This window comes from Dicentrarchus labrax, unplaced genomic scaffold, assembly GCF_905237075.1.
Source record: "Dicentrarchus labrax unplaced genomic scaffold, dlabrax2021, whole genome shotgun sequence".
In the NCBI taxonomy this organism is placed as follows: Eukaryota; Metazoa; Chordata; class Actinopteri; family Moronidae; genus Dicentrarchus; species Dicentrarchus labrax.
This window is the reverse complement of record NW_026136723.1, coordinates 25,001,335-25,245,411: the sequence shown is the minus strand read 5'-3', so window position 1 is coordinate 25,245,411 and position 244,077 is coordinate 25,001,335. Positions and strand designations below refer to the sequence as shown.

At 40.4% G+C, this 244,077-nt stretch overlaps 10 protein-coding genes across 17 annotated transcripts in view; 6 read left to right on the top strand and 4 right to left on the bottom strand.

The window, feature by feature from the left end:
- Positions 1–602: 602 nt before the first annotated feature.
- On the top strand, positions 603–6,845 carry tapbp.1 (TAP binding protein (tapasin), tandem duplicate 1). Its single transcript, XM_051390015.1, has 9 exons — positions 603–729; positions 995–1,486; positions 2,651–2,842; positions 3,833–4,081; positions 4,169–4,528; positions 4,660–4,983; positions 5,503–5,604; positions 5,881–5,909; positions 6,067–6,845. Exons 2-9 carry the CDS (start codon positions 1,426–1,428, stop codon positions 6,076–6,078), a joined length of 1,329 nt encoding a protein of 442 aa, XP_051245975.1. The 5' UTR covers positions 603–729; positions 995–1,425; the 3' UTR covers positions 6,079–6,845.
- Positions 6,846–7,526: 681 nt separating this feature from the next.
- Positions 7,527–18,361, top strand: daxx (death-domain associated protein). Its single transcript, XM_051390006.1, has 11 exons — positions 7,527–7,844; positions 9,140–9,397; positions 9,589–10,038; positions 10,491–10,622; positions 10,749–10,865; positions 12,096–12,327; positions 12,565–12,734; positions 13,281–13,455; positions 14,169–14,715; positions 15,007–15,142; positions 15,916–18,361. Exons 2-11 carry the CDS (start codon positions 9,158–9,160, stop codon positions 15,973–15,975), a joined length of 2,259 nt encoding a protein of 752 aa, XP_051245966.1. The 5' UTR covers positions 7,527–7,844; positions 9,140–9,157; the 3' UTR covers positions 15,976–18,361.
- Positions 18,362–18,986: 625 nt separating this feature from the next.
- zbtb22b (zinc finger and BTB domain containing 22b) lies at positions 18,987–29,261 on the bottom strand. The gene is made up of 5 exons (XM_051390005.1): positions 29,076–29,261; positions 27,019–27,255; positions 25,432–26,184; positions 24,952–25,230; positions 18,987–24,627 (listed from the first exon to the last, which is right to left on the bottom strand). The coding sequence occupies exons 2-5, from the start codon at positions 27,253–27,255 to the stop codon at positions 23,512–23,514; spliced, it is 2,385 nt and encodes a 794-aa protein (XP_051245965.1). The 5' UTR covers positions 29,076–29,261; the 3' UTR covers positions 18,987–23,511.
- Positions 29,262–30,001: 740 nt separating this feature from the next.
- Positions 30,002–37,850, bottom strand: kifc1 (kinesin family member C1). The gene is made up of 17 exons (XM_051390518.1): positions 37,767–37,850; positions 36,703–36,795; positions 36,227–36,326; positions 36,013–36,066; positions 35,668–35,751; positions 35,021–35,219; positions 34,733–34,898; positions 34,433–34,600; positions 34,121–34,234; positions 33,758–33,844; positions 33,221–33,418; positions 32,122–32,286; positions 31,768–31,906; positions 31,385–31,524; positions 31,172–31,245; positions 30,932–31,007; positions 30,002–30,518 (listed from the first exon to the last, which is right to left on the bottom strand). Exons 2-17 carry the CDS (start codon positions 36,790–36,792, stop codon positions 30,474–30,476), a joined length of 1,899 nt encoding a protein of 632 aa, XP_051246478.1. The 5' UTR covers positions 36,793–36,795; positions 37,767–37,850; the 3' UTR covers positions 30,002–30,473.
- Positions 37,851–39,026: 1,176 nt separating this feature from the next.
- Positions 39,027–49,636, bottom strand: znf384a (zinc finger protein 384 a). Of its 6 annotated transcripts, XM_051391163.1 has the most exons (12): positions 49,110–49,480; positions 48,230–48,283; positions 47,385–47,452; positions 46,569–46,845; positions 46,323–46,445; positions 45,899–46,059; positions 45,678–45,754; positions 45,304–45,528; positions 43,688–43,855; positions 42,888–42,966; positions 42,347–42,505; positions 39,027–42,179 (listed from the first exon to the last, which is right to left on the bottom strand). In XM_051391163.1, exons 2-12 carry the CDS (start codon positions 48,276–48,278, stop codon positions 41,769–41,771), a joined length of 1,797 nt encoding a protein of 598 aa, XP_051247123.1. In that variant the 5' UTR covers positions 48,279–48,283; positions 49,110–49,480; the 3' UTR covers positions 39,027–41,768. The 6 variants fall into 6 exon arrangements, with proteins under 6 accessions (XP_051247123.1, XP_051247125.1, XP_051247122.1 ...); XM_051391165.1 differs by lacking the exons at positions 48,230–48,283; positions 49,110–49,480 and adding an exon at positions 49,487–49,636; XM_051391162.1 differs by having other exon boundaries at positions 48,230–49,480.
- A 2,487-nt stretch (positions 49,637–52,123) lies between these two features.
- Positions 52,124–61,280, bottom strand: flot1a (flotillin 1a). Its single transcript, XM_051391175.1, has 13 exons — positions 61,126–61,280; positions 60,551–60,614; positions 60,186–60,261; positions 59,533–59,623; positions 59,064–59,207; positions 58,704–58,823; positions 58,229–58,324; positions 57,717–57,869; positions 56,855–57,036; positions 56,642–56,687; positions 56,353–56,490; positions 55,755–55,919; positions 52,124–55,312 (listed from the first exon to the last, which is right to left on the bottom strand). Exons 2-13 carry the CDS (start codon positions 60,591–60,593, stop codon positions 55,292–55,294), a joined length of 1,275 nt encoding a protein of 424 aa, XP_051247135.1. The 5' UTR covers positions 60,594–60,614; positions 61,126–61,280; the 3' UTR covers positions 52,124–55,291.
- A 1,073-nt stretch (positions 61,281–62,353) lies between these two features.
- Positions 62,354–72,773, top strand: LOC127358220 (tubulin beta chain). The gene is made up of 5 exons (XM_051391174.1): positions 62,354–62,509; positions 67,371–67,479; positions 68,781–68,891; positions 69,348–69,592; positions 69,792–72,773. Exons 1-5 carry the CDS (start codon positions 62,453–62,455, stop codon positions 70,602–70,604), a joined length of 1,335 nt encoding a protein of 444 aa, XP_051247134.1. The 5' UTR covers positions 62,354–62,452; the 3' UTR covers positions 70,605–72,773.
- A 2,532-nt stretch (positions 72,774–75,305) lies between these two features.
- LOC127358218 (uncharacterized) lies at positions 75,306–104,090 on the top strand. The gene is made up of 10 exons (XM_051391170.1): positions 75,306–75,585; positions 80,105–80,166; positions 80,555–80,575; positions 80,750–81,022; positions 82,643–82,730; positions 83,398–83,621; positions 84,325–84,612; positions 86,580–86,758; positions 94,520–94,615; positions 96,175–104,090. The coding sequence occupies exons 2-10, from the start codon at positions 80,121–80,123 to the stop codon at positions 96,622–96,624; spliced, it is 1,665 nt and encodes a 554-aa protein (XP_051247130.1). The 5' UTR covers positions 75,306–75,585; positions 80,105–80,120; the 3' UTR covers positions 96,625–104,090.
- A 1,337-nt stretch (positions 104,091–105,427) lies between these two features.
- Positions 105,428–116,660, top strand: tcf19l (transcription factor 19 (SC1), like). Its single transcript, XM_051391169.1, has 6 exons — positions 105,428–105,616; positions 106,198–107,271; positions 109,930–110,099; positions 110,788–111,181; positions 111,492–111,999; positions 112,427–116,660. Exons 2-6 carry the CDS (start codon positions 107,001–107,003, stop codon positions 112,767–112,769), a joined length of 1,686 nt encoding a protein of 561 aa, XP_051247129.1. The 5' UTR covers positions 105,428–105,616; positions 106,198–107,000; the 3' UTR covers positions 112,770–116,660.
- Positions 116,661–159,865: 43,205 nt separating this feature from the next.
- The window catches only part of pvrl2l (PVR cell adhesion molecule related 2 like), a 270,405-nt gene continuing 186,193 nt past the window's right edge, over positions 159,866–244,077 (top strand). Inside the window, exon 1 of one of the 3 annotated variants that reach the window (XM_051391171.1) lies at positions 159,866–160,458. In XM_051391171.1, coding sequence (XP_051247131.1) covers positions 160,371–160,458 — 88 coding nt within the window. In that variant the 5' untranslated portion in view covers positions 159,866–160,370. The remainder of the gene's footprint in view (positions 160,459–244,077) is intronic. The other 2 variants (XM_051391173.1, XM_051391172.1) reach the window with 2 other exon arrangements.

The following is a 244,077-nucleotide window of genomic DNA, read 5'->3' as shown; positions in this document are numbered from 1 at the left end:
ACACAGCGCTGTGTGGTTTTGTTAAGATCCACTAACATGCACACAGTAGGCTGTGATCATCTATTGCAACACATATTGAGCCACACCCATCACTCTTATAACACTTCGCCATTTTGTCGTCTTCCTTGTCTCTCTCGCTCTGACCAGCATTCACTGCAGGGTAACTGGGCGTAGATATTTTCCTCCTTGCACACAGACATGTACATTTAAGACAGAAGAATAAAAGAAGACATATGTTTTCATTTTGGGATATTAACTGTAACAACATACTTCCTGGAACAGGCAACCACTTAATCTGCCCAGAATGCAACTTGATTAACTCCTTTTTTCTGTCTCTCGGTCAAAACCTGCTGCTCTATTTCAGGGTATGACTGAGGTAGATCAACAAAATGAACCTGGTATAAACTGCAGCTATGGAGGGAGCTCCTCAGCACAATAGTTTCCTCTTCAGGAGTCTTGTATGGTGTTAGAGCTCCTCCAGTGGACAGAAACAGAACAGCCCTCTGTGCTGTTTCTGGGAAATCACATGATGAGTCTGTTAGGTTTTGTTTCTGTGTGCGACACAGAGATCTGGCATGATTTGCAAATTTTGACGAGCACACCAGGAAGAAAGAGAGCGCCATGGTTATTATCTTATGTGTCCCTGACAGGGCATTGATGCTGCTTGTCCTACTTGTTTTGCCACATTCCTCTGGTTAAATGATGTTAGACTGAAAAGTCATAAATAAAGTGAGTACACTCGACTCAACTCACACAACATGTAAAAATACATAAAATAGAAATGAGTTGCCTTAAGTGGTAGATAAAAACATAGGTTGTATGTGTGATTAGTGGGTCGTGCAACACTTCATTGTTTCTGACCTCTCAGCCTGGATTATACTCCTGAAAGCAACCTCACCTGTTCTCTTCCTTCTCACTAATCTCCTTTTTCTGCATTAAATTCTGCAGCTGTGCACACTCTAACCTACTGCTTATGATAAAATATCAATTGCAGGTCTTTTTTTGCTGATAAAGAGATTGAGGAAGCAAAGAAAGGACACAAGCAGACCAGACCAAGGTGGATTATTGCTTATCAGAGGGCGCCATCTACCTGCAGAAGAGAAGAACTTCTCATTGTACAGTTATTTATTACTATTTCAATCAGCGTTGATTTTATGTTCTGATAAAGGGTTTGTCTTTGAGGTTCAAGTCTATTTTGTTTTTCAGTTATAACTTTACTTTTAACTGAGCTCAATGTGGATTAATGCGGCTTTATTTTGAAATTATGACCGGAATTATATATAATGTCTGGCTACCTTGACGGACTGAAAGTGAAACTAAAATGAACCCGGAGTTGAAGGGGAAAACCAACGATCCAAACTCTGCTTTCTTTGAGAGATTAACAGCAACGAGCAGCACATCGCAGCAGAGAGAAGACATAAAACCATGACTGACTTCTCTACAATCTACAAACTGTCCCTGGTTGCAGTTTTCTGCTTCATCCAAGGTAACGTTAGGCTAATATCTGTCTTTATCTGTGGATATATTCGCTCTGCTGCGGCGCTTCCTTTATCAAATACATGAAATAGAGTATTTAGAGTTACAGAGTTTAACGCGTATGTACTTTATCTGCAGCCCGGATGCTTGTTTTCTCATTTAGACAATGAAATAACTCAAACTCAAATAATGTTAATGCGCATGTCGTTAACTGCAGTACATTTTGGGATTGTTGCTTAAAACCTTTTGTATATACTTGAGTATCATGCATCATTTCAGACAATCCAAATGTACATAAACAGCTGTCTACTATAATTTGACAAAAGACGGATCTCAGGCTGCAAAACGACTCGAACTTTAACTGTAAATTGTAATTTAATTTAAATATTTTAATATGTGATGCTTCGTGAAGCATACCCGCCGAATTTACCACAAGGTCCAGTCAAGTAAGAAAATATCTAAATTAATTTCCTAGTCATTATTAATTTCAATATTAACATAGATTACGTTAAATTATAGTATGTTTTTAAATGGAGTTTGGTTCGAAGCGCCCTCTCGTGGTGAGAATGTTACACCCACTGGTGGCGGAAGAGCAACAACTCCTGACGGTGTGTATTCATCTTAGTTAAATAATATAACTCAGACAGCCAAACTAACAGAAAATAAAAGGGAAAATTTAGGCGAAATTTCTTTCTTAGAATAACAGATCCGGACCATTTTGTCAGAATACTTGGTCAAAGTCACAGAGACACTGACATGAAAAAGTTAAACTGAAAGCAATAGTCAACACTGAAAGGAACAGTCAACCACAACTTATCTGCTTCTCAGAAGATAATCACAGTTTTTGTTTTATTTCTTACTGTCAGGGTTTAATTCCTCTAAAACCAATAGCATGTTACACTCAGTGCCAGTCCTAAGTCGTTCAGTATTTTGGTTTTTTCTATTACATTAACTACTGCAAAATGCCTTATTAAAAATAACTATGATTGATTCTGTATTAGGTTTTGAAAGGATAAAATTAGGATTGTTTGCTATATATTAGCAACTGAAGAATACTAATTGTTATTTACTATAATATCAGAATATTAGTAATAGATTAATTGTACTTTTATGCTCCTGTTTCACAGTATTTTTAAAATGATTGTTCATTTGTTGTTATATCTATTGTCCAAAGCCTGCAGCAGCAGCTGTCCAGTGTTGGAGTGCTGGTTTGTGCAGGAGAAAGTGGGTCGAGGAGGAGGTTTAACTGCAGCTACAAGCCAGGAAAAATCCCTGCTTCACATCCGAACAGACGCACACAGCCACAGTGCAGAGTCCCAGAAGGCCCCGTCAGACATCAACCCTGACAGAGTCTACTTTATTACCGGTTAGTTTAAAGTGACACACTGAACAGGATGTGTGACTGCGTGTTTATTTAGGTGTGTTTGAGAGTTATCCCCTCTGTATGTACAGTGTATCATTTTGCATACACGTGTGTGTGTGTGTGTGTGTGTGTGTGTGTGTCCATGCTCTCTGCTGTTCATTGTGTGTAGTTGTCTTTATACGATTCAGGGTTGTAATAGGGCTGCACGATACAGTAAAATCATCATATTGCAATTTATTTGACAATGTGGAGATAATCATTTTTGCCTCACAAATGTAATTTTCATTTTCAAAACTATTAATTCAAGGCTGTGAGCCTCAGAGCCTGTGCTTTTCATTAGGCTGTAGCATCTGTTGCATAATAGGTGACAATGTGAACTGTGATTTTGACTGAGTGTAACAATTATGACATTTTTGGGGTTCTGCACCAAACAACGTTTACTTAAATCGGGAGAACAAGAATTTTATATTTATCAAACAATTGCAGGTTCTGCAATTGTTTGCAAAATTGCACTCAGCCATATTGTGGCCACATTTCAAGGTTCAAGGTTAAATTTTTTTTTTTATTGCCGTTATACGATTGATGATTGTACAATGAAATGCAGTTGTAGCTCTCTTCATGTTACACACACAGAAAAGATGAGAATGAAACCATACAAAGTAAACTGTATTTACAAGGAAGATGGACAGTTACATATGTACAGAAACAGTATGTAGTATGTGCAATACCAGTTTAATATACAGTTATATGCATTTCAGAGTGAGCAGTCTCAATGGAAGGTAATTTATAAGCTTCCATAGATATATATCTTTTATCAGATATAAACTTGAATTCATAAGGAACAATTTAAAAACTGTTCTAATTTCAATCTCGTGTTTTCGTAGCCCTAATGTTTATCTTTCCATATTCTTCCTCTTTAGTTAAAGTTACTTCTCTCTTGTCAAATTTAGACAATATATAAGAGATACCTGACTCTGACTCCTCTTTCCTCAGACCCAGCTGGCACTTTCTGCCACCCCTCTCTGAACCCTCCCAGGGGCTCTGTCAAGAAGCCCCAGTGTGAGATCAACCCCTTCCTGCCGCAGCCCTCCAGCCTCAAATGGGTTGCTCCGCTCACAGACTCCGCCTTAAGCCCCATATACCTGCAAGCTGATTGGTTTTCAACTTCCCATCAGGGCCTCAACAAAGAGCTGACAATTTCCAGCATCACGCGGGCTCCCACAGCAACAAAAGAGCACAACGGTAAGACTTCATCACACAGGAGAAATAATGATATTATCTCAGTCTGTGGTAGTTTGACTCTCTCCTCCTCACTGTCTGTTTCCTCAGTGATCCTGAGTGTGACCAGTAAAACCGTCTCGGTGCAGTCCAGACTCGGGGAACCAGTAGTACTGGACTGCGGCTTCTGGGTCGACCCCTCCTCCCCTCTATCCGGGTCGGGTTTCGCCGTAGAGTGGCGCTACCAGTTCAGAGGCGACGGACGATTGGTTCTGGCTTACGATGGCAAGACGGACCGCTTGGCTGATACACAAGAAGAAGGGGCCACACTGGACTTTGAGGGTTTGCACGAGAAAGGAAACGCGTCTCTGATCCTGCAGGAAGCTAAAGTGCATCACTCCGGGATGTATATTTGTACGGTGTATCTGCCGTACCTTGTGGCTCAGGTGGCGGTGGAGCTTGAGATTGTAGGTGAGGCAAAATAATTGTTGTTGTGTGGTTGAAGACAAACAGCACTAAAATAAACAAATCCTTCTGTTCACAGGGAACCAGGTTATTATGGGTATTATTAATTTTCTCTTGTCTTTTCTCCTTCTACCCAGAACCCCCCTCCCTCTCCATCCACCCATCCCCTCTGCCCCTCGCTGTTCCCGGCCAGACTCTGACCGTCCAGTGTGAGGCGTCTGGCTTTGCCCCCCTCTCCTTGGAGCTGAGCTGGGAGTTTAAAGGCTCTGACGGGAAGTCCAGGCCTCTGGGATCAGGCAGCGTAACGGGCCACAGGCAGGCCTGGGATGGCACCTTAAGCCAGAGCACCCGGCTGGAGCTTGACACCGCTACGCTGGACCTGGGCAGAGGAGGGGAGGTCACCTGTGTGGCTGTTCATCTCGGAGGCACACGACGGGCCAGCGTGACCCTCAATGCTGTTGGTAATGTGGAAGAATTTTTGGAGTTTAAGATATTTAGTGTTCATTATGATGCAAAATAGAGTTTCTCAGCTTTTACTTCTCAGTTTTGAGTTTATAGTGTATGTTTAAGAGCCTGAGTGGTTTTAGATCGCTGATATAAGTAGCCGAACAGTGAAAATATTAATGGATGAATTAGTAAGGCAGATATATTAATGTAAAAATGACTTAAGAGGCCAAATATTATCTGGGAGTTTGGTTCATTTTGGTTCACTGCACCAGCCGTCACACTACCATACAGTGACTGGTATTCATTGGATTATTAGATTTGTTAGATTATGGTCATTTTATGTTATCAGGCAGTAAAAACATTCTCATATATGTGTGGGGATATGATTATTTTAACACACCGACAGTACTATAGTAGTATATTATGGATCTGGTGGGATATGTGACTCTAAACGGATTATTATCATCAAGCTGGACCACAAAGATGATAAAAGAAATCAATTAAGACTTAAAATATGTCTTTTGTCTTTTCAGGGTTCAGTGCTCCCTCCATTGAGGACTCCATGGCAATGGTTGGCGTAGCGCTGGTGCTCTATGGTTTAATCAAGTTCGTCTCTTGGACCTTCACCGGCTCAGGTAGCAAAAAACTCCAGAAACAATAACCTGAAATATTGATCACAATAATCATATACTGACAGTAATAACACTTTAATACTTTTATGCAGCCATTTAATTATTCCAAGCTGCAATAAGGATCACCATTTGATACAATACATACTTAAATTTAACTGAATTTAAATAGAGTTTGAAAAAATATGTTTAGTATGCTACAAAGACTGTATCACCTTTAAATAAGATATTTCAATTTAACTTCTGTATCTGACTTTTTGTCTTTTATCTCACTGTACATAGACTCGGATGAGGCTGATAAACAAGACAAGGTAACAATACTCGAATACTAAAACACAAAATGTATAATTCTGAATGTCTTTACATAAATTTACTACTTGTCCGCTTCAATTTTATAACCTTGGAGCTGCTCTTGGGTGTTTTACACATCTCCTCTCAATAATAACTTTCTACTTCTTCCACTTACAGAAAGTCAAGTAAAGAAGAACAGAGTCAACTTCAGTGGACGTACGATACTGAAACAACAAACCTTTCTGTTTTAATATCTTTGACGATGTTTCAGGAGTGACTATCCGCCGTTTCATTCAGACAGCTACATATGTTTTTTAAATGTCGTGCGGGGATCTGTTCTGAAAAGGGCTTCTGCTCAGTCTAAACTTGCATGTTGTGATATTTCTTTTGATTTTCCACTTTAAAGCGATATGGCTCTTGTCTCATTTTGGCCTCTAACTGTTTAAATGCTGTATTAATGTATTTTCTCGTGAACACTGGAAAAAGGTCAGAAACTTGGAGAAAGTTGATAATGATGATATGATGAAATATCAGCTTTGATTTGGAGATGTTTTTTATCTTTGAGAGACCAGGAATGAACCTTTGTGTGTGTGTGTGTGTGTGTGTGTGTGTGTGTGTGTGTGTATGTGTGTGTGTCTAAGAAACAGAAAGAACTAAAACAGCTTTTGTAAATGATCCAGGACAGTAAAATTAATATTAGACTAAACAGTTCAAACCCACAAACTGAATCCAATTTTTGTAAATAGAGAGAATATAATGTTTGTATATTGTGACTTTTTTTTGCCCCTTGTTGGTAGGAATGATGAAGAATTAAACTTACATAGAAATGTGAAGGAAATGGTACAAAAACAACACATTTGTCTACTTAAAATAAACAATTAAAAACTTGAAAACAGAATTTCAAAATCATAAGCAAAGTCTGGATTGTTTAAGTGAAATAAACACATTTCTCAAAACATGCTTCCCTCAGTATTCTGTTTATTAATGACTGTGTTGTCTTAAACATGCTGTACCACATTTAAAACAACCTGAACATGCTCATATTTACATTTATGACAAGAAAATAACTCTTTTTAAATGGATATAATGTATCAGAGTATTATAATAGAGTGTAATGGTTGTGTTGGTGTGGTTTTTGCTATCAAGTTTAAATTAAAACCTTCATACTGCAACATTTAACACACTGGTAGTATAAACATTAACTGTGACTTCCGTTGTCCTTTTCAAAATAAAAGCACGTACAGTTTTGTTTTGAAATGTATTGAATACCTAACTGAAAATATGTTAGATTCTAAATATACAGACGTAATACAAAGTAGAAATATTATATAAAGATGTTAAATCTCAAGAAACTCGTCGGATATTCGCGATTTAAGAGATTAACTACGGTTTTTTTTTTTTAAATTGTCAATATATTTTTCTCCTCATGTCTTGAATTTAACTTAAAATCGTTTTTGTAATTTTAATTGTAGTTTTATTAATGTTATTCCCCGAACGTTGTCAAATCGATGTTTTAAAATAAACATAAATAAATAAATATATCAGAACGTTAGACCTGATCAACGGCAGCCAACGGGAGGAGCTCAACCAATGGCTAACGACCTTACTGAGCGTCAACCACGTATCAACCAATCAGAGGCGTCGATGCTCGTACGACTTTAGCGGGTACACTTTCGATCTCGAGTCGCCAGCACAATCAAGTTAAGGAGCATTGTTTTGGTAAACAGAAAAGTCGGTGGGATTAAAAAAATACGGCACAGCGTGAACCCGCGGGATTGTTTATTTAACAAGTTAAACAATAATAAAAACAACAACATGCGCGCTCGTTGTTTTCTTACTTATCACCAAGCTAACTGACTAGCTCCCTGATGCTAATGCTCGCTAACTCTTCATTATGCGCCGCGGAGGAACATTTTCCTCTTTTGTTTTCTCGTCAAACAGCTGCTGAACAAGAGGTCTGTATGTGTGAGTGTGTCCTTTAAATGTGTGACAGCTCAACGCCTTTCTGTCTCGCAGATTATCTTGTGTGTCTACTTCTAACCATCTGTGTGTGATACACTTTGTCATCATGTCTCGATCAGTTTCACTTCCCAGTTCAGGTATTTTTATTCCCTGACTGTTTGTTTTATTTCTTAAACCACACACACACACACACACACACACACACACACACACACAAAAGTGTTTGTGTTGGAGGGGTTGTGTGCTTTTCCCCCTGACTGATGGAGCAGTGTTTGGTTAAACTCACATTATGATCGTGTGTCTGTGTGCTGGTGCATTGTTGTAATCTGTGTGTGGGAGCTTTGTTTAGGGCTGCCATTAACTAGTTATCTTCATAGTTGGTTACTACTTTATCAGCTAATCTGGTAAACATGTAGTCAGAGTAGGGATGGGACGGTGTGTGGTATTATCGTGATATTTGTGAGTCGGGATAATCGTGAATATCCTCACAGGGTTTGACTTTAAAAAGCTGTCCAGCTCACCAGCGTACTGTCCAATATTGGTTTCCTCATTTATTTTGAACAAAGAGGATCCTGCATCTTTACAAAATCCTCAGCCTGTCACCACGGCTGAAGACTCGTCCTGAACGTTATATCCCACACATCGTTTAATTAAATGTCTGGAAATAGTCTAGATTCCAGAATAAAGAGCAGGAACATGAGGTAATAAATATCTTTTTCTTTATGAATTGTAAAGAAAAGAGATTCCAGTAGTGCGATTTTAGAAGTATGTAGTATATTTTCATGATTATATTGTGTATCGTGTATCAGTTAATCACCAGAAATGTAATCGCCAACTATTTTGATTATCGATTAATCATCTTTTCAGGCACAAATGACAGAAAGTTTCTTCAATTTTGGACTGACAATGCAAGACATTTAAAGACATCACCTGGACTGAAAACTGAATGGACATTTGTCACTATTTTCTGTCATTATATATTCAAAATGATTAATCTATTAAACATGTTCAGATCATCAATAAGACAAAGAATAGCTCCAAATATTGAATTTTGAGACTTTTATTTAGACTTCTTTTCTAATCCACTAATTAAGATATTAGGGGGAAAAAGTATTGTCTTGGTATTGGTACCAAAACTTGGGTACTTTATTGGCGTGTTTATTCACCTGGTCTGTTTTTACTTGAGGGAACACACTGTTGTATTTCTCAGCATGAGAAGAACCTACGCATATTTTATTCCTGGTTATTCCTGATCAACGTTCTCCCCGTTTGTGTTTTCTGAAAACAGAAATAACCAACTCTTTGGATGGCGGTTGCTCCCGCCTCGATGGCAGATAAGATCATAGTCCTAGATGATGATGATGAAGACGAGACTCCTCAGCCCTCCTGCTCTGCATCCACCTCGTCCTCTAAGCATCAGTCCAAAAATGTCTCGTCACTCAGAGCCCAGCAGCCCGTCCCTACCCACATCACCCAGTCACCGTTCGCCTCAGCGAAGAAGCAGACGCATGTTCTGCAGGCAGAGAATCAGAAGTTGTTCACTGAGGTGAGCTAAGGGCACAAAGTGGCTGGTCATCCTTAACTATGTATGTTGTTGTTGCAATTATATTAACAAAATATTGGAACTGGGTGTAAACAATATGCTTATTATTATGTATTCCTATTATTTATTTCTGCCTCTTGTCCTTCCTCTCTCCCCCTGCCTTCTCCCCCTTCCTGTTTTCTTCATCCTCCCAGTTTGTTGAGTACTGCTCAGCTCTCACCCAGGACTGCCCCGAGGTCTTGACCTTCCTCCAAACGAAGCATTCCAAGGCCTGCCCCGAATATTTGTCATCTGTGGAGTTCAGGAACACGTTGGGACGATGTTTGACTCGCACCCAGGCCAACCGTTCCAAAACCTTTGTCTACATCAATGAACTGTGCACTCATCTCAAGCAGAATGCCGCCAAGAAGAGGCAGATCCTCACCAAGGTTGAGTCTGGGCCTTGTACCTCAACATCAAGCTCTTTCCAGTCTACCTCTGTTACGCTCAAAAGTAAAGACAAGACTAAAGTTGAGAAGGAAGGAGTGAAACCTGGAGCGGAGGATAAGCAACCTTCCACCTCAGGGCTGCAGGAGGGCGGGGAGGACAAAACAACTGAGGAACAGGAAGTGGAGAAAAAGGCAAAGAGGGCATCCAGGAAACAGGTTAGTCACTACAAGTTGTGACTGGAATTATTTTTGATGGTTGACGAGCTATAATTTAGCTGCTGAGTATACATTTTTATTTGTATGGCTCTTTTTAAAAGGTTGCTTCAATGTTTATGAAATTTTCAAAGTACGACAGAAAATAAAATCACAGAGAGAGAAAAGGAGAACTAAAGTATGAAAGAGTAATACTAAAATCACAGAGAGAGAAAAGGAGAACTAAAGTATGAAAGAGTAATACTAAAGTCCACCAATAACACTGTACAGTATGCGTCAATAAAGCAGAGTCAGTGAATAAAGTTGTAATGAGGTAGATATAAAATTAGATATTAACTATCACAGGCCACATTGTGATGTTTTTTTTCTCTTTCTTCTGTTTCCTTTCATTCTTGACAAAAACTGACACAAAAGCAAACACCTTAACCTTTATGTCTGTTTTCAATCTCTCTCAGATAGCGTACCTGGAGAACCTACTGAAGGTGTACAACGATGAGATCCGGCGCCTTCAGCAGGCCGAGCTGAGTTTAGACGACCTGGGAAATGAGGAATCTTTATACATCCAGGAGCACAAGCTCAAACGCAAGGTCAGGCCTGAGTATGATGCAGTTTGGGGGCTCCAGTTGTTATAAAGAGGGCTGAAAGCTGTGAAAAGAACCATTGCACCAGTTTGTGGGACATTTAGTCACACCTGTCCTCTTCTTCTTTTCCAGATGATGAAGATTTATGAAAAACTGTGTGAACTAAAGGGCTGCCACACACTAACAGGTCGAGTCATTGAGCAGAGGATCTCCTACAATAGCACTCGTTATCCTGAGATCAACAGGAGGGTGAGCTGGTTGTTGTTGTTTTAAATGGTTTAATAATTGTCCTCTAAGCTGGGTAATTAGTGTGACTGGGTCAACTTGTCTTATTCTGTCTGTGTCACAACCAGGACTACACGCCTCTACTGTCTAACATGTTGAATCTTGAATTGAACTGAACCAGTTGCAGACCTCGATCTTGCATGAACACCAGTATTATTACTATCAGCAGAATTTGATGCCATTTCAAAACACTTAGAGAATAATACGAAACAGGACTTTTATTCGTATTATATCAATAATTTTATTTTATATCCGCTTAAGAGTTTTGAACCTTCAGTATTTGTTTTACGGACGGTCTAAAGCAGCTGTGTGGCTATGCATTGGTTGTTTTTCACAAGAACTATACTACTAAAATATACATTATTGGTTTAAATGATTAGTATCTAATATAAAATATCAGATATAACCTTATTATCTGCAGAGATTGAGACGTTGAGCTCAGTCTCCCAAAAGTTTGTTGTGCAGTGTGTAATCCGCTGTTGCAGCGTAGCGGGAGGTGCAGGCCTCACTCTCTGTAACTTAGGGCTCCGCTGTTTAGGAACCCAGCTGCAGGTTGAGCTCCCAGGTGACTCTGTGGAAGCAGCTTGGTTGCTGAGCAGATGAGGTCTCCGAGCCGGTCTGGCGGTCTCGATTCTGGGCCGCAGAGAGAGATCCTGGCTGAAGCACTGCTGGCACAGTTTGCTGGGAAAACGACTCCAGTTGAGTCCTTGTGATGTTGTGCCCGAATTACTGATAAAATGAATCTGATTAAGTCAGCTACAGTAGATAATATAATGTTATTATAAAAAAGCCAGAAAGAATAATTCTTCAGTTTGGTACTGAGGCACTCAGAGGCTTGTTTGGAACCAACATGGCGGCTTCTCCTCCGTCACATACTTCAATACATCACTATGGTCACTCAGTAGTGAGTCTAATATCAAATTGCATCCACTAAGGTTTACATTAATGGATATTATATATTATATAACATCACTTCATATTTCAAAACATCGTTCAATCATAATATGCCCGACTACTTCACTATCAGAAACATAAATTCAGTACTACTTAATATATGGCAGAAGGTTAAACAAGACTTAGTTTGTTTATGTAATAAAGTATAAAAGACTGAAGTTGTAGATATTTCTGTCACTAGAAGGCAGCTCATGGTAAATAAGATTGCGAGAAATAATATTTAATCCATCCTCTTGTCAGATCGAGCGGTTCATCAACAGTCCCGAGGCACAGAGAAACCCTCCGGATTACCATGACATCCTCCACCAGGTGCTGCGTGCCAATGAGCGCCACAATCTGTGCCTGAGCAGAAAACAGCTGAACCAGATCGCCCAGGAGGCTTTCAGGGAGACCGGGAGCCGCATACAGGAAAGACGTCACCTGGATTTGGTGTACAACTTCGGCTCACACCTCACTGACCCCTACAAGCCTGGTAAGGCTTCTGTCTGAAGGCTGCTGTGTCAGAATATCAGTGCAAAATATTCTCTGGTTTGGACAAACTATGCCCCTGAGCATTCATTCAGTGTCCTGTGGAGCATGCTAGTATGGAAAGAGATGTGAAAATGTACAGGTCTTCAAGGCTTTAGAAGTTGTTGGCATTTATTTTGGTCTGTTAGTAAGTACAAAACATTTTTAATCTCTTTGTCTCTGTGCCCACCACCCTCTGAAGCCACAGACCCGGCTCTGTTGGACCCCTCGCTGCTGAAGAGGCTTCGGTCGAACAGAGAAGTGGCTCTGTCCCGCCTGGAGGATGTTATCACCAAGTACGCTGTCAAACAGGAAGACACGGAGGAGCAGGAGAGGACCAAACGACTGAAGAAAGACAGCAAGGAGAAAGAGGTACGAGACGATCTGGGGAAGGAGAAAATGATCACAGGGTTCCTCTGCTTTCACTGTTTCACATGTTTTTGGTTTCATATTTATGGATAAAACAAGAATCCCTGTGACAGAATATTTTATCCAACTTTTAATTTAATCTCCTCAACAATATTACAAATTACATAAAGATAGTCTCAGTTTTGGGGGGGGTCATAAAGGTGTTAATTCAATTAGATGTTGTAGCATTGAGGTCATATTTACTGATGGTGTCGTACTAATGTATTCCACAACAACACCACCTTTAACTATGGCCAATAATAAACATATAATTTAATTTACACGTTTCCAACAATGTCACCAGATATAAGTGGCTGCTCAGTTTGCTTGTAAATGATCTACCTCACAGCAAGTTGATTTTCATACATATGTTTTGGGAACTTTATGTGACGAACAACAGATCCTGCTTCTAACAGTTCTGTTGTTGTTTTCCATTTTCACATTTGACACTTCCTTCCTCTTTACCTGGCCAATCTGGTCCTGTCTGATCCTCACACATCTTATTTTCAGGACCAGAAATCCGAAAAGGGAGAAGAAAATAAAGAGGCGAACGGAGTGGCACAGGAGGAGGAGGTGGAGGAGGAGGAAGAAGAAGAAGTGGAGGAGGAGGATGATGAAGAAGATGAATCATCAGACCCAGACATTGAGGAAGAGATCCAAGCCAGCACTCAGCAGGATGGACCAGGTTAGAGCCGAGATATTAGTTCATACATTGTTCAAGTTTTGGGTTTCTTTCCACCTGCGATTCAGTTTCATTCAACAGTAGACGAGCTACATGTGGAAGAGGCTTGTTAATGACGTAGTCTATGAAAAATGTTGGTTTACTGGCTCTGTATCCACCGTGTCCATCAGATAACGCCACTCTCTGTGTTTCTCTGCAAAATGCTGTAACGAGTCGGCGGCCCAAGTAAATCTAAAAAAGACTAAATAAAATTTTACATTTATTTTACTCCACAGGAAAGTATAACCTATAAAATGCTCTGCTTGGAATTATTTTTGTTTCTGATATGTTTTTTCAAAAAGATTCCTCCCTTTAAAGTCTCCCACATTAAAAAACAGAATTTATGAATTCTTCTTTCAAAAGTTTACCTGCTGTAAAGACCATTGTCAGTGTGTCTGCCCTGGAGGCTTCACTTTTCCACATCAGACTTGTGTAAGTTACATGTTGCACAATGATTGGCTTTCAAACTTATTGTGATGTTATAAAATCAGGCTCTTACGTCCACCCCTTAAACTGACTGAACGAGAGCTCAGAGAAACTTTCCCCCTCTTAGCAGTTGAACTTGAAAACAGTCTTCCACGTTTCACCCAATAAATCTGTATCATAAATGACAACCAGACAAGAGTGGCACAGACGAGGAGAAAAGATTTAATTGCATTTATTTTGTTGTTTTACAGACGATGATAACGAGGAAGACGGTGACAGTAACGAGGCCGAACAAGCAGGTGATGATGCCAACAAGGAGGATCAGACAGAAGAGGTGTCAGGAGACGAAGGAAGCGTGAAAGATGAAGAGGAGGAGCCAATCACAAGTGGACTCAGTCCTCTTTCCGATGAAAGCAAATCGCAGATATCTCCACTGTCGGACATGCCCTCCCCTAGACACAGCCCCACCCAGTCAGAGCCAATGCAGACCGACAACCAGACGCTGATGTCTAACGGTAACCTCGCAGGATTAGAGGAGCCTGTAGATTCCTCCAATCATGTTTCAGTCGTACTGGTAACCACCACCAAAGTCTCTAAGGACTCTGCAGACGTCTCCCAGGGAGCAGCCAATGGGGTGCCCCTGTCACCGGTCGTCATTGTAGAAAAATGTGGCACACAGACTAGCAACGGCACGTCGCCACCTCCCAGCCCCAGAACCACGAGGAGCCAGAAGAGGAAGAGGGAAGACATTACATCAGGGAACTCCCGAAATACAAAGCACACAATCATCCATGACAGGTACAGTTGGCCAGTTTCAGTTTCATAAATTTGACAAAGCAAAAAAAAACTACTATAATACTGCAACAAGCTCAGTGCTTATACAATGAAAACAGACAGATACTTCACTATTGGAGCACATCTGGATTTCTTGATTTGAATTATTGTTGCTTGTATAAAATGTTAGTTGTATCTCTAATATACTTCAGTTGATGATAATATTTCTAATGGATTTTCTTCTATCTCTTTATTTCTCTCTTAATTCTCTCTCCCCTCATCCTACTCTTCATCCATCCATTGTTCCCTCCGCAGTGAGGTCGATATCCCTCTGGACATGGGTGTTTTAAGCTGCAATTCTCCGCAGCAGGCGGAGTCGACACGGGCAGACACTCCAACACAGGAAATTGTCAGCAGTTCACAGTCAACACCTCCTCCCAAGAAAAACAAGGTGGGGTCACAGAGATTGTTAATTAGAAGAACTTAGGTTACGTACGGCCATTAATGAAACTGAAAACCTGGATCACAATCCCATTTCTAGACTTTTTATTTATTTATTTATGGAAAATTGTTCCTCTTTTTTGTGTAGACTTGATCTAGTTTACAACTTTGTGTCTTGTTTTATACAGTATGTAGCTAAAGAAAGTAAAATCAATCATCTCTTATGTCTCAGTCTGTTCAAGTCTTATCTACATTAGCAAAAGTATTGTATCATGGTGTTTATATCACAGATTGTGATACAGTAAAGTCAAATTTCTCATAAAATCGAAGCTGATTAGTTTTAGGGGTTCTGTACTGTTACCTGAGATTCTTCATCTGAAAAACGAGTTTCTTTAAAAAGGAGCTAATTTGTTTCTTGTTGTTTCCTGCTACAGCTTCCAAAAATCAAAAGATAAAATCCACACCAACTAATGATTATGCTTATAATGACAATTACATAAACAATAAAATAACATTTCAGTTCTTGCAAATGTCTAATTTAAAAAAAGAGGATAAAAAGTATAATTTACATAAATATTAAAGCAGAATTCTTCCTCCCAGAATTACTAATTTAATCCAGTTTACACCTGTTTAATATTCAGAATAGATAAAGTTATGAATTCAGATTTTCTTAAAAAGGAACAAACAAGAAAAAGATGAGCCCTGATCACATTGTACTAATTGTTATTGTTATTGTTATTGTGAGAGCATTTCCTAACGGCTCCTCTGTTTTTCTGTTTGCAGGTCAACGTGGCCACTCAGTGTGACCCAGATGAGATCATCGTCCTGTCAGACTCTGAATGACCTTTGACCTCGCTGGTCGCTGTTCTGCAAGATTCTTCCACGTGTCACCCGTATTCTGGGACCGATTGCTGAAAGCATGCATTTCTAAGGACCATCTTTGTCTGCTGGCTTGTAAAAAAGGAGAAAAGGCTCTTTTTTTCTTTACAATTCCAAATTGTGAAATTGCCGGATGTGATCGAAACAGTCACTATCAATAAGTTTTTACCAAAATAAACAGCAAGCTATGGAAGCCAGGGAAAACTATGAATTTAGTACCTCATGTCACTTGATTACATATAACCAAACAAAAGCAAAGATGTTTTTGTAAAGGACTTAAATAAAATAATTGTACGCCAACATTTGAAAGAAAGCTGCTTTCACAGGACATGATTTCGGGAGGAAATCCTGATGTGTGCGCCGCAGAATACAGCTGTCATTTTCTCTAAGCAGACATTGGCTGATGTTGACCTCGGCTGTCTTCTCTCCCGTTTTGGGTGCAGATTGGGTAAAGATCAGTTTTTATGTGATCCAAGCAGCCGAACGTCTGTTGCCGTGTTTCCTGCCTTCCAGTGTAACACTGCTAAACCTCCAGTTGGTAGTAGGATTAAAATGAGTTTTTTGCTGCTCTGAACACAGAGAGCTAAAAAACACTTTTCTTGGGATAAATTTCCATTCACTTGAACTTTTGTTAGTGTGGTTATGTAAGAAACCAGTGCCTGAAAACATGAACTGAGCAGTTGGACGCGTGTCCCAGACGGGGAGTTTTGTTTTCACAGACACTCGACTGGCGAGCGCCGCGTTACCGCCAGTTTGTTTACATTTTTATATTTCAGTCGCATTATTTCAGGAGGTGAAAGTGGTGATCTGTATAGAATAATCTTGAGATGGCATTGTTTTATTTGCTGTTGCTATTTATGCATTGGATTAGTGAGCTGTGTGATGGTTTGTACTGTTAGCGAGATGTGTGGACTGCAGCAGTGCTAACGGAGAATATTGACATTTTTGAATTTTTCCTTTTATGTTTCCAAACATTTTCTATTTTTAGGTTTATAATAAAGCAAGTTACTATTTCCATTCAGACCGATGTCTGCTTCAGGATAGCTGAATAGTTTCCAGATAGATATTGCTTTGAACGAGGAATCCTGACTAGCTGATTCACAAATGTTTAAAGAAAAATAAGGATAGAAATATTTTAACTTTTTCATAGAGTCAACAAATCACATTAAAAGACCACAACTACTGATGAACTGTCTGTATCCAAAGCCTGCTATTTATTATTTCTCTTTGCCATTAAGCACATTGTTGTCCACACACTATTAAAAACACAAGTGAGACATGTTCCTTCATTATAATGAACATGTGCTCACACATACATCCTCCTGCTGCTGGAAATACTCATATAGTCCCAAATAAATGCACACTTTACTCCTTCTTGAATCTCTTTTGCTACAAACTACACTATCCAGCTGTTTTAGGAAGTTACGGAGTCTTTTTTTAAAGTGAAATAATATATTTCTGATTCATTTTTAAAGAGTTATGTCTTCAGTAGGAACCAGTGGGCTGAGAGCAGCGTGAGGAAGCTGGAGAGCAGTGAGAGATGGACTTACACATTGTTGGTTTTGGTCTTTGCATGGGATTTGTTGATATTAAGAAAGATCTAGAACAAAGCCAGTCTTACAGTTCAACTCGCTATAAGACAGAAATGTTTCTCCATGATTATGACACGTCTCAAAGGAAGTTCTGATTGAAGCAAAGCGTTGAGTTTCTCCATGATAATGATGAATTCTACCTGTGCCTCTGCCCAGCCCCGAGAACTACATTTATTCAAGTGTTTGTCTAAATCCAAACAAATGATACAAACGTGGCCCAGTTAAAGATCCAAAACACCTGAGTCTAAATCTCCTCAACAAATCTGAATGTTCATAAACGACATTCTCCAACAAACTCTCATTATTAAAGTCTTTAGTGCTGCTTTTACATTTGTGTTCCCCCCTCTGTCGATACGCTGGGATAAATTTAGACATTAAAGTTGAAATTCCTGCTTCCCTGCTGTATTTAGTATTAAATGTATTTCTTAGCTGTTGTTCCAGGCAGGTTTGGACAGTGTTTGCAACTGTGTATCACGCCCTTTATTTAAACTACGAGTTGTTCTTATGTAATAGAGCACTGGTATGTAAACCCCCTGTTTTTGTTTTCTCCCATTATTATTTTTTTTAAATTAAAGGACACGGGTGAAATAATATTTTGGGGTAAATTCTCTTTTTAAAGTTACCAGAATGTAAACCTGTAATGTAGTTATCGTAGCTACGACCTATCTGGCCTGATTTATGCAGAGGAGTGATCCATCGTTCACTGTGAATCTTTTCTTTTTCATTTTTGATAAAAAATAAATAATTTTTTATATACAGCCTCTGTGTTGCTGATTTGGATTTTTACTGGTTCTTGAATTAAATATATCGAATACATTTTTACAGTGTGAGAAAAATCTGTCTCTTCAGAAAAGGCTGCAATTATTTTTTTTTTACTGGTTAAATGTAATTTTAGAGCAGAGAGTCTCCTCTGCTGGTTGATATCGTCACAGATGTTTTAACCTCTGAAGCTTATTTATAGTCGTAGCTATAGCTGCATCGATCCCCTCCACCAGATCGGTATCGCCCCCCTGTGGGCTACTGACTTTATTTGGTTATCGTGTAATGTGCCTGATCCCCAAAAACATTACAAATTCTGTTGTGAGAATGAATGAGTTGTTTTCAAATTCAGTGTTTCCACTATCAGTCAATTTATTCCATCCATAAAACCTGAACGATCTCTGTCCTCCTATTATCTTACATACAGACTTAAAGAGTTCCACACAGTAGGCAGTCACTGGCACTGGTGTTGTATCGGCACTCTGTATCAGCCAATACAGAGAGTTGTGGTATCAGGAGGGTTGGAATATGAATGTATTGTTAATCAATAGTAATAATGTTTCTGTTGCACAGCTTCAGGTAGCAATCAGACAGAAATTAAAGACAGACATTATTCGCACCAAATCATTTATTAATCCTTTATTTTGATACAGGGCAGAGGTGAATATTGATGTACTGTTGTTTATTACATTATTAGTACCACTCAGGATTTACATAAAAATGTCTATTGACAATTTTTCTGTTCAACAATCAACTGGTAGTTTGTGGAATGTACAAAAATAATTAAAATACCTCTGAGCTCTCCACACTGGTCCTTCCACTTACTTTCTCTTGGAGGAACGTTTAGCTCTTCTCTCACTCAGACGAGAGGTGGTGCAAGAGGAAACATGGAGTTGTAGTTTAGAGTTGTTTTAATAGTCTGTTGTAGGGAAACTATAAGTTCTTCAGTGTGTTGGTGAAGCTGCTGGAGAACCCAATGAACACCACATCCATCATGTAAATTCACTATTTAGGAGGACACCAAAAGGCAGTCAAATAACAGGGAGCTTAGACGCCATAAAACAAATAAAAAACATGTGTTTGCCATAAGATGCACTTGATGATTTAGGACATTTTAAACTTTTAGAGATGTGGAGGTGGTAAAACAAGATCAAATAATAACACTTTTTAATATACAGTTTTTGTATTTGCACTTCCTTTAGGATTTCCACTGCACAGACCACATGTTGAGGTTTTATTGATTATTTGAGGGATTTGAATTGTATATATTGTAAATTCTTGCAGTGCACATTTGCACATCACAAACTGTAACTGTAAATGTAAACTGCTGGCCTTCGCTTCCTGTGTGAGTTGACATGAAGTCTGTAGATGTTGTAGCCTGAGCGCTGCAGAATCTAACATCAGGGCTGTTAGTGACGGAGGAGAAACCTCCATCTCCTCTTTTTATTAATTATTCTGTCTTTCTCGCTCAGCACAAGTACAGACTAAGAATCCACACACTTCTGATTGAGCCTTCTCTGAACACAAAACACCTCTGTCTCTTCGTGTGTTCTGTTTGTTGTACAATAAAAACACAAATAAATGCGTCATCTTCTTCACGTACATTCACTCTCAGTGAGTTAATCTTTACAAACGCTTTACAGAGTTGGCACACTTCAAACGTGTTTAACTCCACACTTAACAAAAGCATCTGATCACCATTTCACTCCACATTCTGCTCGTACAATCATCCAGCGTCATTATCTGCAGCTGTTCAGCAAACAAACAGGCACAAATTACCCACAAACACAACTGAAGTCAAAGAGGAAACGCTGGAGGTCACACCTCACAGATCACTGAGCACATACAAAAGCCAACAACCCTTTCACTTAGTCTGAGCCCCAAACCTGCATACAAAAATATCCAAACCCAGCCTTCACAGAAGGTAAAACATTCAGATCCTGTTCCTGCTCTGTGTGACTCAACATGTAAAACGTCTCTGAAGGCATGGAAATGTTTGAGAGGTCATATTTCTTCCACCACCAGCTGTCCTGTGCTGTAGCCACACTGGCACACTGAAGCGTTACACAGTTTTGGTTAAAGTATGTTAATCAATAACACAGATACATATCTTCCTAAACACACATGGTAATCACGTTACATTATCATAATCCCCTTAATCACAGTGCCAACCTTGGCCACAAGGGGGCACTCATCTGAAAGCTGATGAAAGAAACATTAAATTAATGGCTGCTTGACTTATTATTTTTTTTAATCACAAATGACACTTTACTTTCATAAGAAACCTTATTTTCTACCATATTTGTTCAATTCCAATGTCGTTCTTTTAAAATGGGCCGAGATCTTACATTTAGGTAACATCAGAATGAGGCACACATCACATTGTTAAAAATAATGACATAATCAAAAGTATTTTAGTAAGCAACAATGCACAAAGTGGTGTCCAGATTTTAAAAAAACAACCCACAGTTTAAACTGCTTCTATTAATTTTCTGTCCTCTGTTTGGCAATAAGTAAACAGCTCCCCCTGGTGGAGATTGGTGTGAAGTTAAATGTGAAGTTTAAGGATATCTGAATGTGTTACATGAGGAGGTGATTGGACAACTGGATGACCAACTCAAAGGCAGAAAGTATTTATAAAGTGTCTGTGTATCTTATCAGTAGTTGTACCGGTTCATTATGGTCCCTCAATGCATCACACAGTGTTTATATTACTCTACTACAGTCCCAGTATAGATGCAGCACAGAACTAACTGTGTGTTTTACACAGAAGAGAACATGAGGTTACATTTCTATGAGGTTCAAAGTAAACAAACTGACCTGTGTTTCAGTTTAGGCATCTTAAGAGCAACTTGATTTTGTTTCATTGTGAGTGAACAGTGATGAATTTCAAGTCCTTTCCCCAAATATGTATTCAGCAGTGGTAAAAACATACTAGTGTTTCTATTATTATTATTACTACTGTTGTTAAGAATATATAATTGTTTATAACATAGTAATAAAATCACTATAAATAATCATTTGACTATTATTTTATCTGAACAGAAAAAAATCCAAAGGTGTTAAAATTACAACAATATAGAGAAAAATGTCAATTAACAAATTTAACCACAAAATGTTTAATATTTCCACCTGAAAACTGTCGACTAATCATTTAGAAGTTTTACAATAACTACTATTAGTCCAAATTTAGAAAATGAAAAAAGGAAATACAATATCAGGATGTTTGACGTGTCTGATATTTACTAGTTCCTTGTTACTTATTCAACAATAATAAGTAATAATAACTTTTACTCTCACACAAAACTGTATCTGTCCATCGGAACTTCTCAGAGAACTAAACCAATCTTTAGCTTATATTTTAAACTAGTGCTTTCTTTATAACAAAGTACCTGGACTATTACCACATTCACATCAGGACCTAAACAGGAAGAAGTGTCAGACTAAAACCACTGCTGATAAATACGAATGAGTCTGTACTTCTATTGTCAGTAAAGAAATAACATCTCTCTCAGTATGTCCAAACTCTTGGGAGGTCGGGAACCTGAATGATACAATAATGCTTTTAAAATGATTGCAGGGAGAAAATACTGGAACCCAAAAACAAAGTAGGAAATGAAATGTGAAGAACTCTTCATGACAAAATGTTGTGAAAAGAATAAAACAAATATTTGACTCATTTGTTTGCAGCAGCTACTGAAAACATCTTTTCATTTGGGTCCATAAGTTGAGAGTTAGAGATTAAAATCTACTTGGTCAACCATTCAGAGGAGGTATGCTTGTAAACACACTATACACTGTATAGCTTAGATAAGACCGCCACCTACGATTAATACTCTTCATTGAAATGAACGTTATCGAAGAAATGCAACGACTTTTTTAAGGAACCTGCAGAACACTTCCTCTCCTCCTTTCCAAAGCAGACCAGACGGCAGCAAACGCGTCAGTATTACAAGTTAGTATTTGTTCCAGGTCTGATGAGTAAACGACATATATTTCTATATATTTACAGTGATAATATACTTCTCAAAGCACGAGAACTCTGTGAACGACAAGAAAGTGAAAGCAGGTAACAGCAGCAGAACTGAGAGCACCTTGGTGGCTTCTGCTGCTGCGTAGATTTGAGCTTATCAGTTAAAGGTAGTGTTTACGTGGGACTGGACCATATTGGGAAAGAGCAATTTCACCTCGCTCCTTCCACAACCAGACATTAAAGTGAATCTGAATGAGGCTCCCGAGCTCACCGTCTCCCTCCCTGTGCACATGTCTGGGATCTATCAGGCTTCCCTTGTGATGAGGATACATGTTTGTGCCTTTTACTGTAATCCAGAATGTGTTTCAAGCAAAGCAGCACCGTAATATCGTCTACACAATATGGCAGTTAGTCAGTTACATGGGATAAAGATGTACCACTGCTGCTGTAAGCAAAAAAAACACACATCTGCAACTTCAGCTTGTTCTTTTGTCGAGTTCTTCTCTTGCAGATATGTGTTTTTTTTCCTTCTTCATTTAAATCAAACGTCAGTGATACATTACGATACAATACTGCAGAAAATCACAGCAATTTAGAACAGCCATTTTTCTACTCTACTGATACTATAATGTCGCCACAGAAGGTAACAGTTAGTGAAGCACTGTCTTTTCATTTTTGGTTTCCTCTCGTCGCGCACAGCATTCTTCCACAAAACCAAAAAAATAAACTTTAGTAACATCTCGGATATTTAAAACAATAGCTTACTCGCTGAGACAAAAGGTCCATTTTTAATGAGGCCACTTTTCGGAGGCAAGTTTCCTTAAGTCTTTGCGGTACGAGAATTGAGGATAATGTAAGATGGCATCAGCACGACCACAAGTCTATTTCAGAAACTTCACGGCACAACAGTCGACTGGAATCTCAAAGTCCCATTTTTCTATAAACACTTACAGGTCCTTCAGGTTGTGTGTCCAACGGGAGCCTCGCCTTTGTTCCCCACTCTTGACAAAGCACGCAGTTCCTGCTTGAAATGCTGAGGGTTGGCAGTTAGAAGTGTTTCAGAAGAGCACTGCGCTCCTTCCAAGTTTCCTGTATTGTAAAAACAGCAGCAGGAACGAGAAGCACGACTGTTTGCTGAGAAAGAGGCGCCCGTTGGACATGACACACAGTTTTGGTTTAAGTCACGCTACTATCATTGGCACTGACTTCACACACGTCCTCATCACACACACTTCGACCCAACCCTAAACCACCAAACATCCCTGATCCCTGACCTGAACTCTGAGAGACGACCCCTAGGAGCGGCCCTGTGGCGGCCATGTTGTTGCTCAGAGCAGCATTGCCGCTGTTATTCAGACTGTTACTGCTGCTACTTCCTGTGGCCGAGACGCCGGGGTGCTGCGGCGACAGAACGGAGCCGGAAAGATGCGGAGAAGAAACGGACAATCCTCCTCTCCCTCCTCCTCCTCCCAGATGGCCGCCCTGTCCCCCCTCACCTGCAGACATGAGGAGGTGAGGAGAGGAAATTAAATCCGGCCCATCCTCACCTCCACTTCCTCCTCTTCTCCCCCCCTCGCCACTAACCCCGCCTTCGCCGCTCTCTCCCAGCCCGCTACGCCTCTCGCAGTGCGAGCGGTGCCTCATGAAGCTGTCGCGCCACATGAACTTCTTGCCGCAGCCGAGGCAGTCGTACGGCTTGAGGCCCGTGTGCGTCTTCATGTGCTCTGTGAGGTGATGCTTCATCTTGAACTTCTTGGCACAGACGGGGCAGTGGAAGGGCCTCAGGTCCAGGTGCATGTTAATGTGGCGGTCCCTCATGCTCTTGTGGGTGAAGGTCTTACCACAGTGGCACATGAACACTTTCCCTGAACCCCCGTTGTTGCTGTTACTGCCACCGCTCCCACTTCCACCCCCAATCCCTCCACTGTCCATGCCATCCACTCCCAAACCGCCCTGCACCGACAGGTGGACCGCACCGTGCTCCAGGCCGGGACCTTTGAAAGAAGCTCCTCCGATCATACCACCTGCCATCCCCAGGGGAGGGGCGCCAGCGTCCAGAGAGAGTCCGGAGGCCTGGCTGTAGAGGAGGATCTGGTTCCCCTGCATGTCCAGAGGGAAGAGCTGGGCGCGGGCTGAGGCTGCAGACTGAACCTGGCCCAGCAGCGCTGAAACGGCACGGTTAGCACTCTGGCTTTGACCCGCCGCACTGTCGTGAAGGTGCTGAGCTAAAGTCTGGTCCATTAAACTGCCTTCAAACTTGAGGTAGTCTTCTGAAGACTGGCAGTAGTCCACCTGGAGACAGACAGGGAAAGGTTTTGTTGCACTAGGAAAGATTTGCAAAATTTAAAACTCGTCAGTTTGAGATACTTTTACGCAGACTTCTCTATAGACTGCACAGCCTGCATGTTGGACAGACAATGTCCACCAGACAAGTCTCATATGCTGCATGAATCTCAAAGAACATTCCAGGTTAAAAATGGTTTTGCACATCATTGCCCCCTAGCGGTGGTCTCATTTTTCTACACACAAAAACTTCTGCTATGGGAATATTTAGAAAGTTGCTTTAATCACATGAAACCTCTTCCCATTGTGTGTTTAAAGTGAGTTTCAGCTCACCTGTGAGTCCATGTCGTTCTCAGCTCTGCCCCCGAGCTCGGCTGAAAGGCTCCTAACGTTTGAGATGTTGAAGTCGCTTCTCTCCCGCTCTCTGGCCAGCTCCATCTCCCTCTCATCCTCGTCATCCTCGTCTTCTCCTCCCTCCTCCCCGGACACTACGATGAGGTCGTCGTCCTCCATGCGTTCGGTTTTCACAACCACCCACTGTTTACGAGGCATGATGCTGGGCTGGCTGTAGGTGGGACGCTTCTGCGGTAGCAGCGCTGAGTCATCCCCATCCTTCCAATTGAGATAGTTCATGTTATAATACAATAATTGTATAATAAGGGATATTTGGTCTTTGTTGTCTCTGAATATCAACTTGATAACCAAGAGAAGTTTAATTATAAGCAGTAATGATATTACATCTATTCAGCAATGATGAAAATACTGAATATTAGTCTAAAGTGTAAGTGGATTGTTGTGTCGGTTACACGTCACCTGATATGAAGACACGCCAAAACTGTCGCTGACTCCAACTTCCTGCTCTGACACTGAGCTCATTTTCTTCCTCCTCCCGCTGCCTCCTCCTCGTCCTCTCTTCCTCTGGTGGTACAACACCTCCTCCTCTTCCTCCTCTACTTCCTCCTCCTCTTCCTCTATAAGGAAGGCTTCCTCTCCTCCCGATGGGGTGCAGTAGCTGGGGGTGTTGCTGGCCCCGCCTCCGTCCACTGAAGCTCCAGCTGCGGCTGCACCGCTTCCTCCAAAACTGCTCCCGTCCCTGGGGCTGAAGTAGTTGGTGCTGCTGGGAGACTGGCTCTCGCTCACTGACGGGCGGCTGGGAGGTTGCGAGGCGTGCTGGGGCTCGTTGGACCCTGCAACCTGGGCTTGACCACCACCAACACCACCATCACTACCAGCTCCATTACCACCACCTGCACCACCGTCTCCATTACTACTGCTACACCCGAGGTTAGCTGACCCTCCTCCTCCTCCCACACTGGCTCCGTCCTGCACGCCGCCGCCGCCGCCTCCTCCGCTGCTCCCTCCTCCCGACCGGCCCTCCTTCAGCAGCTCGGTGCATTTGTCCACGATGTGCCACATCTGCAGAACGCTGCCGACCGTGAGGTAGTTAACGATGTCCTCGCGCAGCATCCGCAGCTGACCGGTGTAGGCGCAGCTCAGCACGCTCTCAAATGCCAGCGGGTCCATTACTGCCGGGATGGAGACTGTAGACATGTTCTTCAGTAGTACCTGGGGATGAGAGGAAGGGTGAGCTATCAATGCATTGTCCTCCCTCTCTCCACCAGCTCTCATTTCCTATACACACTTCACTACGGGTTACAATCCAAACCTTAGTTCATTTATGCCATTATGGGCACTTAGTCTGTCTGCCAGCCCCTCAGACAGGTAACAGGAGTCTGATACAACCCCCACAAAGTGTCAGTAAAACTGGTCTTCGGTGTATGAGCTGGCTCTTGTAAAGTGTGAACTTGACACTGGTTTGAACTGTGAATGTGATTTTCCCACCATAAACAGGATCCCGGGCTACAACTCACTCAACTCATGATTGCTTTTGACAGAATATGAATAAATAAATCCATCCTTAAAATTAAGAAAATTCTGAATTCAAATATAGACAAATCTTTGGTAGTCTTTTGGTAGGTAAAAACAGTTCTCAGGAACAGGCTGCAAGGAGATTTCAATAAATGGGCCTCCTGTTGCACTATGTCCATATCACAATTCCAAGGGGATATTTTTATCCAAGCCAAGGAAGATAAAGTGCAGCAATGTTTTGCAAAAACTCACAGTTTACACATCTTATTTGTATGTAACCATCTTCCTGTTATAAGTCTTGAAAATATCAAGCGGATGCAAATATAAACTGCAGACCGCCTGCTGCACCATCTGACCGAAGGCTGTCTCTATCATAAGTCCTAAAAACTGAGACAGCTGCTTAAAAATTCAACAGAGTCTCTCGAACACTGCACGCTTCTGAATCTGAATCTCTTCAAGGTCCAGATCAGAAATGGATCAATACGACCTTGTGTAGTTTTTTTGTGTGTTTGGTTGGTTCCTATTCCTCACCTGGTCATGGAAATAAGGTGAGGAGGCGGCCAGAACGCAGCGGTGGGCTTTGAACACATGTCCCTGGACGTGGATGGAGAGGTCACAGAGCCGGCCGTCCTCTCTCTGCCGGTTCAGGCTGTCCAGCACCGACGCCTGAGCGCTGGGGAAGCACACCTGCACCACCGAGCCAGATGTGTCGCTGGGGGCTGAGCTGCTGCTGCTGCTTCCCACTTCCACAGGCTGCAGGGACTGCATCTGGGTGGTGGGAAAACTTTCATGACTCGATGATTAAATTAAGTTTCTTTATGTTTTTCCTCCCTGGTTTGTTACTAGTGGACACTGTTTGATATCCAGATATTGTACAAACATAACGAACTGCGACTTTTACTCTCCTGTTCTAATTTTTATTTGATATTTAACTCTTTTTTATTGGAGTTTAATGTCCTTCTACATTTTATCTTGATGCTTTTTATGTTCTATGTAAAGCACTTCGAATTGCCTTATTTAAATGACAAGAAATTGACTTAGTAAGTCCTTTGTCGTTGTAATATAACTACACTAATGAACGAATATTATAAGCTAGATACTCAGTTCTCAGTTTATTACGTGCTTAGTAAAACAATCTACAGAAGTCCTCCAATAAAGTCCTCCTCCATTAATGTCAGAATGTTTTATTTATGTTATGAAATGTTTAAAGAGGTTTATTCTATAAAACATCCGAAAATAAAGAAAAATGTCCAACTTAGTTTCCCGGAGTCGAAGGTCTCCAAATGTCTGGTTTCATCAGACCAACGATATTTAGTTTACAATAATACAACAGATAAAAGCAACAAATCTTTACATTTGAGAAGCTGCAACCAGAGAAATCTGGTAGATTAATTGTAGCAGATCAAATATTGATTAAACCTTATGATCATCTTGGAAGCTGCTGAATTGGATGGCACTATACGGAGAGGTGTTTTAATATAGTGACTCTATCTTCTAATAAAAATATTAAAAGCACCACAAACTACAGCTTCTGAAATAAAGTTAAATCATCATTTTCAACAAAAACTAAACACTATAAGTGTCAAGATAGAGTTCATTACACAGCTATTGTTCTACATTGCATTAGTTTTAGGTAGAGGATAAAACTCACCTCTCAGTAACACATGAAATCCTCTTTTGTATTTGTCGTGCAGCTTCATTAAGTACAGTCGTTTGCTCTTTTGAGCAAAACTGTAATTCTGATCTCAGCAGTTATAAAAAAATAAAACAGAAAACACGTAATAACTCAAGGTTATTCTTCGTCCTGAATACTTCTGAAACAGACTCCGGGATGAACACTGTCATTAAGTTGGATGCTTTATCCTTACAGGTATGAGTGAGGAAGCAGGGATGTGGTAACAGTGGGCCACTCAAGGAAGCAGTTGACTTGATTGGCTGCGTTGTTACTTAGAAAAGACTCTTAAATTACCCATAATACACTACAAATTACTCCTACTTGAGACAGCCAAGAACCAGACAGCCTTGTGGAGCTAAGTGTCTATTTGAAGTCTCTTTGTTAGCTCTCGGCCAGAGTCACAGCCTGCCTTTGTGCAGCCAGCTCCTGCTCCCTCTGTTTGAATGCTGCATGCACATTATGTATATCAGCAGCTTTTGGTCCATGCATTTATTTCCTGCTGTCATCAGATGTGTTACAGCTGACTGTCCCTGCACGGATTACACTTTAACAACAGACCGAAAAGCTCAGATAACCAGTGTTTGAGTTTAAAAACAACAGCACATCATGCACATTAACTAACAGACAGGCAGAGGATGAGCCCATGTTTCTGAAATCAACAGCTGGATTACAAACACACTTTTAGTTGACATGCTACAGGAGCTGCAGCTGTGTGCTGAAGAGGAAGCCATCAGTGCTGTGAGCGTGTCTTACTGATGGAAGTCTTCTCCTCTCAGACAGCAGACAGACAAACATCTGCAGCCCGTCACAGCTCCACACTCACACCGTCGATACAGATGTGGCGTTAGCACTGCTAGCTAGCCACCGACGGCTGGCGTACAGGAGCCGTGAGGACTGCGGGCATTGAACTCACCGTGTTTAGTTGACAGTGCAGCCTTCAAAGGTACAGTCTCTGGCCGAGCAGACGGTTTGTCCAGGCCCTGAAGTTTCAGGACCATTTTTTTGGAAATGTTCTTCCCATCTGATCTCTCCTGCAGCAGCAGACAGCGACGCGTCGCCTTTAAAAGGTTTCCAGACAGACGAGCCAGACTTCGGCCGACAAAAAAATAAAAAAGAATAATAAATAAATAATAATAATAATAATAATAAAACATATCTAAATACAGCGTGGATGTTTCTAATATTAATGATTGTTACATAAATCATTAAGATAAATAAAATAATTACAATAAAAATAGATTTTAAATATATAAAAGCACTATTTATCTCTTGACTCAGACACTGTTTACATATTTATATGTTGGTTAATATGGAACATTTTCATCATTTTCTTTATGTAAGATCTTTAAAATACTACAAATCGATAAAATACTGCAGAAAAAGATTGAAGCAAACATTGTCTAATGTGACTGTAATGCTGGTTAAGCAATTAAAATCTCTCATTTATTATAAAACATAACTCATAACTGCAATAAACCCAGAATAAAAGCAACTAGATGTTAAAAGATTTCTCAAACAAATCTCTGAAAGTTGATTTCCATATCATTGTCAAATGACATTTAAGTAATTTGCCTGGAAAATAAAACAAGGGAATTCAAATATATAAAACACAGTAGTTTGGTTTAGAAAATGTTTTCAGTAATGTTACAAGATCTGCCATAATATTTATATTTATTAAAGTATTAGCAATAATTTGAAATAAACACAAAGCAGAACAGGGAATATACAGTAAGCAGCCTTCTACTGAATGTCTTTATTATAAACATCATGTTGAGTACAAATAATAACAAAATGACTCCCCATTACCAGAAATCAAGACAAACAAAAGGGAAGCATCGGTATAATTGCACTACTTTTATTTGCAATTATTGTGCAAGTTACACAAAACACACTCAAACATGCTTGAATTTAAAAAAAACAAAAGATCAGAATAATATGGGTCCTTTTGTTAAAATGTGAGTAAATGTGTCGAATGGAGATCAAATGTCTCAACTAGCTCATTACAAAAACCCTCGAGAGGAAAGAAACTGAAAATCTACTACAAATATATGCGTATGTACACATCCACTTGATTTACAGAGAAGCATAAAAACGTTTAAAAGCCTGCGTTAGTGATAACTAAATGAGGCCCTGAGAATATACAAAAGGATTTTAGTTTTTGGTACAGATTGGCAGCACTGTGTGCCAAACAACACAATGTGTAAGTAAAAGTATAGAAAACAATGACACTAAGCATTTCATGTTATGACCGTCGTGGTAAAAAAAACATAGTGAGAACAGAATTAAGTTTTTTTTTTTAAAGCACTTCGCTCTACTTCCTGTTGGCACTTGCAGTCCCGATTACACAGTCGTTCACCTGTAAAGAGAACAAACAAAAGATTGTGTCACAAATCCCAAAGTCACGACTGTAAGAACATTATTAAGATATTACAGTGAAATGCTGCAGTCTAGAAACTAGTCAACAGATTTCAGTTCAATTCTGTGGAAAATGTAGCTCTGGGTCGAGGAAACAGGTAATTTGTTGAAGAGTTTATTGCTTTGACAATGTTACATGGGGCATTTTTGAACATTTTAATAATTTAGCCAGGAACTACTGCATTTAATTTATCTTAAAAAGAGCTTTCTCTTGTCCCGGCTAATAAATAAAATAACATTGGAGAAATACTAATGACACTATGGGTTGCTGAGAGGAAGTTTCCTAACAACAATTACGTTCACATCACAAGATTAATGCTCTCATGTCATCTTATACCAACAGACAGCACTGACCTTGCTGGCAAACCTCAAGGAGTTGAGGGTTTCCCCAAAGCTGTCTGGCTCTGGGGCGATGTTCACAAACATCAGGCTGCGATGAGAAAAACACAAAATCAACATAAATATTGTTAAAAAAGAGAGAGAGAATTTAAAACCAGCAAAAAGATGGTAAAATCGTATTTAGTCTGCCCTGGTTTGGGACTCAAGTGACAAAACGTAACCGACGTCCTGAAGCTACGCTGATGAAGAACTCACGTTTTGCTGTTTCCTCCTAAGCAGCCCTGCAGAAGGTAGGTAAGCTTGGAGTTCCTGTATGGAACGTAGCTCTCCTGGAACACAAACAAAACAACAAATAAATACTAAATAATGAACAAAAATGAGGAGCATTTTGTCATCCCCAACCTGGGGTGTAAATAAACTATATATCTAAGGTTCACAGCCTCAGGAGCACTCAGTGTTATTACAGACCTTGTTGGCCAGTGCGCTGATGACGATGCCCAGGTTGGACAGGGAGCCGTTGATGGCTGTCATCTCTTTGAAGCGCTCACCCTGAGACTGACTCTTCAGCATCCGCTCACTGCCAGCCAGGTCCACCAGACACAGAGTGGCTGTAATACACAAGAACAAACAAACACATCTTTATTAAAAATAAATATGCAGGCTTACCAAAAATAAGAATGTATAATAAAATCTAATTGAAGAGAAAGCTAAAAGCTATTTGGATACCGACACAAGATATCTGCTGTAAATGTGGGAAAAGGCACAATAACGTTAATGCTAAGTCAATATTAATTAACCAATTAACCAGAGTTACCACATTTCTGATACATAATCACTGGGACTGTACTCACACTTGCACTTCACATCCCTGCCAGCATTCACTCCCTCAATATCCAGCTGGAAGACTGAATGGGAGCGAGAGGAGCGGTCATTCTGGGCTGTCTGGGCTGTGGACCGATTCTGATTGGCCAACGCAATCAGGCCGAGAACCTGGCAGGAGGAGGGGATCATATCGATTATTTACTGTAAAGTAACAAATGCACAGTATAAATAAACTGATGTACTGATACGTCAATCATAGCCGTGTGCTTGTTTATGGATTAAAAATGATTTACATCAACTCTGCTGCAGTCTTTCATATTAGGTCATATATTTTTTTTAGACATCATCAGTCACAGAACTCGACCGATATCCGCCTGTCGTACCTGATCCTCGTTGGAGACCTTCTCGTAGGTGAGGTTGCTGATTGTCACCTCACTGTTGCTCAACTTTCGGATCTCGTGCTCAGGCCTCTTGCTGGCCTTCCCAGTGTAGAGGAGGTCTCGCAGGGTCTCGTTGTAAATTTCAACAAAGCTCGCTGTGAAGTTGAACTGAGATAAAAACAGAAATGGTTCCGACGTTTAATAAAAGTGTTCACTTTCCCTCGTGATGCTGCTTCTCCTCCACAGATACAAACATACTGTGTGACGCAGTACCCGAGTGCAGACAGGAGGTTAAATTGGTTGTGTGAAATGTACAGACTACCCTTAGCTCGTTTTAGTGGCGGTGGCACACAAGAGCAAAAATCCACATTGTGTGACACCCTGGGTGCCAAAAGAACAAACCAAACACCACCAGTGTGGCAGCACAATGGGTTGAGCATTACTGCAGCTTCTCTGTAGGGCAAAGGGGATCTTGTGATGCCTGTAATTCATTTTTATTACACCAACATAAGCAGGCTTTAGAAGGTAAACTACTGTTAACTCTGCAGTTAATTAGTTTATAAGCTAATGAAAGATGGCTGTCATTGCTTCATCTTTTTCATTTTGTGTAAAACTTCTCTGTGTGGGCACTGAGTTTGTTCAAAGCAGCCTAAAGGAAAAAAGGTGTAACAGATTTTTGCACTGCTCCGGGAGAAATCACACCAGAGTGAATGTTCTCCCAATGCTACAGCCCGTGTGCTGCTCTCTCCAGGTTTCTGTACATCTGTCTCACACTCTGTTGTGACATTGTGCTGTCCTTTAAACATGTGTCAGAATGTACTTTCTTACTCTAGCAATTATCCATGTGTGTCTGAATCTCTGTAAACAAGTCCCAAGCATTCAGTTATTGTGAATAAGTGCTGTTAGTGCTTAAAACTATTAGCAGATTGATCACAGGAAAGTTATTCTCTCCAATTTTCCTACTTGTTATTTGTCAAGTAGATAAAAACGTTTTGTGATGTGTCATTATCAAATGATGATAACTAAGGCCCAATGTGTACGTGGTGTGGCTCTGTAAGGTTTGGGAAGAGGAGCTGTTTGAATACCGACATATGACACTTACCTCCCAGCCTTGCGCTCCCAGCTTCTCTGCTGCTCTGAAGATCTGCGTTACAGCTCTGGGAATGACTCCTCTGGTCCTATCAAACTCGTCTCCCTCCATGGTGTATGTCTTTCCGCTCCCTGTCTGGCCATAGGCAAAGCAGCAGACGTTGTATCCATCCAATGCAGACTGCACCAGCAGTGAGATCTCCTCGAAGACCTGAAAACAAAAGTCACCATGAATTTCCTGCTCTGATGGGAAACAGCCACAAAATGTTCATGTATTTTAAAACAGTGGTGCAAACTGTCACTGTGTTTATTTTACCAGCTTATAAACTTTGATTGTTTTGAAAATTATGATTATTAAAAGGTTTTGTGGTGTATATGAGTGATTGTGTTTATGAAACACTAGATTGTGTTGTAAATCAATCATTTGTCAAGCATATTCCTAACATAACATAACAGTTAAAATTAAGCATTTTCCAAACTTTCAAGACTTTGTACGGATTTATTCGTGATAAATGTAAATTGTGATGTGTGTGTGTGTGTTGTTGTTTACCTCCTGTTGTGAAGCAGTCGGGCCAAACACTCGGTCAAAACTGAAGTTGTAATTCTTGTGAGTGTCTGCAGTTTTGCCTGTGTGAGACTGAGAAGCAGAAAAGAGCAGAAATTAGTTTGAGTTTCTTTTTATCACTTCTTCTTTTAGGTGTGTTTGTGATGATGGGGTTTGTTATAGTGACTTTGACATCCATTCAACTCATTCTGATGTTTTTCTTTTCTACAGTGTAATTGGCTGGTTAGAGTGTAAATACATCACAGAAACTCTAGAGAATACTTGCTGCTGTGGCTTATAAAAACAGTTTCCTTAACTATCTATTCAAATATGACTTTGAGAGATCTGGTAAGCCGACAGATTTCTCACCTCCTCTGTTTTGGCCAGTGTTATTGTCTTGTCATCACTAGCTGGGAGCTGGATGTGTTTGCTGAGGCCTCCATCCACCAGTGGGCGCACTCTGCAAAAGACCCTGATATTGCCCTGCATGGAAAGGGTGATAGATAAATTAGTCTCAAATCAGATAGAAGAAAACAACATTTGTTTGGTTGTTGCACAAGTACAAAAAAAAGGAGAAGGAACCAAATGTTCACCAGTTAGACTCAAACTAGAGACAAGGTCTCCATCACATATATGTGCTGAAAGGCCTTTGTTGAGCTGTTACTCCACATGATAACTTGCCTTGAGCTCCTGGATGGTATTGTGGAGCCGTCTGCGCTCCATCTCCCCGGCATGAAGGTCATCCTTCTGCTGGGACACTGTCTCTTTGAGAGATCGAACCTCTTCCTCTGTGTCTCTGAGGGTCCCCTGCAGGCGGGCCAGAGTTGACTCCTGCACTGAAAGCTTCATCTGGAGTAGAAAGACAAGCACAACTCAAAACCTTGTCTTTTCCAACAGAAGTATGGTATATTATGTCACTAGTTTCATTAGGGTCAGGTCTGTCAAATGCATGTTTATGGTTTCCAGCAGCAGACTTTATACCTTGAGAGTTTGCAGCTCTGTCTCTTGGCTGTCTCTGAGAGTCTCCATGACCTTGTATTTGCCTTCCAAATTGGAGAGTTCCTTTTGAAGGGTGTTCTTCTCACTAGAGACTTTCTCCAACTCATTGCGGACTCCGGCCAATGCATGCAGCTCATCCTCGTACTCACTAAAACCACCAAAAAGAAAGGACATTTAACGGAATTCAAACAGACAAATTAGTAACACTACAATGATGAGAGTAAAATAATGTAACTGGATTCATTTGTTCAAACAAAGTATTCTTCGCACCTGATCTGGCTCCTCTGCATCTCAAGCTCTTTCTCCATTTGATTCACTCTCGTTTGGCTCTGGATCATCGTGCCTTTCAGTTCCTCATTCTCCTGGTTGATCGATTTGTACTTGGTCTGGTAGTTACGGATCTTGCCCTCCATGTCGCTGACCTTGCCCTTCAGGTCCCATGCATGTCGCTTGTTGGCCCCGCCCCCACCTGTGCACAACAGCATCATCAACGGGTGCAATTCAGAACGCAAGATTCCTGCCCAGGTTTCCTTTGAGGCCATTACAAAACAGCCCTTTTCCACTGAACACATGCACACACATCACAGTACGAAGAACACGGGCCCAAATAATCCAATTAATAATGGCTGAATTCTATTTAGTTGCTCCAGGTTCAGGGACCTGGTATTTTGCATGCTGGGTTACTGGGACACGTGAATACAAAAGAGGTACTGTTTCTGTTATTAACACCTTTTGTACAAATAAAAATGTCTTTTCTGAAAAGGCCCATTCTGAATAAGACCATGCACTTAGAGATCACCTCATGCTATATTCTAAGATCTGGTAGAACGGCTGGCAGCACTAAAAACCAAACACTCATTCACTTGATTTGACATAATTTATTAAATAACAAGAGTCTCATGGAAAGGATCTCTCACCTGCTTTTGCACCCGCGGGTGCAACAGGTTGTTTGATGTTGCCTCCCTTTGCTGCAGTTGAAGCTATAGATTGTTTCAGGACACCTGATGAAACAACAAAGGACAATGCATGAAGAAAACATGACAAAATCACTCATGCAACACTAGAAACTATCATCTTGTTAATAATATCTTGAGTTTATGGTGGATTCAAAGCACTTCTACGTTTATTTGCTACCAGTTGGTAAACTGTACAACTTGTGAAATATAATCTTTATTAATACATAAGACCTAAACTAAACTGTAACGCCTGCAATCCTGACATACAATATAATATATACAATCACAGCAGACAGCTCATCTTACCTCTGGAAGGACCAACAGCCACGGTGGCAGCTCCCCCACCTCTGACTGGCCTAGCTGTGAAAGGGACAAAGTGAGACAGAGAGGTAAAGGTTTAGTCTAAAGAGGACAGAGGAACCTCAAATCAAACACGCTTGAACAAAACAACAAGAGCTGAAATTCTGTTTGATTACATTTTGTGCAGATTGTAAAACTCAGGGTGGAGCTAGTAACTTACAAACAAGTGCCCTGGATGCTGCAACAGCAGGCCGCTTGCTACCGATGATGGTAGCAGCTGCACGTGGTCTGACAGGCTCTGGGTCCTTACGAAGCTTCTTCTGCAAACACAAAAACACCAGCATAACATCAGAGCAACGACTTCACTTGTCAGGTTATGACAATAACCAATGTTTTCTTCCACACCTATCATGCACCATCATTTTGAGGACGCAGAAATGTTTACCAACTGTATTATATGGGCTACATGTCTTAGTCCCATTGTTAAACATTATAAAATAAAAGTAGAACAGAATCCAGTCTCATACAGAAATCCATTTTACTGTTTAGATCCTGAGTGACAGACCAATATCTGGGTGCTGGATAAATGGTTACTCCACATGCGAAGCAGCTTTAGGTTCAGCAGCAGAATAAAAACAGACAGAGAATAACTGGTATAAAGAAATGAAAGATGAAGATGATGATTTTAATACAAACCTGAGCAGGTGCAAAGTCTTGGCCATTCTCTGAGCTGCTGCTGCTGCTTGTAAGGACCCTTTTGCTTGAACTAACTGGCAAGCGGGACATGATCTGTTGGGGGTTGAGAGGAAAACTATAGTCAAAACAGACACAGAGAAAAATCTCACAGCATTAACACTTCTCTGTGGCACGAATATCAACCAGGAGGGTTCGCTCCTGTTTGTGCCTGCTACCATTACAGCTGCATCAGATGTCAATACCGGCACCCAGACATGTTTTAAAAAGGTAATTTCACAACACTTGCTGCTGTTCTACCTCTAAAATCCACTCTTCTATCCATCTGGATGAAAACAAATATTCAGTTTGCTGCATGAGAAGCCTGTTTGTCAAGTTGTGGTTGTATTTCCTATTGAGATTACATATGTTCTTGTTGTTTTTGCACAACAACAACAACAACAACAAAATAACCCATAATTGCATGCAAATATAAAATAATAGAAATCAATCAATAGAGACAAATATAGCTGTTAATCTGAAAAGAAACACAGGTTCATGTTATATTATGTTCATTAGAGATTAATGGATCAGGCAGTCAGAAAAACAAGGACATAGTATTGTTTGTTTTTTGTAAAATCAGATGCTTTGCTCTAAAGTAAAGTAAAGTAAATACATAAGAGGCTTATATATAAAAATATATATATAATATATAAACTTCTCCTACACTGGTGTTAGAGTATGTTTAACTACACAATGTCAGTGTATGGAGGTAGAGATTCACTCCATTCACACACTGTCAGCTGAAACACAACCAACTATAGTTCCTCTCTATCCTCTCAAACACAGGAGCCATTAAGGATCTTATTGTGTTAAATTAGCTCCGACCAGTAAACTAACGTTAGCTGTTAAATACAACGTCCCTGTCAGCTAAGCTAGTTGCCGTTAGCTTGAGCAAAAAAGGTAAATATATACGTTAAATTACAAAGACTATCACTTTTGTGTCGTCTATGAGCATTTATTTGTCCAATTTAAAAACGTAGATGAACAATATAATATATATAAAGCTTTGATTTATGAACAGTTACCTTTAGTAGAGTTGGATTTCGCTACAGATGTCTCCGGTACAAAGTCTGCGGCCGTTTGAATTTCAAATTCAACTGTTTTGGTGGGCGCTTCGCATAAGCTGCTCTGATTGGCGGAGCCAGCGTAAACCCCGCCCCTATCGCTATATGTGTTTGTTACACTGTACGGAGTGTCCCGCTCGGGCGGGATGGCGCTGTCCTCACGTTAGCCAGCCTGCGAAAGGAAACATTGTAAAAGTTGTAATAAAAACGAATCACATTGAGTGCTCCACTGTAGCTACGTCACTAATGACATTTGATTCACAACAATTTTATATTTATATCATTCACATTATTTAATATTATTAATATTATATTAATATTATAATCATATAATATATATATATATATATATATATATAATAATAAACCTTTGATGTAACGATGTGCTTAAATTTTCATTTTGTTTTAGAGGCAGTGTAAATGCTGTAGTATCATCATTGACAGTGTATATATATATATATATATATATATATATGTTTTCTCTTCATTTACTCTTTAATTACAGCAAAATATAATCAGCTTTAACTAAATTTACAGTCAAACTCAAACAGATAATAACAAATAAAACACTGCTTGAGTTCACTGCTTTACGTCCACTACATTTAAAAGGAAAATACAAATTTTGTGATAGTAGTTGTCAAAATGCTTAAGCTACTAACTGTGATCACTGCATTTCTTCACAATGTAACATCCAGGGCTTTGTGTTTTAGTTTTTTACATGGTTCATGTCACAGTAAATGATCCACAATACTGTGTTCAGCAGTCTCACAAACACAGCGATTCAATTCAATCTTTCACCACAAATCCACAATATTTCTGCTACATTGAGATGCATGTACTGTATCACTTCCCTGACAATTAAAATGGCTATTATTATATTATTAATATGTTTTTTTTTACAACACAATTAACTATTGTCTCACTCTTCTCGCTCTCACATCTTTCCATTTTACACATTGTTCACAGTTGTATGTTGTTGCAATTATTGAAAGGCTCATTATTTTGTGTTTCTCACAGATTCTTCAGCCTACAAATCAAATTATCAGAGAAAATCTTTCATTTTTAACCAACTGATTAATTATGAACACTTCAATCAATCAATCACATCCTTTTTTACCCACCGTGATGCTGGTTATGGAGCTTTATTGCTCAATAAAAGCAGAAAAAAGGTGATTTTTCAGTCTAAATATCTAAATTAAAACAAAAATAAAAAATCAGACATAACTTAACCTCAGATTTTATCAAATCATTCAAAACAATATCAGATCATCATACATTCTTATGAATACCACGCAGAATGGATTTTACTAAAATAAATCAGACAATAAAGTTTTTTTCATCATAAACTGTTTTCGAACTTTATTCTCCTTAAGGGAAGAAACAGTCTGTTCAGATGAGCAAGAGGTGTAACTGTGCATACAGTATGCGAGAGTGTAGCATAAGAGGGCAGTTAATAACTGTATTATTATCAGGAGCATCAGTAATAACATTAACAAGAATATTGAGAGTGTGTTATTTTTCATAAAAAGACAATGAAATACAAGGAGGAGTATACATGAAGACAATCAGCCAGTTGTTCAGGCCGCTTGAACATTTTGATTTGGGTAGAGATAGCTTGTGCACGAAAACATGGCAGCAGTGTCCCAGGTCACCTTTGTCACAGCCTCATTTAATGGTATTTAATCATTAACAGATACTCTCAGATCACTTGTAAAAGTGGTCATGAAGGAGTGATCAACTGGTTCAGGTGGCAGCGGGTCACTATCTCACAGTTCCACAACCATTTTGTCCAATAAGCCCAATAACAGTCCCTGTTAATTATTACAAACAGTTTAACTTGGCCAAACCGTTGCAGGTTACATCATAATGAATGAATATCATCTGGTTATGTTGCAGCCATTGTTCTCGCAGTGAATGAGACTATCTCTGCACTACATGGATTCTTCTTTAAGACTCACTGGCCCTTCAGATTATAGACTCGCTGATGGTTTGAACAGAACGTGTCTCTGAGCAACAGACTTTTTTTTAAAAGGCCTAATTACAATTAAAGTGAATATCACAAAGTGCAATTTGTAGTTTAACCAACTTTTTGGCTTTGCTGAGCGTGGAGGTTACCTGGGATACCAGCCAATGATTTGGTACTTGTTCATTTGAGTTCCTTTAGTTTCCATATATGCTTTATACAGGACATACTTCCCTTTTACAGATGAAAAAGTATTTTCTATCTATTTTATGTACAGCATACTGCAATACAATAATGCCTCAGATAATTGATAATAATGTGGATAACATTTGCAATACAGTTATAATGAAAGTAGTAATAATATGTATGAAAAGTTCTTTAAAAAAAGATCGATAACAGTACCTGTCAGCCATTTTTATCACACAATCATTATTTCCCCAACAACTCCCCCGACAGTGACGAGTTGGGCTGTTACTCACTGAAGAATAGTAAAAATAAAAAAACAAATAAAGGGGGGGAAATGCTCTGTCAGGACTTTTCTCTCTGTTCCCTTCTCATTCATGCACTCACTTTGCTTTCTCTCTGAGTTTGCTCACGCGTTCCTCTGTTGGTAGAAAAATACATACATATGATATATTAAAAAAAAGTACAATGATGACAAACATAGGCATGAAGTACAAGCTTCATCAAGTGCTTTCTTTATGACCCCTCCCACCCCACCAACCCCCCCTTTTTTTTTTTTTTTTAAATCGCTCACGTTTCCATCGTCTCGCTCTGCAGCAGATTCCTCACATTTAGTGCATTCTCAAACCGCTCCGTCTCTTTTGTTCCAAGCTTTGGGCTCCGACCGAGAAATGGTTCCTGGACTCCTCGCTGTCCGAGGGGAGGCGGGTGTAAATAAGAACATCACGATTTGTGAAATGCACACTTTGAGATTCAGCCCCAGGCTTTACCCTAATCCCATAATACGCCACGTCGTTTCCTTTCAGGAACTCCTCTTGTTGGTGGTTTTCTCAGGCTCCAGTCCAGTCGTTCTGATCCAACCTCTGTTGTCCACAGCACATTGGCAGTGTCATACAAAAGCTTTTCAGACCTTCCTCATTTTTCCGACCAGTGCCGCTGCCATCCAATCTCAGTTGCTGTTATGAATCTCTATAGTCTTTCATCACTCACTCCTTTCCTCATTTCTCTTCCTTGTTTTGGCTTGAATTAAACAATGGAGAATGTTCAGATTAATGTGATCTGAATGTGTGGAAAAATTACACCATTCTCTACGACCATAAATGAGCAGAGAATAGTGTAATTTATAGATATTTTACATCTTCATCCTCCTTGATGCCCACTGCAAACAACGCAATACAAAAGAAGAGAAGGGACACCAGGGAGCCTCTTTAATCAAGATTCTCAGAGGACTGCTGGTTTAGGATCAGTGTATTAAGTGTGATTTACAAAGCAGATAAGTTGATAACTGGTCCATCTACTCATAGCTGATTAAATCAGAATTTGATCAATTCAGGTCTAGATTTCAGTCATAATAATATAAAAGCCAAAACTGATCTCACATTAGGTTTTGGTAAAGTTTTCACAAACTGGAAGAATGTGGTTCCAGGCTGAAGAATAAAATACTTATGTCAGTGTCCTAGACCAGCATTTCTACTGAAAGATACTTGGCACAAGTGGGCTCAGGAATCGAGAAGCACATTGTAAAATATCTGTGTTCTAACAACTAATTTAATGTTGTACTCAGAATTAAAGCTTCTTCATCATCAGGTTGATAATGTCATCAAAGCCACTAATGTCTCATACTTTCCAATTGAGAATAGTATCAATAAACCAGATGATTTGACGAATGGGGGGAGTAAACTTTTACACCCAATTTGCCATTTTTTCTTGCTTAAGAAGGCAATAATACTGAATACAGTTAAATTACTTGTTCATATGGAGCTTTTTACACTGCAGACACAATTAGTAATTTCTCTAACAGAGTGGGAAGACGCAGCCTATGAGTTCATGTGCTCCACCTGTATGGCTGATGTGGAGACGGTGAGGCAGAGGTCTTTGTGGGTCACTGGCAGGTCCGCCACAGTGACTGGTTTGTACTGGATTTCGCTGGCTGACACTGTCTTGTACTGGTGGAGGTCAAAAGGGCATTGAACCACAGCTTCCGTGGGCTGCTGGTGTGACTGGTAGCTGCCTGGGGGTCCAGGGTTAGGGTTCTGGGAGTTGTTGTTTGGGTTGTTCTGGCTTTGGAGCTGGCCTGCTCTGCCCCCACCTCCTCTCCCTCGGCCACGGCCTCGGCCTCTGCCCCCTCCCCCTGGCGTAAGGCCCTGGGCCTGCTGAGCAGCTACAGTTGCTGCCACAGTAAGCGGGTCGGGGTTGTGCTTCCTCATGTGTTTCATTAGATACGTCTCCTGCAGTTGGGGAGAGAGAGAAGCAGAAGACATGATGACAGGAATGAAAAAAGAGAAGGAAGGGATCTGTTTAATTCAAGGTATATTCAGTAAAGTTAGTTGTTTTTGAAAGACCACAGTCGTGTAAAAGGTGTGTGTGATATTGACTGACGAGTCTGAGAGCCTACCGAGGTATAGGATCGGTTACAGAGGCCACAGGAGAACAGCTTGGCATGTTTGACAGTGTGCGTGGACAGGTGCACCTCCAGGCTGGCAGCATCTGTGTAACCACGGTTACAGTTGTGGCACTTGTACGGCTTGTCTTTGTTGTGCTGCCGACGGTGAGACTGTGGGGAGAGGAAGAGGGACACAGAGGAAGGGTTGGGATCAACAGCCATTAGCACAATCAATAAAGGGATGTTTCCTGAACGCAAAGTGAATCTGATGATGAGAGTGCAACAAAAATGTCTCAAAGAGCAATTAGATTTTATATTATTTTACAAACAGTGGAAAAAATTCAGTAGATGGGCCAATAAGAGCATTTATCTTGATCTTGACTACAGTGGAAAGGCAAAACAATTTCAGCTCCATTAGGACTGATTTCTGTTTTAGCTTTCATGTGACCTTAATGTAAAGTGCACACTCATGTTTTGGCCAAGAAAGAGAAAATCTTGCAATAGAAAACGTCATCAGTTAAGTAGCAAGGATCAAACCTGTGAATTCCTTTACCTGTAGGTTGGACAACTGAGTGAAAGATTTTTCACAGCCAGGATGGTTACACTTGTACGGTCGGTCGCCGGTGTGAATCCTGAAAAATCAGTTAGTCACATCATTAGTTAATTACACTATAATTATAATTTCTTACTGCACTTGCATCAAGAAAATAAAAAAATGAGAGTGATGTGCATTATTACGAGTATTCAGTATGTTATCTCTTAGCCAAAGCAACATATTGTACATACAGCAGTGTTATTCCGGTTCAAATGAAGTGCACTCATCCCCCCTTAGTGGTCTATCATTTACCATCATTCACAAATCAAAGTAAACATATTAAAGATATTTTAATGGCATTAAGATCCTAGCTTAGTAGCTTCCTCAATTTTATTTTCTTCAACTTTTAAGGCAGTTCTTTCTGGTATGTGGTTTTATTAACTCGTATGTCCAGTGATTCAAGTTGTGAAAAATGCTGAGGTGGTTTGTACCTCTTCAAAGGCTTTAGATACCTTTAACCCTGCTTTCAGACCATTATATGACCATTTGGCATCAATAAACAATCAGAAACATTAAGCCATCCAAGGCAGGAATTTACCATAAGCAAGGTTTGGCTGTTAGATAGGTAATGGGTTAAGTCAAATAAATGTTAATGCCACTCTGTGTAAGACCTGAACATTTCTTACTTTGGCAAATCTGATTTAAATGATAGAAATCACATCACAATGACATAATTCTCCACACACCTGCTCCCATACATGCACACATAAAAACACATCCGGCCATTCAAACCCACACAGCCCAGCCCAGACCAGTACCGTGTGTGCTGCTGTAGGTGACTGAGCTGCCTGAATGTTTTCTGGCAGTAGGAGCAGGAGTAGGGCTTGGCCCCGGTGTGGATGCGGATGTGCTGGGACAGGTAGCTGGAGTTGGCAAACGACTTGGAGCAGTGGGGACACTTGTGGGGCTTGGCCTCAGTGTGGTTTCTAACACGGGAAACCGGGATTGGAGGGGTGAGGAGGTGGAGAGAGAGAAACAGAGAGAGAAACAGCGAGAGATTTTTAAGCTACAGCATGACCAAACTTCACGATGAACTGAAGACCAAATCATGCGTTAAAGTTAACAGGATCTGCGATCAATTGCGCTGATCATAGATCATTAAGTCTGACAGTGTGCTCTTTGTGCTGTGTCTGAGTTGTGAAAACACAGAACAAAAACATACAGCAAGCACAGTCACGCTTTTCTCTTTCTCTCTCTCTCTCTCTCTCTCTTGCAGTCTCTCCACTTGGTGTGCCCTGCTTTCAGTGGAGTGTGTTTATGAATGTCTGACTCTGCTGCAGTCAAATTGAAATGTAAATTCAAAATGATTGGCAGGCCGGTGGAGTGCATCTTCCTGTTTAAAATTAATGGCTTGAAACTCACAAAGAAAACCCCCGGTGCATGGCAATAAGGCGAATGGAAACATGAAGAAGGTGAAAGACAAGGTCATTCATGACAACGTGAATGGGAGACAGGTGCTTTCATCACTTACATGGTCACACATGTAATCCAAGAAAAAACATTCTCAGTGTCGGATTAGTGGCTTTATCTGTTCTGGAAATATGATCATGAGGGTGTGTGAAACATGCAGGCTGACTCGGAGGATGGAAAAAACAATAAGAAGTGTGTATTGTTTTAAAGGGCTAAATTATGATACAGTTAGCATGCAAAGAGTCTCACAGATGTGTGATTAAACCAACAGACAGCTGACAACGTTTTTACCATCTAGTTTTCAGCTTTGTGAACATAAACAGTGCCATTTTCTCTCCATTGTGACCTTAACCAGAATTCTATTTAATGCCTTTCCTGCCTGACATTAAATTCAAATGAAAAGCGTTTGGACGTCACAAGGTGCTTCAGCCCAAAGAGGGGATGTTAGAAAGAGTGGTGTGAAAGCCGAGGTGGATCCAAAGAAACCAGAAAAATAATAAGATAACGCAACATGCATGCAGTACCAAGCCAAGCATGTGATAGTGCCACCAGAAGGATGAAAAACAGACACCAACCACCTACTGAAGGTATACTTTGGTGGTAACTGGTACTGTGAGTTGACCTCTACTAAACACTGTAACATGCATCCACCCTTATGTATTACATTTGATTATAAATAATATTCTTAATTGATAAATACAAAATAAAAGAAGCTCAAAACAATAATTAAACTTAGTTTAGTGTTGTAACTTCAAAGGTTATTCTCAAACTGTGCATAAAGAGCTTTACACTGTCAACACTTTCCCCATCACATCTCCATCTCCCTGCCCCATCCTCCCTCCATCAGTCACCCCCTCCCCCGCTTTGACAACAGAATCCACATGAACAAGCAGGTGCACACACACACACACACACACACACACACACACACACACAGGACTGCACACCCCACTCAGACCAGTACCGTGTGTGCTGCTGTAGGTGACTGAGCTGCCTGAATGTTTTCTGGCAGTAGGTGCAGGTGTAGGGCTTGGCCCCGCTGTGGATGCGGATGTGCTGGGACAGGTAGCTGGAGTTGGCAAACGACTTCGAACAGTGGGGGCACTTGTGGGGCTTGGCCTCAGTGTGGGACTTGGCATGGATCTGCATGTCTGACTTGCTGAAGAACGTCACAGCACACATCCGACACCTTGGCAATGAGAGGGAGAAGCAAACTTTAATGGCACACAAAGCGGTCGAGGAGATTTAATGTAGGCCTGCAAGTTTTAAATGTTGAATTAAAATCTATGATGCCACAAACAACAATGCTTTTCTCTGATCTCAATATCTTTCTACTACCTGTAAGATTTGGGACCATCTTTGTTGGTATGATCATCCTCATCGTTTGACAGGTCATATGGGTCAGCAGTGTGGTGCTGTAACACAATAACAATATATTAGTTATGAAGACACAAACACTGGCCATTCATGCTGTATAGAAACTTACACTAACTCACTAACAGCTACATCAGAAGTCCAACAAAAGACTATAAGCTACAGAAAGAGGAAGAGACCCTCACCTGTCCACCAGCCAGGTGCGCCAATATTAATGCATCGCTTCCTGGTGGGAGGACCCCACCCACTCCAGCCACTCTTCCCATCATCTGTTTGCTCTTCCTGCCTCTCTTCGATGGTGTCGGCATGACAACTGCAGGAGGGACAGCAATGTCCTCCTTCTTGTCTGGAAAACAAAAGAAAAGTAAAAAGAAAGAAAAGAGAACAGAGGACGGGGGGGATGTTGTGTGAAGATAGCATCTGTTAAGAGATGCACAAATGTGATGTAATTGGTCCCACATATCACCTACATTCGGTGTCTGCCTGGGGAGCAATACTAAAACAATTGGCATAAACTTTGACAACACTTAAAACACTATCCAACTAACAGCAGCTGTTGCAGACGAGCTGAAGTGACTGAAGTGACGGTGAGCCGCGACTGTGGTTTACCTGCATTTGAGGCGTGCAGTGCAGACACTATCATGGTGGTGGCAGTGTGATGTCCAGCTACAAAAGACTGTGTGGAGGCAGTGGGGACCAGTGTGCCTTGAGGGGTGGTGATCACTAATCCCGCTAAGAGAAAAATTAAGACTGTGATCTGACTGTCTATTTGGACAAAACAAACATTTTACATGAATTCTCTTGGGGGGGGGGGTCATTATTCAGACTAGAACAAGGACAAAGCAGCCCACTCACCTGCAGTCATGATACCCGTAGAGGGAACAGGCACAACGGTGATGTTCTGTGAGGTGTGCGACTGGTGCAGGTGTCCCCCGACCACACTTAAAGATCCGCCGCCACTGTTGCCTCCCGCAGGACCCCCACCTCCCTCCTGCTTGGGGATGGCGAGCACAGCCGTGGGATAGTGGGGGGAGGAGGTGGAAGATGCAGAGGGGTGAGGGAAGGAGGCTGCATTGGCCTTCTCTTGACCAAGCTGCTCCTTTGCCTTGTTCAGGAACATGGCGTTCTCGATCTAGAAAGGGGATGAGGAGAGGGGCGGGTTGATGGTGCGAGGAAGGAAAGAAGGAAGGGTGAAGTATTAAAGAGGAGAAGAGGACAGGATGGGTGTAGGTGAAACATTGGGAGATAGCACGAGGATGGCAGGGTAAGGATGGGGTGATGAAGCAATGTAGTATCAGAGGAAGAGGGGAGAAGACAGAGGAGGAGAAGCAGGCGATGGGAGAGGACAGAGAACGAAGGCAAGGTGAGATGCAAAAAAGTAAACGAAAAAAGGAACAAAGAGAGGTTGAAGAGACGAGAGGGACAGGAGTGATCATGTGATCAAGTGAACCCCCACGAATGTCAAGCACTCAATGTCAGGTTAAAGCCAACTTCACAGACTAAGCGAGCATTATTCGGTGGTGATATCAACAACATGTTCAGGGTCAAATCATTGTCTGCTATTAGGTAATGTTTAAAGTATTTCCATTAACAAAGTGATTATTCCGGGTATCTTTTGACATAGCACATACCAATCCACCATGTATATTTCAACAATAAGGTTGTGTCTACCTGTCCTTGTACAGTGGGGACGGGAGACCAAAAGTATGATGAGTTGAAATGGGAATCGTCCATTATTTCTGTAATTAAAAAGCAACACACTTAGAAAACACCTGTCCTCGTCCTCCTCCTCCTCCTTCTTACTATGCTCTTATGTTGTTGTTGTTTTTACTTTCATGTGAAACCATGCATGGCTGTGTTTCAATCATCTTAGTTTGTTTCCTTTCCTTGTATCCTCTCCTCCTCATCAGCTGGCACAATGAACATGTTTCAGGATCAGTGTGCAGTGCAAACACCAGGCAGGATTAGCTGTGGCCGGTTAATGTGTCTCCTAAATCAGCCACCTTGAAACCATTATTTAAAGGGATCGCTTTACAAAAGTGTAAGATTATTAAGCCTAATGCTTTTAGATTTGTGCTGTTAGATGTACAGAGAAGAGGATGTGAAAGGAATCAGATAAAGATGTTCAATCCCGGGAAGGATAGACATAAAATAAAAATCTACAGGAGGACAGAAGAGGCAAGAGTTGAGAAAACACCAACAGTAATCAGTCTTTGAGGCGTTTGATAATGTTTTCTAACACAGCCCATGCACTTCCTCACTAGTCCCTCACACATTATGGCTGCAACCAACAAATTTCACAATCTTAAGAGTGGTTGCTTTATCAGCAACATGTTAATGAGTCTTAACAAAACAATGTGTCAGAACTATTTACTGCCCGGAAAACTAAGACCGAGACGTGTTCTCCAGACTGAATGCAATGTGTTGAGAATAACATCCTTACGAGCGTGCATATGGTTTGTTGAAGACAACATTCACTGGTTACAAGACTAGCGTCTATCTTTTCATTATCAAACCTCTGATCTTCTGTTTCCTGATCATCTCCCACTGACACATAGGCAACATGTTTTCTGTAGCACAAAGAAGGAAGTTTCATTGTTTCATTGTTCTATGTCGGCATGCACTTGCACTTTATTTTCCACATACGTTACTACCGTTATACACACACAGTACAGGAAGTTTTTGAGGCTCGGTTTTCTGTATGCATGTTAAGATGCCATGCATAAGCTATACCGCACACCTACCAAGAAAAAGCATGCATGTAATTACACGTTAGTAAAGCTGAGCTGACATTTAACATGACTGACAGCTGGTAAAGCCGTTTAACCTCAACGGCACACACTAACAAAATAAACTGAGGTAACGATAAACTCCATGCAGAACATTGGCAATGCACAAGTCCAGGTACGTTTGTTTTCCACGAGTCTCCTCTCTGTAGCTGCACAACCTACAAACACATCAAAGTTTCCTGCGGCACATTACTGAATAACGCACAGACCGCCGCTGACTGACCACTCAGGGGTCGTTATTACTGTAAAGCAAAGTCAACGCTTCAGTGCTCTGAGAGACATTTTTTGACGAAGGTGTGTGTGTGTGTGTGTGGGTGGGGGGGAGAGAGAGAGACACAAGCTGGCTCCCCCCAAAACACACACAGCTAGCTGCGGGCTGACGTTAGCGCTGACTGATCAATAACTTATATAAAACAGTTTAAACCAGGGGAGCTTCTTGCATTCAGCACTCAGCCCTGCCTGTCGTTAACGTTACACTGCAGCTAACCAGCAGCCGAGCATTAGATTATTATTCTCTGTGTGTGTTTGAGGGGGGGGGGAGTGTAAACAAACATGGCTAGCGGTTAGCTGGTTAGCGCAACAAGACAAGGGGAGCGAGCTAACTTGCCTCCATTAATTTTCTCCTTTTGTTCGCGGGCTTTGCTCTGAGCTTAGGAGGAGGCCTTGTGTGTTCATATGCTTAACTAGCTCGTCGCTTGGTAAAACACAAACACCCTCGCCTCCCCTACGCCTCCATTGCTCACTCCCTGCTCATCTCGCGGAGAGAAAATAAAAAAAAGAGAAAAAAAAAAAAAAAAAAAGTCTCGGATAAAAAAAAAAAAAAAAAAAAAAGACAGGAGGGGGAAGAAAAAAACGTCGACACCGTTGCCTCTGTTAGGAGACGCAGCTTCATGCAGACTTCCGGCGGTTGGGACGACAGTGCTCTCAGACACACTGAAAATAGCAGATCATTAACAACCGATTAATAACTCCTGGGTTAATTACCGGTGATATCGATCCCCCGTCAACCCCCCGGATCTTCCTCGGGTCGGGACAGTTGGGAAACTTTGTCCAAATCCGCCCCTCAAACACAGATAGGCCTTTTTTTTCTTCGCTTTTTTTTTTCCTTTTTTTCCCTCCAGCTCTCGGCAGAGTCAAGTCAGTCGGATAGTTTAACGGTTGCGCTTCCGGTTGCGTATTTCAAAATAAAAGCCTGTTTTGATTTAAAGCCGCCTGGTTTTAATCAGAAAAGTGTTTTCCGTCCATGATGATAAAAAAAAAAATCTGTTAGTCATGTTGGCAGTATATATAGTCATTATAATGAGGAACTTTCTCAAAATATTGACTCAGCATTTAAAAATATTGACATAGTATCTCCAAATAATGAGAAAGTTTCTTAAAATAATGACTTACTATCTCAAAAATAATGACTCAGTATCCAAAACTAATAAGAAAGTTTCTCAACATTTTGAATTAGCATCACAAAAATAATAATAAATAAATAAATAAAAATAATAAAGTTTCTCAAAGTAATGAGAAAGTTTCTCAAAATATTGAGAAAGTTTCTCAAAGTAATGAGAAAGTTTCTCAAAATAATGACTTAGTATCTCAAAATAATGAGAAACTTTCTCAAAATAATGACTTAGTATCTCAAAATAATGAGAAACTTTCTGAAAGTAATGAGAAAGTTTCTCAAAATATTGAGAAAGTTTCTGCAAGTAATGAGAAAGTATCTCAAAATATTGAGAAAGTTTCTGAAAGTAATGAGAAAGTATCTCAAAATAATGAGAAAGTTTCTCAAAATAATGACTTACTATCTCAAAAATAATGCCTCAGTATCCAAAACTAATAAGAAAGTTTCTCAACATTTTGACTTTGCATCACAAAAATAATAATAAATAAATAAATAAAAATAATAAAGTTTCTCAAAGTAATGAGAAAGTTTCTCAAAATATTGAGAAAGTTTCTCAAAGTAATGAGAAAGTTTCTCAAAATAATGAGAACGTTTCTGAAAGTAATGAGAAAGTATCTCAAAATATTGAAAAGTATCTCAAAATATTGAGAAAGTTTCTCAAAGTAATGAGAAAGTTTCTCAAAATAATGACTTAGTATCTCAAAATAATGAGAAACTTTCTCAAAATAATGACTTAGTATCTCAAAATAATGAGAAAGTTTCTGAAAGTAATGAGAAAGTTTCTCAAAATATTGAGAAAGTTTCTGAAAGTAATGAGAAAGTATCTCAAAATATTGAGAACGTTTCTGAAAGTAATGAGAAAGTATCTCAAAATAATGAGAAAGTTTCTCAAAATAATGAGAAAGTTTCTGAAAGTAATGAGAAAGTATCTCAAAATAATGAGAACGTTTCTCAAAATAATGACTTAGTATCTCAAAATAATGAGAAAGTTTCTCAAAATATTGAGAACGTTTCTGAAAGTAATGAGAAAGTTTCTCAAAATATTGAGAAAGTTTCTGAAAGTAATGAGAAAGTTTCTCAAAATAATGAGACAAGTTTCTCAAAGTATATACAGTATATATGAGATACTAATATTTTTGTAGTTAATGACTTTGTGATACTAAGTCAGTATTAAATAGTAAATGGGCTTCAATAGGAAATAACCAGTGTCTTCAGAATACATTCACCACTAGGATTGGGAAGGTTACAATAAAAATATAATCTGATACAATTATTAGTTACCTGTTTAAAACGTTGCCAGTAACCTAATCGAACCATCACAATATTAAAGTAATGTAACTTGATTACGTTACGTTACTTTTGGATTACTTCAACACTAAATATGCAAATACAGACAAGAGAGAAGAACTATGAATAAGAAGTAGAGATGTAAGTGTATTCTTTAAGACAACAGAACAACCTTAGAAAACAAGATGGAAACAGAAAGAAATGGAAAATGTGTGAAATTGTAATAAAATATTACATTTCTCAATTCCCTTTAGTCTGAGAATATTTCTTAAAATAATATAATGAGTGTCTATTTGACTGCAGTTTGAATTTTGTCTTGTTTGTATGTTAATGCCGGTTATTCTCAGGTAGTTTAAATCTTAATTTTGAAGGAAAATCCTCTTACTTCCTGTAGTAGTTTGGCTTTCTCTAGCTAACTTGACAGAGCTGCCAACGTCCATTCAGTGCCTTCCGGTGTATTAATTACCCGTCAGTGTCTGGGGTTGACTACATTATTATGATTATCAGTTATCTTTGTACATTTTGGTCTTAAATTGTTCATGTTCTTCAGCATAGCACAGTTCTCTAATGGCCACACTTAAAAGGCTTCATTGCTGCAGTGTTCTTGCATCCACAATAGCCTTTTCAAGCACTATTATTTCCATTTGTATTTAATTTATGTCCACATAGACACAATAATGGACCCACTTCTTTTGTCAGCAAACATTTAGCTTCTGGGAAAGAACCAGGGTTGTGTGTAGACGGTCACTAGTTTGAATCCCTGGACAAATAAATAAATAAATAAAGATGCAACAACAGCTTTGGTAAGGCACTGTAGCTGCAACAGAGCTGCTCAGTGCAGACAGTAAAACACTGCAGCTCTCAGGGACGTGCAAATGTGAACCAGACATCTAAAATCAACTTAATGTTCTTTGGCAGATCAATAAAAGCGAAATCTTAAAAATGTTTAGAAAAAAATGTTTATTTGGACCTCGCCGTGCACGTGAAAGCTGTACTTCATGGGGTCCCCGTGAAAACATGATGCAGATACAATTCAAAACACAACTCGCCTTCTGATTAAAATAAAAATGTGAACAAAAATACAAAACCAAGAGCATGCACAACTCAGATGTGTAAACAGAAATACAGCAAAGTAAGACTAACAAGTAAACAGCAGTAGAATATAAGAGTACAGGACGTAAGTGGTTTCCTTTTTGCAATTTAATGACAAGTTTATCGTGTACATGATTATAGAATAACATTTTCCTGCGCAGGTGCACAGACTGTAATTTAAAAGCTTCCATTTTGTCAGAACTTCACCAGCAAACAACAGCAGGAATCGAAATAACAGAAAACTCTACTAAACTGACTACAGCTTAAATACATGTATATAATCAAACACTGACTGGGGCTGCTGTTAGTGAGAGTTAGTAACGGTGACTTGTGAAGCAGATCTTGCTATTGTATCAAATATCAAATATATACTGTATAAATACATTTGTATTCATATGTAGTGCCACTTTAGAGTATTTTTACACTTAAAACATTTTATTACAGAGGAACAAATATCCTGTTTCCCTTTCTATAGCTAACCAATAGGTCATCTCCTCCTACTTTGGTAATTCCACATTAGAGCGTCCTGACTGAAAACATATACTCTGCAAGATTAAATTACAGTTAAAGTGTGACAGGTATCAATGCATGCATAATAACAGTAATACTCATCTTAAAATACATACAATTACCTTCAGAAAGCCATTTCAATACATTTGGCTGTACCGTGATCAGCAGTGCAGTGAACGAAGTCACACACAGACAAACAGTGAGCTATTTAAGCATCATTGAGGAGAAAAAAAAGACTATTCTTGGTTAAATGTAGTGCTTGTAGTAGTGTAGTGATTACACGATTCCTAAGTAGCTTTTGATGCTTTAAAGTGTATGCAGATACAACAGTGACATAAAACATGTTTTGAATATGCAGCCCCGGGTGGGGGGGGTTATGGTGAGGTAGAGGGTGACGGGGTGATAGGGTTAGGGTATAAGGCAAGTTGGAATACTTTTTAGGAACCAACACTTCAGAGTGAGCTCCTAAACCTTCACTAGCATATCGTTCTGGGTGACAGATGCATCGACTCTAAGATGAGAAACTGCTAACATACAATGCACGAGGTTTCCTTACGTATTACATTTAAAAAAATCTAATCTTAAATATTCCTTTCCCTGAAGTACAAGCTGATCACTTGACAATTACAATTCTAACCAAAGTAACTGTTTAGCATCTCGTCCATTTGTCTTCTCATTAGGCTTTCATTTGAAGAACGATAATGATAACATGGTTCAATATTTCAGTACAGTTATCTCATAATTACACTGTGGTTTCCCCATTGCTACGATAGAAGGCTAAAGCTATATTTTACATTTACCTTTAGTTCCACAAGCTACACCTTTATGCTACATAACTGGCCATAATCACAAATGGCACCACTTTGCTTAAGGTATACATCTAGTACAATGTATGGATTATCAGGCTGCAGTGTCACAGGAACCTGAACCAGAAGATCCAGGTCCAAGCTCCTGTTTCGGTCTAGATCTGTTTTGTTTTAGTGCTCTTGAATCCTTATCAGTTCTGGAGCTGACCCTGACCTGTGACCCCACTGTTAATGATGGTATATGTGAATGAATCAATATGAATGCACGTCTAGCAGGCTAACATACAGTCCTATACTGACTTCCTGATTTATTTTTAATTGCCACAAGCCTGTCACTGTGGCTGAAGGCTACTAACAGTTTGTTTTAGTGCCATTTGAAGAGTTTTAAGTATATTTAGGTGATCATCTGGATATTATTGTAAATCGCAATTATTTTGGTCAGGAAAATGCTGATCTACGATGGTCATCACAGCATCAGTTAATCAAAAAATCCGACCGCTTTCAATCTATTACAAATTTCTCTTTTGCTCGACCATGAACTTTCCTCCCAACATCATAATTAACTTTGTCATTACAGTAAGGTTAACAGTAAATTGCAAGCAACCAATACAAAAGGGCTGTGAGGTTTAAAGTGACGATCGCAGTGCTGTGATGATCGATATAAAAATACAAAAACAAACACGTTTAATACAAGTGCTTAGTATAGAACCTGGAGTCAACTAAAGGTTAATGAACATGCTAATATTTCTACATGAAGTGTGGTATAAGTTTCTAATGTTTGGTACTATATAGTGTTGTATGCCTTAAGCAAAGGGTCCTCAAAAAATACTGTCCTCAAAATGTTAACACGGATTCAGCAGGACAAGACTAGAAGACATCAGTAGACATTGTGGATGGAGAATACATAAAGAAAGCAATGACATATTAAAAAACTAGAATACATAGCAATGACACACAAATGGTATCACAATTAGAATTACCTGTTAGTTTGCATTTATCCATCTGGTATGACTAAAACTACAGGCTGTGGTGTTGGTCTATTATTTGGATTATGTATTGTTAGTAGCATTAGTAAATGATTATGGTTATGAACGTGTGTTTGTATTAAACTTTCATGTTAAGATGCACTTTAGGTTTGGCAGCAAGGTAGTGCACAGGCAGTGATGGAGGAGACATTAAAGGTCAACACAGACAGTGGGGACAAAGACAAAAGGAGACAAATAAAGACGTTCTCAGTGTGACACAAACACAGAAAATGTTCTGTAGAGAGAAGAACGTAGGAAAGGACAAGACTGTTACACAGAGGCTACGGTTACTTTGGTTGCTTTTTCAATGCATTTTAAAATCTGGACAAGCCAATGTAAATCAAGTCGCCAGAATTTTGAAAATAAAATATGGTTTCTGTTCATGCTTAATGTACCGTAGTACCTGTGAACATATGAACTAAATAAAAACCAATTACTTGTAATAACAACTGTAACTGTAGCCAGAGGAGCCCAATACTTTTAGCTAAGACAGAGCTGGACAAACACAGAGACATCAGAGCAAGATGTCGACAGAGTTACATGGGGGAAACAGTTATAAAGATGATGTGACACAGGAATGGGAGAAGAAGAAAGAGGCTGTAAGCAGAGTCATGCAGTCAGCTGATTAGACACTGGGAGAGTGGATCTGCCTGGACACCAGCCTGGTTGATTCTCTTCAGCCTGTACGAGAGGTCACCTGAGGGAAAGAGAGAGAGAGAGAGACAGAGAGAGAGAGAGAGAGAGAGAGAGAGAGAGAGAGAGAGAGAGGTCTTTTTTAAAATATTAATAAAGTAGTATTAGGCGCATTTAAGCCAATTCAGTTCAGTCCCACTGCTCTGATCAACCATGTGCTACCTGCCGGTTTCAACTATCAGACAGAAAAGCTGTTCAATCTATGGCCAGAGTCCCAGATCCAACGGACGGCAGTTAACAGATTATTCATATAAACTTCATAAGGTGATAAAAATATCGAGGCTGTATGTGCATCAGTGTGCTTTTGACTTCTTCTGCTTCCTGTCGACAAAAACATCAATAATTGTATCTCTGATATACATTCTTGCATCCTCAATGATGCAATTGACATGAGTCCAAGTCCAGTGAAATACATTAAAATATATGTGCATGCATAAATGTGTTACCTGGGAGATGGTGACTCCGGTCAGCTTCTCCACCGCCTCCGGGAGGCGGGTCATGATTTCCAGCACCTCTCCTGACAGTTTGGCTGCGCCCACCTCCCCGGCTCCACTGGACACCATGGTAACCTTGTTGGCCGCACACAGGGGCTTGCTGATCTCTTCTGCCATCTGGTGGAAGACAGATATTACCAAATGTTAAAACTGTAATGAAACCTTCACAAACTCCTTTATAAGTGAGCAGGCTATGCAGTGAAACTAACAACAGGCAGTTTTTAATATATATATATATATATGCCATGCACGATTCAAAATACATTAGATAATTATCTGACTATATGGTTTAGTTTTAAATGTTTTGATACAGACTTATGACACTATAGAATTGTTCCACCAATTGTTTTGAAAGGTTAGGAGCTGACTATGAATCCAAACAGAAAACACTTGCAAAATGTGCATTAGATAATTAGCTGTAATTAGGGCAGTAAGTAGAACCCAGGGATCTGTAACCAAAGCACAAACTACCCACATACAGCAAAGATGCATAAAATACCACTGGCTGTATGTAAGATATACATGGACTGTACAGTAGGTTGACTCTCACCAGAGGCAGTTTCTCCAGCAACATGTCCACCATGGCTCCATCTTTGTACTGTTGGAAGGCCTCTGCCTTCTTCGACATCTGCTCTGCCTCAGCGCGACCCTTGGCCTCCACTGCAAATGCCTCAGCCTCACCTTTAATCTGAAGGAGACAAGAGGACGACTTACTTTGCCAGAAAACAAGGCCAATTCCCATCTGAGAAGCTTGCGGTCATAAGACCAATATTAAAAAATTTTTTTTAACATGATTTCCTAACTTTAAAAAAAAATAAAGACAGCTGAATGTGACTCACCCTGATGGACTCAGCTTCAGCCTCTGCCTCCATGATCAACTTAAGGCTGGATAGAGAGAGAGAGAGTCAGGCAGAGAGCAGACAATGAACCATACAATACAACTTCATCATGAACAATACTGAAACATGAGGAAAGACTTTTGTCTGATCTTTATTTTCACTTAATCCTCATTTTAATTTCCTCAAAAACGGCAGCAAAGCCTTGCAACTCACCGCTGAGCCTCAGCCAGCTTCTCCAGACGGTACCTCTCAGCATCCGCAGGTTTCTTCACCTTGGCCTCCAGCTCTTTCTCCCTGCGGGTGATCTCCTGCTCCTGTATCATGATCTGCTGCGTCCGCTCGACCACCTGGACCTGCATCTTCTCCTCCTCAATACGCTGCTTCGTCTTCGCCACCTGGCAAAGGAAGATACAGTACATACATATCATATTTTGTCATTAAATATTATCCAGTCAGTAAATGAATGCATCTTTCTGATCATATGTGTGCAGTTGTGTCTGGATTTTCTCATCATCTCAGCCAATCTCAACTGTACCTACAGAGGATGTTCAGAAACCAGGATAAGGTGTTAACATGCCACGGTATCCAGGCGGGGCAGCTATGGTTCAGTCTAGTTCTAGTTGAAGTGACCTTGGACAGCTGAATACTGAAGCTTAAATTGCTCCCAGCTTAGTATCATTGTGAGTGCTTTGGATAGAAAGCACTGTATTACTCCTCTTGAGCAGGTTGGCACCTTGCAAGCAGCGTCTTACATCAGTGTATGAGTGTGTGTGTGTGTGTATCCCTGTATACATTGTTTCTGATCGGTTGTGTGCAGCTGTGTCTTGGTTGACTATCTTCTGTACCAACAAAGACTGTTCAGAGACCAGGAGCCCACTCAAGGTTATTGACTGCTTGCACTAGTTATAACTTGTTATCCACTTATAACTACATAAAGGTGACCAATTAAAGTCAAAACCTCCAGACAATGACCAATGGTGTGCAAGGCACTTATGCACAAACCATTCTCTATAAACATTAAGCTCACTGGTGAAATAATAACATTACCCATTACCTCTTATTCACCCTTGTGTACCTGCAGCTGGTAGGCCATCTCTGATTCAGCCTTCTTAGTGTTGACCTCGATGTCATAGGCTGCCTTCTTCAGCTCATAGTCCCGCTGGGCCTTTGCCATGTCGATCTCATTCTTGTACTGAGCTGACACTTTCTCCTGCATTGCATGGGCCTCCTGCAGAGGGAGAGACAGAGAGAGAGAGAGAACAGAGAAATGAGGGTGGACTAGGGATCAGTGGGAATAACTCTTGAAAATAGGATAAACAGGATGAAGATGCTAAAAATACAGAGAAGAGTTTATACAAATATCACTCGTAAAACTAAGGAAAAGATAAGTGATGGACTACTCTAAAAACAAGATGATCGTGAAGGCGGCCTCTATCACAATATTACTCTTTGTGCTTCTCAAAATAAAGAACACAATTCCAATAAACCCTGTTGCTATGTGGAGCAAAGAGGGTGTTTATGTTGAAATCAAACACTTCACAGGAATAACATTATCCACGAGGATGGAGGCAATGTGATTTATCTCACCCTAATCACAGCATCTCTCTTGTTCTTGGCCTCTCCGATGCGAGCGTCTTTCTGAACCTGGGCTGTTCGAGCCTTCCCCAGTGAATGCAGATAATCCTGTGTACCAGAAAGAGATAAAGAAGTTAGATGTTCTTGAATATTCTTCATTAAATATGACTGATTTAATCCAAGACACAGACAATTTCTTTATTTTTTGTGCTGTCATGATGTTACTATGGCAGAAAAATTAAAAGAACAAAATACAGAAATGAGAAACATGAACCTCAATGACCTCTGGATTATTCTGTGTGCAGTTTTTAGGTTGTTCCTTTCTTGAACTAGGAATTAAGATGGTCATTTATTTGTTAAAAATAATTTTAGGACATCCTCAAACTCCTTAATCACACATCAAATCAAACATAAGTTACAAATGGTCAGATTTTCCACGTCTGACAATGACAAACTGTAAAATTCTAATGTGAAGATATGAGGTTACCTGGTCGTCGTGTACGTCTTTGAGCGTGTAGCTGACCACGCTGATGCCCATGTTGACCAGGTCAGACGAAGCCACCTTAAAAACCTGCTCTGAGAACTTCTTTCGGTCCTTGTAGATCTCCTGTAAGAGGAAGATGTGTACTGTGATGTTGAAGCTAGAGTGGCATACTCATAACAGAATCTAAAGAATACAAGTTAGATCAGTGTCACATGTTCAGCCCTGTTATCAGTGTCAGTGTTTGATGGAGGGCAGATTTCTGTGTGCCTTTACAGTCAGGAAAGCAGTGTGACTTAAACAAACCTTTAGCATGAATCTTTCCAGTAAATTCAACATTGAAACGAACAACCATCAGATCCTCACCTCAACAGTCAGGTGGGCGATGATAGCCCGCTGGTGTCCCTCCAGCGTCTCCAAGGCGATCTGAGCGATCTCGGGCTCTGACTTCCCCATGAACATTTGGCAGGCTGCAGCCAGCATCTGTTTATTCTGACCCTGGATCTTCATCTGTAGGAAACAGCAACGCGTTTATTATTAAGACTGCAGAGAAACACCAACATGATCACTGGGTTCACTCCTCGTGTCCACATTGTCAGATGTGGTTTAAACTACATTTGGATATTTGAATTGTACAATACATTTTCCTTAAAATAATAAGTTTATACTCATCACTTCTTTATTTAAATCCTAACAGACAGGGGACCCTGGGACAAAATAGGGGTCAGAGGTCTAATTTGTTTCAGTTTAGGGGTCTTTGACATGAAAATGTTTGAGAACCACTGCATTAGTCTACACCTGCCCACCTGAGCAAAACCCTCCTCTGCACACTGACCTGGGCAATCCCGGTTACGGAGATGGGCACCCCGTGACGAGTGTAGACTTTATCGCTCTTCACGTTCAGAGTCAGAGTGTTCAGGGAAATCCTGGAGAGAGGCAGGGTAAACCACGTAAAGGAAAAGATTATTGATTGATTATTCACTGCTCTAATGTTATGCATTAAAGTGTATTAATCTGTTCTCATATTGAGTTGCAAGCACTGAGTGCAGGACTGTACAGGCACCGAGGCCAGTTTCAACACTCAGACAAACAAAACGCTAAGTCTAGTGCCATTTGATGGACTGAATGTAGGAGGAGGAGGAGGAGGAGGAGGTATATCTGAAGATCCAAATGTGTTCTAGCCTGCAGGCCAATGATGTTGAATTTGAAAGGGAGATAGAAATCAAACTGCTCTTATGAGATGAGATGTATGTACAGCACAAATGAGAGGAGAAAGTAGGATAAAAAAATCATGGAGGAAGTGCACAGGCGTTACCTTTTGTCAGTGATAGACTTTTCTGATAGCCTTTGCACTTATGTGATTGAGCCTACGTATAATCACTCTCCTCCTTAAGCTAAAAATCTCCCAAATGCAAAAAAAAAAAACGTAAATTAAAGTGTTTTATGCAGCAGAAGATTCCAGAAGATAAATCCTTCATGTTTGCCAACCTTTGTATCTGCTGAATGCACGGGAAAACGAACACTCTGCCTCCAGCTATCATCATCGGAGGAGAACGACAGAACCCTGAGAGAGACCAGAGACCAAGCAGAGCCTTAAAATCTGAGTTTAGACATAACTACAACTGAGTGATATGAACAAAATATTGCATCAAATTTCCATCACACAATAACTTAGATATTCAACCAGTAAAAGTTAAGTAACACAGAAACTACGTCTTATTTCCTCATGTTTTGTCCATGGTGACAGACAGCCTCCTAATGTCCAGAAATGCATGAATAACAACAGTTATATATACTCTTAATTATGATATTGTATTTTGTAAAATACTTTAAAAAATAGGCCATGACTTTACCTGACACCACCATCGCCTCGTTGGGACCACAGGTGTAGAACATGTTTGCTGATCCTCCCTCAGACTGAAAAACAGCAGTAGAATAATACATAAAAGCACTCACTATTAAAGTCCCACCTGACAAACACTGTAAAAAGGCACCAATGTGGAACATGCGCAGAGTGGTTGAAATCACTATACTACCATACATATATATATATATATATACACAATTATATTATTATCTTATTTTCAAAAATAAGGCCTCCAGCAGTTTATGCTGTAACAGAATGAGTCCCATATAAAAGCAGAGGGAGGGGTTGTGATGGGTACCAGACAGCAAACCTGCAGGGCTCAAATCTAATTTACACAAATGTTGCGCAGTAAAAACCCGCAAGAAAAGCCGCATGAATAACAGAAAGCCCCACACACAAGAGCGACTTTTCAGGGCAAAATAAAGCTTTTTAAAATATCTGTGTAACATTTCTCTGTGAAAACTGCCAGTGGCTAGCTTTCTATCCATTAACTCAATCAATTTGGCTCACACATTTGTGTTTTGCTGTGAATAGAGGATAATAATAATAATACACACTTACCGGTTTGTATATAAACGATGTGATTCTGGGAGAGTAAGGTGGAAATGGTGGAATAAGTAGCGGTCTGTTTTGGTTAAAATTGGTGTTATATTAATCCCAGGTCACGCTTTATTCCCGTTATGAACCAGCTGATGCGGCCAGTAAATACAACTGCAGCTCAGTGGCTTCCACTGCGCATGCCCATTATTTAATCTGTGTGTGTTAGCGCCATCTAGTGGCGTGGTGGGGGAACCGTCATAAATACACCTCAGTATGTGCTGAGTTGTCCATTGTTAATGGGATTGTAATGAACTTTCACCCGTGAATTATTTAAATAAATACAGTTTGTTCAGATCTATTGTTTGGTGTGGTAGTTTGACTTTATTATCCAGTAGTAGTAGTTATTATGAAGATTTGTGCATGCCAGAATACAAACAGCCTATGTAACAGTAGGCCTATGTTATTTTAAAAGCACAAATTACAGATGCAGATGTATCCAGATGTAGTAGTAAATCTTTCTATTTCCTTCTTTATAACCGTCCAGTTTTTGCTCCTCATTAAAAGACTTGAAAACATACATTGACATACCATTCATTATAACATTATATTTTCAAATGTAATTTTACATTTATACAGGATTACCTTGTATATATTGTTGTGCTGATTAATAATAGCCTTCCTCTGTACATTCAAACACAATAATCAGCTATTTCTTCTTTATATCCTCATTTCTGCTAGTTGGCCTATTATTACATGTTAAACAGGCATGTTCATTTTATTTCCTTATTATCAGAATAATAATCAGCTTCATTGGCCAAGCATAGTATGCACACATACAAAGAAAATACAGGAATAAACATAAAGCTAAGACAGGAACAACAAAGATGAAGAAATAAAGGTAGAGAGGACAATTAAGGTAAAATCTGTGTATATAAATATATATATAAGTGTTTCTGTATCTAATCATATAAACTATAATAATATATAATGAATAAAACATGCCTTCCTATTCTTTTCTATTCTGCATTGTTTCATTTAGGTTACAGAGGCTCCAACGGGGCAGTGATGACAAAACCCGGCACTCCCTCTCCTCTTCCTGTCCTTGCCTTTGAGACGTGGAAACCCCTCTCGTAGTTTTCAGCCAATCAGCACCGAGGCTGCAGCGACAGCAGCCAATCATTAGCGTGAACGACGTGATGGGCCGCGTCCCAAAACTTTGGCTCCGCCTGCAGGACCGAGAGCAGTCCACACACTCTATGAGCCTGTCTGTCTGTCAGTCTGTCTGTGAGCAGTCAGTAGGTCAGCAGCTCTTTCTCCTCCACACTTAACTTACTCACTACCATCCATCATGAGGGAAATCGTGCACATCCAGGCCGGCCAGTGCGGGAACCAGATTGGTGCAAAGGTAAGAAATTTTATGTTTATAGCAGTTTATTACATTTTTTTTTTTTTTTTACCAGTTATGTAAAGTTAATTCTGTAACTTATTTAAATAGACCTTGCTTTTGTTTGTGTGATTTGACAGTTTCAGAAAATAATTCAATGTAATTACAAAAGATAAAAAAATTAACTTTTTTTGTTAAACAAAACAGCAGGAGATATAGCCTATATATAAAGATGGGGGGGGGCAGCCCTATTGTTTTCACTGCAGCCTCCTGTTTCAAAGACTCATTTAATCTTCTCATCTGACACCAGTTTATGGCTTAATCTTAAATTGTGTGTCAGTGGTGTAGTTCAGCAAAACACCTCAGTCTCTATACTTAAGATACATTCTGGGTATAAAGTCTGTCATTGTCTTACTAGCACCAAATTAGTTTTGTTTTTGCTGCAAGCTACCTGCATCCAAACGAAATGTTTATATTTTAAATGCATTTATTCAACTGCACAAATGTATCAGTAAAACTATGAAATAACACTCAACTCAGTCAAAATAGAAATTAAATAGAATATCTGACTTAATATTAACCACTTTACTATAAGAACGTCCCATTTTCCTATGGGCTGCACTAAATTCTGGTATAATTAAACATCTTTGCATAATTATTTTGCATACTGTAACAATTCACACCTCTGTAACTGTTGACAAAACAGTGACTCAAGTCATTGATCCATGATTAATGAAGTTGGCCAGACTGGAGCAGGCGCTCAGGGCCAGCTGCTGTCTCGGCCGCCTGGTGAGTCGGACTCTTTGTCACTGAGAAAAGGGAGAGGAAAAAAAAAAAAAACAAGAGGAGAGGGTGAAAAGAAAGGAGAAATTTGCTGAAGCAGAGGAGAGGAACGCAGCAGGAGGGGGTGAAGGGGGAATAGATAACAAGTGTCTCAGTGTCTGCTCAGAAAGCACAGATGAGGTCATTTAAAAGGCTGCTTTTCCAGTCAGTGTATCACATGCAGACGCCCCGGGCCCCCAAAACCACCAGTGACCCCGAAAACCTTGTTTACACGAGGACATGAAGAGATTATCTTCGGAATAAAGTGCTTTCTGTTTCATCTGTTTGCATGCAGCGATTTTAAATGTCCTGTGGTGCTTCTACACTTCAGATCAACTGTCAGTCAAACAGAGCTGCAACGATTAATCGGTCAATCAAAATTAATCTGCAGCTTTTTTGTTATTGTGGTTTATGCAAAAAATGCCAAATATTTGCTTGTTTTAGCTTCTCAAATGTGAATATTTGATGGATTTTAATCAATGGAGTGTCTATGAAATATACAGATGGGGGAAAATTTAAAGGAAAAACCACCACAAACCTCCTAGTCTCTGGATCCCTCTCCATTCTCCCATATGTGTTTAATTTATTTACATCATTTAATTCTTATCAAACCTTTCAATGATCCCTCGTGTCCCGTATGAAAGCATCTGGATTTGTCACATTTCTCCACTCGTCCATTCAGGTCTTCTCTTTAATTTGTTTAATTTGTCACCGGTCAGTGGTTTTGGACTGTTGTTTGAAGCAATTTAAAGACGTCACTGGGGAATTGTGATGACCAATTTTCACTATTTGTTGACGTTTTATAAACTTAACATTTAGTCGATGAACCAAGATAATGATCAGAATTTGAATTAATCGATTATGTTAATAATTGCTACTTGTGTCCATGCAATCAAACAGAGGAATGACTACCAATTAAAGGTCCAGTGTGTAGGATTGAGTGGCATCTAGCAGTGAAGTTTCAGTATTTGACCTGGTAATGAGAAACCAGTGTTTGGTTTGTCTGTTCTGGGCTACTGTAGACATGTCGGACTCAATGGAAGGCGACCTGCAGTGTCTGTAGATTCATTCATAAAGAAAACATAACAATTCCTATATTCAGGTGATTATACATGAAAAACATAGCTATGAATATTATATAAAATTTCTGCCATATAGACCTGAGACTTTAAATCAGTCAGTAATCAAGTACCAAAAGAGACATTGGTGTTTTTATCAATATATTGCAGATTAGGTCTCATAAATGTTACTTCCATCACCTTCTAAGTGGAGTATGAGTGTAGCTCTGATGTGTCGTCTTGTCTCTCAAACTGTTGTACTTACACATCAGAAACAGGACTCAGAGAGTGGTTTTAAGGCCTTTTGAGACTCCTCGCTCCTGGGGTTCTTGGCAGGACAACAAGAGGCGTGGCAGCAACATATGGGGTGACTCAGACGCCACTACTCAATGGCTCTGATCGGTGAAGACAAGTGTATTTACAGAGGACTTAGTGAGGCTGAGGTCATCCTCATTTCACAATGGATTAACTTTGCCTGAACTCACTCACTTACCCAATCTAGTTCCAACCAAAATCTGCTCAGGTCTGTTATGTGGCTGGAGAACTTCTTACAGATACAACACGTGAAAGCTTAGATTGTCACAGCAGGTTCACTCATGGTGTGTGACTCTCAATCTTTGCTGTTGATTATTTGTTGCATATAAAGTCTGTAGTGCAGTTTGTTTGTTTTATGTTTGTGCTACTGTAAAACCCATTGTACATCACCATGTATATTAAAACAGACTGTGTAAATGTAAGAGATTCATTTAGTAAATTATGTCGTTTTTCAGTATTCTTATAGCTTTTAGCCAGTAAAGTGCTTAAAGTCAAGATGGTTTTTTTTCCACAACTACTTGACTAAACTTGTCGACTTGTTGCCATGGTGATCACAGGGGGTTAGTTTCAGAGGCTGCCAAAGATGGTGAGGTGACTGTAGTGAAGATTTAAAAAAAAAAGGGGATTTTCTTGTGCACCAATCTCTCTCTCTCTCTCTCTCTCTCTCTCTCTCTCTCTCTCTCTCCACCCACACACATATCCAGCCACAGAGTCGTGCCAACCTCCCTCTGGTTATCTCTCCCGCTTTCTCTTAAACACACACAGTCCGTGGCACAGATTAGGGTCAGTTGACTGAGCTGGTGTGACAGTCTGTGCTCGTGTCTTAACTGAGTTTGGCGTTAATGTCTCAGCCTGTGGAAACGAGGCCGACTGAATCCTCCTGAGAAAGCTCTGCTCTTACTGACCCTCTGACTACGAACGCAACAAGGACTTTTAAGTTGTAGAGCCGGTGTTATAGCCAGTTTGTGTTTATGTGCATGATTCCATGAAACCAGCTGGAAAAATCCAACAGCGTCATCCCTTCCCATAAAGCTGTATAACAGATCAATAAATCACAGCTAAAATGACAAAGTTGTGTGGAAGATAAGAACATCTTGTGACTTCTTTTAATTAAGAAACCAGATTAGCCCAAACTGCTTTCTGATGTTGGTTAAGAGACTCAAGTGTAAATTCTCTCAAACAGCGGAGCCATTTTCTATTTGTGTTCCTTTGCAATAAAGACTTTGCTGGCTGTTGCATGATTTGTGAGTTCAGCCAAAGAGATTTTCAAAGCTTTAAATAGAACTTACTCTCAGATGAATGTGTTTTAGCATGTTATGCTGCATATGCAAATTTAAAGGTCCAGTGTGTAAGATTTAGTGGCATCTAGTGGTGAAGTTGCAGAACTCGCCTCTATCTAGAGCTGGCGTTGGTTTGTGTGCCCTGGCTTGCTGTAGAAACATGGTAGTTGAACTTGGTGGACTCCGTGAAAGGCGACCTGTCTGTAGACTTAAATGGTTAATTTTAAGGTAAAAAAGCCACAAATGTTACACACTGGACCTTTAAGTTTATCAATTAGTCATTCAACAGAAAACAAAACAGCTATTTATTTATCATTTAAGTCATTTTAAAGCTTCTTAGATGTGAATATTTCTTGTTTTTTCTTGTTGCTTTCTCATAAAGCAAACTGAATATATTATCGTTTGGGATTGTTTCCCCAAAAATTGTAATAACCAAATGATTAATCTGTTAATTGAGAAATGAATGATCAGATAAATCCATAATTAGAATTATTTGCAGCCTTATAGTGAACTCCTTTGTGACACAGTTATCCCTGTTTTTCATTGCTTCCTCCTTTTGTTGTCTTTTCCTGGTGTCAAACCTTTGAAATTCTCAGTGTTTTGCTATTTCCTGGTCATTTTTCCAGCAGAGCAGAAGCACTACAGCTCGATCAGACTCTCGCTGTCTCATTTCAGGTTTTTTTTTTTATTCCACATCTGTGGTACATTTGTGAATCTAGCAGAAGATTTACATCATAAGAGAGTTTCTTCTAAGCTGTTTTTCTTCTGCCTCGTTCTCATTTTAGCTGTGATCTGGATGAAAGCTACAGTCCCTTCTAATTTCAGCCCTTGGCTCAGACAGACCAAATTGGAGTTGGAGTTGAGACAGGATGTTGCATGCTTGTGCATTTAAACAAACATTTAAACGTGTTCCACATGATAGAATGAGAGTTTGTCCACGAACTGCAGCTTGTGAGAAACAGCAATTATATATGTGGCTTTTTTTAGGTGATCTTGTGACCGCAAAAGGTAATCAGATGTTGGTGTGTTATTGGGAAGCACAGAGGACAGAAGAGTGATTGTGAACCCCTCTCCTCTTTCCCCTTCGTAAATAGGCTTGCAGTTATGGGCTTAATCAGTGCACAAAGACACCTTTTTCTGCGGCGTGTTTCCAGAACTGTGACTGAATAACTTCCCCGAATACAGAGCATTTTATCAGAATTAAAACTGCAAATGGATGTTTCAGGTTTCAAGCCAAATGACAGATTTATTGTTTATAATTGTCAACAGATCTGATTTAATCGGTTTTAGTATAATTTAATGTAAGTAATCTAAATAAGAGTCTAACAAATAGACATCCTTTTTTAAAGATTTTTCAGATTGTAAGTACACAGCTTCTGTACTGATGATGTATTGGCCTGTGTTTAGTTCTGGGAGGTGATCAGCGATGAGCACGGCATCGACCCAACGGGAACCTACCATGGAGACAGCGACTTGCAGCTGGACAGGATCAGTGTGTATTACAACGAGGCCACTGGTGAGTACATCCTGACTGACTGAGGTCTGTGTTTGATAAAGTGAGATGAGACGTCCCCCCTGTGGAGAAACTTTCTCACTGCGGCTCCAAGGAATAAGATGCAGATAAAAATACAACCGCTTGTGCTTATTATTTAACTGGATTTAAATAATTACATTTACATGTCTTGATGAGATTCAGTACATACTGCCTTAAAGAGCCACAATAAACTACATTTGTTGAAGATATTCATAGTAAAAGATCTGCCCCAGGCATGTATTATGACAAATATACCAATAGGATTTTAATTTCCAAATTAAAATCCGTAAAAAGGCATCTACTCCTTCTACTTCATTAAAAATTCCAATATGCAAATTGTGTTCATTTCTAAAGTTTAGGGCATCTACAGCTAGTGCACTCATAAATGCAGGATCCATCAAAACACATGCAAGAGGAAGACCCAGTGCCACCCCACCTCCGGTGAAGCACAGAGAACTGTCCATGATGTCTCCTACTTCACTGTAAAGTCTGTTCTCAGTGGATGTGCACTGATGCCTTCAGGTTTCTGCATCTCACTGTATACGTTGCATACTGGACCAGAGTTTGAACTATTTGTGATGTCACAAATCATGCTCTTAAATCAGATCTTCAGTGAGCACAGAGAAACTTTCCACTTTCAGCAGATGAATGTGAAAACATGCTTCTAGTGTCAAACTCTACACATACACGACTCTGCACAGTCAGGCTCATCTTACTGTAGGAACAAGAAGAAAAACATATTTTTGAGTGTTGGGGGACTTTAGAGAGTTTAGAGATCCTAGAATAGCCTTAGTGATGTGGTGAAAGAGTGTTCAAAGTTAAAGTGATTGTGGGGAATTCTACTATTATTTTCCAATAATAAATGCCTTAGGACAGACCTTTTTTATGTATTGCATGTCATCTGAAGTTATGTCAAACACAAATATTAGGCTATCTTGGCTGCATTGTTGAATGTCTGTGGGATCAAGTAACATAGTCATCATTCCAGGAATTGAGCAACACTAAGCAAGTAAACCAGGGGGAGTAAAGCAGTGCCTTTTTTTCAAGCTTAGAGGGGAGGCCCACAGTCTCAGACTTAGAAACCTCCTGGTTTTATAGTGTTTGACTCCACCTAGTGGTCACATGCCCTTACAGCAGCTGTTGTACTGTACAGTGAGCTTTTCAACCTATTAAACGGAAGCCTATGTAGTTACATGAACGTGTCTTTCCAATACTCTTAATTTAAAATGTACTGCACAGATTTTGTTTGTTCCTGCTGACATGTCGTATGTGTCTGTGTGCAGGTGGGAAGTATGTGCCCAGAGCCATCCTAGTAGACCTGGAGCCAGGCACCATGGACTCAGTCCGCTCCGGACCCTTTGGACAAATCTTCAGACCTGACAACTTTGTCTTTGGTGAGCACTCAGCCAACTGGAGAAGAGTTTGAGTTTATAATGTGGCCTTCTTTAATAACAGCCAGGTGTGATACAGCTTGTACATCTTTCCCAAGGACACTTGGACGCTTGATGTCACAGAGGTTTGGTCTCTAGTTGAAGGAAAGACTCTTGGTGTCCCTTTTGACCTATTTTGTGGTTTTAGTCACGTCCTGTCCATTTGACAAAAATAGCTCAACTGACTGTCCTATATGGCACAGACAAGCCTACTCTTGCCATAAAATCCCAGTATGAAACCACATGGGCTCTCAGCTTACTTACTGACTTTGACTTAGTTGTAGGATGCTTCAAAACAGCTCAGTGTTGACTTTTATTATGCTTGCAATTAATTAGAACACAAATTCAAGTTGTGTTTGTTTGGTTGTTGAGTGGACGGCAGGAAAGAAAAGATACTAGCTTCTTTTTTTTATTCCCCAGGTCAAAGCGGAGCGGGAAACAACTGGGCCAAAGGTCACTACACGGAGGGGGCGGAGCTGGTGGATTCGGTCCTGGATGTGGTGAGAAAAGAGGCTGAGAGCTGTGAGTGTCTGCAGGGTTTCCAGCTCACACACTCCCTGGGAGGAGGCACTGGCTCCGGCATGGGCACCCTGCTCATCAGCAAGATCAGGGAGGAGTATCCAGACCGCATTATGAATACCTTCAGTGTGGTTCCCTCTCCTAAGGTAACGCATAAAATGTCAGATACAGTAAAGTAAAAGAATTTCTTCATTTACCATTGCATATTAGATATTAGCCTACATTGTTCCCATTACATGTCCTCAAAATGAAATAATAATACCATCCCTTATTGCTGCTCTTATAGAGACATAGTAGTAGTTTTTCTGTTTCTCGTTACAACTGTTGTTGTCTCTTTGTCTCCAGGTATCAGACACTGTGGTTGAGCCGTACAATGCCACACTGTCAGTCCACCAGCTGGTAGAAAACACAGATGAGACCTACTGCATTGACAACGAAGCCCTTTATGACATTTGCTTCCGCACTCTCAAACTCACAACGCCCACCTACGGCGACCTCAACCACCTGGTTTCAGCCACCATGAGCGGCGTGACCACTTGCCTGCGTTTCCCTGGCCAGCTTAACGCTGATCTGAGGAAGCTGGCGGTCAACATGGTTCCCTTCCCTCGCCTCCACTTCTTCATGCCCGGCTTTGCTCCTCTGACCAGCAGGGGGAGTCAGCAGTACCGCGCCCTGACGGTGCCTGAGCTCACCCAGCAGGTGTTTGACGCCAAAAACATGATGGCAGCTTGCGACCCTCGCCACGGACGCTACCTGACGGTGGCAGCTGTGTTCCGTGGCCGCATGTCCATGAAGGAGGTGGATGAGCAGATGCTGAATGTCCAAAACAAGAACAGCAGCTACTTTGTGGAGTGGATCCCCAACAACGTCAAGACGGCCGTCTGCGACATCCCGCCACGTGGCCTCAAAATGGCCGTCACCTTCATCGGCAACAGCACCGCCATCCAGGAGCTGTTCAAACGCATCTCTGAGCAGTTCACTGCCATGTTCCGCCGGAAGGCCTTCCTCCACTGGTACACCGGAGAGGGCATGGATGAGATGGAGTTCACAGAGGCAGAGAGCAACATGAATGACCTGGTGTCCGAGTACCAGCAGTACCAGGACGCCACGGCCGAGGAGGAGGGAGAGTTTGAGGAAGAAGTGGAAGAGGATGCCTAAAAAAGTAACGCAGCACGTGCTGAAGAAAGAAAAGAAGTTAACAACCCCAAAAAAACGCAAAAAAAGTGAAAAGAAAAAAAATATTGTGATATTGAGTGAAGGAATGTAGCAGAGCGAGAAGCATGGGGGTCTGAATTGGTTAATGGAGGGAGGGAAACAATGGGGAAGAAATGAGAAGGAAGGTTGAATGTAGGCAGAGAAGTGAACGAGAAGCGGGATGAGAGACTGGATAACAATTACGTGACCAAATTCATGTGCCATGGTTTACAGTTTATGTGACGCCATGTAGGCCGGTTTTTACCAAGACTAGCCTCCCAAAATCTTTTTTTACACTAAGATCTTGTCTTGTAGCAAATGCACAAATGAAAAGCACTTCTTACACTTCACTTTCATCACATAGGATTGTCTTTTACTGTTTCCTGGAGACTAAAAAAGAAAATATTAGGAAAATGGTGGCGGCTTTGTACTGTGAAGTTAATTCCTTCAACAAATGTGCTAAATTGTTGAATTACTTATTTTAAATACTGAACCTACATTCACTCACACTCCATGCAAGCAAGCTTGTAAAAATTTGCCAAATATTGATGTGACATTACCTCTTGCATGAAAAACAGTATTTTTTACATTCATTGGAAAAATGTCATCTTTGTGCTTCTTCACTGATCTGCAGTACAGAGTTAGATGTTTTATTCCAAAGGGTTGAAACATTTAAACAAGGGTGAAGTCAAAGAATGTCAAGTGTTAGAAACCCTATAAATGTGACTTAAATTGTTTTAGGGAAAACCAGGCCAATAACCTTGAAAGTCAGCTTCAGAAATAAGAATAATGCCATTATCAGTGTTAATTGCTTTTATCAGTGTTCATTGCTTTTGCTTTTTTTTGTCAGCTTTCAAGACCCACTCTCAGATGAATGTGAATTTGGGTAGTCGGTGGAACAATACTGTCTCCTTTCCTGTTAAACAAATGGAAAGGCAGCTCTCTTTTCACGATGTAGTAACATTAAACTTCATGGAAAAGAAGAAAACTTGTGTCACTCAGCTGAAGGCAGCCGTCGGTTGTAAGTTTACGTCACAAATCCTCATAATCAGGTTATTGTTTTCTCCCTTGAATTGTAACTTTTATTCAGAAACCACAAAACTAAAAATGTTTAGATTGTCAATCAAATCAAAGCTCTGTTTTATTGGATTGTGACAAATAAATTGACTTCAGTCAGATACATTTTCACAGTTATAATGCAGCAGCAGCAGCAGCAGTAGCAGGATTTTTCCCAGACGCCAGCCAACGTCATGAGGAGGATCACACACTGCAGATGCCCAGAACTCAGGCCAGGCCATGCAAAGCATATTAGCCTTAGCCTCTAACTATTTTCCATTTCATACTATTTGGGTATGTTTGATTCAAAAAGACTTGAGCTCATCTTGACTATAATCATCTTTGCTGCTGTTGGATTAAAACCATTTCTTTATTAATTCCATTTCCCCATTGGTCCTCATAAAATACATTGTATTTGGATTCAACTAATGAAAATATTAGTGGTATCCCAAGAAAATACAACTAATCTGCATGTTGAACCTCAGCTTTGAGAAGGACAAACTGACAAGAAGGAGCAGTGAGATGTATTTTAAGTATTACTTTTCGGAGAGAAGTTAAAGAATTCATGTTTTACCTGTTTTTGTTTTAACTTTATCTCATAACAGTGAGAATTTGCAGCATTTTTGTGCATCTAAAGCTCACTCTCAGTGTCCAGAAATGTTCACTTCAACAGCTCGGCTTCTGGTGCTTGTGTGTATTTGACATCACACCAAATCATTTAAACATTTTATGTTTTACAGTTTCTTGAAACATACTTCAAAGATAGCATGCTTTTACTTTTTGAAGAAAAAGTAAAGGCCAATTTGCAGTTTTATATTTCATCCTATAACATGCGTTGTCCTGTGAAGAAGTGCAAACATTCTGGTAAATGTTTACACTCTGAGCCACTACAGTATGCATTCGAATCAGTCCCTTGTGTTCAGTATGTGATCTTCAACTGTGCTGTCTTTATGTCTGTGTGTGCTTTATTGTTTGTTAGTACCTCTTTAATTCCTGTGGAGCAGTTTGACTTATAGGATCCCAGTGACTGTGAAACATTTACGAGGAATAAAAAGGCATTGGCTGGGAAAAAAAATACGATTTTGTGTTTGTTGTTATGGATGAACTTATTTTTGTTTTTTAGTATCCAAAAAAACATCTAACATCTTTCCCATCTCACAAACATTTAATATTTCAGTTGTTCAGTGAATAATTCACTGTATGGCTTCAATGAAAGGTTATTTTCATTATTATTTATTAATATATTGGTTTTACCCCATAAAATATGAGGAAATTGTGGAAAATTTCCATCATACGTTCCCAGAGTCCAAGGTAACATATACTTGTTTGTCAGGTCTAAACCCAAATATATTACATTTATTATGATGTAAAACAGAAAAACAACGCAGGCAGCAGCTGAAACCATAAATCAGGACCTTTGACGGAAGTAGCTAACGTTATAAATTTACTGCAACCAACATACTCTTACCACTTAATTCCTAAAACTTAGTTTTATGTTGTCTTTCAACTACAGATTGTACTGCACGGACAATCATCTATTTTGTTTATTTATAACAATTCATTATCATGATCCCAGGAATAATAATCTGGAGTTGTCTTTAAACCAGCAGAACTTTATTCTGAGTTACACATCTACAGATATTCAGCAAATAAAAAAAAGGAAAGATTTTAAAAACAGAAATATAATATATATATGTTCATTTTATTACTATTTAGATTTAAAATCTGGGAGGAAACAGAAGCACTGATCCCATGCCAACACAGTGAGCACTCTGTACTCCTCAGGGCAAGGAGGTCAAGGCCTGAAACTGAATTCTCACCTTGCTGCTGTGAGACCTGAAGTCCTACTACATCCAGGTTGAAAACACAGCACAGAGTGTTCAGCTGGATATGAGGTGGGACTTTAGGTCCCACAAGACCCTTTTCACAGCAGACATTGCACATGTTGTCAGTGTTTTTTCTGCCATGACAAAGTGTCTGCTGTGAAAAGGGTCTGTCCCACCCAACCGCCCTTTAGACTGCGGATGATTGCTCTTTGCAGTCACATTTGCAGCAGGCAGTAAATGGCTTGGCCATGGTCTTGAGACTTAATGCCAGGCTTCTTTAGTGGTGTCACCAGATGCTTCTTTACGAACGTAATCATATATTTGTAAATCAATGTATGCTGTGACAGCAGACCCACTTGCACAGTCCCTGCACTACCCTGTAATCAGCAGTTCTTTTCATGATCTGCTTAACCATAGCCACCGTAAGCCAGCAGCAGAGTTCATCCCACTATTGGACTGGGTGTGCTGAGGCCTCACCTGCAGCTTCACCAGTTTCATCACTGATACCGGGGTCATCAGTGTCACTTTCCTTTGCCAAGGGGCCCCCGTGAGTGATGGCAGACTTACCGCCGCTCAATTAATCTTACTTAGAGCAACACTCACACAGTCCCTCTTTCTTTCACGCTGCTGTATCTGCTGGTTGAGCCAGTTCCACATCAGCTTCATTAGTGTTCACTTAGGTTTGAATCTCAAAGCAAAAGTTCACCCTGAGTATTTGTCTTTCATGGCCGAATACTATCTCACTCATCATCTGTGCCATTTCTTATATTCTGATCTCCCTCTGGTGGGATCTTCTTAGCCGCGCAATTTTTAAACACTTTCCCCACGTGTTTGACCATTGTCTTTAATCTGTGGGTGACAGAACGGCAGGCCGGCAGTTCACTCAACTCGCTGCTGCCTCCACAACTTTTGCAGAGCTCAGAGTTGACCCTCTCTGTCTCTGTTTTGAAATAAAAAATATAAACAACCAAAACAACATATACTTTCTTAGAGCATTTCCTATGATTTAATCCAAATGAATGATGTTCAGTTGGCCTGTATATCAGCATTTTGTTCATTTCCATGAAGAAAACTGATTGAAATTGTTATTGTTATAGTTTAGATTGTCATTATCAAGGTCTAAACTTTGAAGACAGAGACTTCACTCAGGCTAAACACTCTGGTCTTGTATTAGAAATGTATGCCATTAAAAGAACCAAAGAGCTACTAGAACAATAAGAAGGTTAAAAATTGTTAAGAAAATAAAAAAGTAAATGATACTTACTTATTGAATAAAAAAGGACCCTAAAACATTCATGGAAGATCATCTCTGATGCTCAACATTCTTCCAAATCACTTGTTTCTCACAACCTTCCTGCAGTTATTGCTGTTTATCAGTTGTTCTGTACTGTTAGTGTTATGCATTTAATAAAATATGAAATATCCATAAAATATTCACTGATTCAGGGATTGTCAGGAAAAAGGTTGGAAACCACTGGCTTTAAGGAACTGTCTGCATATTCTGTGCTGTGTAAAGGTGCAAAGAATGGCCCACTTTAACTCACTCACTTTACCAAAAAGGAAGGATTAACCTACAACTCAGAAGTGGTGATAAAATAACTTAAAATAAGTGGAAATACTGACTGAGCCGCACAAACTGATGTGTGAGGTATCCGGGCTGCGTAAGGAGGATTCCCCCCCTTTAACGATCTGCTTGACCAGATAAATGAGCACCAGACTGGAGAAAGTGTGTGTGTGTGTGTGTGTGTGTGTGTGTGTGTGAGTGTGTAGACCAGTATTCGCCTGAGGATAAACTGCAGAGCGGCTGCTTGTGGCTTCAAGCCACATTTCACGATCTTACCGAGGCTTCCCGAGCACCGCCGATCTCAGAAGATCCACAAACCCGACACCAACCGAAACTCTCCAGTTACTCCCGATCCGTCCCCATTGAATCTGCTGTTGTCGGGTTGGGGGTGACGAAATACTGTACATGAAATAAAGAAAAAAAAAAAGGCGATTTCCAGAAACCATCACTCCAGAGCCCCTCCCAGTCCAGGGATTTTCGGATTCGAGGCTTGACAAAGGTAATTACGTCCAATTATAATTATATATTACAGCAATTGGTGTTTTTCTCAGTATTCCCTTCAAACAGGGAGATAGTGGGTTAAATCCTGCAGTTCTTTCCTTTGCTGTTTAGACTATTTGCTTATTGAGAGGCAGTGAGGGATGCGTTAGGGTGTAACCAACAGCAGTGGCAGTACCTACAGCATTCACACAAGAAGAAAACGATAAAACGGTATCAGGGCAGATAACCGCGGGATAAACTTTCTGAAATACCCGAGAAAAAACGATCAAATTCACAGTGTTCAGAATCCTTGCAAGTATTACTCAGACGACACAGTATTTAATAAGGTATTTGTGCTCCAAATGGCCTTCCTTCCTTCCTTCCATCAATTTTGGGTTCATCCTGTAAATTCTTAAAATCTTCCTACTGATGTCTTGGAAACTGAAATAAAGCTGGTATTTACACTCTGAGGCTGATAACCGGATCACCAAGTGGTTTTAACGCACAGTACAGTGCTGGTATTATGTGTGCTGCATTATCATGCCCCTGTATGCGGGATATACCCGTCTGAATTAGGGGGTATTTTCTGGTCCATCCCGGTGGAAACGGTTACGCAATGTGGACCCACTTCGGCGCTACGGCACACATTAAAAGCGCTGACTAAGTATTTGTCACATAGTCATTCATGGAGCGTTGGGTGAGCAAGATAAGGGATGATGCCTGTTTCTGATGTCATATGGATACACCAAGTTATCTTAGATGGGAGGTAATACACCTAAAACTGCATTGGCTCAGCGATGGTATGGCCGCTCCAAACCAAACTGGCAGAAAGAAAGAGAGAGAGAGAGAGAGAGAGAGAGAGAGAGAGAGAGAATGCATGCTTTATTTCCAGACATAAAAATAAAATCATTATATTATGCACACTGTCTGTAAGTGGCTGACTGTGGTGATGAATCCATCCCCAGCCTCTCTTCATTCATTGTCATTCTCCCCCTCTCATTTCCTCCATCTTCCATTCGGATTTCTCCGTGATGGGACAGCCCCGATTCATGCCGGTCTTTCTTGACACACCCTTGGCTGCACCAGCAGCTGCTCCTGGCTGCATGGGCTGCGTAAAGGGTGAGGAGGGGGAGTGGAGGTGGAGGTGCAGAGGAGGAAAGTGCAGGGGACAAGCGTGTCCAGAGAGGGGACCCACTTTTAAGGTGGCTCTGATCTCAGTATATTTACATTAAAGGTTCTATTATTGAATTAACTACATGTGACTATTTGCATGTTAAAAACAGATACATAGACACATAGGAAAACCATAAAGCATTATGAACATCAGGACACTAATGCTAACTAAATGCTGTAAACCTCAGGCTTATGAAATCCACAGTTAGCAGCAATAACACAGAGAGAACTCTTGAAATAATTAAAAGAGAAAACATCATATCCGCTGTGGGTTAGTATGAAAGATACTTAGTTTTAGGGCAGTACTAGTCCAATATATCAGCAAACCAGTCTGACCATAGGGATGAGTTAGACAGATAATTAAAGGGAGAAAGATAAGAAGGCAACAGAGGAAAGACGAGGCAGAACAAGAAAGAATTGTTTCAGGGGAAGATAAGAAAAGAGAGACATGCAGGGAAGCAGAGATAGAGAGAAGCAGAAATATGAGAGAGAAAATCGTGTATCAGGAGGAGGATAGAGGCATGATGCTACCGCCCTCCTGGCTCGTGCGGGAGAGGAGAGATGAGGGGGGAAAAGACTCTTAAGTCAGTCAGGATGGATGTCAGGCTGATGAGATCAGCCTGAAAGATGTAACCTCCATGCCTCTCACCGCGAGGAGGCTGCTGGATGTGTCACGAGCACTTCAGTGAAAGCTGCGCCTCGTACAGTTCGATTGATGTAATTGGCCATAACAGGAGACAGGAGAGCAGTGACCTCATTTAGAGTCTGACTTTTAAAATGGACATCACGCCCTGAGCCAAAGGACCGCTGTCACATCTGTATCTCAAGCTTCTTCGCTGATGCTTTTATCCAGAACACCTGCCGATGAAACAACAGTCTGTCAATATTTTCCCCTTTAATTACAACGGCACAGAAACTTTCTTTTTTTGGTTGTAAGAGGGGGAAAAGTTCAGCCAGGATAGGCCTCTTCTTGGCCTACACTGCTTTCATTTGTATTCTTTAGACACACAACCACTACTCTGACTGTGCTTCACTGAATAGATTTTTCACGTGTCAGTTTTTGAATGCATGTGCGTGTGTGCGTCTTGTCAACGACTTGCGGCATGACCTTTATACAATGAGCAGCAACCTCTCATTTTCCCGTCAGATGTATAGTTGTCTCCATCAATGAATGAAACCTGTGATTTACGTCTTTGCAGCATCCTCGGCGCGAGCACTCACACATTCAATAAGCTAATGGCTGTGTAGGACATTAAAGCAAGATGATTCAAACCTGCTGCCCAGGGCACCGATTAGAATATATGTTATGATTACTGTGTTTTGCTAAAAGAGCCTCTTCTTTCTGCCCACTTTAATGCTAGGGTGTCATTTGGAAGTGACGTAGATAGAAAGTAGATGGGCTCTTTTTTTTTCTTTAAATAGCACTCTAATCCCTCATCTGAAGAAGCTGGCAGAAATTCAATGGCTTTTTATTGTTCTCTAAGATGAAGTGATTTGCTCTGTTCCATAATGCTGCAGTGGATATAAACAGGAAAATAACTTTCCAGACTTCATTATTTGGGGCAGAACTGTGGAACTTGATGTTCATTTTATAACTTTTTGTAATATAGCACATATTTACTTCCTTTATTGATCCCCCATAGGAGCAATTCAAAGATGGAGGTAATATTATTTTAGTGAAAACATATAATCTACAGGCTTTTTGTAAGATGATCATCTTTTCTTTTTAGGTCTACATGGGAGGCTCAGAAGGTAAACACATTTTATGGGTATATCGCTCAGTCACCTACAGTGACTGAATGAATGCATTGCTTTTGCCCTAATTCACTTACCAGGCTTTTTGAAGTCAGCCATCCCATTAGGGCCTTTCTGTTGAGACAGAGGTCGGAAATGACTGGATTGCGAGTTGTTGTCAAAGTGTCAGCCTAATTGTAGGTGTAGTGTTGAGATAGTGGAGTTGCCCTGCAGATGAATGCACGCCTTGTCAGCGTTCAGAGTAAACAGATGGATTTGATGTGAATGCAGCATCTGGAATTATTTTCACAATGTCACACTGTCATATTTTCTTCAGGCAGTCTACAATTAATATAATGCTCACATGCCCTCGTGTACACAGATATTGGTCGCTGTACTTATTCTGGCTCTGAAATGACTCCTTTCAAACTTGATTCCACTAGTTAAGTTCTACTTGAGTTCTTTGAGAAGAGCAATTCTGTTTTCCATTAAAATCTCCTTCTCTTTCCAGCTTTTTCTCTCTTTCCCCCGCCATCTATTCATCTCATTTTTCCACCTTAATAACTCCGCATTACTACTGCTTAGTCTAATCCAGTGCAGTAGTCGTGAAAGGTCAAAGAGTCTCCTCATGCCAGCTGGCTCCTGTCCATGTCATCGTCCCAATGGGATGACCACATACTCTCCTGCTCTCTCTTGTACTCTTTGTTATAGCCTCTCTTCCTTCACTGTTTCTCTCCTTTTCTTCTCCCCTCTCTTTATTGGTTTTCTGACCTCCCTCTCTTCCTTCCTTGCTCATCCCTCTCTCCGGTTTGTGGTCATGCGTCATGAGTGGAGAGCTGATTGACTCACACACACCTCTCTCTACTTTGAAGACACTTCATCTATGAAACTTGGGTTAATAGTGTTTTTTACTTTACAGCAGCCCTATAGATTTTCTTGTTAAGGAGTGCTGGCGGTGCTCTCCCTTGGGTATTTGAAGAGCTAATTTGTGTAATGTTATTTGGTGTAGCAGGTGGGTGTAGAGCAAGAGGGGGAGGGAACTTCTCTTCAACTTGAGGACACAGATTGAAGTTGGCATGCTCCTACCTTGCAGAGGTGTTTTTCAATTAAATACTGAAACCAAATTAGCAATTCATCTTTACCTTAAAGATACAGTGTGTAACATTCAGGAGGATCTAATGGCAGAAATGTAATATATATTCACAACTATGTTTTACTGGATAATAACCTGAAAATAAGAAACGTTGTTGTTTTATTACCTTAGAATGAGCCTTTTATATCTATAGACGCTACATCTGCCATGTTGAACCACCATGAACCAAACACCAAGGTATTGAACCAAACACTGGCTGTAGATGAGACCTTTCATGTTTTCCGCAGCCTCCGTAGTTTCTCACGCTTGGAGGGTGAATATAGGGGGTTACAATCAGCCAATAACCACCAGATGCCACTAAATCCTACACAATGGTCCTTTAAAGAAAAATCCTCATGTCAAATATCATCCTCTCTTGATATAATTATGGCATGTATCTATTTTTAGAAAGCTGTGATTTGATCCTTTGGAGCAATTATCATGATAGAAAAAGCTTTTCTTATGTGTTGTGTATTGTTTCTGGCTTTCTTTTTCCCAGAGAGAGACTATTCAAGATGAAAGTAATCAGCGCTGCGGTGCTTAGCGCCCTGTTCTGCACTGGTAAGCACAAACCTAATCAGTCACTTGGGAGCAGGTTTGGATAAGTGAATGGCTAAAACTGACTTCCTGCAAATCTGAATTTGTTTCAACTGAATGATTAGCATAGAATCTATGAAAAGCACACCAGAGGAAAGTTTAACTTATTTTGTGTATCTATTTAATTTCCACTTATTTGCTTTCCTTTATTTTCTCAGGATAAAGTTAGATTGTATTTATATCTGGTCTATTTTTAGCTGTCATTATGTGAGGAATTTACATTTCAAAAAGTGTTTTTTCAATAAGAACAAAGGAATCCTAACTTATTTAGAAATCTTTGTACAAATCAGCAGATAACTAAAAAAAGATGTTTTTTTTAAAAATAAACTGCTCTCTATCTTTTCTCTCGCAGTTGTGTCAGCATCTTTGAAAGGTAAAATTGAATGTTAATGTGGATTTCAGTGCATGACTAGGAATGCTTTTTGAAAATTAACAGATTATATGCATGGTAAATGATATAGTGACAGTAGGATAAGGTTCAGTTCTGGTCAGAGAAAGAAATAGCAGGCAATCTATCTAATAAAAACATATTGATTGTTTCTACCAGTCAAAGAGGAAAACAGGACAGCCTTCTTTGGGGAGGACATTCACATCGATGTGCCAGATGGGAATGCTAGTGAGGTTGTGTTCAAACCAAGGACAAATCGGTCCTCTGAGGTGGTTCTTCTGCGAGCAGGCCAGTTGTTGAAGCCACGCAACCGCATCAACTCCCTGGGCCACCTGGTGCTGGAGGACGTACAGGAGGAGGACGAGGGGATGTACATCATCAAGAACAACAACAACAACAGCACAGTCAAGCACCTCATTCTCATTGTCAGGGGTAAGCTGTCTGCTGCACTCTTATCTAGAGGTGGTGAGGTTGAAGAAAGTGTCCCCCAGCTTGAAATTTTCAAGCCCTGTCCTACTGTGGACAGGGGCGTGTCCAGAGTGGGGGGCCCCAATGCTACTCCACACTGTCTTTCAAAGGCTGTAGCAGGGTCTGTTATAAAGCTAGTGGAGATACCGGGATCATAGAAAACTAGATGACCTAACACATCAAGTGGTACTGAGCTAGCATGCTCAGAAGGTGGTTACATAATGTTCCAAAGTTAGGCAAAATTCTGGCAATGGAAAAACTGGCAGGGCCATTTTGTTGACCTCTGGGTTCTATGGGTACCTATGAGTCTTCCCCTTGTATACATGCCCACTTTATACTAATCCCATGCAGTTTTGGGTGGTATAAATGTGCTATTTTCTAGGCAGCGCTGTCCATAGTACTGAAGCGGAGTGGAGTAGATCGATAGACACATCACTGGTTTGCTTTTCGTGGTTATAAACAGAACTGTTTCGAATTCTCCCATCATCTACAGACAGAAGTGAAGGGACAGTCAGCTGTTCCGTGCTTTCTCCTGCTGATTTTGTTCATAAAGTTAAAAAATATTCTCTGCCAGTGATACATTCTTATGTGAGTGCTCTGATTGATAATGTATTCTTTCATTTTGAAACCGTAGCTTTATGTTGTTATTTAGCCTTTTTGAAACCATTGCATTGGAAAATCAATACATATTATTTTATGAAAAAACTGCCCCTTTGCGATTTTTAACAGCCCTCTCAGTCACTTCTTCCTGGCGCCTGGCCTGATGTAGTCTAAAATCATAGTTTTGGCAGTGAATAGTTTAGAAAACTGGTGCGCAGGGGGAGAAATGTTTGGATCATTTCTGGAGGAATACAAACATATACAGATTCTGTGCAGTCCCAAAATACAAACCGATTTTATCATACACAGTCACCCCAATCTTTGGCATTAAAAATACAATTATACTCCAGTCAACAAGCTACTTTTATTCCTTATCAGCAGTATGAAGACTACTCAGCTTGGCTAGCAACTGAATTCTTAACTAACATGCTGTATGTGACATCATATACATATAATGGATATTTAGGACACATATATGACTACATGAATAATGTTATATGTTACATAAGATTTAGTGTTAAAGGACCAGTGTGTAGGATTTAGTGTCATCACGTGGTGAAGTTACAGATTGCAACACCTCGACTTACCCTCCCATTCCAAGTGCGTAGGAGAAACAACAGTGGCAGCAAAACTCTTGAAAGGCCCTATATAGAGCCAGTGTTTGGTTTGTCTGCTCTGGGCTACTGTAGAAACACGGCGCTTCAACACAGCAGACTCCGTAGAAGATCCCCTGTAGATAAAAATGGCTCATTCATGGTAATAAAAATACAGCAACTCTTATTTTCAGGTGATTATACACTAATGAAAACATACTTATGAATATTATATTCCTTTTCTAGCAATAGATCCTCCTAACTGTTAAACACTGGACCTTTAAGGAATCATGCAACCAATTGTAAAACTGTTTAACCATTGATACACAACAGAGTTGATCTGCACACAGTAAGTTTCACCACATCATGGATAAACTGTTTTTCTTTTCAGACTGTGCTTTGGAGCAAGTGGTGAAGTACGGAGAAACTTACAGCATCCATCTCAACCACGTCGATGGCCCCATCACCTTGGAGTTCAGGTACGGTCAGTGAAAGCGAGACAGAAAGAAGATACAGATATCTGTAATCAATATGGAATCATGTTTGTTGAAGATTGTCACCGGATGTAGACTGTGGGTCACGGCATTCTCCTCCCCTTCCCTTATCTGTGTGTTAGATTTAAGAAACTACAGGCAAGAAACCTAAACACTGAAAATAGCAAGTTATCCTAACCCTAACTTGGTTGCTAACAATATAAACATAAAGAAAAGGTAACACCTTTTCTTTTCCAGGGAGCCATTTTAATGCCAAGTCTCTCCTAATATATATATTCCACCAAAACAAATCCCAGAGTGTTTTTCCCCCCCTATAGCAGAATGATACTGGGTTCAGCCAGACCTTTCTCCAGTGCTACTATGGTGGATGGAGAGGGAGGATGGCAGGTAAACAAGGGGGATGCATTCTGGTCGTTTCCCACCTCAAAACAACTTCTGCCTTCAGCTATATACATTAGATGTGTTTCATTGCTTCTCCTTTTGCATCAATGTTAATCTGTGTGGCCACACCCCAACCAGTGGTGTCACAACACAATCAGCAGTTAGAGGTAAAACACCTGCTACAACGTCTATTAGCTTGAACAGGATTTACACTAATTGCTCATGGGTTATGTATTCTCTTCTTCTCTATTTGATTTTTAACCACGTGAAGGTCCAGTCTGGTTCAGGCCAATCAGACTGAGATACAACATGCAGCAGAGCCTCCACCCGTGGTGCTGTACAACCAGACAGTGGTGGCAGAAGAATATGTTGGACGCCTCAGTGTGACAGAGAAACGGGTGGTGCTGCACTCAGTAAGGATGACAGACGAGGGGAGCTTCACAGTGCTGGACCGTGAGGGCAAAGTCCGGATGAGGAACTGTCTGAATGTTAGAGGTGAGGAGAGGTCTGTGCTTTGCTGCATCCTCTCAGCTTTAATTGACTGATCTGTCAATCTCATGTGCATGTGTCGTAATTCTGGTGTTGTGGGTGTCTTAGTGTGTCCTCTTTACGTGCAGTGGGAATGTACTGAAATTAGAGTCACTGTCTGCATTATCTCATTCTTGAGTGTATTACCTTTAGAAAATCCTAATGCCTTAATCTCAGAAAAGCTTGTAAGTCTTCCTTTAATGTATTTAAAATGAGGTTAAACCACCACCACCAGGGATATTGGTCGCTGCAGTACTAAAGAATAGGATGTGGATAAAAATATATCAAGAACAAATTTACTTCATTGAATGTTAGGGAACAAAATATTGTAACTAAAGACTGAGATAAATCTGCTTCTGTATGCTAAACAACAACACATGGCTTTAAAGGGATAGTTAGCATGACCACAGTTTGGAGAAGCAGACAGTAGTCCCGGGATGGAAACAGAGCAATACACTGCTGTGGACAGGGGCTGCAAAAAAAAGGTGTGCACTATATTAAGAATATTTTTACTGCATCACATTATTATTAACACATATTACACTGCAGATCAGCCATTTGGGTCACAAGCAACAACCTCCTGATCTGCAGTGTAATACAATGCGCGGCACAATTGGGCTTATGTATATCACCTACATCTGTTTACCTTTCTTCCTTTGGTTATCGACAGAGCACCAGAACTTCTTGCGCACAAACTATGGAGGAAACCTAAAGATGAAACTCTACCTGCACCATTCCAATGTGAACATTGTCTACAGGCCCAAATCACACAATCAGGACCAGGTCATCGTGGACCAGGGGGTTCTGGTGACACCACTGGACCCTCTGCTGGAGGGCAGGCTGGTTGTGGAGGGATCAGAGCTCATTATGAAGAAGGTCCATGTGGCCGACTCAGGTCTCTTCAAAGTGACAGACCTGTCTGGGTATCCTGTGGCTCATGTCTACATAGAGGTAAACGGTAAGAGAAAAAGACACATTTAAAGGACTAACATGCTGTATTTTTCTTCTGATCTTGCTTTGTTATGAGCTAACATGCATTCTACATCTCCTGATACAGTACCATGACCACATGACCATGTGTTTTCAGGCCTGTAACCTAGCAACCTTCTGCTAAGCCACACAAACTAACAACTATTGAACAAAGATAAATTGTGATTTCTTGTGTAAAGAACCTCTAATCAATTTTTATATCACTAACATAATGTAGTGCCGGTAAGAGCAACGCATCTGTAAAACATGTTATAAAACAGTGATACCAAATCTGGTCCACGATAGGCTGACTGGTGGCCCTCCGACCATTTTCCTATTCATAATAAAAACAGTTTGTTCTTTGAATGTTTGTTTACACCGACTGCTAAATGTTTAATAATGTCCTTTGGCTGTTACTGGGGAAGTTGTCCATAAAGGATATATAGGCACGAGTGAGGACAGCAAACGTTTGAAAGGTTGACAATGAAAACAGGCAGTTCAATGAAAAATGTACAGATTAATTTGCCTTTATTTTTCCACCTCATTCCAGTCCTGTGTTTAATTTTCCAAATGACAACTGCTGTCATGAGTCAAAACATGCTAAAATTATGACTTTGAAGTTGTCTGCCAAATCAATGATGTAAATGTTAGTTTTATGTAATAAATATTATGAATATTTTATTTATTAGCCGGTCCCTAGCCTCATTTTTCAAAAGTGGTGCCGGAGCAAAGCAAGTTCAGTGTCCTTGTGATGAAATATAAATACAAGGAGTCTGGCACATCCTTTGTATGTGCCAACCAAAGCTTATGTGCAAAAGTTCAGAGCCTTTCTGAAGCAAATGAGATCACAAGTGTCAGTGAACCAGATCAGAAACATCTTTTAAAAGAGTTATCCACTGATTTAGCATTGCCCTCCTGTATCATTGTCTGACTCATGACGGACAGTTTAAAAAAAGAATCAAAATCAATGTGGAAGCAGAGTTATCGTCTTTTTCATTACACACATTTTTCTTCCTTGTCAAAACCCGGCCCCTTCATTTCCCACAATGCAACACTGACAGTTCTGTGGGAGATTGTGGGTTATGCTAGTCACAGCTAATGTAGCCTCAGGCAGAGATGAGCAGCGGGTTACAGAGGTCTGCTTGGCTCACTTCTTTTTAACTCCACACCCCCAGATCTTTTAAATTTAAAAACATGTAGTGTTAAAACCGGCGCTGAGAATATTGATCACCCTTCACGCAGCTCCCTCTGGAGCCACAAAAGCCTTTATACATTTTCACATATGCAGTAGGACTCCCCAAGACCTGTAAACAGACTTTAATGTGTAAAATCAATGGAGTTCCCCCCCTCCATCCCCCGAGATGGAGCAATATTACAGTATATTGGTTTCTTATATGTTATGGAGTGATTTTAACTTTGCAACAGAACTTTTTTGTGTTGAAGGTTAGCCATAAATGTAAATAATGAAACTGTGGTATGATATCAGTTACACAGTTTAGGGATGTGTGGCATTTATGTGCCGTGGGGGAAAAAAAAAGACTAATGCAAGAATTCAAAACCTTGAAATATTGAAGAAATTGAAATGCCTGACTGAAATACTCACAAGCTCAACATTTTAAATGATCAGCTTCCTGCTGCTAATACACATGCATGAGTGATTCACATGATAACAGTGACTTCATTCAAATATGAGATTGCCATGCTGTAACTGATAACCTTTCATCTCCATATCTTAAGCTGGTACAGGGTAAGAAATGTAATCTCTAACTAGATAACAACCGTTATAAGTTAACATGCTAATTAAAACAAGATTCATTTTGAACCAGAAACAGAGATAAAGGATGAGTAGCTACATGGCAACACCAGATTGAGGCAACAATTCTGCAGTCACAGAAGACTTATTCATTTTCTCTGTGGCTGTTTTTGTTGTCTTCCCTCTTCTTGTCTCCCTCTCAGCCTATAAGCTGCCTCCGCTGACTGTAGCCATCCTCTCCCTGGTGGGCCTGATCGCCTTCATGCTGCTGGTGTGCCTGCTGTCCTGTCTCTATAAAATGCATAAGAGGAATGAGAAGAGCAAGAAGCTGATGCTCATTGCTCAGCAGGCTGGCAAGGGAGACGGCGAGGCTTTCAGACAGGTAACACCCACCTATAGTGCATGATCATTATTCTTCATTTCTCGTGATGGAGGAATATAGTAGGGTCACAGAGTTAGGTGTGTGTGGGTGTGTGTGTGTGTTGGCTGGCAGAGGATTAGAAGGCAGAGGAGGGTTCTGTTCCTGCTGTGGGAGTCAGGATGGTCAGCTGGTAAAGTTCCTCCCCTGCAGTGCTGGACCTGGCACACGTGTTTACAGCCAAATAGACATCAACGTGCCTGAGGAAAAATTACTGCTCTCTTCTCTCACGCTTAAGCCCTGTTTACACCTGTGATTAACATGCGTCTTGGGTCGGATCTCACTAAATCATCCAGTTTCTATTTACTACTGGTTACTCTCCGGTTCGCCATCCATGAGAATCCATTTTGCCCTTTGTTGCAGTTTCTTCTTGTTGTTTTAGAGGCTGTTGGGACTGTATGAGAATGTATCAGAGTGGTTGGCTCTGGCCGTCCCCATCTTGGCAGTCCTGACTCTGACTAATCCAAAAATGGGCAAAGACGTGGAGCGTGGGTGGAGCTGAGGCGGGCTAATTGAAACCTGGTTAGTGAAAACAAACGCCTGTGAAAGCACCCACCTATCACTCAAAGCAGCCATGTCCTTAATTATGCATAAATGTAAGCCTTAATTAAAAGTGAGTTGTATAAAAAATCACCCCCTGTACAGTTGAACGGGGACTTTAGCTATGGAGACCAAAACCAGGCTGCTTATTTTGGCTGTATTGACTCACTCCTGTAGTCAGCCTCGAGTGGCTGTTCGAGGAACTGCACTTTTTGTTACTCAACGTGTTGGCTTTGTATTGGCTCTACTTCGGATCGCCCAAGATGCATATTAATGCCTGGTGTAAACAGGGACTAAGACCAAAGACACAAGTATGGCAGTCACATCTGCTTTTTGAGAACTTATCATTATTAGATGCTATTGTCAGTGATCTAAATATGTTGGGTAAACCTCCTGCGTAGGTCAGTGTAAACAGTGACTAGGAGCAGCAAATAAATTCCCCAAAAGTAATGTAAATGCTGAAGAACAGAAGGAATTCATAATATTTGATTTAAAAGTAAACCACCACAAATTCAGTTCAAAGATTCAGACTGAATACACTGTTGCCTGCAAATTGGCTCCCATTGCTTAATAATTAACTATATGTTGGAGACTTGAGTCTGAAAACAAAGTCCACAAGTGTGGAAGCTTTGAGCTACTGGAAGCATTCTCACATTATGACATCCTAAAATGTCACATTTTACATTTTTAATGAAGTGCAAGCACAAAGTACAGTCTCGAGTCTGGCAGTAAAGTGTGCAATCGCACACGATAATGAGATTTTTGCAGTAGATATTTTTGTACCCAATGATTACATAGCTGACTTTTTATTCATTTTTGCTTGATTTTTGACCACTGAGTGTTTCTAGGATATAGAGAACCCTCTGTCATCATGGTATTAGTTTGCATAATTATTCACGAGTTATTGTAATTTTGAGTTATCAATCAGTGTTTAGCTATTTTTTTTCTTTTCTGAAATGGTTGATTTACTCCAAAAAAGCCCTTTGTGGCGAAGTCATTACCATGTTTCTTTTTCCTAAAATGTCAAGTTGGAATAAAACTCGTCAATTAAGAATTTATTGTGAGGCCCCTCGAAGGTCATGCTGAGCCCAAAGGAGCAAAAATGGAATTAAATAAAAAACACTGATTGTTTTTCAATTGGCTTTACAATCGTTGCTCTCCCTCTATTCACCTGCTCAATACTGGCTGATTAACTGACTGACTGGATGATTTAGAGGAGCTGACAGTTAACCCCTCTGACACCACAACCCTAAACTCAATATCCCTAGTCGGCGATTTGTTAACCAACTGAATTTATGGACTAATTAAAAACCCATTACAAACAGATGACTCACCATATAGAAAACATCTAAACATCAGACTGATTGTAGTCCAAACACATATTAGAGAGCTGTCCAGATCAATAATATGATAAAAAACAAATGCTGAATACTGTTGTTTATTCTTTTTAGATTATATTAATCTTTTATGTATAGATTTAGTAATAAAGCAAACATAATCAAAATTCAGCATTGATACAATTCTGCTTTAATCATGCTATCATATTTTTAAAGAAGGTGGCAAATTGAAAAAACAAATTTAATTATCTTCATTAGAGTTTTGCAAAACTAATAATCAGAACTTTTTATTGCTTTTCCAAATGGTCGATTGACTAAATTATTGGATCTTTTTAAATTAGTGACAGTTAACCCCTCCTTCTCCAACCAGCATCCCCACTAAATGATCTTTTAAACTGATTAATTTATAGAGTAATTAAAAAGCTGCTGCAGACAGATGACTCACAGCCTCAGAGAATGATTGCTTTGCAGAGACTATTAGATGATGCAAAATGTCATATTACTAACCTGGAACTGTAACGCTCCATTTGAGTTCAGTTGTTTTCAGATAGGGAATTATAAATGCTTTTAAAAATTACATATCAAAAGCTCTCTTGGAGCACAAATTGAGACTTGATAATTATACTGTTACTACACTATATGATTAATGTAGTATTGTGTGTGATGTTTGTCATTTGTCTGTTTCCTCTCTTTTCTGTCACAGTATATGTGTTAATGTGTATTTGCTACATTGTCTTAAATACATATTTTAGGACACCTATCGCATTACGGACAACTCGGGTATTTACAGGATATTTTCAGAGTATTTTCAGGGTATTTGCGATGCTGTTAGATCCTTATTCTCAGAGTTGTCTTTTTAAAGTTTGCTTCTCCATTCAGCAAATTGCAACACACAACAACACGCTGAACTGTAGGATAAGTGTTGGTCTAGATATAAGCTAATTTATTTAGAGAATTTTACCTCCATCCAACTATATACCTCATTAAGGGTTGAGTGATAATGTGTGTATGTTTGTATTTATTTTTTAATAGTTAAGAGTCCCAGGAATGAGGTACTTGAAATGATAAATGTTTTTCCAGTTCATCTTTTTATGATGTGTGTCTGTTTTCAGTTTGTGTTGAGTTAATTCAAATTACCACTGTGGAAATGAGGCATTTATACTAACAGCTGGATGTCTCTGATTGGTGGCCCAGCTAACGCTGTTGCCTGTGCGTTGCGTTTCTCCCTCTTACTTTAAGGAGCCTCAAATGGAGCCTCTTCTTGGTGAGAGAATTGTGTTCTGGCCTCTTTTTTTCTGCTTTTCCTTCTTTATATTGGTGTCTAGAGAAATGTACTGCTTTTTTTTTTGGGCAAATAAGTTCCTCGATCAACTCGCCGTTGTGTGACAAGATTATTGGTGACAGTTTCTGAAATGTGTGTTCAGTATTTTGTAAAGTGTGCTGCTTTTGTATGATGAAAATCAATAAAAAAAAAATTGAGCACCAGTACACAAAATAAATCCTGGACACTGAGGAGAAACTGCCATCAATCTTAACGAACAAGCAGAAATTGATGGAAGACCTAATTTGACAAAAAGTCAATGAATTACCTGAAGTGGATCTGGCACCACAACTTGGAACAAGCTGTCTCCGTGATCCTTACAGACTTTTCAATGTTCAAAAGACTGAGCTATGCACAAGCAACCCTTTTAGGTAGACTATAACTTAATTCAATTATTTTTGTGTCATGCGGCAGAGGGTCGGATAGCTCAAAATGATTTAATGAACTAGATATCATGTTAAAACTATAAGAATATAAACCAATGAACACAGGGAATCAATCTTAAAATGTTATACTTGACGATTGGCATTAATGTAGTTGTGAATGGGCAAAACATGCAAACACACCAGCATGGTCCACTAAGAAAAAAAAAGAATATTTTTGGGAATTACTCCTCTTGTTTCTTAATGAAGGATAGACATTAAGATCAGTACTAATGTTTAAGCTTAGGTAAAGGGCATAGGAGGCCAGTTATATGTCAGTGCTTAATTCTAAAACTCTTGACTTGACAAGCTCGGCCAAGAGTGGAATCTGTCTTCCAGGATTTTAGATACAGTTTTGAACCAGGTCGGGGTGCTCACTGCAAACAAAGTCCATTTTAACAAGTAATTTAATCCAATATTTACTCTTAAAACCTTATGTTTCTTAAAAAAAAGTGAAAATCTCAGCTGAAGGGGAGAGCTGTTTCTACTGGGCTCCATTCCAGTTTGTGAAAGAAGAGAAAGGAGACCAGTTCTTTTCACTTACTTTAAGAAAATAAGATTTTAACCTTAAGTATAGAGACTAAATGACCTGTTGACATGGTTTATATCTCCTCTGTATTGGTGTGTGTAACTGCAGCTGAGCAATGATATTAGAGAAAGTCACACTAATGTCATTTGGGACTTTTTCTTTCCGGGGTTTGTGACTTAACATTTGTGCCAAGTGCTTTGTCTTTGTCACTGTCCTTCCACGTTTCTCTCTTTTTCTTTTTCTCTCCGCTGATAAACAGATCAAGCCCTGCAGTTACTCATAAACAATCCAGTTATGATAACTGTGGACATGCAGCTTCACTGCTGTATTTTACCTTACGTGCTGGTTTTAACTAGCTAAGCGCACACACATGCACATATTTCTTACTTCCGTGTTGTTTTATCGTGTGGGGGGAATTACAAGGTAAATATCCGATGTGTATGTGTGGGTATCTGTGCTGGTTTTGTGTAGTAGTTTATGTGTTAAGGGCAGTAGTGATTAACCTGTAGGCTTTATTAATCCTTAGACATACAGTAGATTTATTTTTAGCTGTTTCCCAGAGAACTGTCACTGTGTAATCTACTACTTGCCCAGAACATCTGTGGGTGTGTTGTTGTATTTTTTTGTGTGTGTCTGTCTGTGTTTGTCCAGTTTCTGTGTTATGTTATTAGTTGTTAGATGTGTTCATATTGTAGTTTTCAAGTGATAGAAAGCAATAGATTAACATGTGACATGACGCTGAGACATTCCCTCTATGGCGTGCTGTTTTTACATTTATTCCTAAATTTTAAGTCACCAAAGACACCATCACTTACTTTTTACTCAACCATCACTTACTAATCACAATTCTTCATGTTATTAGTTGCTTCATTTATATAAGTGAAGTCTAAGTTTAATGAACCGTGGTCATACGTTTGGATTTACTTAGACATTTATTTTTATATTTCTAGTCACCAGTTTGTGTTCAGAAGGTAAAAAGGCTCCACAACCATACGGCTAAATGATAATGTCAACACGCTAACATGCTCACAATGACAACGTGGATGTTCGTCATCTTAATTTAACATTTGTTAATTGGCACTATACACTAAGGATAGGTTCTAAGGTTAACCTTTTAATGTGATGATGGTGCTAGAAAAGGAGTTATTGAATCAACAATCTGGAACATGAATGTCGGGGTCGATTTTTATAGTTGTAGACATTTGTTGGGACTTCTGGGATGATGTTTATGATATTTCACTGGATAAGTGAAAACTTTGAGCTATAGGTGGAACTAGAGACAAAAGTCAGGGGATCAGTACGCTGTAGAATTAATCTTCGGAGCACCATAAATGTCTATAAAATTTCATTCAGATCACCATTGCCATCCATAGCGCTTTATCGTTGGCATGGAAATGTTGTTTGTTGACAAGTTATTTGCTCCCTCTTTGCACCAAACAGACCTTTCTGTCACTACTCCACTATTACTACCGTATTGGCTAATAAATAGTGCCTACCTGGTATTATTAAATCTAGTTTATATTCAATGTCAAGATAATTGGTTTTACCGACATTAAGTTGAAAATAACATTAAAATAAGATTACATTTAATAAATATTTATGCTCAATCAGCAGTCACTATAAATAAATACAAATATACACTACATATACATTTTTTAAACACTACTGACGAGTAAACGATAAATGTTAAATCAGCAGTCATACTCCTCTGTATATCTCTCACTCACTGTATGTGTCTGTGTGTACAGCTGCTGTTTGGGTGTGTGTTTGTGTATCCTTGTGTGTTTCGTGTATATGACGATATGTGTGTGTGCAGATGCTCATAATGTGCCTTTAGATTTCCATGTGTGTACGGGAACCTATGATGTGTGTTTGTGTGTTGACGGCGGAGGTTGAGATGACAGCAGTTGCCCTTGATGTCGGTCGCTCTGACATGTTATGGATTTCCTCACAGATCTGAGAACACAAACATGTGTGAGAGGATGTCAGCGACCTTTCGGGACTTAACCCAAGAGACCGACATGAAACTCAAATCAATCAAACCACCTGACTCCTTCTCTCTCTCCGCTCTCTCTGTCTCCAAGTCATCTATCTTACTTCCACCTCTCCATTGCTCTCCCTGCCTCTCTCCCCTGTATATCTTTATCATCTGTCTGCCTTTCTTTCTTACTTTTCTTTCCTCTCCTTCCACTTCAGTCTCTTGTGTCTCGCTTTTATCTTACATACACTCTGTATCAATTACTCTTCGCTCTTGCTTCTCTTGCCACCCTCTATTCCTCTCACTTAGCTTCTTTCTTTCTCATCTTTTTTGTACTTTCTCTCCCTCGTTGCCATCTCAAGATGATTCACTGTGGTGCTTCCTGCTAACACATGTTGTTTTTATTCAAAAGACGTCTTAAAGGTTTGAGTCAACAGCACGTACAGTATTTTGTATGGACATTATGTAAGCAGCAAGCCTTTAATGGCTGTTTTTTGTTCTGATAGATGGATTTAAAAAAAAAATTCTATATCATAAACCCACTAAAGCTGATTACTATTTCTAGGAACAAATCATATGTTCATGTCATCATTTACCCATTACACATCACAAAAAAAGCACATTATTTTTACAGATTATATTATAGTGATAAGTCTCCAAAAACTGCAAGATTTAGTTCCATACTATGACTTTAAAAACAGCTTACAATTCAACTTATAGAGCTGAATTTTTTCCCCATTTTTTAAAGATAAATCTGGTAGTTTACATCACTGAACATTGGCAGTTGCAGTGGATAGCACAGTCACATCACAACAAGAAGGTGTTTCCATGTTTGCATGTGATTGACTGGCGTGAATGTCAGCTGGGTTTGGCTTGAGGCCCCTGACCGGGTAAAGCTAAATGGTGGATGTCACTTAACATGGTATGCTTAAGTGTTAGCATTGAGCACCAGACAGAATGATCTACCAACAAGGACACACACGATTTGGTGTCCACAGTGTGTTTTCATAACTTGGCTAAGCTGACACTAAGCTGACTAAAGGGCAGTTTCAGGTATTAAACACCCTCCGTCTCTCTCAGCTACCTCACTTTATCTCTCGCCCTCATTCTCTCAACCACTTTTTCTCGTCACTCCTACTTCTTTTTCAACATTCAACAACCGAGTGCATCTTGCCTCCATCTATCTTTTACCTTCTTTCATGCCGTCTTTCTTGCAGTTCAGTGGAACCGACGTTTCTGAAAGATTACAGCCCATTTGGCTCTGTTCTCTCTCAACCTCCAGTCGCATCATAAAGACAAATAAAGCAGCCTGTCTCTCAGTCATGTCACAGAAGCTTCCTCTTCAATATCTTATATGTGTATTTGAGAGCTTTTTGTGTGCCCTGTGTGTGTGTGTGTGTGTGTGTGTGTGTGTGTGTGTGTGTGTGTGTGTGTGTGTGTGTAAGTGTGTGTTTATGTCCTCTCTAGCAGTGTTATATCTATTTTTGATGACTAGTGTGCAAAAGCTCAGCTGCTGGGACATTACATTGTTGTGGCTGTAGTTTGACATGCCCCCTGTGTGTGTGTTTGTGTGTGTTTGTGTGTGTATGGGTCTGCAGGTGGTCCATGAGGCTTACACCAGGTTCGCTGAGGAATCTCTGATGCAGTCTGTGTGTGATGATAAAACCTCGGAGAGCACAGAGGTCACAATCAAGGTCAGTGGTGGAACACACAGAGGCAAATAGGATCACATTGAAATATTATACAGTATTATAAACACACTGTAACAAGTATCTGATAATATATATATATATAATTATCAAGATGCCACGTTGGTTCTGCAGACGGTTTCTGAAAAGCAGCAATTCATCGACACACATCATTCAACTCTAACTATTCATCACTGTACAAGATTGTTTGCTCTTGGAGTGGAAATCAGGCTAATAGGTCAACAAAACAAGTGTTTTCTGACTATTCTGATAAGATACAATAATCATCACAGCGATAATACCTGTGACTGAGGCCTTGATTGATTGTGAGAAGGAGCTGCTGCTGCTGAGTAATGTCTAAAACCTGGTTACAAAACACCTTTGTACTTTCAGGGAAGTTTCAAAGTGGTATATCGATAAAAGAAAGAGAGAGATTAGTCCTTGTGTTTTAGATTGCTTGGCAGAAACTACCTGCTATATAATGTCACCTCAATGCCAAGTGTAATTAAAAGGCAATCAACCTTACACACTACACTCAGCAGTGGAACAGATTAGTTTAAAGTTTACAGAAAGGACCTTTTGTGAAAGTGAAGTAAAGAGTAAAAAAAGTAAAGCGGTCAGGGAGTTCTTTGAGTTGTTTGATTAGAGCTTCTGCGGGCATCATTTAATGCTGTCTAACATGGAAGATCAGAATAAAACTACAGTAGCTTTCCCAGATTTGTTGATTCAAATGTAAAAAAACAGAAGAAATATTATTATATTATTTGTTATATACCAAGACAAATATAAACTTTCACTTTTCAGTCAAATGTAGCCCAGTTTTAATGTAGATGTCTTGATGTCTATTACCATGTGAAACACCAACTCAATGCTCACATGTGTGACATCAGGCTGAACAAATAGTTCTCAGACTAGCTATTAACCTCAGGAACAATCACTGCAACAACTGCTAGACTTTCACAGGAAAGCTTCATGCTACTGTAACATGCACTCTGTCTAAATAATGAAATATAGTCTTCATATTTAATAGAGAAGGCAGGTGTAGCCTCTCATTGCTAAACCTACATTTTCAAGTCTATATCTGAAAATCAATCGTAAAAATCAAATGTATTTTATTTCAACAAATACATTCCTGCAGATTATTGAACGTCTAACAATGAAACTAAGTAGTGGTGGCTGCATTGTAGTGGAAGGTAAATCTATAAATATGGTTGTAAAAACATGTTCATGAATTATTCACATTGCTTTTTCACTGACCTCAATTTTTTACCACTTCCCTTTTCTTCCCTTGCTCCATCCTACGCCACCTACCTCCTCCATCTCTGCTGGGGGATTCCGATTTGTACTCATCCCACCCCATCCCCCTCTCTTCTTGTGTCTTATACCCCACTTCTTTTTTTGTTCTTTTCCTGGTTTCTCTTTTTTCTACTTGTTTGGTTTATTATGGTCTTCTTTATGCTTTTTTCTTCTTTTTTGTCATTTCTTTCCTCTGGTCCTTGATTCATAATGTCATATTCCCCTCTCATCTCCTTTCCTCATCCCTTTTCCTCACGCTTTCTCTGTAGGGCCTCGAGGTGTCCAAACCGGGCCGCTACCAAGCTCTGACCTCAGACAACTTCCTTGAGATGAGCGACTCTGGAGTGGAGTTTACCAACTCTGCCCTCCCACTGGACAGTGACACTGACGGTGCGATGACCTACGCCTCCCACAAGCCACTCCTGAATGCCGTCTCTCCTACAGCTGTGACCGAAGGAATTCACTCAGAGAGCCTGGAGACCACTTTGGCCCCCCACTGCGACTTCAGTGCCAGCCGGACCCCTGACTCCGTCCTGAGTGCCAGCCCCGCCTCCAATCCTCGCTCATTTGCAGCTGCCACCCCCGATGGTAGTCTGTGCGGTGCTGAATCGCCGGGAGCAGCCTCCAGGGGCACCACTGGGTCGGATTCAGCCAAGACAGAAGGAGGGGCTGACGTCGGAGAAGTTGGGCAGAAGGAGGAATCGGCTCAGAGCACCTGAGAGGATGCACCAGTGTGTATTTTTTTTTTTTAGCTCATGGTCCTTACATTGGCCCTGTGTTTCCAGGAACCCTATCATATCCAAACACCACCAAGTCCTTGATCACTGCATTTAAAATATCACAGAAAAAAATATTCATGCTTGGATCTTGATGTCATTTTACCCTGAACGAAAAGAATAAAAAGGCAGTTGCACAAAATGCACAATACAATATTCAATGCACTAAATGAGATGCAAAAGAGTAACCCTAAGCTCTATGAAAAGAAGAACAAAGCAATTCTGTGCATATGGAAATGCATGCATTTAAATTAAACATTAAAGTAGATATCATAGTTCAAATCAACAAGAAAATGCTGATGTTAGACTAGACTGACTGCATGCAAGCTTCAGTGGGTAGAAGCACCGGCTCAAAAAGAAGTTATGTTGATGAGAAAAGGGTAAAACACTCTCAGCACCTTTAGGAAAACACCTAAATGGTATCAAATAGTTTTAGCTCACGTCAAAGGGTTGTCAAAAAAAATTACAGGATTTTGACAGTTTGACAGGTAGAGTCAGTACATTTCAAGGAGTCAGACATTATTTTCTAAGAGCAAGGCTACTAACAGTAACAGAAGAGCTCCTCCTGTATTGAGGGGAACCTCAATTTGTTTCCTCTGACAGCACTTTTGTCTGCTCTCACGGCATCAGACACTCAGACACAAACACTGCGATGACTGCGTTTCATCCCACCCACACATAGACTCTATTATTAACAGTACAAGTATGTCAGAAAGCGTCTCCGCCTCTCAGACAGAAGTGCTTGTCTCAGCAATCATTCACCGCCATCCACGACAAAAACCTCCTCAATGCATTCTTTCTAAAAAACCTGCAAACTGAAACAAGCTCTGAAGATTGAATACCACCTCCCCTCTGCGAGTGCCGGTGGTTGTTTTACTTTCTCTCATATATTGGGTGTCAAATCTACCACATTTTAAGGCATGGTCTAGAGGAACCCGTCAATACGCCCACCTCATCTCACTCACGCTAATGACGAAGGCCAGAGCCTCAGCGGAGTTGTCACAAGCCCTGTCAGAGCAAAATAAAATTCAAAAAATACTGTGCAACACATCTGGGAATTTTGGAACGGCTCCCGAGAACATAATTGGATTTTTGGCCTCTTCATGGAAAGACCAATTCACGGACACCATAGAGTGACGAGTGGTGATAAAAGAGACGACAGAGATGGAATAGGGTACTATTCGGGGGAACAGATAAATGACTTGCATGATTTAAAGCCTACTGTTTTCATCTCAGCCCCCCATCCAAGGGACAGAGCTCTGATTATTGTAGCCCAGTTGTTTGCCAAAATGAAGTGACTGGAAAGACGCAATTGGATCAGTGTGATAACGACGCAGCCTACAGCCTCAACGAAATGAGACTGAATAACAATGATCATGAGAGGTGTGTGTGTGTGAGTGTGTGAAGGGGGGGGGTACAGAGCAACCAACAGTATTAGACCTTCAGCGCATGAAGACATGATTCCTTTTAGTCCGTGAATAATAGGAAATGAATAAGAAGAGGACATTAATGGTCCTGCTTGTGGTCTATGAATCTAAACCCACCATACAGTTCAGTGACATCGATGCTACTATTGACAATAACCATTAGCAGTATTACAAAGGTGTCTCGCTCAACATCCACTTAACCATCGACATAAGGAAGGTCATAGGTTTACAGATATTTCAGTTAAAATGTACATTCAGCTACTCTGTGACCACCTTACGTCTCTAACTGACTCAAGGGCATTCACACCCCAGTAACTGATAGTTCATATTGTTGATTTGTTTACTGGAAAGAGCTCTTACCTTGCTTGAGTTTAAAAAAGGAGCTCCAAGGCATCACAGGATGTGGTGCAGATGTAGTGAGATAACTTCTAATTGACAAAAAGGTTTTGTTTTTCAAGGATCTGCTTTTTACACAAGGAGTAAATCAGTGGTAGCTGGTTTGGTTACACATTGAACACCAATTAACATACTTTGTGGGAGAAAAAAATCAAGAAAATACAAGAAACGGACCACAGAAGTACAGATGAGAGAGTACAAGCAGTAACATGGCACAAGTTCGAACACATTTAAAAAGAAGCATGAACAGAGTCAATTAAATTAAGCTCTCACGGCCATAACAACTGCTTTTTGACTAATTAGTTCCCTTTCCCTGCTGCGGAAGAAGCCTGTGGGCTAATTCAGGTCACAGGAAACTGATTTACACCGAAAGACTTCTCACAGAACGAGAGCCAGACATTTCACACATGCCCCCGTCCCCCGCAGGGCCAAACAGTCTGTGATACTACACATAGAGCCCACATTTACACCTTTAGGGAATCAGAGCAGTATCCATGGCAACATCAATCACAATACTTCACCTACTGCAATACACAGTGATCCTCGCCATAACAAGGGTCTTCTGTCCCGACCATCCCATTTAGATGTCACTGTTTCCATTGACAGCTGTTAGCAGCATGGCTACCTCGTGCTGTAACTGAAATTATGTCAACCTGGACAGTCTGTAAGATGTATACGACCTATACCTCTAAGGGTTACTAAAAGCAGTCAGACAGACACAAATGTTTGTTGTCTGCACAAGAAAAGCACAAATTTTAACACGTGTGATCCTTTTGAAACAAGAAAGAGCTTCACATTGTAATTAAAAAGGGTAAAAAATGAAGTAGCAGCTACTGTAAATACAATCCCTTCCTATTCAGGAAAATGTAGCTTGGATTGATTCTTTCGTTACTGCAGAGGTTAGATATAGGAATCAGGAATCACAAGTGTGTGCAATACCCCACTTACTTGTCATTGAATTATTGATTTTGTATGGCTGTTTTTTAGGGCAGTGCTTTTGCACATGCAGGGACTTCTTGACTTAATCAGATATATGTATTAACACTAAGAGGCAACAGTAAGGCTCCTAAAACTGACTCTGTGTATGATAAATATCAGTTTGATTCAAATAAGCTCTGATACGTTAGGTGGGCTGATGACACATTGATGGTCAAAGGATATTCAGTTAAATCTAAAGCAATATTAATCATAATGGCACTGATACATCACTAACATACACCGGGCAGAAAGAGGAATCTGACATAACAAATCCATCCAAAAACATCGGTCACTCTTAATCATCCTTTTTTCACTCTTGTAAATATAAAGGTATGAGATCTGCATGTGTTTAGTGTGAAAATACTAATATGTTTCTTACTGCAAGGCTTATGCAAGATTTTATACTTTCAAAAGGGTGCGTTGATCCTTTAACCACACATCCACAGTAGGTAGAAAACTAACAAGTAGGGCTGGAGATGCCTTCAGCTGGGAAGACTCTCCAGTCTTACTCATGTCATGTTTGGGTTGCAGTGATGCTGTGTGAAATCCTTTCATCGAAATTTCCTTCGTGATCGCCTCTGGGGTTGAATCTGATACAGCAACAGTGTTGTTGTATTTAATCATGGGCTCTAATTTTGACTCTTCGTTTCAGGTCTGGGCCTAAAAATGAACAAAAGACAGACTGGTTCTAAAAACAACCTGAAGACTTAATATCATTTTGATCATTCAAAACACACTGACACAAAATGTTGCTGTGGTGAATAAAAAACACCTGATTTAAAGGACCAGTGTGTGGGATTTAGGGCAGGGCTGCCCAGAGTGGGGCCTGCGGGCCAAAGCTAGTGAGGTTAAAATGCTCTTTAAATATGTTAGATCCCTAAATTATGAATTACTTTTCATAATCTGAGCACTGCAGGCGGAAGTCAGTCAATTAAGGGAACTTGGGATCATAATACCAGTTTCCATCTAATACAGTATAGCAGCTGTTTGCTTTTGGCCCGTAGACAACCATTAAGTTTCAGTTTTGGCCTGTTGGCACGTTTGGGCATCCTTGTTTTAGGAGGATCTATTGGCAGAAATGGATTATAATATTCAAAACTATGTGTTCATTTGGGTATCTACAGATGAGCAGGTCCTCTTCTATGTTGCACCGCCATGTTTCTACAGTTTACATTACGCCAAGGCCACCGTAGGTTCTCCTTGAAAGGGAGGTGTAAGTGGACGGGGTATTCAGTTTCCAGTCTGCAATGTCTGTGCTTGATGCCACTAAATGCTACACACTGAACCTTTAAAGAAATACTCAAATATAATATTATACATGGGGAAAATACACTTGTCTGCCATGTAGCCACAGAGTTTGACTCCAAGCTTTGTACAAAGACAGCAGGGGAAAACTACTAGCATCCATTAAAAGGTTATCAGCAGCTCTAAAAGATTTCTGAATAAAAGGTTATAAATCTTTTCACCAAACCTTTCTTCCAACTATTGTACAGGCTGTAATTACAAGCGGCCAACACCAGGAATTTCTATCAGAAATATAGCCACAAACCAGTGGCAAAGAAAATCAACACATTATATTTATTTAATGATGTGGGGTGGAAAGATTTAGACCCCCATTTCACCACAGCAGGTTACATCCACTGAGATAAATGGAAATTCAACAAGTTCAGGCCTTTGCAGAGTAGATATGTTGGAATAATAATAATAATAATAATAATAATACTAAAGTTCAAGCAATCGCAGGCTTTCTGAAAGGATTTCACTTTCTGTCATTCAACCTCATCTGATGTTTTCTGTTTCATTACACATCACAGAGCTTCTCAGAACAGAAGTGCTGATCCGCGTGTGGGCACGGGGAGATTTAATAAAATGTTCTTTCAGTTCTGGGAGATTCGCTCTTTTGTTAATCTACTTTTCTCTGTAATTCCAAAGAATATAATGAAAAACTATGAAATGATGCCTGCAGTGTCACCGTTTGCTAATACCTCTGATAATAATAGAAATTTGCTCTTATGCGAAATATCAGAAGGACTGGCTGTAAACTGCACTTTTTGACACTGAGATCAATTAATTTTAATTCACTCCAGTGCATTTCAGTGGTTCTTACTGTGATTGAATTTAGTCTTATCTTTGATTCATGACAGATAATTGGAGAAAATAATTGAAAACCAATGGCCTTTGTCATTTTAAGCTCCCTCTGATATATAGTAAGAACGTTTTTCTATGACTAAAGAACACACAATTCCATATCAGGTGGATATTTGTTAAGCAGCACTCCTACTCTGATTTACACTCAGAATGATTCAGAAATCCAATGTACGTTTATCTGCTTGGAAATTGTTCCGTATTCACACATCTGTCCACTCCCCACCGTCACACTCCCAGCACCTGAGAATGTTTTTTTATACAAGAAAAAAAAAAGAAAAACGTCTTAGAAATAATTTTCATATAATCGATGTGTTTACTTTGGGACAAATGTACGTAATGACAAACTAGACAAGTGCATTTGGTGAAAAAAAAAATCAACACTTCCTTTGAATGAATGATCATGCTTGAATACATGTCATTGTGAGAACTTTTTGTAGCATCACATTTAGCACCAAAAAGACAACTTTTCGCTCCTAATGTGCTTCGTGTTTCTCCGTACTCTGATATTATAGCCTATATCTGCTGTCCCAGTGTATACCTAAGAGTTAGTGTAACTGCAGCATGCTGACCTGTAGATTGCTTGTGGGACAGCAGCCGTGATAGCTAATAATGATAGTAATAATATGAATTGCACTTTTCTGTACAGCTGGCCTCCTGAATCCATCTTGACCTTGTCGCTGAGGTCTGTCCCTGGTTTCCCATGATCCTCCTGACTCTTAATATCACCCTTCATTACTGGCTTTCAGCTGAGAGTGATAGTTAAAGGAGAATACTGGTGTTTTTTTTAAAGGTTGCTGTCAATTGTGTGGTGTGTTTTCAGCTCTTGTTAGTCAGCACACACACTGGGAACAAGAATGCTTGTTTTCCATTAGTAGAAGCAATGTGCTGCCATTTAGTATTTTGTAATAATAAATATATGATAAATACATGAAATATGAAAACCTCAGCCACACTTTGTTTTATTGTGTGTTTTATTGTTATTTCATGGTACAGAGTTTTTTTTAAATCATTTCTGTCAATCACAGGTGGAAATAAAAGCTAAGAAATAAAATTTTTAACATATAGCTTCATGTTTTTATCTCAGACATCTTTGCTGGGACATACTGACCTTTAATGTAAGACCAATCAAATGACATGCATTAGAAATTAGATATTTTTTTCAAATAACACTGGTGCTCTCCTTTAACATCACTTCAGATATAATATGCATATAGGTTTAATAAACAAACGTGGTCTCAATCTAAAGGGCATTAAAGTTTGCATTCCAGAGATTTATTTTATGTGGATTAAATATTGCTATATGCTATTTGCATCTATTTACAATTAGTATGAAATCATACATTCTCCTAATTGTAAAATGGTTTTGGGAAACCTGAGAGTCAGGATTGCTCATGAGGCCAAATTAAATCCTGTTGATTGTTTTCCTTAACTTGACTCAGGCAGGAGAAGTATTGTCACTGTCAATATTACTGCCGTTGCTTCTGCAAAAAAAAGCAACTTAAAAAAGACTTTTATACAAGAAGAATCTCATTTCATGTTCACTTGATCTCAAAATGTATCTGCAGATGATTTTATTTATTCATTTATATTTTTAATCAAGTAATTACAGCTTCATTTACATGATGATATTGGATTTGATTGTAAAATGATGGCGTTGTTTTGTCTTATTTTAGTTTTATATTGTAAGAAAGGTCAGAAATGTCTGGTGGAGTGAAAGAAAATCATGCAAATGAAAAGAAATAGCAGTTAACAGATCACTTCATGTCTTTGGGAAGAGAGCATGGGTCTATTTGTATGTATGAGGCCCTTAAAATCATCCTTCAGGATTATCTGGTTTTGATTACTATGCTTTCGTACATATAGGTTGTATTACTTACATGTGAATTTTACAGTTGCTTTTAAGCCAAACATAAACCATATCTTGCTTGTATAAAAGGTAACACGTTTTCTCTGTTGTGTTTGAGGTTTGATTGATTTAGTAGATTTTAGTAGAAACCTGATCAATTCACCTTTATTTGTCATTGATGTAAGGGAGACATCAAAACATTGAAGTGTGTATTCCACTGGACAGTACAAGTTCAGGTTATAAAGGAAGTTGTAAGGAGAGAGCACAGTATGTTATACGACTTTGTTTTACCAGATATTCTGGTTCGTCTGCATGAGAGTCTCTGTCGTTACTTGTTGCTTTCGCTTTGAAAGAAATCACTTGAATGCCTCATGTCTAAGAGTTCAGATCTCATTTAATGTTTTTCCAAAGCTGGGTAATCATTGACTCTAACGATACTTCGCGGCACTGCCATGAACAAGCGATCACACCCCCTTGTTTGCCTGAAGAATAAATCAGTGATTATTTATATACCGGTATTATAAGACCTTTTGGCATCCTGCGCAGACTTTTGTAAAGCTTCTCATTTTCTGTAATGAATGAATAATTCCAATTAAATGACTTTTCAACAGAGAGAGTGAATCAAAAGGTTTATTTTTGTGTCATTCCTTTTAATGCTATTTGCATTTAATTCATACACACTCCAACCAGTATTTTTTCATTTAGATTTCAGTGATGGATTAGCACTCATTTCTAAAACATGCCAGGGACACCTTGTTTAAATAAACGATCTTAGAGTCTCTTCAGAGTGCTTCAATGTAGTAGATAGAAGTTGTGATAAGCAACTTAAGGACTGAACTACAAAGTACAAATTTGAGGTCCCAATTTGTGCAACTTTATACTTCTACTCCACAAATATACATACATTATGCCTTACTCATACTACATTTGTCTGACAGCTTTAGGTACACTACTTAAACAGCCCTGTTTTTAGCTTTGTGACAATGCATTATACAGCTAAGCCAAAAAATGTTTTATTGTTTATTTAGCTTAAGAAGTAGGAGACTTTTCTCGACCTCAACACTTAAAGGTCCAGTGTGTAACATTTAGGAAGATCTACTGGCAGAAGTGGAAAATAAAATGCAAAGTATGTTTTCATAAGTGTCTAATCACCTCTAAATTAGAATTGTGTTTTTGTTAACTTTGAATGAACAGTTTTTTTCTTCTCTTCGTCCGCCATGTTTCAACAGCAGCCCAGAAAGGACAAACCACTGGCTCTACAGTCCTTTATGTTTATCGAGAATTTCATGGCCACCATAGTTTCTCCTATAGCTTTTATTCAGTCGGATCTGCAACTTCAGCCCTAGATGACACTGAATCTTACACACTGGTCCTTTTGGTCGCGAGGCCTTTGTGGTTTTAAGACGTGTAGGAAAACACAGTAGGCCGATATCTCATTGTCCTGCATAAAAAAGGTTTGCAAGTTTGTCAAGGAGAAGAAAACACTGAATTTGTAAAGAAAGAACGCTATTAAGTATGTTTGTGTGTTAAAAATAAAACTCATCTCTGATGCAATATCCACAGCAAATCAACTCAAAATTCATCCTCATCATATTGTTATGCAATGATTATAATATGAGCTATCTATAAAACATGTAATTACCAGTAGTTAGGGGTAGTTAGTGATACAATAGGGGTCCCTTAAGGAAAAAGTTTGTCAACCGCGGGTCCAATGTGCATCTGTGGGGGTCTCTGACTTTAAAAAAGTTTGCTTTAGACAATCTAATCCCAGTGAAACCCTCTGTACCAGCTGTGTGCAGCTCTGCCACAAAGGGCCCCAGTCCTCCTCAGACAGGCCCCGTCCTGCTCCCGCTGAAGGCGCCCTGGCCCTCAGCCAATCGGGGCGGAGCAGGAAGTGACGTCCGCCTCAGCGCAAGGAAGCCCCGGGAGTGGCGCGCCAAATTTCAAAGGACTTCCTCCTGGGAGGACAGAAGGCGAAAGATCCGCACCGGAGCCCGTCGGACAACGGAGACAAAATAACCCCGCAGGAACAATAAAATGTCGGTTCGGTTGCGGATCTAAAGGCGCTGGTTGAGCAGTCGACGGTTGTTTGAGGAGTATTTCACATGAACTCTGCAGCTCCGCTGTTGCTGTTGTTGTTGTAAGTGTTTGACTTTCATTATGTCCGACAAGGAACTAACGACAGCTAGCTTAATCCTGTTTCTGACAAGCTAAAGAGACAAGCAGCACTACGACGTTAACGACTGCTGCTCTCCGGTTAACCAAACGCATGCTTGAGAGGAAAAGGTAGATTACACGAGGGTGGATGAAGTTCCTGTTGCACAAAGAAAAGTTTTTATTCTCGACGAGCGGGCTGGTTTCTGTTGGCTTTTTGTGTCTTTGCTTTGTGTGCTGATCCCATGATTGTGTCAGCCTAACGTGCAGCTGATGCCCGGCATGCGGTGCAGCCTGCAGCAGGTCCCCACCGTGAGGTTGACACTTTTTATGGTCTGTTGTAAAATGTATCTCCTGTACGTTTTCTGTTTCACTCTGACATTAGTTTAATTTAACGCGAGCCTGTGACTTTGGTGCTTTTTATGTCGTCTGAAGTGTCAAGTGAATTATATTTATAAAGTCTGAGCTGTTTTTTTTTTTTCTTTCTTTCTTTCAGACACTAAGTAGAGCAATTAGGCAAAAAGCCATTTTTGTTTCAAAGCTTTTTCCTCTTTTGTTTTCTTTCAGATCAGACAGTCCTCAGCCGTTACACCCTGTCAGGCTTCCCACCTGTGAGACGGCTGATGTCAATTGATGTCAGGAGCCTGGGATTTTAATCTCTCTCTCACACACACACACACACACACACACACACACACACACACACACACACACACACAGGCTCAGATGACAGCTGTTCAGACTCAGAAATATTAAAACGTCAGACCTCTAAAAGTCACGGCTGTCAAGGTTTTTGGCAGGTTTACTTTTCACGGTTTTAATGTTTATTGCACCTTTCGAATTAGTGGCAGAGCAACACACACACACACACACACACACACACACACAGGCTGTCCACATTACTGAGGCTCTTTATTCTCAAATCCACCATCTTATAGCCTCTCACTCCATGGGGGATTTAGTCTGTTTGAGTTTGAGCTCATAGCAGTGTGCAGAAGCTCATTTCCACACTTCACCAGCTTATACAGTACTCTGTCCTCATTATGTATTCATATATTCACAGCAGGACACAACAAGTCATCAGCTTTCCATACTAATGCAAACATCTGTTGCTTAAAGCTGCTGTACCTGCCTGTAACCTTCACACTCAGTTTTTTCCGGCCCGTGTTCAGAATAGTCTTCCTGGCGATATAGCTTTATGTTAGCAGTCGGCACTCTTTGGTCAAAGCCAAATGCCTTCAATTTAACGTAGCAAAGAGTTGTATCTCACAATGGATCGCAGCTTCCTGTAACTCAGGCCCAGATAAGGTGTGGCCTCTGGGTGGGGCAGGTGAGGGCTTAGCGGTGGCAGACAATCAAACCCTTCAGCCATGCTGTCCGGGGTGCAGCCGTGCTTCCAGCTGCTTCGCATCGGTTCGTCTCCTGGCGACTCGGCGAGGGACCTGTACACGTTCAGGCCGGCGCTGAGCCACTCTGTGTTCCGCCTGGGCCGGGCTGCGGAGCTCTGTGACGTCACGCTGGACTCCACGTCAGTGTCCCGGATCCACGCAGAGCTGCACGCCGAGAAGGAGGCGGGCGGAGGCGACACAGCGTCACAGGAGGAGGGCTGGAGGGTGCACATCAAGGACAGGAGCAGTCATGGTGAGAGAGTCACACACGTACACCCCAATAAGAGCTCGCCTGAAAACAATTAGGCTGTTATTGGTGTATGTATGTCATTAACTGGTTATTATGTATCAGAGGTGTTTACATAAAGCGAATAGGGCATGATTGCAGCCATTAATGTTTCTTTATAATAGTCCCACCTCAAAAATAAGCTCCCTCAAAAGCCATGGTGTAGTTTATATGTGGTCTACACCTGCAGTCAAAGTGAGACTGACACCACTCTACAGTCATTGTGGAAGAGAAGAAGAAGCAAAGGTACACACCCGTTTACAGGAAATAAAGTTCAGTACAGGAAAGCACATTCTCACAAAGACATTACTCACTCTTACCGTCTGTTTGTGGAAAGAAGTACAAATATGTGTGTTTTAGATTAACACATGTAAATTGATTTAAAGCCAGACACATTCAGACTGACAGGAGTACAGATACTAAATGTTGCAGACAGGTGAAACACACACACACACACACACACACAACAGTCTTCTGCTGAACTACCGACAGAAATACCAAAATGAACACCTGCAGCCTGACAGCAGCTGAGTCCCACAAACGAACACATGCACAGCTATTAACTGCCCAAACACAGCTGTGAACATGCAGACAAGGTGAAGCCTCAGAGGCACGCCAACACTCCTACCGGGAACTAAATGCATCTGTGAAACCTCAACTTTAAAAACTTTTAATTATCTCTCCCACCAGGATTTGTATCTAATTCAGAGTTGCCGAACTTTTCCAACCTATTGAGAACCATGTAATCCCCCCCAGTTAGATTTGTTACAAAACAGTCACCTAATTTGGAGTTTGATAGTGATGATAAGGAAGTAATTAAAAACCATCTTAACTTTCCCTGATCTTTGACCCTGATTTTACTTTTTGTCAATTTGAGCGTGAAGCATGAAACCAGCTCCAGATTGATTTATATAGAATGAGAATGTACTTCAACCTACAGATGAGTGACTGATTAAAGGAAAAAGCAACAAAGTCTGTGGAGGTATTAACACAATTCTTCCAAAACATATTCCCTCACGTCGGACGCGTCCTGTGACGGACCTAGCATAATGATTCACACCACTGTAACCATTCACTGAGCTCTCAGATGTAACACACCTGCATTTGTCCACAAAACCTCTTTTCCATTTTAATTTATCACCAGGATGTCTGTGAAATCTAAATCATTACATGTCATAAAAGATTTATAAAATGAATATGAAAACATGAATATGATAAATATCAGTCTTTGCAGGTGACACCACGTAGTGTCCTAACCATAAGAAGCTTAATGATTAAACATAGAGCTGAAACAATTAGTTGGTTAATTGCTTAGTTGATGGGACAGAAAACGAATCAACTATTCTGATAACTGTCGTTTTTTAAGAAAAGATGTCAAACACGTCCTTGTTCCAGTGACTTAATTGTGTCTATTTGCTGCTTTATTTGTTCTGTGTGATTGTAAATAAAATTTATTTTCAGATTTTGGGCTGTTTGAAAATGCCATGTTGAGCTTTACAAAATTGCGTTAGACATTTTTCACTGTTTTCTGACTTTTTGTAAATCAAATATTCAGTTGATTAATCAAGAAAGTAATCAGCAGCTGTGGAATAAAAACACTGCTGCAGCTCTGCTCGAAAGAAATAAAAAGATGGACAGTAAAATCTGCAGAAAAGACTATAAACAGAGTTTATGTACTGTTTCTATCTACAGGTATAGGCCATCAGACATATAAATCAAAACATGCCACTATATGCATGCAGCTCTGGATCATACATAATTACCCATATAATGTATAGTAAGTTTGAAATGTGTAGGTATTAAGAAAATCATTCAGTCTCTAGTGGTCATAGAATAGCTCTGATATACTGGGTGAACGCTGAGAGTGACAGAAGAAATAATGAGCAACGTGTCAAAGCAAACACAAGGTTAAGGAGCAGTAAGGGTGGATATGATTTCTGTAAGTAGGCGTAAAGAAAAACGGGCTTCCACTGTAGTTGCAGGGAGGTCAGACATATTACATCTTACTACCTCGGTTTGCTAATAGCCTTAAGTGAAACCTGGAGTGCACCGGAAGCGGTACAAGGTGAGGAAGGAGGAGATTGAGAGTGAAAGTCTTCTCTTAATGCCAGTGGACTGTGTCTGACAGGCTCCGAATCTAAACTGCACTCTTACTGTCTAATTTTTCAAGTAATTTCACAGTCTGTTTCACACATTTTTCATTCCTGCTATTAAAATTACATTTTAGTATTCACTGTGCATTTCTCATTTTGTGCTGTGCTGTCATGGCCATTTGATTGCCTTGTAGCCTTCCAGCTCCTCAATTCTAGGTCCATTTCACAGACTGTTTTACATTTTGCCTCAATTCTGGAAGCTGTAAACACATTGATAGTCTGCAAATGACTTTCTTGTTTGTCAGATGTTCATATATTAAAAAGTTGTGTGATAAGGTGACATCGCCTTTGACTGTGCAGCTGTTGCTCGTTTGTATGTTCATTTGGAGCGATCACTTGACTTAAGAGAGTTTCCCACCACTTGCATGTCAGCGTGGCCGAATGAGAGTCTCTAAACATCTTATTTTATGGGATGAGTGCAATTCAGTTAACTAAGTGCCATCTTCACCTCCTCTTGCTCTTGTGTTCCTAGGCACGTGGGTCAATGAGGTCCGCCTCCAGCCTGGCGTCCAGTGGGAGCTCTCAGATGGCGACACGCTGATCTTCGGTGGTCAGTCTGCTCCAGGGAGCCCAGAGTTCTACTTCCTCTTCCAGAAGGTCAAAGTTCGCCCGCTAGACTTCGATGCCATCACAATTCCAAAGGTAATCTTTGTTGTTCGTCGGCTCTTTACTGCCTGATTCTGTAACAATGCTTCATTCGTTTGGGGTAAAACAACAAGTCTGGACCTTTTCTGACTGCTTTCTGTCACTCTGGTTGTCTACGTCACAAGGGTTTCAAATATGACCACCCATGGTCCAGCTAAGATCATAGATTAATATGGTGGCTGTATGAAGTGTTGTGTAAAATATTCCCCAGCAAATGCACTGTTACTAGTGTTTGAGTAAGGTTTGCTAAAATCAAGTGCCACTGTCGGGGTAGGGAAATCAGAATTGAGAGACGCACCAACGCATTGTTGGTTTTGGTCATTTTGTGGGATTTATCAGCAATAAAGAAAATACAGAATAATGCCGTCCTTATACTTTGGTGTGTGCAGGCATTGTGACTATGAGGCACTTAGACAGGATGTGAACATTCAATATGCCACTGACAAAAAGTCTGCGTTCAGAGCAATTTAAAAGATAGAATCAGGTGCTTGCTTTTTTTTGCTTTAAAACCCTGCTCATTCATGAATTGAACACAAAGAGAAGTAAAAGATAAAAAAAGGCAAATGTTGTCATCTTAAAGTTTTTCATCAAGTTTTTGAAAATAAATATCTGCTCCTGTTGGATGTTTACATTTGGTCTTCACAGCATAAAGTTGTAATTTGTATATTCACATCTTGTCTCCTAGGCGGGCACCTTCTCCTCCGACTTGCAGAACCGGATCAGGACCAATCTGGACCGCAAGGTGGCCGCCAACCTGGACCTGTCCAAGCTGTCCATCAACCGGGCCACCGTCATCCTCAACTCCATCGGCAGCCTGAGCAAGATGAAGGGCAGCGCCTGGACCTTCAAGAGGAGCCTCAGCCACGAGGGAACCGCCTCGGACCCCGGCTCCTATTCCTCGCCTCCTCTGGCCGTGGGCTTCTCCTCTCTGCTCCCTCCCTCCACACCTCCACCGTTCTCTTCTGCAGCGTCAGTGCCTTCGACGAAGTCCCTGCAGTCGACCTCCAGGAGCAGGAGGAAGTCGGCTCACACAGTGCTCCTCGAGGACGACAGCTCAGACGAGCCCAGAAGTCGAGGAGGTGAGGCTCAGAAAAATGCTTAACAAATACGACTTTCGGCAAACATTGGAGGCTATAGATTGGTTTTATAGAAGGAAGTGTAAAGTTTTTTTTTGTTAATGCATGTACATGTAAACAAGGGTATTAGGTTTTATTTAGACTGACTTAAATTAATGCAAAAACATTTTTTTATTTATTTGTTACATCTTTGAATCAAAAGTTAAAACAGCGAAAGGGTAAAAATGAGAATAAATTCAAGATAAACAAAACTTCAAATTCAGGCTAGTCTAGATTACTGCTTGCATTACAGTAATCTATAATTGATGTTCAGTTCCAGCAGGAGTTGTGGAGGATGGACAGAGAGCGAGGGGGAAGAAGAGACGACGACTCTACAAGTCGGAGTCGGAGGGTTTTAGCTCCCCTCCTCCTCTGCCGCTGCAACCCAAGAGCCACAACGACGTCCGGCGACCTCTGGAGGCCAAACCCTTCCCCGTCGGCATCAGGACCATCGGCAGCTTCCACGGTGCCATGACGAACAGCAGACTCAACCACCACCTCATCCAGGCAGCGTTCGCCAACCCTGCTGTTAAAAAGCAAGAAGTGCAGACCATGCACCGGGTTCAGACGGTGATGCACGGCAACATCGCGACTTTCCGCCAACAGAAACCTGCACACATTTCTCCGATTGCGCAGAGAGGCAGGCGGAGGGCTCACATCTCGCCGGTTTTCTCCCCTCTGGTGGTCGGAGGGGAGAACTATAACCTGGCCTCACCTTCAGTGAGGATCCGCACAGAGGACCGAGGCAGGGTGCAGTTCAACAGATTTCACCATCCAGCAAAGTAAGATGTTTGGGGAGGTTTGTGCCTCCAAGCTCCTTTTTATTTGTAGAGTATTTGGGTGATTATTGTAGCTCTGAAATTATTCTGAAGGCATATATTTCACCACTGGGAGTCACCAAAGTCAGAGATCTTCAAATCTTACAGTAAATGAGGGTTTAATATTTCACAAGTTTTCATGCATTTTTTTTCAATGCAAAGTAAATCCAGAAGTGTCAAATAATAAATAAGCACAGAAGAGAGTTAATTAATATCTGCTAAATTAATTCACACTGCCTACACTGTCAGTGGGTGAGTATCTATAAATAATCAGGTTAATTGTAAACTAATGATTAATATAACAAGGAATGTAACAGACACACTTTATATCACCACCCAGTCTTAATTCTCATCTTTCTTTCTCTCTCTTTGTTTTTCTTTCTCCTTGCAGTAAGCGCAGAGGCCGCCCCAGAAAACACCCACTCCCTCCGCGGCCTTCCCTGCCCTCTCCATCCTCCTCGTCTTCCTCTTCCACCTCCTCGGCCTCCTCCTCCTCCGGCTCCTCTTCTTCCTCTTCTGATGATGAGGACGATGAAGAGGAGGAAGAGGAGGAGGCGGCTGTCGGGGCGGTGGAGCCGTGCGCGGCACCGCGGTGTCGACTGCCCCAGCAGGACACGGTGCAGTGGATCCAGTGCGACATGTGCGACGCCTGGTACCACATAGACTGTCTGCACGTGGACCGCAAGAAGCTCCTGAAGGACCCCAACGCTGACTTCCACTGCGGGTGTCGCTGATATGAGAGAAACCAAGTTTGTGACGCTGAATGAAATGAAATGCTCCAGTTTAGACTTTCAAGTTGCCCCATTTTCCCTCCTTTAAATGTTTATTTCCTTCTGCCACATTTAAAATCAACAGACCTTTCATTGAAGACAGGCTTTTTCTTCTCCTAATGGCCACTGAGCTGCTCTACTCAAGCATGCACTGCTTTTCTCTTACCTCAACAGCAGCTGGCAAGGGCGAGGAAAGAGTTTCCTTCGATTTTGACATCTTGATCTTCCCAGGTTTGAGGATTTGTGATCCAGCAGTCACACAGCTGCTTTGCAGAACTCTTGCCCGCTCAGTTTCAGGGCTCAGGCTTTGGAGAACCAAAACCGTAATGAAATGTCTTGGGTCAGATTTCATTATGGCACTGACTGCCCGGAGAGGTGCGAACAGGACGGGAAAACATGATGAAATGTTTCTGAGTACACTCCCACCGTGGCTGACCAGGAGGCAGCATTCAGGAAGATTAATGAAATGTTTCAAATCAAGTCTATACAGGGCGATAACACTCTCTCAGATGTCTCAGTGCAGCCACCTTCTGTAGTTTAGCGATCAGGCCAATTTTTCAGGGCAGAACAGGACCTTCAAGTGAACATTAACTGGCCAAAAAAGCTCTACCAGCCCTCCCAAAAATAAATCAGCACTGGGCTGGTGTTTTCCCACCTCAGCGATAATAAAACTGGATGAAATGTTTCAGTGCAGCTTTCCTGGGTGGCAGCAGCTGTCTAGGAGTGGGCGTGTGATGTTTCAAGACAATTAAACGGCAGAAAAATGTGTCAGCAGACTTCCATTGTTGCTGCTGATGAGAGGTGCTCTCGGGATGATAATCAAATGTTCCACGGCACTTCAGCAGAAGCAGCTGCTGGGTTTTGCGGGGGGGGTGTGTACAGTTGGGACTGTTATGAGACGTCTGAGTGCAGGCTGGCAGTGTGTCTGCTGCTGGTTTGGGAGTCATTACCTTTGAAAGTGTCATGAAATATCATCTGCTGATGTAACAGGATAAACGGATTGAGAAAATGAGCTTGTCGCCTCTGACTTACCGGTTGGTGATGATGGACGATTTTAAGGTCTTCTCTTCAGATGAAGGTGAAGATTGAAGATTCACCTTTCATCTGAACTCTTGGGCCAAAGTGGACACTTATGTTCTGGGTGAAATGGGCTGGACCTGACGCAACTGTTCTCCACTACAGAACAGTAGATGTACACATGTTTGCTCAGGTGCTGCTTGAGTAGAATAAAATCAAAGCGTAGAACTCCAAATTCTTCTCTTAAGCACCTTTTTTCCATTATTTAATTCTAAATCTTTACTTTGCTTGCCTCATATGGACAAAACCGGTTGCTTTGTGATTCTAAAACAGCCTTTTTGAGCAGTTAAACTTCTGCACCAGTTGTATAATCTCTAATAGTTCTGATTCAGAGCTATTCAGATAATGGTAGTGTTAAAAATAAACTGTCAGGGCTGGTGTTGTGCAAAGTAGGCTCTCCTAATTTTTACTTTTATCACACCAGTGTGGCAGATCTGTAGTTTTTTTTTTTTTTTTTTTTTTTTAAGTGAGAGGAAAGTGGGAGAAAATATAGAGAACTTAATTCTGGAGCAATAAAATGAGTAAAAAAAACCCTAAAAAATATGTATTTTTTTAACTTGTTAATGGCTGACTTAAGACTAATGATTGCTTCAAGCACAATCAATCAGATTTTATTCATCTTTGGCTTCACTGAAGTTTGGATACTGATTACCAAGTGACTCTCGTGCTACTTTACTGCCTTCTCTCAGCAGGATGGATAGCTGTGCTAACTAGATCACTGCTTGAGTAGCTTTCAATGTCAGAAAGCCAGCACCGTTGAGAAGAAAACATCTGATAGCTGGTTTTGGGTCCATTTATTTTTAATTCAGTGGATTCATTCGGAAATCCAAAAATTAAATCCAAAAAAGTGTTATTCAGTGAGATCCATAAATCTGAGTTGAATGTTGAAGGCTCAAAAGTCTCCAGTTTCACTTCGAGTATTTTCACTGATACAACATATCTCCATATTTTGAATAATGTGAGGTTACAGTACACCACCTCACTGCAGTAATACAATATCAATTATATAGTACTTTAACATAATAGCCTAATACTATAATGCAGACCTATTTGGTCCTTCTGAGCAGTGGTTACTCAAATGTAAAAGGAAAAAAAAAATCTGTTGATCTTGAGTCAGTTGTATTTTGGTTTTGTGTGTCTCTTGTTTGCTGTCTCATCCGCCAGTGAGGTGTAAGTGTTGCATATTCTTGTCGCTTAGATTTTGAGCTGTAAAGATATTTAAATGCCTGTTTATGTCTTTCAAGCTTCTCTCAAAGAAATGTGCCATCTTCACCCACATCACTCAATCGTTCACAATGTCATGCTGCTGCGCTGGCGAACCTCACTGTGCACCTGTTTTTAACTTTCATGTGGCGTGCCAAAACAGTTGTAAAAAGATGTGCTGAAACATGCAACTGCTGAGAAACTGATGCTTTTTAATTGGTGAGAAAGCATAAAATTGGCAGTGTGACACAAACTATAAGACAAAAAAATGTGCGTGATACCCGAAATGGAGCAAACACAGTTTTCAGTGGAAATGACTCTTATGGTTGTGATTCAAAATGCAGCAACAAAGAATGTAGAACTTCATTTACACTCACACTGAGTTCATCCAAAGTGTTGCACTGTTGTTTCTACCTCAGTTATGATGCTGTCAACACTTTGAGGCAATACAGATGGACAGTTTTTCTCTTTAGACCAACCCGAGGGAACCTGTAGAGCTGCAACAGTTAGTCGATTTAATAGATTAGCCAATTGACTAATGAATTGTTATTAAGGTTCATTTATCAGGCAAAAAGGGCAAAAACATGCAGGTTACAGCTTCTCAAAATGGATAATTTGCTGCTTTTCTGTTTCATATCATTGTAAATTTAATATATTTGGGGTTTGGACTGTTTGTGGAACAAAACAAGTGGTTTGAAGATGTCATTTCTGGACAAATCACAATTATTTTCTGACATTTAGTAGACTTAGATATGAATAGATTCATCACAAAATGTACAGATTATTTGATAATTGTTTGCAAAATCTGTAAAACTCCAGTGTTTACTTTCTTATCGTGTCGCTCTGAGGAGGTTACTGGAGTACATAACCACACATGACTTGAACATCAGTGAACCTCAAACATTCACGTTTGATGAAAAGACAACTTCCCTGCTGTATCTGTTCTGTAGTTGTGGTCAGGAAACGAGCATTATCACAGCCATCAGCTGCCCACAAGCGGCTACTCTCTATTTGATAAATCAGCCTTTCATATTGATAACCACATCATTAACAGCTCTTTGCAGATTTGCATTATTTCCCGCTTGCATTGCCTCAAAGACAAACAGTTTTCTTGTAACATCTCTCAAGGCTTTAATGGATTAAAATCCAATTTGTGGCCAATATTTTTGATCAGCGCACTGTTGTGGCCGCCTCATTGTTTCAGTATTTTGTTTGTGCCATCTGCTAAAGCTACCGCACACCCGAGCACTGACATTTTTACTGTGAGTTAATTCATCTGTTTACTGTTAAAAGGACTCAAAGGTGAAAGCGCCCTTAGTGATAAAAATTCAGAAATGTAGTTAATCAGAGGGATTGTTTTAGGAAATCAGGGCGTCATTCATTCTCTCAGTTCACAGGACTCTTCTTTCACACTGCCTTCACTTTAATTTTCACACTGAAATGCAGAAACACAGCACACTTTGACTTTGTTGGTTTTTTGAGGTTGTACAGAATTAAACCAGTTGTCATTATTCTCTGAGATGTCATCAGCATCAAAGTTATCAGGGAAGAAATAAAGAATATTCAGAATTCGTATCTTTTGCGTTGTCTGTCTTGTTTTATCTTCACAGCTGTACTTTTCTCTGTTCCGAAGAAGATATCCAAAGAGGCCGTGATCTAAAAACACATTTCATTCATTATAGTGTCTTCTTACGCTTCCAGTGCCAGTCGTGACTGATGAAACATTGATATTAGAAATGTACATTTTGTTTTCCTCCAGTCTTTTTCATATAGCGTTAAAACAAAAGCTTGGCCGAGATGTGATATATCCGGTTATTATTTTCTTTGTTGTTTTCTTTGAAAGGATCACAGCAGAGTGTGAGTCAACAAGCAAAGACAACATCCTCATAATTGAAGCCCATTATCTCACATCTCACTTTTTTTTTTTACTTTATAATGGATTTGTCTTATCTGGCTTCTCCATGCGGGAAGTTACATTTATTCACAGAGTTGCTGCTTACAGCCTTTCTAGTTGGATGGTTTAAAGAGAAGACATGAGCAGACTTCTTTTACTTAGGTAAATTGACCTGCTGACACAGATACTTATGGATATTTGAATGTAGGGTAACATCATCATCACATATTGTCATTTAAATTCACTTCGCGACTGTATTCAGGCTAATTTAAAAACACTGAAAAGAAAATCTAAATGTAACATATAAGAAATTGTGGACTTCCTCTGAAATAAAACTTGCTGAAGTTGAATTGTTATGCAAACTAAGTTCCTCCGTGATGATGTTTTCACATTATGTAAAATACTTTCTCACTGTTGTATTTTTTTCCTTGAAATATATATTATTTACCGACACTGCACAGGATAAGAGGTTTAGAGAATGGATATTTTTATTACCATATTCATGGCACAGTTATGAGGATTAGTTAGTTAAAAATAGATGGCAGCATCGTTGGATTGGATACTGAACAATGTACAGTAGGCAAATCTGAAGGGTAAAAAGATGATTAACAGAATAGGAGAGCAGATAATGAATATTACACAAGATTATGTTTATTTTGTCAGACTATCCTTTAATCTGCTTATTTTCTTGTGAATTACGCATAACTTTACACATATACAGTGCACTATATTTTAAGGCGTTTCTTTTCATTTATTCTTGTAAATGAGGTGGACAAAATATTGTAACACACCTTTCATTATACTGTAATGCAGTCCAATACGGCACCACAAAGTGTAGCCTCACAACATATACCGTAAAGCTGAATTAACACTCAAGCAAGCATTTCAGGTGCGTTGCTGTTAATCACAGGGTTGTTGTAAAGCTGCACTGCAAGCAGTGGCAGTCAAAGAAGCATTATAATGTGTGACAAGTAATGAAAAACAACATGTGTGATTGACAGTGTGTAACGATCTTATTTCTGTTTAAGTGAGGCTTGCACACAAACTGACTGGTGTACCCTGCAATTAGTCAACCTGTGATTAGCTGTGATATCGATGAGAAAAATGAGCAGTCGTGCTTGGTTGTAACTCCTCCTCGCTTGTTGTTAAGGCGAGGCAGCATATGCACATCAAGGATTGATGTGTCCCATTCTCCTTAATCATGAAGAGGCTGAAAAGATTTCACTGATCACTTACCTGTGTCATTAATCATTTTGATGTTTCTGTAAACTATTCATGTTTAAGGTGTTGACTTTTGACCCTTATGAAGTCAGACAGGTTAGTGACGTAGTAAAAGTAACTAAAATCAATGTTTTTGTTGCACTTTTCATATGTTATTTGCTGGTTATGAAGCTGTTTCGAGCCCATTGTTTATGTCAGTTTCACCAAAAGGTTCACAGATTTCACAGATTATAAAGAGCTGTTACATTCGCTGAACCTCAATTCTTCATGTAAATATAATACATCATAAATCTCAAAGGTAATTACTTACAAAATGTCGTCCCAGTTATCCTGAAAAAAAAAGTGGAGGAAGTACAAAAACGCAGTTGTTTGTGGTAACAAAATGTAGAAGATGTATTTTGGATTGTGCGGCTGTTGGGCGGATGAAAAAAGTGATTTTGTTTCAAGAGGAAAGAGGCTTAAAATAACCAAAAATGTGTTTTTATATCTGGCTGTCATTTTTCTCCAGAGTTTTAAGAAGCAGTCTCATTTTGGAGCAAAATAAGATATGAGCATATACACACATAGCACACACAAATGTTTTGAAATCACCCCATATATAATGCAGCATATTTGTCACTCACGACTCCAGGAAACCTATTATACGATCATAAGCCAGTGGGTAGATATCGAGGAGACAGAGAGATTATGGAGCTGAAATGCCCGCTGCCTTGACCTGCAAAGGTGGAGGGAGACAATTACATTTGTCCGAACTGTTTCCATAGCAACATTCCTCTCTACTCTATTTATTTTTTATTTTTTTGGGGGGCGCAAGAAGCCACTCAGCAGTCCATCCTGTAATAACAGCCGGCACCTTCTTTCACCTGATGATGCATGGACTGAGACAGAGAGAGGGCGAAAAGCTGATTCTGTTCATTTGAAACTGAGGTGGAGAGAGTGGAGAGTGGTGTGTGTGTGTGTGTGTGTGTGTGTGTGTGTGTGTGTGTGTGTGTGTGGGGGTGTGTGTGTGTGTGTGTGTGTGCACGGGATACAGATACAGGACACACACCAGTAATGTGAGGGCGTTTCCATCTCGTCTCAACACTGGTAAAGGGAGAGGTCACAACGAGATGAAAGCAGAGGGCTGAAAACTGTAAAGCCCATATTCCTCATCCAGCAGGGCACACACACACACACACACACACACACACACACACACACACACTCGCTGGATCATTTTTTCTCTATCTGTCATCAGAGTCCTGCAGCAATAAGCCTGCCCTCCTGGTTCTGGGTTGCATGTAATGTTGCTGAGATTCTGCTGTTACACTGATGGAAAAGAGCTCCCGTCAAGTCACCAGACCGTGGCTCTGAATCTATTTGAATCTAATATACTGTAACAATGTACGTGTTCCTGAACGCACCGTTTACAGTAACTCTTAACTTAATGTAGGCAGACGGGATCTTTTCTCCAGAAATCATTAGCAATCCATCAAAATGTAACAAAATCGAGAAATAAAATGTGTGATTTTTACAACATTTTACAGAAAAAAATAATTGTCAGAGAATATTGTGTTAGTTAGTTATAAGAGAGGACACCATAGAATGAGTTATGAGTGCTGGGTAATGCACGCAGTGGACTATTACAGAGGATTGGTAATCTTTAAAGGACAACCCCCTCACTTCACACTCCTTCATGCCTTCCAAGCGTGTAGGAGAAACTACAGTGGCTGTAAAATGCACAAAAACGGCACAAACAACAGCCTTATCTAGAGCCAGTGTTTCATTTGTCCATTGTGGGCCACTGTAGAAACATGGTGGTATAACATGGCAGCCTCCATGGAAGGCGACCTGCGGCATCTGTTGATATAAACGGCTCATTAATAAATTTACTGACTGCTCACTAATGAAAACATCATATTCAATTTCTGCCAAAATATCCTCCTAAATGTTTCAAACTGGATCTGTAACTGATTCATCTTCATGAAACAGACAGAATATACAACCCACTATTGTTCTGGAGCTACTGATGTGTTGAATACTGAGAAACATCATTATCTGTTATTGATTACCGTTACAAAGTCTGCACTGATCACAAAGGAGAATGTGCAGTGATGAAGTAAATGAGAGTTACAGTAAAGCTTTTTAGGCTTCACAAGGATTCCAGTGATTTAGTTTTCTAAACAGCTATAAAGCTGGTGGACTCACTGGAGACATATTTTAAAAAGAATGTTTTAAATGGATGCAGCAGTGGCCAAAACATCCAGGCTTTTAGTCTCTTGTATCGGTCAAGCTCCAAAAATGCTGGATCCTGCAATTTCCTTAATGCAACCCAGCTGCATCACCTCCCGACACACAGAAGACATTTTTTGTGGTTTCACCAGCTGAGTATAACTACTTGTGATGAATAAACTGAACTGTATGTGTAAAATCAGTGGAGTGCCCCCTTAAAAAAGGATGGATCACATGAATGAGGCTGAGCATCAGCAGTTTGCATGTCTGAATCAGAGGCTACACTCATAAAGCAGGGCTGAAAAGAGTGAAATCCTTTTGGTTGTTCAGAATCAACTTCCAGAAGAATACACCTCAAACCTACAAGAGATGCAAAACAAACGGGTGCAGCAGTGTCTTTCTTGTTATTCCTTCAGTTGTTGTTTCCCTGTGGCCCAGCAGGGGGCAGTGTCGTCCTGGCACATTCACCACAGAGGACAGTAAGCAGGCAGCAGAGGATGAACACAGACAAACGATGTGTGCAGCCACTCCCTGCACATTACACCCAGAATGGAAATCATAAGTTTTCATTATTCCTCTCCGGGAGCACAGGCAATGTTATTTTTTAAATGCTCATGAGTGTGAGTGGAGTCAGCGGTGGGAGGTGTTGGTGGGGGAGGTGGGGTTTTTGGTTGGTGTGAGATGGTTGTATCCGACTGGTTTTAATGAATCACAGAGCCCAACTTACTGGCATTTTCTTCTCATTCAAATCATCCTGCACACAGACGCTGGATCTGTGTTCACCTGCATGTTTTTTTTAGCTTGTTCTTTATTTCAAAGTGTATGTGTGTGTGTGTGTGTGTGTGTGTGTGTGTGCGCGCTCCTCTGTCTTCTTCTGTGTTTGATAAAGATGTGGTGTCTCTTTTTGATTGTGCAAAGCTGAATGACAAATCTGTGTTTATGCATTGCTGCATCTTTCTCTGTATGTGTGTATAGGTGTGTGTATATATGTGCGTGTATGTGTGAGAGTTGCCTGTTTATGCATACCTATGTCTGCACACACCACTAAAGAGCAATGAGGCATGTTTGTGCGTGCGCTGAGGGTGAATTTCTGCACTGTGCACACGCAAATGTGGGAGATGTTTTTATATGTGTAGGTGTGTGTGTGTGCTGTAGGTGTGTGTGTGTGTGTGTAGGTGTGTGTGCGTGTGTGTTACAGGCAGTCTTTCTGGCTGAGCCCTAAAAGGATCTCAAGAGCAGCTGTCGATCCTCTTACTCTCACATTTTGCTCTCCTTTTCTCTCCTCTCCTTATTTCTACCATTTCATCACCCACTCTTTCCTCCTTTCTTCTTTCTTCTTTTCATCACTTCTCTCTCCTTTCCTTTCATCTCTTCACCACGTTCTCTCTCTCCTCTCCTCTTACCTTCTCTCTTATTTATGTTTCTCCCTTCTTATCTTTTTGTTACCTCCTGTCCTCTCATCTTCTCCCGTCTCCTCTTCTTTTGTGTCCTTGTTATCTTTCTCCTCAAAGATCATCTTTGAAGAAAGACATCAGTTTACTTTCTCCACACCTTGTCTCCCCTCTTCTCTCTTTTTATCGCATCCCATGTCTATTTCTCTCCCTTCTTGTAATCTACTCTCCTACTAATTTCTCCTTTTTGGCCCTCTCCTCTCCCTCCTTTCATCTCTTTTCCCTGTTTCCTCTCTCCACTCTGCCTCTGCTCCTCTTCTCTCATCTCCTTGTTTCCTCTTTCTTCTCATCTTTTCTCATTTCCTTGTGTTTCCTCTCCTCTCTCCCTTCCTAATTATTCCTCTCTTTCCTCTCCTTGTTTGCCCTCTCCTATAATTGTCCCCTCCTCTTCCCTTCTCTCTCCTTCCACTCCATTTCTTTCACTGTGCCTTTTTGTTCACCTTTTCTATTCTGCTTCCTCCATCCCAAACTCGATCAATGGCATTCAACTTTCTCCCTTTTCTCTCGCTCTCTTACAACTCTTCCATCTTTTTCTCTCCTTCTCTCACTCTTTCTCCCGTTCAGCTCACAGGAAATGAGATTCTGGCTTATTGGCTTATTTCCACCTGTCCCCAGTTTGACCTTTGCATGTCTCTCTCTCACACACACACACACACACACACATCCCTAGCCACCCACACACAGTCATACGTTCCCTCCAGTCATCTTTCCCCGCATGTACACTCACCGATGACACACACTCTCAAGACCCTCAACTCACACTTTCCTATATGCAGTTACACACTCGCCAAGCACAATGCTACAAGCACACACACTCAGACGCTCCACTTTTCCACCCACACACACACACACACTGACGAACACACTCAAACACACTCCACTTCATTCCACTACATTGTTTCACCTCACAAATCACTCTAAATTGGCTCCAGCTAGAAGAACACACAACCTCTCTAAACTGTTTAATAACGTCATTAATCATTTCACTTTGACTTCGCGTAGGCACCGCTGGCTCTATAAGTGGCCTGAAAGTGGGTTACGATTTAAGGGGGCCCCAAGCTACGACAGGGGCCCCCAAAAGCTCTGAATTGATTGGTCTTTCATCCTGTGCAACATGGTCTTTTATACTCGCCCGACACAGACTCTTTTGGGAGAGGAGCGAGAACCTCATCACGGATACTGCAGATTTATTTTTACAGTTTTAAAAATTTGTTTTACACGCATGTTAAAGGGAAGTTCACACTTTTTGTGAAGTGTGAAGAGAGAAAAAGATAAACAACAGAAGACGTTAAATAAAGATATCCAGCATTTGACACGGAGCCTCACAGAAAGTAATGCTGTAAAATATAATTAAACAAATGATTTTTAAAGAGAAAGTAGGTCACATATCACATTTGCTGCTCTACCACCAATTAAATGTATACAGTCTAACAGTGGTTAACAGTGATCTATAGCAAGTTCATAAAACATTTTACATTTGCTATTATTAACAGTGGTGGGTGATATTTCTCTCCTAGCAAAACATTTCTGGTAAACAGGAAGTGATGAGTGGCTTGGTTGGCTCTTATTTTCTCAAACCACTGATCTTACATGAAAGCTGTCATCATTCTGTATACATCACTATCATTTTGTAGCCCATATGTGATGCCAAGTGTCCTCTGATAATTTAACATCACATAAAAAAAACATTTTTTTGGCAATTTTTAAGACTATTAATTTGGCAAGTTTAAGACACAGTGTTGGAGCTAAACCCTTTTTATCTTTCTTTCATCTGGTGCCGATACCAACGCCTTCCCAGATATACCCAGTGCCTTCCAAAGAACCCCCAATAACATTTTGCTGTTTGTTAAACTGCAAGGTTTATTTAGTGGCTGTTCATGTTGGCCTACAACTTTGATTAACTTTTAATTAACATACCTGAAAACCTAAAACCTAAAGCCTAAAGCGTTTTTTTATTCTTATGTTCAGGCACTGACAGCACTTAATGTTAGAGAAAGATCATGTCTCAAAACACAAAGACGCAAGTTTACTTTAAATAGAATTTTAATCTAAATCACAATCTTTCACTTAAAAGCTTTTGTTGCCTAAATCTTAACCTCATGTTGGATTTCCCACTCTCAAAAAACCGTCACTCTGAATATAATAGAGGCAGTAATAATGTTTCCTATTTTACAAAACAAATGAATGGTATAGAAATGCTATTTCTAATTGACAGGGTGGCTCGTGTTAAACACTGTTGCACTGAAAGATTCCAGCTGCTATAGCTCCAAATGTTTCCAACCGATGAAAGAAGAAAATGGGCTTCAAGCTTTTACCACAAGAATTTATGGTTTCCATAGTTATAACTTCACTCTTTTCTGGTGGCGATTCTGAAAATGATTGTTCTATTAAGAAGATATTAATATTTAAACTGGTTTATCTTTCAGGGCATTTGCCTTGATTGACAGTTTTCTAAGATTTCAACACTGACTTGTGCTGGCTGTCAAATCTCGCCTCACATACGGCTACACTTTGTGGAAAATCACAGGGGAAAACCGCCGGTTGCACATGAAGTAATTAATTTTACATTACTAACAGTACCACACTTGGTTTCCAGTGAACACAGCAGGACTGATTGTCAGCATGAACAGTAATAGCAGAAAAGGCAGAAATGCTGCATCCCAGTTCAGGGGCTGCAAGCACTTCAAGCCTTAATACATCATAATGGAAAGTATTCATTCATTGAAACGCAGCATTCCTTTGCCCAAATTAGATGACACAATTTGTGTATAATGTGCAGTGAGTGCTCTGTATCCTACAATCAATCCTATGATCCTTGACAGCTTGTTAAATTGGGAAAAAATGTTATGACATTGAGCACAAGTGTCATTAGTTATTATGTATTAATATATATGACTTGAAGAAAAGCCTCCGCGGTATGTAAAAAATTAAACCCATACAGGTTTTTATTATAAATTCAGTTTACTTTTTTTTAATTTGATGGCCATTTAAGGGAAACTTCTTGGTGACAAACTTACAAATATTTGACCTTACAAGTTTTCAAGGATTGAAAGATTGAAGTTTTGGCCTCAATGAAACCAGACTTTCATTTTAGGAGAAGGTTCAGGAGAAGCCTTGAGGTCCTCAATGGGACACTCGCTTTGCAAATTGCAGCCCTCAAACTGTTTTCCTCAACTGCAAAGCTGCAAGTCACACTTTCAAAACAGACAAGACATCAAACTGTTCGTCTGACGTGAATTCTGGTGCAGGTGCAGAAACACCACATTAATGAGCATCAGTGTGCGAACTACAATGGAGCCAATACGACATCAGCTCCCCTGAAAACATGATTTGTTCAATTTGGGAGGTCTCTAAAATATTTGCAAAACCCTATTTTTGCCATGTATTTCTATCTTATCTTATCGTATCGTATTGTATCGTCATCATCATGGATCATGTGTGCATTTGTGGATAAAATGAAGAACTCAAGGATTACCACAGTTCCTAGCTGACACGTTCATATCACTGAAATTGTCTGAATTGGAAAAACAATGCATAAAAAACATCCGCATTTGATTTGTTCTGTTTTCTGTCATCCCTCCTATCTGTTCCCTCTCATCATTACTGTCACTATCAAACAATTGTCTAAAAAAGGGAATATCTGGCACTGCTGCTTCAATGAACACTAAAGCATATCTATATGAGAGAGAAAGACAGACATCTTAGTTTGCATCAGTATGTTGATCCAACAGGAAGCTGCAGAAGCAGATCCTCAGGAGAGTTTGCAACACTGCTCAGCACATCCCGAGAGTCTCTCACCACAGGCTCGCTCGGATTTAGAAAAGTACTTCCCTGTGAGGCAGAAACATGGCTCTCCAGTGTATGGGGACATCAGCAAATTAGCAAGACAAAGAAACCCAAGGCTAAACACGTTAAAAAGAATTAATAATTTAAAGGGCCAATCCTCCCTCGGATACACTCTCTTATCATCGATCTGTGATGTTCAGTTCATCCAAGAAGTTATTTTGCAATAAAATGCTGTCATTATTGTTGCACCAACTATCTCCAAGCCTGTGTTTTCTCCATAGACTGTATAATTAAAAATGGACATATCATCAACCATAGGTCTCTGAAGAGCAGTTGTGAAGCTCAGTGTAGTCAGCTCTGGCCATCGCCATCTTGGCAGTCCTGACCAAAAATGGGGAAAGACGTGGAACGTGTGTGGAGCTGAGGCGGGTTGAATGAAGCCTGGTTACTGAAAACAGCCGCCTGTGATGGCACCCACCTGTCACTCAATGTGGCCATGTCCTTAATTATGCACAAGTTTAAGCCTTGATATCTTTTAAATAAAAAACAATTCCTGTACAGTTATCATAAACAATTTAACTAACTATTTAGCAATAGAGAAAAAAAACCCTTTTCTTGTACCTGGCTGTAAACATGTTTCCTTCTGTTGTGAAATTGGGTATTTTAATAAGGGGCCTTATGGAGATAGCCTCAAGTGGTCATTCAAGGAACTGCAGTTTTTGTTACTTCCATGTTAGCCTTACAAGCCATTCTCTAAACACTTCGTTCAGTGGAGACTGAGGACTTTCTCTCAGTATTTGTTGCCAAAATTGGATGGAAACAATTAAAGAGTTTTAAAAAAAACCTGCTTCGCTGAACCAAACCGAAGTCTTTAGGGTTGAAGTTGAGTGCTTGTAAACACTTTTGTACTATTACGTTGCATGAGACATCCATTTTTAATGTTTCAAAAAGCTCTTTCTGTGTTACAAAGTGATTTGCTATATTCTCCAGTTTGTTTCACTGTGGAGGAGAAAGGGGGGAGAGCATTTATTTATATAAGGCGTGTCCTGAAGTAAGAGGTGTATGTTTGTTAGCTGCTGTTCTTGCTGCCATTCAAGCAACTACTTTATATTTAGAACAAAGACGATTGGTAAGTGCTGAGATGTCCGATTGTCTGCAATAGATAGATAGATAGATAGATAGATAGATGACTTCAGGAGAGTTGGAGTTTGAGAGTGAGATGAGCAGACAGAGAGATGAAACAGACGCAGAGAGTGAAAAAATAGTGAACATAATGAAACAATCCCAGTCTGTGTCCAGTGTGCCCTGCTCTGGTTGGTTAGTGGTGTCTGTTTCGGGCCTGTTAAGGTGCAGGCTGATGGCTGTGGGGACACACAAGTCTCTCTGGCAATTATCTGTCAGTCTGCTGCAGGATGAGTTGCTCAGACTCTGGAGCTGCTGCAGAACTTTTGAAGCGAAGTGGTTTGGAGCTGCAAACAACTCAGCTCAGCCTGCTTGGAGGGACAAGATGCATTTAGTATGCACAGTGCCAGCAACAATGCATCTCCAAAATGTCTTCTTTGGAAGGATTTAGATAAAGTAGTAAGGATGCTACACTGACAGTCATGTACTTCTCTCCAGCTTGCAGCATGGCACATTCAATGTTTTCCATGGGAGAAGACGACCGCATCAGATAATATCATAAAAAGTGATTACCATACTCATGAGGATGGTGCAGGAAGTTTGCATCTCCAAAAAGACAGATTTTACAGAAAGGAAATGATTGTACTCATTTAGTTTCTTCTTGCCATAAAAATAAATTGTTTTTCAAATCCAAGAACACATATGTGACTCACACACATTTACAGACGTACAAACACACAATGGACTTAATGGACAGGAAATTTCCAGGTCAAGAGCTGCCTTTCTTCTGCTGTGCACCCTAAGTAGTTCTTGTATTTTTGTGTCCGTCCTAAGACATGAGTAGTATTATTTCTTTTATTTGAACAGGGACAGTGCACAATAAAACATTAACCCTGCATATAACAAGAAGAGATGCATTGCACCGGGTTTTAGCAAGTTGCTATTTTCCACCCATAGTCCCTGGAGTGCTGTTTTGTTCACTTGTATCCATGTTTTAATTTTATACATCGAGTATGGTCTTGAAGGACAATAAAGATGACCTTGTATATACAGTATGTACAATAGATATATTCAGAATTTTCTGCATTTAGCAGTGACAGTACAGGGATGAGGTAATGAGAGGAGAGAGATGGAGATTGAACAGCTAGGCCTAGGGGGGTGCACAGTTGATTATTTCTTGCCCAGATTCCAGGAAGTCATTGCTCCTGGCCAGAAAAATAACCCCACCCATACAGACATCCCCCATAAAACACTGAAATGGCATTTCTACACTTTGGTTTTTGTATGGATTAAACAAACACAATATAACATTTTAATTATGAGCCTTAAAGGTCTGGTGTGTAACATTTAGGATGATCTATTGGTGTTACCTTCGAATAATAAACCCAAAACTGGCTCTAGATATGGCCGTTAACATTTTACGCACATTTCGTGGAGCAACACTGCTAGATGCCACTAACTTCTACTGGAGCTTTTAGAGCTGGTCGGTGGATTTAGTTACCTTTGGACCGAACCAAGCTTGCATTTTCGCTGTTGCCAGTCTTATTGCTAAGCTAAGTCAGCTTGCTTCATATTTACCATATAGACGTGAGATTGGTATCTATCTTCTCATCAAACTCTCAGCAAAACTACGTCAAACTATTCGTCTGATAAACAGCATATATCCTAGGGGCTCTAAAGAAATGGCCTTGCTGCGTCTCCAGAAAGTTTTCTTTTTTTTAAATGGATGCATTGTTGCTCTGGATTGTATATGCATGCTGTGCATCTTGTCATTACCCCTGCTTAACGTGTTGATGTCTATGTGGAGACTTTAAAAAAGCTCCACTTGGTCTCAGCCGCCTCAACGTCATTGCTAACTTCAAGTGCCATTCTGTCATATTATTTCATTGCTTGCAAAGTAAATATATTCTTCCCCATTCATCCCCACCTATTTTTGACAGTTTGAGCCTGACTGTGTGGCCTTAATATTTCCTTCAGGTGACTGATAGTGTCAGCTGTCTTCTACAACAATTGCATCAGGATCAAAAGGCAGAACTGGAAGTTTTTGCTGGACAAAGATGATCAGTTTAGATAAGCACTCTGTTTATATTGGATAGAGGCAGTTTCCTCTTTATATTTGAACGATTTTGCTGACACTTGTGACACTGGAGACAACTTGCAGCAATGACAACAATACAGAGTCTATGAGTCATTCACAGTGCCACCACTTCATAGAGAGCCACAGTCTTTCAAAATGAAGTCAGATCTTCGATGAGGACTGTGTCTTATTTCTGGCTGACGTATTGGAAAAAATAAAAAATCAGTTAGAGATACATAACAATAAACGTCACTCAAATCTATTTTTTGTGTTACGGAACCGTATACCTGAAACATCCCTGTGCCTCGAGGGATCACGTATGACAGATAAAAGAAAAGTAAACTGAGCAGGAGGCTGGGAGAAAAGGCAGGTAAAGCTATTTTAAAATAAACAAACCAGACAGGAGCGTGATCAGGTCCTTTCCGGTTAGTGGACGCTCAGCCTGCTGTCCCTTATCCTCCAGCGTCCCATTAAGTCTGGATAGAAACGTGGATGAGAGAAGCACCGGTGGTGCAGCTTGATGCCAGCAAACAAACAAGTGAGCTGGAACCTGGAGACCACTCAGGCATCAGGAAAATAAGAATCTTTCAACAATACCTGGTTGTTTTCCTCAAATTTTCCTCTGTTTTCAAAAATTCACGAGGGAAGTTTAAGTACAGAAGCGGTTCTCCCTAATGGTGCAATTGCATATGGCAAACAAAGGCTGTGCTGTTCCCCAAGTGCCTTTGTGTGGCTGTAGCTCGGTATGGCATCAATTACTGTCAAAACCATTTCAATGGTAAGAGAGCAGCAGCGTCTGATTGATACAACTATTACATTGTACTTTTGGACAACCTAGTATGTGGCGATATCTAAAGGATATTCCAGGGAAGAAGTCAAGCAGAGAGAAGAAAAAAGAAAAACAAGAGAAGGGGGAGACACAAGAGTTGGATGATGGACTAATTGAATGCATTCAGATTTCCAATTTTCTCCGAGGGAAGTTGGAGGGGACAGATCGCCACAGGAGAGGAGCAAGCGAGAGAGGAAGGGAGACAATGAAATTGAGAAAATGAGACAGAGGAGGCAGAGAGACTCAGATAAAAAAAACAGAAGAGGGAGAAAAGATAAACTCTGAGACAGAAATGTGCAGGGAGAGAAATACCGTAGCAATAAAGACTATGTGAGAGTGAGACACAAAAACCCCCTTCAGACACGCTCTTCCCTCTGTAAATGTGCTGCCAATAAAGATTATGACTGTAAGTGGGATCATTTTAAATCAATGTTGAAACAGTTCTTGAAGAGTGATCAGGTGTGTGGTCATGGATGATTTGGTATATTTCAAGTAGGATTTTATTTGCTATTCTTTATTTGTTTATGTTGTGGATCTGCACTAATATAAAATAATATGATGTGATCATTTATTCCTCTGGCTATAAATTCTATTAAATGTGGCATTAATCTATTCTAGGGGTTCTCTAAATATCAGCTCGACACATTTTTTAAAGTTGAAATCTACTGAAATGACAGGATGTTTCTCTCCTACTGCAAATAAAAAACACTAAACCTCCAACCTTCCCAAACTTTTATTAGCCTTAAAAGTCGAGGCGTCCTAAAACTTCGAGCATTATTCACTTTGACTGTTTTTTAACTGATGAGATTATTTGGTGACTATCACACAAATTTCTCTTTTCATAAATCTGGATGACTTGAATTGTGACCGCCTCGATAACATCAAGGCACTCTTGTTTGTTTGTTGTTGCCACATGAATCAGATTCACTTAACTAGCTCCCCCACAGCTGGATAAGAAATAAAACAACATAATTTCATGATTTTAATCTATTACATAACACTGTAAACTCTATTTTGACGACGATATTAATTTTGTTTAAAACTACACTTGTGAGCCAGTTTTAACTGCTTTTGACAAATATTATTTCATTAAATTGTTTATAAATAAATTATCAGTGTAAATGTATTATGATGATATAATAATTTGTTAATCTTTTAGATCTTTTAATCTTTTAATTCAGTTGCTCAAAGTAATAAACCTGAGCCAATGGTAAATGGCTACAGATGCTGTGAATTTCTGTTTTATTTCGAATCGAGTCGAATTGAATTGAATGGAACTGAACTAAATTAAACTGACCTGAACTGACTTGAATTGCACAAGAGAGAAAGGTAGCAACTCAGACAGAAATTGAGATAAATAAGCAAGAGAACAAGAAAATGTGTTAGAAAGGGAGAAGATCTGCAAGAGAGACCCCCCCACACACACACACGATCTCACCGTGCACACACATACACTCATTAAAGCTTTATGATAGCTCCATCTCAAGGAGAATCGCAGTGTATTAATAGACGTCACAGAGCAGGTAGTGACCGGGTGCTGCTGAATATGGCCACATGTGTCAGATAAAGTGGCTCTGTAATTGGACGAGACAGTTTAATGGCTTCGCTGCAGCCATTTTGAGGTCAGCCGGTGAGACGGGTGAGCTCGAGTTCGCCGGGGGTTCGGAGATTAAAACACCGGCGCAGCTGAAATGACGTGACCCGCTGTGACATGGCAGGTGAACAGCTTTGAAGCACAAATTCAATTTCAGACCCATAAACTACAAAGATTGTGCTGTTATTGCTTTTGTTGCCGATTCGAAGTCTCTCTCTATCTCCTCCTCGCCCACCTCGCTGTGATGAAAGATTTCTGGTACTCACACACACATACTGAAAAAGTCTGTATACACACACGCACCTGCACAGATCAGACACACATACCCAAAATCTTCGTCTTTTTTGATGCATGCACTAGTGCTTTCAAACACACTGCTACACATCAGCACACAAACTAAACTCAAACTCCCACACACATACACGCTTTCAGAAACCACCTTTCCTTCCACACTCTTACACATACTATCCCTCCTCACAAACCCACACATGGATATTTTCTGACACACACACACACAACCATCACTCACTCAGCAGTACTCCACAGCGGGTGGCTGGCAATCTTCTCCAGGCTTCAGACCACAGGTGGTAAACCAAACAATCAGCAGTTCCCACCGTGATATCAGAGCAAACTGTCCTCACGCAGCTCAATTGACTTTCCTATGACAGTGCAGGAAGGACGTTTTTTTGTTTTTCCTTTAGTGACATCTTCGAAAATCAATAATAATGACAATAACACCAGTGGTCAGTTTCATCTGGAGTTTGGCACTCTTTCTTTCGGGGAAAAACTCAATAGAATTGATTAAATACAGTGACAGTGAATGAGGTCAAACTGAGAGGGGTCTGTTTCTGCCATGTCTTCTATGAGGTGCTGAAATGATTGACCAATGATTCGGAAAATTAGGAGACAATAAATGTTTGCATTTGCTGGTATTGGCTTTTCAGCTGTGAGGATTTGCAGTTTTACGTCATTGTAAATGTAATATTTTTGATAACTGTGCAACAGCAGGAGACATGTCAGTATAGGAGCAAAAATAGCTCTGCACTAAGAGCCGAGTTTGTCACGGTGGACACAGTCGAAACTGTCGTTGCGACGCCTCAGCCACACACATCTATCGCAAAAGAAACTGCTGTAAATCTGAGAAGACTACTTCCTAAAACTCTAACACATTCTCACAGAAGACGAGAACAGCGTGCAATTATTTTTTCTTCTCGAGATCACAAGTTAATTAATCTTGAGAAAAAACAAAAAGGCTGATTTGACAATTTATCACCAGCCAATCATGTTGTTTCTGTCTTGGCTCCTCTTAATAAGACATGAGCTTCCCTGAAAACATGCTCTGTGAAATCCATGTTCACTATTCACTCTAACAAAGCAATAGTATAGTTTGCACACTGTAAGTCATGGTGGGGTCTAATTGCATAAGACTTTATGACTTTATTGTGCACATGTCAATTAAATATTTATATTCATTCAAAAATATCTCTCTCCTGAGTGGAGTGCCTACCTTTCCCAGCCATTCGAACAATATGTATCTATCTTGAGCAGAAAATAATGTAATTTCAATGATAAGCACTTTATTATTATTGTGCGTAGACCCACGGTAATTTATGACTTATTTTACCGACTCTTGTTAAGGCATTCCTGACCCTCCAATCATGGATGTATTATTATTATTAAGCCCATTTATTTGAATTATAATAATACATCTGGTTCCAACACACATAGATTTAATTAAATGGCACGCATTGCTCACGTGCAGCGTTGAGGCAATCGCCCTCCTGTTGGCTGCCATGGAAACATGCCAGACATTTGTTGAAGCCAGTCTTCGCATCATTCGTTCGTCCAGTTCACCTGCAGTTTCACGTTAGAAAGGACTTTTCTTGTCACAATGGGAGAGCTACGGAACTGCATTTTACTCTTCTTGTATACTTCAAAAGTAGGGTCAAACCAACAGAACAGCTTAAAGTAAGACAGTAAAGACTTTAAGACAGCTGGAATCTCCACTTATGAGTGAACAGCAGAACCATAATAAAAGTGGCAACCGCCATCCTGAGTTGTGGGATTCCTTTGGAGTCTTTACCATCTGCACCTTTCATCCCATGTGAACACGACATCACACGAGTGTCTATTTCCGGCTGTACATTTTTTTTTTTTTAAGAACTGGCAGCAGAATTGAACATTTCATGTTTGTTATCAAATAGTTTCTCTTGTACATGTCAGCAAAACTAGCAAATAATAGGATGCACAAAATTATCGCAACAGATAAATTATAGGCCTTTAATGCTCTGTAATTCTGAGTACTGTAGATAAAGTACTGAGTAATGGCAGATAAAATGTGTCCTGTGTAAATCTTTCAGACATGGGAAACTTTTTGTAAGTACTATTGTAAGTTTGTGTTGCACATTCGTACACAAAACCACAAGTGTAGGTATTGAGCCAGGGCCGTTTGTGTCTGTAATTTTATCGTTCTCTTTGCAAACAAGAAAAACCTGAAGCTGAATAAAAGGTTCATGTCTATCTTCAGGGGGTTGTCGAATGGCATTCTGGGCAAATGTAGGTACAAGCCGCAGTAGATAAGGCAGGTTGGTGGCAAAAAGTGTCCTGGACTGCACTGAATGTTCCAGATTGATTATTCTCTATGTAACCGTTCTGAGTATCCAAAGGGGGGTGTTTCTCCTTTATCTCCTTTACGCATCTAAAAGCTGATGTCTGTTTTAGCTAACGGCTCTGTGTTCTCACTGGTGGATTGTGTAACCTCTGGAGTGCTGGAAGCCTCTAAACACAATACCAGTTAATTGGCTGTGTGCTCTATGACTGTTGCAAAGGCTATTTTTACCGCTTAGTGGTTTTGTAGGGGACTGTGTCGGTCAGAGTGTGGTTGTGTTGCCGAGTGTACATGAAAGCATGCTAAAAATCATCAGTGCACTTTTGTTTCTGGTCTGTTTGTTGTGTATGTGTTTGCATGTGCACACTGTCAGTACAAGACAACAATGTTTAGCTGTTACTCCCACGGATACTCCCAGTGTCAAGGCTGATAACAAATCATCACATGATAATGAAATCTGATCACATTTATTACTCAACTTGCATTCTTCATTACCGTCTGTGGGTTGAGACACAAAACGATGAGGCACAGAGGAAACAAAAAGCTAATGGTTCTGTAAAATAGAGAAATGTGTTAATATCGAGGGAATAATCTGTGTGGTAATTAAAGATAACTTTACAGAATTGAATCAAAGGTGCGGTGTGTTTAGGAGGATCTATTAGCAGAGATGCAATATAATATTCATACGTATGTTTTCTTTAGTGCATAATTACCTGAAAATAAGAATTGTGTGTGTTTGTTGCCTTATAATGAGCCGATTGTATCAATAGAGGGAGCGGATCCTTTTCTACAGTCATGTTTTTCTACAGTAGCCTAGAATGGACAAACCAAACACTGGCTATAGTTTCAACAAGTTTTGATCTGTATTCTAATAATGCAACTTCACCACTAGATGCCTCTAAATCCTACACACTCGTCCTTTAAATTTAATTTATTTCATTCGTTTGGATCCATTTTATTTGTTTTGTTTCGTTCTTCACCTGCTCATATATTCTCTTTCCCCTTTCCATAGACTCTGCAGAAGTCTGGAACAATAGTGTACTGCAGGCACAGAACTACAGTAGTATATAAAATCACTATCCATAATTAATACTCCCTGAAGAAAGCAGTGCAGGAGCGCACTTTATAATCTGTTCTTCATTTTAACTTGAGAGTTAATAAAGACCAGGGGACACACTTTCTCAGTGTTCATGTTCAAGTAACCACCATGTGTATAGTTTCAAGTTCTAAGGGTGTGAATCTGAATAACAAGTCATATTGTAACTCAAATAACAAATTTTTAAGAGCAAAACTTATTTTCTGTTTCATTAAAGGAATACTTAGGGGAAAAAAAGCTCAATACTAACTGCTTGACGGACCTTGTTGGACTGAGTCCAGAGGATTTCCAGTCTAATGAGGTCAAGTGCCTTTATTTTGTGTCAGCTAGTGAGGATGCTAGCTGTCAGGTGTGATCACGTGGTGCGTCATGATCATAGCTAGAGAATGTGTTTTAAGAGCGCGACAGGGAGTGTGAACTGTGAAGCGCTTGTTAATTAGTGGCACATCATGCTGCTGCTGGTGTTTTCTCTCCGTTTGGGTCTGTTCCTGTCAACTGCGTTTTGGATCAGGCCGTTTTTTAAACCAGATCTGACTGTTACTGAATTCATTTTGGATCTAAATTCTATTTTTTTTTTTTTTAATTAATGTATGCATGGATCATTTCCAAGTAATGTTCCTGTTGTGAGTGTTTTAAAATAACCATTTTATTCACGTATCCTGGAGACAGTCAATAAACTGCCATATGAGTTTAGATGCGTGAGCTGCTGTAGGTATGGCTACCCAATGAGTGAGCGAGGTTTTAGTAGCTCTAACCAATAGAAGCGGAAGGAAGTGGGCGAGCTCTCTTGTGAGTTCCAGACGGTTGTGTATGAGGACTGAAATTGAAGTTGTATATTTAGACATATTTTGCCAAAAATACTGAGCACACAGATGGTCAGTAGAAAAGAGAGGTGGAGAGGTTTCTATGGACATTTCCAGATTTTCTTTTGCTGTAAAACTGGGGCACCATTGAAATCCATTGTATCCGCCATGAATGCAAGCTGACTGTAGCTGCCTCACCCTGTGCAGGAGCAAGAAGGTTTTTAATGCCACCTTTAGAATCTGTAGGTGTTACTGCAAGGTTTTTGTTTCAGCGCTCTGCCACAAAGAAACAGGATTGAAATACCTGAGTAGATACTTATTGGTGCCGTAACTCGTTGAAATGCCCCTCCACCAAGGCTCACTGTCAGCTCCTTGTTCCTGTTAAGCATGGTTTCTTTCCCATTTCACTCGGGTCGCTGCTTTGCACGTCGCAGTTTCCCCAGGGACACCTTAACTACAACCATGAACACAGTCTCCCATGCGTTTAGTCCAAGCTCTAAACAGGAAAATGTAGTAATGATCAAATTAGAGAACAGCAATTCAATATTTGTATCCTTACAAAGAAGATAAATCAACAAAAATACCACAAAAGAAAACCTCTTTTCTGTTTTAAAGCACACATCTATTCACATTTTTATTATAAAATAAGTCCTTTTATCTACTGATCCTTATTTCAGTTGCTTCTAATTATGAAAGACTGTAATCTTGTTTAAGATTTGCATAAGTCTTGGCTCTAGATTGACAGGCTGTTTTTGTCTGGTTGAACAAAGGTGGATAAAAAAAAAAAAAGAATTCAAGTTTACTGGCTCCTGCTCGAGACTGTGGTATCAAATTAAAGAATATCAAAATATGTGTTTGTTTATGACTCAGTCGGAGATAACATTCAATGACACTGATCTGTCACCTCCTATTTCTCTTCCCCGCGCTGAGACAAAGGACACCAAATAAAAAAGAAACATTTTTATCCGACACCTGTTTGTGAGTCACAGCAGCTGGCGATGAAGTGAAATCAATACATCGGTTTTCTTGGAGTTTCTCTGCTGCAGTGCCATCCGCTAGTCTTTATTAACTGTCGACTTAACAATGTAGAACAGATTATGAAGTGCACTGCTGCACTGCTTTCTGCAGGGAATATTAATTATGGATAGTGATTTTATATACTACTGTAGTTCTGTGCCTGCAGTATACTATTGTTCCAGACTTCTGCAGACTCTATGGAAGAAGAGAGAGGAAAATATATTAGCAGGTGGAGAACAAAACAAGACAAAACACATCCAAAATTCCTGGAATAAATAATAAAATGAAATTTAATACACCAACTTTGAGGGATAGATGTAATCAAACAAACAGCGACGGGCATCGAGTACTGGTACTAAACTGGTATCGGTTCCTGACTGGTCAGTACCCAAATATCGATAAGCTCCTGGACAAACGTTACTGCTAAAATGCAACTAAATGCAATAACTCAGGAAATAATTCAAATTATTTCTGAATATGAAATCGGAATCTGAAAAGAAATAATAAAATAACTGTTGAATCTTTTCACATCCTTTCATGTTGTATTTTTTATTATTAGTATTAATCTTGATAAACAGTATCAGTATCGATATTGGTATCAATAAAAATGTTTGATTCATTTGAAATATTAAATTTGATGAGGTTCTGTTTTTAAAGGAAAAAGCTTTCATGCTTGAGTTTTTTTCTATTCTATTCTAATGAAACAGTTAGTACATGTTAATCAGTTAGCACAATTTAATAGTTAGTCATTTGGATAACTTATTAGTCATCATTTAACATGGACAAATTAATATTTGTTGTTTAAGCTGCTCAAATGTGAGGATTTTCTGCTATTATCTGTGTTACAAAATTGTGAACCGAATACCTTTGAACTGTGGACTAAGCACGAAATTTAAATTCTGGAAACTTTGGGTAATTAATAGATCAGTTATAAACAACATGATACACATATAAACAAATGAATTGATAATGAAAATAGGTATTAGTTGCAGCCATATTTAAAATAAAACAGAAAACAGAATATAGTTATAAAAATATGGCCTTTTCAGAAACAGCATCAGCACAACCACTGCTGGTGTGAATTGCAGTCAGTTGTCTCCATTGCAATCTCATGTGTTGATGGTAATTACACAAACGGTTTATAATTACTTTGACAATGATATATTGATGTTTAAAATGCACATTTAACATTTTATTCACCAGGGGAGGTTTTCAAGGCCCACATGTTTTTTTATCAGCCACGGCCTGTTTCACATTCATACTGCTCCTTTAAATTCCTTCACACCTGGCCAGTATAACCAAACCTGCACAGCTGGCTGCTGGGACACTGAGGCGCTTAAGATGCACCTCTGTGGTAGCTGCCGGGGGAGAGGATGACCTTGATATGTCTCCTTGCATTACTCTTCCCCTGCATTACCAGCAAAGCGTGGAATAACTCCTCAACAGAATCAGCAGACACCTGTTTACAAGTCCCAGCACTGGCGGAGATAAATGAAATCAATACCCCGGCTCCCGTGTAATTTCTCTGTCGCACCACTGTCCACAAGTTCATATTACTGCACATCTTTACAGTGCAGAACTGATTATGAAGCACAGTGCAGATCTGCTTAGAGTGCGGTACTGGCGGAGTGCAGATCCTGTAAGCCGTTAACCATCTTTTGAAACTGTTACGGTAAGCAGAGAGGAAGCACCATGCCTCATAATCAATGCTTGTCGTAAAAGCTGGTAATAGCAGGGAGGGGCTTCACAGAAACATCTATAGACCAACTTCTTCTTTGTTCTGTTGAGACTCCAATCTCATCTACAACACAACGGAACAGAACCACAAGATTAATACATTCTCTTCACTTGTACATTGCTTTTCTATAGGCACTTAAGCACTTTACATAAAGTAAGACAATGTATAATGGATCACTGATCCACTGTACTCCATAGTATGTTTTCATTAAAAAGTTCCAAAAGTTTTGAGCAAAATTGTGAAACTTTGGCAAAATGGTTAAATAAAATGTTAAATCAGTGCATGTTGCCATAAACTACCTTTATGCAAATATAAGAAGGTGTGACAAGATCCCTCTTCTGTTTACAGTGCTGCATTTAAAATTTAAAGTGTTGGCCTTAAATAAAAAGGTAGAAGAAGCAGGTACTGCAACATCAAGGTCTATTTGAAAAGTCTGTTTCTATCGGTCTTTGTTGCTTCTCTTTTATGATAGGCCAACTTTTCTACCTCAGCCATGCATACCTTTTGCACATTTGAAGTTTTGTTGAATTTCTATTCTGGTGTTTTTAGGCACAAGCTGAAAATGTGTGGAAAGACAGGTGCATGGAAATGTACTTAATGATGTGGACTTGTTGTTTTACTGTGGTTATGGGCCAGTTTAGTACAATCTGCTGGTTGGTGGTGAAAATTGATCACATGTGTTGAGTGTCTATTCCTTCTGAATAATGTTTTTTAACTAAACAAATCCTTAGTAAGTATAGAGCAGCACAGTGTACTAAATGTACTTATAACAGCTCTGATGAGGGAGAAAATAAGTAAAGGAAAGCCTGACTCATTAATGATCACGACGCACATATATATTTTGGATCTTGAGTGATAGGGAGAGTCTGTTGTCTGTTGTGCCAAAGTAAAGGACTGGTCGGGAACGCAGAGACACAGGAAGCTACTTAATGAGACAACAAACGGCAGCTGAACCCCATCAGCACTGTCTTTTTATACTGTATATTCTGCTTAGGTTGTGTCAGTAGGCAGCCGAGTGTTCAGAGATGAAAGAGCGGGAGCTGAGATGCCGCTGAAGCGCCGCCTGAAGAGTCTCTTTGTATCAGAAGTTGGCTGTAACTTCCAAAGGGGGAAATGAAAACTGTACCTTAACTGAACTCTTGCTGTCCTCTGCATTCCTCTGGTAAATTTTCACTATAAAGGTGTTCACCTTCATTTGCACTGTATCTGAGGACTTGTTGCTTTCGCACTTTGTCTCTGTGCTGTGGGAATATGTAAATTGTCAAGATGGCTCTGCACCAGTGCTACTGAGACAGGTTCCTGTGCATGTATGGATGCGGCACTTGTAATTCTGAATGTTTCTCTTGAGAACTGACACTGTTGTCAACTTGTTTTGATGATTGGAAACAATTAAGCTGTCTCGCAGTGGTGATTTTTGAAGCGATCCTTCTGATGTGCTGTATTCATAATGCTCTTAAATTGACTTGGCCACACTTGGATGGTAATTTACTTTATTTAAAACGCTCTAAATCACTAAGTATAACTGGATATACTGACAGGTGGCATCAATTTAACAGATTGGGAAGGAATACCTACTTCTCCTCTGTGTAGATAAACTGCTATCAAAGTACCAGCTACTTTCAGAAAAATACATCACTCATGAATGTTGTATGCTGCCTTGTACTCCATCGCGTGTCTCTCAGGCCTTGTTTTTCTCTCTTAATCCTTCCCAGGACAGCATTAGTATTACTAGAGGAGGTCTGCTGGTTTGGTCTCTTTTACCTCAGGAGGAAATTTGATCCAGCGCAGAATGAAAATATCCAGCAAAGGTCTGTTGGATTTACCTCAACTCGAAGCTCAGAGAGAGAAAGATCCTGCCCATATCTGCATCGGCTGTTTCACACTAATTCTGATGTTTCACTTATAAGAACCACATAGCTAGTGGCAGGGAGGGCCAGCATGACACTCTATATTAGATAAAGGTTGTGTTATTTCTGCACCAAGAGACACAGTGAAATATATGGAATAAGAACATAAACAAAGGAGCAGATGCATTTAGGCCCAACTGTTGTTTGTTGAAAATCAGGGAAACGCCTGGAGAAAGCATCTTAAGCCTTAACAGATATTTTATAAGGAGCCACTTGACACTAGACCAACTAAGTTTGAATTCGGGCAACATTTTTGCAAGATCAGCTATGGTTTGACGGTCATTAATTGCTCGAATGATCCTCTTGTTGGACGATAGGATATATTTCTGGTCGGCCCTCTTGCAGCTTGAGCAGATTTGAGATCTTATTTCACACATGGCTGCTGTCAAAGGATACATTATACAGCTGCAGTGAGCTTGTTTTAATATTATTGCAGCAGTATTTTACATGTTGTGGCCCACTGTAGTCTTGACTGAGACTGTGCTGTGATAAAAATAAAACTGCGCTCTAAACCAGGCAGACCATATAGTCCATCATCTGCAGGCCCATATTCTTCTCCTCTAGTTTTTCTATAATTCTGTTCAGAAAGTTCCACAAAGTTGTGCCTTTCCTTCGTTAGAATACAACTTTATTGAGATCCTAGGGTAACAACCCTAACCTTAAACACAACATAACGCTAACCTGAATTATTGTGCTGTTTTTTTAATCTATTTTAACATGGACATATTCAGTGTTGTTGTTTTCTTAGTGTGGAATTAGTTGTGTTTTCACAGAGATGCAGTTACACACGTGTTTAATACGTACCCCACCAGCATTGCTGTACGGAGGGTTTTAGAAATGCCCAAAACTGAACTTGCTAGGGGGTTTAGGGACATGCATCAAAATCTCAAAGTAGTTATTTTTAGGCAATTGTTTCATGACCCCTCGGATAAAAGTACTGAGGTCTGTACCTTGGTGACCTCGGTGGTGGGTATAAGCATGCTCATCAGAGGCAGTGATACTCAGTAACAAGTAAGGATACTTATGTGGACAAAACTCAGAAGGGCTGGTACTTAACGGTTCATTTCAGACACTGACTATGAGTTAGAGCAATGTACAAAATCGCACAGTGTCTTTCCAGTTTTGGCCAAGTGGCTTTAGTTTGGTGGCCACACACTCACGTTAAAGGAGTATCCACTAGAAAAACATTGGCATGGTGAATGATTTTGGCATGAACAAACTGTGTAATACACTGAAGAAAAATAACTGTTTTTGCAAATGAAATAAAAAACAAGAAACTACTCCATCATATTACCTCTAACATGCATTCTGGGTACAGATAGTTATGAAAAAGAGGATTAGAGGAGTTCTTACTCAGAAGGCTATTTAAGGAGTTGCAGGTGTTCTTTGTAAAATGTAGCTCTGAGGAACATTTGTGTTTGCATGCAAAGAATTATAATAATTTCTGTAACTTTTCACTTTTTCTCATGAGCAACTTTATCCCTCAAATATAGCAAAGGGATCCGTGACCAAATGAAAGTAATCAGAATACATTAAATTAGCTTTTAATAAGCATTTAGATTACAAACATGACATATCAGTACTGCTCATATTGTTTCATCTTGCCTTTCAATCTGCCTCCTTCATCTCTCTGTCTCTCCTTTTCTTTCTTATTTACTCCCTCAGTCCCCTCTCCAATTCCACCTAAACTCAGTGCCCCCACCCCCCCACCCCCCCCGTTGCTTCTTTCTCTGTCAAAGTTAATTGTTTTCTGGATTTTTTTCTGTTTTCCCTTCATGTTGTCTGTTTGACTGAATCGAGAGGACTTCTCATCGTCACTGCCGTGGGGCTAAACAGGGAGTAGGGTGCCAGGGATAAGGATGGCAAGCCAGAGGGTGACTCAGTCTTCCTCATTCCTTCACACACATACACACATATACACACACACAGGAGATAACACTGATACAAGTAGTTTGACACATCCAGACATACCTCTGCAGACCCACACACAGTATAAAGTGTACCAGGCAAGGAAAGTGGTTTCATCACTCTTTGACCCAGGAACTTCTTTTGATGAACGTACACAAGCCGATGCATAGCTCTACAAAACAATACCACACACATGTTCCTGCACACACCTCCACCCCCAAAACCCCCCACTTTAATCTGTTCTCCAAATGTTGTTTCCTTCCCTGCGGTGCTGAGCCGGTTTTTCTATTTATGGAGCGGTGTTGAGCTGATGTGAGATGATCGGAAAGTGCCTCACTCCTATTGTGATTCTCCTTGAGGTGTGTGTGTGTGTGTGCAAGTGCATGTATATCTGCATGTGTGTGTGGCATACGTGCTTGCTTTCAGGTCTGTCAAGGTGTTTGTGCTTCCTTGCTTGTGTGTGTGTGTGGTGTGTGTATGTGTGTACTTGGCTTGCATTGTGGATGATGGGGATACAAACAGGAGCCAGTTTATAGAGAGCAGATGTGCCTTCAATAATGACTAAATGGAGATGCAGGGAAGCACCATCAGCCAGACTAATCAACGCCTTGAAGTGCACAACTTTCCTGGCAAAGGGGTGTACGTGTGTGCATGTGTCTGTGTGTGGGTCCAGCAGTGCACCAGTCTTGAATGCAACCCCCTTAGAGTTTTTGTGTGGTTGTGTGCTTGTATTAATAAGTAGATGTGGGCATTCAGTCACAACTTCCAGCATCTCTGTCACACTCACTCACACACAAAGAAATACTCTTACTTCAGCTGGGCTCTATTATTTGGTTCATTTACACACACTAAAGCCAGCAATACACTCAAATCAAATGTGCTGCGTTCCCACAGACAAAATGGCGTAGGCTATTTAGAACCAAAAAGAAAGGCTACATTCGGTTGATACTTTGTGGAACTTTTTTGCACAGCCTTTTTCACTGGCACCCACAAATACATTATCACCTGTAACAGATAAATACATTTTGCTGCCTCATAGGTGCCTAGTGGTTTAAGATGTGTGCCAGATGACTGCAATGTCCCCAGGTTTGAATCCAAACCAAAATGAAAGAAATAACACAAAATAGAATAGCACAATTGAGTAACAGCCTCAGCGGTCCTTGCCATTTTCTCTGTCTGCCTGAGTGCTTGTTATGATCCTTTTCCTGTCTTTTGGCAGATCTGGCCTGATCCCCTATTGGATAAGTTTACCTCCTCTCCCCTGCCTGCCTGATTTTGACTTTCTGACTTCGAGTAAACTTTAACTTTTATTTTATTGGCCTGCTTTTGGGTTCAGAGCTGTTTTTACTGAGCCTTTACAGTTAACAGATGTACTGTAACGTCACGCTGCACTAATTGGCAGTACTTGTTCACAGCTTGTTATCTGCATTGCACCTGTTTCGCAGGGTACAGTTCACTTGTCTTTACTGCTGTTTGAAAGGGTTAGTTCAGATTTTTTGAAGTGGGGTTGTATGAGGTACTTATCATTAGTTAGTGTATCACCTGCAGTGAAACCTATTGTGAAGTCACCCATTGGTTTGTGGAGTCCTGTTATAAAGCCTGAAGTTTGGCATAGGGTTGTCGCCATGACAGCTGCTCTCGTCGGCTGTACAGTTTCAACTCATCCGTAGCAGGAAACAATGCCGGCTCATGGTCTCTAAAATATGTTTCTGAAATGATTTTAGGTGAGAAATAGTCAACGCAGTAACAGACACTGGTTTATCATCTATTTTACTCTAAATTGGACCATCATTTATAAAATGAACATCACACTATGTGGAAGATGACTTCAACCAGAGAATGAGACTCATTAGGAAACAGTTCACTGAGCTAATAAATCAAGTGAGAAGTTGGGTCATTTCTCCATAAGACTGCATGTTATCAGTGTTTTATTGCAGCACATAGAGCAGAATGTAGGTTTAAGACACTTCCATGTTGGCTTAACTTTACAAACCCAGAAGCTGTGTCCATTATATATACTGTCAATGGTTGGGATGCCCCCATTTTGAAAAAAAAATGCTGGCATGGAAGCTAAGCAATGCACTGCTGTAGATGGGAGCAGCAGAAAAATATATATATGTAGACAAAGTCCATACTGTTGTTTGTTAGCAGCACCATTTATGAAACCAGTCAGAAAACACACACACTGAAATAGGTAAAGAAAGGTGTTTGTAAGCAGGTAGAAGAAATGCACATAAAACATGTACGGCACAGTCAGTTTAAAAAGGCGCACAAGTTCCTCTTTTCAGTATCTAAATTTATTTTTTCAGTGCTTGCCTTGCTTTTCCTGTAAAAAATGAGAAATGAAATGAAACCACACACAGGTTTCTGCCAACCCTCAGCAGTCCTGTGATGTAAATCAAAGTCACAAGGAAAACACTAATTAATAGTAAACAAAGTTACAGGCATGAAAACTAATGAAGGTTCACAAGTCAACGACTGCCACGAAGTAGGCAGGGGAGAGGAACATGCTCTGGGTAGGAAGAGGAAGAACAAGACAGACAGAAAGGGAGGTAAAGATGGAGAGAAATAAAGAATATGGGGGGATGAGTAAGAAAAAGAAATATACATCAGAGGAAACTATAAAACAGGAAGGAAGTGAGAGTAAGAGTAGGCGTAGGGGGAGAAAGGGGAGATAGTGATTCAATGCATGAAGAAAGAAATCAAATGAGCAACAGTAAAGGGAACAGAAGGAAAAGTGATGGAGAGAGAAGAGACGAGAGAGAGGTATTTCGGGAGGTGTGAGAAAAGAACACATCATCCCGGGGGCTCTGTGTCTTTCCAGCCCTTTAATGTCTTTAATTAAAGCCAACAGTAATATCTCCGCGCTCCCTTGGAGTGCCATTAGCAAAGCAACACTCTGCTACATAGCCAGCTGATAGTGGAAGGGAAGGGAGCGGGGTAAAACGCCTAATGATGGCAGGAAGCAGTGAGAGAGGGACGGACGGATGGGGTGACGGGAGTTATTGAGGGCGAAGGAATGCTGGAGGTCAGGGTGGATGGGGTGAGAGGAGTTATTAAGGGCGAAGGAGCGCCGGAGGCCAGGATGGACACAGGGACACATGGGATGAGGATGACGGAGCGGGAAGAATGGACGGCTGGATGAGGAGGAGGAAGAGCACGGGGGGAGGGAGGGGAGGGGGGGGGATTTGAGAGATCTCAACTTCAAAAGGCCAAAGCTGGAGAGGAGACAGGCTGCCGTGGAGAAAGAATTACGGAGCTAAACATGTGGGCTGACTGATACATGATCACATTACGCCAGCAGCTTGTTTAATCAATCTGACTTTCCTGGCCACAGGGACGGTCTCTCACATGGCCCTGCGTCAGAGAGGGGGAGGCATGGCAGCCATAGCAGGGGCGTAGGGTTGCAGAAGATGGACTACAGGCCAGAGATTATCTTGTGACATTTTAAGATGAAGCAGCGTCTACTCAACCCCCTCATCACAGGTTGCATAATTGTTTCTATTAAAATTGCTGTGCAAGTTTAAGGCAAGTTAATGCAAATTCAGCCTAATGGAATATGGATCAGTTAGAGATAAAAAGATTAGTTGATTAGGCGATAACAACTATAGTGATAATTGAACAATTGTTTAAGTCATTTTTCGAAGAAAAATTGCCAAGATGCTATCAATGGAGCATTTATATCACTGTAAACTGTACAGTATTTCACTACTGCTCCCCACCTAGCACAGCAGGTGTTTTTTAATGAATGAATTTGTCTATTCTGATGTGTAGCCTTCTGTTTTTACCCACCCTGACATGAATGCTAAGCAGATAAAGCAAAATTATGGTGTGTTTAACACATCTGTTATATCAGCCTTTAATTCTCTTTTTCAGTATTCCAATTCTTTCACCTCAGCCAAGTGTAACTAGGTTTTTGCAATATTTACACTTTTTTTTTCACATTTTTGGCGCTTTTTTTTTGGCAGAAATTGAAAATATGCATGAAAGCAGGTGGATGGAAATGAGCTTTAAACAGTTGAGCCAAACAGCAACTTTTATCTTCTTAGATTGTTTTATCTAATGATGATCATTTGGAAATATGGTTTGTTCTCATCTTATCTTATTATCTACTGTCATTTGAATAATCTTTTTAAGATTTATTTTGCAACCACCTCAGGAACTTCTATAGGGCAAGAGTTTGGGAGAATATTGTGGTTTGAATTGTAAAACATTTTTTGTTCAATAAACATTTCAGTCCAGTGGCGATGACTTGTGTTTTGTATTTTCTATTTACTTCATGTTGATTTTTAAATCACTTTTGCCATATTTTTCAGGCTCATCCACTCTCACTGAAGTCTAAAAGTCAAAGAAGCCAACTCACCAAATGTCTTATTAGGTACAGCAAAGCAAATCCATCAATAAACCATGAGCATTGGTTTATTGATGGATTTGATGGATGGATTTTGCAATGTTGCATCACACTGCTATTGTCTGCTTATAAATTTGTACATTGTGAGAATCAAGATGATACAGATAACAGAAGAAGTCAAATTATTTTTTTAGGTTTTGTTGCTGTGCAGGTTTAAAAAACACCAAAACAGAAACCTTTAACTCCCTGATTTTAAATTTTAAAACAATACAATTAGGTCTTGGAAACTATTTTATCAGGAAGATCTTTAGTTCCTGTTTACACAATGTAGGTAGCAGCTCAGGGCGCCTTCACACATTGTCTGAACTTACATTTTTGTGCTATATTTAACAGCTGTCATATCAACATCTGTTCATCATCAAAATATTTGCTCGGGGAGCTGTAAGGATGCGACAGTGTTGCAACCAAAGGCTCGAGGGATACAGTGTAAAGGAGTCACAGACAATGTTTTAAAAAAAAAATCGATAATTTAAAAGAAAATCATAATCGAAAGAAGGTTTTTCTACAGTGAAAAACACTTCAAACCAGCAGGGCCTTCAGGTTTTCAAATGAAAGATCTACGTCCAAACAAACTGAGTATTTATAGAGAAGCGTGTAAGTTAAGGGGTCATGGTGACTTCTGTAGTACTGTATAGAAACTTCTCTTACTGAGGAGCCATCACAGCTTAAAGTGAGAAGAAAGAACGATAGTTTAAATTCATGAGAGGCTCTAGCTTACCTCCAGTGGGACAGACTTGAGCTTTGACAGAGTAAAGCTGCAGCCTGAGGAAGAGACAGAGGTCTAGAACAGGGTTTAGGTTGAGGTCCCTTTGTGTTTGGGGGCCAAAACACATAATGTGTATGTGTAGCTCAGGCCAAAACCAAAGGCTGGGGTTGGGGAGATGAATAGAGCAGAGAAAGCTAAAGTCCTTGTGGTAGTATTGGTTTGGGAAAGAGCTGTTTGACTGGGGTCTCTGGAAAAGTAAATGAGAAGAAAGGAGGATGGAGGCTGAGGCAACAGTGAGGGGTTGCAGCAGCAAGAGGAAAATTTAAACTGGGCTGAAATGGGTGGTTTGTAGCCATTTTCACGAGGTGACCCTATATTGAGATGAGAGAATGACTATGACCCCAGGCTTTGACAGTGTAATTGTGTGCTCACATCAGTTTAATCACCAATTACTCACAGAGGGCAGCAACACTAGTTATTATTATTATGTTTCCTCAGGCGATTGAAAATCAAGCAGCGTTTTTGAGCTGGTCAATCAAAATTTTTTACGTGTGTAAGTGAGACTGATTTTCAGAGTGGCTTGTTCTGTATTTACAAAGATGATTTTTGCCATTTAAAAATCACAGCCAGAGATTATTCTAATGACTTTGGCCTGATTAGGATATAAGCCAAGGCCATCGAACTAAAATGGATGGAGTGTCTGTCTGTCTGTCTGTCTGTCTGTATGTCTGTCTGTCTTTCTTGACAACTGTTCATCCGATTGACTTCGACTGGGTGTACTGCATTGCTGAGGACCCAAGGAAGAGCAGTTTCGAGTGTGAGCTCTTGAGAGACCGGAGAGACATTTCAAGCATTGTTGATGTAATGTCAGACGTGCATACTGTGTGCAGTGTTTTAAGAGTGGCCCTCTATTAACTGTTACATTGCTGAACGCCAAGGAGTCTTTATCTGCCTTTGAAAGCCTCGGCTTGGGGCTCAGGGAAGATAGAAAGGGAAGATAAAGAAGACTCTCATTCTTGGTACAATCATATGCAGTATATTGTTTTTGTTATTATCTTTTATTTATTCTATATGTATTGTTTGATCCCATCTTCAACCTTATAAACTTTTATTTATTTTATATGTATTGTTTCGACAAAATCTTGTTTTTTGAGAGTGTACACGGGGGAAGTATGCTTGTGTTTTCTTAAAAATTACAAAAAAATAGAAGGAAGGACAAATATTTTTTCATTTCAGAGTCAAAATGTCATAGGAGCCACATCTCTACTAAAACTTTCTCTGTCTTACTTTTCTACTTGATTTGTTTTGTTTAAATATAAATACACTCTTTTATCCTCCATTAAATATTTCTATATCTCGCGCTTGCTCATTTTATGTTTTCATTTTAGGGATATGTTAAGTGTTCTGGTAATTTGCAACAATACTAAGTGATTCAGGAATAAAGGTGTCTTCTGCTTTTGTCTCACGCAGCACATTAGGAGGGTCTTAAGATAGCAGTTAAAATATTACTAACCACATGTTAAAACTTGTGTAAAATGTGCAAAGTTGAGTCTGTAAGATTGAGGCAAGAGTAACAGAGCTTGTTTTATTTCGTTTTTGTGGCTGGAGCGAGACACAGGAGGGTGTCAGTGTGACTAAACTAAAGAAGGAAATAGAGAAAAGAGTGCAATATCCCTCATTTTAGAAAAAAATAAACATTGCCAACCACCAGAACATAGCATATGATGTCAGAGTTTACAGGTCACCCAACACAGACCCATTTCTCAGAGGGGTGACATTTTACAACAGGGCCTGGAGGTAGGTAATCACTTGTTTCTGGTGCCTTGCTCACTCATCCCTCCCGCTCCTTCAGACGCAGCAACATCACACGCACAAGCTGCACACATTCACCCTAATCTAAGCAGCTTGACCTTACCTCGAAGCTGAGGTAAAACATAATTTTAGAACGAGTTTCCTTTTAACCCTCGTCCCACCGGGCGAGATGCTGGGCACGATATGTTTGGCCCTCAACTTCACCCTCACTTGAGTTTGACTGATGGAAGCAACCGTTCTGTTCAATCAGATGTGGCTTTACTTAAAGCACAGAGATATTTTGTGAGTGACTAGGATCTTGCTTCATGAGGTATCTTTTAAGGTAATTTGAGCAATATGTAGGTATTAAACCAAGTTGTTATTATGGCTGTGTGTTGGCAAGAATTTGACACAATACAGGGGGTTGCGATTCAATATATCTTCTATAAAACCCCATACAGAGACATGTTTATTTTTCAGAACATGTAGCCACACCAGGCTAGTAAAGGGGACTCGCGTCTAATTGGGACTTTTATTTGAAGTTGCATGGTAACCACAAAAATTGTTTCCTAAAAACAGTGTTGAGAAACACAAATACAATATTGCAAAACAAAATAATGCAATACTCAAGTGTATTGATATTCTCTTACAAGCTTGGTTGTTGCAATCTTCTACACCAGCTAACATATACATATTGTTGTTTATTTATTGATTTCAGGCCCCCCGAAAACTATCCTCTCTCTCTCCGGTGCCTGCTGCTGAGTTTCATTGCAAAGTGTTGTTCCCTGGGTGACGGAAAATGTTGTGCTCACCAACTGCTGTTGAGGTGCAACTTTTAATAAACAGAAAAATCCCGCAGGGAAGGTAAGTAATTGCTCATTTCTGATGAAACTTCGAATGGGTTTTTTTGGGGAGAAAAAGTTTCAACAGTGAGTCTCACTCACTTTTTCAATAACACCTAGAAAGGTTCCTCCGCACCACATAGCTGAGCCCAGTCTTCTTTAGAGAATTGAGAGTTTTCACACTTGTGTTTCCTTTCCACGCTCTTCTTGTTTACCCATTTTCTTTTTCTTTAATCATCAACTAGATAAAACCTTTCCCTTCTCAGTAAGTGTCTGTACTGAGATCTGTAAAGAGACATGGTTGGTGGGTCAGTGTGTTCATTAACAGAAACAGAAGGGACTGGCCACTGCAGGAAGGTATTTGAAAGTCCATTATTGTATCCCTTGGATGCCAAAGTACCATCTTTTTTGAAACTGTGGTGCTTTGTGGAAAATGTCAACTATTGCTCAAACCAGGTTAAAACGAGTCAGAATAGTTATTTGCAAATGTCATTCCACACAGACTTGGTCACACACTGCTTTCATATTCTCATTAAAATTTCTTTAATGGTTCTTCACTGTTTGGTAGAGCACATTTTAAATTGTGATGTCTTGTTGAAAAATTGGGTGTACTTAATTCACAAGTCCCCCAGTCCTCCAGATTTGTCTTTCAGATTAAACAAGCAACTACTTTATTTGTGCCCTCTTGAACGAGACTTACCAAAAAGAATTTGTCATAGGTTTTTTTTTTATTTTTTACTTCCCTAAAGAACTAAGAAATGCAAAAACACCTATTTTCCTTTGCTTTTTACTGGATGAGACCATTAAAAACATAACACATCGAGATCCTTTAACTTGTTTGAATTTGCCCCAACAACTATTTTCTTTTTGCATTCTGTCTTGCCATTCCCAACTATGAATAATTGATTTCTTTGATCTACTTTGAGTAATTCCCGTTGTTAAAAATTGCCCTCAGCATGTGGTTGAAGGAATATTCAAAAACAGAATTGAAAAGTGTGAAAAACAAACACAAGCAAAGTTATAGAGATGCTTTTCAGAATGGTTTCCTTATTTCATTCTCTGTAGTCAGTATTTAGGATTTCAGCTAAAAATTGTGTATTGATTTAAATTTCACTTAACTCATCACTTGTCACATTTTGGGACTTAGATGTCACCCTCTTGCTGTTGATAAGAGACTATGAGGCTGCAGTTTACTAATGTAGCTTGGGAAGCTGTCCTTCCAACTAAATGCACTTGAATGCGTGACACGTCGTATTTACCACTTCAGAAGTCTCAACTAGGAGCTTACCAGGATGACTTAAAGGCAGCATTAAACCAGGCAACATGAAAGAGATTAAGTCTCTGGGGAAAAAAATGCTACAAAAACTACCACAAAAACTTGGCACAGCACATTCCTCTTACTCAGGGCTGTGAATCAGAAGCATACCATCTGCCTTATCCCACACCCCATTTTTATTTTGACCAGTCAAACTGAGACGACTCAAAAAGGTCAACATATAGGAATACGTTTCCTCAAAATGAAAATAGAGTCACTGTCCACCCACTTGTTTTAGTTAAAGCCGCCCCTGAAGTATGAAGGATCATTGAACACACAGTTGTTATCCTCCGTAGCTCCATGTCAGCCTGTCAAGCTATTGGAGTTGGCACTTCCACCTTTATACGGCTCCACAGAAATGTCCATCAAATTGTTTCCCATTTCTCTGGTGGAAGTCAGAAGTCTGTGTGCTGTCTTGCTACAACTTGGCTACAAAACACTGGGAACATGCTGTACAAGCTGTTTGCAGAGCTGTAACGGATGCGTTTGGCTTATTTTTTTGAGCTCTAAAAAGATGGCTACTTTGGAAAACTGCTTGGATGCAACTAAACTCGTGCTGTGTTTGGATTTTGCAGATTGCAGTTTCTGTGCAATTCAACATGAGTTTCAAGTGTATTGCAGGGTTGTGCATGAACAGGGGTGTAACTACCTCGGAGAACACTGAGGTTTTCAGTATTATAGCCACACTAATGGTCTGGCTCTATGGATGGCAGTGGGCCAGACTTTGGTGATCCCCTTACCTTTTCTGTAGTGCCACCAGCAGTTTGAGTTAAATATACTGACAACTGTTGGATGGATTGCCATAACATCTGGTTCAGTTCATGGTCTTGGTGAACTTTGGTGATCCCCTGGCGTTTCATTTTTTTTGAATTACTCAGGTCTCCATTGACCCACCTCCTGTAACTACCCTCCTCCCTCAACAAACCCATAACCTGGGTTACCTCAGTTGGGACTCTTTACAGTGACTGACAGGCACCTCTTGCCCTCTGTTCCACTGTGTTTAGAGACTGAAAGATTATCTACCTAGAGACCCCCCCAACCCCTGCTCTGTCTTTTTAAAGGACCATACCCTTAGCCATCCATCCCCTCCCCCATCACCTTCTCTTCCACTATAAAAACATACCAATCTATATCCACACAAATCAAACTTACCAACTGTGGGTGGGTGCAAGATACATCAGGTCTGTGTGTGTGTGTGTGCGTGCGTGCAAGTCCTTGTTGGCTTATAGCTTCAAGAATGAGGTGAGGATAAGAGCGCAATGGGAGTGCTGCATATAAAATTCATGGGCTGGTTGTGGAGAACATAATAATGGAGAAAGCTCTTACAGACCTGCTTCCAGCTCTTCTAATGCAGCTAAACAGATTGTGTGTGTGTGTGTGTGTGTGTGTGTGTGTGTGTGTGTGTGTGTGTGTGTGTGTTTGTTCTTAAGTGTTCTGTGCAGATATGTGAGTGAATGTGCAGAGTTGACGGTGTTGGAGCTAATGCAGGTTCGTTTGGATCCAACAGTGGATCAGAGGCATACTGAAGTGAATAACTCAGTAGGTGTGCAGGCTGGCCGGCTGTCACTGAGGTACGACTTGATTTATATTGCTTTCTGTGATGGCAGAGGGAGGGATGGAGAGGCAAGGGGAATGGATTGTGAGATCAAAGGATGGATAGATGGAGGGGTGGAGGGATGGATGGTGGAAGAGGAGAGGTGAAGGCAGAAGGAGAGGAGAGGTGATTGAAGAGCCAAGGCCAGAGGGACGGCCCAGTCCAATCTGTATACAAGGCAAAAGCATGAATATAGAGAGACGGATGAACTGGTGATTTGTGTGTTTAAGACAGGAAGGAAGCGACTCACTAAAACAAACATCTACAGCCAGAGGATGGAACAGTTTCTTTTAAGTCTTTCTTAAAAGACATACAGTTAAACACACTCACATCTGCAGTGCAGCTGGAGTCGTGCAGTTCAGTACAGTATGATTAGGGGTTCACCACTTCGCTCAAAGCTTATCAGCACTGATTAATGATGGAGAAGAGAGTGTGACTTCCTTACTTCCAGCGATTTTTCCAATCAGAAGCCCACTTCTCTAATGTTTAAACCAGTAGTTTCCAACCCTTTTAGCTGGTCAGCACTTACTTGAAAATAAATGTGCACTTATGACCTTCTCATCTGAGTTGTGAGCAGTTCAACCAAAGAGTGAAATTCCCTTCAATGATTGTTTCATTTAAATACATTTCAGAGACCTCAAGAGGTGAAATATTACAGAAGAAAGAAAGATTAAAGAAAAGTCTGAAAAAATAAATATGATTTTGTGGTGCAGAAATATGTTTGGTAATTCTTTTCTGTCCTGTTCATAATTTTGAGACCTCTCAAATTCATCCTGCAACTCCCTTGGTTGGTCCTGACCCCCAGGTTGTGAACAACTGGTTTAAACTACCGCGGCCCCCGGGAGCGTGGAAGCAAAAGTGGTAAGACATGAGTTATTGGCTGAATTATTCAAAGCCTTTTCAAAAACTGCTGACTTCAGATTTTAAAGGAAATGTAAAGGAAATGAACCTAGTAAGTAAGTAGATAGATTTATCATGTTTTCACTGTCTGTTTTGAATTGAAAATAACCAGTTTTCTTTACATTAACTTTGTCAGTATAGTGATATGTATATGTCAGTACTGTAATTATGTTTAAATAACCAGTCTAGGGTGAATCTCTGCATCAACATTACCAAGATAAATTCCTCTACATATACAGTACTTGGCATATGAAGTGATATAAAGTGATTCTGATTTTGTTTACAACATCATTACAGCAGGAGGAATTAATTTACTCAGTTTCCTCTACAGGGCCAAACAGGCCTGGAGCCAGGGCTTACTCATTATTTATGTCACACAAATTTGCCCCAAATTGCATTTATGTGGCCTTTTTGCATTTCATTGCCAAAAGAGATTATCTGCCAGCCGTGTGATGGTTTCAAATATATAAAGTGTGTGGTTTTGTTTTAAAGGTTAAGCATAACATGTATAATAAAAATGTCAGCATACAGCTGCATTAAATTCATGTACTGGCTGTATAGATGTCCTCTGTAATTTTCAATGACTATCTTACTAAACCAATGCAAAGAAAATTGGAAAATGTAAAAGAAAACACGTCAGCCACATGAGAAAATGAACCAGTTTTTCTGAGTTACACGGCTTGACCTGTTGGTGATACTTAACTAAATAACTTAAAATAAATATGAGTCCTAGCCCTCAAACTACAATGTTGTTACAGTAGGAATGAGAACATAATGCCAGCCTGCTGCAAGAATCAATTAAAATGCAAGAGTTTATAGGTATAAGAGGCAGATATTGATATCCAATATCCAGCAGTATGTCATGCTTCAACAGCGGAGAATAACAAGGCGGGCAAGTCTCTGAATGATGATCACATGTTTCTTATTAATATTAACATCTCAGAAGGTAAATCACATCAAGTCCATCTTGCTTAGCTAGTTACAGGGGCTGGAATCAGATGTGACATTGCTATATTGCTATGAAAGGTTTTAGCGAACAGGTCATGATAAAGACACTGGAGAACAGGGTGTGCATCCTTTCTCCTACCAACATTAAAACTTGGGTTTTGAACCATGAAGATGATCCACAACCTCAACAAAGTAGTTTAAGTTTCATTGATATGAATTATACCTCAACCATATGGGTAGCAGATGAGAAAAACCCTTCATTTATTTTGGAAAGCACTGACAACCTATTTTGTTGTTTAATTATGAGAACTTGTTGCGATGGTTGCATACTTTGGTCCATCTGTTCTTTTACTGAGATAAACCTGGAGTTACATAATTATATTTTTGGATACAGATGAAGAGCAGCCCGACAGAAAGCATCATGAACCTGTGTGTGTCAGTGTAGAGGCAGTTACTTTTAGCAGTCAACAGATGGCAGGATGTAGCTGGATCATTTGTATGCAGCAGCATGCCCATACTCGCTCACAAAACACACACACACACACACACACACACACACACACACGCACACACACACACACACACACGCACACACACACACAGCAGGGGCCAGCAGAATACATCGTGAGCCTTCAGAGGACAGAAGGTTTCCCTGCTCTTCTGTGATTAATGTGCTGATTGAGGCTGGAGCCAAAATGGAGGGTGGGCCAGTTTGCAGCCCGCTAATGAGGTGATAATGGAGAGGTGGGTGGCCGGGTCCACCACCCAGCAAAATGGTGGAAGCACCATGGGGAAGGTTTTAGAGGCAGGCCAGCTTTCCAGAGGGCAGGCGTGTGTCATTTCTCAGTAAAATGTTTTGAATAGTAAAGGTGGAGGGAGGCGTGGGGCTACTTACATCGATTTTCCACTGTAAAATAGGTAGTTGTTTGGTTTGCCTCAAAGCAGAAATCATGGTACTCGAGCAGTGAAAGCATTACACTGTAAATGTTACAGCTGGTAACTTGGACGGGGAGATGAAGAGATGTTTTGACTGTGACAGTGATTGCCGGGTTTGGAATAAGTGAGATTGTTGGCCTACTGAAGCTGCAGGGGAAACATCGTTGCATCACTGTAAGCTACGGTACAGGATCTTTTATCATGTTGATAGATTGAGAGTTATTTGAGCATGACTTATTGAATGTCTGATGCAAGACCGTAACTACATTTTCACCACCAGCAGGGTCTGATGTTTTAGAGTTTTGAAAAATGTGTCTTTTATATTCTTACTTTTTAGTGTTGCACTTGAAAGAGGCTGTAACTCAGCTGGAGCTGGTTGGCCATTATTTGTGAGGTTGGTGGTCTTCTTGTCCACTTGTCAAAGTGTTCTTGAGACACCGATCCCCGTGAAATGTTTCCCAAATGTGAGTTGCTTTGACTAGAAGCTTCCCACATTACATAATAACACATTCCTCATCCAGCAAGACGAATTGTTTTACTTTTATTTGCCCAGGTTTTGAGATATATGTGTATCTCATTGGTTGTTTACATGTACGTAAGTACCATTTTTACTGTTGTCTTTCTTCAATAAACAGATATCGTAAACATATAAGTGAGAAACCTGTTTTCTTTAATCAAGATAGGAGATCCTGATTTCCTCACTTAGATTTCTCCTGGTCAACACCAATTTCATAACCATGTGCATGTGTAACCCCGTGTAACAGATCACTGACCTGCTGCGTGTATACCCAGATACAGTAACCAGGTTACTACAATGAATGTTAACGTGTTCTCAGATGAGCTGTTTAACCAGGTTTTGGCTGAGTAACCCAGTTACTTAAAGTTGTAATCCTTAAGATTTCCGTCCTGAATTACTTGGTGACACCTGTGGAAACCATGGCAACATCAATTGTGGTTTAATACTATATCTCAACAGTCCTTGAGCATCTATTTTGTCACAAGAAATAAAAGCAACTAATGTATCTGTTTAGAGGAATAGCAGCAGTAGTAGGTATGTATAGGCAGTTTTTAATCCTGGGCAGGAATGACGGACTCCACCACTGAAAATGAAAACTACTATATAGAAAGTTGATTACAGATTGTAAATACACTAAATGGTTAATTTATCAAAAATGCTGACTTGAATAGTACCAAACATTTTCATGAAACTCTTAAGGATTATAACTTTAACTGCGAGGGATTAGGATTGTTATTTATTTATTTTTAAATCTCATTGCTCAGAGCTTTGGGCACCACAAACAAAATCCCATTCACCTTCATTTTACTGGGGTGGCAGAAGAAATCCAAAGGGCAGACCACTGCATGGTTACAGAGAAGTAAAGTAAGAAAATGTAAGTAATTTGGTTGAACTGACCCTTTCAAAAAAGGCCCAGCAGAAGTCTAACGACTGAATGAAGGTGACCATTATCCCAACTTTATGCATGTAGCTTATTTCCTCTATTATTCCCACTTATGAATTTAAAATATTATATTGGAAGGTGGTTCATGTTAAATCACAGCAAAACAGTAAAAAATAAACATAATTATTGACATAATACTGTAGGTATGGTGAGGATAGAGGAAACTGTTCCCTCTATAGCATTTTATTATGTTTATAGCCTTGTAAACAGTCTATGACTCAGACTTCACACAATTAATTGAGCCTTGCCTTTACAACGTGTTGGTTTGAACAAAGTAAGCACTCAGTTAATCTGCTTCTGTAACTCATTTCAACAGTAACTTAAATTTTGCTGCAGTTAACTTCAAAGATGCTCTCTTATCGTCCTAAACAGACGAGAGAACATCCTCTCTGTGTATTAGCAGAGTGGGGTCCGTTTGTTTCCCTCCAACGTATCAATATTTGAAACATTTCTCTCTTTAAACCTCTCAGCATCACTGTTTCTGTGGAAGGGACAACAAAGTAAATGACAGCATCCATCTAGAGAGACTTAAACCCCCATCCCCCCCCCACGCCTCGTCCTGGTCCCTGAAGGCTTTTTCTTGTATGCCGCAAAAATGAATTGATGTGTACAATTTCTTGTGTGCAAGTCTCTTGTACTTTTGTTTTTTGGTGTAATAGATGAAATACATCATCACTTGGGTAAGTCGGCATATGGATTAAAAGATATTTAAAAATCTTACAGAAAATAAACAGATTTGAGTTGTTTCCACAGCTTCTGTTATAGTGGAGGAGGTCACAATGTTGGCATGCAGTACTTGGGAATTTGGAAACACCAAAACAACCAAAATGTTATCATGCTTTCGGAAAATTGCTCACAAATACCACATAATGAACCATTAACCACTATACATCAGCAAAAACTATCATTAGAAATCTGGAGTAGAAAATGTGTGAAGTTGGGTTTGGCTCCACTTTACAGCTCAGTCCTTATGTTACATGAGGATTCATAGATTTCTTGTAATATTTGTATTATATCTTTATGAAGTTTACAATTATAGGTTCTGAATTCACAATATATAGACAATAGAGAATGATTATTGCAATGTCTGCCATGTCTCACTATTAGTTGATTTGTTTATTTTATTGGATTTATGGCATATTATACTTTTGTTTAGAATTTCTATTAAGTGGAAGAAATATCTGTTCATTTCAGTTCGCCTATTTTTAGAAGGCTAATTGCATTTTTCCAACCACCGAAGGGGTATCTTTCTTTGAATTGCTTCTCCCAAGGTTTCCACCATTTTTTCTCTAATGAGCTAAGTGTCTTTTTAAAGAGTTTTTTCTTGTCTTCTTAGAAAGCTTGAGCTGGGAAACTGTTAATATATTATGTTCCTGTAAAGCCTGCTGAGACATTGGATGTGATATTTGTGGTATGTTCTCTGTAGACCCCCACACAGGGACACACAGGACCATAGGAACTTTCTCCACTTTCACACTCCAGTTATATTTATAGTTCTGATTATTCACTTGATTTATCACTTACTCAATTGACAGAAATCAATACGAGATTAAATGAAATGAAATGAAAAGTTTCAGTTATCATTTGCTGTCCCAGCATTTCTCTGATTTGTATAAATATAATGGATTTTTTTGGCTGCTGGTCAGACAAAGTAAGCAATTTCAAGACATTACTTTGGCTTTGGTTTTGATTCCAACAATTTCCAGTGATTCCCATGAGGTAGCTGTAATTTTCATTAAATGATTGAAGGTTGTGCAAGTCGGTAATCAGTGCTGGAAGAAATATTCAGATCTTTGAAATGAGACATTCTGTATGTACTTGCTAATACTTTAGTATTTTTACTGAAGTAAAAGTTTGAATGAAGGCCTTGTGAAAGTGAAGTTAAAGATCTTTTTTATAGGCTACTTGACCAGTGATCATATATTATGTATGCAAAATCTGAACAAAGTAACCTCTAACTCAAAATTAAAGTAAAAAATACAATATTTCCCATTGTAATGTTTTTTTCAAACAGGGGTATGCGTACCCCTAGGGGTACTTTGGAGTACTGCAGGCAGTACGTGACATTTTATATTCAGTATTTGATTTTAAATGCAATCGTTGACTGCGGTGAACTCTCAACTCCTCTGGAGGATTTGAACACTGCAGTTGCTGCAGATCCTCATTGACTCATTAACTCCTCATTTCTCATTAAACTGTAAGTGCAACTACAATACTACCCAGGTGTCATTGCATTGGTTTGCTATGAATTTCGTGATGGATTTAAACATTTTAAGCCTGTATGTGTTTTCTTCATAAGTCAGACAGCATGTTTTCTACCAAAAATGTTTTGCACTGGTCAGGGGGTAAAAAAAACTATTTCAGAGGGAGTCCATTAATGAAAAACGTTTCAGAATTATCAGCAGGCTATTATATCATTGAATAATGTTGATGTTAATGCTGATGAATTATTAACAGTGATCAGTTTTGTGCGGCATTTTTCTTTGTCTTCATTTGATCACACTCCCTTAAACACACAACGGGCGGCAGGTGTCAGCAAAACACACCCTCAGCGCAGGTATGCTGGTTTGCCTTTCTACGGTATTTCTAACCCTCTAAACTCCGCCACAGTCGGACTGTGTAGCTGTGAGGGCTCAGTATTACGGCTGAAGTCCTCTTGGTGACGCTCTGCTGACATCACTCTGATATTCCCCACTCAGCTCTCCGCATCAGACGCACGGAGCTCCACCGACTCTCACACACTCCGTCCACACTTTGTTTCCATTTCGCTCCGCTCGCCGTGGCCAAGACGCACCATCACACACAACCAGCTGCGGGCTACCTGTACGCACTGCGGCCGGCCCACACGGGGAGTGGTTAGACTCTTCTGTCATTAACAGACTGAAGGAAATAGAGAGAGAGGGGGAGAGAAAGAGAAACTAAACACGGTCGAGGTTAGAGAGAGGAGCATTCACTGAGACAGGGGGAAAGAGAAGCCGCAACTTGGCTGATTTCAACCCAGGCAGTCTGAACTGAACTCGAAGTTTCTTGGCCGATCGGAGAAGGAATAATTTGGAGCCCGGTTGCCCCACACAGCGCTGTTGTGGATATTTACGTCCACCTGGTCTCCTGTTTAGAAGAATGGCGAGAGATTACGCAGGACGCTGTCCGGTCTCTCCGGTGAGAAACACTTGGCTCGTGGCCGCAGCGATCCTCCTCGCAGCCCAAGGTAAGACAAAAACGACCCGAGCTGTGTTTAAATAATCACCAGAGCCTCCTCCTCCCCCCCCCCCGCACTTCCAGCCCGGTGCGCCCTGAATGTGGGCGACCCGGAGCACTTTCAGCCGCGCCTCCAGCGCCCTGGCTGTGCTGCATGTATTCACTGTCACGTCTCTGTGTCCTCTCTGGTGGCTGTTTAGGTAGATTGTACCTGTAATAAAAGTTTATTGTCGAAACACTCCAAACCTGTGCGTGGAGTTTCGGTACGCCATGATACGCGAGGTGTGGCTCTCCTGGTTTGTGGTTTTTGTCCTAATTCCGCGCAGCTTCAGACGGCAGGTGACTGGTTAGGAAGCCTAATCCTCTCTGAGCCTCTACAAACCCTTCCAACACGGCTGACCTGTAATCGGTGTTTACCTGTTGGAAAGTGTCTAAGGGAAATGGAGCGTAATCAGAGCCGCAGGTCTGATTACTAACCATTAAAAATAATGGCAGAAATTGGTCCTCATTCTGCAGAGCAACAGGGTGGTGATGGGAAACACGGTCTCGGCAGGAAATGAGAAATGCCCCTACTCTTCAGGTAGCCCTTGAACAATGATTGTTGAGAGCCCTTAATGAATATGCACAGCAGTAATCCTACAATAAAATGCAGACTCTATAGAAATAAAATCATTAGTTTGTGCCTACGTTATTTTATATGTGCTGTTTGTTTAAGGAGGTAACCATGAATCATGACCAGTTTCTAGAGCCTGATGGATATCTGATCTTAGAGACCAGTGCTGATATTGATACCCAGAGTGAAAATACATTTAAAAATGGCCCATATTCCTTTATTTTTTTATACAGAAACAATTGACATAAACATTTTTTGAAATAATTCTTTAAATCCAGTTAAAAAGTTGTGCTTGGTTATTAAAGGAATGTCAAAGTTGAACAAAATACTAATTATAATAATAATAATAAACTAACTATCCTTAACACAGTATTAATAATCTCAATTTACAAACTATAAAAAGACAAACAACAAAAAGAAAATCAAGGGTCAAAAATAACTTCTACTGCAACCTCTATTTAAGTAACTGCCAAACACTGATACAGATCTTTCTGTGATAAGCCAACATAGGCTGCTCATATTAGTTGAGCTCTACTGTAAACTGTAAACTCTGAAGTGATGCAAGCACAATGCAAGACACTGTATGAATATAATAGTAATACCTTAAGAGATAAAAATACCTAAATTTATGCCAGGTTACTTATTTTGAGCAACACAGAATGCACAGTGTACACAAAGTCCCTGTTGCAGCACTGTAGGCAAGTTATAGGAACGCTGCTGTGATTTAAATACTTTCTGATGAGTATCATTGATAATCAGTAAGTTACCAGAAATGCCTACTAATAAGACTACTCTCAAGTCACTAAAGCAGACACTTACTGAGGGACTAATACGCCATAAACAACCATAGCGACACTTTATGTCTCTATAAGAACATTACAGTGATAGATATGGAGATAACCATAACCACAAGCTATGATAACTTCACAAAAATGCACCACTGAGTAACACAGACATGCTCTAACTCCCAGCAGAAACGATTTTGAGAGTTTTTTTCCCCAACTGGGACCAGCGACAGAATTCATAACAGCCGGCAGTCAGGCTACAGTGATCGGCATAAAAATCTGTGAACCCGCTCTGTCAGCATGAATCTGTCAGCCTGTTGTTTTCACCTGGGTGTAACTAGTATCATCTGTCAGTGCCGTCCCCAAATTGTCACCAAAGAAAAAGAAGATGGGTCATTATGGAGCCAGGACATACGTTGTCTCGTGCATTGACACGCCTGGGAGACATGCCTCTGAGATCAAAGCAAATGGGAGAGCGAGTTATTTCAAGGCCGTGAGCCACAGAGCCTGTGCTTTTTTTCATTATGCTGTAGCATCTGTTGCATAATAGGTGTCAATGTGAACTGTTATTTTGACTGAGTGTACAAGATAGGAGGAAGATTTAACCTTGATTGGAATTTGCTTTGTAATGACATTCTTTCTCTTCATGCATAATTGGGGCAATGTAAGACACAAGAACAGGAAAACCCCAGTGTAATGGCACATAAAATGAGGACTACGGTACTGGAGACCCCAGTGCTGTAAGCCATGCAGCACAGGTTGGTGTGAGGATGACAGATACTCAGCTGAGACTCTGCTACATCAGGCCTGTATTGTTAAAAAGCTGTCAGATTGTCATGACAGTATCCCCACAGGTTATGAATTAATTTGAACGTGCAACAACACAACTGTCTTCTCGGAGGAAAAACCTCCACACTCACATTTCAGCTACTTAGCCAGTGAGTTACTGATACTGAATGCGAAAGTAAAAGCTTGATTTTCCAAGACTATCCTGGCATATACAATGTTTTTTGAGTGAGACCAGGTTGTGTGTTCAGATTGATGATCTCTGTGTGTTTTAAATTACATGGAATATAAACAAGCGCTGTGAAAAAGGGGTCAACGGTGAAACTTTAACCATGATGTTTAAAGAGCCATGTTAACCTTCAGTAAAACAGGCAAAATAGAGTTGAGAGGATATCATTCCACAGCAATGATAATTAAGTCACTTCAGGTGCCCCCCCCCCCCCCCCTTCCTGAACCCATCTCTATATGCCCGATCCTGTGCTGAAATGTCAATGATGATGAGTCCCCTCGACGGCTCGGTGGAGACGAAGGGCTGATTAGCTTATCACTTGGAGAGCAGGCGGCCGATGATTATCGCCCTCAGAGCAGCGCAGCCTGATTATCGAGAGCTCTTATTAATGACTCATCGTCTGCCTCACATTGCGCCATGTTGCTGTTTGTTGTTTACATATTTGTGCAGCCAGTGCTGTAGTCCCGGTATAGATTTATGTTGGGTTTCTACCAGTTCGGAGCCAGTGCAGAAGGTTATGATGAAGAGGCTAATCAATGGCCTGCCTTTGTACCTTTGAGCATGGGACCCTAAATAACCACCTGCTTTAGTCATCCACTGGTGGGGTAGCAGGCAAAAGGACTAATTTGATAGTAATTAAATATCCACTGGTGTAGCATCTGCTGCATTTTAAAATTAAAAATCATGAGACATGTCCAATTTTACTGCTGTAATTATAAAGCATACACAACTTCTAACAAGCAAGTTCAAGATATTTATCTGTGAGTTGCCCACGACAACCAGTTGTGTACTTTTGGCCTTTGGGGCAAGAGCATAATTATTTGAATTTTTGTCTTTGCAGTATATTTTAGTTGATTAATTATTGGAACAGGCCTAGAGGCTGAAAATCTCCCATTATTTCAAAATCAAAGGGCAGTTTGAATAAAAATGCCTGTAATTTGCTCAGTTTAAGGAACAACTTTTTTTCGCTTTGCATAAATTCTATTTTAACCGTCTCCTGACCTTGGGGTTGAAAATGATTTAGAGTCTCTCCACCATCTTTAAAAAAAACAGCCTGTAGCGCAGAGGTCCCAGCCCCATTGTGGCTGATGGCAGATAGACTAAATGTCAAGGAGTGTGTCTCGGGAGAAGTGATCTTATGTGTGTGGAGAGGGTTGAGGGAGGGGTTGCCATTGTTGCCTTGAGAGTTGATCATAGGTATCATCACTGGGTTGAAATGTCAATGACCGTGTTAAGCAGCTGGATGTTTCTCTAGAGTCTATTTGTACGGGCTTAATAATATGTTTTAGCATAGAACCTTTTTGTATTTTTTGGTTGTAGGCTTGTTTATAAGGAACTTTGCAAACTGTATTATTAAGACTTTTCCCAAACAGTCAGAGTGCTACAAAGACAAACAGGGTAAAGAGGTACAGTAAGTCATCCATGCTGAATGTGATGATGCTTATTGAATGAAATCCTGAAATAATGAGCTTCTTTAACTGATACCCACCCTATTAAGAAAACAAGCTGCTGTCATGTGCGGGACCAGAAATTAGCTGTTTTGGGTCATGACCTGCAGTTTAAGGCTCGTGGACTCGTCAGACTCAAATGTCAGTGGCTCCTCCTGGTGAGGCATAGGGATGATAGTCATCCCCCCGAGAACAGACCGTTGATGTTCATTGAGAGCTTATTAATGACTCACACCAACACTAACTCCACTAGTGATGCTGGGGGCTGTTAGCGTTCAGGCCAATTTGTTTGTCATTGTCTGGGCTGTCATGTGTGGTAGTGATTCTCACCCAGAAAAGCGCAATATCAAGTCCTGCTGCTGTTAATTACAGCCTTTTCACTCATGAACTGACAGACTTACACATTGTGTTGCATCACATGCACTGTGATTTGTTTGTCTGCATTAATGTTTAAGTTTCTCTCCTAATTTTACCCTCTGGGTTTTCCTTATTGATCAAGGATTAAAATGTTAACGACTTCCCACAATTCTTTGCGGGCTGATGGACTGCTTACTTTGTATTGCAGGGTCTTGCATAATGCGGTTTGCTTGTTTTTGTACAATCAAAGAAGTTTTGATGATGTTGTTTAAAAAATTCCCATTGCAGCACTTAAGACCTAGAGGTAGAGGTTGGCTTGGTTGGTCACTCTCAGAGATTGGGAACTGGTTGTCATGGATACGGCTTTTGTGGATGAGACAATTTCACATCCCTTTGTTGTGCAACCATGTGCGGTGTGTGTGCGTGTGTGTCTGTGTGTGTGTGTGTGTATGTGCTTGTGTGGACCTTTTTAAAAGAGGCTTGCTGTAATTAGGGGGAGAAGGTTGGACTCTGGGTTGTAAGAAGCCTCATCAGTCCGGCTTGCAGAGAGTCCAGGAAGCAGGTTTTTATTCATCACCCTGCCTGCCAGGAGCCAGCGAGCATGTCTCTGCACTTGGTCAGCGTTTTTGTCTTTGTTCATTCCACTTCTGAGGAAACCGGTTACTAAGCAAATTCCAGATCACATTTCTAGAAATAAACCGTATCATGGCTAACACCTTGGCATTCCTTAGTGATTCCTCAGCAAACAGGTGTCAGTAGGAAGAGGGATTACACAGCGTAGCAACAGGAACAGGGCCATGAATCACAATGGAGCCGGTCCAAGGATGGTCAGAGTAAGGTTTTTGCTTTCAGCTTTCACAGCGTCATGAATGCCTTTGCAGATCACTCACAATGCACACACAAGCTTTCTCTCCCTGCACACACATGATCAATGTGGCCACCCTCCCTAGTTTGACTTTTACTGCCATACAGAGTAAAGAAAACTTCCTGTCAGCCTTTAATGCCTTGCTCAGTCTTTCATTTTCCCATTCTTTTATTCACCCATTCTTTCTCCCTCTCTTTGCCCTCTCATTCTTTTGCTCACGACCCTATTTTCAGCCGGCCTGGCTGGCTGCTGCTCCATGGCAGCTCCTGAGTGGGGGACCTTTTGTTGGAACAGCTTTTGGTGGAATTAAAAAGGGTGCCAGTACATCCCCCTCCTCTCTCTTCCTCCCTCCGTGCACTCCGCTGCTCTCAGTTCTTCTAGGCCTCATTGTTTAGAAAGAGAGGGAGCTAGAGGGGGTAAGAGAGAGGGGGGGGTTTAAAAGTGTGAAAATGTTTAGACAAGCGTCCCTACTCTGTCTCCCAGTCTGTCCTGAACTCGCCTGTTCCACAGACCACAGCGAGCAGCGTCCATCCACTCCTCCTGTTCAGTCACTGTTTCCTCTCCAGATATAGTCAGCTGGTGACAAAATGGAAATTGCTTTCACCGTCTGTGTGGGAGTGCAGCGGTGGGTCAGGCTGTGATGTGACTTTGTGACATTTCCTGTTGTACCCATGTGGGCAATTAATAACTGCACTAATATTGTTTGCTTCATTTGTGTCATTATTGAGCCTTTAGCCAGGGTTTTTTCCTGCAGAGGGGATTTAAGGCCAACTCTCTGTAACGAATTTACCAAAATTTGACAATGTTAGCAATAATAAAACTTGTTTAAAGAGTCTTAACTGTGTTAATGCTAACGGCAGTGAAAATCACATTGGGTGGTGGGTAAAAAGATTATAGAACAAGATGATATACAAGGTAATTAGCGCAGGACATTAAATATATCATCTGCATTACTAGCAAGATGCAGTCACCAAACCACTTCACATTTTAGTCTGTGTTTAACTATCCACCTGTTTATAATCAGTACAATGACATACATTTGGGACTATCCATGCACTTGCAACTGATCTTTTTTTAAGATGAACAGAATCAAAAACTACAACACCATCTCAATTTACAGCTTCCGAAATGACATTAGAGCTGGACTTCAACACAACGCTTCAACTCAGATGTTGACAAAAATGTTGTATGATTGGCTCCATGAAAGGAAGTAGAAGTAGAAAACAAGGTATTGTTAGAAGATTGATATTGTTAATTAAGTAATTGTATTGCATCAGGCATTTTGTATTCCTTGTAAGTAGAATGGCGTCAATAGGAAGTTGACCACTCCTAAATATATTCATATTTAATATACAACATTCATTATTTTGGTGGGTGTTTTTCAGTTTCAGAATCAGTCACATCCTGTTATGTTTAGATGAGTGGATGGAAAGTATTTCTGGGGATGCACAGGTCACAGATGCCAGTAAATAAAAAAAAAAAAAAAAAAAAAGGAAATTTCCTGACCTGGTTTAAGTACTAGCACTAGAAAGGCCATTGTCAATTGTCTTCAGCCTGTATTGCTATTGCCAGACCCATTTTCTTTACAAACCTTTAGTTGCAGATATTCTTAGGTATCCAAGGATATAAGTTATTCATCGTGAGTTATAGCTTTTTACCAACCTACCCTGGCCGCTTATTGGACAGCCAATTGGACCAAAACTACTTGACTTTTTGTATTCTACAGCGAAATACTAACCAACTCTACCTTATCTGCCTTTCATAACCCAACATAAATCATCAAAACATGGAGAATCCTAATGTCTTTTTGGAGTGAATTTAGAAACTCAACACCTCACTGAAGTAATGCAAATAGAATTAGGAAAGAATAGAGAGAGCATCGATTTATCTCTGCTCCCCCGTCCATAAATAACTGTCCTGCTCTGTGTAGCCTGGAGACTGTTAGCAACAAGTTGTGGAGGTCAGCAGCTAACCTGCCAGCAGAGAGAGAGAGACTCTGTCTATATTGATGAAATGTTAAAATGAAACGGGGCTAAAGACAAGGATTGGAGTGAGGCTAACAGTCTGGCTCCTCTCTCACCTCTGTTAGCGTCCTTGGCTGCTTCAATATCATCGTCTAAATTGACTGCATCGCCTCTGAATGCACGTACGCGTGCATTGGTGTGTCGATAGCGATCGTCTTGATCGACTGCGTCCGCTCTGACAGTGTTGTTTCTCATTTGCATAACGCAAGTGAACATCTCTCCTCCTTACCCTGTTCACAAGCGACTACTGTTCACACAGCAGCACATTTTTATGCGAGTCACACGCACATTAAAAGAGAATACCGGTGTCATTTAGAGTTACAGCCCATTTACTACTGCTTCCGTCTAGTGTACGTTTCCCCCAATCATTCTGAAATGCTTGCCATATATAATTAGATCATTTTTTGTCATTTTTTGAACATACAAGCTCTGCAGTTATTTCAAACCTGGTTTGAAATGAAAGGCTGTCCTGGCAAACAAAGCAACCGTATGTAAAAAGACATGGATGTGACAATTAAGTTTGTCAGGCTGCATGTATTTCAGGGATTGTTTCCTGGCGGAGATTACCATGTCTTCCTGCGGGTGTCAGATGACTGACAGGAAACAGACTGGTGAGAAAGTCTTGTCTACATTTTATATTAACATGGGACATGGGTTCCTGTCTGCCTATAGTCAGACATTGATATATTCTCTGGTCCAGGACACGTCACTGAATGTGTGGATTGACGTGAAAAAAGCTAAGCACAAAAAATACACCAACTATAACATTAATCATGACCCTAACATTTTATTTTTTACAAAAATAAACTGCATTGTGATTCCGAAATGTTATAGGAGGCGAAGGAGGAGTTCTGTTTAACAGTATGCATAAGGATGGTTGTATGGTAGCTGGTGTGGAGTGGACAGACTTCTCCATTCCACAAATCTGATTCAGCGAGACACTAAACCCCAAATTACGTATGTGTATGTGGACATATCACTATTGAAAACCCATTTTTACACCACATGGCAATATTCTGAAGTCTGGTGAATCACTCCTCGCCCTCATTTACCCACAGTTTACCTATAAATCAGCTCACACCCAAACAGTACACAAACACAGATGTACAGACAGGTTGGTCCCCCCCCCTCGCCTCTTCCTGGCGGTCGCTGTTAAACCTGATTAATTGCTTCCGTATCCCTCACTAATTCAGCTGTTGATTGAGAGATTCAGTGTGACAGCTGCAGCACAATGCTTTGTCTTTCTCCCTTACTTCTCTGTCTTGACACCACACTACCTTACTACTCCCCCTAAAAAAAAAAAAAACCCTCTTAGTTCCTGACCTTCCCGTCTCTAATCTAAAACGGTGGGTCAACTCTCTATTCACACAATTCATGGAGTAGATTTTCTCCCGTGAATCCAAAATTGAGTTTTTTTTTTTACACAAAAGGTTGATGTTCTCTTGACATGAGACTATTCAGTATTCCAAACAGATCCAGACATCCGGTCTTTTGGCAACCGTCGATGGACGTTTTCATTTGCATGATAGAATTACAGAATTCTTTCAAAGGCAGGATTTTCAATTTTCTTCTTTAATAGTATATCATTGTCAAATGACTTGAGATATTGCCTGGTGCTTTTCTATAGGCCCTGTGGGCTTTCTTCTCGCAGCTCATTTCATTATTTCTCTTCCCTGCTGCTTTTGATGCGTACACTTACCTGTCAGTCAGCCAGAAGTATCTTTGGCTGTTCCTTTTTTTCGTAACAGAGGATCCCGTCCAAGTCCTCCTCAATTAGACCAAATGAAAGTGCAAAACAGATTAGTGAAGCTATTGCTCGTTAATAGCTACCACCCAACATCTGTCATCCTCGTATCTGCTGTGTGTCATTGACGGCATCATGAGGTTCAGGGTAAGTGTAACAATCAGATGTTTTTGCACAAATGTTACCAGAACAAAAGTCTGTTTATTGTGCTTCGTGTTCAGTGATTTAAATGATTCAGATTCTTGGAATGAGCCTCAGTAGTGTAATCATGAGTAATTTCGCAATAACAAGCAGGTCCAGCATTTTACAGGAAAAAAGGGAGTATAGCATTGTACAGCACTGTGTGTGTGTGTGTGTGTGTGTGTGTGTGTGTGTGTGTGTGTGTGTGTGTGTGTGTGTGTGTGTGTGTGGGGTGTGTGTGTGTGTGTGTGTGTGTGTGTGTGTGTGTGTGTGTGTGTGTGTGTGTGTGTGTGAGTGATCTCATGACAAGCTTCCTCTGTTAGCTGCAGTGACAAAGCCATGGTGGACTGTGTGATGGGTGAGGATGTGAGTTATTGTGACAGACAGAAAAAGATCCACGAAGACACACACACATCCAACCAAACCATCTTTTCCTCCCATATCTATAATATCTATCCCATTTTTAAGCTTCTCTTTTCTTCTCTTCTCTTCTTTTTTCTTCTCTCACACTGAAATATTGCAATGGATCAAAGCCAAGTGGGATTAAATAGCTCACATGCTGAAACCCAAGAAATCATTAATGACATAAAGTTCTCTTCAGTGGCTCAAAATTCACTTACAGATGACAACTGTCATACCATCAGACCTTTGAACTACAACTGCACTCCACCCATGGGACAAAATGTTTTCAAAAGATTATATTTTATAGGGTTTTCCAGTTTAAAATGACAAGGAATGTTCTGGTTTAAAGTTTTGTCTGCCTGAATGTTCGTTCCCACTAGATCAAGGACTTAATTTAATCTAATTTAATATTGAAGTAACACATTGGAGAAAAAGAGCAATTACTAAAGTGCTTAAATTCAAGAACAATGTTACTGTCTAAAATCAAAGTTGTGCTTCACAAACTAATATTAAATTAGGTTGGAGACAACAAAGGATACTGTAGCTGTCCAACAAAAGGAGTAACTGTGTTATTATGAGCTAGGCAATTATGGCAATAATCTGCTAATCTGCTTGCCACATTGAAATTGGAATATCCATCCATCCATCCAATTTCTAAACCGCTTATCCTGTTTAGGACTGCGGGGCTGGAGCCTATCCCAGCATGCACGAGTGAAAGGCAGAGCACACCCTAAACAGGTCCCGAGGGTATACCCTGTCTCATTCAAAGGGCTTGAAATTGGAATATGAAATGCAAAGTAGAAAAAGCAGCAATTTTTCAGAATGCAGTTACAGTTTAGTATGTTGTTTAGTATGGCATGAAACACAATTCAAAACAAAGGTTACAAAGGTTACAAACAGTGTGTTCATTAAAGGCACTCTGTGGAGCTTTATTGTAAGAGTTCTGTTTACATTAAATTCAGTGTTTCTCACAAAAACACACTGTGTGAATGAATTCCCTTCCACATAAAACAAAGCAGATTTATGTAATATTTTAGACACGCCTTGTTACGTGTTATTGGGGCCGAACGATTTAAGGCTAGTCTAGTCCACAATCAGTGGACTAGTGTTAAATCGGCAGTACTCGTGTACTGCATGTGCCCATGCGTCCTCATGCACCATACGAACAAAACAAAGGCCCAGAAACATTGCTCCATACCACCACTAGTGGTCAAAAACTCCAGAGAGTACCTTTTAGTTAAGGGACTGCTAAATCCACAGTGAGCTGTGAAGTTTGTGTCAGGGGGTTCCTAACTTCCCAGTCTTGTGATTTTTCAGTAATCACAGGTCTGAGTGGATTAGCCCACTTACCAAAATCAAAATAAAGAAATGTATTGTTTATCCCATATATGGAAAATGTATGTGTTTTAAGTTTTTTAGTTTGAATTTGTATTAGTCAACCATCAAATATACTTGCCTCATCAGTATGAGAAGCTTTTGTTTCGGCTAAAACCAGTATCATTCTAGTTAAATGATGAAGATTGGCTCATTATGTATTGTATTGCTCTTTGCGATTGTGAGGTATTGCAAGTATCATTATCTGCAAAATTATTACTTCCGAAAATGGTTGCGTTACTACCGTTGTCATTAATACTAAAGCATGTCATTTTAAGAGGGGCCCTTAGTCCATGGGGGGGCTGGTGAGCTCACTGAGCCAGCTGCACACCCCTTCCTTCTCTTGGTGTTTGTGCTCACCTAAAGAAAACTCCATTAACTAAGGAGCTTGGATTGGAAAATAGAAAATGACTTATGTGTCTGGGCCTCTGACCTGTCCGCCCCCTCATCCCAGAGTCTATTTCCAAGCGTTGGGCATTTCGAATGTGAGGATGATTTCTTAATCCCCAGGGATGCATCTGAGGATTGAAGCGAACATGTTTCAACTGCTCTCGTTTTCCCACCGTGCGAGCATCCTGACGGCTGGCAGACTGGCTGCCCACTAGCTGGACAGAGAGAAAAGGGTGCTAATGAGATGTGCGCTGCTCTTTCATGTGTGTCCTCTCCTCTTCCCAGCATGGCGTTTCTCTTGACTCTGTTGGTGTCTACGCTATAAGTGTGTAGGTTGCTGACTGCTAATGTACAAAGTGACCGTGTCTGAGCTGAAAAGTTAAATAGGTTTGGAATTGAATCAGGCATTTTTCTGTATGAAAGGCAGCGTGAAGGGGAGCGTGTTAATGAGCTGGTTTGGAACATCACTCGATCCTCACAGTCATCAACATCATGAAAACTCTGGCTGAAGGGACGAAGGATGGAATGAGGGAAAGCGAGAGAAGATTGATAGTCACTGAGCTAAAAGGTAAAGCTGTGCTTAAATAAACTAAATCAACAAACAACCAAAGTAATTGATTGAAGACTGTAGCAGTTAAATGAATCACCACATGTCTTTCCAAATGTCTTCTTTCACAGAAATGCACCATTTCAAACGGAAATGCTCAGAAATGCTACCATCCCAGTTCACCTCTCATTCCTTTTTTTAAAGTTCAAGTTACAAGATAGGTTCTTTTTATTTTTCTGCGTATGCCTTTAAAAATGAACAAGATATAAGTGATGATGAGATATCTCATCTGATAGTAAAATCTCATTAAAGTTTATGTGTAGATTAAAAAAATCCTAGTGGATGAGGCCCTATCAAGTAATCAGTTTAAAGCACCAAAATGGTTGTCGTGCATGTTTAATAGATTTTTTAGAGCTTGCAATGCATTTTTTAAATTGATTTTACATCTTCCAGACATACATTTTCTGTTTCTATCACAGTATAAAAATCAATGTGCAGATGCTTGAAACCATCCTCAGTGAACATTTAGTCATTATTTTTTGGACCCGTCACTTGCAGTAGTAAGCAGGGGCTTCTCAAAAATTGTTTCCTTGTTTGTGAAGCACAGATGTCTGATGGTTGGCTGCTGAACAGAAACCTTTTCAATCCAGGAAGCTACAAAAATTCAAAATTATCATTTTCACAGCATCTGTGTTTGCTTGTTGTTTGTCCTCTGGGTTCGATTTCATTTTTTTCTTGACAACAGAGCTTGTGAATCCAACGCTTCCTGCAGCCAACTCAAGGAAGGGGGAGCTTCTTAGGGGGTAACTATCTTAGGCAAGTTATAGGTCTCTGAAAGATAATTATTAAATCGAACTAACATGAGAAAAGCATGACTGCTAGTAAGATGGTAAATTAAAACATGGTATGAAAATGGTTGGTAATTTAATGGACTAGTATGTTTAACCAAAGGTATAGTCCTTTTTAAATTTAAAATGTTTTCCTCCCCAGTCTTCAGTTGTTGTTTAAATGGTTGGAACTCACGGCACATTCCCATCAAGCACCATGGGAGATGTGGTTTACACAGGATTGTGTATTGTGGCTCGAGTCCTGGATTCTGCTCCAGAATTGTAGCAGTGGGTATTTGTCTTTTAAATTCAGTATTTACCACATTAAACTATACTTACCTGACAGAAAGCAATTATATTAAAAAATGATTGCTACTATGAAAATAAAATGTGATGTATTAGTAGTCATGCAATACTTTTGCATTTTGGAAAATTGAGTCATGCAGTGATAAACTACTGGCATGATGAATTTCAACATTACTTCTGAAAATTTAAATGCATTGGGTTTAAACCTTCCAGTTGATCCTCTGTCCGGTTGGACTGGCTTGCACAGAATGCAATCATAGCACTGAGCTTATCATTGCTCCATTACAACTCAGTTGGTTTGAGATGATAGTAAGCATTATGTAATTGCTTGTTAGAACTAAATATGCAACAGGCATGATGGGTTAAATGCCAATTAGCACTGTGTGTGAGTGTGTGTGTGTGTGTGTGTGTGTGTGGGGCTGGATGCAGCCAGGCGGCGCAGAGGGAGAACCATTTGCTCGCTGTAACCTGAAGCAGTTCATGGCTCTGGGTTCACTCTGTGTTTGACTTGACAGGACTGGCTGAACTGTCATCCTGTTACTGCTATTCCTGGATCGTTCCCCCCCCCTATTTTACTGGGATGCTGAGGTTAGTGCGCTGTGACAACTCTCACACCCTCTGTTGAGTGTCAGTGCATTGGCCCCTTTCTTCCTGAGAAGACGGGAGGATTTGAACGCGTTGAAGAGAGGAGTACGAGGGTCCTAACCTTCCCTCCACCCTGTCCTCTCCTCCTCGCTTTATTCTCGCTCTCCTTCACTTTTGCTCTCATGTTTTATTCGCAGAGTGTGACCACCAGTGCGTTTAGAGTGGTTGATGGAAGGTGGTCATACATGTGCATTTTCCGTCACACACACCCTTGCACACATTTAAGCAGACATGCACAGACACTACAATGTGCTGCCCATTCAGACCTATTCTACGCCGCACACAAAGTAATTACTATACACATACACACAAACACACACTCACACTCACTCTCACTCTCAGTCTGGTGGAACCACTCAATGGTGCCCCCCTGACAGCTATCCAGTCACAGTCTCTTCTTGCAGAAAACAGATAAAAGCTGTTTTTTAAAGTCTTTTCCCATGTCATCTCTCTCAACTCCTGTCATTTTTTTTCCTCTTGGCAGTGAGCTGTGTGGGCGTTGGCAGGATGGGTGTGTGTGTCAGTGTCTGCATGAACATGTGTATCTTGCTATATGTGTTTGCATGCATGCTGGGGACCATCACTTTATGTTTGTGCAGATATGTGGATGATAAAGTGAGACAGAGCGACATAGCCGACTACTGACTAAATCACCGTCTGTGTACCTGCTAAAGTCGTGAGCTGCAGCAGCGAGACGGCTGAATGCTTAGAATTTGTCCAGAAAATGCACACATATGCACTACAACTGGGAATTGTTTCATATTCTTCAGTGCTGTTATGATATCCACATTTTGATACAGAAAAATAATAAAAGAACTTCTGGAATGTATCAGTTTTGAATGTCTTAACACAAATAGCTGCACAAGACCATTATCTTAAATGAGAAAAATTATGAATTAAATGACATAATATCTGATTTGAGATTGCGTATAGCTTAACAATAAATGAATCCCCAATAATTTTGATCAATTAATCATTATAGTTGTTTAATCAAGAAAAACAAATGTATATTATATATTCAGGCATGACACGGGTTGCTCCTCCTCTTCTTCTTCTTTATCTCATTTGTCTGTCCGGCTAGTTAGGTGATTGGCAGGACTACCACCAGTCGAAGTATTATTGTCACACAGATGTGACAGCCCTCCCACCTCTCGTATCGTATCTCGTATCAGTGTAACACACACGATGAGGAAGGGCGTCATTTTCCAATTTACGACCACAGATGGATTAATTATGAGTTTTAATCAGTCTGTTATCACCAGCATAATACAGACAAGTGTATACTCACTGCTGTCCAGACACACACACCCACACACACACAAATATAAGTGATAGCTGCTGACATTTGTTGCCGCAGATTGCTAATTAAATGAGATGAGATTGTACATCATTGTATGTCACTTTTTTTGTCATCAGAAGTGTTTGACCTCCAGGAGACTGTCAGGACTTGCTCGGCCAATCATGATACAAACTGGACAGGCATCAAAAAAATTGAATAGATCAAAATCATTTAAACCTACCATCTGTTTCATGTGACACACACACTAAAGAGAAGGAGTCGCTACGTTCGCCTTGGAGCGGCACTAAACAGGTCGGCGGAAATGAAAGGAGGTAGCACTCAGAATGGCATTTGCATTCAGAATTAATTAGCCTGGTGCCATATTTGGAACGAGGCGGGACAAAGAGGAAGAATTAAGCAAGAATGGGACAGACAGCAGCTGGTAACTAATCCAATAAGTGATTGTGTGTTATTAAAAAGCTCACACCAGCAGTGAGATTAAAGGCAGAGCTACGAGTCAGTTTTGATTAATGAGAAGCGTGATTAATCAAGTCTGTCTCCATAACACACACTAGAACAGATGTTAACATGTGGATAGACACGTGTATTCATGCCCAACCACAAAATACACATTTGGGTTATTACGTAGCCTGGTTTTCTATATTTAGAATACACAGAAGATTCCTCTTCTACCTGTGTGCCGGTATGTTTGTATCCAGTATGCACGTTTCTTTTGTTGTGTGAAAGTGGGTCATCTCTGGGTGTGTCAACAGGAGGTAATCTCTTCACCACCTGAGATTTGAAATGTTTCTTGGTTGGCTTTACATCACAGTTTTACATTCAGTTTCACTTCCCCCCCTCTCCCACCCCAACCCCATTTGCTACTTGTACTTTTCCCTTTTGGAGGTGTGGTCATGGATGAGTTGGTGTGGGTACGGATGCAAGGATGCAGGGATTTGTGCTTTCTCTGCAGTTTGATTGAATATCAAAAAAGGCTTCACATGTAGCCTCATTTTGTGCCTCAGTGTGTTTGTGCATGGATTTGTGCGTTTATACTTGTGTGTCTCTGTCCTTGATTTCACCATGTGAGCTCATTTGCTTATTTTAGTTTGTCTGTCTGTCCTTGAGTTGACCACAGGTTTGTCTGTTTGCGTCTTTGTGTATGCAGTTCAGTCTCAGATGCTGCAGTCTTGGTGTGTGTTTCTGTGGGTCTGTTTGTGTTTTGTGTGTTGTTGTCTGCCAACTGCAGTGGTCTGATCTCAGATCAATGCAGGTTACCACAGTAGCTGCGTTCACACATTCCATTACCATATATGGGCACCAGAGCACAACGCAAATTACTGTCAGGCCGCAGGCTGGTTTCGTGTAATCGCTCCTCTCTCCCTTCCTCTCCTTTTTCGTTTCCTTCTTTTCCTCTCCGACTCACCCTCTCTCCACCTTGTCATTTTGTCATTTCATTTCCTCTTTTTGACTCATCCTTGCTGTTGCTTTTCTCCTTTTTTATGCCATTCATCACCTCCGTCCTCCCCTTCATGTCACTCTTCTCCTTTTCTCTCTCACCTCAACTCGTCATCCTCGTCCTCCACCCCTCTATTTATCATTCATCTTCTCTTCTCTCCTACTTGGCATGCATCTCTTCTCCCCTCTTTCTCTTTGTTATTCTTCTCCTTTCCTCTCACCTTTCCTCCTCATCATTGCCCTCCTCTCCTTTATTTGCCATTCATCACCTCTGCTCTCCTCTTCCCGGCATTCTCCTCCTCTGTTTGCCAATCATCCTCTTTCCTCCTCCTGTCATTCTGTTTCTCCTCTCACTGCCATTCATATGCTCTCATCTCCCCTCCTCTTCTGACTCCACTTCCCTCTCTTTCACTCAGTTCATCACATCAGTTTTCCTCACTGCTCTCACTTGAACTTATTTACACTCCTGTCTTTCTATAAATCTTTTGAGACGCTTGCCTTTTCTCTAAAATCCTCCCTAGCAAATAAAGAAGCCCTTTTTACAAAAGAAACTTTGTTGATGTCCGCCTTGGTTGAAGGGAAGACAAACATTTACTCTTCTGTTCAGAGACTTCACGTTTGTCCATCTTTTAACTGAGCTAGTGTCATGGGTGTTGTTGACAAGGCGGATCTGTTAAATCGTTAGCTTGGAGTAAACTTATCTGGTCTGTTCAATACGTGTGAACCTATCGTGACGTCACCCGTTGGTTTGTGGAGTTTTGAAACGTCTAGTGACGGTAGCATCGGTGACGTACTGCGAGTTGGCCTGCACTCATTGGGCGCGCTTAGTTTCTACCCGTCCGTGGCAGGAATCAATGGTGGCTTTTTTGCAGCCCCCCTGGAGCTTTCCCCCTGCTGGCCACTAGAAAGAATGCTGGTTTAAAACACTTTCACATTGCCTTAATTTCACAGGCCTAGAAGCTTTTTCAGCTACTTATAAACTGTCAATAGTTCAAAAGCTGATTCCATGAGGCCTATGAACCATGGAATATACTGGCTGACAGGTTTCCATTGAAATACTTCAAACAATGTTCCATCAGCAGAACGAGCTGTAAACCGAACACTGACATATTATCCCCTGATAAAGCTGATAAGTAAACGTGTTGGCAGACAGTGGCTTATTTTTGTTGTCCTGTTTTCTGGTCACCTGCCGAATATGAGTCCAATATTCACTCTCTTTTAGCTCTGTTTTGGTCTCCACTAACTCCTGAGGAACTGCAGTATCTTTGTGTTTCCAGCACAGACGTGGACAGTCTGACAGTAACTGCTCATGGCTGGTTAATTCTGACTACCAGCCCGCTGTTCCTACACTGCTGTGGTCAGGTCGAGGCCCCCCTAATGGCTGTCCTTTGCAGGTCTCTGATGCATTGTTAATATTTGCTGAGATGGAGGGAGCTAGCAGAATTGAAGGGTGTAGTTACAACTTAAAGAAATAGAATGATGTGTACCAACCCATTTAGGGATCCTTCTGAATTGGAAGGCTTATAAGAACACACTGTAGGTATAACCCCAATATATAAGCCTGTATATGTATGTAACTCTTCAAGTCTTTTCAAATTCTTTTCAGATTGTGATTATTTACCTTGTTTTTAATTTACCAGATGTCTAACATGCATGAAACGCCCACCTGTGTATACACAAAGAGACACACACACTTGTTACTCTGAAGAGGTTTGGCTTCCATTGATCGGTGGCTTTGTTGATATTCACCACCATGCCAGCAGCCTCGATATAGTCGCTGTAGCTTATTGGCGGGGGAAGGGGAATGGGGGCGAGAATGACCCAGGCCGAAAGAAGAAAAGGAAAAATGAGAGCAATATAAATGGAGGGAGAATGTTTCTCCCGCTCTGCTGTAAGAAAGGCTTAGTGGGAATGATTATCGGTGAAAGCTAAATTGGCAATCTGCCCTCTCTTGTCTTTCTGCGGCTCCGGTTTTCGTGCCCAATCCTCTTTCTCCTTTCGCTTCTTTCTCTCTTTTTTCTCTGTCTCAATCTACCTCTCTCTATCACTCTCTTTCTCTGCTTCTCTCATTCTCTCTCTTTTTCACACTTCTCTTTCCTTCTCTCCCATCTCGTTTCTTTTATCTTTCTCTTTCCCTCTTTCCCTTCCTCCCCTTGCTTTTGTCTTTGATTGGCATCACTGCTGTCCCTCTTTTGCTCTTTCAGTTGTCTTCTCTTTCTCTCTGTACGCCAACATTAAGTAAACACACACACCAAAAACGCAGCTTTTCAGAATCGGTCTTCAGGGTGAATAAATCATCCACACTAAAAGGTGAGGTTGACCCAGACTCTCTTGGAAAACAGTGATAAAAGCCTGGTCAGTGGCTGGGACTGAATACATTCATAGTTCTGTTTAACCCATTCTGTGAACACTGTATATGTCAATATAGCTATATGTTTATTTTGTGGAATTTGTAAACCTAAATTTGTTTTTGTGGATGTAAGTTCAGCAAGGTAGAAATGAACCACATTTTTTTTTACTTTTACATTTTGTCAGTTGTCTCACAGAAAAGGAAATACCATTAACGTAATATTTCATACAGATATTTAAATGATGTTCCTATTATATTGCCCTTTGAAGGACTCAACAATTGTAGCAGTAGAGGCTGGGATGTCTAAAAACACTAGATCCCATAATTTCCATAATGCAACTTGATAGTGTCTTTCATAGCGTAACCTAGATGTGCTTACTCTGGGTCAGATGATGGAGTTTTGTCTGCCGACCAAAATAGGACAAATAAGATGTTTTGTTGTTTTCTTGTTGTCTAGGCATTTCAGTGTGAAAGAAATCGTCATAAAAATTACCTGAAAACGTGTGGATGCATGCTGTTTTCACATGTGAATGAATGAGTGTGAACATTCTTCCTTTGCTCCCTCTCCTGCTCCCTTAAAACGCTCCACAGGATTAGTTTCGTGCTATGCCATAGATCTCCCTCTCTCTTTCTTCTGTCTCTTCTCTCCATTTTGTATCCCATTCTCTTTTCACTGTTTCTCTGTGAACTTACTCCATCTCAGGCTGACCTTATACCTGCAGTGTAGGGCTGGTTTGGTCATGTTTATTGCAGTGGTAGTCTGTAGCGGAGACCTTTCACCTCTTACCTCACACCTCTGCCTCTCCTCATTCCTTTTCCTCCTTCCACTTAAGCCTCTCTTTATCTCTGATGTGGTTCCTGGTCTCTCGCTGCTGCTCTTTGTTACAGTCTCTCTCACCTCCCCTCTTTTCTTCTTTTTAGTTTGACACTGATATAGCTTTTTGCTTTCTCGCTTTTAGTTAATCTTCAGTCTTGCTCTCTCTGAGGAACCCGGAACAAAGATGTCAAAGCACGTGTTTGTTCTTACATCTAAATCTAAGGCTTTAGAGTTAAAAGGTCTGAAATTCAAAAGTGTTCCATTTCTTTAACACCAGTGCATGGTTTTGAGTGGAAGAGGTTTGCTTACACGACGGTAATGTATCATGCAAATATGCTTGGCCTCTATGACAGGATACCAAATCCTTTTCGGGAAAAAACAGTGTCAAATTCTTCGGGTCATCACATTTTGTTTCTCGTTTCACTTCCCCTTTGTTGAGGACGTGTCAGGATTTCACCTAGGGATTTTCCAAACTATGCAACCCATCTCAGTCTGCTCAGGAAATGCTCGATCCCCTGCTTTTTCATCTGCTTGGAAACATGATTGCATTTTTACCCAAATAAGTTCTCAGCTGTCCTTTCTGTGAGGTGTGCAACAAACAATTCATTTCATTGTCTGTTTCCCACTGTGTAATTGATTTATGGGTTAGCCAGTAAAATATCTCAGTTGGACAAAACACGCAATTTGAAGACATCATCTTTAGCTCTAACAATCCCAAATCCAAGCATATTCAATTTATAACAATAGAAAACAAAGAAAAACAGCAAATCCTTAAACTTATGAAGCTTAAACTAGTTAAAGGTTTGGCATCTTTGACTGATAAATAATTTGAATCGATTATCAAAATAGTTGAATTTGTCACTCGATTAAATAGTTGTTAACTAATTGTTTCAGCACTACCTTTATTGGCCATTTTAGTTTCAGAGCCTCATTACACGAGTTAAGATAAGTTAAGGTTGGCTGGTTTTTCCAGGTCTCCTCAGTTTGCTTTCATGATGCATTTTTAAATTCAGTTCCAGCTTTAAAAAGGTTTCCTACAGGCTCAAATTCTGTCTGAAACCTGCAGATACCCCGAATGTGTTCAGTGAAAGTTGGGTGTTGGAGTGTTTATTTAAATGTCAGTGGTGCCTGTTTGTACTGCCTGCACTGCACATATTTGTACATTTATTTTTGTTATTGCTGGTGTGTGTTCGTGTGTGGAAGTTAGGAAGTGCTTTATGTGGTTTCCAGTCACTTTCTGGTGTTTTTAGATATGCGAAATGTTATGTGTTTCATTAGAGAACATCACAAGTCGACGTTTCCTTCTCGCTGATTTCAACTCACTTTCTTTCTGCTGTTTGCTCCCTCTTGCTGTTTATCTGCCTCTCTCTCTCTCTCTCTCTCTCTCTCTCTCTCTCTCTCTCTGAAGCCTGAATTATCTCTCTTCTTTCTCTCTCTGTTGGCTTGATTAAGTTCCCATTCCAGTATCTCTAAATTTCATCTCTGTTCCTCTCACCGTCTTGTGCTTTGTAGGTCTGCTTACAACGACGACAAGCCATTTACACACAAACCCACCCATCCACATACATATGGACACATAAAATACTAAACGAGATGAAGATAAACAGACACATACAAAATACTGAAAAACAGTTGGTTTCACAGAAAATAAAACTCAAAAATTGCCTTTTTTTGTTTATTATCACACATGCGCCTGAAACAAAAAGATGCCGGTACTCACAAACACAACTGGAACATAAGCGCACTGAAACAGAGGACACATAACAAAAACACACAAAAAAAACGAATCACACATTTACACACACAGATACACGGACACAGATGAGAATAGCTTGACAATCTGTTTCCTTGCCTCATTTTCTCTCTCTCTCTCTCTCTCTCTTTCTCACTCACTCAATTTGGTTCGATTTACCATCCTGTCAGGCCCGCTGATGCCCTCATTTCAGGCTGGCTATGTAAATATTATTGTTGAATCTGAGATGAGATGCCGTTCCCTGGCGAATCTCCTGCTGCCGTTTCTCCCAATGATCTGTCATACGGGCTGACGTATAATCTATCACCCTGACAAGCTACAGCCCCCCACCGCCCTTCCCTCCCCCCACAACCCCTCCATCCCCGTCATCTCTCCTCCTCATCTGGGTGCCAGCCGAGTGGAAGCAGGCATTTTAGCACCCAGTTAACACACCTGTAGGTGTTCCTCGCTCGATCTCAAGAAGACACTCAACAAATAAGAAATAACTTGTTAATTAGTGAGCTTTAGAAGTGCTGGTATGCAGTTTTATTAGCTTTTTCCAGTCATTATGCAAAGCTAAGCTAAGCTAATTGGCTGCTGGCTGTACAGAGTGGTATCAATCTTCTCATCTATCTCTCGGCAAGACGGGTAATAAGTGTATTTCCCTAAATGGCGAGTAAGTCCTTTATAAAAGGAGTACCTCCATTCAAACCAATTATATATTAAAAAGTCTTTCCTGTTACTAGAGGACACGCATTGTGGTATTTACTGTAAACAAGGTCCTCTTTTGATGTTAGGAGCCTCAAAATGCTTCCAGTTACAGAAATTAAGAGGAAAATTATGAGAAAGCTCAAAGTCACTCCAAATAATAATAAATTGGTCATTTCTGCGATGCACGTGACATTTTTGAGTGTGTGTGTGTGTAATTACGTGTGTGACATGTTACCATTAAGGGAGAGGAGTACATTAAGATAATGTATCCTTTGTGACCTCATCTCTCTCTGAGGCCGTGATCAATAACCTGCTGCGTGTGTTTGAATGTGTTTTTATGTCGATAACTTGGTTGCTCGCCAGGTTGTTGTCATGCTAAGCACAAACACGTTGCGTAGACAAGCAGAACTTCCTATTTATTTTAATGAGGTCTGTCTGTTTAGCAGCCTGTTGTTGTGTTTGTTTCCTTAGTTTTCAATTACGAGACAACACCTCAGCACTTGCAGGCATGCAACAACAACACACACACACACACACACACACACACACACACACACACACACACACACAGCGTGCATCTGTTATTGATAAAATATCTCTCCTTTTGAAATAAAGGAGCACAGATTACACAGTTCCTTTCCCCCTATCTGTACATGAATTTATATGCATTGTGCGTGTGTGTGTGTGTGTGTGTTTGTCTCTGTAGCTGAATGATTACGTTCCTGTCTGCTATCAATCAGGGCCAACGCAGCGTGTACTAATTACAGTGTTGTATGATGATTTATGAACAAAGCAGCAGCAGCTTAGTCACAAACCCCTGCTGCTGCCGTCGCCAAGCCTTTGGTTCAGACTGTCAAACACCACGTGTGTGTGTGTGTGTGTGTGTGTGTGTGTGTGTGTGTGTGTGTGTGTGTGTGTGTGTGTGTGTGTGTGTGTGTGTGTGTGTGTGTGTGTGTGTGTGTGTGTGTGTGTGTGTGTGTGTGTGTGTTGTGTGTGTGTGTTCCTCATCTCTATATAAGAAGTTTTTCAAACCAATGATTAGATTTGCCACTCTATGTAGAACAAACCCACAACAAGAGATAACACAAAATTAAAACAAACAGTTATATTCTTTTGAGTTCCTTGTTTGTAAAATAAAGCAGTTTTGCAGATTGCTTCATCCATACAAACACTGAGTGGGATAATGAGCAGTTTACATTATTAAGAGGCAAAGTGGAAGTCAAAGGAGAGACTGTAACTCTTGATCACAGTTAACTGCACTTGGGAAAATTACTCTCACTAATTAATCGGTTTTATTTTAAGGGGTGTCTGATTAACGAAATGAGATAAAAGGGGTTCTGTTTGAGAATAAAACATTAACAAGTATTGCCACACCTCATAATCCTACACCTAAACATTCCATCCCACAAAGAATTCTCAAGGACATTTACCACAATTGTTCTGTAGGAGTTTTCATTTTACCAATGTAGATAATAAAAGACACTGGGATTAAGGCATTTTTGTGAGCACACATTTGCACGAAGACAGTTTTAGAGAGTAAAACTTTGTTTGTATAGCATCTTTTAAAACAAAGTTACACAGTGCTGCACAGGATATAGTTGTTATATGTAATATATAAATTACTTTCCTGTTGCAGGGAAGGAAAGTTGGTAAAAATGAGGTTTTAAAGCTGTTTACAGATTGAGCTGATCTAACCGAGGGGGGAACTGTTCCAGAGAGATGGGGTCCTAACAGCAAAATCCATCGCCCTTGGATTTGCGGAGGATCAGTCTGATGATCTGAGTGGCCTAGAGTTGGAATAGAGATGCACGAGTCTGAAAATGTATGAAGGAGCAAGATCATGTAGGTCCTTATACGTGATAAGCAGTATCTTAAAATCCTTTCTATACTTAATGGAGAGCCAGTGAAGGGAGGCGAGGACTGGCGTGATGTGGGATCTGGCTGGCTGCAGTGTTTTAGGGAGATTGGGCTGTTGCTGAACTCAGCATTTATGTGATGAGAACAGAGACACTGAATTGTGTACTCCTCCATACATTATGTAAAATAATAGTAGGACACCGAAATTATGTCAAGTGAACAAATAAGCTTGAAGCAGCTGAATTGTTAGTAATTTAAAATGTATGTGGTCGTGTTTGTCTGTTTTGTGTAGGAGAGATAAGTTTTACACAAAATATAACACAAAAGTCAGTGAAGTCACAATGTGAGGGTGATTGGTGGTAGATTGTCCACAGCTATAAGTCACTGCAGTGAAGAATGTATGGTCACTCACTTGAAATATGTCAAAAAAGAAATGCAGTTTCATCTTTGTATAGTAATTGTTAGTCTTTCTTTGCCCATAATTCTGCAATATTCAAAGGCCTCTCAGTTTTCCAAACCTGGACAGTAAAGTATCATTTTGAGATTTTTCTGGAAATGTCAGACTTCGAATTTGAGGTCATGCTGGTGGCCTGTTATCACTCAAACTGGGTTTTCTTAAGTGCATCAGCAAGTGATCTGCAGGGGTGTTTTCAATGTGTGTGTTATCTTCACTCAAGTTGTTGAAGTGCGCACACACAGGACACGCCATGTAAGGATGTGCACACGCAGGACACATCTTGTGAGGAGCAAAAGAGGAAGTACTAGGTACGAACCAAACAATACCCTAGGAGACAAGGGGGATAAAAGGTGCTGCACAAGGAGGATCGGGGTTAGTCCTCGGCCGGCTCTCGGGTTCAAGACTTGCTGCTCGATCGACCACATCGGGTGCAACTCATCTTTGAACTTAGAATTTCAACTCAAGAGACGGAGCAAAAGAACAAGCCCAACATCGCAGAAAGAGAAGTCCAACAACCTAAAGCTGAAACGAGAGTGTCGAGCAGAGGATGATTAACCATTTCCACCCAGCTTTAGGATTCCAATTGATCTTCAAGGATCACTCTTTTGTTCACCCTGCCATCAGAGACTGCACTGGTCAGAGACTTTGCAGACTTTGGACAAAGTCGGGAGTTTCAACAACAACCAACAGTACGGCAGGCAAGGGAGGACTGTACTGGCCGTACACCCCTTCCCTCTCTCTCTTCAGATTGGACATTTAACCTTTCAGCTACACCCTTTCATCAGGGTTTGAAATTTAAACAATTCTTTTCACTATCAGAGATCATCGATCTTTATTAGTAGACATGAATAATCAATTTTGAATCAATTTATGCTGTATGTTAGCCCTTGCTGAATCTTGCAATAAAATATAACATCTGCAGTTAAAGAATAAATTGTGGACATTGGATTTATGTTATCTCTACAGGCAATAGTTATTAGGTAGTGTGTTCAACACCTTGAAGGTTCTAACAGGTTACTCTAGCCAAATAAATTAAACAGACCCTTGGGGCTAACTGTCCAAGCCACTAAAAATAGTCCTAGCAACTACCAAGCGCACAGATCAATAAGAGGAGAGCTGCCGTGAACGGACGTGACTAGTGTGGTATTTGACCCTAGAGCTATTCGGTCAGGTGCTGCACTAGAGTGAGCAGGGTAGGCGTTCTGATGAAGGCAGTTAGAAGCTAGGCGTGTCTCCTCGCCACCAGCTTAAACAGTCCTCTTCTGAACCTGGCAGGGTAATACCCACAGGCAAGAGGCTCGGACCCTTTAAACGGAGAGCTGGTCCAGTACCACCTGCACGGGGGTAACTCGGGATCTAACACCACACGCTGGGACAAGCACACTAGTGTGTGTGTGTGTCTTCTTGTACAAGAAAGGCCCACCATTGTTCTACTTCATGTATGCTTACAAGCTGTTTTCCAATGAAGAACAAAGTCCAAGAAACAGAATCATTGATCAAAAACTTGTTCCAACAAACGAGAGGTTTTGCTTACTTCTGCATTATGCTGACGTTCTTCAGCATTGTGTGTCTCTCCTTTAACTCCACAGGAGACAACTTTGAGCTGCAATAATAAGCTTGTCTGCATGGTTGCACATCCATAGTTGCTGATTCTGTTTCATCACAGTTGTCCATATTCAGCACTATTGAAATGCATCAGAGTTATTAAATCTTCCACCAACTCTTCTGAGTTAATTCCAGTGCTATAGGAGTTCAGGTTGGCATGCATTGTAAATGACAGTAACTCTTGTTTGTTCTATATTTAAATGCTTCTGAATTGTTAAACTGGGATCTGAAACAAAGTCCACTGTAAGGCTTTAATCATAGATCAGCTGGGGACAAAGACTAAGAAGAATTGAAGCCGTATCAAGACTAGCATGGCAGTGCCTTTTGGTTTGGCATTTAGCATTTAGCATCCAAAGTGTGAGCAATTAATGGAGACATTTTTTTATTAGAACTATGAATTCTTATTTGGGTGCCATGACTGATTTCTACCACTCTGGTGTTGGAGTTGGGACATTTAGAAGAAATAGTCTTCTAAGTCTGGAGAAATAATAATAATAAAAAACCTGTCTGGAAATTGTGAAGAAATAGATAGACTGTGTGTGTACTGTAAGAGCATTATTTCTATAATCCAGTTTAAGGTTTCATTGTGGAGAAATATCTCAGCTGAAGTTGGGCCTTGTCTGAACAAGTTTGGTCAACCTAAACTCTTTCTGCAGAGTCATTATTGTCCATGTCTCTGTATCCAACATTTCTTCAGACTGAAGGACAAGCATTATCATCAGTTTTGCCTTATCTGTGCAAATTGAAGTATAAATGAGCAAGGCAAATTGTTTATTGATGGGTGTCCTTTTCAGTTTGGTGTAGCCACATGAGAATTTGTGTTCTTGGAGCAATTTAGGGTTTGTCTAGTGACACACCTCTATCTCTCTCTATACCTGGGGCTCAGTATGAGTGTTTCCCATATATTGATTTATTTGTGGTGGCCCGTTACAATATAAACAATGACTGTCACGTAATCATTTTTTATTTTTTTTAATATTTATCTATTGGGTAAAAACTCATTTTAGTATTCAGCCCCCTCCTTGCCCCGCTCTTCTTTCTCTTTCTCACTAACACACTGATAACGGACTGTGGCTGGTCTCTCCTCCTCCACCCTGAATCAAACATAATCATGCGCAGACAGTGTTGCCAACTTGGTGACTTTCTTGCTAGATTCACCCACTTTTCAGACCCTCTTAATGACTTTGTCTGATAAAAAGAGACTAGCAACAAATTTACCAACTTATTCAGACGATTAGGGAAGAATTTATTACATTGTAATTAATTCCTGTGAACGCTGCTCAGAGTAAAGTGTTTCACATCTTCTCTATCTACCTTTTAATATGGCGTAAGGTGACCTCTCTCTTGCTGCAACTGTTACAGACACTAAGCTTTATGCAAATAAATGTGCGATGATGTCACTAATATGAAATTAATGAGTGAATGATGTCATCTGGCGTCTCCCTACATAAGCTACAGCCACAAATACAATCTAATTCTGTAGGAAACACAGGTGTTGTTAACTACATTCTGTCTTTTAGTATGCAACCTCTCTGATTATCAGCACTAAATTAAAAAAAAATTATCTTTCTATGTTGGTTGAAGTTTAGTTGTGTTCATGTGGGGTGTCTGGTCTTTCAAGGGTTCATTGGTCTTCAGGTCTTTTTCCAGCTTTTGCAGCTGCACTGGAGCAGTTATAGTTAAATTGACTTGTTCAGAGCAGTCGCTTCCAGCTCCACTGGATGCTCAAAAGCCTCCTAGACGCTGTAGTGCGCTTTGCCAGGGTGACTGCTTTTCGTTTAGAGCTACACTACACGGTAGGGGAAGCTTTGTAATCATCAGACCAATTCAGATTAGACAAACTACTAGTGCAAATGTCAGGCATACCAAATGGTTTTAAAAGCCACATTAACACTGTTCATAAAGTTCAAAAAGTGAAAACTAATTTCTGACTTAAGCTTTCTGAATAGGTTCAACATATACTGACAAATGCATTTAAATGTTAGTAGCGCTAAACGGTACATTGATGCTGCCTTTTGAAGGAGGGAGATCATTGCTCTCTGTACCAGCTGATCATGGAACCACAGCTCAGTAAGAATTGATTTGGTGATGTGCAGATGAAAAACATGCAAGCATTATGCAAGTAATGTGTAGTTTAAACCTGCTTTACACTGTATAAAATCATTTCAGTTCCATTGAAACTGTCTAAAAACTTTTACTTTTCTACCAGATTTAGTCTGGATTTAACCTAGAGGCCTAGAAGTTGTTTGATTTGCAAATCTACAAATCAGTACTTGAACATGTCTACTTTGACCAACAGGATCACCACTCCACTTTATGATTTTTTAGAATACAATTGGTCTTCATACCTCAGCCTTTTACTCACATTTCAATTGCTCACAGTCTTTACTCTAAGACAGATGTAATTGCTCTTGTGGTTAGCTTAAAGATGGCTACATAATGTACACTGCAGGCCTTGTGCAGTCGCTGTGTGAGTATGAATGACATAATGGGTAATATGCTGTTGACATTGTTGGTCTGAAATGAACAAATTAGCTCCTGCTTAGCATTTAGACATGCCATCTGCTTTTCTAAATAGTATCAGGCCATGCTCAATTGATTTCTGTAGAGGCGAGACAGGGCCGCTAGAGCTCTAAGTGTGCTGAAGGTTGTGTGTTAAGGCAGAGGTTCTCATTATTTTGAATTCAGGAGCATGCTTATACAAGCCAGAATATCACAATAAACCTAATTATCGACTGCTTGGAAATGTCACACAAAAGCTTGTTTGTTCTTACAAGAGCAGGAGCAAAATGTAAAGCACTGCCAGCCTAAAGAGCTAATTAAGTGTTGGGGATTTTAAATGGTCAAATTATCATATAAAATACATTTTGACATTTTATTCATCCAGAAAAGGTTGATTGAGGGTTTTTTTTTAAGACTGAAAACACATTTAATACATTCACACCTACAGGTCACCCAACCACAGTCTGATAGTGTAATTATAATTGTTTGTATTAACTGTTCCCATTATGAATGAACTTTATGAAAACGGTAGAACCTCAAGAAATGACACAGTCATTGTTTACACCTGATCCAATTCCTAGAAAAAAAGGGTAAAATCTGATGGGCAGAGAAAGAAATAGTGAATTTATAGTGGTGGCCCATACAGCGGGTCACAAGATAGATCTGAGAAGTTGCTGGTGATCACAACAAGATTGAAAAGAGAAAAAATCCTATTAGCGCCACCAAAAAAAAAATTACCCTAATTTGGAGAATTTGACTTCGTCAGGCCTCCACAAAGTATTCAAATAAAACAGTGGAACCACTCTTTGGTTGAACTGGTCACAATAGTCACAAGCTTGTTTGTTTTAAGAAGTAAAAATTTTGAAAACCAGTCATCTAAAGAATACAATATGGGTAAAACAATATGGATGTTAAAATGATTTAAAATACTGTATATTACATCACTTAGCCTTACTAGCAGTCAGAGTAAAACAGAAATATCACAAGACTGTTACATTTTGCTGAGTGTACATAAATAACAGTTGCTAGTCACAGAACTTAAGGTTAAACTGATGGTTATCCATGGGAAGTAATTTTTAGAAAAAGGCTGCATTTTGCAGAACATGTGACGGACGTGTTGTTTCCATACTGCAGCAGTTAAACAAACAATGAGCAGCTTCTGTCCAGTACTAATCAGAAACCCATGAAACGCAGTCCAGTATTTTTCCCTCTTGCTTCTAATGGTATCTAGCCATGTAGTTTTGGTTTTATCTGTCTCTGAGATGTCTGCATCCACTCCAATACAGTGGAATAGGATATTTGTTACTGTTTTGTTTGTGGGGCATAATGCGGAAGTGGGGAAACAATGCCCCCCTTAGTCCATCAAAACTTCTTTCTGTCTGCACGGCAGCTGCCTGTACAGCCTGAAACACCCCCTCCTATGTGTTATAACCGGTCATCCTACAAAAGACAACTGACACCATGTGGTCTAAAAAGTCGAAGTGTCACTCTAGTGATTTTCTTTGAATTTAAAGCCTCTAGGCTCCATGTCTGGCTAAAGCTGAGGCTTTTCATCCACCCCGTGGCCACTCCTAATTGATTTGAACGTTTAAAAGGCACTGGCAGGTTGACAAAAGCCTGCTCTCAACAATTACCATCAAATTACCTTTGAGCAAAGCACTCAACCCTCTGCAGTTGGGTGGAGGGAAGCTGTGGTAGCAGTGGGCAGCTTCCAGGTATGAATGGGATGTTTGATTACATAATAGAAAATGGACAAAGATGCACCTCAAACACTTTGTGAAGTAATTAAAGATAAATAATTAAAGATAAACAATTAAGACATTGATTCCCTTTTCATTTGAGCAAATGTCCTGCCTGTTAATACCTGGAAGAAAAGCCACTGCAGCTAAGAAGTACAAGACAGGCCAGGACATAATGGACAGGCGGTGCAGCAACGCAACCCAGGCTATCAAACCCTGCCAGACCTGTCTGACAGGTGGACGCATATGTCATTCCTCCGCAGAGCCCCGACTGTCACAGGTGCGTTAGTTTTCCGCCAGATGACTGCCCTCTGGGACGGAGATTTAATTGTCGCCTGGAACCCGAGTTGGCGCCAGTTGAGATAGCGGAGGGTCATGTAGGTCGATGAAGCTGACAGAGACGCATATGAGCACAGCAACACTCACACACTTCCAGACACACAGATCTCTACATGCATCTGGTATAATAAAAAGACACACACATAGATGCACTTTACCCAAGTTTGCACACACACACACACACAGTGGCTGGGAGGTGGTGACAGGTCAAAGAGGAGCCATTAATCATAAGCTATGATGAGAGAGAGCGGAGTAAAGGAGGACTAAAGAGATGCAGGATCGAAGAAAATGGAGAAGATCGGAGGAAGATCAGTCCAAAGGGAAAGAAAGATGGAGGTGTAGAGAAAGACGTTAGATAGGATGGAATAAGGAAGAGGAGAAGAAAAAAGAAAGAAGGTGTGGCGAATGGCAGTAGACGAAGAGGAGGGGGAGGTGAAGAAGCTTTAACCAGGAATAGCCAGTGTGAATCATTGCTGTCCCATCCCCACATGCTAATGAGAGCACGGTAACACACACACACACACACACACACACACACACACACACACACACACACACACACACACACACACACACACACACAGCTAAAAAGCCTTGTTGTTTGAGTGTTGTCTCACTTTATGTGAGGGACATTTATACACTTAGCTGTCAATAGGAGGACTTACTTAATATAGTACATAAAGAAACTAGCACACACACACACACACACACACACACACACACACACACACACACACACACACACACACACAAACAAACAACAGCCCCCAGCTTTGCTGCTTGTGTGTTATTTATGTTGTTTTGCAATGTTGGTGGAGATAAAGCAACATCTAATAACAGCGAAATTATGATTCCTTGTAGCGACAAGCCTCAGCACTACAACAGTTCACTGTTCACACCAAGGCTGGTCTTCTTGGCCAGGAAGCTAGCTGAACTACTCTTCTTATTCACCAGGGAGCAGAAATAAAAACTCAAAAGGGAAAACGCCAGTAAATGGGTAAGAAAGAGATGCAGAGGGAGAGACGTGCAAGATATTTAAGTTACCTTGGTAATGAATGAAAATAAGGTATTGATGGGGATGGTTGCTGGTGGGGTAGTCAAGGCTAAGTGGTGAGATTTCATCTCTCTCTTTATCTCTATTGCTCTCTCTCTTTCTTTGAGCTTTGTGACGACAAAGAAACACGAAAGGAATCTCTCGTAACTTCTGTCAAACTGTTTTTTTTGGATTAGATTTCCTGACCTTTTCCTCCAGCTGGCTTATTATAACAATGAATTGAATCTGCTTGCGCAGTAAACAGGATTTTTCCTGCCACTGCCACAATGAAGGACAAAAACGATTATGAGTCATAACCTTGCTCTTTGTAGGGGAACCGGTGGCACATCAAGATACTAACCAGGAAACAATTGGTCTCCGAGGCAAATGAACAATAGCTGGTATTCAGACATTCACAGCAAGTAGTTATTTCTGCCAGTTAAGATTTATGAATTACTCCTTGTTTTGCTTTGCTTTGATTTAACACCTCTCAGTGCACCATGTTACCTACTGAAATGGATGAAATAAAAGTTAAACCTGCCTGCTGAAGTAAATAATTTAAATAATGGAAAGATTATGTATTTGCTTGAATAACCTGTAGTTAATCTAGCCTCGGACAAAACCTTTTATTCTTGTCTGTCAGGGTAGAAAACACCAAATAGAATCTTTAACCATCCAAAATGACATTGGGTTTGCTCCTGAACTCGCCAGAAGTGGCCAGAAATCTACAGTTCAAGGCCCAACTGACCAGCAGACAGCATTCTGCTAGCAACATTACTCTTATCTGCATCTGTTATCAGCCTAAATAATTCAATGAGACAATAATGGAAACAGCATGGCCCAGCGTCCTAGCTGGTTGCCAGCTGCCATCATTTTAAAATGATATTCCTGGCATGGTCACATACTATAATGGTAATATAAACCATGACTGCAACAAAATAAATAAAAATGATGTCTCTTAAGAATCAGATGGGAAGAGAGAAGGAAAATGCACTTTATACTTTCTTTTTAGGAAATATTTTTGGGGATTTTTTTGCTGACTGAATGACACGCAGCAAAAGGTTGCAGGTTGCTTTTGAACCAGGGCTGCTGCGGTAAGGACCTTAGTACATAAGGCGCTACATCAAAGGGGGAGAATTTTCTTGGTTTCCCGAGTCGGGCTGAGTGGTCTCGTGTGTCATTTTGTGAAAAATGACGTTCGACACTGCTCACTTCATTCTTCACTCTTCTGCCATTTTCCACTGCTTTATCTGCCAGCTTCACCTCGGCGGCACTGAACAGGCACAGCGTAACATGCACTTCATCAGTGAGGTCGTCGTGGGATGTGATGGAGCTCCATTTTTCTGTCGCTATTTAGTTGAGGGATTCAATGTGGGCGCCCCTTCATACACTTTCAAGTAGCACTTCATTGACATTTGGTCCAGAGAGGATTTATGGGGGGGGGGTTCTGCTGTTAGGAGTCGGTCTGGAAGATTTAAAACAGGGAGACGACGATATAAAACAAATAGGGGTCAGGGCAGGTCAAAACCAGGTCAGGCGCATGTGTGTGAAGTGGATAAGAGAGTGTGTGTGGGCGCAGGGGGTGGTAGCTGATAGTAATGTTTGAGTGACCATGTGCACAGAGAGGTTCTGAGCTCGTAGGCATGGAAAAGGAGCTTATGTATTTTTTATGAACGTTTTTTCGCTTAAATTGAAGCTGAAAAAAGGTCCAGCAGTCGTAACGAATAAAAAGTGAGAGGGAGGGAGAGGGAGAGGGAGAGGGGAGAGGGAGAGAGGGAGAGAGAGAGAGGGAGAGAGAGAGAGAGAGAGAGAGATGGGTAGAAGAAACGGATGACATGGGCCACAGGTTGTGACCTGCATTCAAACCTGCAATCATGGTCAAGGGCAGCTTGGCGTGCTGAGAACTCGAACAGGACTCTGAGCATGCTTGCGAGTTAACTGGGAGCGCGTTTGAGAAGCTGCTCAGCTGGCGCATTGTGGAGAAACCCCAGAAGAAGCAGACAAAGCAGCTAAGTCAGAGCAGACAGAAAAGGAGAGAAAAAGGATGGAGGGAGAGAAGAGAGAGCAGTGATTTGCAGAATGAAAACAGCATGTAAAGATAAACAGATATCTATCAGTGAATGTGGGCAAGTTTGCTTGTTCTGTGCGCAGCTTGTCCGTCCCTGCCTGGCCGCTTTATCGTGCGGCTGCACATTGCTGCTCTGCGTGGAGAGAATTGGTGCATGTTCTAGAGACGACAGAGGGGAGCGATATGGGGGGGGGAGGAACTGAACTCTCCTTTTACCAACAGCCCTAGAGGCCCCCAGGCTCCAACCCTCCATCTTTATTTTTCCAGTTTCCTCTGTAGTTCTCTCTGTATGTCTGTATTCCTGCCTGCCTTGCCGTGCATGTCGGCTAGCTGTGTTTGTCATGGCTGGATGTGAGCTTGGCAGCAACGCGTGCCAGTGTTGTTTTTCTTTTTTGGAAGCTGCAGGGGAGAACGGGGAAGCGATTGAGGGGGAGAAGAAAGACTGGATTGCAGGAAACCTCAGGACACGGTGTGTGCTACAATGTGCAGGCCACGGGCAACAATAGCATTACAAGTATTGGCATCATGGTACGATAGCATTAGCAGATTAGTGTTATTTCATAAACTGTGTGGCTGTTCGGGGATTGTAATTCTTACTGTGAACATAGAACTGTGAGGCTGAGTGGGAAAAGTGATACATTGGCAGAATCTGAGCTTTTATTTTACTGTGAATGGCCGAGTACAACAAGGTGCTAATTTTGCTAATGTGGCATTCAAATCCTCATCAGATGTACTCTAACTTTCTTCAGGTTGTGAAATTGGACACCCATCTTGACATTTATGTCCTTATTGGCAAGAAATGAAACAATTAGGAAAGAGAGGAAGCTTTTTATATCAGGAAACCGACACAGTAGAAAGAGTCTAGTTTCATCTCCTTGCCTGTAACCTAATTTTCAGGTCTCCAAAGTTCTAAAGAGGTTTCAAAGATTTTTTGGAGTGAAGCTCCAAATGGATTATACACTAGATATTCTGATAAAATTCACGCTTTATTTCTAAAAGTAGAAACAAACATCAGTCAGTCAGTTGTAGAAATCTCCGGTCTGCATGTAAAACAACCCCATGCGGGTATCCGCGCCCCAGGTCAAGATAGTGTGCTAAAGTAAGTTTATAGGAGGAAGTAATATAAAACAGTTATGTGGGCTTGTAACTACACATTGGCAGCCATGTTGTGTAAAGCTGGGAGCACATTAAACAGTATGCAAGCCAATTACAACATGCATCATCAGGCTATGACATTGCACAGTTTGGACTCAAACGTCTGATATTAGTCAGAAGGTAAATCTTTGAAAATTGAACATTTCACAGTTGGTTAGACTCCAGTTTGTTCCTGACTTAAAGCCACTGAGTCACAACTTGGCCGATAGTGGATGCAGTATGAGAAGGATTAGCAAAACTGGCAATGATCTGTGCAGTTTGGGAACATATGTACTCTGCCCACAGGGAGAAATATCACTAAGTCACTAATGTTGTGCATGTTGAACAGGCTATTCGGTGAGATGTAAAGTCTGCATTTGACATCACAAACTGAAGGAACTGTGAAAGCAACACACATCTGATGTATGCCAGTATCTACAGGAATGAAAATGTGGCTGATAGTAAGTTTTGTCTGAGCAGTTGTCTAGGTTACTAATTTACACTGTCAGTCATAGGTCACAATAAAATTATATCGCTATAAGCCATTAAGTGGTACATTTTTAGTGAGAGAAAAGTTTAGAGTGTTACATATCCAATACATTTGGCGGCAGAGTTTTGGTTTCCTTTCCCAAACAGGTGCAGTTCTCTAATATACTTTAAAAAAAAAACCCATCTGGATTACATGTGGTTAAATGCTCAATGAATTGAAGACGTTTCTGTGGAACGTAAATAGACATCTCCTTTTTTAGATGTCATTACAACATGCTTTATAGTCAGCTTACCTACACAGGATTACACATTTCCAAGTGTAGATGTAACAATAGAGATGGAGGCGAGGGATCGAGGGGCGGAGTGACAGAGGGATGGAAGAAAACCAAAGGGAGGAGGTAACTCTTGGCATCCATCCACCAACTTCGTTTTTCTGGCGCTGCAAATACCTTCCCCTGAGTGTAAACACACATACACACATACACGCAGACAATGGCATCGCCTCAGGCAACGCCTGGCTGGCTTAGGCCCCCGCCTCTGTTCTTCCACATTCTATATGCAGTTTTTTTCCTTTCCCTTTCACCTGTCACATCCTCTCTCTTTTTCTCCGTCTCTATCTCTATCTCACTCTATTGAAGACTTTCTGCCTTTTGACCCTGTTTACCTCCCTTTCTCTTCCTTTGTGTTTCCTCTTTCAGCCCTCATTTACTCATTTTTATTTAATCAATTCACTCACATTTTCATCCGTACTCCACCTTATTCTCATTCTCTCCCTTTTTTCCCTCCCTTTAATGTGTGTCATTAATTTTCCATCCCTTGTGTTTTATCTCTCCGTCTCCCTGTCTGCTTTACTCTCTGGCCCTTGTTCTTCCTCTCCTATTTTGCTTCTTTCATTTTCACCTTCCTCTCTTTCCTTGACTCATTCTCATTTGGTGTCTCCTCCTCGCACCTCGCTGTCATCTCACTCATTAATTCTTTCATCTTTAGTCTTTCTTTCTCTCTTCTGTCTTTGTCTGCCTCAGCCTTTCTGTCTGCTGCCGGCTTGCCATGCATCGGTTTGTCAGTGACTTCATTAATTCATCATCGTCACCAGTCAGAGACTTGCAGAGTAATGACTTAACATGAATCTTTCTTACATTTTCCCTGTCTCTCTTTATCTCTTGGCCTTTATGTCAATTATTATCTGCTGAATTAGAAAAGAAACGAGGAAACAAAATCAACACTGCAACACCAAGTTGCTTTGTGTGGATTTTGCAGTAGAAATGCAGTTGTCACGTTGTGAAGTTCAATGCTGTTTTTGATTTTGTCTCCAGCTTTTGTGCTCGGTGTTCATTGCAGCAGTATTTCCGCACCGCACTTCACCTGTCAATCAAACTGTGGGCGGTACCGTGGTGTCTTTATCCTCCGATTTTGTTGTTGTAGTTTGAGTTTCTGTAGGTGGAGTTCTTTTCTTTGTTCAGCCATGGTGGCTTTATGGTGCTCATGCCAACCATATCTTCTTTTCTTTATTCCAAACAAACCAGAAATGTGAAACACGTCATCCCTTGGACATGTAACAGACAAAAGAGACATATTTTTACATGACAATAACAGTATGACAGTATGAGTATGACTGGAAATTTGATTGCAAAACAGTTCAAATTAACTCTAAAAAACTAAAACATCCACCTCAACCTCTCAAAAAGTCTCACACATACTGTCACTCCCATTTATAATGAGCCACTATTTAGGTAATAGTTTGTTACCAAGTGGATTTCTTTTTGTTTTCGTCTCTTGGTGAAAACATGAAATATGGCTAACATTAGCTGACATTAAAGAACAATAACAACTTGTCCAATACTCGCTTCAAGTGTATTTTTTGACGTGCAGGAAACTGATTTATTATACTGACTGTTATTTTTTTGTGACATTTCAAAAGGGTTTCATAACATGTACTTGTTACCTGAATGAAAACCTAGTGCTGCGTCTCTATCAGCCCTTTCTTTTGCTGGCTTACCCTCCTATCCATCTCTCACCTATTTTCTTTGTTTGTCTCTCATTTATCTTTCGCTTTGTTCATTGTTCTTTTCCTCTCTCCAGTCTCTTTTACCATAGCCACTCTCTCTCTGTTTATTTCCATCCCTCTCTCTCTTTCTCAGTCTGTGTGGTATGAAACAGTGGAGGAAAGAGAAAATGAATAGACAAAGGCAATGAGCGAGACACCATTGAGTGAAAGGAAAGAGAGAAAGAAAGAGAGAAAACGGGCCATATTTAACAGGAAAAAGTAAGCAGATTGGATTTAAATGCAAGGTGTGACATGTGGCGTGAGCCCTTTCTCTCAGCTGATTTAACACACATTTAAATAGACGCTACCTGGGCAGAAGGGCAGAAGGGGTGAGCTGACGGTTAACAATGTCAAGAAAAAAACCTTGGAAATCTTTGGTTGTCAGTCCAGAACAGTCGGTGGTTGCACTGGCGTCTGGCTGCAGGTCCACTGCTACTATCAGAAATTTTAGCCACCCTAACAGTCAGTCGGTTCACCACTTTGAACTGAAATATCTTGGAACAGATATCCATGGTGGCCAGATGACGTGTCCTAATGATTATGATCTTCCCCTGACTTTCCCTCTAGCGCCACCATAAGATTGTAGTTCTGAATGACATAGTTGGAGGATGATTGCCATGAAATTTGGTTCACAAAATGTCCCGACATTAAATTTTATTTCTCTAATACTTTGGTTAATGACCAAAACTAATGACATTCCCATTAGCCTCAGTTGTACTTGGTGTTTGGTGCTAATTAGCAGTTGTTAGCATGCTAACATGCTGGACTAAGATGGTGAACATGTTCAACATTTGCTAAACATCAGCTTGTTTACATTAACATAACATTGGAAATTGGAAAAGAAGAAAACTTTCTGGAGAACAGACATTAAAGCCATAATGACAATTTAGTTCTGCTGCGGTTTCAAAACGTGAGAGTTGGCTGTCAATCTAAAATCTGATATCCTTCAAACAAGAAATTCCAAACACAGATGACACAGATTGAACAGAAGTTTTTATCAGCACCATCTCGCTCAGTGTGCCATGCAATGAACTTGCAAGATTGCTGTTACTGCACAGTGTGTATAGGGGCCTTAAGAGAGAGATCTAATTCGCATTTCAAGCAACAGTATTACTCAGTGATTACAGGGATGCCAGCAAACACACATTTGAAGGGGAAAAAGAAGAAGAGAGGAGGGCAGAGAGAGGAGGGAGGATGAGCATGGTGGCTGCTTTCAGGCTCACAGGAGCGATTTTCTCCCTCAATAGGAGTACTTAAGGCTCCATGGATTATTAATGGCCTATCTCTGAGGAGCCACCCCCCCTCGTCCTCCTCTTTCTCCTCATGTCACTGTGCTCCCTTTTCTCTCCCTGCACTCTTTTGTCTCTCCCCTCCTTCCCTCTACCTCCTATACCCTCTGTGTGTTTTCATCCATCTCATCTCCTCCTGATTGTCTCACTTTCTGCCGCCGTCTCCCATGTTCATTTTTGCCTTTTTCCCCTCCATTCCCACTTCAACTCCAGCATCCTCGCTCACTCTTTACCTGCCAGTGCCTCCTGAGTTCATCTGTTTTTCACTTATTCCCCTCTTTTCAATCTGTACTTCCATCTCATCCTCAGCCCCTCTTACTGCAGTTCATTCCAACCTCAGTTCAGCCTCAGTTCATCTTTTTATCTTTCTCTTCATGTCCTTTTTTCAATACCTGCCTTCATCTAATCTTCATGCCCGGCTCCCTACTCTCTTCCTTCTTTTGCTGTCCCTTCTGCAGTCCATCTTTATTCCTCCAGCCTCACATTTCTTTGTCTATTGACTAGATTTCAATCTTCTTTTGTGCATTTGTTCATCCGTCACGTTCCTAATGGATTTCGGGGAAACTCTGCCGTAATGGAGTACCTTACAAAATCAATGCGTGTGGCCTGTGAGGTTCACACTGCACATCCAGGTTCAAACGAGTTGACATTTTGACACCAAGTAGCACTGACTGGCATCACTCTTCATCCTCCCCTGCCTCCAGAGTTCATGGCATCATCTGTCTGTAATGAGGGCGAGTCCGGTAACGCCCCTCTCCTTCCTTTTTCCACCTCGTTTTGAAAGAGGACACTACTTTTCCTCTCAGTGCTCCTCAGTTTACCTCTTAGAGCTGCACCTGATCCACCCTCCCTGCTCTCTTCCTCTCGCTCTCTTCCTTTGTCTGTATCATAATTGTACTCTTTACCACACAGTTTATGAATTGTTAATGAAAAACAGTTTTGACCTCGCCTCTGCTACAGCGCCACTAAAATCACACATAAGTAATGATTGGGTTGGCTGCCAGCTAGCAGCATCTTCCAGCATACTATACTATTCATGTTTCAACTTGTGAAAGCTTTGCCCTTGTCACTGCAATTTGTCTGTTTTGCATGTTGTTCTACTTATAGATCTCCTTCACACATGTTTTGAGACAATACTCTTGCTTGGAATGATAATTTGTCTCTGATATTGTTTTTTTTCCTCAAAAGTTTAGTTGCTTGCCAACAATTGCTTTAAGAAATGCTTTTCCCTCATTGGGAACAAACAATGATTATGCAAAAAATGTTTATTTAAATGTATGTACACGTCTAACACTCACATTTAACTTCCCTTTTTCAACAGATGAACCATAAGTACAAGACCTTGATCCATGATCGCCTGGTTTGAAATAGTGACCATCTAAAAAGACATAAATGTCACATGGTCTTTTTCCAGCATTAGTTATCTCATGTTGGTGTAAAAACTGCCTGCCAGATCGCTTTCATAGCTGAAAAACGCTTCTAGCTGGCATCTTTGTTGCAGTGTTTTTAATCTGTATTTCTGTGGCTCATGATTACTCTCATTATAGATTAATCTCTTGATTATTTTTGGATTAATTGTTTAGCTGTAACATTTTAGGAAATGTTGAGAGTTACTTTGCTATGTCTCAGAGCCTTAGGTCATTTCTTTTTTAAATTGCTTGTTTTGCAATTTCAGCAGTCCAGAAGCCAAAGATATTCAATTAACAAAGATTAAAAACAAGGAAAAGCAGTACAATCGAGCTAAATGGAGGGATTTGCCATTTCTGAGTAATAAATGATGAAAACAAATGATTGATTATCAGAAGTGTAGCCAATTAATTTTGTTTCAGGTTGCAGTGAGGCTATAGGGTAAAATCCTTTTTGATTGATCTGGTCTACCCCTGGAATTAACCCAGCACAGATATTAAATGCTAAACTGTAAAATAACAAATAACTGAAATCATAAATCTTAGTGTACACAACTATAGTTGTCCTTAGCTTTTACTGTGAGTATTTCTCTGTTAAACCATCATAGAGTTTGCCAGTAAAGAGACAAATTGAGGGTTCTGGTCTCAGTGTCTCTCTCTCTCTGTTGTTCGCCAGTCCAATTTTCCACCATTGCCTCTCTCACTCCCAGCTCGCTCTGTCCATTTTGTCATTTTACAAAACACTTTCTCTTTTGCCTCCTCTCGCTCTTTCTCCATCTCTCTCAGTGGCTCAGCTTGTCAGTCCATTTTGCTTGTTTTCTCTAAGTCATCCCCTCTTTAGCAGAGATGCTCTTAAGCTCCTTGTTTTCCTCCTCCTCTCTGCCTCGCTCTCCATCTGAGCAAATTGCTTTGGACGATGTGTTCAGGTTGGAGTGCCCTAGTTTCTTCTCTCCTCTCGTGTCCTTTCTTCCTCTGCCCATCTTTGCATTTATTTATTTAGATGGGAAGACAAGTATGAGGAGCAAATGAGAGTGAAAAACGAGGGAAGGGTCAAGCGAGAGGAGGAGGGTAAGAGTAAGACAAATAAGAGGATAAGGGGAGGGAAAATAGTCTTAACGGACTAAGAAAATTAGTTTCTGTCAATATGCCTCATCGCCTGCTAAAAGAGGATTGGTAGCAGTTTCATCCCTGTGTCCAGCCAGCAGCAGCAGCAGTGCTGAGCTCCACAGAGGGGGCGTCTGCTGTCCCCTGTATGATGAATTATACCTCACACTGACTAACAGAGGTTTTTGTTTAGTCCGATTTATAAAGATAAAGAGGACATTTTAGGAAATACACTGGTTTACTTTCTTTGTCAAGAGTTAGATGAAATCAATACCACTCCCATACAGTATCTATCCATTGAATATGAAGCTACAGCCAGGAGATGGTTAGCTTAGCTTAGCATAAAGACAAGAAGCAGAGGAAATCCGCCAGCCTGGCTCTGTCCAAGGGTAAAAAAAGAATCCTCTAGGAAATCACTGCTCCTGGCCAAGAAATAGTCCAGCACCTAACACCCCTAATAACATTTCACTTTTACACTTTGTAGGGATTAAACAAATGAGCTACAAGATGTTACAGTACAGTGTTTTTGGAGTTACCACTGCTTCCAGTCTTGAGGTAATCTAAATCTCCATCTCCTAGTTGTGTTATCATATTTAGAATTCAAACATGAAAATGGTGTCTGTCGTCTCATCTAACTCTTGGCAAAAGCTTATTTCCTAAATGCCTTAAGGGCTATGCGGCAACACCATGAGGCTTTTTTTTTCTCCACACATGCTTATTAAAAAAATCCTGTATGTTTTAGTTTAGACGTGATTTTCTCTTCTTTTCTCCCTGACTCACACACAAATAAGCATTTTCCAATCTGCCACCTGGTTAGGATTTGACTTTCACTCAAAGGGAGAGAAAAGGTTGGTGAGCATGAAAGCAAATCTAACATTTTTGTCTGTGTTTCATTTTAGGGTACTTACTAAATTAAAAATAGCAGCAGATAAAACTTTCGGCAACACTCAGATACAGTACCACTGAAATTTCTTTTCAACAGTAGTGAGAAAATATCCCCCACTGTAAATAGTCCAAGCACAACGTACCTTGGCCAAAATTTGGGAGGCTGTAATGCAGGGGATTCCACCCGAAATATGGTGAAACAACTTAGGTGTTTAGACAGGACAAGCATCATCACACCTATAACCTAAACAGCTGAGCTGAACGGTTAGTATACCCTGCAGAAATATTTAGAGTGAGGCTCAGAGGAATCTGGCACGAGAGAAATGAGAGATCGTGATATGTCCTATATGTGACTCATCATGCAGTGATTTGTACAGATTGTTTTGAAACCTGTATGAATCGAATGATGCAGCAGTCACATACTCTGGCTTGTAAGTTAATACATTGGAATTGGCATCACAAGGAAAAATATGGATTGATTCATCTCTCTCTCTCTCTCTCTCTCTCTCTCTCTCTCTCTCTCTCTCTCTCTCATATTTTGGTTCAAACTGAGGTTTTCACTACTTTCTACTTGTAGTGTGATTCTTGTCATCATCCTATTTTAAGAAATCTAAACTGTAGTAAAGTAAGGTTTTGTATTACTACGCACAGACCTTTCTGCCGCGCATTAGTATTAAGTGATGTAAAACCTTAACCTTACACAACTGTACACTATCTAGGGCACCTGTGATTTCAGTGAATTTCATTATCCTGTGTGAACGTGTTTAATGAAACGCAGAGGTTGGAGGGTAATTCATTAACGCTGCACCAGGCAAGGGTTTTATGTAAAGAAGCATTCTGCTTATCAGTCTAAATCCCAAATTGGGGCCGCGACAGAGAAGAGCCTCCCATTCCCACTAATTGGGGTGCTGCAGATTCAAACAGTGAAAGAATAAGGAGAGACAGTGAGAGTGTTAAAAATGGAGCCAGTTAGTTAAATGAAAAGACAGGGTTTGAAAGAGCGAGAGAGGATAGGTGAGTTTAACAGATGAGAGAGACAGAGAGACAGAGAGAGAGAGAGAGAGAGAGAGAGACACAGAGAGAGAGAAGGAGAAAGTGATTTGGCAGATTAGTAGAGAGGTGGATCTGCTGTCTGAAGCCGAATGATTCTGTCATGTCATTAATGTTTAGAGCAGTCAGCACTCACGCCTCAGGACTACAAAGAGTTAAACAGATTATTGTAGGTATTAGCTACACAGTACTGTGCAGGGCTTGTGTTCATTCAGCAGTGAAAGGCCACCTCAGCAGGAAAATGTTCAGGGATGAGGGAGTGAGAGCAGCAACCCCTTTTTGCAGAAACAAAAACTGCAGAGAATAATGGAGCTCCACTGTGTACAATTAGTGCTTTTATCATTACACAACCTGCTGCTAACTGGGAGCTGAACAGGGACAGACCTGGACGCAAACCCTGAAATTAACCCCAACTATTGCTGCAACAATAACACTCCACAGCAGAGTAAAAATAAAATAAAATGGAAGTAAAAACCCTGACCAATGATCTTTTTTTATTTGAAAGTGCAAAGCTTGCCTCTGCAGATTTTAGTCCATTTGAGCACTTTGAGTAGCAAATATCAACCTGTCTGTGGAAACGAAACCAGCTTTGAGTTCTGATTGTCACTTTCGATTCTGCAACAGATGTAATGGAAAAACCCTCTGGTATTTGTGTGAAGTGTGCATTTCTGTCTTCAGATTTTCAGACTGCAGGGATGATGGAGTTGCAGAGTGCAGAGAAGTAAAGTGTATTCATACTTGGAGAGAAATTGGAGAGGTGTTATGGAACGGACGGAATTTCCTCCTTGAGGACAAAAGAACCTTATCTCTTTGTCTATGTAATCGGTCTAATCTATCGATCTGTGGCCAAAATTCTTCCACGATTGTGTTATTCAAATTATGTGGCAGACCATGGCAGGAATGGTCTGGATTTGCCACATTGGCAGAGAACTGTAGCTGAGATGTACCAAATCATTTCCGTCCCACTAATTGTCAGGGCTCCATCGCAGGGCCAACCAGAGCTTAATTATTTGCACTGAGGAGCTCTTGTGTCCAGTGGACCACTCTGGTTATAGCTGGCATCACCTAAACAGAAACACAAAATGTAGGTGCTGCTGTTGCTATGCAACTGCTGGAAACTCATTTGAAGTGCAGGGCTCTCTTATCTTAAGTTAAAATGAGTTTTAACTTCTCCTAGTCAAGGCATGCTTAGCGGTGATGGCCATCGTCATGCTGTCCTTCAAAAAATAATGAGGAAAATTAAGGCCGTGCTGTAAAAGGAAGTTCCTAAACCCACAGCCCTCACTCATTATCACTCTTGTCCTCTGTAACAACATTCCTGTGGTTATTTCGTGAGTCCTGTTGCCAGAGAAAATAGCGGGTCAGTGGGGTGATGGTTTAAAAAACACACATTGTGCTTCAAACACTTTGATGTGGCCCAGGCTCCAGCTAATTCCCCCCTCAGCCTGCCGTGGGCTCGAGGCCATTGTATTATACAGTGTGCTCTGTACTCTGCCAGACTACGAAAGACCCCATTTCACAGGCTTTTTCCTAGTCAATCTATCCTGGCCAGAGGCTGCTCGGTGTTATGTTAGTGACCTTGGGGTCCATTTGCATTGGCATGGATTAAAGGCTGCCTCCAGCGGGGCCTCATCACCCCATTAATATTTCAAAGCTTCACTCAAAAGTGTCCATAGTAAAAGTGATGTCTGATTATCTGCACCTCTGCTGATTCCAGTTAACCGAGGGCGCGCAACAACAACGCACGTTATATAGCTACAAATGTTTTAACATGCAAGGCTTGTCTGAAAATGTTCAAATTGTTTGTGACGTGGCCCGAGGATTTGAAGATAGAACTAAACCAGGGGCTCGAAGGATTTTTCCCCTCAGGGCCTCAGAAACCCGGATCACAAATGATAAAATCTGCATGCCTGGCTCATGGATTACTTTGTGTTTTTATTTCAGTTTTTCTTGGCTCGGTCCTCATTAAACTCAGAAAAAGTCAATGTTCATTTCCGTCGCATTTTTACATACTGCGTAGTTAGTCAAATAAAAAATTTAAACATTACACCAAAAACATAGAAAACAATTCTGAAAATCAGTTAATTTTCAAGGTCATTAATGGAAGGGAAAAAAGAGACAAATCTGCTTGTTCCAACTTTTCGAGGTTGTGAGGTTTTCTGTGCTGTATTTCTTTGGAAATCCAATACTTATGTTTTGGGTTTTTTTACTTTCTGATTTGTTTTTGACAAAACTCTAATCCCTTCATTGGAAAAATACTGCACTCGTTGCAGCTCAAAACTCAAGAATTCCATGCTGCTGCCCCAGCCTGTTGACTCAAGAGCCGCTCAGGGTTGCTTTTCTCAGTGTTCCCACTCATATCCTGTATGTGTCAGCAGCACAGACAACACAAAACTTGGTTGTAGCTCAGTTACAGGTTATTATTCTCTCTGGGCTACAGGCTACAAGGAGAGCTCAGGTTTACTCATCGCTGGGCCTTTCCTCAAACATAATTTTTGAAAATCTGTCCTTGCCTTGCCTCTTTGTTGATGATTAAGCATCATCAGTAAAATCCACATAGAGCCAGGATATTTCTTTTTGAGCCAGTGACACTCGGGAGGCTCTCATATGCAGTGATAAATATATTTCTGCCATTTACCTACAGCAGTTGTTGCCTGTTTACTGTGAATTAGTAGAGAGGGTTTAGAGAACAGGTAGTTCGCTCCCTAATAGGGGTGAGTCAAGCTCAGTGGACTGCAGATGCATGCTGGGATTCAGCCTCAGGGGAAGGAGCAACGACTTTAAGACTGAACGGGGGGGCAGCTTTAACCATGTGTTTGTACAACTCCGACTTGGATGGGTAGTTTTTCGACTGCTGCTGGCTAACTATAATGATTGATTTATGACTCGCTCAGAGACGAGGAATCCTTTATTAAAGTTAAGCTGAGAATCTCACAGAATGAAGCCATTCAGGCTTTGTCTAACAGGGATTTTGTTTTTTACTTTTTAGTGCTTTTTAACAAACTGGCTCTAGATGCCTGTCTAGAAAGTGTGAGCTTTTTGGATTGTGTATTTCTAGCTCTACAAAGACAATACAGATACATTTGTAACAATACAACTCATTACAGTTAAAAGCCGATGTGATTCAGTTCAGCCGTGATGAGGCCACATTGTAGACTAAGTCAGGTTTGAGCCCAATGAAAAAAAAGCATATATTTCTGCCCCCCTGAATATTTCTCTAGCTCTCTCCCCTGCTTGTAAATATTGTAAACAGCTTGTTTGGCCTCAGTGTGATTTGAAATAGCATAAGCTGCTAACACTAGTGTTACTAACCTTGTGTTGACTTACACCTAGAATTTTAATATGTGAGTGCTGAGGTTTAAGCTACCACTAGCATTTCATAGTAGCGTTTCATTTTTATTCATATTTTGCTGCTGCATGTTTTGAAGACTGATGTAAATATTTTTTTGCAATGGTAGAACACGTTGGTCAATTCTTGCAGTGTGGGAATTTTCTGAATGGCCTGGAGCAGGTATGTGATTGGGGAGCGAGCTGGTGAGCTAGAGGCTTGTATTGGTTAATCTTTACAGCCCTACTCAGCAAGTACCTCAAACAGTGTGTGAATATTAAGTGCCGGGTTCAAACTAGCTCTTTTCCATCCTGCTGCCACCAGGTTTTGAAGGGGAAATATTGCTGCTTAAAACCGACCAAATATGAATGTTCCTGCAGATGGAAATTCTCCTTTCTCATAAGGAGAAGACCCTAACCTTTCACATCAGTGCCCATTCATCTCTCTGCTCACCTCTTCAGTAAAGTATATTGTATATTATCAAGTGTTGGTTGAGTTTTTAAACAGCAGATAACCTGATTTTTCTTTTGAGACTCTTGGTTTTGAATGTGCAGTGGCCCCCGCTAAGCCCCTTATGGCCCTGAAGTAGCAGTCTGACTGTCTACAGGACAATCGCTCAGTCTGTTCAACTGAAAGAGCTCCAACGTGAACAGATATGGGCTAATGTGTCATCTCACCACACATTGCACTCCCCGGACACCACCGCCAATGACCCTGACACTCATTGACGCTTCTGCACACACTCTCACACACTAGTTACAGACACACTCATACTGAGGCTTGTCCCTGCTGATTGTATCATGCAGCCAAGTGGAGGGTTAAATCCAGTCTTTATGTCAGCTTCACAGGTTCTTAGGGGTTCTTAACCAAACAGAAGTCACGTGTGCTTACTCACAGGAAAGTAGGCAGGGCATTTAAATGTTTAAACTGCCCTCATTGTGGTACATACATGCCATATGGCGTAGTATACATTTTTAACATTGGTGGCCTCGGGACCTGTCAGACCTCACACTGGGTCGTTTAAAAAATCCAACCTTGGCTCTAACAAAATAGCAATTGCCTTCATTTCTGTTTAGATTTTGTTGTTTTGATTTTAAAATTCCCTGTAGAAGAATAATGAGATTGACATTCACCATACATAATTATTGTCCTTATTTTTGCAGCAGATAAATAATACAATCACATTTGTACACCTGCTCTATGTTGACTATACTGTACATGTTGTTTGCCTCTTGTCTTAGTCTATTTTGACTCTGATGAAGACACAGTGGTACAATTAAAGCACAATTAAATGCTGTGAATTAATCAGTGTGCTCCAGTCCTTCTTTGTTCTCTGCAAGTTTGCTGTCCTTGAACTGAGAAGTACCTAATTTAGCTGTGTTTTGCTAAAAGATGCACTGAGAACCCTGTTTGTACTTGGTTCGGTCATATCAGTGCCTCTATAAATTCCTACACATAAAATAATATATGAAATTATATTATGACAAGATATTACTACCACCACAAATGGAAAAATCTGATCTAAACCCTACACTGAAGGTTCTGGTGTTAGTCCTTTAGAACAATTAAATGCCTCAATTGACCAGAATCCATTGCAGCCATAAGCAAGTGTATCTATTTTGTGTGAGGGATGTGACTAATTTCTCATTATCATATCCTCATTGGATTGACTTTCTCTTTGCTGTAGCTGTTAGTGTTATTAGTCCTTTATGCTCGCACTTTAAGTGTCTAACTCTCAGCTGAATTTCTGAGGCACGTTCAGGCACATTCTCTCATTTGTGGGAAATGTAGGAATTTACTGACTTATGTCTACAAGGCAAGACAAGAGAAAGTGAGTACATTATCATTACAGAAAAACTCCTGGAATGCACTGAACATCACATACTGATATATTGACAGTGTAAGAGGATCTTAGTGTGAAGATATTTTTAACTTCTTGTTCTCAGACTTCACTTCCAAGATGAATCATTAGAAGGAACAGTTAAAGAGGTGTGCAGATAACATTTTTAGTGACACAGTAGGTTCTTAATGGTGCATTTGTGACGAGATAGAAAGAAATAGAATCAAGGTTTTCTCAATTTTCAGCCATAACAAAGAAAAGGAAATAGACTGAAAACTGCCTGGTTGATAGACATTCAGATGTATTTTTGAATTAACTTCTTCTGTTGTGTAATATTTAAGGACATTGGTCTCCAGCAATAATACAGGAAGAACTGACTAACAATGTGTTCTCTTCCCGCTACCAAGCTGTTTTCTTAGAAGTTCTTTGAGGTCATGTTGGGTCCTATCATATTCTTTTTTATTGAATAAGAACATCATTTGAGTAGTCATGAGCCACTATCAAGTAAGATATTTAAACCTGGAGTGCTTTTTCACCTAAGCTTTTTATTAGATTACCAAAACTGGAATTCTCTGTTAGTTGTTTCATTTGAAGAGTTTCATTAGAAACTGAGATATGTGCTACTGTTAAGCTTGTGTTTCACCTCTGCTTTGAAAAAAAAATTGAAAACACTTAATGCTATTTTTCAAAGAAAACTGACTCATGAATTTCAGGTCGGTATAAATTCAGGTGAGCCAAATTGAAATGTAATTTCAATTGGAATATTTTGTTCCAATTCAGTGATTTTTCAAATTGGAAACATTATGCAGGTGTGCCCTTCATTTATTCAGCCCTGAAGAGGACAAGTTAATAAAAAAACATTTTACAGCTTATCATTTTAGCAGCTGGATTTCACTGGTATTTATTTCCTTTCGACTGGTGACCAGACTGGATTTAGTGCATTACAACTCGTCTTGAGACCTGACCCCTTTGGCTGAATATTAATGAGACCGGAACCGTGTGACATTTTAAGTTTAGGTGTTTACCACTGAGTAAAGCAAAGATGCAATAAAAAATTAGGTTACAATAAAACCACAGCTGTGATTTAAATGGATCACAGACCCTGCAGGTGCATTTCCCCCCCTTTCTACCATCCACAGAGTTGTTACATCTCAAGGTTTCAGAGTTTAAAATAACTACACGTGATTGTTAATAGCACACAGGAAGCTACTTGACAGTTACAGTTTTGCGCACCTGGCTTTTTTAACTTTAATTTTTCTTCTTTTTCTTTTTTTCAAGTAATGGTCAGTGTACTTGTACATTTGTGTTTTATGTTCCAGTAAATGTAACATTAAGTAATGTGGGAGGCGGAGTATAGAGGACACAGAGGAATTTAGCTGAAACTCAGAACTTGGCAGGTAGATACCAAATTAAATTCACCAAACATTTTCATTATTTCATCAGTCCGATTGATTGATGGGAAACCGAAAGAAAACAGTCAGAACCGCATTTTATTTAATTATTGCACAGATAATGGGAGTAGCCGTCATAAACTTGTGGGCAGTGAAGTGAGGCAAGCTTGCTAGAAACAATGTACCCTAAATATAGGGACTTGGCAACAAACTTGGCATTGTCATCTGTTCAAATGCTTAAAATGACCTACATTTACTTTTTCTTGACAAGAAACCTATTATGGACTCTCATCTCTCAGTCGCAAAGTCAGAAGTAGTTTCTTGCTACAAAAACCTTTTAGAGAAAAGGTCAATGTGGATGATTGGCTGTACAAAGCATATAACTTCGACTAGTCCATTGTTCATCTCCCACCTGTCGCCAACAGTCAATGATGATTTCTTCACAACAATTAAGGCAATTTTCCTCAAGTCTGATCATGACCATGGTCTTTCTCTGACCTTAACTTTAACCATATTTTGAAGTTATAGTGGCAGAAATAGTTACTGAGTCGTCTTGCAACAGTCGTGCCATTTTGTAAGACACTGAAATACAATGAAATACAATGTATATATTGGACTTTGTGTAACTTCTATGTATTTCTAGATCTCCCAAAGAGGAGGAGAAACTGGCGATAAATTCCATTTTAGCAGCATGTACAAAGAGTCTATACAGGGATACAAGGACTGCATGCAGGTGAAAAATCAGTGCTGGTCAGCTACTAATATCGTAGGAGAAAAATATTGTAATGGGTGCCAAATTCTACACAAAAAGTCAAAGATTTTAAAGTCTTTGGCAGATCATGTGTCCTTGTCCTTTTCCAAGCTGGACCAGTATAATAATTCTCACATACCAGCTGGGAATCTCTTTGTTTTGAATCCAATGAAGCAAAAGCAGCTGCAGTGAAAATGCATCAACACGTCTGCTGGGTGATTTGACACCCTGCAGTCGACAGTAGAGCAAAGTGTTTAGTGAGTGAGGAAGCTCCAGCAGACCTCAGACGGCAGAGGAATAACACACTGTGACTGTTCTATTAGGCCAGGTGACTATACTGCACCTCATTAGACACACTGTACGTGCAGGGTGGAGGCTGCTGTGTGTCTGTGTGTTTGTGTGTGTGTGTGTGTGTGTGTATGTATGTAAAAGTGAGAGGAAAAGAAAATGAGAAACTCAAAAATGAGAAAAAGCCCACACTTGGTTATCTGCGTGTGCAAAAGATGGCGGCAGTGAATGTGTCATTTTTTAGAAGTTAAACTTTAACAATTTGTTAATTAATCAGTTACCTGATTGACAGAACATTTATCAATAATGGATTAATCCCATCGCGATTTAAGTACGTCACCTTGGACTCACTGACTAATCATCAGAATAATTGATAATGAAAATAATCATCAGTTCAGCCCTTTTTATCTTTGCATGTGTGTTTACAGCTGCACCAAGTGTCATGTGCATACACACACAAAATATATTTTTTTTACCTACCTGTGTGTTTGTGAAATGTGTGTCCATTCCTGCAATTGTGTTTGTGTGCCACAGCAGTGACAGGAGAGCACACAGGAATGACTGTTGACAAGTGGCTAATTAGCAATCAGAACAAGATGCCTAAGCTGGAAAAGAGATCTTTGTTTCACAGTGACACACACACACACACACACACACACACTCTGTCTGTTTTCCCATGTTGCAAAGCGTTTCCTGAGTTCTTTGGGGACCTGCTGTCACTGATGTGGAATCTGTATTTAGTATGTCACACTGAGCTGTGGCGAAAGGTTAGGGAACACACACGTACGCCCACATGCTGTGTGTAAGCAGTGATGATGATTGTGATCATGGTTGGCTGATGCTGGAACTGTTTAAAAACGCCTGTCATTTGGTTTCAGCTGTGATAATGACACCCAGGTGCTCATTTTAATGAGGTGTGAGTGTGTTTTTTTGGGTGGAAGGGCGAGCAGTAAGGAGGATGTTTTTGAGGAATTATCAAACACCCTTGTCTTAACTGTTAGAAAAACTCTTGTTTATTATACCACAATTAGTTGTAATGGTCACACATTTTCTTTGTTGGTGATATGATGGTGGTTGTCTTGTCGAAGGGGCTTTATTTGACATTTTAACATTAAAGAAACCAATACCAGATTAATTAACAGACATTGCAGTGATAGCCGTAAAGTGCAGAATTATGACTTTCTTTCAACTGATCCTTATTACAAGTACTGATCAGCTGCTGGTATGTGCACTTCTCCTTTTTTCTGGCTTTTAAAATTAATTGAATTCTATTGATTGAATCCTTGCAAACAAGCAAGCCCCTAAAACCAGGAAACACATTGCTACTTCTGTCTGTCGTTAATATTTAAAAACATTTTAAACCCTCAAGATTGAATCTATTTTTGGGCTGAAGTCTTATCTGTACACAACATAAAATGTAAATCAGTAGTTGGGTTTTTAAGACAGGGTTGAAAAGATAACAGAGCTAGGACTTGGATGCAAAACAAATCAAACCCTTTTAGTATGTTTACTGTCATTAAAGGATATTTCACAGTCTCTGCATGTGGAAGTACAGTTCCAACCAGTGGATTTGAGGATGAAACTTCATTTTCAACCTGCAACTGGAAGGAAGGAAGGAAGGAAGGAATGAAGGAATGAAGGAATGAAGGAATGAAGGAAGGAAGGAAGGAAGGAAGGAAGGAAGGAAGTGTAAGAAAGCCAGTCAAGTTTTGCTATGAACATTTGCTATCATGTTAACAAGAGAGCTAGAACTAGAAAGCTTGTAAGTGGATCCTTAAGCTTAGACTATTTCATTACAAATAACCAGTGGTGTTGCAGCATAGATCCCAGGGAGTATCCATTTGCAGAATTCAAATATGAGGATCTCCAGTCCAGTGTTCACCGTCTTATTACTACAATATCCAGTAAAAGTTACAAAAGGAAAGATCTGATCCAGTCTATACTGGCAGGTTTGGCCACAGATAATCAAAGTTTCAATTTAGCACCTAGACAATAAGGCCCCAGCAGGATTCTTAGTTTAGGAGTAATTTAAAGACTGAAGAAGCTGGATCCATCAGGCAGCTTTGTCAGTAATGTTCATCCTCCTGAGACTTTTTCAGCTTTTAGAAACATTTGCAATCTCCCTAAATAGGTGGAAATGTAGGTAGCTGTTAAACATGAGCCAATAAGGTCTGAAAATGCTCGCTGGTGGTAGGAGACACTACAGGAACCCTCAGACACTTGAATGCCCATCCATTCCCCCAGAATCTTTGGTGTAAGCACATCACAGCTTTAGCTTTCAATGTAAGATTTACTTGATTTAAGCTGTTTGAACAACCAAGGCTGCACTTTTTCTCAAGAAGACAACGTCAAAATGCACAATCAACCACTGCACTGTGGCCAATGTCAGAAAAAGTATGAACATCTGTCTTGCATATAGTAAAGTCTTTGTGCAGCATTCTCAGGTCATTGCTGACAAAATACATGAATCTGACTGATTCAGATGGAAAGATAACTACAAACAAGGTGATATAAAAGCATGAATCACCTCTACAAGGTCAGCCAAGTATAGGACAATTTCATCTGTACAACTTTCTTACATGGTAATCAAAGCAGAGATTTGTCTCAGATATCACTGCCAGGTTTAAAGCAGCAGTCTTTCAGGAGAATATTGATGTAAGTTAGAGTTATAGCTCATTTACTACATTTCACTTTACAACAGATATGATTATATACTTGTTTTGCTTTTAAAGTACAGATTTGATTACATTACATATGCTGCTGTCTTTTGCTAACAAAGCACCACAAGATATGTGGATGTGACGGTAAAGTTTTGATGGTGTTTTAGGGATTTTCTTTTCTGGCAGTTGACTTTTTCCTGTGGCTGTCATGTGACTGACAGCAAGCACAGACAAACACGGTGCAGCACTGATATGAAAACACTCACCAAAACCGAAACTCAGACCCGCCCTTGCATGGTAAATAATCATCTGTGGAGGTTTCTTTTCATTTTGCAAACTAAAAGAATAAAATATAACACCAAACATTCTGAACTGGATTTGACTTGACTTTGATTTGACCTTAAAGTTGCCAGCAGCAGAATATTTGACCACTGATGGAAATCTATGACACTATGAACTCGTTTGACACTTTGATGCTGATTTCTAGAGAGACTGAGATAGAAATACCCAAAGTTATGATTGCTGATATGTTGCCCAGGTTTAAAAAAATGCCGAGGCCTGTCACATTAATAAGAAACAGCAACAGTGCTGAGGAAGAAGTGACCCTATACCTTCTTTGTTCTGCTTTAACTGTAATTTATTCTGTTGTACACTTGTGGTTGTTACCACTTCTGTTGTCAGTATGAGGTATCTCAGTCATGCTAACAAACCACTGAACTGGAAATGCAACTTAAATGTGAATTGAAACTGAAAGAGTTGGTATTTTGTAAACAAGAACAAAGAAAGCGAGTACAGGAGGAAATGAAGGGGAAAACCTAAATAAATCAGCGGCAGGAGAAAGACAAGCGAGAAATAAATCCATGGGGCTGATGAATGTTACAGCAGCTGAAAAGCAGATTCAGGAGAGTTCACTGTTAATGAAATACACGAGCTGTCGCCTAGATTGAGAGAGAGAGAAAGAGTAGGCATACAGGGACACTGTGGGAAAGTGTGAGGATGTGGAGGAACGAGGGAATCTGTAGCCTACAGAGACAAAATGAGAGAGACATGAAGTGACAGAAGGAGGAAGAGAGGCAGAGTACACGCTGAAGTCTCAATGAAATGAAAAATGACTGTCCTTTTCACCTTGTTAGTCACAGCATGCACCCTCAAATATTACATGCCTTTCTCGTAATTTAATATCACGGACCACAGATTCTAACTGGATACTTATTAACAAACCAGAATATGTGGATAAATGGTCTAATGGTTAATATAAAAGCTGTGCTTATTTGGAAAATGATGTTTCAAGATGAGGTTGTTTTCTGGTGGCAGTAAATGAAAAGAATACTCCATTTCTGATAGCTCGAGTAGCGTTTGGTTCTGATTGCTGGTTCCAGTTTATATCTGGTTCCAGGTTGGCAGAACACCCAGATTCGTTAAGCTCCAAAACTAACAAATCTCTGATCAAACATTTGATTTCTTCTTGTTCTTTTTTTAGTAAGTCAATCAAAGGCAAAATCAACAACTCCTTGGATTAATCGGCGTGAGGATGTGCTGCTTCTCTTTGTCTTGTGTAATATCTTGAGGTTTTGGCATGTTTTGGCAATTTGATGGCGTGAGCTGGGTTATTTTTTACTTATATTTTATACACCAAACGGTTCATTGATCAGTCGGAAAAATAACAGATGGACGAAAATGAACTGATAATGAATATCATTGTGAATTGCACCCTTACAAAGAACAGTGTACAAAACATTCTGGTAGCAGACCTGTCATTTGCTGAGCATTTATTTTGCTTGTTGAGATGATAACGGATGGCAGATTGTATCAGCTGTAATTAATTCTGACTAGTAAGTTGACCAAAGGGTAAGGCCACGTTGTCACTTTGTGGTTGTCTGGTTAAAGTGATATCTGGCTGATTACAGACACCTGCTTGCAAACATTGCTGTTCAAGAAAGAAACTCCACTCTCTACGTTCACAAGCCAACTGTGAAATGTGCTTTTTGCAGTTCAACAAGACCGACAGGGTGATGAGTATTTACATTAATTCCAGTCTGAATCTCTCAGTTAAACTTCTGGTAATATTTTTATTTCCAGCTTCAGTCTACATCAAGATCTTGAGTAGAAGTGAAAAATAAGGTGTGAAGTTACCAGGCTACACCTGTTTATTTGATATACATTTTTGGTCCTATTTTATGCCTTGATATCTTTTGCTGCTCATCATTTTCAGGTTGTACATGCAGTTTTTAAACATTAATTTGGCAACCACTTAATGTAATTAATGTAGTGCCAACAAAAACTGGTGACATATACCAGTTGAGTCCTTTGGGTTCAGTTAAAGCAGCTACAAGAAACTCTCATTTAGTGTTGATCTTGCGGTCCCTGTGGTGAAAAGCAGTAGTGTTTCCACCACCTTGTTTGGTCTGATTCCAAGGGGGATCCAACTGAGACTGTCCCAGTGGCAGGCATTAAGAATAACTGTATGGAAATAGCCAGTCTTGTCTTCTGGTCTTTTTTTATGTAGGTCATATAGAGACATCTGCATTAAATAGAGACTGTTGCATAACCTGTTAAAAACTCCTTGTATTAGGTTTAATTATACATTTATTTTCTTAAAAATGTAGAGAGATTTCAGAAGGGATTCACATGAATTCAGATTCAGTAAAATACCATCGTAGCCAGAAGGGATTCACATGAATTCAGATTCAGTAAAATACCATCGTAGCCCAACACTCTAAACTCAAAATTCTGACGTTTATCTCACTAAAATATAATTTTAAGTGCAAATACAGCATGTCCGATAATGCAAGCAAAAACATAATTGAAATGCATTGAAATGTCCTTGTAACTTTATGGAACTGAGCAATAACTGAGATTGAGAGAGAAAAATGCAGAAAGTGAGTAGGTAAGTGGGCGCAGGAGGGAGGAAGAGAAAGAAGCTGGGAGATGAGCAGAGACAAGGCAGATAGAAGAAAGAATGAGAGCGAAAGATACGTAGCATGAAAGTGGATGCATGTGGTGTTGTCTTGTTATAGGATGAGAATGGATAAACAGAAGGACTCGGGTAAGGAGGTCGGGGTGGTAATGGTGGTAACGAGAGGAAGGGGGCGGCAGCTTGGGGATGGCAAGTGAAGAAAAGTGAGAGAAAGTTATGGGAAAAGTGTCAACAACTTTTCTTAATGAGCCAAAGTGATGAAATTCCAGAGAGAGGGAGAGAACCGTGAATGAGAGCAGCAAGATATTGAGAGAGCGAGGCTGAAAAAAATTGTGTCAAGTTGGAGAGAGAGCAAATATGAGACTGAAACAGAAGACTCAAAGAGAAGAAGAGCAAGGAAGGATTCGAGAAGGTGAGAACTAAACAAAGGAAAGAAAAGGGATTTAGCGAAAGAAGAGATGGTGAGATGGTTGTAGATGAGGTTGGAGATTTCCTCTGCATGAGAGGTGTGGGAGTATTTGTGTGGGTGCGAGGGGGAGGAAGGAAAAACAACAATACAATTTTTCATTTACTTATTTATTTGTGGTTCCTTGAGAGAGGGAAAGCTTGTGGAAACATAGCATGTCGGTTCTCATTCCACAACATTATTAGCTCTCCATTTCTGCTCTGAAATCGTTCTTTTATATTCATCCCTAAATATTTCTAAAGCGCAGGTGCATGGGCGTCCTTGAAAACGTGGCTATTTCTGCAGCCAAAAGGGCCTGATGACAGCTAATGGCTTCAATTTCAATAATATAGCCTAATAGGTTTCACTTTCTTGTCAGCAGTCATTTGGTAATAGTAGTCATTATACTGTCAGCTTGCCTGCATTTACCCCTTTCTACAAAGTTCCCTCTGTGCCTCACAGGCTGCACAGGTACAGAAAGTGTGAAAGGAAAAGTGACCACGTTGCAGGTGATGTTGCTTTTTGACGGCCAGAAATCTCTGATTGGGCCTTGACAAGTACAGGGATTGGATTTCGATTGATTTTTCTATACTGCTTTTTATTTTCCACTCCATCTCTGCTCCAATTGTACACTTCTTTCAAAGGTAATGGATTCTTCAAGGATTTGGCTAACTTGGCAACAGCAAGTGCGATGGCTCGATCTACCTGATCACAACAGGATTCCTCATATAGAATAATACCTCAAAATGTACACGAATGTCTGAAATCTTGAATTTGAAGCCACAGAAGATGAGTTTGTTTTTGTTTATTAGCATAATTGATTTCAGTGCAGAGAGATATTGCCTCAGCTCTTTACTGTTCTCATATAATCAAATGAAGTGTGGAGTAAAGTGAGTGATATTGAGCTGCAGAACTTGCTGAAACAGAAAATATGTATATGTTATTGTTTGTTGGCCCGAGCAGTGTGATACAATATTGGGATTGTATTGTTTGGGGAGGTCTCTGATGAAGTCAGCCAGAGTGAGCTGCACAGGTCTGGGATTGTTTTCTCCTGGAATTCAAGCAATTGAATAAGTGTGTTTTTCAATTAAATCGGGAAATAATACAAATAAAGTCAAACATTTGAGAATAAATCCCCAATTATTTACTGATGAGTAACAATTTGACCGTGCATTTGGATGAGTCATTCCTGGACTGTTTGCTCCCATTGTTGCTATGTTGAACCTGGTGAGCTGTTTTCACATCTCATCTAATATATATAGCCTATAGAGGTTTTTGCTGCTGCTGGTTTCAAGGTCATGAATGAACTTCCAATCTAAATTCTTAAGCCAATGTGGACGAGAAGTTCTCAGAAAAATTGATCTCTGAACACCAATAATGCCATGGCAAACTCGATCTGCTAAGAAGTCATGTGACAGGCCTGATAGCTCGGAAGAGGTATTAAATGGATTTTTTGGTAAAATTGTTTTGTCAATTAGTCTAGAAGTACAAAGCCACACATCATGCTGTTAAACTACACTCTTAAAAGAACACTGCTAACATGCTTACAGTGATAACTGCTGAAGCTAAACAGGAGTCATGTTCACCTTAGTTTAGTGTGTTAGGATAGTAATGTAAGCTAATTAACACTAAACACAAGTACAATTAAGGCAGGTGGGAATATAATAAAGTTCAGTCATAAAGGTACTGGACAAAAATCACCAAAGTGATTACAATCCACCCTGAGGGGAGCTAATCCATCCAGCAGATGCTGAGATATTTCATTGGGTAAGTGAAAACTTGTTGGTGTCATAAGGACTCATCCTCTGTGCACTGTGGATATCAAATCCCATGCCAATCCATCCAATAATTGTTGAGACATTTCACTTAAAGCCAGAAATATTAACCTGTTGGTGGGGCCAGAGTAAAAAATAGGGATCACCAAAGTCAGCATGATTCATCCTCTGAGGGCCACAAATAGCTAGACCAAATTTCATGGTAATGCCTCCAAAATTTGTTGTGACATTTCAGTCTGGACCAAAGTGGTGGACCAACTGATGTTGCCATCCCCAGAGCCATGCTACTAGAGAAATGGTTTAAAATCGAAGAAGGAGAAGCTGAGGTGTTGTGACTTTTACTCCCCAGTATGAGTACCGCCTGCAAAACCTTGGATAAACTACGCTTCTTATAATGAAACTTGAAAGCATAAGGCATCTTTCATTAGACCCTCTGTGCCTGGTAAACACCCAAATTCCTCCAACTCTACACCAGTTTGAAAAACAGGCTTTCGGTTATAAGTTTGAATCCCCAAAGCTCAAGCTAAGATAACCCTGACTGCATCATGACCTCTGTGAGTAAAATTGGTAAAGTGCCTCTTTCAAAACAGGAGTGGAACACAAACACAGACTTGTCTTCCTTTTGCTTTAAAAACTGTTACATACTGTATATAATTAATTTTTCCTAAAAACATGTCAATTCAGATTTGTTTACCCAGTTTATTGCTTCACAAGAAGGAATGATCATGTAATTATGTGCTGCGTTTAAAGAAATCCATGTTTTATCAACTCATGCATGGGTACAAATAAATTCTTCAGTATTCAATTTAATAGAAAAGCATAGATTACAGCTGGAGGCTTTCAGCATACAATTAGGCATTTACAGTTTTTAGTTATTGAGCTTTAAATAGTGTTCAAGTCAGCACTTCTAACAGATGTATTAATTACATAGACTTCCTGATGTAACAAGCTGTCAACAGACCTTTTTTTTCTACTTACAGGAGAAATGAAGCCTAAAGTACATAAAGGTCAGATGTAATTGCTGATGTATCTATGTGCACAGATGACAGATGTTTATCTCATAAACATCTTCTTCAGTTTCTTCTCTGATGCTGTCTTCTCATATATAAGTCGATCCAAAAATGGCAAGCTTCCTCTGAGCGTGTCTCCTCAACTGTGGACAGTTCCGCGCTCAGAGAATATTAATAGAATTTCAGCAGAGATACAGATCTAATGCGCTCTGCTAGCAGTGTATCAAATTGACGATCAATAAGTTCAAGTTGCACATCACTCTGAGCCTTGCCATATCACAAGTAAAAGGAAATAAGATCCAAAAGCATGTTACTTTCTGAGATATTCAATTCATCGTGGAAAACTTCCCATGCAGGGCCTGCAGCGTGGATGTTTATCTCTCGTAGGAGGTGGCTCAAGAGAGAAACTGCAGCTTTCGAATGAAGGCCTTTACTGGAGTGTACATAAAAAAAATGGTTGTAATTTACAGCTTAGTTCATTCATGAATGCAGATATATCCACACATTTTCTCTCCTTTCATCTCACAAAAATTTAGTTTTTCACTTCCCTGATGCTTTGCAGCAGTGTGATGAGCCAAGTCGCCATGCTCAGCATCGTCGTCTTTCAATAATGCAACACACCGCTCTCCCCCTACTGAAATGTACTTTTATAATATCAACCACATGGGTAATTTAATTTTCAGCCCTGACAAATCAACTCATATGAATAATACAAAGCGAAAACACTTTTGTTCTGGGTTAATTTCAGTTACTTTATCTTGATTTCCCTGTGTTAGTCAAAAGATTTTTTTTGTCAACAACAGCAAGATGATAGATTCAAATTAAGCAGCCGGTGAAAAAGTACTCAATTTCTTTTTAAAAGAAAAAAAGGAAAACGTATCTTGCTAAATGTCCTCCATCCAGCATCTCAGCTCTTGTAGAAGCACAAGCAGACTGAGTTGAGTTTAATTCCCTTCTAAATAAGTCATATTTGATTTCAACATGAGCAGGTATTTTAGAATTTCTGAATACTTTTTTTGATGTGCTGTCTGTAAAGATCACCAGTGTCAAAATTTGTATTTGGACTTGTTTTGACCTTGTTGGCTTAATAGGGTCAGCTCTCAAGCCAGATGTGGCCTGGAGGCTGTTTCATGCCCAGGTCACTACAGAATGTGTTCTACAGCTAAAATATAACCCAGAACTCAACACTTCATAGGCTGCAATCACCAGGGAGGTGCTTCTCTCCTACTCAAATGCAAAGCCAAACTGTGAGTAACACAGAGATGAGCTCAAAGGGTGCAAGGAGCATTACATCAGATAATGTTGGGGAAACTCTGGGGAAACTCTGCCTGCAGCTATTTTCATATTGCTGTAATGCACTGTAAAATATCTGGCATGTTAATTCTGGAGAGCTTACACTTTGTCCAAAACACCCCACAAGCTTAATTTGGAGGAGATGTGTGCTCTCTGCAATAAATACTTAAAAGTTTTCATATGAGTTCAAGGACACAATGTACAGTTTACAAGATAGAGAGTGTATTTGAGGCCTTTTTAAGCAGTTGAGTATCTGCTCTGTGTTCAAAGGCAGTATAAAGGTATGTTAGGTCAGAGAACGAGGTAAGTGGAGTCTGATACCAAATGGTTTACAAATTACTGGTTATTTGGAAGATCAGTTGAAATAGGTAAATATTGATGGTGGCTGGACAGCTTAGCGGGGCATGGAATTCAATGAAACGGCCCGTTCAGGGTCCAGTCAATGCAGTTAATCTTAAAGACAGATACACAGTAAACATAAGGCTTGGTAAAGCAGCCAGGTACCTGCTCTTTGCTTTAAGTTTAAAAGTACTGTATGTCAGTGTTAGAGAAAGAAGTCACCACTTACTAGATTTATAGCCTGATACCCTCTGCAGGGCCTAATAATATCATTCAACATTAGTACTGGATTTTTGTAGGAATTCTCACGCAACTTTTGGCATGTTTCACTGTGTGTGTGTTTCTTTTTTATGAACATATTTTGTGTTTTTTATTTAAATTTGGAAACCCTCTCTAGTAGTTACACACTCAACTCTCGTTTGGAGTGCTGCTCTCCATATGGGGTTTGCAGACACTTTGATTTGCAGTTACACTGCCAGCGTAGGCACCTTTATTGATTTAAACTAAAGAATATCTGTTCCATCTGACATGTGTGAGAGGGACGACTGAAGAACTAGACTGAAATGTGTCCGGTGTAGATAGGCAGAAAGATGGAGGGAAACTGGAGCAACAACCTTTCAGAGCTGGGACTATCTGGGTTTAAATGTAGGGTGTTAGGACTTCAGTAGTTAAAAAATAATCTCTTTAAAGAAATTTAATGTTATTCCAGTGGCTTTATGGCTTCGATCCAACAACAAGAAGGGTTGGGACTCAAATAACCCATCCTCTTTACTTCCTTATCAGTTAGCGCACAACATGCAAGGCCTTGCCCTTAACCGCTCATCAACCAGACATGAATCAAGCTGTATCCGTGGAGATCTCTAATCTTGTGCCGCTGAAATGGATCGACTGCGGCCACAGTCGCAGCCCAAGTCAAACCAGGTGATTTAAGAGCCAGTTGGATAGCAGCAGATTGACGTTGAACTCTTTTGAAAATTGAACTCGTATGTATATTCTTTTGAGATGAGAGAACAGGTAAGGGCTGAATTTTTCACCGTGTGACTTGACATCAGCAGCAATGATAGAGCAAATGATAAACGTCGCTGTCTCCTTGGTTACCTCAAGAGCTGATATATCAACTAACAAACCCGACTTTTGGGGAATTATCGGCACAGCTTTCACCAATCAGATGGCTGGTTTAATGATACCCTGTTAAATGAGTAGCACTCAAACTCATAAACATTTACTTATCTACTGTTTATGAAGACGTGACCTTCCTCTTCAAATTCTGTTTTACACTCTTGTATGGATGACATGGTTTGAGTGGGTATTGATGTTACATGTGTGAATGTTTCTCTCTCAAGTTCAAGTTCCTGCTGTATATTCAACACAGCTGTGTGCAGTCTGCCAAAGTGTGTGTGTGTGTGTGTGTGTGTGTGTGTGTGTGTGTGTGTGAGAGTGTGTGTCTCTAATAGGAAATCCTGTTGCAGCCAGGATGGATGACCTCGGTTGTTGCAACAGGATAGGAGGTGATGCAGGGCATTAAACAAACACACACCCCGATAGAATTGCACGCCACAGCTGGTTAGTTAGTCTCGGCTGGTGGGGACGGGAATTAGGGGCATAGGGGCAGTGGCAAGAGGAGAAGAAGAGTTTGGCTCAGTAGTGGCAGATTTTAAATTGTGCCATACTTACAGTACCACGTCAGACCTCTATGCACATGCACACACACACACACACACACACACACACACACACACACACACACACACCACACACACACCACACACACACACACACACTCTCAACAGTAAGTCAGGTCCAATTTGTGTGAGACAGACCAGGCTAAGATACACACACACACACACACACACACACACACACACACACACACACACACACACACACACACACACACACACACACACACACACACACACACACACACACACATTCACTTTGTGGGGTTGAACACATCCCTCGTCCACCCCTTTCTTTGTCTCTCTTTTTGTCTCAACCTTCTTTTATTATTTCTTCTTACTCTAAAGATGATGGTGTATATATATATACACACACCAAAAAAACGCTGACATGTACACACACACAGATACACAGACATCATTGCACACCTGTGTATAGGTTACGGATGTATATAGTCACACCATACACACCAATATCTGGCTTATGACCCCTTGAAGCCACACTATAACAGACATTAGAGTGTCTGTATCTTCTATAATCTGATATATTTGGAACTTCTAATGAGTAAAAAACTGTTGCTGAGCAAATACTGTGCAATATGGAGCTATTGAGGCCTTTTAGGCTCTAGCCACTCCTCCATCACCCGTGCTGTTAGATCAAAAGAGAAATGAATAAATTATAATTAGACCATTACCGTGTTCTTTTGGAAATATAAACAATGTTTTTGCCAACTAACTTCAAACCCACACCTCTGACCCATAATATTGCTGTGCTATAGCTACTACAACCCCGACCAGTCAAGTGTGGTTTTACATGATGAGTTTATCTGGGTTAGCCAGTCACCCCATATCACATGTAGTTGGGTACAATTTTATGCCCCCGAGCTCAAGATGAATCATCAAAGGTATTTTCATGTTTTACAGGAATAGAAAAGGGATATTCTGATGTAAAAGTACCCCAACATTTGTTTGGTATATAACAAAGAAAAACTGAACAATTAACACAATGACACTGCCTAGTTCAACCAAAGACATTTCTTATTAGATTGTTTCACTTTTCATGGGCTTGAAGATTTAGAATTTTCTAAGCAAAAAATGTAGGTTACATGAAATGTGTACATACACATACTTTCATGGCAGAGAGATGTTTTTCTGCATTCACATCCTGTTAGTTCTCAGATGTATCTTGCGATCTCTTGGGGATTTCCAGACCTTCATGTAGGAAAGCACTGGTGTGCACATATACCAGCAAATATAAGGGAGTTTTAGAAGATGTCACTGTGATTTTACCTTGTTACAGGAGCAAAGCAGGAAAGTAAAAAAAAAAGTAAGTAAAACCGTTTATTTTATGAATACCGCAACCTAGGTCTAGACTGTCAACCACAGACATGAATTCTATCATCGTTCCTGTCGTCCTCTTCATAGTTTTACTGTTAGAAACACTGACCACAGATTCTGACAGTTCCAGAATAAAGGAGGAAGCTGTTACAATCTTTATCAGGTTTTGCTTTGACACAAACCACAACCTGGCAGCAGAAAACAGCCCACCAGCCAAGTGTAGGATGTGATGTGGTTCCACCAAATTAGGTCTATCTTATTTTTAGCAACCTTCTGCATCACTATCTTGCACAGTTTGTGAAAGATTTCACCCTGAAAGGTCGTTTATGCTCTTATGTTTCATAAAACCGTAATGATCAAGGACAGTGATTTACTTGTACCCTCTTTGCCTCAACCCACCTTATGCACTTTAATTATTGACTCTCTACACTTCCCAGAATAACTTTTGAGAGTGTGCCAGAACTGAGTGATAGAGATAGCTTAATAACAGTCTCTTTGAGAGTGAATCAAATGGTAAAACAGTTCAAATAGTAAAAGAGTTCTTTCCATCAGTTAAATGAATCACAGTTTCTTCCTGTGTAACCCTCTGGTCTATTGAGGCTGCTGTCAGTGGATAAATTGGTATTTTACCTTTTCTTGATGGATTTCTTTCTCTGTGGGGTTGTTGAATCCTGTTGCTAACAGTCAGCTACAAGAAGAGAGTGCTTGCTCTTTGCTTTGGAGGTGCTGACACCAAGGCCTGATGTTAAAGACGTTAAAAATCCTGCTATTACATTTTATGACCTGGTTCACATTGTGTGCATTTTGACATTTATCCATGTGATGAAACAACAGAATTGATCCAGAAGTGCAATAAAACATTATTGTGTTTTTTTCTTTATTGCCATACTGTCAAAGTGCTTTTGGATGGATTTTTTTGTCCTGTAAGACAATGAACCGTTTTACAGGAAGGGGGCAGATGTCACGAGTAGAACTGAGTGGAGCGTATAGTGTCCTTAAAACTCTAAATACGCCCCAGGGTTTTTAAATCTGCTCAGACCTTCATTATGAGTGAGTGGATTGGCTTGATATTTGCTCACTGTGGCTGTGTGACCTTGTAGTTTAGTTTGGAAGTTGTCCAATTTGTGCAAACGCCTGTGTTTCTTTAGAGTGTGTGTGTGTGTGTGTGTGTGTGTGTGTGTGTGTGTGTGTGTGTGTGTGTGTGTGTGTTTAGTTGTCAGCTGCTTAGCATGTGTTGAGATAATACTGTTTGACACTTTAAGCTGATGTCATGCACCACCCCCACAAGCCATCACATAATGCTGTATAAAAACTTATTACAAATGTCTAACAGTGTTATTGTAGATGTTTGACTCTACCATTACTTTACTGCACATAACCCTTTTGTTGACCCCCAGAGCTGCGATCACGTGGCTCCCCCCCACACACAAACACATATATCCTTAGCTTAAACAATACTAAAGACAAATACAGGGAAATTGCGATTCTAATTAGCATTACCAGTCAATTGGTCAACACAAGAGCTCATGTGACCTACTATCCTGAAAATACTTGTTTAATTTGCTCCTTGCTTTTGAAGCATAGGCACTTGAAAAGAGCTGGCTATCCCATTTTTGGTAACACTTCTTTTCAATTATCCCTTGTGAAAAAAACCTGAATGATGAGGAGTGATAGAGAAGGGAATATGATGTGTGAATGTTTCTCTCTCAAGTTCAAGTTCCTGCTGTATATTCAACACAGCTGTGTGCAGTCTGCCAAAGTGTGTGTGTGTGTGTGTGTGTGTGTGTATCCATTTCCATGTCTTTTGTCTTCGAGGAGTAGAGTGACGTATTGGGGAGAGGGAAAAAGACATGACTGACAGAGAAAGATGAGAGACTGCAACAGCAAGGGAGGATGAGACTGTTGAACAATGGGGCAGACATGTTGGAGGGACAGGAGAAAGGGTGGGGGTGGCAAAGGGAGAGGATTTCAAACAGGGATAGGATGATGATGTTGGGGAAGGAGAAGATGGGTGGTGGCACATGAGCAAAGAGGAGCAAGCAGGCAGACTTAGAAAGGATGAAATGACATGAAAGCAGGAGAGATGATAAAGATGAGGCAGCGTGTGAGAGAAGATGAAAACGTGCAGTAAGTGTCAGGTTACACAGGATTAGATGTTTGTAAGAGGGTGAAAAAAATGGAAGAACAAATTTTGATGACATGATGAGGAATGAGAAATGAAGAGAGAATAAAAAAGGATGAGAAAGAGGAGACAATGAGAAGATCTAGGAGAAAATAAAAAAAAGAGGGGATGAGGAAATGTAAGAGGACAGGAAACTACGACATGAGACATCAGAGAAGGAAGGAAAATATATGATAATGCAGGAGAGAAGGAGGAAACATAAGAGATACAGTGGAGGAATAGAAAAGTAAAGGTGAAAAACAAAAGAGAGGATGAAGAATTGACTGCTTGTGAAACCCCTTCCCTGAATAGCAATTGTTCAGTCACAGCTTGCAATGGTTGGATTGGCACAGCAGATTTTTTTGACCTGCTGGAGCGGTGTGCAGAAGTTTGAGTGATACTCTTAAAATTTGATGAGTTCCAAGTATTTTATTTCCTTTTTGCCAACAGCTGGAAACACTAATAGTCAGCCAGAGACAGTGTTTTCAACCAATTCATAGAGCTAACATTAGCTTAATTAGCTTGCCAGCTCTGACAGCAGCAGTTGTTATTACAGCTGGTCAACTGCTAGAAATGGGAAGCCCCACTTTAGTCCAGCTCTCTCTGAAATCAGGCCCCCCATTGTTTCAAAAATTGCTCAGAATTTCAAGAATTTCAACATGTGCAATCGTTATTATTGTAAACTACACATGTACCATGCGAGGACAGAAAGCTTGACAGGCATAGCAACAGTAACTAAGGGTAGGGGGCTTAGTGAACTGTCAGTTGTACAAGGCTTTAGACGTTGTGAGGATAGAACAATGTATGAGAAGATGAGACACTATCAGTGTATGCAAAATGGAGAAGTAAAAACTAAATGGATGGAGGGAGGATGCAAGGTTGTGGGGGCGAAATAAACAGAGGAAGAGGTGTTCTGCAGAAGTGCCAAAAACTGAAAACTAAAGTAGCAACAAACTTAAAACTTAAAGTGCAGATAAGAAAACGAAAAAGTTGGAGGGAAATGAGGTTATCAGATAAATGTATATACAGTATATGAGAGACCTGTCCAATGGGCAGGTGTTCTTTGCAGCCTTGAGATATTATGGAGTGTATTTTGTATTGGAGTGCACCTTGCAGCTGTGGACTATTGATTCTTGTGCTTAAGTCTGGCAGCAGGTCCTCGTACACAGTGTTTGACTAGAGTTGGTTTGCTCAGACACACTTATCTCTCAGCTTCTGCCCCACGAATGCAAACATGCCTCGTCGTTCTCTGGCTTTCTGCAGTATACTGCCAACCAAGTGTGTAAATGGATGTTTTACATAATTATACTTTTTCATTTGAGGAGGGAGGAGGGTAAAACAATAAAACGGGAGATATATTTCTGAAAATGAAATTAACACGCTGTGCTCCCTGTACAGTAAATGTGGCATCAGGTTGGCCTGGAGGGGGAAAACGCACATATGTTGCCATGTGACTCATGCCCCACACACACATGCACTTATGAATGATGAGCACACACACTAACACCCTTCCCTCCTCCCGAGACCCTTTCTGTGCGCTATGCATGTGTGTGCGTGGACTGAGAAGAGTTGCTGCCAGATGTGGCTGCAAATGAACAGCTGTTACTCAGTTCTACAGCTGCCTATCTTGTTGCCACGACACCCTTGCTGTTGCCTTGGTGACCGGAACTCCGCACGGCATACGCTTTGCATTTGGGAAAAATCCTGCCATGTGGAACTCCGGTTCAAGTCCCGCCTCCTAATGTCAGTCCTTGTTTCTCAGGGAGCCGGTTTGATTGGCGAGTGCTGAAATTATAGATGCTGGTCATGTTGTGTGTGTGTGTGTGTGTGTGTGTGTGTGTGTGTGTGTGATGTGGGAGTGTGTGTGTGTGTGTGTGTGTGTGTGTATGTGGGAGTGTGTTAAGTTGTTGGCGAAGTAATTAACTGCATGTTCTGACAGTGGAAGTGTGAAATTGGAAGCATTATAGATGGATAGAGGGAGAATCAGCAGCATCGTGATGGAGAAAGAGGAAGAAATGAAATAATGGACATTCTGGCACAGAGGTAGACTTACTAACTGACTAAATGATTGGCTGATGAACTGGCACAGACAGACTAATGGCCACACAAGAAGATACAGATTGAGAAATAGGTTGTATATGCACACAGTCAGATGTAGATAAAGGGAAAGAAACAGAAAGATAGAGCAAAGAGGCCAGAATGAGGCAGGCTGAACAGTGTGTGTGATTGCCTCTGGTTCAATTTAATCCGTCAGAAGGACATGCAGCTGCCCAGCAGATCTGCACAATGATGTTGTGATTGAACAGTGTCCCATCTCCCAACATGCATCACAAAACTCTCAAAGAAAGGCGCATGCTCACAACAAGCCTTCACACAATGCAAAAGGCATGCTGGGAAATAGAAATACAAACACTCACTTTTGTGCTTGCACACCTTTGTGATGCACCTGGGAGCAAAAATGCTTGCAAGCACACAGACCCACACACACTCACAAGTTCACAACAGGCAGATTGAGTGCATATTGTGATTGGAGGGAGACTCATTCGTTCTCAAGGTGTGTGTGTGATAGGCCAGGATTAGGCAGATGGAGATGGGGGATAGAGGAGGCGCTGGGGGAGAGGGAACAGAGAGCAGAGAAACACACAGCACAGCACATTACGTATCCTCAACAGGATACAGAAACACTCCAACCCTGCACATCCAGAATCCAGCATTCAGAGGAGACAGCACAGCAAATTACAAAATGAACCTAAACAGAAGAGGTTTGAACTGAACAACACAGTGCATCTAATCATGGCTGCAGCCAAGGATTATTTTCGTCAGTGGTTAATTTCTCAGTTACTTTATCGATTTTGTCACTCTACAAAAAGTCAGTATCGTTTGAAATGGCCATTACAAGTTCTCAGAGCCCAAAATGATTGGTTTTGAAGTTGCTAGTTCTGTCTGATTAAAAGTCTAAAACCCAAATATATTTGATTTACAATAATATGAAACAGACAAAAAGCATAAATCCTCAAATTTGGAGGGTGGACTAGAACACATTTGGGATTTTTACCTTATAAATGACTTAATGTTTATCTGATTGCCAGAATTGTTGTTGACTCACCATTTCAGCAGTACATGCAAGCAATTTATTTATATTATATTCAAAGATCTTTTTTTGTTACCAATGATTTTCTGAAAAAAAAAACTACAAAATATGCTACTTTATAACAACTAATAAAGATGCGATATGTCATGTTATACAGTACACCTCTGGCAGTACAATAGTTCATATCATATTTGGATATGGGTGGCAGTACTGGGCACTGGAGGCACCACTTACACCTGGTGTGAAAGCTCCAGAGCAAACAGACAGACAACTCCAGATTAGATCTTGACTTTGTGGGGCTCTAAGCCACAACACACACCCAGCAGGGATTAAAACCTGATTTCCCAGGACTACTCCTAAAGGTGGAGTATTAAGTGAAATTGGATTCCAATCCTCTCCTGTCTGTATCTCTGGATGTTAAAATACAGCCCAGCTTTAAAAAGATGCAAGTTAGATGCACCTGGAGCAGCCTGGAGCAATCGGTTTCCCAGCAGCCATTTTTAGGGATATTTAGTTGGCTGTTACATACAGCTCAGGCTGCCGTCTACACACAGCCTGGCTTCTCCTGAAGTAATGACAGCTTGACTCCCTCTAATGTAAACACACAGAAATCATTTCATGTCCCATTGTGTGCTTCACAAAAATGCAACAAAGATATACAATAGAAGCTGGATATATATATACATATACATGTGAAAATTAAATTAAAGGAAAATAAGATGATTTAACTTAATAATCAATTGTTTTTTATATATATATCTGCCCAACAGTCACTGTAATACAGGACCTCCACTGTTGAGCTTTAAGGTTGATGATTGACCTTGTAAATTGTAGTTCCCCTTTCTTCATCACTGGTGAAGATGAGATGTGGCTGTCATGCCTTTAATGTAATGGGATCATCCACGGAGGAATCAAACCATGCCAGCTTGTTTTATTAATCAGTAGTGTGAAATTATTAGTTGATGAACAGATTAGTTCATCGACAGAAAATCAAGCCCCAACAATTTTGATAATTGATTCATCATTTGAATCATTGATTAAGCAAACATGGAACCGATTATTCTCTGCTTTAAGCCTGTCGAATTCAAGGATTTAATGCTTTTCCCTGCTTCATATAACTGAATTTAGTATGTTAATATTCTGAGGTGCAGTGGAACAGGTTGGCTATCCACTGAATTATAGTCTATGTAATGAACGGACGACCCTCAGTTCACGGGTGATCTGAACAAGCACACTTTATCATACACACAGTTAGCCAAACTGTACGACACTTATAGCTTCCCTTACACAATAAAACCCAATCAAATGTATGCAAAACCATAATATCCTGGCAGCATATGAAAGCGCATGCCGTACACAGCTGTGTTTCAGTGGTGCAGTTAGGATTAAACTATTCTGACACATTTACATTGCTTGTTTATATGTTTCAATTCGGTTGTTGTTTTGTCTGTCTGAACCTGCCTCGCAGCACACGTATGCATCATATAATTGGTTTGATTTATGACATACTTCCTAACACATACATCATCGTCTTTCTAATTTTCATTATTTGGATTTTGTGGCTGAATTTATTGGGATTGGACAACACCCTGAAGCACAGACGGAGCTAGTGCATGAACCTATTAGAGATTATGTGTCCTGAAACACATCTGTGTGATGTATTTTTACATTGCTGTGTTCAATTGCATTGTTCAAATCTGATAGCTTGCGTGGTAAAGATACACATTTGACAAACATATAAAACAACAGGCTTCTTATTTCACTTTGTTTTACTGCCTGGAATCATCCTGTGAGTCCACTGACCGTGACCGGCTGATGATGAATCCAAGCGAGATGTAAATTAAAAAGTGTCATTCAAGTGTCAGCCTGTCTTTGTTTACTAAATTGTTTATTCACCACCAACGTTGTCTCTTCGACACAGCTGGCTCCAACAGAAAAAGCCTCCAGGAAGTGTTTCTGGCACAAAATATCTCTGCAGTAAAAAGATAAGGTCAAATTAGATTTATTGGATAGGTCTAGTCTGCACGGACAAATGTGTGTTTTTATCTTGGCTGTGGGTGTGTGTGTGGGGGTGTGTGTGTGTGTGTGTGTGTGTGTGAGATACAGTATATTCTGGATCTCTAGCCTTGTTGTCTAGTTTTCAGGGAGAATCCTTGGCTTTTATGAAGTGACCAATTGTATTTCACCTTTACGACAGTAGAGGTGACTGCATCGTGATGATTGTCCAATCATGTGCAGTTATTTTTATGGAGGTAAAGGTTGCAGAAGACAGGGATAACCCATCCTTCATTGCATGTGTGTAATAACAAGTGGCCGTATGAGTGTCTGTCTGAGAGAGAGAAAGAAACGGAGACAAGAGACCGTGGCAAAGTGTGTGTGTGTGTGTGTGTGTGTGTGTGTGTGTGTGTGTGGTGTGTGTAGGTGTGTGTGTGTTGTGTGTGTGAGGGGTTGTATGCACGTGTTTCTTAGCCCAAGGACCTTCTGTTCTGTAATTAGTTTTTCCCGTGGTATGTTTTCCATCCTTCCCTCCCTTCCTCCCTCCCTCCATCCATCCATCCATCCATGCAACAGATTGCAGCGGTGATTCTGGAAATCCGGAGGATCAGGCCATACGCGTGCACGTGCACACACACACACACACACACACACACACACACACACACACACACACACACACACACACACACACACACACACACACACACACACACACTGACACACACATACACAGAGCCATATGAATGTAATCAAGTCTGCAGTAGCACATGCCAGGAGTGCGGTGAGGCAGGGACAAGAGAAAGAGAAGATTTAGGTGTCTTTATAATCTGTGTGTATTCGTATACGTGTGTGTGAGTGTGTTTTTTTTGTGTGATCCCTCAATAGGGCGCAATAGCGGCAAGCTATCTAATTTTCAGGACTTACAGTCACAAAGCCAGCTTGATTTCACCAGCCGGCAAATCTCTGAGTGTGTGTGAATGTGTGTGTGTGACTTACCGACACATGGTGAAGATAAGCCTGTAGGCTCAGGTTGGCTCTGATTCCACTCTGATTTCACTCTCTCCCTGTGTGTGTGTGTGTGTGTGTGTGTGTGTGTGTGTGTGTGTGTGTGTGTGTGTGTGTGTGTGTGTGTGTGTGTGTGTGTGTGTGTGTGTGTGTGTGTGTGTGTGTGTGTGTATGTGTGTATGTGTGTATGTGTGTGTGCACGCGCGCGCACATATCGTCCTGTTTGTTTCTTCATCTGTGGCTCTGGATGTGCCTGTATGCATATTTTGTGTGAATGTGTCCCCAGAGTTTGTTGCACATTACACATCGCTGGCTCACAACACGCTTTGGACTCCCAGCTGTAAACTCCCACTCCTGCTCTATGTAAGATGTTTGTTTGCTTGTCTGATTTTTGTCTAAAGCAGTTTATTGTAACAGTGGGGGTACTGAGAGACAGTTGGTGATAAGTATCATTAATCAGCAGCACACTCTGCTCATATCTTTTCTTTTGTGATTGTTTTTTGTCATTATGTATTCATGTCCACTGTTGCTTTCTAAAGAACTTTGTGATAAACCTTTTTTGTTAAAAGCTCTTTATGAATAACATCGTCACCAGTATTTGGCATTCATCACGCCGAGCTGGTCCACAAAGCGCCAGCTAACTCTACCCGTTCCTTCTTCTCTCCCATATGAATCTCTCCTGTACCTTGCCCGGGCTCTCTCGTTACACTTAAAATTCAGTATTTGTGCCTCCTGATTTCTCAAGGGGATTGATTGCATTAAATTTGATTCTTTTCAATCAGCGGTGTTACAGAAACAATGATTTGGATAAGCTCACACCTTGTTGCGCTGTGCAGAGTTTTCAGGCGGGGATGCAGAGGCAACATTTTCAGATTAAATAAATTCATGGGACCAGTGCAATTATCTGATATGGAAGATTAAAAGTAGAAATGTTTTTCTGGCAGTTGATAAAAGGAAGAATCGGGGCAGCTGAGGATGTTGAACTGCTGAAATTATCTTAATGAAAGTCAAATCGAGCACTTGTTGGTAAACCGGCACGCTGATTGTCATCGCAGAGATTTTAGTGTGATTTTCTTCCCTACTGCAATTTATTTCCAGTTTCAAGGAGGTCTTTTGCATTTCAATCTTAAGTGTTAATATTAACCCCTAACTACTGAGCTGTGTAACACTCATCAGGTCAGAGAGGGTGTCCAATCATGGCCTGAATCAGTTTAAATGAGGCTCATCGAGAAGGATACACCAAGTGTACGAGCGTCAGTGAGATGAGGAGGAGTTCTGACCCTCACCTCTTTGTCCTTCAAAGACCCTCATCCCTCTCACGTTTGTATCCTTGGACACTGAAGGGGAATACAGATGATGAGGTTTAATGTGTAGTCTTTTGCTCGTCACTCAATCATACAGGTGTATTGTGAATATTTTATAACCAAAACCGCCCTATATACGCCCTCGTCTCCTCTTAATCTCTTGTCTTCCTGCATAATTTTGATATCACCTTCCCTTCACATCCTGGTTTGCTCTCCCATGACCACACCCAGAAGTATCTGTCTCTCCATCTTTCTCTCATTCAGCGCTGTTACATTATTCTTCCAGACAAGGTCCTTAGTTAAAGGTCTTTGCTGTAATTGCACCAAGGCGCCTGCCTGCTGAAACACTGTCACCCCACTGGCAGCTGTACACTGATTTATTTGGTTGAAGACATTTTATTCACACTCAGAATGATTGAGGGAGCCCTTGGGGCCTTACAGGATTGAATGCTTATGACAGAGAGATTTAAGATTTAGTGTTCATGTTCGTTTGAGGTTGTAATTGGTTTGTTTACACCCTTAACGCCCTCAAATATTAGCCTAGTGCTGGAGAGGATTTTACTGTATGAAAGTGGAAACAAACATACCATCCATTGGTCGTATGTTAATACTGTAGTCACTGTATTTGCTTGTTAGCTTTGTTTTCAGCTTTAACAATTAACATTTTATCATTCTTGGCTTGGAGAGTAGAGACAGACAGTTCACAGTGGGAGACATGGACAAAGATGACATGCAACAAAAGTTCCTCAGTCAGATTCAAACTGGGAATGTTGCGGTTAAATGGTATGCATCCCAGTCTTGTAGACCAGAATAATGTTTCCCATCTTTAGAAAAGATTTATTGGACCAAGGGTGGTAGAATTATTCTAATGACAGGGCACATAGTTGTGGTGAGTTCTTTATCCCCTTGCCAAAGACACCCCTTCAGGCATAATTAGCAGTGGGTGGAAGCCAGAGAGGGATCATGTTCTTGTTGCTTCACTAACAACTGATTAGTCAAGAAAAGGGGGGCTTTTCGCAGAGAAATTATGAACCTCTCTGCATGTTTCGCCCTCCCATTAACGCTCTTTGCTGTCATGCTGGTAATGCCATGTGTTTCAGAGGCGACAGATGACTGTTTACTCTCTCCCTAGAGCAACAGTAAGAGTCACTGGTCACAAAGACCACAGTGCGTGGGGAACCGACTTCTTCCACATTTTGGAGTCGTCAGAAAAATATAGTGGAGGCATAGTGTAATCGTTCAACTGTGGTTTAAACATAAAAAATATGACTTTTTTTTACATCAAAACCGTGTTATTCCACCATATAAAGAAGCAGGTAAATGATTTAAGGGATCAAGCTGACATCCTGAAGCTGTGCCTGCACTCCTGAGCTTTTGTTTTTAACTTTTAAGCCCAACCTTTAAGTCGGCTTTGGTGATATTCCTCCATCATTCCAAATTAGTTAAACACAATGTGTTTAAGGTCTGATGTAGTTATTAAAAAAAAAGAAGAATAAAGCCTACACAACAGCACCTTATTACTTCCTTTGGCCATGTATGCATCTCCATTTCAAGGTGTCATAGGGAAGCAGAGAGCAGTGTGTCCTTGATGGTCAGGTGATAAGTGTGACGTCACTGATACTGAACGCCTCTGGCATATTGAAATCTGCGTTGCGTCTATATGTATGCAAATCAAAGGTCCACTGTCTCTGTGCCTCTCATACACTCATTATGCGTGTGTATGTGTGTGCTTGAAGAGTATGCATGTCATGGTTTGGGCACAAACTTGGGCCTGGGCTACAGCTGACCTTTTATGGCATTTGAACAAACCCAGGACACACACACACACACACACACACACACACACACACACACACACACACACACACACACACACACACAATGGCTGACCTATAGTCTGCATAAAACATGCTCACACACACACACTCACTCATCCATATGCAAGTCTACTAAGTCCTCCATAACTTGGGTCTTAACAGATGGTTAAGGTTAACTTCCTGTGTGACCCGTGCGATGGTGAACCTCTGGCTTGTTCTGCGGCTGTTTAAGCACATCACATTATGCTCTTCGTTACAATCTGTTGAAGGAGGGCTTAGAGTGTGAGTACCTGGTGGGTCAGTGGAGGGTTAACTGGACTAAATCAGGTGGAGGAGTTATGTGCTATCTTCTCTGCAGGCTAGCCTTGACACCCCACTGTGTGAGTGAGAGAGTACGATTGTGTGTCTGCCTGTAGTGATTCACCTGCTGTCTGAGTCATCCGCCTGCGTTCTAGCACATGCACACCCAAACACACACAGTGCCCCGACACACATACGCAGCATGCTCACACCTACACTGTACATACATATTGTACACAGACTGTTTGCAATCTTGACCCCCGTGTGTTTTTAAAGACAGAAAGCTGACATTATGTAATTTGCAGTGCGGTTGCTATCTGTGCTTTTTCAATGCCTGACTGTAACATAAAATTGGCAGCAGTGATGATCTGCTGTGTTTGAGGTCAATTCAGAGGTCGAGCCCTTTTGGAAATGCCTTCACCGTTTCAGTGTCTTGCTGCTTTCTGCACTTCTTACATCTACACAGTCCTTTTCTGCATTTCTGCTTTACCCATCTGACTAAAGTTTAAAAAGGATGTTTATTAACTGATTGCACACATCTCATTAATAACTACAAAAGACGGAGATATCAGTCACCTCATGCCTTTTTGTGCTGCTCTGTGTTTTGTTTCACATCAGACTCTGTAGCAAATTCTGACAATTTAGTCTGTTCTTGATCATCTGACAAATAAGGATTCCCCACAGAAACACAACAAGATGTTTTTCTGAATTGTTTATTTCAGCTGATAAATTTAGCAGACATAGACCCAACAAGTAGCACTCATTCCCATAAAGTTTAAATTTTTATAGCTCTGCCTGTTTTTTGTACAGAGTTCTTCCAGTAACACACTCTTGGAGGGAAGCAGCAGGCAGAGTGATTCAGTTTTGAAAGCTGATGTTTTCATCATACTGCATGTTTGCCGAATTCACCAGTAGACTCTAGCAATTCAGAGAAGTCTTGAAGCTGCAGCAGGCAATATTTTAATGGAAGAATCCGGCCGTCTTGTCAGGCCATTTCAAAATGGTGCAGCAACAGAGGAGAGAGTCATTCTTTTTTCCCAAATTAAATTCTGGTGTCAGGCTTGGTTACTTTTGGGAAAACATCTCTACCCGCAAAAAATTACACAGGAAATTCAGAAAGTTGGACTCACCCACATTGGATATTTTGTCTCTCTTGTGGATTTCGTTCCACTTCACAGCATCAGAATGGCTGAATTAACAAACATGAGCACAGTGTGTGCAGTTCACTGACGTCAATTTACAGGAGAAAACAAACATGTCATACTTGGATTCAGAACCGTATTCAGAGGACCCAGGATCACGTTGAGTCTGGAAAGAAAAAACGGTCTCTGTTTGGTTCTGTTTGGTGTTTTCATAATCTGTTACTCTTGACATCTGAAGCTTCAGTGTCAGCTGTCAGGCAACATTGCACTCATGAGCTGCTGTATACTGTATGTAACCAGGACAATGATGATGTGTACTTGAACGCACCACAGCGTAAAAAAATGTCACCCGCACACAGACTGCTGGGTTTTTAAATTGAATATAGTGCATGAGATTAAGCTTTAAAAACACCAGCATGATCCTTGAAACTGTCAGGCAGGCCAGAGAAGTTGTTGTTGCCAAGGTAACCGGATCCAAAAAAACAATAAACAGTGAAATCCCCTTTTGGTAACCAAGAAAGTAAGTGAAGCACAAGTACCACATTTGTCAAATGAAATAAATAGATTTTTGACCAGTGCACAAAGTGGTCCATTGTGCAGTAGCTTCAAGTCATGTCATGAAAGGTGGGAATGTTTACCGGCAATATTAACCACCAGAATTCACAGTGGAGTTTGACATGGCGTTCATTCCTGTACAGATGATATTGGAATATATTCAAGCTTCCATCCAGCCAACCGGCTGATGGATTTCCAAAGCTCTCTCATCCACGCTCTTGGCTCTCTGAGTGCTCACCCTCCCACCCTCCCTGTATGTATCTATCTATCCATCCATCACTCCTCCACCTCTGTCTAATAATTACAAAGAAAGGACCGGCCTCAAAGAGATAAGAGATGACACTGACATGAATAAAACTGCATGAAATAATACTACTTTGGAGCAGATAATGTCAATTATTTCAGCTGACTGCGTTCCAGGCGGCGACAGAACAGGTAATTGAAGCGGGAAGTCCGCCCTTAAAACCCTCCCCACAGTGTCTCAAATGCAGATCAGGCTCCATGATAGTGTCTCGGCCGCCACGCTAGCTAATTACTCTGTGATTCCCCAAGGACCAGTATCAGGCTATATATTCATAACGTGTGCCACACCACACCTTGTCAAACAGTGTTTAAAGTAGAGAAAAGGAAAGAGGTGCTTGAGAAAATTAAATTGGTCTCTCCCCTGAGCTGCTATCTCTTTCTTTATCTCACTCTTTTTTTCTTGTCACTTCTGCTGTCTTTCTGTCTGTCTTTGCTTCCTTTTTTATCTCTGTTCTTGACCCTCTTTGCATGTTACATTAACATGCATGCTGGAATTGTAATCAGCCAGCACAAAGAAGCATAAATCCATGTGAAAATGTATGCAGAATGCACTGCTGTCACCTAAAAGTGGACGGATGTCTTTGATCACAGTAGAAACATTTGTAGTAACGTGAGCAGAATAACAACTTTTGTGTGCTTATCACAGCAAATGCATATCAGCCGGGTGTCGACCAAGGAGTGACGTACTGATCAAAAATCTGTTGTCAGGTTACCAACGGGTAAGGAAAAGATGATGTTTAACAATTATTTTGAAGGATGTCAGAGAAAAACTTGCGCACATAAAAGCTATGATTGAGCTTTATCCGATCTTGTCACAATCCTCACAGATGGAACTCTTATATTAATGCTGAATGTAAAAGTAGTCAAGGTTTCTGTTTTCATCTTTATAATTATTTATGAATATGTATGAATCTCGGTGACCCTTTTTCCTCCTGAGTCTGACTGTCAGAGAGATTTTCTTTTTCTCCTTCTCCTTTTTTTTTGTTGAGAAATCAGGTCATTTCTTCGTGTGGCTGGTTCAGCATTGGTCCTTTCAATTAAGATGAAACAAATCAGGATTAGGTAATAATCTGCAACCTTACATAGAAAATAAATATATTACTTTATTTTGTTGTTTAAATCACAAGTTAACATAGTAATACAGCCTACTGCCAGTTCATGAAAGAAATCTGGTATGTGGAAGGTCTTTCTTGTGCACAGGAAGTGATGCATTTTACTTTCTGACAACATTAACAGCTGTTTGTTTGGATTAAGAAATTAAAGGTTATGGACTGGAACCCTGGTTCTATGAGCAAAGCATGAGTAGCAACAACTGCCATGGCTGAACAGACCAAGAAAAGACAATTCTACTATCATTTTTTACAATGTATGAGCATGTTTATGGTTACTACAGTATGCTAAATAAATTATTATTAAGGTTAAGCTAAAGGAAAGTATGCTGGTTACAATTAATAAAACAACTGTACATGTTTGACAGGAGATGAACTGCTGTTGCAAACACACCCATTCCCCGGCCCAAAACTTGATCATGCACACATTTGTCTAATTTCTTAAACAGAGTTTGGTGAACTAACCGGTAAAGTCGTAGCTTCAGACAATAGCAAAGAAGGACTGTGGGCATTGGTCACTCCCCTGCATTTGCTGCATGTGTGACTGTGCCATAAATCTTACAACATGGACAGAATTAGTGTATAATAACATTTTCATATGTCGGAGTCATAAAACCTAACAGCGCGGTTGTTTCTACATTGAATCCTGAGATCACCTAAGTGATGATCACTATGTCACACTACACAAACTATAGGATTAGTCCCTAATTTGTATAAAGATTTCCATTGAAGCTTTCAGCGTGACAAAGAAATCCAGCACATATAATAGCACATTGCAAACCACTGTGGGCCAACTTCCTGCATTAGGGAATGGAAGTTCCTCCCGAGTAGAGAAAGACAGCCCACAGACATGCAAACTTAACTTTTTTTTATTGTTTCTTGTCCTCTTCTCTGTCCCGTGTTTGTTGATGTAACACAATTTGTTCCTCTCCTTCGCCTGTCTTACATGTACATGCCAGTGCCCAAGGGTGGCTGTCGTTCCAGAACGTTCTCTTTCCCCTCTTTCTACATTAAACATCCCGACTTCTCAGTTTTTCTCTCTCTTTTTCTCCCCCATCTGTCTGACTTCACCCCCCACCCCTCCTGTTGTATTTCTCCTTGTCCTGTTTTTCAGAGCTACCGTTGTGTGTTATTACCCATTGCTTTCACAGGTAATACGATTAACCTCCTGATTCAGGAAAGGGAAAATAGCCTTTGCTAAGACCAGGACATTAATCCTCTGTACATAAGATTTATGTCTGTCTCTCTCTCTCACACACATCCCATCTCTCTATTTATTTCCTCTCTCTTCCTCTCAGCAGTGGCACATGACAGCCTGGTTGAATGGGCAAGCCAGTAATGAAATGCATACATGCATAGATACATATGCACATACATATACATTCATAAAATCTAGACTACACACAATAGTCATTAACACACATACACACATAATGTTCAGACTACAAGGTACACAAACAAGCCATTCACAAAAGTAATGTCCTGCCAGAGGGGACTGTGGGAAAATGAGTTTTTGGATGGATTATTAATATGTTGTGTAGTCTGGCCCTTTGCCCTAGTCTTTGCTCGCCTTTCCTGAAGTGGCGTGCTGTCTACAGCCCACAGTACACACACACACACACACACACAGTGCTCTAAATCTCATGGTGGATGTAAAAACATAGGATTAGTGGAAACACAGGCTTTCATGCCTATCCCAAATGTTTCGAAATCCATGCGGGGATTTGGCGACCTGACTTACTGTGGCCATCCTGTAATTACGGGTTGTGTTGTGTGTAGCTCAGCGGGGGAATGGTGGGGTTTGCAATTTAGTTGATATACATCACAGTGTGGTGGTAGACTGTGAAGACAGAAGTGTTAGTTTTTTTTAGTCTGAGTGGATTGTTGACTAACCAAGAATTTGTAAAAGTATTAGTGTTCATGTTAAATATCTGTTTATGTCAGTTCAAAAAATGAGGGAAAGTGGGACGTTTTAATGTGATTGTCAGGAGGTTTGGTAAGGCCACTGTGAGGTCATGGAGGACACAATGAAAATGTAACGTGGGAACAAACATTTTTGTCAGTGGTTCTGACATGTCTGACTTCTAGCCTACTGAAGGACATGGAGGACCTGGTTTTAAGAAAGAAGAAGATATATTTTATTGATCCCCTAGGGGAAATTGTTCTTTTCACTCTTTTCACTTTTTTTATACACACACACAGGCTGAAATACACACTTCATGCCCTTGTGGACATGCAAAGGGGAGAGAGATGGTGGAGTGATGGGGCTGAAACGTTACCGGCGCCCCATGAGCAGGTTTTGGGGTTGGTGCCTTGCTCAAGGGCACCTCGGCAGTGCACAGGAGGTGAAACTGGCACCTCTCCAGCTACCAGTCCACACTCCATATTTTGTGATCTGTGGGACTTGAACCGGCGACCCTCCGGTTCCCAAGCCAAGTCCCTACACACTGTTGTCCTGTCCCTCTAGGAATCTTGTCAATCTTGTTATACGAAATTATGCAAATTCACAGAATTCCTGAAGTATTTTAGATTGCAGTTCTGCCCAAACATGATGAAATGGTCACAGCTAAAGAATGCTTTCAACATTTTCAATTATCATTCTTTTCTATGTAAAATAATCAAATACGGGATCATTGTTGTCTCAAAAAATGCAGATACTTTATGGTTTCTCCCGAAGTTATTTTCTGAGGCAGAGCTTTCTCCCAGGCTGTGTACAGAAAATAACACAAAAATCCAGCAGGGTAAATCTCAATTTTGTCAGAAAAGGTGCAGCAAATTCATTTCACCATTAACGCAGTCGGACTGCTTATCTGAACTGTGTCAGCGCAGGCAGGGAACTATCAGCTAACCCATTAATGTCAGAAATGCAAAGGACATGTGATAAATACGATTTTGAATGTCGTTTAATCCACACATGAATGTTTCCAGGCCGTTGCAAGAGAACATTATTGTTGTGTTCTTCTGCTTCTCTGATCTCAACCAAATGTTACTCATATTTCAACACTTCTTACACTTCAACAACTTATTGAACAATGAACAGTTGCATGAGATCAGTGTTAAAATAGGCCACGGTGTGAAAGCAGTTTATTTTTTGGGGTTTAAGTTTGATGTGCATGGTTATACATTAAACATGCATGTCTTATGATCATGATTATTATCCATGGCTTTAAATATAAAACACACAAGACACTTAACACTGTTTTCTCAGAGCAGTAGAGAGAGAAAAACATTTATTCGAGGAAAACCTTTATGGATGAAATGCTGTACAACTTGTACAGGGCTTGGGAATCTTGGTTTTGACCGATTTGTGATAGCAGCACTTCAAATGCTGTGTGTTTTTCTGGGTTTATGTGATGGAATGTTTGCTTCCTTTTTGTATTCACCACCATGGGAGACACTGTGGAAGCTGAATTGTAATTGTGGTGGTGTGGCTGTTAGTTGTGTTGCTGACATGTGGAAATAAGGGAAAAAGTAGGTTTCTTTCTCTCCATCTACCATCTCTGTCTTGATCTTCATCCCACCCCTCTTTCTGCTTTGTAACGCGACAAATCTCTACATAATAATTTCTCTGTCCCTCTTGCTCTTTGACGTCCTTCTCATCTGCCTCCATGCTCTCTTCTCTTGTTACACTTGTGGCAGGGAGGTGTGAAAGCTGTCCTTTGTCAGACAGTGCAGAATGATAGTTGAAAGGAACAGCTGAGTAGTCTGTTATTTTTTCCTTGTTGGGTGTAGTTTTCTCCTTCAGAGAATGAGCTATTGAAAAACTTGAACTTTAGAGTTGTAGAAGACAACATCAGTTCATATTTAATTAAAGACGACTAGTTTCTTGGTTTCTTCCCACTCCCCTTTGTACTCTGTCCAAATAGCAGATCTGCATTCAGTGAAACTTGCAAATAGTGAAGTGCCAGATAGGGGAGTCTGGCATTACAGCACTCACACTTTAATTTCAACTTTAATTAACAGAAAAGTTAACAAACACTCACATCTACACCATACTACCTCACCTCACCTTAACTGTGCCCTTGATTGTTGACTGTTTATTTTTATGTCTTTTCTATTACCTAGTATTTATTATTTCCTATTATTTAGTATATTGCCTGCTTGCACCTTGGGTCCGAGAGGACTGAAATTTCATCTGTGCTGTATGTCGTGCATCTGTAGCATATTTGACAATAAAGCTGACTTTGACTGACTTTGACTTGACATTGTCTGAACATCCACCTGCACCTAAATGAGGTTAAATAGACCATAAAGAGTTTCAGCCATGAGAGTTTTCTTCACTTTCACTGTTTTCCATCCCCTGCTGAGTTCGACTAAATGTCTTTGAACTGTTTCTGTGCTGCCAGGTTTATGGGACACATGGTAAATATAATCTAAGCAGCCCACTAGGTTGCATGAGTCTATGATCTCTTTAAAGAGATTATTTAAATATTATAATGGGAAAAGACATTTTGCATTTGGTATCTGAAAAATATTGAGCATTCAGTGTGTTAAAGGAGTTATTTTGACAACTTAGTACTCTGGCTGCCTGTTATTCCTTTACAAGTGTCATAAGTAGTTTTAGTAGTGTTTCTGTAACTGTGTGAAGCCAGAGGCAAAAGCAAAACTGCCCAGAAATGCATAATTCCAGCACAGTGTGGTAGGAAACATTAACATCTAATCCTTAAGCTGTGATGGCCCAAAACCATAAGTCATCTATTTTGAAGAATTTTCCATTACTTTGAAGTAAACAGCAGCTAATTGCGAATGAAAGGTCTCTGGGGAGAATGTAAATGCAGAATCTGCATTAAGTGCTGCAGCATGGTCAGTGTGCAACAGGGACATCAGGAAGAGGCACACAAACGTGGGAATAATCCAATGCTGGTGAATGACATTGTCACATATCAGCTCAACGGATTTACAGGCAGCGTGTGAGGTAGA

Coding starts and splice junctions, on each gene's coding strand:
- tapbp.1 (XM_051390015.1), top strand. CDS start 1,426: ATGACTGACTTCTCTACAATCTACAAACTGTCCCTGGTTGCAGTTTTC. Junction 4,082..4,168: donor AGCAACAAAAGAGCACAACG/GTAAGACTTCAT, acceptor CTGTTTCCTCAG/TGATCCTGAGTGTGACCAGT. Junction 4,529..4,659: donor GGTGGAGCTTGAGATTGTAG/GTGAGGCAAAAT, acceptor CCTTCTACCCAG/AACCCCCCTCCCTCTCCATC.
- daxx (XM_051390006.1), top strand. CDS start 9,158: ATGGCGGTTGCTCCCGCCTCGATGGCAGATAAGATCATAGTCCTAGAT. Junction 13,456..14,168: donor CACTCAGCAGGATGGACCAG/GTTAGAGCCGAG, acceptor GTTGTTTTACAG/ACGATGATAACGAGGAAGAC. Junction 14,716..15,006: donor CACACAATCATCCATGACAG/GTACAGTTGGCC, acceptor TTCCCTCCGCAG/TGAGGTCGATATCCCTCTGG.
- zbtb22b (XM_051390005.1), bottom strand. CDS start 27,255: ATGCAGTCCCTGCAGCCTGTGGAAGTGGGAAGCAGCAGCAGCAGCTCA. Junction 25,231..25,431: donor TTGGCGTGTCTTCATATCAG/GTGACGTGTAAC, acceptor CTCAATTGGAAG/GATGGGGATGACTCAGCGCT. Junction 24,628..24,951: donor AGAACGACATGGACTCACAG/GTGAGCTGAAAC, acceptor GTCTGTCTCCAG/GTGGACTACTGCCAGTCTTC.
- kifc1 (XM_051390518.1), bottom strand. CDS start 36,792: ATGTCCCGCTTGCCAGTTAGTTCAAGCAAAAGGGTCCTTACAAGCAGC. Junction 36,327..36,702: donor AAGACTTTGCACCTGCTCAG/GTTTGTATTAAA, acceptor TTGTGTTTGCAG/AAGAAGCTTCGTAAGGACCC. Junction 30,519..30,931: donor CCTTGAGGTTTGCCAGCAAG/GTCAGTGCTGTC, acceptor TTCTCTTTACAG/GTGAACGACTGTGTAATCGG.
- znf384a (XM_051391162.1), bottom strand. CDS start 48,278: ATGTTGCCTATGTGTCAGTGGGAGATGATCAGGAAACAGAAGATCAGA. Junction 47,453..48,229: donor CAGGAAACAGAAGATCAGAG/GTTTGATAATGA, acceptor TTTTAATTACAG/AAATAATGGACGATTCCCAT. Junction 45,755..45,898: donor CGCACCTGGCTGGTGGACAG/GTGAGGGTCTCT, acceptor ATTGTGTTACAG/CACCACACTGCTGACCCATA.
- flot1a (XM_051391175.1), bottom strand. CDS start 60,593: ATGTTCTACACCTGTGGTCCCAACGAGGCGATGGTGGTGTCAG. Junction 58,824..59,063: donor TCGCCCACCTGACTGTTGAG/GTGAGGATCTGA, acceptor TTCCTCTTACAG/GAGATCTACAAGGACCGAAA. Junction 55,920..56,352: donor TGCTGGAGAAACTGCCTCTG/GTGAGAGTCAAC, acceptor GTCTTCCACCAG/ATGGCAGAAGAGATCAGCAA.
- LOC127358220 (XM_051391174.1), top strand. CDS start 62,453: ATGAGGGAAATCGTGCACATCCAGGCCGGCCAGTGCGGGAACCAGATT. Junction 62,510..67,370: donor GGAACCAGATTGGTGCAAAG/GTAAGAAATTTT, acceptor GCCTGTGTTTAG/TTCTGGGAGGTGATCAGCGA. Junction 67,480..68,780: donor GTATTACAACGAGGCCACTG/GTGAGTACATCC, acceptor GTCTGTGTGCAG/GTGGGAAGTATGTGCCCAGA.
- LOC127358218 (XM_051391170.1), top strand. CDS start 80,121: ATGAAAGTAATCAGCGCTGCGGTGCTTAGCGCCCTGTTCTGCACTG. Junction 81,023..82,642: donor CCTCATTCTCATTGTCAGGG/GTAAGCTGTCTG, acceptor TTTTCTTTTCAG/ACTGTGCTTTGGAGCAAGTG. Junction 82,731..83,397: donor CCCATCACCTTGGAGTTCAG/GTACGGTCAGTG, acceptor AACCACGTGAAG/GTCCAGTCTGGTTCAGGCCA.
- tcf19l (XM_051391169.1), top strand. CDS start 107,001: ATGCTGTCCGGGGTGCAGCCGTGCTTCCAGCTGCTTCGCATCGGTTCG. Junction 110,100..110,787: donor ATGCCATCACAATTCCAAAG/GTAATCTTTGTT, acceptor CTTGTCTCCTAG/GCGGGCACCTTCTCCTCCGA. Junction 111,182..111,491: donor CGAGCCCAGAAGTCGAGGAG/GTGAGGCTCAGA, acceptor ATTGATGTTCAG/TTCCAGCAGGAGTTGTGGAG.